The sequence below is a fragment of the Hemiscyllium ocellatum genome, chromosome 10 (genome assembly GCF_020745735.1).
Source record: "Hemiscyllium ocellatum isolate sHemOce1 chromosome 10, sHemOce1.pat.X.cur, whole genome shotgun sequence".
In the NCBI taxonomy this organism is placed as follows: Eukaryota; Metazoa; Chordata; class Chondrichthyes; order Orectolobiformes; family Hemiscylliidae; genus Hemiscyllium; species Hemiscyllium ocellatum.
The window spans coordinates 20,967,817-21,256,174 of NC_083410.1; the positions used below are offsets into that span (position 1 = coordinate 20,967,817).

A 288,358-nucleotide genomic window follows, 5' to 3' on the forward strand; every position below is an offset into this window, starting at 1 on the left:
TAGACTTTTCCCTTTCATGATTCATGACCAATGTTTCATAATTATCAGCAGATAAATACTTCAATGAGAAGGAAAGACTACAGGAGAATGTGGCAAATGAAGCAAGTTAAAGATGGCATTAAATTGAAAGAAAGAAAATACAATGCTGCTAAGATAAGCATTAGGCTAGAAAATTGGGAACCTTTTAGCAACCAGCAAAGGGTGACAAACAAAATAAAAGTAATTGGAGTATGGAAGAAAACTGGCCAAAAACAAGTAAAGTTTGTCGAAGTATATAAAAAGGAAAAGAGAAGTGAACGTGAGCTAAAGAGAGAGAGAGGATAAACAGAATGGAAAACAAGAAAAAGACAGCAAAGCATTTTGTATTGAATTTCACGGTAGAAAACAGATAAATCATCCAAAGAATAATAGAAAATCAGGGTCAAAAGAGAGGGAAGAACTTTAAACAATGACAACCAAAAGGTGCTGGGAGAACTGAGTGGGACTAAAAAGTTGACAAGTCCCCTTGGGGTTAATGGCCTGCATCCTATCATGAAAAGGAAGTGGCTGCAGAAATAGTGGATGCATTGCCTGCATCTAAAATTCCCTCGGTTCTGCAGAAAAATCCAATAAATTGGAAAACCTCAAATGCAACACCATTATCGAAAGGGAGGAACTATATAAAAATTTATAGGCCAGATTCCAACTTCTGTGTAACCACTCGGTTTGCAGCATTGAGAGATCTGAATGAGACATCTCACAACAGCAATTGGATGACTGGACTTGGTTCCAGCCGTCATTTCTCCCTTTATCAATTCTAGCCCTTGTTGTTCAGGGGACAGTGATACTGCAGAAGTAGCTACATTAACTTGAGGTGAAATACTTGTGACTCTTCAAAACAATTCATTGTCTGAAATGGTTTATAAACTTTTGGTTTGATAGCAGCAATTGTAAATATGATATGCCCCATTTTTTTGTGCCCAAGCAAATGCCAAATGGGTGCATTATTTGCCTCAGCAAAATGAGGTGATAACAGAATTTCTTTTGAGGCAGCAGACCAGTTTGAGACGATCATTTTAACAGTAATTTGACCTGACTTCCAACTATTTGCCCAGAGACGGGCTACAAATACCCAAGAGTTCCGAAAGAAAATAACAGCAATCCCTGCACCGAACACGTCTGTGCACTAAACATAACCTACTAGTTATTTCTCCAAATGATTGGATATTAAGAAAGTTTGCGAGACATGCATGAAAAAACCAAGCTCACCACCACCCCTACAATACAAAGCTATTGCACTGGGCAAAATACTAGATTAATGGATTAAAACTGTCACATTATTTAACTTCTCCATTTCAATAAAGCTTTTGTTTTAAGATGCCAAACTTAACACTCAGTTATAAAGTTTATTTAGGAGCTAGGTCAATTTAAGGCATTTTTTTTTGAAGTTGCTATATAAATGCAAGATTTTGCAGTAGTTTGCAAACTCTTTTCTCCATTTCAAACACTTTCCCAATCTACCACAGGACTGGTAATCCGTGAAACTCCATCACACCTCCACCACAATACTCAAATTACAACATGATTGAACAGGTAACATTGTCACTTGAGTGCAACTCCCATTTTGAATTCATCACACTTGTTACACCCTACCCCCAAAGAGAAATGAAAAAGACAAGAGTCCCAACTATAAAGGAGGTAACACAGCACCTGAAGAAAGGGAGTTTTCTCTGAATAGTTATGTCTAAACTTCAAGGTAAGATACGCAGGGTTACTGACTATATTAAGATGCCCTGAGGGCAGTATAAGACTCTACATAAATAATCTGGGGTTATTCTTTCCTTTGCGTATATAATGTAAAGACTGGAATGTGCTGCTCAGTTTATGTTCAGCAATTGTCTAGAAAGCACTTTGAAAAACACCATACAACACTGTCAGAAGGTTAATGTGAGGCAGTTTACTCCTTAGTGACTTGAATCAGTGTTTGACACAAAATATATCAGAAAGATGAAAACAGACTCAAAGCCACAGAAAAAGGAACATTTTATTGAACATTAATTTACATCTAGTGCAATGATTTATTTCAGGTTTGGAGAATCTTGGTCTCTCATTACTGGCATTTCAGTGAGAAAACGAGATTCCATTCTTCCTTTTCCTCATAACTGATTCCGTAGGAGGTTGCTAAGTTCTTGAAGCTCCTTTACCAAGTTGTCCATCGTTGTTTTCTCACCAGCTAACTCACTCTGAATTTCGCCCGTCATAACATCAGTGAAAAGTTGCTGTAAGACAAAGGCAGAGAAAAGTAACAACTGACATTTAACAACCAGTTTACTGTTCTCCCATTTATTGCTACACCTATTTAATTGAGCAGCTTATTCTAACCTGGCCCCTTAATCCAATTTTTCACTCTTTTTCACTCTTTACAAACACCGGCATTAGTTACAATTAGGAAGCAGCATTGAATTCCATCAATGCTGCATTGTCATCAGCTAACACCACAGCTGGATTTTTAAAATAAATGTTAATGCTTAAAACTGTTACACCAGAAAATGCATTCATTGAATAAACCTACCTGTTAAAATCCAAGACCCTACATTGACTTTTGACCCAGATGGTAGAATAGTTATTCCAGTGTACCTTAGGTTAATGTCAAGCATCTTCTTGACCACAAGTATGCAACAATGCTTCACAACCCAACACTATATTTGCCCCTAAAAATACCAACAGCGCAATGTAATCAAATTGCAAATACAAAAACAAAACTTGAAAGATGCTAGAAATCGAAATTAAAAAGAGAAACTGTCTGAAAGGCTCAATAGATAAGCCATCTGCTTTTATTTGATCTAGTCACAAACTCTGCAAGTTTGAGCTTAAAGACATTTGCAGGAGTGAAGCTAGAGGCAATTTTGGAGCTCGGATGACCTAATGTTCTCGTTATCAGAGTGCCTTTATACAAAATATTACCTTAAATTGTGAAAATTGCTCAAAGGGGCTTTAGGTGAAATAGTTTGAGCTATGACGAAAGCTGCAAAGATAGGGCCTTCTGTTCCTGCCTCCATCAAAATAAATGGTCAGCAGTAAAGCTAAACAGTACTCAACAGAGACATCATTACTAATATCTTTGGGTCTGGCACTGAGCGGAAAACAAGATGAGACCCTGAGCTCAGTAAATGTATTTCCAGTACTTCTAAGTTGTATACGCCCTGTCCAAAAACCCTCAACGGTCTTGGAAGACTGAATGAAATATAGCCATTTTGGGTGGCACAGTGGCTCAGTGGTTAGCACTGCTGCCTCAAAGCACCAGGGATCCAGGATCGATTCCAGCCTCAGGGCGACTGTCTGTGCAGAGTTTGCACGTTATCCCTGTGTCTCCTCTGGGTGCTCCAGTTTCCTCCTACAGTCCAAACATGTGCAGGTTTGGTGAACTGGCCATGCTAAATTGCCCATAGAGTTCAGGAATGTGTAGGTTAGGTCTATAAGTCAGAGGTAAATATAGGGTATGGGAATTGGTCTGTGTGGGTTACTCTTCAGAGGGTCGGTGTGGCCTTGTTGGGCCGAAAGGCCTGTTTCCACACTGTAGAGATTCTATTCTATTACTGGAGCGATTTCAGACTCCATTGTGGGGCTGATCCATTGCATGGTACAAATCACTGTATAAAATGTGCTTCATATTTGGAAGAAAGAAGCATATTCAGATCCATAAAAGTGAAACATTTAAACTGCACTCATTTTACACAACAGGAATTGGAGATTCTGGAAATCTGTTGTTTAAAATGATTTATAAGAGCAGAAATCAATATGTTTTACAAACCACATAGTTGCACATGCACTAGGCTGTAGAAAACAAGTGAATTTGTTTTGTTTTAATAAACTCATCAGTGGTGAGTCAACAGTCATTGCCCATCCCTAACTGCCCTTGAGAAAACGGTGGTGAGTTGCCTTCTTGAACTGCTACAATTCATTTGCTGTAGGTTTACCCAGAATGCCGTTAGGGAAGGGAATTTTGGGATTTTGACCCAGTGACACTGAAGAAATGGTGATTTATTTCCAAGTCAGGATGAGGAGTGGCCTGCAGGGGAGCTTGCAGGTGGTGATGTTCCCATGTATCTGCTGCCCTTGTCCTTCCAGAGAGTATTGGTCATAGGGTTGAGTGCATCCTGTAGATAATACGTACTGCTTTTACTGAGTAAGGGAGTGAATGTGGATGTGCTGCCAATCAATTGGGCCATTGTATCCTGGATGGTGTCAAGCTTCTAGAGTGCTGTTGGAGCGGCATTCATCCAGGCAATTGCATCTATTCCTTCACACTTCTGATTTAAGCCTTGGAGATGGAGGACAGGAGTTTTGGTGGAGACAAAAGTGAGTTACTCATTGCTGGACTACTAGCTATTGACCTGCTCTTTTATATGGTGATTCCAGTTCAGTTTTGGGTCATTAATAATGCCCAGGATACTGACAGTGAGGGATTATGTGATAGCAATATCACTGAATGTCAAGGAGCAATAGTTAGATTCTAGCGAGAATGGAGAAGATTTGTCGCTCAGCTTGAAGTTCTGGATGTACGCTTGCTCGCTGAGCTGGAAGGTTCATTTTCAGACATTTCGTCACCATATTAGGTAACATCAGTGAGCCTCCAGTGAAAAATTGGTGTTAGTGACCCACTTTCTATTTATGTATTTAAGTTTCCTTGGATTGGTGATGTCATTTCCTGTTCTTTTTATCAGAGGGTGGTAAGTGGGGTCCAAGTCAACGTGTTTGTTGATAGAGTTCTGGTTGGAATGCTCTGCTTCTAGGAATTCTCGTGTGTCTCTCTGTTTGGCTTGTCCTAGGATGGATGTGTTGTCCCAGTCGAAATGGTGTCCTTCCTCATCTAAATGTAAGGATACTAGTGAGAGAGGGTCATATCTTTTTGTGGTAAAAACAAGGACTCCAGATGCTGAAAACCAGATTCATTATAGTGGTGCTAGAAAAGCACAGCAGTTCAGGCAGCATCCAAGGAGTAGGAAAATTGATGTTTCAGGCAAAAACCCTTCATCAGGAATGCTTTTTGTGGCTAGTTGATGTTCATTTATTCTGATGGCTAGTTTTCTGCCTGTTTGTTAGATTCTATTTTGGAGATGGCAATTACCTGCTACTTGTGTGGCATGAATGTTACTTGCCACTTGTAAGCACAAACTACACACTGTCCATGTCTTGCTGCATTTGGACATGAACTGCTTCAGTATCTGAGGTTAAAAAAAAGCAAACTATTGTGGATGCTGGAAATCTGAATCAAACAGAAACTCAACAGGTTTGGCCATGTCTGTGGGGAGAGAAACAGAGCTAACACTTTGAGTCTGGTTTCAGTTCTCTGTCAGAAGTATAAAAAATAACCTATTTTGCAACACCTTTCAGTTCTGAAGAAGAGTCATACCTGATGCTGCCAGATCGACTGAATTTCTCCAGCATTTTCAGGAGCATGAGGAGTCACAAATAGCGCAGAACATTGAGCAATGATTTGCGAACATCCCACTTCTGACTTTACACTGGAGGGATGGCCATTGATGAAGCAGTTGAATTCGGGTGGGCCTGAAACTTTCTTCAGCCAAAGATCTATGTTAAATCAACCTTTGCTGAGTTACCATTTCCCATTCCTCCCTACCCCAACTCATTGTGTTGAAGATAAAATATTAAACTATTTTGGATCAGAAGTGGATTACATCACAAATGTTTGCTTTACAGCTCACCTTCTATGTAAAACTGTTCTTTTGTTCTGTACTAAGTTTAAAAAAAAAGGACTAGTGGGTTCCCACAGGCTTTTGAATGATGAATTCAGAAGTGAAGGTCAATTAATCTTCAAACTGATAAGTCTAGCCTTGACTGCCAACACTACAAAGGAGAAAAGGAACAGTGGGTGGGTGAACATGGAAGGCCCCACATTTCTAACACATCCAACAGGGCCACACACATTTTACTGAATCTTGCACAATAATGTGCATCAGTTTTGGTTGCCCCACCATCAGAAAATCAAATGCAATCATAATTTAGTTAATTGATCCTTATGAAAACCTAAATACTTAAGCTGGTGATTTGTACGTCTGCTTCATGTACAGATTTCTAAATTAAACTCTGTTGAGGAATTGAGGTGTACCCCTGAGTCACTTCAAGGCTGCTTATGGAATTGCACACTGGCAAGAGTCAAGGTATTTGGGAAATGACGAGAAAGAGTAAGAAGAAATAAACAAAAGAACACTCAATTTTTTTTTGAAAAGAAAGATTTGCTTTTGAAGACAAAGTAAATTGAAAATGATTTTTACTGAAGCTAAAAGTTTTCTGTGGAGGGGGAGGGAACAGAGGATGACTATCCAAACAGCAGTGCCCCATTTGTAAAACAGATGTGCTTCTGAACTAGCTTGTAAAAAGCTCCCGTAATATGCAAGATAATAAATGTGTCAATATTAACCACAATAGCTTCCTTTGTGACCAAATGGGAAAAAAATTCAATAAAGACATTTTGTTTCCAAATAACAAGGAAATTTATGGGGTAATGTTAATGCTGATAGCAACAGGAGCACATTTTACAAAAACATTAGCGTTCCCGAAAACATCCCCTGCACCCCACCCATATGCTCAATTGTACAAATGAAGAATAAACGGTTGCTCTGTTGGTTGAATGTTTCGAAGAATACTGCAACCAGAAGAATAATGCACACTGACATTTCTCTGAATGGCTCACTGCCTCTGAGAAAGAGACTGGGCTCAAATCCACTTCACATCAGAGGACCCAACATTTGGTCACGTTATAAGGAAATCACAATCACCCAAACCCAGAACAAACCATCATAGTAACATATTGAACATTGCTTGTTTTTTTCATGGGTTGCAATTATTCCTTTATCCTGAGAAGACTCCGAAGTAACTTTATACTTGATACATCAGTCTGAATAACAAGGGTGGGTTATGTTTGTGGGAGTGGGGCGGAGTTAGGGATAGGAAGACCTCCCTATAGAAATGAGTCAAACATATGTTTAAATCTTAATGGTTCAAAAACTGATTCTATGCCATCCACTACTGGTCTTCATGAAGGTGGACAATGTTGGGAGATGTCATCCTGGTCCCAAGAGGTGGATTAATGATTGAATGTTTTAATGAAGCTAACTGCCTCAGATTCCCTTAGCGTTTACAGATTGTATAGTAAACAGATGGGTTCTCAGCAGCTGAAGGGAGGCGAATATAGATTTGGGAGAGGAGTGAGTGCCTTTCCAGCATCGCTTATGGGCCAGGGAGAGAGGGAGTGTTTTCATCACAGGTTTGGAAATCTGATCTATGTGGTGGTGTAGCGTGCTCTGCAATCCTTCCTTGCTTGGCAGACATTGGAGTTAAAACTAAAAGGTCTTTTAGCATTCCATCAGTGAAGTAAACTGCTTTGACATTTCCATTGCTAAGAAAAATATACGGCAATACAGGAAGATGCACTGTTTTGCAGTTCAGGTTACACGCACGCAGCCTGTGCACCAGATGTACAGGGAATGTCAATTCTAAATCAATTTGAAGGGCTTTTGCCTGAAACATCGATTTTCTTGCTCCTCAGATGCTGCCTGACCTGCTGTGCTTTTCCAGCACCACTCTAATCTAGACTCTGGTTTTCAGCATTTGCAGTCTTCACGTTTGCCTAAATCAAACTGATGTCAGACCATCTCTTGTTCAGTTTGGATTACTACAACAGATCAGTCGCTCTTGGACACATTGTATTGATAACCTATGGGTTATTTTAGCTCACTTTAATTAAACACCCCGTAAGTCAAATACCATCCCAATTTGAAACAATAGTGCTGTTCCTTCAATAGTAGCTGCGTTTCAAGACAGCAGCTCACTATTAAGGACAATTAAGGGATGGGCAATGAATGACAGTCCTGCCAGTGACACCCACATCTTATGCACAAAATGTCTTCCCGTCAGGCACACAATGTTCCCACCCAAAATGTTCTCATCTATACAGTATCCAACACACCAGATTCAGAATATGTAACCTCTGCAATGGGGTTCTCCTGCAGTTTTGAGGTCCCCATTAAGTCGGTATTCAATGTGGCACCATACTTAACAGCACAATCCGGCAGCTGTATTGTGTTGCACAGTTTCTGTTGTAACTTGTGATTTGATTCCTGGATTACAATCCTACCTGAAGAATGTCTAAAAAAAGTAACAGCACATTTCCAAGAACAACGTGGCAGTAGTCCAGGAGAAAATAACAACGTGTATAAAGGCTTCAGACCCTCTCACCTATGCAGTGTTTGAAAACGTCTTAATTTACTTGGTTTAGGTTATGCACTCCAACTGCAGTAACTTATGAATTTGTGATGTTCAAACACAACTGAGATTAGAGAATAAAGTTTCAGAAGCTATGTTGGAAGTGTGTTGGCGGGTACTCTTTGAAGTTGGATTGGGTATAAGTAGACAAGCATTTTAATGAGCTCTAGACAGACTTTCATCACTACATTGCCAAATGGTAGCATAAACTTTCAAAACCATTTCCTCCGTTCAGACCTTGCCAGAGCCTTCCTCCACAATTAATATTTAAGAATTGTAGCCATTAATCTATGCCTTTCAACTGAAATTCAAATAATCAATGTACAATTATAGAAATTTATGTTGGACGAACAATGTAAAGCTGAAGACAAATTTTCTTCACTGAATTCTGAAATAACATCACTGGTTTCCAAGGTATTAATTTGTTTAACATGCACCAGAATTGGATCCAGTGCTATGTGAAAGTGCCTCATCAACAGTTGACATTCCAATCAGGTATTAGAAATGGTTCATGCTTTTCAACCTATACTGGCTGTTAATAATAATGGAAATCCTACTGCTGCCATAGTGTTACTAAAATTGACGTGGCTTTGAAAGGTAACAGTGCTGTGATGTGTAGCAAGAGAAACATATTAACACGAATGGATCTCTCAAGAAAGGAGAGATTTCAGGGCAGCTAAAGAATTCAAGAAACTGAACTGTAACATCAAACAGATCTCAGCGATCTGAATTCATGAATTGAGGATTAATGCTGACAAGAATTATTTTTATATTCCAACCTCTAAAACATTATGTGCGGAAAAGCTATTGTGGGCCTGTGAAACATTACACTGACATTCAGTACTGGCGTTTCAGAACAGTGGAAGTAGATCTTGACATAAAAGTGGCAGACTAACTTCAATATCTGTAACTCATACCATGTTCCTAATATCTCACTAAGGGTTGACAGCTCAGCCACACCATTGCAATGAATGAATAACAAAGAATTTTACAGAATGAGTATATCATTCACTGTTTAATGTCATAAGACCATAAGATTTTGGGGCATAATTAGGCCATTCGGCCCATTGAATTTGCTGCGCCATTCAATATTGGCTGATATATTTCTCAGTTCCATTCTCCTAGCTTCTTCCCGTAACCCTTGATCCCCTTACTAATTAAGAACTTATCTGTCTTAAATATGCTCAATGGCTTGACCTCCACATCCCTCTCAGCAATAAATTCCACAGACTAACCACCCTCTGACTGAAGAAATCTCTTCTCATCTCAGTTCTAAAGGGTTGTTCTTTCACTCTGTGGCAATGCCCTCAGGTCCTCGTCTCTCCTATTAGTGGAAACATCTCTTCCACGTATATTCTATCCAAGTCTCTGAGTATTCTATAAGTTTCAATCAGATCCCCCTTTTCTTACTAAACTCCATCTTGTGTAGACCCAGAGTCCTCAACCGCTCATTTGCAAAGCCCTTCATCCTGGGATCATTCTTGTAAATCTCTTCTGGACCCCCTCCAATGCCAGCACATTTTCCCTCAGAATTGATTTGATTTATGATTGTTACACGTGTTGAAATACAGGGAAAAGTTTTGTTTTCAATCTTGGCTCACTTGGAACCTACAATAAGCAAGAAAATCACTGCCAATATTAGGTGCGTATTTCTCATTTCAAACGCATAATTCTCATGGGTGGTGCTAGCTATTAACAGTCTCCATTAACAGCTATTCACCCTCCTAGCCAGATTGTTACCCACTCCTTTGTCTGTCTATCTGCTCTTCTCTCTCTCTCTCTGGGCTCTATCCTCACCTATCACTTACTCTTTACCTGCTCCCCCTACCACATCATCTGCATTTAAACCTACATGTTCCTAGCTACCATCAATTCTGAGGAAGGGTCACTCAACCCGAAACATTCACTCTGATCTCTCTCCACAAATGCTGCCAGATCTGTTGAGCTTTACCAACAATTTATATTATTGCCTCTGATTTACAGCATCTGCAGTCGTTTCAGTTTTTACCAAATCCAGAATTGCCTGCTCCCTAGTGGGGTCTACATAAGCTGCTTCGAAACAAAAATCCATAGACATTCCACAAATTCCTTTTCTTGAGATCTACCCACCAATCTGATGGATTTAATCCACCTGCATTTTGAAGTCCCCAATGATTATTGTCATAGTGCCTTTCTTACATATCTTTCTAAATCTATCTCCAGCTTTATTTTCTTCCTCACATCCTGACTGTTGCTAGGAGGCCTGTACACATCTCCCATCAGGGCATTTTTTTCCTCCATTTCAGTTACTCAACTCTGCCCACATAGATTCTAAGCCTTCCAACTCTCTATCACTTCTTGCTGTCAATTTAATTTCACATCTTACTAACAAGGCATCCCACTCCCTCTGCCCATCTGTTTCTTAAAATGTACCTCCTTGACCAAGCACCTGCCCATTTCAATCTGCGTCACAAGCTCATTGACCTTGTGTCATATATTGCATGCATTTAAGTACTGCACTCTCAGTCCTACGTTTACTCCCCCATTCTCATAGCTGTCTCTTCATCTGCTCTGTCTGAGGTTAGATTCCTGATTTTTTCCACATTCTGTCCTTTTACATGTTCTGGAAACTTTAATAATCTCTGCTGAGACATCATCCCCCCATTTCTATAATTTTCCATACAACTGAATCCCACTATTTAGATTAAAGTCCTATCCACAGCCCTGGTTATGGGATTCACCAGGTCTCTTGCCCCTGCATGATTCCAGTGGAGCCCATCCCATCGGAACAATCCTTCCCAGTACTGGTGCCAATGTCCCCTGATTTCAACCCCGTTTCTCCCACACTAATCTCTGAGCCATGATCTCTTTAATCTTGTTGACAAATTTTCTTAGGTAGCAATCTGGAAATTATCACTTCAAGGGATTCGGTTGTTTATAACCTGGGAGCAAGAGACAGAGATTTTCTGTAGTCTGTCAAATAAGTTGCCATATTCTATCCCAACGCACAATGTCGGGCAATTTCCAAAGGTGGCACTTAGGACTGTGCTTATTTGGTTATCTCCATTCTTCTGCCGTTTGTTTTCCTCAGGTTAAATAAATCGCATGATGATTTCAAAATGAACTCGCAAAGTATTCTTAGCTGAGTGGAATTTGTGACATTAAAGAACTGTGGGACAAGGGCAACATCAGCATTTCCTTTACTTTGAGAAATTGTGATAAATGACAATGTCCAAATTGCAGAGTTGCAGGTTGAAAATGTCTCATTTGTATTTTCAAACCCCATCTCGGTAACTTTCCCTAGCCCCACAACCCTCAGTTATCAGCACATGTCTCATTCTGGCCTTTCAATTTGCACGGTTCCACCAGCTGCCTAGGCCCGAAACTCTAGAATTCCCTCCCTAGCTCTCTTTGCCTCTCCTTCCTTCTTGAAAGTGTTTCTTAAAATGTAGCTCCTTTACCAAGCTTTTGGCCATTTGCCCAATATCACTTTATGTGGGCAAGTGTCAAGTATTGCTTTCTGACACTCCAGATGTTTTATTGAGTTAATATACTTGACAAATACAAGTTGCTAAATATGACAGCTAGTGATTAAAGCTTGGTTTTAAAAAGCCTGGATATTGAACAATTTCACGGCTATGACGTAAGAAGAAGAATATAATATTAAATATTATAAACAAAAGAATATGTTGACATGAATGAAATAGGAAAAGGCAGAAAAAATTGATGAAGTTAGACAGGACAGAAACATAAACCGAAGTTGCTGAAGAAATGCAGCATCTGTGCAGAGAAAGCAGAATTAATGTTTTGGGTCCACTGACCTTTCTTCACTATGACTGGAAAAGGTTAATATGTATGCTCAAGATGGGGGTGGATAAAGGGAGGAGTAAACTTTAGTTGGAGTTGGAACCCAGAAAGAGAGAACGAAAGTTGAACAGAAAAAGGAGTGGGTAAAGGTAACCCTGGGGGAATCAATACCTGCTACTGGGGAGCATTGGTAGCTGACAATTGGTTGGTCATGATAGAAGCCCCTGTGATGGTAAGGTCTGGTGTGTGTTGGGTTTAGGTAAGGACATGGGAAAAGGTACTAAGGCCCTAAAATTATTGAACTAGATGTTGAATTCTCAAGGTTGCAGGGTGGCCAAGTGGAAAAGGAGATCTTTTTGTTGAGAAAGGACAGAGGTGCTAGCTGAATCTCACTAGTTTTGGCATCCACATTTTAATCTTGGATAGACTTAGCCTTTGTAGAGAAATAGTAGCTTTCTGGAAACCTTTCCAGAAAACATTTTGGCACAAGAAAGGAAAACAAACTTTGCGGAAGCAGCTTTATTAATGGAGGCAGAGTGAGGTTGGCGTGATGGTAACACTAAGAATGTCAAGAGGAAGAGATCTAATGACACGACCATCAAAGAGATGAAAGTTTGGCTTATAAGAAACATAACACACAGTGTTTTTGTGAATTGGTCAAGTTTCAGACTTGGATCTCTCCATGCTGAACATTAAGCATTATCTTATTCAATGTGCAAAGCTACCTGCATGCAAGCTTATGTGGTGATGTCAGTGAAGGGAATAAGCATTGCCTCCCATTCACTCTATCTTTAATAAAGATTAAAAAGTTAAAGGGAAGAGTGTACTTTCCTGAAGGACCTTGAGTGAAGTTTGTGACAACATAATTGAATCATTTTCCATTGCCTCAACTTTGGTATACTCTGATGGAGTCATAACCAGCTACATCAATACATTGGCTTCTCCCTCAGAACTAGATATGTAGGTTACTGAAAGCTAGAGCTTCAACCTAATGCTGAGCATCAAGAGAAATTTATTCTTTGATCTTGAAACTGAGTGCATTACAAACAGGAATGAAAATAATCATATGCAAATCATTATGGTCAAATTCTTACAATTGTGTCGCATCAACTATTATTCCACAAGCTTTACAATGGCCAGCAGTCAGAACACTAGCCCATAGTCATTGAGGTATCACTGTAGATAGCATGAGGTCTCTTGCTTTTTGCCTCAATGAGCCAGGTTCGAGCTTTAGGCAGGGATTTCCAAATTTCAGTACTTTCTTTGGGATCCAATCAGGAAAATGTTTTATTTGAAAAACAAAATCAGAAAAAACCAAAATGCTATGGTTAGGGTGGCAGGAGGTGAACTGACAGAATTGACCTGGAGAACTTCTGATGCAACGGATGCTCAGATCACCAAGCCAGGCTATCCATGACAGCCAATGACAAATCACATGGAACTAGGAAGACTGAATCAAATTGAGCTGCTGCGGCAATACCATTTACTTGCTGCTGAACAAAATCCTGAGGCGGTAAATGCATATTAGATGCAAAAGTTTCAATGTGGCATTTAAATAGATATATATGGACAAAGCAGTATATAAAGAACTCTTTTCCGCAAAGTACATTCTTAGGAAAGAAATGATAAACACAGATGCTACCTAACTCAACATATTTCTGAGTTACAGCACAAGTATTGCAAATGACTTCCAATGTAGACAACGTTTTCTTTGTATTTCTGTTAGCAACAGAGAGATTTCAGCTGTTAATGTAAAAGAGTTATACGGTGTTCTACCTGTGCTTTACTGGATAGGTTACGCAGACTGAGGCGAGCTGAGGATAGCATCTGCAGAGCTTCCTGGGGATTGGTTTTGCCTTTACTGCATTTGATCGACACTGCAAAAATAAAAACAGCAACATAGATAAAAGACACTAAGACACAACTTCAATTATAGTCTTAGACTATGGACATTTATAACGAGATACTGGAGAAATGGGCAAGGCATCATTTCTAACAAAAAGAGAGAGGAGTTTTAATAAGTAAATGAGACCAGTGATAAATGAAGCAAAACCTCAATAACTGATACTTAGATATTTTCAAAAGGAGCAAAACCTTCTAATGATGGAAATTTGAAATGAGAAAATATCAAAACACTCATCATGTCAAGCAGCAACTGCAGACAGGAAAGTGATCAGCATATCTTGGTCAGAACGCAGGATATTACAGATGAACTGCATACTGTACACCATCCTGGTTTGGAATTCCTACTGCCAGACAAAATTCCTGAAACTCCAGTTCAAACAACAGTGCAGTTGTTCAAGAAGGCAAGCAATCAGGAACGGGTAACGAATGATAGGCTAGCCAGCAATATGCAGCCTATTATGGAATATATGTTTAAAAAGCTTACAATGAGAATCAGAGCAAGAGAAAAGGGGTTGGAACAGTTCACCACATCCTTGAGAAAATGAATTAACTGCAAAAGTGATTTTGTGGAGAAGAGGAGATCATTAAATGAAAAATGAAAATATTTAAGAGATGATGAGAGAAATCAGAAAAATCACATCCCCCTAGCCTTCACAAGCACTAAGTCACAATATGAATTCCACATTACAGGAAATATAGTTAGAAGTGGAAGCTGCAATTCAGTTGTGAGGGTTGCAAGATGCTTAGCAATGCAATAAATGCTGTTTTGTGAGCTTCTATTAAGCTTCATTCAAAATGCAGAAGGCTGAGGGCAAAGTGGAAGCGCTAAAGAAGTAAGTGACCCAGAGTGGAGGGTTGCAATTGTGTGTAAATACAGAGATGATTTCAGCAAAGCAAACTGCTTTTAATCTGCCCAAAATTCAGGAGACCATATTGTGGTCAGTGGACAGCGAGCCTGCAATTTAGTATTATTTTGTTTTAATTTCAGTGAGTAATTAGAATGGAAATCTCGTTGAGTGCCATGAAAATTCATTATAATGTTTGCAGCAGTGTATTACAGCATGGTGCTGTGCCTGAGCTCCTCCTGCTCCCCCACCCGCCCCAATATATAATCCAGACCACTTGACTACAATTAACACCCAATTCATATATAATTGATATAAAGCTCTTGAGCTGCAGTACTAGTGTCCTAACCTTTGAGCCAGGGAGCCCGGGTTCAAGTCCCACCTGCTCCAGAGGCACATGCCTGGGTTTAATTTTCAGTTTTTTTAAAATAACTAATTATATAGATATCTCAACTTTGGAATACAGTTATGTTGCCAGCTATTGAAATGATTATACAATATCCCTATACAATTAACGTGGGAAGCTAAGCAGGTTGGTGGAGTAATGGAGATGCAGATGAGGTTGCCTTCTAAATACTTACAAAGGGGTGAGGACAGAAAATTTATGTTTTTCAATCTGGGCTCATTTGGAACCTACAATAAGCAAGAAAATCACTGCCAATATTAGGCACATACCTCTCATTTCAATAGCTGGCAACATAACTGTATTCTAAAGTTGAGATACCTATATAATTAGTTATTTTAAAAAACTGAAAATTAAACCCAGATGGCTCCTGCAAGCAACATCTGTGGTCAACTCTCTGATGGCAACAGCACATCATCAAAATAAAAAAACAATTTCTAGGATTTCATTTCATTTGGAGTTTATTCCAAGAATAAGACAAGTTCTCTGAGATTCAAAAGAAAATATGCCAATACTGGAAATCTGAAATAAAAATAGAAAATGGCAGAAATGCTCACAGGTCAGGCTGAGCCTGTGAAGAAAGAAACAGGGCTAACTATTCCTTTCAACAGAACTGGTCTGATTTTATTCTGATGAAAGCTCATTTAACTTGTAATGTGGGCATAATCTGACAGGGATCTAAGCAATGTGGGTTACCATCAGGTTTTCGGAGAATTGGACAAGGGTGAGGCTTTTATCAACATTGGGAGCAACTCGTTGCATCGTTTATGCATTTGCCAAGTGGCGAGTTGCCAGTTTAGGTGGAATATTGCTTGTGAAAAGTCTTGTTAATGGTCCAGTTCTCCTCGTTAATATTCAGTTCCCCATCTTACACAACACGTCAAACAAGCCAGATGTCACAAAATCTCCTCACGGAAGTCAGAGTGCCTGGTGTGACTTCTGCTCTCTGCTTGCTCCAAAGGACCTTCACATTTCTTCAGAATAAACTGCATCCCAAGGCACGATCCACAGGCACCTGTCTCACACACACCCCTCATCCATTGACATTCGCATCTAATATTTTTCCAGCACCACATGAATATCTTGGCAATTCTCCACTCTGCCATGCAGGACAGTACATAACTGTGTTGCAGGGTGCACCACCAACTAACATCAAAAGGCTGCAGCAAGGACAGTGTGTATATAAACAGGCACCTAGCTCATGGACTGGATAGGTTGCAGCTCAGGGCTGCTTACCTTGTTCTATTAATGCTCACTCATATAGGTCCTCCCTTCATACTGGCACCATCCATGCATCAGCTGCCATGCCATGTCTGTTTGGGTTTCACCAGTGCTATATTGACAAGCTGTTTGACGCAGACATGCAAACAGGCTGTTGTTACCTTCTTCAGCAGGAAACTGGGTACTTATTGCCAACAAGGGTGGCAACTGGCACATGGGATGGAGGTAACTGATGTATTTGTGAAGGTGAGTGCAGGTAGACTTTCTATGTAGTACACAGAAAGTCTCTCTACACCATACCCCCTTATGGATACCCACGATACTGAACTTTACCTCCAACTGTGCTCTCTAACCCTGAACCTCAATGTTACACCCTAATGATGCCCACTCTATCCCTTTACACTTCCCTTGTGGAGACCATGGAGGTGGCCACTGCCAATAGAAGCTCTTCCCACAGCCTCCCATGCTGAACTATGCAGTTCCTTATACCTCCATCCAGCTCGACTTTCCCTCCCAACACCATCCTTGTTCTCACATGAAAGGCACCAAGAGAAAACTCCAATTATAGCATTAGGTTACCCTCATTTATAATGAGATACCAGACAAATGGGCCAGGCAGCATTTCTAACTAGTACATGAAGCAGGAGCTTGCAAACGCCAACTTTGATTCATCTGCAATAATTTCTTCACCCATATGCAATGCATAGAGATGTTGGACAAAAATGGTTTGCCATTGGTGTTACATAAATTAACAATGTCCTCTCAATGATGCAGGAGTTAGCAATAACTTAAAAGGGGGAAAATACTGGCTAAAAGTACCTCCAAGCAACTTCCAAAGGCGTTCTAGGACCAAGGAAACATTGCAACGTCACACGTCATGCAAGCATGACAATGGACTTTAATGAATGCGATGGAAATTAGAATGGTTGAGTGGGTCTGGGATTGAAAGTTGAGTCAGAGCACAGTTAGCATTCCCTTTTAGATGCTGTGTGTTGTGTCAGACCTTCACCATGCTTTGACCAGCGCAGAGGTGAGGCAATCGTTATCTGCTGAAGTTCTAGGATAGTCCAAACAGAGTGTGCCACACCATTTTTTGTGTGTTGTGCTTTGCACAATTGCAGCAGGCAATGAGGCAACATAATTGATGCTGAAGAACTAGGGGAATGGGAGAAGTCTTCCGAGGAGAAAGATACGAACAATGGTGAGAAGGAAGCTCTCTTTTTAGATGATGGAACTCAACTGTATTGGGGTCTACAATACAGACAGTGCCTGACTGAAATCTGCTTCCATTAGAGGTTAGCTAGGTGTAGAAAACCAGCACTGACTGTCAAGGTCAAGATGCCGGTATGTGGTATCCATTGTGGGTGTGAACTACAGCCTGCACTCATTTCCCTTGGGTTCTCTTTTCCTGGCTATCAATGACAAGATGCGGGTGACCACTGGAAAGTGGGGAAACGAGTATCAAGGGTTCAGATTTAGGTGAGATGTATGCAAGGATAGTAACACTGAGCCACAGAGTTTACCTAAGTGTGACCAAGGTGAGAGAGAGTTATGAGGCTGCTGGTCCATTATGCTGGCGGTGGCGGGAAACCTAAGACTGTCAATGCTTCTCCAGGTAAAGAGTGATCTCTCAAAGGTGGCACAGACACAAGGGATAGCAGCCTTTCAGCGGATATCTACTGTGTGGCGAGTTATTCTGGTAAGATGGTGCTAGAATGGGAGGTGAGGGATACCACTGGGGTGGAGCAGGTACTTAATGAGGCACATTGTGAAAGAGATGGTGAGGAGCCTTGCTGGCACTCAAGGCAAGGATACCTCCACGCAAATTCACACAACACACAAGAAAAGGTAAGACTCAGACCATTAAGTTTATTTTTCTCTCCAGAGATGTTGTTGAGTTCCTTCATTTTTATTTATTTGTTTTAAACCCAGGACATCCCATAAAACTTAACGTTTTGGTCACATTATTGGTAATCTGCCCAAATCATTTCTCACATGGGCCAAATTCTATTTGAAAACACCATGAAATGTCATGGGATGATTTACTATGTTAAGGCACTGTATAAATATAAGTTGGTGTGTAAATTGTTTCAATATATTTGCCTGATTTGATCTGATTGTGCAACACATTAAAAATCCACAGGCTTGTGATCAGATCTGGGCACTGGTTCTGCTTCTTGCCAGTGCATCAGCCGAGATTAGTAATGAAACGGGAGTGCCCATTCATATTATTATAAACCTTGTTCTAATGAAGTTCAAACATTTGTGCACATTTGTATTTCCTCATAAAGGCTATTTCCTAGTCAATCTTTGCTGTATTTTTCTAAAAGGATCATTTTTCCATAAACCTACCATTTTGATTAAGTAGGCAAAAGTGAGGACTGCACATGCTGGAAAAACAATCAAGTTAGACAGCATCCGAGGAACAGGAAAATTGATGTTTCGGACAAAAGCCCTTCATCAGGAATGTTCCATTCCTGATGAAGGGCTTTTGCCCAAAACGTCGATTTTCCTGCTCCTCAGGTGCTGCCTGACCTGCTGTGCTTTTCCAGCACCTCTCTAGTCTAGGTTTTGATTAAATAGGTCTAGTGACATCTGTAGAGAGAAACAGAGTTAACATTTCGAGCCAGTCTCTAAGGAGACTGCCAGACTAAGTTTCTGCAGCACTCTTGAGTTTGTGTTTCAGATTTCCAGCAACTACAGTTTTATTTTTAACTTTAAACTTTTAAATACTTCTCCTCATACCTTGACTTGATTTGGTGTCAACTTTTGTTTGATAATGTTCTCATGAAATGTTTTGGCATACCTTACTGTAATGTAAATGCAATTTATTATTGCGCAAAGGTCATTGCCACAGCCAGTACTCTAAAGGAGGTCGTATTATGGGAATTGCATTTGGCTAAAGGGATAACCATTGGAATTCAGGCCTACTGATCCAGTATCCCAAAATCTCTGCTTGTAATTCTGATCACCTTTTCTATTCTCTCATGGGATGTGGTCATTACTGACTGGCCAGCATTTATTGGCCAACCCCACTGGCCCTTAAGAAGATGATGCTGAGCAGCCTTCTTAATCCACTGCAGTCCATGCATTCTGGGTAGACCCACAATGCTTTTAGGGAGTGAATTCCCTGCTTTTGACCCAGTGACAGTGAAGAAATGGCAATATATTCAGAAAATAATAAGAGTGAAAGCAAATTGAATGTAGGACTATGGAAACTCAGTTAAGTCGAGTGAGATAAGTTCAAAGGCCTTTCATTGTGCTATAATATTCTATGAAATCATTTAATTCTTGGAACAGACTCTAAAAACATAATGGACATAATAATTAGGAGCAGGAGCAAGCCAGTCAAGTCCCTCAAGCCTGGTCTGACATTTAATAAGATCATGGCTGACCTGTTTGTTTCAAACTCCCCATTCCCATATAGTTTTGTTAACCTTGCCTAACAAGAATCTCTCTTGCTCTACCTTACTGCAATGTTTTGTTTACATTCTTTGGATTACTGATTTGCAATTAACACAGAAATACTGAAGAATTAACCACAGTCACAAGAGAGGAATGGGAGAGAATGTTTGCTTTTGTTGTTAGCCAAATATTCCTACTAAAAGTGAGAACAGTATCAGCTGTGATGCTTCCAACGAGAATATTCAACGGGCAATCTAACTATTGAATTGCTTCCTTCAATTTCACTGCCTGGAGCCTTCAGCAAATCTGATCACTTTGAATTAAGATTCCAAGTCATTTTTGTGAATAAGAAAACACTAGTAGTTCCTGAACTGAGCACTAGGGACCTTACTGAAAGCAAACAGGTCTCTTTAGTTCCCTCACCTGCAGTCCTCCCCATTAGTCAGAATAACACGTATCACGTTAGCACTAATTATGAGCAACCATTAACAGGCACGTTGCAAAATTAAGGATTAGAGAAGTAAGTCACGGCTGCTGGCAGCTCACCATGTGCAAGTTCTATCGCTCCTTTTGATACTTCTTTGAAAGATGCAACATCTTTCTCCCAGCCACTGGCTTGAGTTTCACATCGATGAGCTTTAATTAGATACTGCAGTGCCTGTAAATAAAAGCAATGATATTAGACTGCATATAAACGAGCACAGTGGAAAGACTTTTTTTTGATTGGATCTAAACACAAGAATGAGAATTTTAAAATCAAGGAGCTGCCTTATGGGAACACGTGTAAGGCAGCCAGCAGGGAGGTGAAGCGTGAACAGGGTTTAGTGCAAGGTAGGAACTGGCAGCAGAGTTTAGGATGAACTCAGGTTTACAGAGGGTGGAATCTGAAGGTTGACCAAGCATGCCTGGGAATATTCAAGTTTAGAGGATAAACATTCGGCAATAGATGAGATTAGGCAGGAGCAGAGTCTGGCAACGTTATGGAGGTGGAAATAGGTGGCCAGTGGTCCCACAGATGCATGCTGGAAGCTCATCTCAGGATCAAATGTGACACCAAAGTTGTTAGGAGTCTGGTTCAGCCTCAGGCAGTTGCCTGGAAGAGAAATAGTTTAAAAATGCCAACTCTATGCATCATATCTAATTTTAAATATCTAATCTGTATGAAAAATAAACACTGCAATAAGATTCTTTTTTAAAAGTGGTTGTTACATTTCCTTAAGCTACATGCACTTCCAAGTGAAGGAAAAATCTAAACAAACTTGCAGGCGATCCCACAGTTAATTACTGGTGACATTCGGTAATTCTATTCAAAATCAATTGTATATTACGGAAACCAACAGCATTTTCTAATTGAGGTAAGGTACTTTTTCTATTAATCTGCTGCTGCCTTTACTATACACCTGGAATGGTTATGTGAGTACTTGAGCTAATATCAACAGAAGTAGAACGAATGGACTTTAATTCATGTACTTATAAATAAACAGGACTCTTGCAAATAATGAGTATTTGTGTCTGGAAAGTAGGCATATTCGGAATTAATGTCTGCAACCTATAGGGAATAAACTTCAGTCTGCGTGTTCACAGAATTATGAAGTATTTGCCCTCAAACCTCATAATCTGAGCCCATTAACCATTTTATCTCCATTTTATCCAGTATTCTTTTTAAACCTGTTGAACTAACTTGGCTAAATTTTACAACCCAAACAGTGAAAAATAACCCCTTTTAAAGGGTACCTAACACTCACGAAAACATTTATATGCAGTTTACTCCTTAAATTTATATTATGCTTCTTTTCCTCAACTATGTTGATGTCAAGATGTCTTTCTCAGGTAATGCACAATGGGGAGCCTGGTAACGCAGACAGAAAACTCCACGACAGAGCCAATCCTGAGCTAGAGAGCTCCATAGGACTAGTTACGAACAGGGAAAGTCTGCCCATACATGCATCAAGTGGCTTAAGGCACACACTGCAAAATGAACATGATAGCTTGTCCTAAGTAAGTAGTCCAGAGGAAAATGTGTGCAGGGACCTGTCCTCCCCCTCCAAAAGTGCCTGCAAGTTGTCAGATTTAAAAGGAGTAAAAAATATTAGCATTGTAAATCCTGAGTGTGCTTTCAACAAAAAAAAGTCAGCAAAGCACTTCTCGTTCACTGAATGGACTGCTTTTTGTCAGTTATTTGAATAGCCATTTTATGCTTATAAGTAGTATGGAAATGTAACTCAAAGACTTCCAAAACTGTTTAGGGCCGTGCCCGTAAAATTATTGAGTATGCTGAACTCTCCATGAGTTGCAAATATAGGAATGTCCTGAGCTTAGACCTCTGGGAGTCTATAGCAAAACGTGGTAGAATTACGTAGCAGGAGATTTCTGATCCTTTGGTATGAAAATCCCAATTTATAAAGTTAATGCCTTTTGGACAAGAAATTTGAATAACAACTATCAACTGCAACTCGTTTAAAACAAATGCAGAAGAATTTGATTCAACAATGAAAATCTCTGAAGTTTCTTGAAATATCCATTTATGGATTCAACACCCAGGATGATGATATGGAGCTCCTTCTTTTTATGGACCTCATAGCTCGTATTTCAGCCTCTCAAGTGAGAAAGCCAGAACCATAGCGGGACTTGTGCATTAGCTGACATTTCAGTGCTGCACTGAGGTGCATCTTTGTCAGCAGTGTTATCTTTCAAATTCCACATTAAATTAGGGCCCCCACCTACTTTTCTCAGGAGATCGTAGGAAAATATCCACGACTCCTTCTGAAGAAAAGCAGGTGAGTTCTCCCAGCATTTAAGTTAACATTTGTACCACAAATAAAATCAGGAAAAACAGATAGATGTGTAAAGTGAGTTTCAGCCAAACGTTAACAGGTCCTGGATAAATAGCTAGAAATCGGCAATATATTCCACCTTGAGGAATCGTAGGACATAGCTCCATAATCCAAATCTCATTAAGGCTCCAAACTGCCACGATACTTGGATGTCTGAATATATGACAGATCATTCACTCAAGGGTGGGGTAGCTGCAGCATCGATAGATTTGGGAGCAGACAACTTATTAAAATAAAACATTTTAAACTCAAAGACAAATTGAAATACCTACTTGATGCATACTTAAGAATACATTGATTTAATAGGTGCATAACAGGGTTACTGGAATAGGGTAGGGTCTGGATCTGGGTGGGATGCTCTTTGGAGGGTCGGTGTGGACTGGATGGACCAAACACTGTAGCGATTCTATGATCTGTGAACACTTTTCATTTCCTGAAGCACTGCACTTTGATTGACAAGGACTATAAAATCTCATTCACCTCTTTGGTCTTCATTTAAATTCCCCTGTGACACACTGGTTTGGATCCTGCAGTCCCAATATCAGGGAAGCAGTTGCAGGCTGCCTGAAAGGATTCCATGCCAATGGCCTCACCAACACCGGCCAGCCTGGAAACTTGGGCTCACTGCAAATATTGGGGTTAATCTAGGGCGATGATTTGTGTCGGGCCTGCTGAGGAATGCAAACCTTTAAATCGATAGAAGGTCAATAATACTCTTAGCACAGCCTCCCACGGCAATTCCTCAGTCCTGATGTGTATATATATGTGTGCGTGTGTGTGTATGTGTGTGAGAGAGAGAGAGCGCATGTGTGTGTGTGTGTTTGGGGGTGAGAGGTGATGTTGAATGGTACCTCAAGTGGATCTCCAACTGAAAGTTTTATAAACTTTATTAGTTTTCTTTCAAATAAAGAACATCTCCAGATTGTGACATTAAAGGACACATGGTCTCAGTGGAATTGTATCTTGCAATTCAGCCTCCCTATTCACTTCACCAATGGATCCAGTCAATTGGAAAGAACATAGAACATAGAAAAATACAGCGCTGTACAGGCCCTTCGGCCCTCGATGTTGCACCGATCCAAGCCCACCTAGCCTACACTAGCCCACTACCCTCCATATGCCTATCCAATGCCCGTTTAAATGCCGATAAAGAGAGAGAGTCCACCACTGTTACTGGCAGGGCATTCCATGAACTCACGACTCGCTGAGTAAAGAATCTACCCCAACATCTGTCCTATACCTACCACCCCTTAATTTAAAGCTATGTCCCCTCGTAATATCTGACTCCAGGCAGCAAGGTAGGCACATTAGTTTTTTAATTAAGTTAGTAGCATGCACTTTGCTGACCTGCACAACCTGGGCCATTGTTTTTTCTTAAAAACCTTTTAAAAATATGTGGCATACATGTTTACAGAGTTTTTTGTTGAAGAAGGAGGACCAGCCCAAGGGAATGCTGAGTATCTGTGAACATATACACCCTCATTTCTAATTAATCACAGAGGAGTTTGAAAACTATAAAGCTGTGGGTAATTTACAGTTCTGAATCATAAGCAGGCAAGATGTTCCAGTCGCGCAGCACATTCGTGAATGCAGCATTTAGATTTTTGAAACATTTAAACTTCAGTCCAGGGAAAACATGGGGGCACGAGAGCTGAAGTTGTCGTCTGCCATTAACCTTTTTTCGCACTTTATTGCGGCTGGTTTAAGCATGGCACTGTGATAACCCAACCAACATAGTGGTTGCAGACAAGTCAGATGGAAGCTCCATTATGTGCACAATGCTATAGGATACTGACCTTCTCGTTGTTGTCTACATTCTCTGTTTGCCCATTTCCATAGAGCCTGGCGTACAACTTCCAAATCTCAGCATCGTTGGTTACTTTAGAAGTCACCCTACCAAAGAGTTCCCGTAGTCTTCCTGTCAATACTGTTGCAGAATCCCCTTTGCAATCAGCAATCCCTTCATCCACAGCCCGTACCAGGATTTTCAGAACCTAAAATGAACATGACAAGAGACTTTAATTTATGCATAAAGAACACTTTTGAGATGTTAAAGGGTTAACTTGTTCTGCTGACATGTAAGAAATTGGACGTCCTGGGGGGTTTTTTTTGTCTTGCAGGCAGGATATGACAATCTAATCATACTCTGTAAATGCTGTAGTTTTAAGGAATAACTTAATCTCACACTGTTTCTGTAAATAATCTAATCATTTTACATTGTTTTTGGGGTGGCTGGTGACTATGGGGAAGTGGCAGGGGGTGGTGTCTTGTGTGCATGACTGACTGATGTAAAATCCTGTATAAAGGGAGGATGGTTCGCTTGTTCAGGAAGCTTTGTTTGTCACGCTCTGCAAGCATAGCGAAGAGTGTTAAGTGATCCTCCAAAATCTTGTATCTGCTGAAATAAATTGTGGCTGTTCACAGAAGTTGGCATATTGCAGTTGCATCAAGTGTATAAGAATCTCGAGAAGGGAACCTAACATTTGGTGACGAGATTGGGATTCCAACGTATGTGGAGCTTCTAGGCAGACTGAGTAAGTGATTGCCTGTATGACGGTAACATGAGTTGGATGGCCCCATGAGGTATGATTTACCTTGATGTCTCTCACTAACCTATCACTCAATCAACCCCTCATCCCCTAGGACTTTGTAGTGACAGAATTATAGGAAGGATGTGGAAGCTATAGGAAGGATGTGGAAGCTTTAGAACGAGTGCAGAGGAGGTTTACCAGGATGTTGCCTGGAATGGTAGGAAAATCTTATGAGGAAAGGCTGAGGCACTTGGGGCTGTTCTCATTGGAGAAGAGAAGGTTTAGGGGAGATCTGATAGAAGTGTATAAGATGATTAGGGGTTTAGATAGGGTAGATACTAAGAACCTTTTACCGCTAATGGAGTCAGGTGTTACTAGGGGACATAGCTTTAAATTAAGGGGTGGTAGGTATAGGACAGATGTTAGGGGTAGATTCTTCACACAGCGGGTTGTGAGTTCATGGAATGCCCTGCCCGTATCAGTGGTGAACTCTCCTTCTTTATGGTCATTTAAGCGGGCATTGGATAGGCATTTGGAAGTTATTGGGCTAGTATAGGTTAGGTAGGATTCGGTCGGCGCAACATCGAGGGCCGAAGGGCCTGTACTGCGCTGTATCCTTCTATGTTCTATGTTCTATGTAACCTTTGAGATAACCTATTCGCTTGTACACTAACGAGTTCATCCCAGTGAGGTTAGAGATCCCCTGGAATTCAAAGGTTAGAATCTTCTAATAGTGAGGTTTGAGGCCCTGGAACATAGTAAGAAAGATAAAGGGTAACTACTGTGTCTGTCTCAATCACCCTGCCTTAGACCGGTTGTTAAGAGGGGAAATCCCCCACAGGAAGGTCAGGACCCTGAATTGGGTGTGGAGACTGAGGACACTGAACTAGTATATAGAGATAAGATAGAAAGTTGAGATTTTAAAAATGGGACCCCTTTGCATCGGTTATGCCAGGGTGAGTCCCAAAATGAGGAATGGTTCAGGTGCCTGCCAGGATGTTTAAATAAAAAAACTGGGAAATGAAATTTGGCCAATGTGAGGAACTTGGGACATAGATAACTGTTTAAAAGTAGAAGCAGCAATTTGGAAACGCAATATGGGCACGAAATGGAAAACATTATTGTCCGCATTGAGAAAGACTGCTGAGGAAATAACTAATAAATCTAAACAGGCCAGCTGGGATGTAAAAGAGGGATTAGAGTGTGTGATCATGAGGGACAGCCTAAGCCTTCGAAGTCAGTATGGGGATTATAATTTGAGTAGAGAAAAACAGGAAAAACTGAGAAAGTAAAGATAAAGTAAGGAATCAGCGTTGAAACGCCAAGCTGAACTATCGAGTGGGAATAAAATGGAGGTACCTCCTGACATGTATGGTTTGCCAATAATGTTTCAAAATAATGACATTGATGACCAGCTATGGTCACAATGCGGATTTCTGACCTCCTGAGGGAGACCTATTCAGAACTCACTACATCTCCAAAATCTCCTCAAAGCCATCCTCCTCCCGAAGCAATTGGTTATAATCAAATGTGCTGCTCATGTAATGGACAATATGGATATCAGCACTGGCAGTGCCAGAGCTGATTGAGCTGCCAGAGACGCGGCAACAGCCCGCAATTCTACTGTGTGTTCTATAAACCGGCAGGCGCTAAATCGATCACCTGCCTCCAAAACAACGGACATACCAGACATGGTCACTGTGCAACGTTTACAGGAGGACACCCCGACCCAGAAAAACAAATATGGAAGATGTATGGTTGTTTGCACTCTGCGTCGAGAGGCCTCTAGATCATTTCAGTTGGTCAGGTGTGTATACCTGATGTGTTGCTACCAATGCTTACTGACTGTTTTCATACTGTAAGAATCTCAAGATAGGAACCTAACACTTTTGGTAAAGATTTCAGAGAGTACAATGATGTAAACATGATATTTGGACTCAGGGATCGTTACGCCAACAAGAGGCAAAACAAAATCCTGTCAACAGCCTTACATACAAGATTTATTTTTATATTGCTACTTCTCTCTTCTTTTTGAAAGCTTTGACTTCTCATGTGTTGTACCACTCTCAGTCACGCTCCAATACCTCATCAGGGTAAACATTTTACATTTGCACAAGTCTGGTTGGGTGAGTCTCCGCAGCTGGGTTAACCTCCAACAGCTCTTGAACCATAACCAATGGCTTCTCTCACACACAACCAGGCAGGAGCACAATGGAAAATAATTGTCGGCAGATATGCTAAACAATTTTTGTTTCCTTGTTCCCAAAAATTGAGATCAACAGCTGCATTCCCTGCCACCACTCTGACTGAGATCACCTAATTCTGGACCCCTGCAGATGCATGATTTTAATAGTTCCACAACTGGCAATTGTGCCTTTGATTGCCTGGGCCACAGACTCTGGAATTGGATTGCTAAATCTCTCTGCCTGTTTTTATCCTCAGAACCCACCTTTAGCATGAAATGTTTTATGATGCGTTCTAATACAAAGTTTGGGAGAAGATTTGTAGCTCGGGTGCTCGCTGTTGTGGTTCTGTTCGCGGAGCTGGGAATTTGTGTTGCAGATGTTTCGTCCCCTGTCTAGGTGACATCCTCAGTGCTTGGGAGCCTCCTGTGAAGCGCTTCTGTGATGTTTCCTCCAGAATTTATAGTGATCACTAAAAATGCCAGAGGAAACATCACAGAAGCACTTCACAGGAGGCTCCCAAGCACTGAGGATGTCACCTAGACAGGGGACGAAACATCTGCAACACAAATTCCCAGCTCGGCGAACAGAACCGCAACAGTGTTCTAATACCTCATGACAGTTTGCGTGATAATGTGCCTATGAACTACCTTGTGAGATTTTATGATGTTATGGTATAAATAAATGGAAGGTGCTACTGTTACTAACCATTCCGTGGGAATCAAGCCCTCCTAATCAATTTACCACAATGATGCACAGGATGAAGATGCAGCATTAACACTTTCTTGGGACTTTAAATGGACCAGCATCAACCATAGTATTGTTATGAGGATGGGGTTAAAGTTAAGTTACCTGCTACACAAGTGACTCAGCTTATGACCTCTGAAAGTCTCTCCACAAGACTCAGATGCATTTGGATACTTACTACTTAGCTGGATGTGCCAGCTAGAATATCACTCAACATCAACCAGGACTGTGTAATTAGATTAGATTACTTAGTGTGGAAACAGGCCCTTCGGCCCAACAAGTCCACACCAACCCTCCGAACAGCAACCCACCCAGACCCATTCCCCTACATTTACCCCTTCACCTAACACTACGGGCAATTTAGTATGGCCATTTCACCTAACCTGCACATTTTTGGAATGTGGGAGGAAACCGGAGCACCCGGAGGAAACCCATGCAGACACGGGGAGAACATGACAGACAGTTGCCTGAGGTGGGAATTGAACTCGGGTCTCTGGCGCTGTAAGGCAGCAGTGCTAACCACTGTGCCACCGTGCTGCCCCGTGTACTTGACTGGCACCTTGCAATTCTACTCAATTTCAGTGACACTGCATTCATAATGAGACTACACGCAACTAACCACACTTAGTTAAAAATCCTGACTATCTTGACCTGGAAATATACCGCCATTCTTTCAGGGTTGCTGGAATCTTAGACAAGTCCTGGAATTCTCTCCCTAATGGCATTGTGGGTCTGCCTACAGCACACATTCAAGAACGGAGGTCTCCACTACCTTCACTGGGGCAACTAAGGATGACTAATAAATGATGGCAAGCTAGCCAAGTCCATGTCCCGTGAGTGAATAAAAAAATGTTTTTAAAAAGCCTTTTTCCTTTGACTTTTGCTGTTGTAATATCATGCGAATATCATCACATGAACGTTCTCCCTTAAGTCATAAACTGTGCTGAGTTGGAAAGAAAACATGGCTCCTTCAGTGCTACTGAAGGGTCAGTATACACTGCAAGAGCAACATTACCACAAGGACTGCAACATGTAACAGACCCAGGAGGTCAATAGTATCACTTTGCAACTTCCTCTTATATGGATATACCAGGATTAAACCATTTATAAATTATTGGTCTCACTGCATTTAAAACAGCAAAAGACGATGAGAGATTTGACTGATCGAGCATATCACTTTTGAGAGATCATTACCTTCTGAGGGAAGCTAGGGATTGGAAATAAATACTGTCATCCATATCCAGAGAACAAAATCAAACTTAGATTAATTTTATAATTGGTATTAAAAACGCAAGCTGCCAAGAGAAAACAGCCTGTAATCTTGCTCCTGATCTGTTGGAAGGTGCAATGCTTGCAGACAGGATTGAAGTGGAATGGGATGCACCTTACACCTTTTCCAGCTGGTTCAGTGTTCCACCTCACAAATGAGAAACAGCTATCTCAGTAACATACTGTACTGGAAGGCCACCGCTGTTTGCAGAATTCAATCCAAGCATGAACTGCCCCCTTAAAGAGAGGGCAGACAGAGGAACCAAACTAAAGCAAGGGAAATCTGTTAGGCTGGAACTGGTTATACATAACAATACAGTACAGCAGAGAAAAATGTTACTTCTGCACGCAAGTGATTTAATAAGTCTCGCGTTCAAACTCTTGATCGTTGACTTTATCCAAACTAATACAAATGAGTCTTTGCATGTGGTTTTTACTGTCCCCCAATGAGCAATATAAAGGCATTTTTGAAAAAGCATGAACCAACACTGAAGAAACCACATGCAAAAGGCCACTAATTAATTTTTACTGGTTATCCAGACATATTAATCCTATAATGAGTAAGTTTTACTCTAAAGCTTGGAGCAGCTGGGGCAGTAAAGATCCCTGATTATACACATGTACAAGGTTTAGTCAATGTCTTTACTACATATGTAGTAGTCACTACTCAAAAGGAATTATAAACAATTATAAATAATAAAATATCTCCGCGTTAAACTTTAAATAAGCTTATGAATTGGTTGGTTTATTAAATGTACTATATGGTGTGAACTTTGTCACATAATTTATTCTTGTATCATCAAAAATCTGGAGTCGTAAAGACAGAAACAATGTACAAGTCAACATGTGAAGTCTTCTAGAATCTTGTGAATCAACTTAGACGGCCAGTATACAACACAATGTACTGGTGTGGATGGTCACCATTTAAATGTGATGGAAGTGCACAACATCACTAATTCAATTAAATGAATGTGGCTTGGTTTTCTGAATGAATGATTTATACAAAGATAAATTTGACTACAAACAAAGAGCTTTAAAAATGGCATATTCATTGTGCTTAGTATTTGTGCTAAGAATTCAATGAATTCATTGAGAGTCACCAGATTTGGTGTTTTCAGTTTGAGATAGCATCATTCCACTTCAAGTGAGCTTTCTCTTCCACCTTTTTTGAATCATCTGACAATATTTTGTGCACTAATAGCAGCTCATGATTTGATAATGCAACTGCATAAAACAACAAGTGGAGGCAGGTACACATACTGCCACTTTTTGCCCAAAGGTTCTTGTTCCATTCAGCTTAAACATGATCCTTGGAAGGCTTGGTGACCCACATCTCCAAAGGTCGAATATTGAGTGCGAGATGCCCCTCCTAAATAGCTGCAATATGGGCATTATTTCTTCACAGACATCTCCTGATCTCATCAGTTAAATGGAGTCTGAACATGTCCCAGATTAATAAGCTGCATTCTTTACATATGCCACTGGGATGCCTACTCCACATAGAGTTCACTCCATCCTTACCCAACTGATTATAGACATGGGCCTACACCAAAACCTTGCAGAGAATTTGTTGTTTAGCATGATTTTAATGCTGATAATAGGCTTTAACTTTGTTCCATTGGTCATGTGGGTTACTATCACCATGAATCTTTGTCATTTTTACTAGAACTGATTTTTGTTCCATTCCACAGCTTGGCTGCTGGACACGATTAAATTCTAGGTCATATCACGCATGTTGCTGGCATGACTTAATGGTTACTTGCGATTCCCCTGCTGACTGCTGGTGAAATGATGGAAAACTGAAATTTGACAGAGGGGGCTTTTGCTATCTTCTGTTGGAACACTTTCTGTCTCATTCTATAAAGGGACGAAAACAACTAGTCCTTGGTCTGAAGTTTTTATTGGATTTAAGGTTTAGTTTGGTCCACTAAAGTCCACTTACATTTCTACATACCTAATGCATTTGCTGGGATGATGTAATCACTTGGATGAATTTTGAGCACCCATTCCAATATGTACGTGGCTCAGTGGTTAATGTTGCTGCCTCACAGTCTCAGGGGCCTAGGTTTGATTCCAGCCGAGGGTGACAGTCTGTGCGGAGTCTGCATGGGTTTCCAAGAGGTACTCTAGTTTCCTCCCACAGTCCAAAGATGTGCAGGTTAGATACATTGGTGATGCTAAATTGCCCACAGTGTCCAGGGATGTGCAGATTCGGTGAATTAATGATGGTAAATGCAGAGTTACAAAGACAGGGTAGAGGCTGGGTCTGGGTGGGATGCTTTTTGGAGGGTTGGTGTACACTCATAGAGTCAAAGTTATACAGTACAAATTCTTTGGTCCAACTCGTCCACACTGACCAGGTATCCTAAACCTGATGGGTCGAATAGCCTCTTTCCACATTGTTGGGATTCTAAGATCAGGCCATGATTTGGTTTCTGCCCTGATGGTGCATTTGGTCTTCTTCAAGACAGACTATCCTTCTTCCATTCCTACACCAATTTTCACTAACATAAATACCCTTTCCCTCATTTCAGCAGAGTTACTTGGTGAGCTAGCAAATGTTTTGAATTTTATTTTGAACCCAACCTTGTACTTTTTTTTGCTAGAAGAACCTAGCCATGCAACATGTCTTCATGTGAGTTTGTCTTCAATTCCCATGTACCATCTTCACAAAGCAGGCTTTATTACCTGCTTGGTCCTATATGTCCTGACTTGCAGAAGCAGCTAAGTTAACATGAAAAATTGAGGCTAACTACTTTGGCAAATATTGCATTCTTTTCCATAGCTGAAAAAAATGGGTCAAACTAATACAAATTGCACATAGAAGCATAATTAAAACACTGGGGTAATCTTGTATGTCATATCGACTCGTGCTCCAAACATCTATGGCAGGGGATTATTAAGGTCTATCTAATAAGGAGTGCAAATGAGATACATCAACAGTCACTATTTATAAATACATATAAAATTATTAGCAACAAAGAAAATAATTTAAGTTTCAAAAGTGCTCTGGTTTATTAATAATTTGGAGGTGATGGTGTTGGACTGGGGTGTACAAAGTTAAAAATCACACTACACCAGGTTATAGCCCAACAGGTTTATTTGGAAGCACTAGCTTTCGTAGCACTGCTGGTTGTTCAGGTGGTTGTGGAGAATAAGATCGTAGGACACAGAATTTATGGTAAAAGTTTACAGTGTGATGCAACTGAAACTATATATTGAAAAAGACCTGGATTGTTTGTTAAGTCTCTCATCTTTTAGAATGACCATGTTGGTTTCAGTTCTTTCATATGTGAATCCCAGAACTTTTTTTAAAGTTACATTCTCAAGTGAACTTTAACAATAGGTGCCATGTTAGCTCAGATAACGCACTGGAGGTGTGAGGTGCCCTGTGTGAGGCTGTCTTTGCCCCAGTGTTCAGACTGATTCTATTTCTAAGAAAAGGATTTATAGAATCTTACATGGATTCATGAAGTTTTTGAGCAAAATAAAATGCAATTCTGCAAGTACAAATTCACCCCACAAACTTATGTGTGTGAATGTCGAGGGGGGAATGGGATGGGGGAGTGTGAGTGTTTGTGTGTGTGTGTGTGTGAGGGTGAGTGTAAAGGGGTGTAAGTCCGAGGGGGGTGCCTATGTGGGTGTGTATATGTGACCGTATGAGAGAGAGGTTGTCCATGAGAGAAGTTGTGCGCGAATGTGCGTGTGTGTGTGAGAGAGAGAGATTGAGAGCGAGCGAGCGAGAGAGAGGGAGAGAGAGAGTGTGTGTGCGAGAGAGAGAGAGAGAGAGAGAGCGAGAGAGAAAAGAGAGATTGGGTTTATGTCACCCTACAGGTGACCCCACTGCACTACTCGTCAACTTTTTGATTTACTTCTATCCTTTTCCATCACTATTTTAAAACTAATAGAATTATGGTCGCTGGCCCCAAAGTGCTCCCCCACTGACGCCTCAGTCACCTGCCCTGCCTTACTTCCCAAGAGTAGCTCAAGTTCTGCACCTTCTCTACTAAGTGGAGAAGGTGCACATCCACATACTGAATCAGAAAATTTTATTGTACACACTTAACAAATTCCTCTCCATCTAAACCTTTAACACTATGGCAGTCCCAGTCTATGTTTGGAAAGTTAAAATCACCTACCATCACCACCCTATTATTCTTACAGCTAGCGGAGATCTTCTTACAAATCTGTTTCTCAATTTCACTCTGACTATTGGGGGGGGGGGGGGGGGGGGGGAGGTCTATAATACAATCCCAATAAGGTGATCATCCCTTTCTTATTTCTCAGTTCCACCCAAATAATTTCCGTGGATGTATTTCCGAGAATATCCTCCCTCAGTACAGCTGTAATGCTATCCCTTCTCAAAAACGCCAATACTCCTCCTCTCTTGCCTCTCTTTCTATCCTTCCTGCAGCATTTGTATCCTGGAACATTCAGCTGCCAGTCCTATCCATCCCTGAGCCATGTTTCTGTAATTGCTATGATATCCTAGACCCATGTTCCTAACCATGCCCTGAGTTCAGCTGCCTTCCCTGTTAGGCTTCTTGCACTGAAATAAATGCAGTTTGATTTATCAGTCCTACCTTCTTCTCTGCTTTGTCCCTGCCTGCCCTGACTATTTGATTCACTTCTTTTCTCAACTGTACCTGTCTCAGATGGATCTCTTTCCTCATTATCTCCCTGCGCCACCCTCCCCCACCCACCTTACTAGTTTAAATCCTCCCGAGCAGCTCTAGCAAATCCCCCGGCCAGTATATTATTCCTTCCAATTCAGGTGCAATCCGTCCTTCTTGTACAGGTCACTTCCACCCCAGAAGAGATTCCAACGATCCAAAAATGTGAATCCTTCTTCCATATACCAGCTCCTTAGCTATGCACTCATCTGCTCTATCCTCCTGCCTTCATTAGCTCATAATACCGGCAGTAATCCAGATATTACTACCCTCGAGGATCTCCTTTTTAAATTTCTGCATATCTGCAGAGTGCGATCCCAGGTCTTCAGATTATTGTCTGGGTGGGTTACTCTTCAGAGGGTTGATGTGGACTAGTTGGGCCGAAGGGTCTGTTTCCACACTGTAGGGAATCTAATCGATAACTGCCTTCCTGTCTCATGATAGTGGCAAAATGGCATGCAGCTGTTACTAGGCAAAACATTTGTTATACCTTCCTCACAATGTCCTTTTGAAATTTCATTAAGTTACTTATCCACTCGCAGAATTACTCTCTTATTAAATTTCTAAATTATTCACCTACAGCTGGTTTAGGTCAATGACCTAGGTTTCTTCATTATAGGCTGAAATATTTGTCATTAAATGTGCTGATAGATTCTTATTCACGGTATAAAACCGCATTTCACCACTATTCCATTTGGACAGCCAACTCCGCTTTTCGCACAAAACAATTCTGATGAACAGAATTACTATTGGGATTTCTTCTACTTCTTGATGTTTTTGAATTGGCGGTTGCACAGCTGCTGACACTCACAGCCTTGGCACTCACATTGGAAATGGCCGCATTGGTGAGATATGAAGAGTGCCGAGTCCTTATGCAGCATTTATTTAACAAGGTTCAATAGCTGCAGGACAGAGAGGACAAAAACTGGTGAAAGAAAACATCCTCCATGTGCTGCTCCAAACTGCTTACTTCTGTGGCTTGAAACTGTTTCAGGGTAAAACTGTATGACATGGTGGGAGGAAAGATGAAAACTCAAATCGTCAAAATCCCATACTTGTCCTAATCCATATAAATTGGTAAATGTGGAAAGCATGTGTACGCATGTTCGCTATGAGGCTACAACTTGCTTTTAATAACATTTTCCATAATGCTTTCAGTCCAAGCATCATGTTTTAAATAAAATGTATTTAGAGTATTAGTCATAGAGATGTACAGCATGGAAACAGACCCTTTGGTCCAACTCGTCTATACCGACCAGATATCCCAACCCAATCTAGTCCCATTTGCCAGCATTTGGTCCATATCCCACTAAACCCTTCCTATTCATATACCCATCCAGATGCCTTTTAAATATTGTAATTGCACCAGCCTTCACCACTACCTCTAGCAATTCATTCCATTCACACACCACCGTGTGTGTGAAAAGGTTGCCCCTTAGGTCCCTTTTAAATCTTTCCCCTCTCACCCTAAACCTATGCTCTCACGTTCTGGACTCCCCCACCACAGGGAAAAGATCTTATCTAGTTACCCTATCCATGTCCCTCATGATCTTATAAACTCCAATAAGGTCACCCCTCAGCCTCTGACACCCCAGGGAAAACAGCTCCAGCGAATTCACCCTCTCACTTTAGCTCAATTCCTCTAAGCCAGGCAACATCCTCGTACATCTTTTCTGAACCCTTTCAAGTTTCTTATTGGATGGGGACCAGAATTACACGCAATATTCCAACAGTGGCCTAACCAATGTCCTCTATAGCCGCAACTTGACCTCCCAACTCTGACCAATAAAGGAAAGCACAGAAGTCCATGTAAAGACTAGTCTGCAAACATGCAGAATATCTGAACAACAAGCACTGTTACCAGTGTCCTGGAACATCAGATCTTGATAAAAGCACTTTATGACTTTTCTCATAGCAACACACTGAGTATTGTTGCTCTCTCCAATTTAGAAGCCAAATTCTTAAGAATTCAACAGGGAAAAATGCAATTAGGATTTCTTCTACTTTTCATTGATGTTTTTGCATATTTGACAAAATCATCAAATTCCAGCAGAAGAGGTAGAATGTCTTGGAAATGTATTGTTCATGTGTCAACCATAAAAAAAGGAAAATTTGCTATAAATAATTCAGAAAAAGGATCTCACCGTAACAAACTGTTTCAATTTTCTGAAGGGGTTGAGAGTGCTTTTTCACTTGTTGGCCCTGGGCTTTCTCTATGTGTCTTTTCTTGGGTAGGAAGCCTAGGTCAGGTGATAATGTCCCAGCCAATTTACGTTGTTAAAGGCTAAGAGCACCAAGTTAGTCTTTTCCTGCTATCCATTTTAAAGTAGCCATCAGAGTCAGATGACCACTAACTTCAGGTTACTCTTCTGTACTAAACTGTGTGTATATACGAGCACCAACACAGCAGCATGCCACTCATTATAAAATGTAGGCCACACCTATGATATCATGTATGCTGGCTAATGTTCAGGTCATCAGCAAGAAGAAAGAAGCAGCGATAGGCAGGTGCTTCCTTTGCAGGAAGTGGAGGGTGCAACCTACCTCAAACTGGCCAGGAACACATTGTCAGGAGGTTATTTCCTGCAGGTGTACACCCTTAGCTAGGGAATGATGCATTGCCTAGATACCAGAGAGCATCTAAATCTTGGGATCAACTTATTTAAAATGGAAAATCTGTTACTTAAAGTATTACTTGGCTGTATGGTTTAATTATTCTCAGCTCTGGCTTGCTTGAAAGTACTTTTGTTTCTGAGTCAGAATATCATGGTTTCAAGTCAAATGCCAGAGATCTGGGCATGATAATCTGATGCTGAGGGAGTACTGAACTGTTAGAAGTGTTGTTTTTCAAAAGGGACAATACTCACCAATAATTTAACATTAAATCAACATCCCAAAAAACAGATTACCTGGCCAATATTTATATGCACAGCCTGGTTGTGGGTAAACTGGGTGCCAGGATTCCCAATTACAACAGAGCTACATTCTAAAAGTACCTCATTGGCTGTGAAGCACTTTAAGATGTTTTGAGGCTGTGAAAGATGTTACACAAATTTAATAAAGTCTGAATAAATGCAATAAATTTGTTAGATAGCCCACATGTCTAATCCAGGTACCAATATGAATTATGCTGACCCAAATTCTAATGAAGTACCAGGTTATAGTCCAACAGGTTCATTTGAAATCACAAGCTTTCGAAGCGCTGCCCCTTCATCAGGTGCAATGACAGAGAAGAGCACAGTCACAGAATTTATAGGCAGAGAGATCAAAAGATCATACAACCGGTGTGAGTGGAGTGTTGATCTTCCTTATTGTCCTGTTTGATGCCATTACCTTGATAAATTGTTATAATCTCTCTACCTTAATTAATATGTACAATTTTGGATTACTTATTACATTGGTTAGATTCTCTTATTCCTATCATGTTATTCCACTCATTTAACTTGTCTCCAGCACCACCTTATTTTTAATTCTTGTAATTGGCTCTCTGCCTCATTTAATCAGATTGTAGGTCATCCCTTCATCTGTTATTCAGCTGCTGACACTTTATTCATGCCATCTGCAGAGACTTAGATGAGATTCCCTACAGTGTGGAAACAGGCCCTTCAGCCCAACCAGTCCACACACTTCCTCTGAAGAGTAACCCACCCAGACCCATTTCCCTCTGACTAATGCACCTAACACTGGGCAATTTAGCATAGCCAATTCACCTGACTTGCACATCTTTGTGACTGTGGGAGGAAACCAAAGCACCCAGGGGAAACTCACGCAGACACGGGGAGAACGTGCAAACGTTACACACAGACAGTTGTCCAAGGCTGGAATCGAACCTGGAGCCCTGGTGCTGTGAGGCAGCAGTGCTAACCACTGAGCCACCGTGCCCTTACTGTTTGACACTCTACTCACACCAGTTGTACAATCTTTTGATCTCTCTGCCCTCGATCCCTATGCCTATAAATTCTTCTCTCTCATTACACCTGACAAAGGGGCTGTGCTCCGAAAGCTTGAGATTTGAAATAAACCTGTTGGGACAATAATCTGGCATCATGTGACACCTGACTTTGTCCACCCCAGTCCAACACCGGTGCCTCTACATCATGGCTAACAAAATACAGCTTACTGTTTAAAGGAGTAAGTGCTTGAGCCATTTAGGCTGGGGTCCTCTAGATTTCAGTCCAAGTCAGCTGAGTTGGCTAATTTACCATTAATAATATAAATCCTGGGATGATTGGAGCTAAATTCTTCAATGTCGATGGTTTTCAAGCTTTTCACTTTGGGAAGCCTGCTGCACGTAACAGATACGTTCCTGATTTTAGTTGAAAGCTAAATGTTGGCTCAGTCATCCAAGAAACTCTGCTCTTCTTTAGTATCTCAGAATCTTTCACATGCCACAGAATTCAATAGGAATTCAATGACTCTCACAAAAGACAGTACCTTTGAAATGTAACATTGGCTTAATGGTGACAATACCACATGAAGAGCTAAAGGCTTGGAGAGAGGCTTGAACACAATATTGTCTTGCTCAGAGGTAAGAGCTATCACTGGACAGACTGGCTCTTCATAGCCAGGGAATCTCAGCAATGTCCTGCCTCAATGTCTATAAAATTGTGACAAAGTAAAACAAGTTTTACAGAAAATGAGCTGCTACATTCTCCATGCTTGTGTGAACATGCTTTGTCTTGCTAACTGTGATGGTCAATACAATTAGAAATGATCCATCCAGTTCAAAACATTTAAGTGACTAAAATAGTTAATAAATAATTTGCTGTCTCCTGCAAGTAAAAGTTGCATAGCTCTAAAGTGTGGCTACTTTATAATACTCTTGGTCCAATGTGGCCAGTGAAGATTGGTCAGGGAGAAATCAGAAGCCTTCATTTAGATCCCAAGAAAAGTCACTGGTCTTGAAGCGTTAAAACTGCTTCTCTCTCCATAGATGCTGCTAGATCTTCTGAGTTTCTCCAGTACTTTCAGTTTTTATTTCAGATCTCCAGCTTTCCAGTATTTCACTTTCAAACATATGGGCCAAATTGGATTGTTAGAAGTAACAATAATAAATTAGTAATGCTATTATTTAAGAGCTCAAACTACTTTCAACTTATGCACATCTAGCATGAAAGTAAGTTTTGAAACCAAAATGAGCTTGAAGTCATGAATGAAATTATCATATTTTGGTAATCCTGACAATGTACAGTCTAATGCAGTTGATTTTGCTGATATGCTTGAATGCTTGTGGAGCGTTCTTCAAGAACTGACATTCACTCACTGGCACTTTCTTGAATCCAGAAGATGTGCAAGAGGGATTGCTGACAGAATTTCTCAAGCACATTAAATTTACAGAAATACAGTGCAGGAGAATACTCTCTACAATGTGACTTTAGCTGGCTCCTGGAGGTCTTTTTTGTCAAACACTCACCACTGTAGTTTGTGGAAAATTGAGTCAGCGCAACTGATCAGGTATTGGATCTCCTCAGCAATGATAGCCTTTTGACTGAGCAGCCAAAGCACTCAACATATTGCAGTGTCTGCTTCTTATTCGATCAGGGATCTAGGCATCACTAGCTAATATACCTCCAGACAGTGAGTGGCTTGGACGGGAGCTTGCAAACTCCCATGTATCTGGTGCCTCTGTCCTTCCAGATGGTAGCAGTTATAGGTGGAAGGTTAAAGGAAATTGAAGGAGGAGGACTGTTTGCCTGGTTGTGTGCAGGTGGATATTTGAGTTTTGTTTTCGCAAACTGTAAGTGTCCTGTATGCGGGATTAAAGAGGTTGAGAGTGGTTTACAAATCAGGTGTAGATTGAGCAATAAAACTGCAGTCATCTGCAAACTGTCGAACATGTATATCTAGGTTGTCAGCTCAACTTTGACACAGAGGCATCTGAGGTTAGTCTATCTCGGCACCATTTAATATTTTCACCAGAGAGCAGTTGATTTTTGATTAGGTGAATAGCCTCTTGCAGGTAGGTTACATATCAGAGGGGGCTATCACATAGTTTTGCTTGCGACTAATCTGGTTTTTGAAGGTGCTGCATCAAATCTTCTACTCAAGACAGTTGCGTTTGTATTTTATAGAATCATAGACTCCCTACAGTGTGGAAGCAAGCCATTCAACCCACAGAGTCCGCACTAAACCTACGACAAGCATTTCTCCCAGACCCAACCTATATTCTCCATGGCTAATCTGCCTAAACTGCACATCTTTCAACTGTGGGAGGAAACCAGTGCATCCGGAGGAAACCCGTCCAGACACAGGAAGAACACGCAAATTCCACACAAACAGTTGCCCGAGGGTGGTATTGAACCTGGGTCCCTGGTGCTGACAGGCACCAGTGCTGCCCCTTAACTGTGGACTTTTTAAATGCTAGGAACTACTCTAACGAGCAGATAGAGTACAATATAATAAGCTATAAAATCTACAGAGATAGAAACTGATGACTGACATTAATCTGCTGACGTAGGGAATGCAATTTTGTAACTTATGGTCAACATGGCCAAAACTGTAGCTTTGGAAAAGCATGACCCACTACAATAATGGGACATTTCCATTTCCCACACCAGGCATCTTTGTCGGTTATAAGTGGAATTGCCAATTTAATGTCAATTAGTGCCTAATTATGAGTAATATATGCTGTTAACTGCTACCCATTAGGAACTAGATAGAGACTGCCTAAACTAATTTCCCCAAGGAGACTTGAAGCCAGCAAATAAAAGAAACTTTAATCCACCAGTCTGGGCTACACTCCAGACCCCAGGCTCCCAAACTAAAAAGACAATATGCTACCACACTGAGTTATACACTGTTCTTCTTTCTTTAATCCACTCTGCTGGCAGAGCTAGTAAAACATCCCCTACAAGATAATGGCAGTTTATCAACTTGCCTGTTCAACTCACAAATTAGTCATGAAAAAAATGTAAATAAAAAGCCTCAAAGTTTTTTTTATTCCTGTAATAAAATTTTAACTAAACGAATCACTGATTAGTCATTGCCTGCAATTACTTCCACAAATGTGAACCTACTCCAATAATGCAAGGAATCAAATTGCTGCTCCCACATCATTACTGTGATTTTCAGCTTCTAAGTAATGATGAACAAATAATCAACAAAAAAAACCCAAAGCATCTTAGCAATTCATGTGAAGAATAATGCAATTTTATTGTGAGATGAAGTACAGTTTTGAAAATGCTTCCCCATTTCAGTCCCTCTCAGTGCTGTACATTGTTCTCCAGAACTGGCAGACTGATGGCACATTGAAGCCAAGTGGCAGAAAATTGACACAGTTTGATTATTAATCCCTCTCACTCCCTGGCAGGAAGTATCTTGTTTTTATTTCACCTCTCTATCCCCAAAAGCCCTGCTTTCTCAACATCTGGGAAACCATGGGTGCCAAAGCAAGTCTCACCACATCCCCAAGAAGCACACTTCTGCAACAGGCCTGTATCATCAGATGGCCGAAAGCAAAGTTGGGCAGGGAAACATGTGAGGTACATAGAAACTACATTGATTTTGAAGGAAAAAATATCTAGTCTCTATAAATACAGAGAAGAAGAACAATACATCTACTGTGGTCGCTACCGGAAGGTAATGTAAGAGAGTAAAGATGTTAAATTCAGATGTGATGTATTCAGATCAGAAGGACATTTTCCTTTCTTCTTGGCATGTAGTCAGTGAAGGCAAAACTGGTATTGTCCATCCATGCAACTGTGTCTATCCATGGAACTCATGTCACAGAGGCCAGACCAGATAAGGGGGGGGGGCTAGTTTCCTTCCCAAAACAATGTAAGTGAACCAATTGTATTTTATTTAATAATTGAATATCTTCACAGTCATGTTTGCAGACAACTGCTTTTTTATTTAAGATTTTACGGTCAACTATCTGATGTACTTATTAACAACATACCATTCCATTATTCACTTTTGCTTTATAACATATGTACCAGCTTAGAAAACCACCAAAAGTTGTTTAATAAAGATGAGAGCATTCCGAAAGAGCACTGAATCAATAAAAGCAAATACTGCAGATGATGGATAGCCAAAGAAAAACATGAAAGTACTGGAAAATTCAACGAATCTAGCAATATCTGCAGAGAAACAAATAATGTGTCAAAACCAGCAGATTTCTCCAAAAGTTTAGAATCACAGAAGTGTTAAAGTGCAGATGGAGGCCATTCAGTACATCATGCCTGCATCAATTCGTTAAATGAGCATTATAACCTAGTGCCAATCTCCTGCTTTTCCCCCATACACCTGCACATTATTTTATCCAAATAATCATTCAATACCATCTTGAATGCTTCAATTGAGCTTGTTTCCAGTACACTTTGAGGCAGGGCAGTCAATATCTAATTGCTTGCTGAGGGAAAATGATTTTCCTCACTTCATTCTTGCTTATTTTGAAGATCACTTTAAATCTATACTCTCTTGTTCTTTTCACAAGTGGGAACAATTCTGCCGTATCTACTCTATACAGCTTGCTCATGACTTTGACAACCTCTATCAGATCTCTCCTTAGCCTTCCCCTCTCCACGGACAAGTCTCTCATCCCTAAAAACAGTCTTGTAAATTCATTGCTGCACTTCTTTGATGCGTTTATATTCTTCCTGTAATGGGGTGCCAAGAACTGTACAAAATACTCCAGCTGAGGTCTAGTATGTATCTTACACATTATAGCAGTAGAAATATGATGGGTATTTTGTTAAAAAGGGGAAGAGTTTCAGTTAGAACAAATAAGTAGGTCAGGTAGAGGCCAGGAAAGATTAAATGGCAAAGATGTCATGGAACAAAGGCAAAGGGAATGGGAGTGGTTGTGGTAAAGAAATAAATAAAACAAATTTAAAATCCAGTGATTGCAGTGATGAATCAAAGCACTGGTCAAGAGTAAGCATTAATGGCAGAATGAAAAACAGAATCAAAAAACAAAACTAAGGTCCAAACTGGTGCTGAGAAAAAAAGAATCAAAAGGGAGAACAGACTTCAGAGTTCATCTGGGGGAGCTGGTGACGTAGTTGTAATGTCAGTGGACTAATAATCCAGAGACTCTGTGGGCCTCGACAGCAGCTGGTGGTGAAATTTAGATTTTATTAATAAATCTGGAATATAAAGCTAGTTCCAATAATGGTGACTATGAAACTACCACTCATTGTTATAAAGGCACATCTGGTTCCACTCATGCCCTTTAGGAAAGGAAATGTGCTGCACTTACCGCGTCAGGCCTACGTGTGATTCCAGACATGGAACTACGTGGCAGATTCTTAAACTGCCCTTTGTAATGTTCTAAAGACTGTTACTTAGTTCAAGTGTAATTAAGGACGGGCAACAAACTGTGGCCTCTCCAAAAATACCCACATCCCATGAAAGAACAAAGAAAAAACTCCAATATTTCAGATAATTATATTCTTGTGGATAGATGGGTTTAAACTGCATAATCTAATGATGAGCTGCTGTTCCTCAAGCCTGACTTTACTTCTAAACCTTGAATTTAAAGCACGTACAGCTTCATCCTTTTCATCAGTGCAATCATCACTCAACAATTATCCTGGAACTTGTTCCTGAAAGACAACTGCATTTGAAACCTTTTTCGGAGATTGGTATAAACCACTTTAGATTAGATTCCCTACAGTGTGGAAACAGGTCCTTCGGCCCAACAAGTCCACACTGACCCTCCGAAGAGCAACCCACCCCCCTCTGACTACTGTACCGAACACTATGGGCAATTTAACGTGGCCAATTCACCTGACCTGCACATCTTTGGACTGTGGGAGGAAACCGGAGCATCCGAAGGAAACCCACGCAGTGTGCAAACTCCTCACAGACAGTTGCCCGAGGCTGGAATTGAACCTGGGACCCTAGTGCTGTGAGGCAGCAGTGCTAACTCGATTGACACAGAAATCTCTGCCTCCTCTGTTCTGAATAGCTTTTAAAATTGAATTGTCTAAACATGGAACTTTCTTAGAACATTGGGAAGATGTTGCATTAGTGACTTTGACATGAAGCATCACCATTTGTGAGCGGCTGGTGACACAATGGTTAGCACTGCTGCCTCACAGCGCTAGAGACCCGGGTTCAATTCCCGCCTCAGGCAACACTGTCTGTGTGGAGTTTGCACATTCTCCCTGTGTCTGCGTGGGTTTCCTCCGGGTGCTCTGGTTTCCTCCCACGGTCCAAAAATGTGCAGGTTAGGTGAATTGGCCATGTTAAATTGCTAGGTGAAGGGGTAATGGGTCTGGGTGGGTTGCTCTTCGGAGGGTCAGTGTGGACTTGTTGGGCCAAAGGGCCTGTTTCCACACTAAGTAAAACTAGCTTTACAAGGGCACAATATACTCTGGGTGGGGGATTTCGAAGTCCACCACCAACAGTGGCTCAGCAGCAGTACTACAGATCTGGGCGGGTCCTCAAGGACATAACTGCTAGACTGAGTCTGCGGCAGGTGGTGAGGGAACCAACAAGAGGGAAAAAACATACCTGACCTCAACTTTACCAATCTGCCAGCTGTAACTGCATCTGTCCATGACTGTATTGGTAAGAGTGACCGCCACACAGTCCTTGTGGAGACAAAGTCCTGCCTTTGCATTGAGAATAACATCCATCACGTTGCATGGCACTATCACTGTGCTAAATGAGACAGGCATTGAACAGATATTGCAACTCAAGACAGGGCATCCATGAGGCGCTGTGGGCCATCAACAACAGCAGAATTGCATTCCAGCATAACCTGCAGCCTCCTGGTCCAGCATATCCCCCACTCAACCATCAAGCCAGAGGATCATCCCTGGTTCAATGGGGAATGCAGGAGGGCATGCCAAGAGCAACACATGGCATACCTAAAGATGTGGTGTCAACCTGGTGAAGCTACCAACCAGAATTACTTGTGTACCAAACAGCATAAGCAGCAAGTGATATGCAGAGCTAAGCGATTCCACAACCAACGGATTAGATCTAAGCTCTGCAGTCCTGCCACATCCAGTCATGAATGGTGGTGGACAATTAAATTACTCACTAGAGAAGGAGGTTCCACAAACATCCCCATCCTCAGTGATGGAAGAGCCCAGCACAGCAGTGAAAAAGATAAGGCTGCAGCTTTCACAGCAATCTTTAGTCAGAAATGCCGAGAGGATGATCCATCTTGGCCTCCTCTAGTGGTCCCCAGCATCACAGATACTAGATTTCAGCCAATTTGATTCACTCCATGTCATATGAAGAAACAGTTGGAGACACTGGATACTACCAAGGTTACAGGCCCTGACAACGTTCCAGTAATAGTACTGAAGACTTGTGCTCCAGAACTTGCTGCTCCCCAGCCAAAATTACAACATTACAACACTGGTATCTACCTGATGGAGTGGAATATTGCCCAGTACAGAAAAGGCAGGACAAATCTACCATAGCCAATTACCATCCCATCAGTCTACTGTCCATCATCAGTGAAGTGATGAAAGGTGTCATAAACAGTGCTACCAAACAGCACCTACTCAGCAATAACCTGCTCAGTGACACCTAGTTTGGGTTCCGTCAGAGCCACTCAGATCTGATCTCACTACAGTCTTGGTTGAAACATGGTTAAAAGAGCTGAATTCCACAGGTGAGGTGAGAGTGACATAAGGCTGCATTCGAATGGATGCAGCAAAGAGCCGTAGCAAAACTGGAATCAATGGATATCAGGGGGCAAACTCTCTGGTTAGAGTCATACCTGACACATAAGGAAGATGGTTGGTGGTTGTTGGAGGTCAGTCATCTCAACTCCAGAACACATCTGTAGAAGTTCCTCAGGGTAGTGCCCTTGGCCCAAACATTTCCAGCTGTTGCATCAATGACCTTCATTCTATCATAAGGTCAGAACTAGGGATGTTCGCCAATGATTGCATCATGTTCAGCACCATTCACAATTCCTCAGATACTGAACAGTCCATGTCCAAATGCAACAAGATCTGGACAATATCCAGGCTTGGGCTGACAAGTGGCAAGTAATATTCACACCACACAAATGGCAGGTTATAACCATCATCAATAAGAGACAATCTAATCATTACCCCTTGACATTCAATGGTGTTACCATCACCATCCCCCACTGTCAACATCCTGGGGGCAATCATTGACCAGACACTCAACTGTACACACCACATAAACACAGTGGCTACAAGAACAGGTCAGAAGGTATGAATACTGTGGGCGAGTAACTCACCTCCTGACTCCTTAAAGCCTGCCCACCATCTACAAGGCACAAGTCAGGAGTGCAATGGAGTAGTCCCACTTGCCTGGATGCAGACCCAACAACATTCAAGAAGCTTGAAACTATCCAAGAACAAAGCAGCCTGCTTGATTGGCACTGCTTCCGCTAGCATCTGCTCCAATTACCACCAATGCTCAGTAGTAGCAGTGTTTACTATCTAGGAGACAAGCTGAAGAAATTCAGCAAAGATCCTGAGATAGCACTTCCAAACCCACAACCATTTACACCTAGAAGGGCAGCAGATACAGGGGAATACCAACACCTTCAAGTTCCTCTCCAAGCCAATCACCATCCTGACTTGGAAATATATTGACTGTCGCTGAGTCAAAATCCTGGAATTCCCTCTCTCAGGAGGTGGATTGCAGCAATTAAAGGCAGCAGGTCTCACCACCTTCTCAAGGGGCAACTAGGGACAGGCAATAATCGCTGGCCAGCCAGCAACATCCACATTCCACAAATTAACTTTTTAAAAAGTTATTAATGGAATCACCAACTTTAAGTGCTTGCTTTTCAAATTCACTGATAAGACCGGGAGACAGTGTGTGTGTACGCGTGCATGTGTTTTGTGCGTGTGTTGGGGGGGTGGTGATGGGGTTAGGTTGTGGCGGTGTAGCAAGGAATCAATCTGGGATAAATTATTGAGCATCCTGTGTGTTGAAACCCAACAGCAGTCAAGGTGTGGTCACTGAATGAGTAATCTAGTATCAAATGGACATATTGAACTCTCTTCTGATGAACTGTCAGGTTCAGAGACTCCTTTGAACTAAATGAGTATTGGTTTATCCCAGCTGGTAATATTTTCAATTCTGAGTCAGAAGATTTGAATTTAAACCACTCCAACATTTCAGATGATTATATTCTTGTTGTTTGCAGAGAATAGGCAAAGTAAATCAATTCAGACCACTTCTCTGCAGTGGCTTGTTAACAGCTACACTAACAACCAATTTAATAATCAGTCAAGGTTGTAACGTGACTCATTTATGTTTGCTAGGAGGACTAGATATTCATACACCAGGACAGACTCTCTTGAAGAAAAGTCCAATTCCCTGCAAGAAAGTTCAAGCCCTGAAGCACTTTTGAATCATTTGGGAACTTAGAGGACATACAGATCCCCTTTGCTTTTTCTACTGCATTGCATCAGCATTGACTTGCCAACCAGATGTTGTCTCCTGTAGAAGAGTACAGACATCTGAGAGGTTGGAGGGGCTGCAAGATATTATATGGAAAGGTTAGGGTGAGAACCTAGAGAGATTTGAAAATAAGGATGAGGATTTTAAGATCAACACACTGGTTAGATGAGAACAAATGTTCATCAGTTATGGAAGGATGAAGGGAATTTGGTACACTATAGACAAGATCTCAAAACATTTGACAGACACTATCTGACAAAAACTAAACTCAATCTATTTCAACTTATTGGCTCAAGGATGAACTGGTTATACAGTCAGAACAGAGCTTGTGGCAAACAAACATGTTGCAGGCTGAATGTGCCCTACAAGTTACAGTCCCTTTAAACTACATCTTGCTCATTTAAGTGAATACCTTAGTCATGAGTAAAGTAGATTGCCTATGCAGAGTATCAGCTCCAAATTCCCTTTTCAGGGCTGGACAGTCTGCAAAGTAATGAATCAATTTTATTGTGCAGAACACTGTTTGGGAATATATTCCTCAAGATTGCTTAACACGGAGTTATAAGATGGGTAGAATATAATCACAGCCACTGATTGTTAATTCACAGAGATCATAGCCCAAGAAATTGTTTAGGCAAATTGAACTGGTTGGACAGTCACTGTACATAAAGGTTTGAGAGATTGTCATGGGATAGCATGCCCTAAAATATGGGTTAAGGTATGACAGGAAAGGATGTCATATCACAATGTACTGGTACAACTTTAGAGAAATTTGATCTCACGATACTCCCTCATCCATGGGGGAGATACTAAACGAGTATTTTGCATCAGTATTTACTATGGAAAAGGACATTGAAGATATAGAATGTAGGGAAATAGATGGTGACATCTTGAAACATGTCCATATTACTGAGGAGCAAGTGCTGGATGTCTTGAAATGCATAAAAGTGGATAAATCCGCAGGAGCTGATCAGGTGTACTCTAGAACTCTGTGGGAAGCTAGGGAAGTGATTGCTGGGTCACTTGCTGAGATATTTGTATCATCGGTAGTCACAGGTGAGGTGCAGGAAAACTGGAGGTTCGCTAACGTGGTGCCACTGTTTAAGAAAGGTGATAAGGACAAGCCAGGGAACTATATATCAATGAGCCTGACGTCGATGGTGGGTAAGTTGTTGGAGGGAATCCTGAGGGACAGGATGTACATGAATTTGGAAAGGCAAGGACTGATTAGGGATAGTCAACATGTGTGAGGGAAATCATGTTTCACAAGCTTGATTGAGTTTTTTGAAGTAACAAAGAGGATTGATGAGGGCAGAGTGGTAGATGTGATCTATACGGACTTAAGTAAGGTGCTCGACAAGGTTCCCCATTGGAGACTGATTAGCAAGGTTAGATCTCACGGAATACAGGGAGAACTATCCATCTGGATACAGAACTGCCTCAAAGACAGAGGACAGAGGGTGGTGGTGGAGGGTTGTTTTTCAGACTGGAGGCCTGTGACCAGTGGAGCGCCACAAGGATTAGCGCTGGGCCCTCCACTTTTCATCATTTATGTAAATGATTTAGATGTGAGCATAAGAGGTACAGTTAGTAAGTTTGTAAATGACACCAAAATTGGAGGGGTAGTGGACAGCGAAGATTACAACAGGATCTTGATCAGATGGGCCAATGGGCTGAGAAGTGGCAGATGGAGTTTATTTCAGATAAATACGAGGTGCTGCATATTGGGAAAGCAAATCATAGCAGGACATATACACTTCATGGTAAAGTCCTAGGGAGTGTTGCTGAATAAACAGGTGTTGGAATGCAGGTTAATTGCTCCTTGAAAGTGGAGTCGCATGTAGGTAGGATAGTGAAGAAGGCGTTTGGTATGCTTTCCTCTATCTGTCAGAATATTGAATACAGGAATTGGGAGGTCATGCTGCAGCTGTACAGGACATTAGTTAGACCACTGTTGGAATATGCATGCAATTCTGGTCTCCTTCCTATTGGAAAGATGTTGTTAAATTTGAAAAGATTCAGAAAAGATTTACAAGGATATTGCCAGGGTGAGGCTGAACAGGCTAGGGCCGTTTTCCCTGGAGCATCGGAGGCTGAAGGGTGACCTTATAGAGGTTTACAAAATTATGATGGGCATGGATAGAGTAAATAGACAAAGTCTTTTCCCTGGGGTCGGGGAGTCCAGAACTAGAGGACATAGGTTTAAGGTGAGAGGGGAAAGATATAAAAAGGGCAACATTTTCATGCAGAGGATGGTATATGTATGGAATGAGATGCCAGAGGAAGTGGTGGAGGCTGGTAAAATTGCAACATTTAAAAGGCATTTGGATGAGTATATTGAACAGGAAGGGTTTGGAGGGATATGGGCCGGGTGCTGGCAGGTGGGACTGGATTGGGTTGGGATATCTGGTCGGCATGGACAGGTTGGACCGAAAGGTCTATTTCCATGCTGTACATCTCCATGAATCTAAATTCATCATCTCAGCTATGTGTAGCAAGTTAACGGGTTACTTAATTCAGGAATAGCATGACTCCTGGTGCCTGCTCCGAGTAGGTCAGTTACTTGACTGATAAGTTAACCGACTACTTAATCTACCACAGACTCAAACTGGTAAAATGGTGCTCACATCTCATCATTTGAGTTTGGTGGTGGTGGTAAGTTGTGAGCAACATTGACAATGGGAGATTGTTTTTATACTAATAGAGTCCCGTAAGACATTTCTACTAAAATTGGTATCCATTTTGATATTGTACTTATTTAAATCCCCATCTCATGCCATTTCATTCTTCCAATGCCATAACTATATCATCCTCATCCCATCCGTCCAATGCCAAGGTTGTACCTCCATCCCACCATCAACCCAACCTCCAAACGGTTCAATGTGTTTCTAAGCTTGTTCCTTTCTCTTCCCTGCCAAACACACCATCCTAAAGAAAACACATTGTTTAGCAAGGGGGCAGCAGGTCATGGCCTCATTCTGAGGAACAGTCATTGAACTAGATGGAATGCACCCCAAAGAGGGTCACCATGGCATGTGACCATACCCGAGAGAGAGGAGGAAGAGAGTCTGCTTCCCCTGACCATAGCGGGGAGAGATGGCATTTCCTGCTAGTACCCTAGGGAGGATACTTTCTGTCATGGTTTTAAGTAAACAGCTCTCTGAAACAACATTTTTATAAATTTGTCATTCAACACATCCCACTGAAAAGTAATTCCTATCTACTAGTCACCTTACCAGTATCATTGTCAAAAACAGCACCCAAAACTAAAGGCATTCCATATGAATGATACTCACACATCTCAAAACGTCATTTAATTCAGTATGTGGAATTCTTTTTTGTTCAAAATTTAGTTATCACCCACTTCCCTGAAGTAATGTTATTTACAAATTAGTTCTGCAATCTCATCCAACTACTCAACTCTGCCCTGGTCAAAAATGGCACTGATGATGAAACCCATGCACCATCCACCCAACAGAGGCACCCCTATTGTAACATCAGAAGGCTCTCTTATTCCTGATGAAGGGCTTATGCTCGAAACGTCGAATTCTCTATTCCTGAGATGCTGCCTAACCTGCTGTGCTTTGACCAGCAACACATTTGCAGCCATTTGGTAAGACTTCACCCAGAACAAGGGGAGAAGATCCTAAACCAATGGATGGATTTTTATACTGATCAATCAAAGCAGTCCATACAGACAAAAGCCAAAGACAGCACTGCACTATAGATTTTAAAAGAAAAAGAACAAATTAAAAATTACAACACTGTGATCATATGCTGTTTAGATGTTTTCAAAGTCCTGAAGTAGCAAATGCAATATTGGAAATGTGATGGACTCAACTGAAAGGAATTTTTATAAGAATTAAATGTAAGAGCTATTCTTGAGTTTCAAAAAATTACATATTATTAATTCTTTTTTGATTAGAAAGAGAAAGTTGACAGTTTTGACAAGCAATGTGATCTAACTGAACACGGTAGAAATTTTTCTTAAAGGGACCCTCATACTAATTATGCCCCAATAGTTGTACTGTTTAATCTAAGGTCTTGTCTATATGTCCATTACTTTAATTTAAATTTTGGCTGCTCACCATTTAAACCATTACACTCAAGTCCCTTATCTCAGTGTTAGACTCACAGACTCATGACAAATTGGTCTACAATTTCACTGAAAGGAGAAGGGATCCAGATTTAGTAAAGTAAATGCCAAGACCTGGATCACTAATGCCAGACTCTCTGAATCCAATCTGAAGTAACTTTAACAGTATGCAATTATGAGCCAATGGCCATACTGCAAATATGTAAGTTTTACTGGGGAACAGAAAACTGTGGAATATTGAGAGAATACTTTTTTCCCAAGATTTGTGCATTTCTATCCTGAGATTTAATCCATTTCTTTTCTGCTTGGATTATTTTTCTCAGCGCCATTTAAAATCACCATGACACCTAAGGTTACCCTGACATTCTATTTCTAGGCCAAGGCAAATTTAACTCTCAGCAAACCAACTATTTTATTCTGACTATGACTGAGTGCAGACAACTCTTATCATTATCATTCTTTAACTGGTTTCTAGAAGGTACATAACAGTGATGCTGTCATTTATTCTTCATAGGATGTGGGTGCAGCTGACAGCACTTGTTGTCCATCTCCAATTCCCTCAAACTGCTTGCGAGCCTGTTTCAGAGTCAACTACATCTGCAGTCACATGTAGTCCAGATCAAATAAGGACTGCAGCTTTCTTTCCCTAATGGATATGAATGAATCAGGAGGTTTTTAAAATGACAATCACTGGGACACCAGAGTACCTTGTACTTTAGCACCTTGAGATAATGGGCTGGTATTTCAGACTTATTAGCTGAATTTAGTTTACACCAGCTGCCTTGGTGGAGTTGAGACCATATCCTCAAAGTGTTAATTTGGACCTCTGGATTATTATTTGAATGACATCATCATTGTACTAACACTGCTCCCTTACAGTGTGTCACACACTTACTTTACCTGTTGGAAATCTCACTCCCTGATTTTTCCCATATCTAACTTCCTCATGGAACCTCCTCCTTAGTTGACGCATTCAAAACAAGGTGCTTATTTAGGGAAAGGTTAATGCAGTTCCAGACATTAGGAGTCTAGTGCAATTTAACGCATTCTACAAATTCATAATAACTGTGCCCAAAATATAAGTTTATGAGACATCACTGTTTTGCAACAGACAGAAAATGTGCATGTCCTGAAATCTTTGAGGGACTTTAGCGCACATGGAAAATAAATACTTTGTGCATGCTTTCTTTGTCTGAACAACCACAATTTCCACAGACCATTCATGCTGTTGGAGTGAATTGCTCCTGGGACCTCTTCGCAGTTTCCAGATTGTAGTGTCTACTACATGATACTCACAAGCAAAGCCAGGCAACACCAATTTCTACATAGAAAAACCATCATGTCTTTTAATTAGGGTGGCACACTAAAGGATAGATACACCAGCATTTTTGGGCATTTATTAAAGATGTCTGAGGACCATGAACATGTGACGGTGTACTATTTTGGTTGTGCAGTTTCTGAACAAGGCCATAATTGGAAACCTAATCTTGGAATACTCTACTTTGGATTTAGTACCTTCAGATAATGGCTGTAATGGAATTTCATGTCTGGGACATATTTCCATTTTTCGAGACTCTAAAGGATTAGGACTGACATTTTGTAAAGGCGTGATTGTAAAATATATTACAGCAGTGGATATAAATACCCTGCGATTTGAATTTTTTTAAGCATTCATTTCTCATTCAAATTAGATAAGTTATCACAATGGGCAAAACACTCGCACAAAATCCTCAACAGACCCACTCTTCGAGCAGCTCCTAAATTAACTTTCAATATGCATAGAGAAGTTCACTGAAAATATGGTGCAAAAGGAAATTGCTGCACTCAAGAGCAACAAATCTCCCAGTAGAGGGAGGCGGAAGTGGGTGCTGCAGAAGCTGGAGATTAGAGTCAAGATAAGAGTGGTGCTGGAAAAGCACAGCAGGCACACACTCATTCCTGATGAAGGGCTTTTGCCCGAAACATCAATTTTCCTGCTCCTTGGATGCTGCCTGACCTGCTGTGCTTTTCCAGCATCACTCTAATCTTGACTCCCAGTAGAGGTACTATCACTGCAGAAATATTCAAGGCAGGTGGAAAAGCAACTATCTGTGGTTATGTAAACTTTGTACCCAGGTTTGGAACAGTGACATTAGTTCACAATTCTGGAAATATGGATCAACCTTCAGAAAAGACAAGCTCATGGTTTGCAAAAAGAAATTAAACGAGTCTCACATCTGTCAATACCAGATAGTCTACTACCAAATGATCCTTAACCATAGTTAAGACATTGTGGATAGTGAAGTTCAACTACACCAGCTAGTCATCAGTTCAAAATGCACTTGCGCCAGCAGATTTTTACACCATGGCCAATTGTTAAGGATTGCCAACAGCATCATCCTCCACTTGCCCCAGCAATCAGTTTTACTGATTTAACAAAGGCTAGAGAACCTAAACAGCCGAAAAGAATCTCATTTTGCTGTTACTGGTAGATTTCAGGAGAGAGTGGGAGACTCGCCAAGCAAGCAGCATGACAAGCAAAACTATATGGACTTGCTTGCAACCTTCCATGCCTGATCAAGGGGGCCTGCTGAGAGCTACCCTCCTGCATCCACACGGCTAACTGGCTCACTTTCTCCTTCTGCTTTATAAAAATGACTTTACAAGTGCAGCAGTCTGGAATGGCTAGGAATTCGCAGTAATGGTGACAAATCCCACAAGTTAGATTACTGTGCTTCCTGAAGTGATGCCACAGGTCCAAAGAAGATTGACAGCTTTATGATGTCAAAACAAGCTTTTTTTTCTCTGCAATCTCTTTTGTTAATGGATCAATCTTATATACTCAAGATAAAATGTTATTAAAGGCTTATAGCTTCTGCTACTCTTATTTTAAAGGCTTGATTGACTGACACTTTTAGAAGATTGTAGCAACAGCAATTTTATTTTTAAAGAAAATTAGGAGCGGGAGTTTTTCAAACAGTTTCACATCAACTACTGTTACTACAGTGTTGATTCTGGAGTGTATACTTAGTAAATGAGCACAGAAGTGTGTGAGTTAGCATGGAGAGTATGAGGAGGCCATGCAGGTGGGTGAGGGGCATGTATTGACATTGGAGTAGGTAGCCAAATGAGAAGGGTGAGAACTAGACAGCCAAAATCACAAACAAACATCAGGGATGAATCCACGGAGAGTCATGGCTAGCCCTTTCAACAATCCACTTCATCACTTGGCTGACTAATGCCAATTACCAATCTGTTTGGTGAGGCAGCTGGGCCACCTCCATCTCACACCTGTCACCTCCATCCTTCACCTCCTGGTGAAAACTAATCTGAAAGCTCACTTCCTGCTGAGGCACATCTGTCGAGTTGAGAAATTCTCCAAGTTGAGCTACTCTATTCAGTAGTGACACTTTGGACAATTTGATGCACAGACATACTTTGACGAAAAATGCGTCCATGAAATAAATCAAAAGCTTTGTAAATAATATCAACTTCCAGTAACAATTTTGTTACAGTCATCATTGATTATGATCAGTCCAAATTTACTGTGAAGCATGCAGATTTATTCCACCAAGCTTAATAGGATTCACTTTAGCAATGAACCACAAATAATTAAGTCATATCGTCCACCTTAAAGGCCTACACACCTGCACTCAAACACTAATAGATGGAGGTGATGACCGAGTGGTATTATGGCTAGACTATTTATCCAAAAACTTAGCCAATGGTTTGGGGACCTGAGTTCAAATCCAGCCACGATAGATGTTGAAATTTTAATTCAATAAAAAATATCCAGAAATAAGAATCTGTTGATGACCATGAAACCGTTGCCATTGGTCAGAAAAAGATATCTGTCTCACTAATGTCCTTGAGGGAAGAAATCTGCCACCCTCACCTTGTCTGGCCTACATGTGACTCCTGATGTGTTGACTCTCAACTGCCCTCTTTAACGGTTGAGCAAGCCACTCAGTTGTCGGAATCACTACAAAGCCTCAACAAAGAAATGAAACCAGACAGGTCACCTGACCTTGACCTAGCCACCAGAAAAGCAAAGGCAGAAACAGCTCTCTAATCCTGTAAAGTCCTCCTTACTAACACCTGGGGACGAGTGCCAAAATTAGAAGAACTGTCTCACAGACTAGTCAAACAATAGTCTGGCAGTCATACTTACGGAACCATACCTGACAGACAATATCCCAGACACCACCATCATCACCAGAGGTGGTGGTAGAATGGCATACACTTGGAAGAGAGTTGCCCTGGGAGTTTTTAACATTGACTCTGAACTTTATGAAATCTCATGGCTTCAGGTTAAACATGAGTAAGGAAACTTCCTGCTGATTACCATGCACTGACCTCAATGATGGAAGAACCTAACACACAAGTGCAAAAGATAAGGCTGAAGTATTCACAACAACGTTCAGCCAGAAGGGCCAAGTAGATGATCCATTGCAGCCTCCTCCAGTGGCCTCCAGTGTTACAGATACCAGTCATGAACAAATTTGATTCATTCCAAGTAATATCAAGAAATAGTTAGAGACACTGGATACTGCAAAGGCTATGTGCCCTGACAAGATTCTGACAACAGTACTGACAACTTGTGCTCCAGAATTTGCTGTTTCCCGAGCCAAACTCTTCCAGTACAGTTGGAACACTGGCATCTAACCAATAAAATACAAAATTGCCCAGGCACACACAAAGCAGGCCAAATCCAACCCAGCCAATTATCACCCCATCAATCTACTGTCGATCATCAGTGAAGTGATGGACAGTGTCATCAACTGTGCAATCAAGCAGCACCTGCTCTGCAATAACCTGCTCAGTGACGCTAGTTCCTGACCTCATTGCAGCTTTGTTCAAACATGGACAAAAGAGCTGAATTCCAGAGATGAAGTGTGAGTGACATCCCTTGACATCAAGGCTGAGTGTGCCATCAACGGACCCAGCAAAACTGGAATTAATGGGTATCGAGGGCCAAACTCTCTGCTGGTTGGATCCAGACCTGGCACATAGGAAGATAGGTAAAAACAATGACTGCAGATGCTGGAAACCAGATTCTGGATTAGTGGTGCTGGAAGGGCACAGCAGTTCAGGCAGCATCCGAGGAGTGGTGCTGGAAGAGCACAGCAGTATCTGCTCCCAGGTGGACCAGTTCCACCACAGAACACACCAGATGGCCTCCTTCTTTAGAGACCGCAATTTCCCTTCCAATGTGGTTAAAGATGCCCTCCAACGCATCTCGTCCACATCCCACACCTCCACCCTCAGAGCCCATCCCTCCAACCGTAACAAGGACAGAACACCCCTGGTGCTCACCTTCCACCCTACCAACCTTCGCATAAACCAAATCATCTGTGACATTTCTGCCACCTCCAAAAAGACCCCACCACCAGGGATATATTTCCCTCCCCATCCCTTTCCGCCTTCCGCAAAGACCATTCCCTCTGTGACTACCTGGTCAGGTCCACGCCCCCCTACAACCCACCCTCCCATCCTGGCACCTTCCCCTGCCATTGCAGGAATTGCAAAACCTGCGCCCACACCTCCTCCCTCACCTCCATCCAAGGCCCTAAAGGAGCCTTCCACATCCATCAAAGGTTTACCTGCACATCCACCAATATCATTTATTGTATCCGTTGCTCCCGATGCGGTCTCCTGGACGCCTCCTAGCAGAGCGCTTTAGGGAACATCTCCGGGACACCAATCAATCACACCACCCTGTGGCCCAACATTTCAACTCCCCCTCCCACTCTGCCGAGGACATGGAGGTCCTGGGCCTCCTTCACCACCAGACGCCTGGAGGAAGAACGCCTCATCTTCCACCTTGGAACACTTCAACCCCAGGGCATCAATGTGGACTTCAACAGTTTCCTCATTTCCCCTTCCCCCAACTCATCCTAGTTCCAAATTTCCAGCTCAGCACTGTCCCCATGACTTGTCCAGACTTGTCCTACCTGCCTATCTTCTTTTCCACCTATCCACTCCACCGTCCCCCCACCCCCGACCTATCACCTTCATCCCCTCCTCCACTCACCTATGTTGAAATGTCGGGCCACAGGGCGATGTGGTTGATTAGTGTGGGTGTTCCGGAGATGTTCCCTAAAGCGCTCTGCTAGGAGGCGTCCAGTCTCCCCAATGTAGAGGAGACCACATCGGGAGCAACGGATACAATAAATGATATTAGTGGATGTGCAGGTAAAACTTTGATGGATGTGGAAGGCTCCTTTAGGGCCTTGGATGGAGGTGAGGCAGGAGGTGTGGGCGCAGGTTTTGCAGTTCCTGCGGTGGCAGGATGGGAGGGTGGGTTGTAGGGGGGCGTGGACCTGACCAGGTAGTCACGGAGGGAATGGTCTTTGCGGAAGGCAGCTCAGAGACATCTTCTCATGGACAACTTGAGACAGACAATAAAATGCTGGCTAGCCAGTAATGCCTAGGTCCCAGAAGTGGATAAAAAACTCTTTCCCTTGCAAACCTGTTGAACTACAACTTAATCTGAAGAGTTTGGATCAGAGTGGTGCTGGAAAAGCACAGCAGGTCAGGCAACATCCGAGAAGCAGGTAAATCGATGCTTCGGGCAAAAGCCCTTCATCAGGAGTAGAGGCAGGAAGCATCCAGGGTGGAGCGATAAATGGGGGGGATGGGGAGCTGGGGAGAAGGTAGAAAAGAGTACAATAGGTGAATGGGGGTGGGGATGGAGGTGATAGGTCAGAGAGGAGGGTGGGGGAAGATAGCAAAGAGTACAATAGGTGAATGGGGGTGGGGATGGAGGTGATAGGTCAGAGAGGAGGGTGGGGGAAGATAGCAAAGAGTACAATAGGTGAATGGGGGTGGGGATGGAGGTGATAGGTTAATTTGAAGAGTGTCGAGGATAAATTTATGTTATTATAACAATTACATTTCTATAACATCAAGGCCATTTTTTCAAATAAATACTCTTGCTCCTTGAATTTTTTGCTTTCTGTCTCTGTCCTTTTTTTAGTTTGCAGTTCCAATTCCTCGCCAATGCATAAACTGAAAAGCATTTTTTTCTCAGCCAGTATTTACTATGCCCACACTGTGTTTTGTTAATCAAATGCACTGAAAAGAACATGTTGTAAAAATGCCAGTATGGAAAACATTACTTCGATTAATGGTGCCTCACATTTATGACCCCTGCCAGACAGTACAAAAGGTTGATACAATGAGATACCTCTAAAGAAAGGCTCGTTAGTTCACTAAGAAACAACAGGCAGCAGCTAATTAGTAACCAAATCCTAAAGCAGTTTAGTCATTAGAGATTTCTGATAAGCCATATTTTGTTTCTAAGAAATTTAAAGAGGTTTAAGTTTCATGTGGATGGAAGACGTGGTACATTTGACTAGAATATCACACAATTGAAATGTGGAGCACAAGCCCGAGCTCAGCAGGTGCTTAATAGTTGTCACTGGCAAAACAAAAATGGCTTTTTCAGGAAATGCTTGATTTGCCTGACAACTTTTGCAAAGTCATTCTTAATTTGTTTTTTCAGTTTGAGCTGGCATTAAAATTGAACTGGCATTTGGACTTGGGTGAACAGAAGTCAACACATGTACAACCCAATGGAACCAGAGGCCTACAAATCTTTTTCCCAGTTTAGAAATCAGATGTAGGGCAACATTTCTGCCGTTCACTTTTAAACTATGTTGAAGAGGAATTACAGGGATACTTCTAGTCCTATTTGTCTGGACTTTTCTTCCTTATTTGTACAGGCAGGCACAATAAACCTGACCTGGGTTCAAACTGCTTGCGGCTGATTAAACTGAGTGCCAAAAAGGGTCTGGAAACCACTCAAATGTGTTTAATTTCCTTTGTGTGCTATTTTAAGTTAACCAGTTAATGTGTTTGCACAAATGCCTGTATGTGCTACTTCATATGAATCTGCAACACGGGATTTTAAAAAATAAAAGGTACAGAGGTAGTTAATTTAGATAATAATTAGCCTTTTGTGAGAATGTTTCTCACTTCAAATTACATATGGTGTTGGTGGAAAGAATATTTTATACTCATCTGAAGAATCCAGTCACTGAACAAGAAATAACAAAGATGACCAAGGCCAAGCTAATTTATACTGATATCTTGAATTGGCACAGATCTGTGCTCATCCCTAGTTTCTATATACTCTGTGCCAGAAATTCTCTAGACACACAAAGTCTGAGGTAAACATGTCCTGCATCCCCCTCTTCCCAGCCCCTGGCCCAAAAGTCAGACATTACTTCAGAAACTTGAAGGATCAGTTGATAACATTAAAGCACTAAAATTCATTTTGAATTCTGGAAAATTGAGGCCATATTCGGAAAGAGGGGTTGCAAATCCACCTGCAGTGCAGCTACATCATGGTAACAGAACACTTATTTGGTGCTTGTTTTTTTAAACAAAAACCTTTCCAGTAATGTCTGCTCACATTTCCACATTTATTGAAACACAATTTCTGTATATGCCTTCTTCATCTACCTGGTGTTTCAGGCAGGATCTTTCCAACAGGTTTGTGTATGCTCATGACTGACCGTTCTGACTGGTTAAGTGTTTCTGTTGGACTTAAATGCTTTCTCAATAATGACAGTATTTGCACAATCTGTGCATGAATATTGATGAGACACCCACCCCCCCAACCACCTATGCCTTGATTATTGCTAAATACAAATATAAAAATGTAAAGGGCTGAGGAAGACAATCAAACTGACTGCACCAAAACTGAACACTTATTTAAAACCAATATTTTGTTACGAAAAATCACTCTGCACTTTACGCACACTGTAATTAAAACAAAGAAAGGATTGGTGTCAATGATGAAACTATTTACGCAACCCACCTGCACGCCATCTAATCTTTCCCGCCATTACACAGATCTCTGAGATCCATGGTAATAATGACCTCTGGAACTGGAAGTCAATGCCAAGCACCAAGCATGGACCCTCTGAGCTATCGTGCAGCTTAGAAGGTACGTTGCAGGCAAGAATTTCTTAAATAGTGATGTTGAGGACTTAGAAACCAGCTGGAGCATTATTTTCGCTGGGATAACATCTGGCAGAGGAAAATAATAGTTGAGGATTGAACTTAGGCTGCAGGGATCAAAGGTGATATCCTAACTCTTAGTATCACCCACTCTGCTCATTCTGCTATATTTCTTCTTAACTTGAATGAACAATCAGGGCTGTGATCTCTTACTGTTTGAAACAAAAGACAAGACAGCAATAACAATAAAAGTGAAAGCTGTAAATTAATCTCTACATTCAAACTTAAGTACAGCCAAAAGGTTGATGTATTACAAGCATCAGCTTCTGGGTGTAGCTCATAATAACAATGTATCAGACATTACAAACAACCTAAAGTGTCCCTTTATAGTGGAGTCAATTTATGAGCAAGCTGCCGAAAGTTCACTGACACAACACAACATACATTAACTCTTGACTAACCACAATCACCTTCTTGCAGTCTAATACACAAATTAACCATGTTTCATTTGCCTAGAGTCAGGGCACTTCGAAGCGACCCTTTCCATAAAGCATAAAGCATGGAAGCATTCTTGAGAAATATGATAAGGGACTAAATAAATGGTGATTATTTTTTCATATTTTGTTTAAAAATATGTTCACAAATGTTGTTATCTCACTTTCCTTTGATTTTACTTCAGAGCTAAGAAAGTGATAAATATACAGAGGAACCTCGATTATCCGAGGAGATCTCAAGGTCCCGATAGAAACATTACATTAAAGAGGTGTTTCCAACACTGATCGTGTCTTTTGTTAACAATGATTAAAAACAAACTTAGCCTACTGAAAAGCTGCCGAGAACAGTCCTGCACATCAATGGGAGTCCAGGCACCGTCCTCAAATGACTGACTTCCTGCCCTCTCTCTCGGTCTCCGCACACTTTCCCTGGAGTTCTACCCTAGCCCCTCCCATCCCAAGACAATCTCTCCAATCGGGCAAAGGTGGAACTTGTCAAAACGTCGCAGTGAGAAGGGGTGTGTGTGTGTGTGTGCGCGTGTGTGTGCGCGCGATCTGCTGTATTTGGAGACTCACCCCACCGCCCCCATCCCAAAGGCTCCGCTCCAGTCCAGTCTGACCGCGGGTGGGGGTGGAGATGGGCAGGGCAGAAGGGACGGACGGGGGCGCAGACGAGGTTAGGGTGGAATGTGTGTTGGGGGTGGAAGCAGGGGTAGACTGGGGTGCTGGGTTGGACATGTTTGGGAGGGGGGAACGCAGACAGTGGTGGACTGGGCGGAACAGTTGGATGGGGTTGGGGCGGATGGGTTCAGACGGGGAGTGGGGTTGGCGGGGGTCGGACAGGGAGCAGAGTTGGGGGGGATCGGACAGGGAGCAGGGTTGGGGGGGGATGGACGGTGAGCGGGGTCAGGCAGGAAGCGGGGTTGGGGATTCAGAAGGTGAGCGGCGTCGGGGGGGTTGGCCAGGGAGGAGGGTCGGGGAGGGGTTGGACGGTGAGTGGGTCGGGGAGGGGTCAGACTGGGAGCAGGGTCTGGGGAGTCAGACGGTGAGCGGGGTCGGACAGGGAGGGAGTTCGGGGAGGGGTCGGAAGGTGAGTGGTTTGGGGAGGGTCAGACTGGGAGCGGGGTCAGGGGGTGGGGGGTCGGACGGTGAGCGGAGTCGGGGGGGGTTCAGATGGGAAGCGGGGTCAGGGTGGTCGGACTGGGAGCGGGGTCTGGGGGTCAGATGGTGAGCGGAGTCGGGTGGGCCGGACAGAGAGGGCGGTTGGGGAGGGGTCAGACGGTGAGTGGGTCGGGGAGGGGTCGGACTGGGAGCGGGGTCTGGGGTGGGGTCAGATGGTGAGCGGGTTCGGGAGGGTTAGACAGGGAGGGGGGGTCAGGGAGGGGTCGGACGGTGAGTGGGTTGGGGAGGGGTCGGACTGGGAGCAGGGTCAGGGAGGTCGGACGGTGAGCGGGGTTGGGGGTCTTCAGATGGGAAGCGGGCTCGGGGGGAGTGTCGGACGGGTAGCGGGGTCGGACAGGGAGCACAGTTGTGGGGAGGGTTGGGCGGAGAGTGCATGGATGGACGAGTTTGATTGGGGGCGAGGGCGAACTGTGCGGTGCAGTTGGACAGGGTTTGGGGGGGTCTGACGGGTGAGGGGGTGGTGGCAGACGGGGGTGTGGGGGGGGGGGGGGGGGGGGGGGGGGGGAAGGGGGGGGGGCCCGCACACGGTGTGCTACTGCCTAGTCTCCTGAACTGGGTGGGAGCAGATATAGCAAGTGCTCGCTGTATCAATCCCATTGAACTGATGGAGGTGGGGCGGGGCAGGGTGATATTTCAGCAATGCTGCAGGTCCCTTGCAGACAACTGTGTGTTGGCTCAGAAACAGACCCTGAGACAGAGAGAGGGAGCAAGGCAGGCAGAGCAAGGAAAAAGGAAACTTCAGAAAACTCAACGTCCCAGAGGAAAGACACTGAATCAATTAACCGAATAATCAATTGTCACAACGAAATTGTGCCTGCCTATCTCGTTCGGTTAATCGAGGTGCCTCTGTACAGTGAAATCTTTTGCAAATAACATGACCTGCAAAACCTCTGTGAAATATGTGAGCTTCACAACTATCACCTCCACTTTCAAGAAACATTTAAAGGCAAACAGAAGAAACAAGAGTCAGAGTAGACCACATGGTCCCTCAAGCTTGCTCTGCCATTCGATGCGATCATGACTGATCATTAGTCTTAACCCCAGCCTCCTGCCCACTCTTTGCATCCCCTGAGACCAAAAATCTGTCTCGGCCTTAAATATATTCAACAAGAGTGTCTACCATCCTCTGGCATAGAGAATTCCAAAGAATCACAAAACTTCTAGTGAAAAAAGTTACCCTCAGCTTAGTTTTAAATGATCAGCCTTTACCTTGAGATTGTGTCCCTGCATTCAAAGTTCCTCAATCAGAAGAAACAATTGTTCAGCGGGAGAAAGCACTAGTAACTGAACAGGTGATATGTCATGGATTGCTCCTTTTCACTGAAAACGTAGCATTCACTTGACTGCGAGATCAGAAAGCAAAGTCCAGAAACAATTTAAAAAAGAGCTCACCTGAACATCTCTGTACTTGTCTTTCAAATCCATGAGTCGATGGTATGCCTTAATGCCATCGCCAAATTCACCAACATCAATGCAGGTAAGTAAGTAGTTCTCCCAGATCTGCCAGTGCTCATAATTACATTTAATGGCTTCTTGGAGAGTTCGCAATGCTTTGTTTCTATGTAATATGGAATTATATAACAGATCAGACATACTTCCTTGATCTTAAGAGTTTTTTGCGTTTTATGCTTGCATAGGGTTTGACTGACCAAAGTAAGGCAAAATACTTTCCCTGTATCTATTCACTCTTAAACAGAGTTAAAAATCACACAACACCAGGTTATACTCCAATAGGTTTAATTGGAAGCACATTAGCTTTCGGAGTGCCACTCCGTCACCAGGTGATTGTGGAGCGGCGCTGCGAAAGCTAGTGTGCTTCCAATTAAACCTGTTGGACTATAACCTGGTGTTGTGTGATTTTTAACTTTGTACACCCAAGTCCAACACCAGCATCACCAAATCATGACTCTTAAACCTAAGATGATCACTAGCTAACTCTACAAATGACTTCACTTGATGAAGGAGCGGCACTCCGAAAGCTAGTGTGCTTCCAATTAAACCTGCTGGACTATAACCTGGTGTTGTGTGATTTTTAACTCTACAAAGGAAGACTTATCTATTCTTTGCAAATGAAAATAAAAAATCTTTCTCTCTTTTAAGTCAAGTACATTCCAAGAATACAATAGCACAAATTTTGATATGGTTTTGTACCACAAGAACATGCCCTCAGGTTTCAATACTGCAATTGAGACAAAATATCTTAATCGTTTAATCAAACAACAGGTTCAAAGGTTTCTGGCTCTGATATTCAATGTAGTTCTACTGTATTGAAACATTACTGTAGAAAAGGCATGAGCAATAGGGATCAGTCTATTAAACAACTTTGTGCGTGCTTATACCAAATGTTTCAAAATAATATACCTAAGCGATGCACTAACAAAGCAGCCCTATTTATTGGCAGCATCACAGGAGCAGGAAAATCAACGTTTCGAGCAAAATCCCTTCATCAGCTCCTCGGATGCTGCCTGACCTGCTGTGCTTTTCCAGCACTACTCTAATCTAGACTCTGATTTCAAGCATCTGCAGTACTCACTTTTTCCTAGCCCTATTTATCACAACATCCTGTATGCTTTTTGTAAAGTTTGTGAAGGTTAGTAGCTCAGGTTGAGGTTTAGGGTGTACGTTTGTTCGCTGAGCTGTAGGTTTGATACCCAGACATTTCATTACCTGGCTAGGTAACATCATCGGTGGCAACCTCCAAGTGAAGCGAAGCTGTTGTCTCCTGCTTTCTATTTATATCTTTCTCCTGGATGGGATTCCTGGGGTTTGTGGTGATGTTATTTCCTGTTCGTTTTCTGAGGGGTTGATAGATGGCATCTAGATCTGTGTGTTTGTTTATGGCGTTGTGGTTGGAGTGCCAGGCCTCTAGGAATTCTCTGGCATCTCTTTGCTTGGCCTGTCCCAGGAGGTCGCCACTGATGATGTTACCTAGCCAGGTAATGAAACGTCTCGATATCAAACCTACAGCTCAGCGAGGAAACCTACACCCTAATCCTGTATGCTCTTAAATAATCAAAAAGGGTCAGAAGTATAAAATATATATTTTGAAATGCTCAGAATTCCTTTATTTGTCAAACCGATATTCTCTAGTCGCATAATAACAGGTACATGTATGCAACTTACTTTTCCTTTAATCGGATATATGCTGTTGATAAGTTGTTCCAAGCTTCTGCATTCTGAAAGAACAGAAACATGTACAGTGAATCCATACCTTCAACTGGAGATAAATCAAATGTAATTATTTCATTTCTGCACAATTACAATAGTTAAGATGTGGAGGTGCCGGTGTTGGAGTGGGGTGGACAAAGTCCGAAGTCACACGATATCAGGCTTCGAAAGCTTCATGTGATGAAGGAGTAGCGCTCCAAAAGCTTGTGATTCCAAACACACTTGTTGGACCTAGTGTTGTATGACTTCTGACTTTACAATATTTAAGAGAAGCTGATGGATCTAAATTTCTAACAGCTCGAGGTTCACACGATGGCTGACAAGTTGGATCATGTTACTGCTTTTTAAAACTGTTCTTTGGAAGGTGTAAACGGTCATCCTTGGCCATATTTCTCATGATGCCTCCTTACCAATTCTTTCAAGCTCTCTGATATCAAAGATTCAGGCAAAATACCTGTAGGAGGAATATTTGAAGGGGAGCATAGGAAAGGCAAAGGTGTAGGACCAGCTCATTCAAAAAACCAGCAGAGACGCAATGGGCCAAATTATTTCTCATACATTTCCTTGAAGTTGATCCATCATCAATATGGCATTAATTATTCAGGTCACAGATTGCGACAACAGCTACAACAATCAAACTGTGTCAAAATTCTGTTAAACCAAGAATAAAAGAAAATTAGAGGTACACTGCAAGACCATGTTAAATCTGATGGTTAGGTCATTTTAAATGTTTCTTGGATCCCTGGCAGCTGCAGTTTTCAAAATCATTTGTACTTCATTATAAAGGAAAAGCTGGAAATATAAATGGTCTAAAAGTTGGCGTTTTATGGAAGCTAACTGAATGTTCTAGTTAAGATGTACACCACATGGGGCATATAATGTTCCATTCCACGCAGTTTTCTCCGTAATTGCTCACATGATCTCTAATTTCATATTTGTCATACTGAGGAATGTCAGTACTGGGACCGTTCTCTTATTTTTGGTGCCCATTGTTTGTACTGAGCATTTCTACAGCATGGAACACTTGCTCAGTAAAACTATTAGAACTCAAAACAGCCAAATGAGGGATAGCATATTGGATCTTAGTCTTTTTACATGGACAAATGTCACCGATAATACATCTTGTGTACCTACAACCACCACACCATCTTTCAGCCTGATCATATATGTTTACACAGGTGAGTTTCCAAACAAGCCCCACCACTGAACAGCCAACGACCTAATACAATGACCACTGTTTGCCCATCAACGTGACTCAGTGAGCAAGAGCAGCAGTCCCTGTTGTTTACTTTTCCATATTTGATTGACCAGAACATATTTTTCTCTAATGACTAGGAACTGAATAAAGATTATTAAAATCACTGAGCTAAACATTTTTACCTCAGTGAATGTGACTGATAGATAGAATAACATAGTCACCCACTTCGAAATTCCAAATTCAACTATATGTCAATCACCCAATTCTCCACTTGTAAAATCTTGATGTATAGTTCTGGACTAGTCTATGAATCAACTCTCCCAAGTTTGGCACATATTCTCAGATGTTAGTGAGAAGTACATTGTGGGGTTGACTGTGCTGAGTCCCTTGGTTGACCATCAGTGGTCCTGGTACACTTTGCTTTAATTCCATATGTATTCAAACTGAGATGTGTTGTTTTAGTAAGTGCTTTTTAAACATGTGTCTGAACTTCCATTTTGAAGATGTGAGTGAAGACGGCGAACAGCCAAGGTCTTTTCCCAGGATAAGGGAGTCTTAAACTAGAGGATGAGGGGGGAAAGATTTAAAAGGCACCTAAGGGGCAACATTTTCAGGCAGAAAGTGGTGTTGTGTATGGAACGAACTGCCAGAGGAAATGGAGGAGGCTGGTACAAATACAACATTTGAAAGGTATCTGGAAGGATATATGAATAGGAAAGGTTTAGAGAGATATGGGCTAAATGCTGGCAGATATGGACTAGATTAGGTTAGGCTATCTGGTTGTATGGATGAGTTCGACCAAGGTCTGCTTCTGTGCTGTACATCTATGACTCTATGACAACAGGTACATTAGAGTTTGTGCCATCATTCAGGCTCGAAAATATATTACAATTCCTTCAACACCAGTGGGTCACAATCCTAGAATCCCCTCCTGACCATATTTGTGGATGTACCTCCACTACATGAACGACACTTGTTGAAGATGGGTCTTTACCTTTCAAGGATAACTGGGAATGGGAAATAGATGCTGGTCCAGCCAGTGACACCTACAGCCCAAATAAGAAAAAAAACAAACTGTGGGAAGGCTATACCTAGTTTATAGCTCAAAGTTCAAACAAAGGAATATCAAGAAGCTCTCTCACAATTAAATATATCTCCAATCATAGGATTCTGCAAAGATGTAAGATCAGTCTCACAAAGATTGTTTCCTGTCATGCATTTATTCTGCACAAAGTATACTCAACTACCTGACATCAAACAGCAAATCTCAGACTCCTTTCTGTAGCACAGCAAGGGAAATTGAGTGTTTCTGCCATCTGTGTCCTTGATGATCAACCACCTGGACAGACATCAACAGACCTTTGAAGTGGCTGTGACACAAAAAGTAAATTACATGATTTCTAGGCCCACTAAAAAATTCGACCTGCAACAAATAGCTGATTGACAACTGGTCACCGTCCTGAGACCAATGACAAAGGCCTTCTGCCTGCTAACAATGATGTGTTTGGCTCCCAGATAGATGAACAACTTGTGGATGTAAACAGTATGGTCAGAAGGCCTATGATCTCTGGAAAGATAGATGGTGTCAATTTCCCACAGTAAAAAATACTTAAGGCCTGAAGAAAGCCAGTGTATTTCTCCTTACCAGTTGCAGTAAGCTGTTGCTTTCAACCAATAAGCCAGAGACTTCATAAGCTGTGAATCAGTCACTCTATACCTATTGTAAGCAAAGTTTCTGGAGAACAGAGATCGAGAAGCAGAAATCTCTGACAAGCCAAAAGGATCATATCAGTGAACCTTGAGGACAGGGCCATTTAACTGTCTTCCCAGCCTATCCATAACATATTTTACATCTGTCTGTGTTTGCATGTGTGCACGTGTAGGGGAATTTTAGAAAGGGTTCAGAGTTTTAACTGGTACAGTTATACACTGGCAGTTCATAATTTTTTTTACCTGTTAGTAGAATCTATTTCTTTGTAATAAATAGTAATTCTTGATAAGTTCAGAAACTTGGTCTGTGCTTTCTGGCAACCTGAGTCTAAAAGCAGTTAAATCACAGAATTTCACATACTTTTATAAAATGTTTAACTTTTGCGATGACGCCAGGAATAATGGGTCTTGATTTCCAGTGTATTACCCCAATAAGGCATGACAAATTAAGTGAGGATGAAAAGAGCTCTGCATTGGTGGATCTACAAAAAGCACAAGATTTCACAGCATTTCAACAAATATAAATAATTTGGAGAGACGTTAAGTGGAAAGGGCTGGCTCTGCACATCTTCCTTCAACAAAAAACTTTTGATATTTTTAAAATAAGAAATTGTTTGTGACGGTGGCAATGATAAATCTGTAGGAGCTCCGGGCTTAGTGTAAGCTAACGGACTGTTCCCATTAAATTGTACAAGTGGCTATGAGCCATCAAAATGCCAAATCAAAATATTTACAGAAATATAAAGTGCAAATGCATTTCATAGAATCCCTTTGGGACAGTTTTAGCCACATGTATATACTATTCAGAATGATTTGCAATTCTATTACACATCAATGGGTGATGAATTAAAACACTTTATGTGCTTGCCTCTAAATCACTATCATGGTGGTAGTTTATTTAAGTAACATGCAGTCAAAGTTAAAAAACACTTTCAGCTGCTCCCTCTTCCCTGGTTATGTGAATACTAAGCATACATTATAAGCGACATGACTGCTGGGCATTTAAGTCTAGTCACCAGACTACATCCATTAATTATATTCGCTTTAACTGCTTTTTCAGATTATGAAACTAATGTTACTTTAAATCTCACAAAACACCGCAGGCTCAAAGATGTGCTCGGGTTCTTAGCTCCAAGCACTTTCGATGCCAAACGGAGTAGTTATATTATTCAGATATTATCCCATGTTATTCAGAAAAAGTATTCAAAAATAAATCCAGATATATTTGCACTATAACACAGAAGTACTGAATCAGCACCAACCTGAAAATAGCATTATAGGAAAATGTACATCAATTCAGGTATTAATTGTATTTAGATGGTGGCTATAACTAGGGACTCACCAGTTTGTGTTATGGAAGCAGACTTAAAGGGGGACAGTTGGTTGGAGGTACTTAATAAGTATATGGCCTCTCGGTAAATAAAAGCTTCTAAGAGTCTCAAGACCAGTTTTGGTAAAAGGCCACAGACCTGAAAAAGTCAACGCTGTATCTCTGCTGCCAGACCTGCTGAGTTTCTCCAGCATTTTCTATTTTTATTATCTGGAGTCTTGTCTGTGTTTATTATTGTATAAATAATATGCCTCAGTTTGTCTTCCAAAGCCTGGTTAGCTGAGTTTTAATATTGTCTTCTTCACATCCACAGAGATCAAACATTTTCAATATTTGGGTTAAGTGAAATTCTGTCTCTCATATCAAACTTGATTATTATTCAACATCAAACAATATTCTTTAAGCCTCTGTGAAAAGCCATAATTTTTTTCTTCAGTAAAGGATCTCCACAAATGCCTTCCATATATAATGGAGGTTCTTTGCTGAGTTTGGGTGCTATGCAACATAAAGTGGGCAAGTGATTTACTTCTTATGATGATTATTACCTCCTTAACAGGGAAGCAGTGCACAATCTGAAAAATACAGATGAGTGCTAAAACAGATGCCCACCTGGACATTTCAGCCAGGCTACATTTCAGGCAAATGAAAGGAAAGTTGCTGCCTTGAAAGTTATTTCTGTACTGAGACCGGGTCCTTGCTGTATTGTACTTACATCAGGTTCCAGCATCACACATCTTTGAAATGCTTTTGCAGCACCTTCGAAGTTATTCAATCCCAGATATGCACAGCCCAAAGAAAACCAAACTCCAAGCTGTACAAAATACAGAAGGCACATTAGAATGTTTTGATAGCTATTAACTCCATTAGCAAATTAAAAAAATCTTTATTCCTTATAATCGACACCACAGTGATAGAAATAGAACTCTCCACAATTGTCAACATTGAGTATTACTGTAGATTTTAAACTTTTAATCAAATGGTAACTTCCAGTGAATCTAACTTAGACTCAGTGCCAAAACAAATACAGGACTGTACAGTTTAATGATGGAGTACCCAATCGGATCTAACACTTCACCCTGCCTTAGCATGACACGCATGTGGATAAACCAATCAATAGCTTCAAAAGGGCAAGCTTTAGTGTTACTGTGTCTATGCAGCTCATCGATTTTAAGCAATGAAGCAAGCAGCCCCAAAGTTGAACCTTTGCAGAGGTTCCCACAAGGCAAAATTTGTCTAACATTCACAGACTGTGTGGCCCTAATTGCACTGTTGACGCTGTGGAGACCAGTTAACATAGCAAACATCAAATACTGAACTTAGATGTTTTCTGATGTGTTAAACACCATACAATACATTTAGCATTTGCCAACTAAGATTTAAGGTATGTGATCATTATAAATTAAGATCATTTATTTCAGAGTTTCAATATTGAACTAAAAACATGACTTTCTAAACTGCGAGAGAGAATGTTGGAGGAGTGACAGTGGAACTTTGTTCACTTAGTAACAGTTTTATGATCAGACACAGTCAACATTGAGAATCTTGCTTTCAGTTGAAAAGAATGAGGGTTTTTTTTGGCTTAGGGAAAACCCACAACTTGGAAAGCTTTTGGTTTCAGTTTACAGATGTCCTGGTTGAAATTAGATGCAGGAACAGTTGCTCCTATAAAAGAGTTCTCTCAGTGTCAGGGTTTCAATTTAAAATTCCAGACCAAAAGTGTTTGGTTAGAACAGAACAGATAATTAAGGAAGACACTATTAAACTCTCAAGATCAGGAATTGGAAAAACTAGCCAAGTTAAACCCATGGTTATGATAGAGGGGCAAATTTCTCTGCTACTTGAGTATCACAAAGTGATGCTTCGGGGGTAAATGGGAGTGTATTTTTATCATGTGATTCAAAATCTTTCACATTATATGTGAATAGTTCGTTTATTCCACGTTTCTTCATTTCGCATGCATAATAAAGGGTAAAAAATGAGGTCTGCAGATGCTGGAGATCACAGCTGCAAATGTGTTGCTGGTCAAAGCACAGCAGGTTAGGCAGCATCTCAGGAATAGAGAATTCGACGTTTCGAGCATAAGCCCTTTTCCTGATGAAGGGCTTATGCTCGAAACGTCGAATTCTCTATTCCTGAGATGCTGCCTAACCTGCTGTGCTTTGACCAGCAACACATTTGCAGCATGCATAATAAACTTGTGTTTTATTGTGAAAAACAAATCTGTAGCTTGTATTTCAGTGAGATTCATGAAAGAAGAAAAAAAAGATCTGTCAAGCCAATTTTCAATCTAGGATCTGAGCTGTCCAATTGTAAAATCTGCAGGGATCATAAGGCTACTAAATTACTGGAAAAGCATCTTCCATGCAACTCATCCATGCTGATCAGATATCCCAACCTAATCTAGTCCCATTTGTCAGCACTTGGCCCATATCCCTCCCTTTCCTATTCATATATCCATCCAGATGCCATTTTAATGTTGCAACTGTACCAGCCTCCACCACTTCCTCTGGCAGCTCATACCATACAGGCACATCTTCTGCGTGAAAAAGCTGCCCCTTAGGTCCCTTTTATATCTTTCCCCTCTCACCCTAAATCTATGCCCTCTAGTTCTGGATTCTCACACCCCAAGGAAATGACCTTGTCTATTTATCCTATCCATGCCCAAGATTTTATAAACCTCTAGAAGGTGACCCCTCAGCCTCCAATGCTCCAGGGAAAACAGCCCCAGCCTATTCAGCCTCTTGCTGTCACTCAAATCCTCCAACCCTGGCAACATGTAATCTTTTCTGAACCCTTTCACGTTTCACGGCATCCTTCCGATGTGAAGGAGACCTGAACTGCACACAATATTCCAACAGTGGCCTAACCAATGTCTTGTATAGGCACAACATGACCTCCCAACTCCTATACTCCATGCTCTGACCAATAAAGGAAAGCATACCAAATGTTTTCTTCACTATCCTATCTAGGAGCTATGAATCTGCACTCCAAGGTCTCTTCGTTCAGCAACTCTCCCTAAGACCTTACCATTAAGTGTATATCTGATATTTATCTCGCATTTATCTAAATTAAACTTATTAAACTTCATCTGCCACTCCTCAGCCCTCTGACCCATCTGATCAAGATCTTGCTGTAATCTGAGGTAACCTTCTTCACTGTCCACCACACTTCCAAATTTGGTATCATCTGTAAACTTACTAACTATACCCCCTCCCTTCACATCCAAATCATTTATATAAATGATGAGAAGCAGTGGACCCAGCACCTTTCTTTGTGGCACTTCACTGGTCTCAGGCCTCCAATCTGAAAAACAACCCTCCACCACCACCCTTCTGTCTTCTACCTTCAAGCCAGTTCTGTATCCAAATGGCTAGTTTCCCTGTATTCCATGATATCCAACCTTGCTAACCAGTCTCCCGGGGGAACCTTGTCAAATGCCTTATTGAAGTCCATGTAGGTCACACCCACTGCTCTGCCCTCATCAGTCCTCTTTGTTTCTTCTTCAAAAAAAAACTTAATAAGGCTAGTGAGACATGATTTTCCATGCACAAAGCCATGTTAACTATCCCTAATCAGTTCTTGCCTTTCCAAATACACGTATATCCCTCTCAAGATTCCTTCCAACAACTTGCCCACCACCATTAGGTTCACCAGTCTCTCGTTCCCTGGCTTGTCCTTACTACCTGTCTTAAATAGTGGTATCACGTTAGCCAATCTCCAGTCTTCCGGCACCTTACCTCACCTATCGATGTTACAAGTATCTCAGCAACAGGCCCAGCAATCACTTCCCTAGCTTCCTACTGAGTTTGAGGGTACACCTGATCATGTCCTGGGGATTTATTCATTTTATGTGTTTCAAGACATCCTTGTCTGTGATATGGACATTTTTCAAGATGTCACAATCAATTTCCATACATTCTATGTCTTCCACGTACTTTTTCACAGTAAACACTGATACAAAATGCTCATTTAGTATCTCCCCCATCTCCTGTGGCTCCACACAAAGGCCACCTTGCTGATTTTTGAGGGGCCCAGTCCTTAATGCATTTGTATAAACCCTTTGGATTCTTCTTAACCCTATTTGCCAAAGCTATCTCATGTCCCCTTTTTGCCCTCCTGATTTCCCTCTTAAGAATACTCTTACTGCCTTTATACTCTTAAGTTGCTATATTGTAAAGAAATATAGTCGATAACCGTGTGTCTGACCTGTCGCAAGGCGATACTTGTGCTCTTTGCAATACATGTGAACTTCCATAAAAATTCCAAAGTTGTCTCAAAATAGTCCAACTGTGTTTGCATATGTATAATGACTGAGAGAGATCACAATCATTGGATTTCCTGAGACCAACTCCCAGTGAACAGCCTGATACTGAATGCATTTTAGGTGGTCAAGTTTGCAAGATGTTCACAGCTGAGTTAAATTCTGTGTTCCTAGATTGTCCAGGAATGATTTGTACTGATTTGCTTTGAATATTACTGAGTCAAAAAACTCAAGTTAGACTCCAAGTCCTAGGCTGCTCTATGCACAATAGAAACAGAATTCGGGTGTCAACATCTTGGTTCAACCAAAAGAAGAGGGTTTTTAATAGATGTTGTAATGTTGACAGTTCCATTTCACCTCAACAAGATATGCTGCCATTAGCTTCCATCACCACACCAAGGTCAGGGTCCACTTACATCCTTCTGAAACCCTCATCCATACCTTTGTAATCCCAGGCTTGATTATTTGAATGCTCTTCTGGCCAGCCTCATAACTCCTATACTCCGTAAAGTTAATTCACCCAAAGTCCTGCAGCTCATATCCTAACTTTCATCAAATCCTGTTCATGCATCACATATTCACTGACTAATATCGTTCCTGAGCCAGCAGTTTCTCAATTAAAATTTTCTTCCTCATTTTCATATCATTCCATTGCTTTACTCCACTTATTTCTATGATAACCTCCAGACCAAAGAGATAACTGGATTTCTCAATTTCTGGTCTGTGGTCCAGCCTCAATTTTAATTGCCCCACCATTGGAAGTCGTGTCCTCTCTAGGACCTGTTTTGGAATTCCCTCCCACAATGTGTTAAGCTTTGCTCATTAACACTTCCTAGAAAAACCTTGGGATATTTCTGGAACATGTTCACAGAAGGTTTTAAAAGCATCAAAGGCATGGGGAGAAGGCAAGAATATGGTACTGAGATATAGGATCAGTCATAAGGAGCAGATTTGAAGGGCTGAATGGTCTACCTCTGCTCCTAGTTTCTGTTTCACTACAGTGAAGATGCTACAGAAATGCAAGCTATGACTTTTTTTTAACCGAAAAACAGAGAGGGAAATAACCTTGTAAATAGCATTTCATCAATGATAGCACCCATTTTACCGTCAGCTGATTTCAACTGCAACACAAACTGCATTTTGAGATCTATCAGTTATTTATCTAACCCCTAGGGACAGACAAGATCCATGCTACATCAACTACCATGAAAACAGCAACAAGCCAAAGGACGGGACTTTGCAACATAGCCTGTCAGACAGCCAAAACAGAAGAACGTAACAATTTTTTTTTCCAAATATTGCATTTACCACATTTTTGTTTACAGCTCCACAGCATCCAGGCCACAAGTCTGCTACGGATATTTCAACCATCTGGATGCAATGGGTTGAAGGAACAGAATAATAGTTGACAAATGTGGATTTGGCCACAAGTGAATAAAACCATGCTGAAATCAACTTCATTTGAAACATCAAGGATGAAAAAAGATTTCCACTTGTTCCTCGAGTGGAGGATGGTTTTTACGCAGGGCTGCGAGTTTCTGCCATGAGTCATTTTTAGTCTCTGGATCTTTGGGCACATGAGGTGGGATATTCCACAATGCAGTTGCGAGACCAAAGTTCAGGATTTACTCCCGTTTTATAAGCTCCTTCAAGCATTAATGTTAATCTTGCCATGCTTCAAGGAGAGCATCAGAGTGACTTTGAAGCTTTCTTTTCAGTTCTCCCTTGAACTTTGGTCTTTTAAAACCTTAAAGAATAGGACTTGGCTGGGGAGACTGTGTTTGGTTACCTGGACTCATCTAAGTTGATTTTGCAAGAGTTTTGTGGAACTATCCCTAAGATATATACTAGTGTTTGTTTAATGGCCCTTCTATTGAACCAGAGGATGCAATGGAAGCATGGCAGATGGAATTTCTCGAGTACTGTTAAATTTCACTGATACATGGTCCAGGTCTCACTGTAGTAAGGGAGTGTGAACATGACAACTGCTTTGTACACTAGGACTTCAGTTGGTCTGCAATGGTCTTTGTTGTCAAACACTCACCTCCATTGTTTATAGAAGACTGAGCCGGCACAGTGTGGATCTCATCAATTGACATTTTGAAAAGATGGCTGCCATGGTGTGGAAAGTGCTCAACAAAACCCAGGGTCTAACCTTCAAACATACATGGAAGGTAGAGTGCTGGCCGATCAGGTATAGGTAGACATTTAAGATGTGTTCTAATTACATTGAAGGAGTTTTTTTATTGTATGCAAAAGTGAAAGATCAAAAGTGGCTTGCAAATCTGGTGCAAAGTGGGCAGGAACATGACAGTATATCTATAATGGTCAGTTTAGCTTTGGAATGAACTGAAGTTAAAAGTTGCTCATCCATCCAACTATTCAGTAGCAAATTTGTCTACAGTACTGGAAATCCAAGGCACACCACTGCAGCTGGCAAGGGGATCGTCTAAGCCAAGGGAAAGAATTACTTGGATTGTACAAAAAAAAGGTCTTTTTACAATTCACTGACAAGACTTTCAAACACTAGCTAGGTTGACAGAGCTAAGCAAATTGCTCTTTGCTTACTGTGGACTATCCTGTGCAATCATTTTTAATGAAACTAAAAGCCAAGCTTTTTGTTCAAAACCAGCAGACTCTGTGATTAATGTTTAAGCATTACAAAAGGTTTGGTTAATTTTGACTGACAGTGAGGTGATATCAAACAGACGCTATTTACCTTATGGCAGACTAGTCACAGGACTTTGTCTCAGATCAATTTACTCTTTCTCCCGCTCAGGAGGGCTGAGAACAGTCAACACTCTCTCACAAGGGAGCCACAGTTAAGCTTTCCAGCAGACAAAGAATTAAAAACTAATTGCACATCAATTTAACATTAAGATCAGTTTAAAATAGAGCAGACACATAGGGAAGTGCTGCAGCAATGAAGGCTTTTAATTCAAATGTTGACCTCCAATTTTCTTTAGTGGATTGCCCTGCATTGTCGGAAAATATATTCCACATCCTGTAATGCGCAGAGAATAGTTGCAAAGGCTCAAGACAAAGAAAACAGATCAGTGAAAGACATTGCACATAAAGCAAAGAATACACAGTGAAATGGACAGAAAATTTCAGGAAAGTTGAAGTTACAACTTTGTAATGTGGCAGGATTAGTAAATGTAATGCCCAAGGGACGTCAGTTCATATCCCACCATGGCAGCTGGTGGAATTTAAATTAAAATTAATAAATCTGGAATTGAAAGCTAGTCTCAGTAATCCTGACCTAAACAATGGTTGTTAAAATGCCATCTGGTTCAATCATGTCCTTTAGGAAAGAAAATCTGTCATCCTTACCTAGTCTGGTCTACACCTGACTCCAGACCCAGAGCAATGCGGTTGACTCTTAACTGTCTGGGGCGGCACGGTGGCCCAGTGGTTAGCACTGCTGCTTCACAGCACCAGGGGCCCAGGTTCGATTCCAGCCTTGGGTGGGTGACTATCTGTGTGGAACGTGCACATTCTCCTCGTGTCTGCGTGGGTTTCCTCCTACGGTCCAAAGATGTGCGAGCAAGGTGAATTGACCATGCTAAATTGCTGTGTCAGGTTCATCATTCAGAGGGAAATGGGTCTGGGTGGGTTACTCTTCGGAGGATCAGTGTGGACTTGTTGGGCCAAAGGGCCTGTTTCCACACTGTAGGGAATCTAATGATGACAAAGTTTAGGGTTAATGCCTCATTGGTCAGACCAAACGGCAGTCAGTCCACTATTGGATTCTGAGAGATAGATCTTGACTTGATGCAAGATAGGAAGATGGTCAGTGGTTGGTCGAGGTCAGCCATCTCAGCTCCAGGACATCTCAGCAGGAATTCTGCCAGATAGTGTCCTATGCCCAACCATCTTTAGCTGCTTCATTAGTGACCTTCCCTCCATCATAACGTCAGAAGTGGTGACGTTTGCTGATGATTACACAATGTTCAGCACCATTTGCAACTCCTCAAAAAATGAAGCAGTGTATGTTCAAATGCAACACGATCTGGACAAGATGTAGGCTTGAGCTGACAAGTAGCAAGTAACACTGATGCCACACAAATGCTAGGCAATGACCATCTTCAATAAGAGATGATTTAATCACCACCCCTTGACATTTAATGGTGTTACCATCACAGAAACCCCCATTATCAACATCCTGGGGGTTACTATTGACCAGAAATTTAACTGGACTCACCACATAAATACAGTGGCTACAAGAGCAGGTCAGAGGTTAGGAATACTGTGATGAGTATCACATTTCCTGGCTCCCCAAAGCCCGTCAACCATCTACAAGGCATGTGTCAGGAGTGTGATAGAATACTTCCTACTCGCATAAATAGGTGCAGCGCCAACAACATTCAAGAACGTTGACACCATCCAGAAGAAAGCAGCTGTTTGATTGGCAGCACATCCACAAGCATCTACTCCCTCCACCACCAACATTCAGTGTGTACTACCTACAATATGCACTACACAAATTCACTGAAGATCCTTAGATAACACCTTCCAAACCCACAAGATTTCCATTACAAACAACAAGGGTAGCAGATACATGGAAATACCACTACCTGCAAGTTTCTCTCCAAGCCATTCACCATCCAGACTGGAAATAGTTCACTGTTTTCTCACTGTCACTCGGTCACTGGAATTCCCTCCCTAATGGCATTCTGGGACAACCTACAGCTACGGACTCCAGAGGTTCAAAAAGGCAGCTCACCACTACCTTCTCAAGGTCAACTAGGGACGGGAAATAAATGGTCAGCCAGTGACACCCACACCCCACGTGTGAATAAAAATACACAGTTTTGTGCAGCCCTCTTGATTAGTATTTCCTATTTCTTTTAGGTTCATTGCAGGTCATTCCACTACCCATGCGTTTCCTTCCCCTTTTTTTTCTATTCCTTTGAAATTCTGCTCATCTGTAATTTTCAATTTCTGAAGGATGATATGCCTGAACTATTCGCTTCCATTCAGATAAACACAACAGCTAGGAGATGGAACAAGCAATTTGGCCCCATCAGCCTGTTCCACCTTAAATGGTTGATCTCATCTCAGCTTCAACTCCACTTTCCCCATAACCTTTCAACCCATTACTAATTAAAGGTCTGGCTACTTCCTCAAATTTATTTGGTGTCCCAGCATCCACCACGCTCCACGGTAGTGAATTCCACAGATTTACAACCTTTTGACAGAAGTAATTCCTCTTCATCGCTCTTTTAAATCCTCCCCTTAGCCTAAAACTATGACCTCTTGTTCTAGATTTTTCTACAAGGGGAAACATCTGCTTTATGACCACTGATGACATTTTCACCTCTGGAATTTATGCAGTGAACCTTTACTGAGCTGTCTCCAAACAAATTACATCCTACCTCAAGAAAAAGGACCAAACTGCATATGTTCCAGTATAAAACTAAAGTACTGTACATACTGAAAACCTGAAAGAAAAACAGAAAGTGCTACAGAAACCCGACAGCATCTGTGGAAAATGAAACAGATTTAACATGGAGTTCAAAATGACTCACTGAACTTGAAATATTAAATCTGGTTCACTTCCATTCATATGTTGGTAGACCAGCATTTTGTCCTGGATGACGTCTCACAATGAGGTGTCACTGGGGGACAAATGCCATTTTGAACATTAAAAATAACATGTTTTCATATTAGATGTTAATTCATAACTCCTGGGTTCAAAACAGACTCATCAACATTCAATGGGCACTTTTGGCAGGATATGAGTTTAACACAATGTTCCTGAAGTGACGCCAGTAATTATGCTAATATGGAATGGAAGTTCTACCATGCTGAGCTCTTAAATAAATCCAGAAGGTGGCACTTATAAATCTGGTTATAAACAATATAATCTTTCAACTTATTGGAGGCACAAGTATGCTCTTGAAGATACCTATACAGGTTTGGGCTAAGTTTAAAGAAATACTCCATGGAATAGAGAATGTGATGAAAAAGAAAATCATTCAGAAACTTGCTAGTTTGTTACTCAAAATTCTATGTTAATAGATTTACAACTTAGCATCCTGGGAAATGGGTACTGATCCCAACACACACTTTTCCAAAAAAAACCTCCAAAAATAAAGAAGAATACCAGCTCATTTAAGGTAAACTAAAATGAATCCATCAGTTTTTTTTTCCCACAAGAGAACAGAATACTTTTTTTTCAGCAATTCTGCTGTGCAACTCCTTTTATAATGAATTTATAATGACTAAGTGTCTTTGATTAAATATCCTGAAGTTGTTGAGATTTTTGTCAATTTCACTTCTGAAATATTTTTCTACATCTCAGGTTGAGATGATATAATTCTTGTCACTGAACACATGAAAAACAACTTCACCTCCATATTCCTCCCTCACATTGACATTTCCACAAATAGAATTCTGAAGTCCAACTTGCCTTGACATAGCACCTTTAATGTCAGACGTTTCACACAAGTATTATCAAACAAGATTTGACACCCAGTTGCATAAAGAAATATTAGGACAGGTGACTAAGAACTTAGTCAAGGAGATAAGGTTTAAAGGGTAATGTTGCAGATTCCGGGATGTAGATGTTTCAGCAAGAACAGGGATGATGGTAAAGGTTGACCGGGGAGGGGAGTGCGGCATTGTTAATCAAGGGTAGTATTACAGCAGTTGAGAGATGGACAGACTTGAAATGCGGAGCTTATTCAAGGAATAGCTACTGTAGGTCTTGGATAAGTACATTCCTATCAGGCAGAGAGGTAGTTGTCGAGAGAGGGAGCCATGGTTTACGAAAGAAGTTAAAGCTCTTGTCAAGAGGAAGAAGATGATGTGAAGATGAGGCGTGAAGGCTCAGTTCGGGGGCTTGAGAGTTATAAGTTAGCCAGAAAGGATCTAAAGAGAGGGCTAAGAAGAGCCAGGAGGGGACATGAGAAGTTGTTGGTGGATAGGATCAAGGAAAACCCTAAGGTCTTCTATAGGTATATCAGGAATAACAGAATGACTAGAATAAGATTAGGGCCAAAGATAGTAGTGGAAAGTTGTGTGTGAAAACTGAGGACATAGGGGAAGCGCTTAATGAATACTTATCATCAGTATTCATTTTGGAAAAGGGCAATGTGAGTGAGAATACGGAGATACAGGCTACGAGATTAGATGGGACTGAGGCTGACAAAGAGGAGGTTCTAAGATCTGAAAATAGATAAGACCCCTGGATTCAGATAGAGTTTATCCTCGGATTCTCTGGGAAGCCAGGGAGGGGATTGCAGAGCCTTTGTCTTTGATCTTTATGTCGTCATGTCGACAGAAGTAGTGCCAGAAGACTAGAGGATAGCAAATGTTGCTTCCTTGTTGAAGAAGGGAAATTAGGACAACCCTGGTAATTACAGACCAGTGAGCCTTACTTCGGTTGTGGGTAAGGTGTTGGAAAAGATTCTAAGAGATAGGATTTATAATCATCTAGAAAGGAATAATTTGATTAGGGATAGTCAACACAGTTTTGGGAAGGATAGGTCATGCCTCACTAAACGTATTGAGTTCTTTAAGAAGGTGACAAAAGAGGTGGATGAAGGTAAAGCAGTTGACAAGGTGTATTTGGACTTCTGTAAGGCATTTGGTAATGTTTCACACGGTAGACTATTGCACAAAATACGGAGTTTCGGGATTGAAGGTGATTTAGCGGTTTGGATCAGAAGTTGGCTCGCTGAAAGACAACAAAGGGTGGTGGTTGATGGGAAATGTTCATCCTGGAGTTCAGTTACTAGTGGTGTGCCGCAAGGATCTGTTTTGGGGCCACTGCTGTTTGTCATTTTTATAAATGATCTGGATGTGGGCACAGAAGGATGGATCAGTAAATTTGCAGATCACCCTAAGGTAGGGTCGTGGATAGTGCCAAAGGATGTTGTGGGTTACAGAGGGACATAGATAAGATGCAGGGCTGGCTGAGAAGTGACAAATGGAGTTTAATGCGGAAAAGTGTGAGGTAGTTCACTTCGGAAGATGTAACAGGAATGCAGAGTACTGGGCTAATAGTAAAATTCTTGGCAATGTAGATGAACAGAGATATCTCGGTGTCCTGATGCATAAGTCCATGAAAGTTGCCACCCAGCTTGACAGGGTTGTCAAGAATGCACATGGTGTGTTGGCATTTATTGGCAGGGATATTGAGTTTCGGAGCCATGAGGTCATGCTTCAGCTGTACAAGACACTGGTAAGGCCACACCTGGAGGATTGCATGCAGTTCTGGTCACTACATTATAGGAAGGATGTGGAAGCTTTAGAAAAGGTCCATAGGATTTTCTAGCATGTTGGCTGGTATAGAAGGAAGGTCTTATGACGAAAGGCTGAGGGAACTGAGGCTGTTTTTGTTGGAGGGAAGAAGGTTGAGAGGTGACTTAATCGAGACATATAAGATAATCAAGAGGGTTAGATAGGTTGGACAGTGAGAGCCTTTTTCTTTGGACGGTGAAGGCTAACACGAGGGGACATAACTTTAAATTGAGGGGTGATAAATTTAGGACAGATATTAGCGGTAGTTTCTTCACTCAGAGAGTAGTAGGGCATAGAACGGCCTGCCTGCAATAGTAATATACTTGCCGACATTAAGGGCATTTAAACAGGCATTGGACATACATATGGATAATAATTGAACTGTGTAGGTTAGATGAGCATCAGATTATTTTCACAGGTTGGCACGCAACATCAAGGGTTGAAGGGCCTGTACTGCACTATGTTCTAAAAGAGGAGGAGTACAGAGACAAAGGGATTTGAGGGCGTAAATTTCAGCTGCAAATGGCACAGTGAGAGAGCCCAAGGCTGGAACTGGAGATATTGTTAATCACCATGTTCAAATATGCTCTGACACAACTAGTGCGAAGGTGGGACTTGACCATGAACTGTACAGGTCTGACTGTTGTCAGGGTGAAGTGGGAAAAAAAGTGTTGAATCAAACAGTAGCAGTGATTACCAATCTATAGAGGAATGACTATTTACAACTGGTGTTATAATAGATTTTTTAACCAAATAGATTACTGATGTACACATATTAGATTTAAGAGTCTACATAAAACAACTGTGCATTTATCACAGACCAACTGAAGTTACTTATTAATCCTTATCCTGCTAAATAAACTGATTAATCTATTGAGGTATAGTTTTAAGGTTAAAGGAGTAGGAGAAGCTGACATAAATCAAGTAGTGGTTAAATAACATGATGGCAAGGCTTTAAAGGTCGGTGGTCCATAGTAACTGATGGACTGAAACAGGATTTTAAAAAAGGACAAGGAGTTTCATAGCTACAAAACTTAATTATTTTAGACTATTATTAATCCGTGTGAGCAAGTCTAACAAAAAAAATTTGCACAATATGCAGCACACTACATCTTGCTCCAGAAGAAAATTTACTTTACATGAAATTAAACTAACAGGCATTCTCTCTTTGCAAAAACAGTTTAGATTGGAAGTGGGAAGTGATGTTGGAATTTTTAACTCTTGATGCTCTGCCTCTCATCTGGGTAACAAGCAATCTGAAAGAAAAAGCTGCACCCAATTGTTCACATGATCCAAGTGACAGACAGGCCTCTTAACAGCTGCTCGGCATCCCCACTTAACATTGAGAGGAGGGAACCAAGTATGTAAACCAGGGTCGCGCTTCAGCTTGCAAAGTAAATCCTGGTCCTGGTTTTTACAATTCATGAGAGGTTTGAAGGAATGCACGCTGAAGGGATGTTCCAGGCGGCAGGGTATTAGGTTCCTTGGGCATTAGGACCAGTTCTTCATAGACAGGACCTATGCAGTATTCACCAGAGCCAAAGCCCTTGAGATGCAATCTGCTGTCTGCAATGTATTTTAGGGAAGGGAACCAGGGGATACTACCAGAAAGGATAAATAAAAATGTACAAAGTACTGAGAGAGACATATAGCTCTCAAAAATGAAATATTAAGTTATTAGATAGGAATAGAGTTCCGGGAAAATCAACAAGATCTAACTTGGGCAGACATTGAAGATATAATGTTGCACATTACAGGGTAAAATAGATTGATGACCTTTAGATGCAGGTCATGAAAGAAGAATGCGATTCTGTGGTCAACAATGGAGGCCTGGCTCAACATACTCCATCACTGGTTACTGTCACAGAATTTATGACAGAATTGTCACAGTGCAGGAGGAGGATATTTGGCCCATCATTTCTGTACTGGTTATTACATATTTCTGGATACATTATGCTCAGGCAAGATTGGGAAGGAAAGAAATGAGGGGTGGCAGCATGAGAAAATTACCCTATTGGACTTCCTCCAAGAGAGGCAAGAACTATTTTTCTTTTGGTTAGTAGCAATTGTAGTTTAGTTAATGATAAGAAATGAGTATAGGTCACCAAATGATGAAAAAGATAAAAGAGCAAAACAGGGAGAAGAGTTTGTGAAGTGTGTTCAAGAGAATTTTCTTGAGAAGTACATTTCAACTCACTAAGGAAGAAGACATGGTTGGAGTAAGTTCTGAGGAAAAAATATGGATTTTAGGAACCTAGTGTCAGTAAGGGCACAGTCAATTTAGTATTCGAATGCTCGGTTTGGCCTTGGAAAAGGACAGGGAATAATCTGGAGCAGAAATACTTAATTAAAAGAGGGTTAATTACATTGGGGTAAGAACAGACCAGATCAAAGACCTAAAGGCAAAATGTAACACAAAAATAATTTTCTAATGATATGGTTTGGCTATAGCCAAGGTATAATCACACAAAGGTGAAAGGGAGAATAAGTAAAGCCAAGGTTTCCCGGATGATAATTGAAATAGAGAGAAAGATGAAAAAGAAAAAGGACAGATGCCAGATTTATGATACACACAAGAACCTAGTCATGTATAAAACGCACAGAAGGAAAGTAAAATGGATAAAGGAGAGGAAGGAGTATGAGAGGAGACTGGTAACCAACATAAAAGGAAATTCAGAAATCTTCTGCCGGTGTATAGGTAATAAAAGCATTGTGAGAAAAGGATTGGGGCAACTAGGGAACAAAAAGTGGACCTATGCATGGAGACATGGGTCATGTCTGATGCATTAAATGAGCACGTGGCAACTTGCCATCCTCATGAAGATAATACTGCTGAAGTTGCAGGGTAAGGAGATTGAGACGTTGAATGGCCTGAAAATAGATGTAAAACAGGTATTTAAACATCACCAGGGTCAGCTGTGATGCCTTTGATGATGTAGAGAGAAGAAAGGGAGGAAACTGCACTGGTACTAGTCATAATCTTCCTTGGATTCACAGGTGGTGTTAGAGGAGAATGGCAAATCTTTGTTCAAAAACAAATTTACCCAGAAACAAACAGCCACTCAATTCAACTCCAGTAGAAGGAACACTTTTAGCATCTATAATCTGGGATTAAATTAAGTTGCTTGAACAAATGCAGATTAAGTAAGGAAAGTTTGCATGGAACTATTGAAGGTAAATTGTGTTTTACAAACTAACTTAATGACATAACAAAGATGGTTGCAGAGGGTAATGCCATTGATGTGCTGTTAAAGTGCCATATGTTTGTCAGCAATGTTGAGGTCCATGAAATAAAATGGACAGTCACAGCAGAGGTGAGAAGTTGGGGGTGTGACAGGAAACAGAGTAGCGATGAATGGTTCTTTCTTGGAGTGGACGCAGTTACACAATAAAGTTCTCTTTGGTTATTAACAGGATCATTGCTTTTCTTGAAATGACCCAGGCATGGGTACAATTTCAAAATCTGCAGAGGACACAAAAGTTGTAAGTATTGTGAACTGTGAAGAGGATAGTGATAGTCTTCATGAGAATATAGGCTAGTGCTAAGTAGCAGCTGAAATTACAGCCTATTTGTACAACCTACATAACCCAGAAGCTTGGCTTCATGCAGAAGCTATCCCTTTTTCCATTTCTGTCAAGCACGTGAAGTAAAATCTTAACCTGTTCAAACTTGAAAATAGTTCGCAGTTAAATTTTGTTCCATACCAATAATCTACAACACCTCATCATCACAGCCCTATCGCTCAATCACATCTTTACTCCCAAACATCATATGTTCAATCCACTGAAGAGTCTCACATCCTACCTTTCTAATCCAGGCACAATAGATCAGCTTTCTTATTTTTCACTTTGAACAGTTTCCACTTCAGCTGCGTGCATGTGGTATGGGAGGCCCTCTGTCTGACACAAGGCAACGAGCAATCATCTGTAACTGTGGACTACAGTGTAGCTCAATTATCCAAAGTGTTTAGCATTAGACTCAACAATTTACATTGCGTTGCTGTCCAGTGGGTCTGAGTGATTGCAGGCAGTGGACCTATTGGCTCGGAAGAAACACAGACTACACAAATCAACCAGGAAATGGCAGTATTGACTGAAAATTACTGGCAGGTGTGAAACGACATATTAAAAGTATGCAGGTTTCAATACAGATACCTCCCTCCAACATAATTCAAAATCCATTTTATTATCCCACACAACATTAGGCTCAACAAGAGAAGGTGAGCTCCCCACCTGTAAGCTGTTGATCTGCACTGATCGCTCAAAGCATTCCACACATTGTCTGAGCTCATGGTTACGGAGGTGCAGCAACCCTTTGGAGCGCTGAGCACGGGCACTACGATAATTGGACAGTTCCCAGGCCTTGTCGTAGTACTGGTGGTCATTCAGCACATCTCCCAAGAGGCAGTACAAAGTAGGTGTCTCTTTCTTCTCTAGCTCTCTGCGAAGAACCTCTTCTGCCTGAAAAATGATCAGAGGATGAAATCAAACTCTAGACAAATCCAGCAGGTTCAGCAACACAGGTGGGTGCTCATTCTCCACTGTGTGCTTTTCCTTAGTGTTGTAATTCACAAGTGTGCTTTCATCAACAAAATTAACTCATCAAAGATATATTAAACATGCTTTTTGACATACTGTACCTTATCTATGTTATACTAAGTATGGGAGAATCATAGAACACTGAAGGTGGACGTTCAGCTCATCAGATCCGTGCTGGCTCTTTGAACAAGCTCTCCAATTAGTCACGCAGTCCAACTCTTTCAGTGTCTGTGTAAACGCTTTCTTTTAGAATCATAGAAAGTTTACAGCACAAAGGAGTCCACTTGGTCTATAGTGTCTATACCAGCCCAAAACAAAAGAATCACTTAATCTAATCTCATTTCCAGCATTGATTTCATAGACCCATAGGTACAGTAATTGATATATCTCATAAATGAGTCAAAGGTTTCTGCTTCTATTTCTGGCAGCAAGTTCTAGGCCCCTACCATCCTCTGAGTGAAAAACATCTTCCTCAAAAGCCTTTAATCTTTCTACCAATCAGCTTAAATCTAGTAGCTGTAAAAGGAAACAAGCCTTTCCCTTTCTTTCCAGGTCACACTCAATTTTGTACTACATCACAATCAAATCTTGCCTCACTGTCCCAATCAGTAAAATCTAGTCTGTCCTAACTTTCGAGTATGCTTCTCAAGGATTTGTCCAATTCACTAGAAAGTTACTAGTGAATCTACTTACACTGCCCTTTCAACTAGCACATTTCAAATCATAATGTGTGCACACTCATTTCTCATTTTTCTTGTTCTTTTTTGCAAATTACTTTAAATATTTCACCTCTGGTTACAGATATTCCTGTGATCAATGCTACATCTATCAAAACACCTCCTAATTTTTAACAGTTCTATTAAACTTCCCCTTGACCTTCCAGTTTGAAGGAGAAAGATCTTAGTTTCTTTAGTCTGTCCACAGAAATAAAATCTTTTACCCTCAGTTAATTCTTTCATTGTTGTGCAGCCCTTAGTGTTACCTTGCATCACTCTCAAAGCCTTCATTGATATTATGACCTACCAATATGCTTGTTACTCCCAGAGTACAAGTGAAATGAAACTCCTTGCAATTTTTTTCCCCTTTTCACAGAACTACCGAAGCCATGACTGTTTGAACCTTTGGGTAATCACCCTCAAGCAACAATAATTGTTCTGCAATTTATTCTTGGCTGTAATGAATTACATTTTGACAACCAGAACATCAAGCTAAAGATTTTTTTTCTTACAAGTAAAAAAAAGCATTTTGTGAGGTAGCATGGAAAATAAGGATTTAAAAGGTATTAAATATATTTTGCGGCTGTGGCTTTCAAAGGTCATACTGAATCGTCCTCAATCATGGAAACATATTGTTTGAGCCCCTTTTCCCTTGCTCCATGGCAGAATGCTTCAACAGGGAAGTAAAGCCTGGTATAATCAATAAACAAAATAAATTGGCTCCTTCTGAACTGGCATAGTTATATATGATCACTCAAACTCTGGCACTAGGTCACAGAGAGTTAGTGCCAATATCAATATCATAAGCTAATTTCCACATCCAGTGATTAAGCAGTAGAATAAAAAGCTACAGTGTACTATACTACCAGACACACATGTTCATTCTGAGCTAGGGGACCAACCATGGCGCCATGTGGAAATCGAGTGTCTCAATTTGTGTGGTTACAAAATATTGCAACTTCTGTCAGTCTGGCTGTTCAACATGTTCTTCTCATCAGCTCAGCTTGGGTAAGCCCTGCTAGTGCTAAACAATTGGCATTTCCCTCATCCTCTAACCTCCGACCAAACTAATACCCCAATCTTCAATGCAACTGTGTGGGAAAATATAGCTTTATCAAGAGAAGACTTTTTTTAAATCAAAAAAAGTGGATAGGAAACATTGAGCAGTCAAAAATGATGAATGCAAAAGAGATTGGAAATTAATTCCATTTTTAATTCTTGATTGTAAATCAGCATCAATTGTTTTCAAGAACCAAGAATATTTTTATTCTCAACAGTCTTTCTCTCCTCACCAAAATGATCATTACTCATCGGTGGATCCTGATGATGTATTAAACAGGAATGTCAGCAGCGTCAGTGAAGCTTAATCCATCTATCATTATCTTAAAAGGTCACTTGAAATACAATTGGAGCGGGAAACTAACTGATTTGGTTTAATTAATCCAGAAGTGCTTAGGAAAATTGTAACCACAAATCTGCCTCCACATCCTGACTCAATTAGTTGAACCTGGATTGGGGATCTGCAACCAGGAGCATTTCTGTTTTCTGCTTTGTGAGCCACTCAGAGCTTCTTTTAAAACAAACAATAGTGTGCCTTTCTAGAGATACCATACTCAACCAAAATAAGAGTAAGAGATACAGATGATGAACATTCCTTCTCATCTCAGTCTTAAATGGTGCCCCTTAATTCTGATTCACTGCCCTCTGGTTCTAAACTCTCCCCTGAGGAGAAACATCTTCTCAACATTTACCCTGTCAAGCCCCTTAAAAATCCTTTGTTTCAATGAGATCACTTCCTGTTCTTCTAAACTCCAGTGAGTAGAGTCCCAACCTTTTAAGCCTTTGCTCTTAAGACAATCCCTCCATACTAGGGACCATCCTAGTGAACCTACTCTGAACTGCCTGCAATTAAATAATATCTTTCCTGAAACAAAGCAACCAAAACTGTTTACAGTACTGCGGATATGGTCTCACAAGCACCTTATACAGTTGCAGTAAGACTTCCCCACTCTTATACTCCAACCTCTTGAAATAAGGGCCAACATTCCTTTAGGCTTCCTGATTATCTGCTGCACCTGTGTTAGCTTACGTATTTCGGGCACAAGTACCCCCAAGTCCCTTTGTGTTGCAGCTTTCTGCAGTTCCTTTCCATTTAAATAAAACTCTGCTCCTCTGTTCTTCCCTTCAAAATGAACAACATATCACCCAATTTGGGCCACTCCATGTGACAAAGGAGATGAGGTGGCATAGTGGTCATGTTGCTTGACTAATATTCCAGACACTTAAGTTAATGCTTTGGGCAGGTTAGCCTTCTAAATACTATCTATGGTTCCAGATTCATAGAAATGTAGTTAACTCTTAACTGCCACCTGAAATGGCCAAGCAAGTCACGCAAGAGCATTTCTTTTTGTTACTGATTCATATGATGTGACATCACTGATTGGCTACTTTTTATTACTAGTCTATAACTGCACTCGAGTGGTGGTGGTGAGCTGTCCCAAGACCCAAGGCTTTGACCTAGTGACACTGATGTTGCAGTGATAAGCTACCAGGTCAAGATGGTGTGTGTCTCAGTTGTGGGGGCGGGTTGGGGATTATGGTTTAGGGGATAGAGATCATGAGCTTAGAAGATGCCGTGGTGACATAGTGGTAAGCTGTTGCTTGGTACACACTGCTACCACAGTCCATTGGTGGTAAAGAAGGTGAGTGTTGAAGGTGGTGGATGTGGTGCCAATCAAGTGTGCGGTATTGTCCTGGATGGTGTTGAGCCTGGTTGTTGTTGGGGTTGCATCCATGTAGACAATGAAGCGTATTCCATCACACTTCCATCAAGTGGGAGTGGGGAAAAAGGAAATGAGTTACTTGGCGCAGAATTTCTAACCTCTGACCTTCCCTTATGGCCACAATATTTATATAGTTGGTTCAGTTCAGTTTCTGCTCAATGTTAATCTATGGATGGTGAGTGGGAGATTTAGTGATGATAATGCAACTGAATGTCCAGAGACGACGGTTAAGCTCTCTCTTGTTGGAATTACCCATTACCTGGCTTCTGCGTGGTGCAAATGTTATTTGCCATATATCAGCCCAAACCTGGATATTGTTTGGGCTATATTTGAATATGGACTGCTTCAGTGTTTGAGGAGTCATGAATGGAGCTGAACATGTGCGTTCACCAACGAACATCCGAGTTCTGACTTTATAACAGAGGGAAGATTGATGAAGCAGCAGATGGTTGGTAAGCAAATGCTGGCCTTCTCAGAGATGCACACATTTATTAAAAAAAGAACAAAGTTTAGAAAATGTTAAGAAACAGCTGAAGGCACTGAAGACTGCAAAGTGTGTAGACCTGAGAGTATTAAAATAAAGGGAATCTCGAGTGTAGAATGCTAGTTCTTCCTTTGAATCGAAGGAATTAATTAGGAGAAAGTGAGGACTGCAGCTGGAGATCAGAGTCAAGAACTGTGTTACTGGAAAAGCACAGCCGGTCAGTCAGCATCCGAGGAGTAGGAGAGTCGACGTTTCAAGCAGAAGTTCTTCATCAGAAATGTGAGGGGGTGGGGGTGGGAGTTGGGGGGTGAGGTGGCCAAGGGGGCTGAGAGGTAAATGGAAGGAGGGGCGGGGCGCAGGGGGGAATGTAGCTAGGAATGCGAATTAACGTGAAACAAGAAATTTCTGGGTGCCAAATACAGATTTTACAAAATGACACCAATCATTTGAAAACCTTCCTTTTGAGAAATGAAAAATGAGAAGCTTTGCTAGAAGACAAATTTTTTGCACTGCAATTTCTATCTGAGCAGCTGTAACCATTAAAAACAAAGAGTCACAGTTTTAAACTGCTCCTTTTAAGCCTTTCAGATGAACATCTTTTTCATTAATCTTTCCTTCCCAAGATTTTGAAAACTTTTAGAACAAACTGATAACATTTATTTAATATTGTACAGAGGTGGATCTTATATTCAATTCAATGCCAGAGCTCTCAAATTACTGAGAACAAGCAAGTTGAAAGAATAAACTGTTCTTATCTTCTTGTCTTTATTTCCTTGAAAACAAAACTCTCCAGTTAACCTGTGCGGAATACAGCCCAACTGTTAGCTCCAAGGGAAGTGCTCACTCACCTTTCCATGTTGCCCAACTCTTTCACAGCAAATAACAACATCTTCCCACATCTCCAACTGCTCGAAGATCTGTTGAGCTGAGCTATTACAACCCAGGTCAAACAGAAGAGTTGCAAGCTGACGCTAATAGAAAAGGATAAAAAAATAAAGATTTTAAAACTCCAACAATACATTCATCTGACTTATTCTTCTTGTGACATAAAGAATATTTTCAATAATGGAGCTTTAAATAATAACTGCCAAAGAAGAAATTTCTCAAAGCCTAAGTGAATTTGGATGCTAACTTTGTTGTCAAAGTTAGTGGATTCTGAGACTGGATGACAAAATCTCTGAGTGATGAAGTGTCACTGCATGTAAAACCAAGTATAAACTTGGAAAAAGCACATTTCAGGTTTCCACTTACACTTAGTGGCTGTATTCTCGAGTCTGAATCAATGCATGTCAAAGTCTCAAAATCTACAAGGTTCTAACACAAGATCTAGATTGTCATCTTTGCAGTACTGAGAGAAGATGCTAAACTAGTCAGATTATGCTCTTTAGAAGACGGCATTAAAGATTCATACACATACCTTAACAGCATAGTGTGGAGGCACTTGGCAACAGTAGAAGATCTTCAGGCGTTCCACTACAGCTGTGGTCTTGTCTTCAAAGTGATCTGTAAGAGCCTAAGCAGGAAAGTAAAGTAAAGCATTAACTTACACTGTACAGCAAGCTCCAAATCAGATAATCTCTGCTAGGATGGTGCTACATGTAGTAAAGTTGATCTCAGTTCCCCTCTGACAGGGTACGGAAAGTCATTATTCAGCATCCTTTTGGAATCGAGTAGGCATGTGAACAGTCATGGAGAATAGGATGGGACACGCCACGTTTGAAGAATTTATAGGCAAGGCTTGTGTCCACATAATAGTCATCAGAGAAGAAAATAAAGCACATCCACTGCTAATGAATCAAATCCCACAAGGATCCAAAAGCAACTACAATGAGCAATAAATATTTCCAGCCAGCCATGCCACATCCTAAACAAACTTTACAAATAAGGGTATTTAAAAATATAGGAGCACAAACACACCATTGTGTTTCTATTTTGTTTCTGCAAACTGAGGAAAAAATCTACAAAAATACTTCAAAAACTCAGAAGCAGAGATGGGAAGAAATTAAAATAAAGTGAGTGATTTCTATGGACTGGCCAGTTTGATCTTTCCATCTTTCTCTTAAGCTATAATTCAAGACAAACTTGTAAAGGTGACCAGTAAAATATATCTTACAGCACAACAAACAATGACAAGAAATACAGCACTCCAGCTCAAATGTGAATAACAGATCAATGTAAAAGTATGTTATGATTGCAGCTAGTGGTAATTTTGGACAAGTCAAATCCCAGAGTGAGCCCTGGTTTGACAGACCATTTTTTTTTTGTTTACTAAGGAGGTCGGACACTGAACATGTTACAAGAGCCTGTAAAATACTTTAACAAAAGAACATACAAATTTATCTCACACAAAAAAAAACACAAATTCTGCCAGGTAACAACTATGTGAACAATCTCAATACAAACATCAGAAAGAATGGTTAACCCCTTTTACTGTAGCAATAACCTAGCAATTGATTAAACCTCAGTGAAGTGCCACCCTTATCTCCACACCAATACTTCTTGCTCAGTTGGAATGGATGCAAACAGTATACTTCCAGCAAATGACAATGCATTCACTAGATATTGTTTTTTTCAGTTTATATCTTTGCATGAGACCTTTAAAACAAACTGTTAACTCAGTTCACTACTACTATCAACGGCTTTGTCAGATACAGGATGTCTTTCTCGTCGCTGGTCCCACAACTTCCAGCTTCTGGAGCTTTCTTATCACTTGCTTCTAAAAAAAACTCAGGAACTTTCCCGAGCCCCAAATGTTTGGAGACCGATTGTAACCATACCTCTGCTGTTATGTCACTTCCCACACATGGACCGACTTCTGTCCCATTCTCTCTCTCTCTCTGCGATTCAAGAAAAACCGTGGCAACTACTGCCTGAGAGGGCTTGTTGGCCATTTAGCTAAAGCAGCATTATAAATGCTGTTTTGAACTCACTGTCCAAAATTACTTTCTGACCTTTAAAAAATTCATATCTTCATAGAACTCAAAACTAAAATCCATTTTCCTCCACTTTAGAGCCCAAATTCTGAAATAACAATGGTAAGATATTATGGACTTTAATTTCAGGAGTTAAAAACAACTACATATTTAGAAAATCTTTCTATACATATCACAGACAAGGAAGTGCTGGATGTCTTGAAACATATGAAAGTGAATAAATCCCCAGGACTTGATCAGGTGTACTCTAGAACTCTGTGGGAAGTTAGGGTAGCAATTGCTGGGCCTCTTGCTGAGATATTTGTATCATCGATAGTCACAGGTGAGGTGCTAGATGACTGGAGGTTGGCTAACGTGGTGCCACTGTTTAAGAAGGGTGGTAAGGACAAGCTTGGGAACTACAGACCAGTGAGCCTGAAGTCGGTGGTGGGCAAGTTGTTGGAGGGGATCCTGAGGGACAGGATGTATATGTATTTGGAAAGGCAAAGACTGATTAGGGATAGTCAACATGGCTTTGTGCAAGGGAAATCATGTCTCACAAACTTGATTGAGTTTTTTGAAGAAACAACAAAGAGGATTGATGAGGACAGAGCAGTAGATGTGATCTATATAGACTTCATTAAAGCATTCGACAAGGTTCCCCATGGGATACTGGTTAGCAAGGTTAGATCTCATGGAATACAGGGAGAACTCGCCACTTGAATATAGAACTGGCTCAAGGGTAGAAGGTGGTAGTGGAGGGTGCTTTTCAGACTGGAGGCCTGCGACCAGTGGAGTGCCACAAGGATTGGTGATGGGGTCACTACTTTTCATCATTTATATAAATAATTTGGATGTGAGCATAAGAGGTATAGTTAGTGAGTTTGCAGATGACACCAAGATTGGAGGTGTAGTGGACAGCGAAGAAGGTTACCTCCGATTACAACAGGATCTTGATCAGATGGGCCAATGGGCTGAGAAGTGCCAGATGGAGTTTAATTTAGATAAATGCGAGGTGTGCATTTTGGAAAAGCAAATCTTAGTAGGACTTAAACATTTAATGGTAAGTTCCTAGGAAGTTTGCTGAACAAACAGACCTTTGAGTGCCGGTTCATAGCTCCTTGAAAGTGGAGTCACAGGTATGTAGAATAGTGAAAGAAGGTGTTTGGTCTGCTTTCCTTTATTGGTCAGAGTATTGAGTACAGGAGTTGGGAGGTCAAGTTGCGGCTTTACATGACATGAGTTAGGCCACTGTTGGAATATTGCATGCAATTCTGGTCTCCTTCCTATCGGAAAGATGTTGTGAAACTTGAAAAATTTACAAGGATGTTGCCAGGGTTGGAAGATGTGAGCTATACGGAGAGGTTGAATAGGCTAGGGCTGTTTTTCCCCTGGAGCATCAGAGGGGTGACCTTATAGAGGTTTATAAAATCATGAGGGACATGGATAGGATAAATGGACAAAATCTTTTCTCTGGGGTGAGGAGTCCAGAACGAGACAGCATGGGTTTAGCGTGAGAGGGGAAAGCTATAAAAGAGACCTAAGGGGGAACCTTTTCATGCAGAGGGTGGTACAGATATGGAAAGAGCTGCAAGAGGAAGTGGTGGAGGCTGGTACAATTGCAACATTTAAAAGGCATCTGAATAGGAAGGGTTTCGAGGGATATGGGCCGGGTGCTGGCAGGTGGGACTAGATTGGGTTGGGATATCTGGTCGGCATGGACAAGTTGGACCGAAGGGTCTGTTTCCATGCTGTACATCTCTATGACTCTATGTTAATGGGGCTACCTTTTGTGTGTCTCTCTCTCCCTCTCCGCCACCATGTCAATGAGTTAGAGTCATAGACTCTTAGACATGTACAGCACCGAAACAGACCGTTTGGACCAACTTGTCCATGCCAACCAGATATCCCAACCCAATCTAGTCCCATCTGCCAGTACCTGGCCCATATTCCTCCAAACCCTTCCTATTCACATACCCATCCATATGCCTTACAGTACTGCTAGTCATAATCCAGTCATGATCAGTCATCCGCTTGGAATGCTCATGGTCAAGGGATGTGTCCCAGCACAGTTTGGGGAGTGTGCAACAATCAGTCCTAGAAGGCCATCACAAGCTGTCAGGGCAACCATGTACTGTCCACCAGGAAGCTGTAAACACAGCTCATAGTCTGGTCAGTCTCGTCTAGGGGCTGCTCATCAAAGTTGATCAGAGGTCTGTGGTGAGTGAAAACTCTGTGATTTGTTTAACAACAGCTGATAAGGATACAAGGAGGGCCTGCAGGGGCACTGCCAAAAGAGGTAGGGAGTCAAGGATAGGGGGGAATGCAAAGGCATTCACAAGGTGGCCCAAGGCCAGTAATAGAGGGAGACTCAAAGCAAATTGGGAATAGGTCTTACGTTCTCAGCATGTTGCACAGTAGACACTGATGTGCTCAGTCATCAGCTATGGGGTGACCACTGATGACTCGTTCTGTCCTGTTCTCAACATGGATCATTTCCACTGAGAATCGTGCTGAATGTTGGTTGCTGTGACTGCTGACCTAACCAGGTGAAGGTGAATGCAGGAGGATCAGGGCCAGCAACAAGCTCAGGAGCAGAAGCAAGCCAACATGGAAGACGAGAGCACCCAGCTCAGAGAGGTTCCTGCTGCAATACCTCTCAGGATGCGGAGAAGACCTGGAGTCTTGGCTCCAATTTCATTTCCTGTGGGATGAGTAAGGCACAGTGTCAACGCAAGCTTCATACATATTTCACAGAAACCTGTGACAGAACTCTGCAGGGTGCTGGAGCAGGTCCTCAGTAGGAATGTGAGGCCATCCTCTCCCAGTGGCTGTGAAGGTGACTGCCACTCTAAACCTTCTTGCAACTGTCTCCTTCCAGGGAGGTGTTCCATGTGGCATGTCTCAAACTCAATGACTGATGCCATCTCTGAAAGGTCACACCAATTTATTCCATTAACCCATGACCTGAGCAATGCTGCAGCCCCGGAGTTAGGATTTGAGAATAGAGCTAGGTTCTCACATGTTCACGGTGGCTATATCATAATGCTGCAAAATTCATCAACAGGAAGGGGTTCCATTTAGTTAATGTTCAGGTGATCTGTGATTACCATTACCATTTCCTGAAGGGGAGTGGCTGCTACCCTATAAACTGCCGTGATTCTTCTTGGAACATTTCTTGTAGCTGTTGTGTTTGAGGGTCCAGGTGCCTTTCCAGGCTGGTTATTGAGGGAATAAAGCTACCAACTGTAACCAAGACTCATGACGCTATTGTGCAATACCCTGACTGATCGCTTACCTGCATGCAATGTTCCCCTACTGGACCATGACAAACTGGAGGTCTACATTGACTTGGAGGTTGTTCAGACAAGATGCAGCTACTGACAGGGAAAGTGTGTGATGTGGTGGTTAAACAGTGAATAGGGTGAGTGAGTGAGGTTATATGTGAAAGGAGTGTTAGCTACGTCAGCTGTGCTGCAGGCACCAGGGCTTTGTGGCTGCTGTGCCATGAAGTTGCCAGTGAAAAGCAATATGGGGCTGCCAAAGCACAGCAGCTTTTCAAAGATGACCCAGGCACAAGGGAAATAGTTTCGCAACGGATATCCAGCATAGCGTTTTATTCTGGGAATGATATGTGGTAAGATGGGGTTGGAATGTGACAGGGGCAGGACAGGTAGTTAACACTGTGAGTTTGGTAATCTCTCTGAAAAACACAACTTGGACAGCCAAAATAAAAACATAAGATGCAACCCAATTTGTCTACACTCAGGCAGACTGTATAGGTCAGCTTAGACAGGCCTCAAGCCTAAACCTGGACTCTGCTCACCTTTCCATGGCAGAGAGACTTGATACCCACTATTTGAGATTTACTGTGGCATATGGTCATACACTGTACAGTGGGTTAAAACTCATCATTTTTCTCTATTGTCAGCTTGTTTTCTAATCATAAGGAGATTTTCATAGTTACTGCCCGCAGGTCTCTCTGGAAACACAGGGCAATAAAACTAGAGTTACGTATGGCTTTAAGCTACAGAAGCAGACATTGACTACAAAAATCTTTTGCAGTCTGAAGCAATGAGGACAAAAGTGAACCTATTAGGAAATAAAAAACAACTGAAATTGACCCCTCCCATCAATCAAATTCCATGCTGAAGATCACTTAATCTTTCTCTTCAAAGTTATGACAATGCAGTGCATATTTCAGAGCAACCCTTTTGGAAAAGTCATCTCACAACATAACACAGAGAACATTTTTTTTAAAGTGGAATACTTTAGTCAGTTCAGCTTAGTAATAGCATATGTAATTAAAGTTTGAAATATGCAGATTTTAATTGTCAAAAGTGAGTTTTTCTTTAAAAGAAGAAAGCTAGACAGTCATTTCCTGATTCAATACTGATAACATGTCCTCTTCCCCAAGGACAGAAGCCAAAGTCTTACATGCAGTTGATTTACAGAAACTGTCCTTAATAATTAGTCTCAGGATGTCCCTAATTAACCCTGCATGGAGGAATTGCAGTGACCTGAAAGAAAGGCTCAGAACAGATCTAACACAGCCCCATTGTCGCTGTTAGCCATCACAACCATGACCCAGACTTGTCATGAGCAACACCAGGGGAGAACAGCTAGTGTTTAATTTTAAAGTGTAGCCATAACAAAAGATTACTAAAGGCTTTATGTGAACTTCATCATCAGACACTTAAACAGCAATGAAATAGAAATTATGGCAGGATTTCTTCACATTTCTGATGAATAACTTGATTGTGTGTGCCATAAGATTGGCCAAAGGCACTTTAATCACTATCCAGAACAGCTTCTGGTTACTCAAGTAATGTAATAGCTCAATCTGATGCAATGAAATTACTGACAGATAATGTGCTGGACTTGAGGGAGAAAATAAATCAAAGTTAGGAATAAGAAGGAAGCTAGCCCAAATTAGCTAGTCAGAAAAATTCACAAGCAGATCGATAGATCAGCAGTGCAAAGGACAAGATTATGGTCAAGCAGAAAAATAAAGACATCCAAAGTACAGTGAAAATGAAAATACAATACAGCATAGGAATAGACCCTTCGGCCCACTTATTGCCCCTGCATGGTTTCTATCCCTCTGTTCATTTCCTGTTCATCTGCCTATCAAGATCCGCCTTAAACATTGCTAATGTGTCTGCTTCCATCACCTCCACTATTCGTGCATTTCAAGTACCCACTCTGGGTGAAAACTTTTCCCTGCACTTCTCCCCGAAACCTGCCCCCTCCTCTCACCTTGAACCTGTGTCCTCTTGTAGTTGACCTTTCCACCCTGGGAAAAAGCCTCTGACTACCTGCCCTATCTATGCCTCTCATAATTTGTGTTGACCTCTATCAGGTCACTCCTCGGCCGCAGTCTTTCTAGTGAAAACAATCCAAGTTTACCCATCCTCTCATCATAACTCAAACCCTCCAGACCAGGCAACCTCCTGATAAGCCTTCTTTGCACCCTCTCCAAAGCATCCACGTCCTTCTGGTAGTGTGGCATTCAGAAGTGCAGGCAATACAGGTAGTTCTTCTACAGCGATGGTTGTATTCTTCTGTAGCCCCACATTGTAGAAAAATCGCACTTTCAACACAGTGCTTAAAATGTTGGCGATGTAATCATATTACAGGCAACACATGTTTTAAAGTTGTTGCTTTAGAAACTATCCCCAATTCATCAATTGCATTACAGCGAACTAACGTTGACGAAACGTACATTATAGCAGAACGATCTGTATTCCAAATGTGATCTAAAGCTTTATACAACTGTAACATAACTTGAAGAAAGTGAGGACTGCAGATGCTGGAGATCACAGCTGAAAAATGGGTTGTTGGAAAAGTGCAGCAGGTCAGGCAGCATCAAAGGAGCAGGAGAATCGACGTTTCGGGCATAAGTCCTTCTTCTGAAGAAGGGTTTATGCCCGAAATGTCGATTCTCCTGCTCCTTTGATGCTGCCTGACCTGTAACATAACTTGCCAACTTTGACATGTGATGCTCCAGCCGATGAAGGCAAGCGTGCTGTATGCATTCTGAACTACCTAATCCACCTTTGTTGTCACTTTCAGGGATCAGTGGACCTGCATGCCCAGATCCCTCTGAATAAGTAACAAATAGTACTGCAAACCAATACAGAAAATGAATAAGGCTCTGCAAGAGATTAGAAGGATGATATAAATATAAGGATAAATAAAAAAGGTGTTTATACCCATGTGAATAGTGATGTCAAGGACAGCACCACTCAAGGTTGATGGAAGGATTTTAATGGTGGAGGATGAGGATACCTTTTAACAAGTAAAAATAGAACTGAGAACATAGTTGTGCCATGGGACAAAGTAGAACAATTGATGGAGCCAGCTGTTATAAAGTAATCGGTTCTGAAATAACTAGAAAGTTTGTTCGATTGCCAGGTTCTGACTGTCATGTTTGACAAATTTAATGCAGATTTTGAAGAAGTAACCAATAATAGGAACATAGTCAATGTAGGTTTCCCAATAGAAATGTACAGTGTATCACAAAAAGAGTTAACAACAAGATTGAGGGGTTTGGTGTGAAACAGTCACATGGATAGAGGTTTGGCTACGGACAGGAAATGCAAAAAAGTGTTGCGTGCATTAGTGAAAAATGTACATCAAAGGTCAACTGAGAGCAATTCCATTCTTAATGTAAACAGGTGGTATACAGGGCAGAGTCTTAAATTTAGAACAAAGGTGGAGATTTGGCTAACAACAAGAAGAACTATAAAAGACCTCACAAAGAGACAGATAGCTTAGAAGAATGAGCAAAGTAGAAACTGGAAGTTAGCAGTAGAACTACATGTTTGGAGGATAAACAAGAAAAGGGTTATATAATGATTGACAGCACAATGAACAGCAAGATCCCAGTGTTAAAATATACAATTTCCTGAAAGAACATGCAGTCAGAAAAATTATTAAATGGAGTACAAATTATATCAAAGCCATCTCCAGTGTAGAATTACCGGGAAAAAACTAACAATAGGAAACTATAGTTAAAAGGAAAAAATAAAACACTTGAACTGTTTTCATTGAAGTAGAGAGGACCAGAGGAGATATTTTACATAGAGTAGGATAAACACTACTTGCTCAAATATAAGTGAATGTATAATGGGAATTGTGATGGCAAATTTAAGATATGAGTGAGGAGTTTTCCATAAAGGATTATTAGAGCTTAGCCACAGGGACCAATTAAGGCAACACTGGATAGACATTGGAAACTGAAGCAAAGGGCAGTGGAATTAGATTAATACACCTGATGGGATAGAGAAAATAAACATATAACAACTCCCAGATTGAAAAAGACAAGACGACATAGGCTCAATAAGGACAGTGGTAGTCCGTTTACATATTTTCTGACCAACCCTGCTCAGAGAAGTTATGATGCACCTCTGAAGCAGGTGAGGGACTTGAACTCATGCCTTCTAGTTCAGCGGCAGGGACACTATCACTGCAAGGCAAGTGACCTCTCAGCCTTCACTATTTGATCACCAGCTGCTGAGGATTGAACCCATGCCCCCAGAGCAACTGTCTCTGCCTCTGGATAATGAGTCCAGTGATAATACCGCAAGGCCACTGTTTCTCCACCCTCAAATTGTTAGTATCTCCACCCTCAAATTGCAGTTCAGCTTGTTTTGCAGTTCTGAACATCTTTTTAATGGGAAAATCAGGTGACCTGTTAGCTTGCTGAACAATAGAGATGTTATTACACACTCTTTAGGGCAGATAGGACTTGAACCTTTGCTCAGACGTAGGGACATTAGCAGTGCTCCACAAAAGCCCCGAGTGGTAGTTCTTTTCATGCAATGCAAGAACAGGTTGCAATGAGAGGCTCAGACACTTGTTTAAGTGATAGCCAGGTAGTGAAATGGAAAGGTTATATATTGATATACTTAAAAGATATCAAACCTGCAGGAAAACTAATACAATATCTATCTATTTCATTAAGGAGGATCATGAAATCTTCTCTGGCTTGTCTGGAACTTACTTTCATATCATAGCATGGACAAGTTAGGCAGAACAGCCTATTTCCATGCTGTACGACTCTAATAACTTATCAGCTTTTGCATCCTGATTTTAAACTTCAGTTGCCCTCCCACTCCACCGAGGACATGCAGGTCCTTGGACTCCTCCACCGGCAGAACACAACTACACGACGGCTGGAGGAGGAGCGCCTCATCTTCCGCCTGGGAACCCTCCAACCACAAGGTATGAATTCAGATACAAGGAGACCTTTAAACTTCAGTTATAAACATGAAAGTACAAGTAAATTAAAATTTCAACGGCATGATGAGGATAATTTATTTTTATGCAGTATGTTAGGATCATCTGGAATGGACTACCAAAAAGGCTGTTGGAAACAATTTCTGCAAAAGTTTTCAAAATGGAGCTGGAGATGGGCAGAGGATTGAAACTCAAGGGAAGCTGTAATGTGCACAATGGATCAAATAGCCTCCTTCTGAACGGTATGAATCTATAATGGACAAAAAAAATATTTTCCTTCCAGCAAAAAGGAAATCTTAGGTACTCCAATGTGTAGAAGGTAAACACTAGAGTACTTTCATATTTTCAGTAAGTAATTAAAGATAGCAAATAAACTGTTACCAATCTTATGGAGAAAGAGCACTGCTGAAATGGGAAAAGCAGCAGCCAACTACAGCTGTTATGAGTCAACTCCCACTGTCTCAGTACATCGATGGAGCCTATAGCTGAGACACTAATGAGTTGCCAGCACGGCTGTCTACTATTTTAACAGCCATGAACTGGTATGCTACGGAACAGTGGTAGAAATCCACAGACGTCTGACATCAGAGGCCAATAAAATTAAATGCTTCCTGTGACTATGACCCTGACTTGTATCAATAAACAACCTGTAGCACAATTTATTTTTTCAATTACCCTCAAAAAGGTGGTGAAACACAAAATACGTTTCTCCAGCAAAAAAAAGTTGCTACAAAAACTTGGTGCACAGCAGGAGAACTGTGAAGACTGAAGAAACAAACTCCGCATACTATTGCTGGAACAATTTCTTCACTTTTGACATTATTTGCAAGTTCAATTAACTCCTGTTTTTGCAGCTCCTCCCCAAATTGTGGATCCTAAGCAGTGGCTGTGAAATAGAAATGAATAGCTGCTGCCAGCACAATTCACAGGGTGGGCAGGAAAAGAAAGGAGGCTTCTCCAGTGTCAATGTTGATTGTTCCCACCAGAGAGATCACCTAGACTTTGGGCAGGTGACACTCCTAATCAGTCCTCACTACACCACTTCCATGACATCCTTCCGATGATTTTTCCAGTTCCTTTATACGTCAAATACAAATTCCACTTGTTCTTTTACTTGTATCAAAGAAAAAATTCAAAATCTAGATCTCGACATATTTCCACTTTTATCATGTGCATACATCCACTCTCTGCTCTAATAGCATAAAATGGCATTTAGTTTTGTCAAGGTTACATACAGACTTTAACTTCCCTATGTTCACTCACCTCTGTAGTCTCTTCTATTCCTCATTTGTCATGCATCCTCAGTTGGTGTCATTAGCAAATGATACAATTATCCCAATTTGCCTACTTCTGATTCATTGACTGACACTGGGCTAAGATGCCATAGGTGCGGATCTCAAGGACATACTGGTAACAATGTCTTGCCAATCTTAAAACATCTGAATACTCTTACTCTATGTTTCCATTTTTCAGGCATCTCCCAATTAATAGACTTCTGTTTAGATCATGAGTCTTATAGTATCCTACATGTCACTTTATCAAGGACTTTCATAATCCCTTTCCCTAGGCTCTGATAATTTCCTCTGATAACAACGATTAAGTATGCATGACTTCTTGATGAAATTGACAGGTAAGATCTCTTGGTTTTTTACAGAACTAGTTCCCCACAGATCTTCCCTATTTTGACCTCAAGCCATTTTCCAACTTACAATGTGAGGCTGAATGATTCACAGTCATCTGAAGCATGAACTTTTCTGAACTGTAGATCAACCAAACCAATGGATCAAATTGGCTCAAATAAAACTGACAGGTCAAACATGGGATTCATGACAACATTCAGCTAATTCAAAGCTAAAGAAATAGGGCAAGGATTCTGAACACTAGTAGCATGAATTATTCATCACACTTATACAGTAATGCGTGATAAGGTTCAGTAAATTAAAAATAGTATCTTGATTATTTGATTTCCTTAAGGAGGAGATAAATATAGTTCCTAGGGTCAAAGTGACCCAAGATTATGGAGCAAAAGTGGGAACAGGGAACTGACTTAGATGATCATATTGAATAGCACAGCAGGTTCGAAGGGATGAATGGCCTATTTCGAGTCATAGAGTGATAGAGAGTTGTACAGCTTGGAAAGAGACCCTTCGGTCCATCTCGCCATGCCGGCCAGATATCCTAAATTAATTTAACCTCATTTGCCAGCATTTGGCCTTTATCCTTCTAAACCCTTCCGGTTCATTTACCCATCTAGCCTTTTAAATGTTCCACCACTTCATGTGGCAACTCATTCCAATCACACTGCATAAAAACATTGCCCCCGAGATCCCTTTTATACCCTTCCCTCTCACTTTAAACTTATGCCTTCTAGTTTTGGACTTCCCGACTCTGGGAAAATACCTTGATTATTCACCGTATCAGTGCCCCTCACAATTTTATAAGGTCACCCCTCAGTCTATGATGCTTCAGGGAAAATAGCCCCAGTCTATTCAGCCTCTCCCTATAGTTCAAACCCTCCAAACACAGCAGCATCCTTGTAAACCTTTCCTGAACCCTTTCAAATTTAACAACATCTTCCCTGTAGCAGGAAGACTAGAATTGAACACATTATTCCAAAAGTTCTGTTCCTATTTTCTATGGTCTTTGATAAATTGTAACTGGACTAGTAATCCCGGGACTGGCTAACCCTCTGGGGATAAAAAAAACTAAATGCTGGAAACTTTTACTTGGAACTGTTCTGAAGAAGTCATAATGGAATTAAAACTTTAATCCTTTTTCCCAAGACATTGTGCCAGAGTCTCTCCAGCACGTTGTTTTTTTAATTTCAGATCTCCAGCATCTGCTGTACTTTACTTTTATTTGTGTCTCTAAATCTCTGGGGACATGGATTCAAATCCCACTATAGCATCTAATGGAAACTGAATGCAAATAATAAATCTAGAATTGAAAGCTAGTGTCAGTAATCATTACCATGACAACTATCATTGATGGCTGGAAAAATCCATTTGGTTCACTAATGTCGCTGTGGGGAAGGAAATCTGTAATGTAAAGCCTACACGTAACTCCAGATCAACAATAATGGACTCTAAAATGGCCCTAGCAAGCTACTCAGCAACAAATGATGGCTTCTGAGATCTCATTGCTGAGGTTCCCACATAAACTGCTGGATAGGTGAGCTAAAGGTAAGGTTACTATAGTCTCTGAGGACTATAGGATTGCTTTCTCATAACAGAGAAACAATTAGTGGTGGTTTAGCCTGGACGTCACTAGTTTGTCTACTTTGTCCTAGCAACCAGGGGAAAGTGAGCACTGCAGAATCTGGACAGTCAGTCAAAAAGTGTGGCGCTGGAAAAGCACAACAGGTCAGGCAGCATCTGAGAAGCAGAAAAGTCAATGTTTCGGGCATAAGTCCTTCATCAGGAATGTGGAGGAGGGAAAGGGGCTGAGAGATGAATGGAGGGGGTGGGGTTGGGGCCAGGGGGAAGGTAGGTGAGATGGAGATACATGGATGTAGGTAGGAAATGACTGTGATGGGTGCTGAGGGTGGAGCCATTAGGTGGGAAGGAACACGGACAGGTAGGACAGGTCAAAAGGACGTAGCCAAGTTGGAGGGTTGGATCTTGGATAAGACGAGGGTGAGGACACTTAGAAAAGTGGGACTATTTCAGGATGTGGTTGAACAGCTTCAGGGCAGAGGAAATGACCTGGGGGATACAGTGAGAGAGAGAGACTCGCTGAGATCTTTGTAGAGGGAGGAGGAGAACTTTTTTAATGTGGGCATTTTTGGAAGAGGCTTCGCAGTAAGGTTTCAGCAACTAGGACAAAGTGAGGGCTACAGATGCTGGAGAGTCAGAGTCAAAAGCTGTGGTGCTGGAAAAGCACAGCAGGCCAGGCAGCAACTGAGCAGCAGGAGAGTCGATGTTTTGGGTATGTCCTTCATCAGGAACGTGGACAGGGAAGGGGGCTGAGAGATAAATATCTTGTCCGAGTCGTCACACAATTATAGCTCTGGTGTCACAAATACACGTCTGGCATCCTCTCGATGCAAGGCTTTTGACTCAGTTTTTTTTTAATAAGCTAAGTCAGGAAAGGCCCCTGGCCTCAGACAACATGAGCTGACAAAATAAATAACCCAATTTGCTAATAAATCCCCACAATAACACGTTGTGACAGTGTGAGGATTACTTCAAGTAACAGTTTTGCAGGTGTTTCCAGGTTCACTTAACAATGCTGAATATCTACCATTTACCTATTTAGCATGCCTCCATTTTGGATTAGAAGATCCCATGCTATATAGCCAAGTCCCAAAGGACACAACTAATTGCTTCGTTTTGTGGGTTGGTGGGGTGGGGGGATGGGAGAATGGAAGAGTAAAACTGTGTGATATATTGTGATGCAAGTCACTTTTACCATTCCCATCATGGGCTCTCCATTCCAACATAGCAATAGATGGTTTAGAACAAAAAAGGAAGGAATAGTAATTTCCTGTATGAAATGAAATTCTGACTATTCAAGAATGAAACAGCTGAAGAGGTGGAAACACTGCTACCCAGCTTTTCAGAGTGAACGGTCATTATGTATGAATATCCCTTCAAGTTTATTTATTCATTTTGCGAAAATAAAAAAGCAAACATGTAAGATACTGAAATTATGAATTTTAGTTTACAGAAAAGCAATGGGCTGAAAGGAAGACCATCACCAATTTATGAAATTACATAAAGATATGAAGAACTATGTTCATTAAGACTACATCAATCAAGGAAGTTCTTGAGCAAATAAGCAGCCAAGTGCATGGCCTTCTTCACAAACAGCAACAGGTTAAATGATGAGTGGAATTAATAAAAGGACAAATGTTAATACTGGCAAGACCTCCACCCCTGTTCTCTCACAATGCCATGGCATTAGGCTACTTCCAAAGAACTTTGGAGCAATAATCCAAAGCAATAAACCGATAATTTAAATAAATGAGTATTACAGGAATAACCATTATGGCCTCACTCTAATCTCCATCCCTGACTCCGACCATGCAACCCCACCTCCCCCCCCCAACTAACAGACTCCGTTCCATCACCACTCCCAACACTCAGGCCTTAGGCATGCAGCTACTCACGCTCATAATTTGCCTGATTGGAGCAGTATCACCTTGAAGAATCTTCAAATTGTACTTCCTGTACTTGGAACCTGGTCATATCCGAACTAAGTAATGTTGCATGTTGAAAATTAACGGTTAGAGTTAGTGAGGGGAAAGTCAGTGCCAATGGCAGTACAATTCATAGCTGTATTTATGCACTAGATTTGAGGGAGGACTGGGTTATAAACCTTCTAGGATCTTGCATTAGAATATTTCTCAGGCAAAATATAAGTTTATTGCCGCTCAAAATCTTACCAAAGTCCTCATGAGTTGCCTGTCTATATCAAGACTCCATTGCTGACAAAGAGACTCTTATCTCATAACTCCTGAAGGGTTTTAACTGATACATTAAGTCCTCTCTGTACAGAACTTTAGTTAAATTTAATAAGCACTGATTTATAAGTATATTGAAACCACAAACAAAATGAATTATATTTGACTTATTTATTGTCACAAGTACATGTTACAAATAGTGAAAAGGGTGTATATGCAGAAACACAAAATAAATAATCCATTAATCAAGAAGCTAAATGATTACATGGTATGTCAAAGATTGTCTTTTTTGCCATGGTATTCTTAAAATAAAATCATATCTTTACAAAACATTCTCCTAAATCTATAGCTGGTACATGCTGTACACCAGGTTTCCATTATGTATTTCCTGACAGTAAAACAAACATACCAGTTTTCATCCATACACACTCAGTGAAATTGTACAGGAAGAGTGAGCAGACAACAAATGAGTTTGAACGGGACATTATATCCTGTATGGCAGTGGGACCGTCTCGTAACAGTTCACCAGCAATATTAGGAGTTATGAGATACAGATACACTAAACAATTTTCATCATAATCTCTCCTAAAATCATTTCTGCCATAGCAATGTTTGAATCTATATAAACAGCCCTTGTCAGAAACTTATGAGATTCCAGTGTAAAATTAGTCTGTGCCTCTTCAGTTTCTAAATTTTCCCAAATTAGGTTCGACTTTCTCCTTTCAGCATATTCCACAGCAAAATATACATGTAGACTACCATGAGTAAAATTTACTGCAACTTTTTTTAATGATGAGACAATCTAAGAAATTTATTTTTCAACGTTAGGGTCTATATGAAATAACTGTGAACTTGAAGATGATCATAATGTACAAATATTCATACTATTCGCTGACTGTAAATATTCCTCAACCACAGACACATCATACAAGGTGTTTATTTCAAAAAGGTTAAGGACTGCAATACCTCAATAATTTTAGGGCATGAACTCTCCCACGTCCTAGCCCCTACACCACACACCAGGCCTTGATTTCACACTGTCTGCCATTACACAACATCTATTGTTAGCCACTACCAGTCTCATTAACAGCTATTCACCCTTCTAGTCAGATCTTTACCTACACCCTTGTCCAACTGTTTCTCTCTCTCCTTAGGCTGTATTCCTACTTATTGGTTACTCATTTTCCTCTCCCCCACCCTATATCCTTTTGCATATACACCGACATTTTCTTAGCTACCATCAGTTCTGAGGAAGAGTCACCGGACTCGAAAGTTTAACTCTGATTTCTTTGCACAGAGGCTGCCAGAACTGCTGAGCTTTTCCAGCAACTTCTGTTTTTGTTTCTGATTTACAGCACCTGCAGTTCTTTTGGTTTTCATATAAAATATCAAGTCAAGTTTCAGTCTGCGATCCAAACTGTCCATAATAAAGTCAACTGGGATCATAATACTCTGTATTCACCAATGTTGCTCTCAGAGCATAGTAAACGACTGCAAATTGCCCACCATTCCCCAAACCGTGGGCAAAGTGCTTCCACTCACTGCAGCAACACAGTGGATATATTTGTACTCCCGCACTCAAGGGGAAAGGGGAAAACTTCAGTCCCATTATCACAACCTTCTCTCACATTGTTCGCCCCAGATACTGTTTCATTGTTTAGATCCATAGGTAAATATCCAAACTATGCAATGGTGACTTTGTTATAATATTTTGTGCAATGTAGCCAAATTTAGCCTATACATGAGTTTTTTAAACGTTCACCACAATGTTCCATTATATAGAATTTATAGCATTGAAACAGGCCTTTCAGTTCAACAGTGGAGGAATTCAGATGCATAGGGAGATGAGGGAGAACTGGACATAGTCAGAGGACATGTGAAAACTGGCACTGTGCTTTTGAATGTTGTTGATGAGGGAAAGAAACAACTGAGAAGCGAGAAAGAACTTAAGGATAATTCCTTGAGGGATACCAGAGGTAATGGGAGTGAGACAAGAAGTCATCATTCTTTGGCTACATTTAGATTGATGAGAATGGAATCTGCTGAGATTGGTTCCACCCAGCTGGATGAGAATGAGATGCAAGAAGTTGGTGTGGTCAAATGGGTCAAAATTAGCAGACAGATTGAAAAGGATGAAGAGGGTATGCTTAGGGATAATAGATCAAGCACAAGACAGACCGACACAGAGTAAAGTCTATCTAAATTTCCTCATAATGCCAATTACTTGGTAAAATAGTAATAAATTAATAATTTGGTGCAGAATCTGATCTAATTAGAACTAGATTTAGACTACCCAGGCACTAATAGCTATCAGTGAGTGAAAAGATGCTCACTCCATCAACCTGCTGTTCCACAACAATAGTGAGATAAGCAAACGATTGTTGGTGGTACTTGAACACCTGCCAAGACACTAGAAAAACTCTTACATTCTGAATACTGCCACAAGCATTTGGTCATTGACAATAATCAGCGCGAAAGTAGACAGGATTTTGGTTTACAGCTTTTTAGATTAGATTAGATTCCCTATTGTGTGGAAGCAGGCCCTTCAGCCCACTAAGTCCACACCGACCCACCAAAAAGTAACCCACCCAGACCCATTTCCCTCTGACTGATGCACCTACACTATGGGCAATTTAGCATGGCCAATTCACCTGACCTGCACATCTTTGGACTGTGGGAGGAAACCGGAGCATCCGGAGGAAACCCATGCAGACACAGGGAGAATGTGCAAACTCCACACAGACAGTCACCCGAGGCTGGAATCGAACCTGGTCCTTGGTGCTGTGAGGAAGCAGTGCTAACCACTGAGCCACCGTGATGGCCTTCTTATTTATTAAGAGCCAACATGCATCAATCTTTCAGGACTGTACTGGACTGTTTACCTCGACTGAAAGCTCAGTTTTTGGTATGAAGCTCAAATCCATTAATGTTCATAGAGGGGTTTACTGTGCTAGAAACTGAGTACCAATAGCATTACTGAAGTTCTGTGCCCTGGTCTTGTAAATTATATTTTAACCAACACCACTGATAATCTGGTACCAGGTAATTATCTCGTAATTTATCTTAATTGGCTGCGATATTTACCTCAGAGACTACAACAGTTCAAGAGCAAAAACAGAAATTGCTGGAAAAACTCAGCAGGTCTGGCAGCATTTGTGGAGAGAAATCAGAGTTAACGTTTTGGGTCCAGTGACTCTTCCTCAGAAATGTTAGCTCTGATTTCTCTCTATAGATGCTGCTAGACCTGCAGAGCTTTTTCAGCAATTTCTGCTTTTATTTCTGATTCTCGTTATCTGTAGTTCTTTTGGTTTTTATTTGGTTCAAGAGCTCTTCACTGCAGCTATTCCATAAGTGTTATATAAATGAAAGTGCATTCTATACTTGCTGCAATAAAAGCTTCATTAGACAATAAGATCTGTGCCTCACTGTTGTGTGCACCTACTTAATTTCGATTTCTAGGTTTTGATGGTGTGCAAAATAAATACTTCCAGTTCCTAATTTCTCTCAGAGGAATTTTAACCCACCAAATCACCTGCCAAACAAAATTCAAGAATTAGTGCTTCCCCGTTAACATTCTGAGCTTCCAAAGCACCAGTGGGATCAGTAGGTTTCCTACATGACTCAGAGTGGGTGGGGTGAATAAGAGAGCTCATGCAAACAATCAGGATGTTTCTACTTATCAGAACAGATTATCCGCAGAATCTGTAGCTGTAGGTCACTGCTCAGGATGTTGTTTCATACAAACTGGACATTTTAATGTGCCAATTTCCTTTTCACACCAGATAGATAGGGATGTGCTGACACATATCCTGCCTAATTCTAATGTTGTATGCAAAGTTACTAAATATTTTTGTAACCACAGTAGCTGCAACGTCCTACCTGTGTCTGCATCATTGCACGTTCAATCCGACGAGGACTACCTTTCTCCAGTTTTGTTCTCAGCATTAGGGTGGTCACTTGAATGGCCCAGAACTTTGGCTGAGACAGTATATACTGAAACATAAAACAAAACCACATTGAGAGTTAACATTTTTTTTTAAAATGGAAAGGTTAAAAATTAAAGCTGACTCTTAAAAGACTATTTTAGTATTTGGTATGTATTTTCATTTTTGCTGGAGCATTATAAATAACCATACCCTCTGCATTAAGAAGTTGATTTTCATTCAACCCACCCTGAACATAAGTGTGCAAAAACAAAATTCATCAAACAGACAACAAAATAAACCACATTAATGTCAGCTTTGAAACATTAAGATCGCAATTCTTGACTTTGGTGAAATGGGCACAATCTCATCAGATCTTTGTATATCTAATAAAGGTAACCTGCTTGAGAAATTAATAATGATGCTGCTGGTTCTCTTAGTTATGGACGTAACAATATTAAAACACAGTGGCAATTCTATTTTATAAGTAGTCATAAAGGATCAAAATTTGGTTCTCTTCATATTTGAGCAAAATTAGGGTTGCTCATAGTATATCATCGATGGTTTTGGCAAGCTGTAAGAACCAATTTTAGTGAAATGACCAGAATGACAAATGTTCATTCACCTTTCGAAGCTTTAAAATACCAAACAAATCCAGCAAAGCAACACCACGCAGTGTAAACAGACCATCCCACTCAAAGAGGTTCCTTTAGCCTCCTCACTGGGGCTTTAGTACTTCAGACTGATATTTCAGGTCATCAGCCATGCTTCTGAAAGGATTGTGCTATTCTTAAGTGGGGATTGAACAGCAATTTTAGCAGAGGTAAGATGCATTTTTAAAGTTCAACAATCTTTCACTTGAACCCTATCTCACTGGGATACATCTGCACATAATTCACTAGGATTGGAGAGACAAGGTAAGGGAAGAAAAAGTTAAAAAAGGAAAATAAGCTTTATTTAAAAAAACTTGAGATAAGAAACACGTGTGACTTCCAAAAATGGCGCTAACTAATATTGACTTCAGGTTACTATGCCAACAAACTCTCGAAATAACTGGTAGACACCTAGACCCAAGGGAAATACAATGCTGTCAATGCTTTAAAAGGACCACCCAGATGCCCAATGTTTATACTAAAGTGTTTCCAAATATGATTTACTTGCAATTTGTCTCACTTTGCTAGTCAATTGGGAATTACAATCTAAGACAGCCAAGCATTTGAACTTTACAACGTTATAGAATGGGTAGATCTTTTGGAATGAGCTGAATTCACACTTTAAGGGTGAAAAAGAAAGGCCTGAGGAAACAGAGTGGTGTTAACAGTGCATGAGAAAAAGAGATAGCTTCCTATACATCCTGTTATTTCAAGCACAAAGGGACTCCCATCTTCTGTAAAGCTAATTTTGTTCACAAGGAAGTCAGCACCATTCATCATGTACACCCAACATCCTTTAATACACTGAAAGAAAATTCCCACATTAAAGTGCTCTTACATATTTGAAATAATGGTTAGTGTGGACATAAAATAATTCTTTAAGAAAGGCTCCAAAAAAACATTTTAAGTCCAACAAGAACCACAGTGCTTACTGGACATGAGTCATACCCATAGGATTTGCTTTCTGCCAATTCTGGTTCTGCTTGTGCAATTTACATGGGTACTTACTTGTTTACATCACAGTGCATGTTTCACTTAGTGCTGTGTACAGCTGCATAGTTAAAGCAGCAAAGGCGCTATTACAATGTACAACTTTATTATTAAGTTACTGAATGCTGTCCAATGGTGAAAATTCTCCCAACTGTAGAGTGAATAGCTTACAATGAAAGAGGAAAAGAACCATGGTAGGGTGGACAGAGAAAGTAGCTCAATATGCATAGGGTCTGTTGGAAGCATATTGAAATCGAATGGATCTGACAACAGGATATATAAACGAGGAAACCAAGACTTCACTCTGTTAAGGAGAAACAGCTCAATAACTTAACTGTAACAGTACTTTCAACTTTCCATTGTAGGTATATTAATAGCTTCCATGAGATTGCCAAACTACTGCCAAACTATGCTAAACTACGGTCAAATCCATATGTGGGCTTACCATCATGAGAAGAACTGAGTTTATAATCATTTCAGATGGGCCTTTACAACCAACGCATAGGGGATTTCTGTCCTTTTAACTCTTCAAGCTTTACAAAAACAATACAGCACAGGAATAAGCCCTTCAACCCCCCCGTCCTTCACTGACACATTTTGCCCCTCCAAACTCAAACTGTCTTCACTTACAGGATCCATATCCCTTTATTCCGTTCCTATTCAATTATCCAAAACTGAAAATATACTCTGTGCTGATCCACAGCATGGCCTAGTTTGGATCACAACTCTGCAGTTTGCTTGATTCAATCCAGTTCTGAGGTATCTCAGAGGTCCTAGAACCTCACTACTGTTTGCAAAGTTGCATGTGGGTCCAATGAGAACCTTGTCTCTAAAATATAACACATTTGGAGCTGTAGCATCCATTGATTTACCAGGAAGTACAATACAGTTTAACTGGTCCTTTCCTGGGTTGTGTCCTCATGAGCTAGTTTTTAACATATTTGCTTGCTGGTTATAACACTTGTATTATAAATTATTCAAAGATCAGCAACCAGCATCTTCAGGGCATTCCTGATAGCTCTACCATTTCTTAATAATAAAGATGAAATAGTCAATAATTACCTGTTTAACATCACATTGTCTTTAGACAAAGCACGGTTATTCTCATCTATCACTTGGCCTTATTCCTTGTACAGTCCGTTATCATTAATGTATTATTGGGTTTCTATTCTACTCATGAATTTCAGAGGTCCTTGACTGTAAGACTACATTGAAACGCTGCCAAAATTATGGAGGAATCAAAGCTACAGTCCATTCTCAATGAGATGGGTGCGTGCACTGATAAGGTTAAAGCCATGTGAACTCTAGAATGAAAAATGGCAGCATAAAGTGAAAATAACTGCTTGTATTTTAGTTTCTCTTGCAGTCAGAGACCCACACAAATGCTATTAATAACTATAATTCTCAACAGGTCCAAATAACTGAGCCACTATAAAAACGCAGAAGGCTCATATGGAAGAATAAAACAACTTGATCTTCTGTTCAACTGAATTAGTGAGCACAGTTCTGCAGAAACCAAACATTAATTAACCAAAATTAACTGCAGTCAGATGCAGCCAACTTTACTTACTGTTTTTATATGAAACCCATAGCATTGGGAGCGGCTTGCGTTTTGCTCAGTTTGAAATGCCCGGAAGGGGAAAAGCATAGGGGAGTGTGCATGAGCTCAGTGTATGCTTTGAGTTTATACTAAAGAATAGCTTGGCTTTAAGCACCATATTTTACTGACTGGGAGCCCGCCCATCAGCTCCTATAGACAACAAAAACATGACCTACAGCCAAAGTTAATTCAGTGACTCTAATTTTCCCAATTTTGCATGTGTGAGCTTATCTGCATAGTTCAGTTAGTCTACTCATAGCTGCCTATTGCATAAAATTACATAAAGTTACATTGCATAAATCACTGTGCATTTATTATGTCTCAGCCCATAGACTGCTATCGAATTTTCCAATTGTTCATAAATCCCTCTCATTAGTGGATGCTCCTATCCTTTCGATGACGTCTACTTTAAAATGCCAAGTTTTTTTTTAGATTAGATTACTTACAGTGTGGAAACAGGCCCTTCGGCCCAACAAGTCCACACCGACCCGCCGAAGCGCAACCCACCCATACCCTTACATTCACCCCTTACCTAACACTATGGGCAATTTAGTATGGCCAATTCACCTGACCCGCACATCTCTGGACTGTGGGAGGAAACGAGAACACCCGAAGGAAACCCACGCAGACACGGGGAGAACGTGCAAACTCCACACAGTCAGTCGCCTGAGGCGGGAATTGAACCCAGATCTCTGGTGCTGTGAGGCAGCAGTGCCACCGTGCCGTCCACAAAATACCAGGGTATTTATATTCTGCACAATATAAATACTCTGGTGGCACATTAGGATAACATATTATTTTCCTAGTTGTGAATAAATCTCTGTCTTTATTGAATAGCACTATTCTATTGGCAACACTTTGTTCACAATGCTAAGTTATACAAAATGAAACTGATTGCAATCTACTTTCATTCCAGGTACCTACTCTTAAATCCAGTGAAGACTCATGGGATAAAATTCTTCTTCCTTTGTACATTCAGAGAGTCTGAACAATTCAATGTAGCTGCTTGCGAGCACAGTCCCTCAGCACAAAGCCATAACCTTGTTTAGGAACGCCTCAAACGTCAGTAAGAAACTACAGATATTGTTGCAGTTAGCTGCTATTTTGTACCTGTTATTTTTGCTGGCCATGTCTGAGCTGCTACAAACTCATCCTATATTTGTTCTGAGATTATTTCATGTTGACATTGAGGTGGTTTTGCAACCCACTCAAGAAGAGCATTGCGAGAAGAAAGACAGAATGCATCGTACACTCAATGAAATGACTTCTAATTTCATTCCAGGATGGTGATGTCAGACTTGCCCATTTGTGGTTGCTTAAATGGTTTGCCAAACTACTTCAGAGAGCTTTAAGAGTCAATCTGCTGAGTACAATCCAAACAGCTTTCATGGCTTTTTTTTTGAAGTCACAGCTTGCTATGATACGATATGAACTCATTACCTTGAGATTACTCATATGGTATCATAACCACAAAATATTCTTACACGAACTGAACAGTTGCTTCTTGAACTGGGCTGTGCAGTCTGGGAAGAGGAAGGCCCACATGAGTTCACTAACACACTGGACTGAAATGCATGCCTGTACAACATATACATATGTAAGCAAAGGATGTCCATCCTCATAAATGACAAACTCAGAACCTCTGGCCACACAGACATTCTGAGGAGTCCATGTGGTTTGAAGCACGGTTTTAGCTGGAGTATAGTATTTTGATCAATAAATAATAATATCTGAAAAGGCTGCTGCCAAACCCAAGATGTGGACATGCATCCAGACCATACGCGTTATAGCTGCAGCACTTCCTCACATATGTTCATTCACTATCTTCAAGTCAGTTATTAGTAAAAGGGTGATCGGCTTATCCAACTACACATCCTTTTGCCAGTTGTTTTAATATTTAATCTTTCTGAGATCAGTACAACCTGAATATGTTAATATGTTCACATGTTGAGAATACCATCATGTGGTATTGTCCATATACCAAACTTACAACATAATGCATGACTTAGAAAGGGTGGATGCTGGGAAGTTGTTTCCGTTAGGCGGGGAGACTAGGACCCATGGGTACAGCATTAAAATTAGAGTGGGTCAATTTAGAATGGAAATGAGGAGACATTTCTTCAGCCAGAGAGTGGTGGGCCTGTGGAATTCATTGCCACAGAGCGCAGTGGATCCCGGGACATTGGGTGTCTTCAAGGCAGAGATTGATAAATTCTTGATCTCGCGAGGAATTAAGGGCTACAGGGTGAGTGCGGGTAAGTGGAATTGAAACGCCCATCGGCCGTGATTAAATGGCGGAGTGGACTCATTGGGCCGAATGGCCTTGGTTTCACTCCTATGTCTTATGTTCATTTTCTTGCACTGCGATTAAATGCCGATAACAGATGGTCTTTTTCTCTAGCGGGGCTGGTGCACAATGGCTGCAGCAACAATCTTCACCCCACAGACCATTCTTCAGCTACAAGTAATGGGCACTGGCTGTTGTTTCAACAACAACGACAAGGGGGACATCAGTCCAAACAAAACCCAACCTACCCTTCCACAGATACATTCATGACTCTTTCCAGCAGGGAGCCTTGAAAACAGTGAACTCTGGTTGATTTTAGTGAATGAATCAAACAAACCCCCCTCATCCTTCTCACCATATCAGCAACCCATGACATTGTTAACTGCATTGATTTCTCCCAATGACAGTAGTCCAGCTCTTTAGGAATGTCCTTACTTCTACTTTTTCCTATCAACCAATACCCAGAGAATCTTCTGGAATAGTTTCTCCTCTCAACTAAGAGGTTATTAGGATCTTGCCTCTGTCTCTCCTATTTCTCATCTACATGCTGCCTTCAGCGATATCATTCAAATACAGGCTATCAGACTCCCCCTATGCTTTGATAGCATCCAGTTCGACTTCAACACCATCTCCTGGTGGCACAGAGGAAAAGTAATGGGATTGTGAAGTGACAGAGTTTGGGTTCAAATTCCACCATGGATGCACAATGTTGTTTATAAGGGAGTCAGTTTAGCACAGTTGGCTGGATGGTTGGTTTGCAAAACAGTATGATGCCAATAGTGTGGGTTCAATCCCCAAACTGGCTGAGGTTACCATGAAGGACTCTGCTTTTCAATCTCTCCTCTCACATAAGAGATGGTGGCCCTCACTATGTAAATCATGACCAGTTATCTTTCTCTAATGAGATAGCAGCCCTGTGGTCTGGTAAGACTATGGCAACTTGATTTGGCTAGTGGGAGAGAATATGGAAGTATTCTCCTCACCCCAGCATAAGTTTAAGGGGCAGCACAGTGGCTCAGTTAGCACCGCTGCCTCACAGCACCAGGGTCCCAGGTTCGATTTCAGCCTTGGGCAACTGTCTGTGATGAGTTGGCACATTCTCCCCGTGTCTGCATGGGTTTCCTCCGGGCGCCCTGGTTTCCTCCCACAGTCCAAAGATGTGCAAGTCAGGTGAATTGGCCATGCCAAATTGCCCATAGTGCTAGGTGCATTAGTCAGAGGGAAATGGATCTGGGTGGATTACTCTTCGGAGGGCTGGTGTGGACTGGTTGGGCTAAAGGGCCTGTTTCCACACAGTAGGGAATCTAATCTAATCTAAAATAATTTCAGCTGCATGCCTATTGCAATGATTTGGATGGAGACATTGAAGAAGTGGTGTCAGAATTCATTAACAAGAGGTATAGGCAATATTTGAGGTAATCGGAGAAAACCACAAAAGGGTACAGAGAAAGTGGGGGCATAGTAGTGAAGTTTAATGCCAGAAAATCTGTGTTATAATACATTTTAGTCGAAGGGTTATGGGAAAAGTCAGGAAAGTAAACGTGAGGAATGTCGTATCAGCCATAATCCTATTGAATAGAGACAAAAACACTGCAAATGCTGGAATCCAAAGTAGATAAGCGGGAGGCTAGAAGAACACAGCAAGCCAGGCAGCATCAGGAAGTGGAGAAGTAGACGAAGAAGGGTTACACCCGAAATGTCAACTTCGCCATCTCCTGATAATCCTACTGAATGGCAGAGAAGGCTTGAGAGGCTGAACAGCGTACTGCTGGTCATATTTCTTCTGGTCTTAAGAATTATCAAGTCAACCACAATCCAGAAAACTTACAAAATTAAGTTAAATTAAAACAGCCCTTGAATTACAGTCTTTTGCACTGTAAGGTTAACTATTCTATTTCTCAAACCAGCCAAATTTCTGATCCCTTTTAAGCAATATTGATATTATGTTGGAAATCAAATGATTAAGCCCACTCCCTAACTATCTTGCTTGTCTAACCAGCGCTGTGCATATTACTGGAATGTTCAATCCTGGCAATGCCATGGAGAAAGTGAGGACTGCAGATGCTGGAGATCAGAGTCAAAAGTGTGGTGCAGTAAAAGCACAGCAGGTCCGGAATCATCTGAGGAGCAGGAGAGTTGACGTTTCGAGTATAAGCTCTTCATCAGGAATGTCTGATGAAGACAGAATTCCTGATGAAGAGCTTATCTCAAAACATCAACCTTCCTGCTCCTTGGATGCTGCCTGGCCTGCTGTGCCTTTCCAGTGCCACATTTTTGACACTGACAATGCCATGCTTGACGTTACTGTGATCATAACTTAAATGTTGATTTCACCAATGCACAAACCAGTGCTATGGACAAAAACTCGCATCAACAGCAGGCAATCCACTAATAATTAACTGGACTGCTTCTCACAGACCATTGTAAAGCTGGTCACTAAACCGCAGCAGAACGTGGTGTGCTCCCACTGGGCTGACTGGCAGTAGAAACAGTGAAAATCGCCACTTAGCGTCAATTAAAAGCATAATTACTGGTAAGTCCTGTGGTGCAAATCACAATAAGGATTTACCAAAACTCATTTCTCATAGGGCTCTCACAGTCACTGGAGGTGAGGCATTTTAATCCTTTGAATTTGGCCAGCATTCAAGCCCATATGAACCATCAGTTAAAGTTGTAACCCATCATGGTATCTGGTCCCTAACAGTGACTTATATTATTGACATTAATTTCTATTGTTTTTCCATGGGTCAGAAAAAAAAGTCAATGACCACATGTAGGTGGTATGGCTGGATGGAGATGGAGAGACCCTAAAAACAGATTATAATTCAGAACAGGACATCATGTACAGCACATTCGGAGTGACTGATTTCTTAAATTCTAGAGAACGAATAATAGCTTATCCATTTCCTGTCCTCAAAATCACCGTTTACGTTGAAACATTTCAAACAGATGGTGATATGGACTTTCCTACAACCACTTGACCGAATTTTCTAAATCTCACACAAAGAGAGAGGTAGTTTCAGAGAACATAAAGACAAATATTTAAAGAAAGCAAATCCTCAAACTTCCCATTAACATATTTTGACAACAAGTTGCAATAATCACATACAGAGATATGAGATGTTTCCATAATACTAACAGTCATATTTTGATTAATGATTTGCACGCTTCTGTTCAGATCAATAACGAGACAGGCGAGACTATTCTGTACTCTCTGAGGGCAAGGGGCACCAATTTACCGCTGTCATGATGTGATACCTTTACAACTTGTACTATAAATCTCCAGACATCTTATACTCATAGATTAGCTCAAGGGATCGTGCAGAATGCTTTTACAAATGCAGAACTCATCAGGAACAGTTCACTGAAAAATAAATCATGCCTGGACAGCTACCATGAAACCATAAATGAATTTTTTTTATACATATTTACCAGCTAGTTAACACTGATGTCAATTCTATTATAATTTAGAAGTTAAATGCCGTTTTTTTTTTGCCCAAGTCCAATCAGTAGATTAACAGATCACATTTCCTCCCTTGTAGATGACTCTCAGTCAGCTGGGAGAGCAAGAGGGAGAAAGAAGGGGACATTGATTGAGAAGCAGACAGTGGAGATGCAAGCTGCATACAATGCTAGATTTTCCACCCTGTGGCCTAAGCTTGCTTTGTTCAAACTTGAGAGATTGGGAACCAACAAAGCTCAGAGGCAGACAGGCATAAATGGCAGGCAATCCTGAGAAGTGAACTCACAGCTCTCAGCTCAGAATTTGAGATTTCTCCCTTCCGAAAGCTGTACAGACTAGCAGACTGGGCACAGTCAATAAGAGACAGCCCAACAGAAGAATTATGTTGTGCAAATTGGAGACATCAACACAGCACATGCTTGCCTAATTTGTTTTAAGTCAGTATATGAGGTAAATTTTCCACTGTTGCAAAGAATAATGCAGATTTGCCCTACTAAGAAAACAATGTTATTTTAATAAACTCACATTTGTATAACGGTCTTGAGACACCCCAAACTACTTTAATTTCAACAAAGTTGCTTTTAAGTGTGATTACTGCTGTAATGAAGGGAAATGTTGCAACCAATTTTCACACAGCAAGATCTCACAAGCAGCAATGAGATAAATAGCCACAACTCTCCCACATTGTTGGTGCTAGTTTAGTGATGAACGTTTGCCAAGATGCTGATGTGCTCTCTTGAGTTTTTTTTCAAAGAATGGGGATAGTTCTGTCCACCAGAAAGACATCTTATCATCCAAAAGACAGCATGTTTCTTTCCATGCTGCACTTGACTGTATAAGAACAGGGGAGTTCAGATTGTGCATTAAATCTAATCATCTTAAGACACCCATCTGACAATCTAAAGAGTAGAAATCAGGAGTTGGTAACTCCTCCCATACAGGGAGAGATAGGAATATCTAAATTCTGAGAGTTAGGCACAATCTGAAAGGGTGAAGGCGACAGATCAGGAACAACTTTCAAAAGGGAATCAATTATATGCTTGGAAACTAAAAACAAAATGAAGAGTTATGGGAAAAGGACAGGAGGGGTGGGATCAATCTCATACCTCTCTCAAAGAGCTGCACAGAAAAGTTGGGTCAAATGGCCTCCTTTTGCCATCACTGGGATAAGTGTATTTATGGTAGCAGAAGGTCAGTTGATATAAACAGAGATGAGGAGAAATTACTTCTCTCAAAACATTGTGAATCTGTGGAATTCACTACCCTAGACTGCAGTGGACACGAGAACATCGAGTAAATTTGTGTATGAGAAGACATATCTTTAATTAATAATGGAGTCACAGAGTTATACAATACGGAAACAGACTCTTCAGTCCATTTTGTCTGCACTGACCAGATATCCTAAACTGATCTAGTCTCAGTTGCCAGCATTTGGCCCATATCTCTCTAAATCTTTCCTATTCATCTGCCCATCCAGATGTCTTTTTAAGTGTTTTAATTTGTAACCATTTCCACCACATCCGCTGGCAGCTCATTAACTGTCTAAATCCTGCCCTGGGGTTTGCCTTACCAAAATGCAACACCTCACATAACTAAATCAAACGCAATCTGCCACTCCTTGATCCATACTCACACTGCGTGAAAAAGTTGCCTCTCAATACCTTTTTAAATTTTTCCCCTCTCACCTTAAACATGCCCTCTAGTTTTGGACTCCCCTAGTCTGAGAAAAAGACCTTGGCTATTTTCCCCTACCACGATTTGATAAACCTGTATAAGGTCACCCTTCAGCCTCCAATGCTCCAGGGAAAAAAGCCACAGCCTAATCAACCTGTCCCTGTAGCTCAAACTTCCTAATCCTAGCAATATCCTTGAAAATCCTTTCTGAACCCTTTCAAGTTTAACAACATCTTTCCTGTAGCAGGGAGACCAGAACTGAATGCAGTATTCTAAATGAGTCCTAACCAATGCCCAGTACAGCTACGACATCACATCCAAACTCCTGTATCCAACGCACTGACCAATAAAGGCATGCATGTCAAACATCTTCTTTATATCCTGTCTACCTGCAATTCCATTTTCAAACTACGCACTTGCACCTCAAGGTCTCTCTGTTCAGTAACACTCCCCATAGCCTTACCATTAACTGTCTAAATCCTGTCCTGGGGTTTGCCTTACCAAAATGTAACACCTCACATATATCTAAATTAAACTCCATCTGCCACTCCTTGACCCATTGGCCCATCTGATCAAGTGGATTGAAGGGTTATGGAGAGCTTGTAGGGAAGTCAAATTGGACTTAGTTGCAAACAGCCATAGAACATAGAACATAGAACATAGAAAAATACAGCGCAGTACAGGCCCTTCGGCCCTCGATGTTGCGCCGACCAAATCCTACCTAACCTACACTAGCCCAATAACTTCCATATGCCTATCCAATGCCTGCTTAAATGACCATAAAGAGGGAGAGTTCACCACTGTTACTGGCAGGGCATTCCATGAACTCACAACCCGCTGCGTAAAGAATCTACCCCTAACATCTGTCCTATACCTACCACCCCTTAATTTAAAGCTGTGTCCCCTAGTAACAGCTGACTCCATTAGCGGTAAAAGGTTCTCAGTGTCTACCCTATCTAAACCCCTAATCATCTTATACACCTCTATCAAATCTCCCCTAAACCTTCTTTTCTCCAATGAGAACAGGCCCAAGTGCCTTAGCCTTTCCTCATACGATCTTCCTACCATGCCAGGCAACATCCTGGTAAACCTCCTCTGCACTCGTTCCAATGCCTCCACATCCTTCCTATAGTATGGCGACCAAAACTGCACACAATACTCCAGATGAGGCCGCAGCATATCATATCAACATAATCATATCAAATGGCAGAGGAGGCTCAAGGGGCTGAATTGTCTACTCTTGCTCCTAGTTCTTATGTGATTATGGTGAAAAAAAACTTTTGGAAACCTAATCAGACTCAAAGGAGAACAAATTAATGTTGTGGCCCAATGAAGGATTACAATGCAAAGCCTTTACTGATACTGACCTGACCTATTGTGCCTTTTCCCCATTTTTACATCAGCTCACTACAATTAAATTTCTCTCATTCTTTTCTGTGATGGAAATAACGAAAGACCACAGTTAACGTTTCTAATCAAAACCACAGAGGTTTCACTGGACAGCTTGAAAAAAGTACAGGCATATCATGTGCTTCATCGAATGTCATGTACATATTGTAATAACAGAAGCTGTTTAGATTATCCACTTAAATTTATAACGGATGCAGAAACAGATTTTGTTTCCTTAAATGGACAGATAATCACATACATGCAGTTTCCATTGGAAAGCTGAATTTACTTTTCAGACAGCAAAGTGGGTCCGTGCTGTGTGCACGACAACCATCTAACCAGCCTGCAGATTTCAGCACCTACGTGTAGGCTGGATAGATGCCTGCTCACACACACAACAACTTCAGAACACACTAAAAGACACTTTTTTCCGGCTTTGCAGCAACACACTGAAGTGACAGCCTGGCTCAGTGCCAGTTTTCTGACTATTTCAATGCTCTGCTGGCCAATCTCCCATCTGTCAATCTCCTTAAACCAGGACTCATCCAAATCTCCGCTGCGTTCCTTCCATTTTGGCCTCTTGTTCATCTACAATTTCCCTCACATTGTCAGTGGTGCCAATATCATTTGGTTGCCTCACCCCTAGTATGAGAAGTACAACTGCTAAACTTCTGCTCATCTCTCTGCTCCTTAAAGTTAATAATAATACCTATTGCAAATGTCTCAATGTGACTTGGTGTCATATTTTGTCTGACATACTTCCACAATGAGCCCTGACATATTTTACTACTTTGAAAGGTCTCCATAAATGCAAGTTGTTGCTCCTGACTTTTGAATCAGAGGTTTATGACTGCAGACCATACTCCAAGAAACAATCTCGTAATATAATTTAGCACTGTGAACACTGTGGGTCTCCATACTTTAATAGCTTATTTCACTATGGACTGTTTGCAAGTTTCTGGGACTCCGGTGAAGTTGAAAGAATTCATGGCCCTGTCTGAAGAAAATTAGGAAGCTCTGTTGCTGTCATCCTCTGAAACATCACCACAAAAGACACCAATTTCTCATTCATTTCACTGTTATTTTTAGGATTTTACTACATAAAATAATTACCATGCTTTATAGCAATCTGGATTGCTCCAAGTATTTATGGTTTGTGAAACACTTTGTGGGATGTTTCAGATACATGTTATTAAGTATTATAGAAAAACAATCCTTTCTGTACACATGGCAACATAAAATAACCATAAAGCTCATAAATCATTGACATGCCTGCATGCTCCATTTGGTCATTTTAGTCAATCCTGTTCTTACCTCTTCAATTTCTAGCAACTATCTTTGACAGAAACCCAGGCTGATTTCTCTCATTCAAACTGAATCATTTGAATCAACATAGGCACAAGCAACTTCCATGGTGCTCCTAATGAACACACATTGTGAGCTTCAAATTGCACTTACTGTTGCTCAATGGCATCTGAAGACAAGGGCTAATGGGAAAACTGCAAAGAAAAACTGAACGAGAAACAGGAAGAACCAAAGCGAGCCAAAATGAAGGGGTCCTATTGGTCCGAACTGACCACTCTGCAATATCAGAAATGTAAATGTAGAATTTCAGCCTTGTCATATATGAAATGTTAATTAGACCAATAGGCAAACTCAACACACTTTCAACTGGGTCAAATGCTTGAAGACCTAGCCTAAGGCAGCAGATTAACACTGAATGTAACATTCCATTATTGAGACATTTCCAGAACTAGAACTACACACAAAAATTAGCTCAATACATTAGTCATTATACTTACTTTGTTGTGATATAACAGTGTAATGATATCTGGCATTTTCAACGTAAATAGGAATGGGTCATATGAATACCACGTGGTTTCAATGCATCTCAGAGATTTACTGCAAACCAGAGTGCATGTGTAAACATTTTATTGTGGTTGGGATAATTGAAGTGACATTATTTAGCATGACTCCGTCAGTTTAGATACATTTACAGTGGACACCATTTAGCATGACAAATTGGGCACTCGGGAGAGATTACAAATGCAGACATTTTTCTGGTACTCAAACCTGCTGAGGGGTATCAGTAGTACAGAATGAAATTTGGTTCCATCTTTACAACTATATATTGACATAACGCACTTCTGAGTCCTAAGAGCATCCAGACGCTGAGTGAACTTTATTTTCCATAACATACGCTACTGAACCATCACTACTCATTCAACTTCATCATCAGCAATTATTGTGGCATCTACTGAGAGGCTAATAATCCTTTGTCAAACTATGGGTCGCATTTTCTGTTGCTCTAAGCTTACTCAGCCTTACAACAGATTCACATTTGCCAAAATAATTGTTATAACATCACAACTGGCCATCCAAGATATTCATATAATCAGTGAAACTGAGGTAGGGAGGTGAACCAGCCACACCATTATCTCATCTGTTATCAATTCATAATTTCTACCCCCACCCAACCCATCCAGCCTGCGTAACCTTTATTTCGTTTCTGCTACTTTCTTAAACATTATTTCACATGACGTGGGAATCACTGGCTAGGCCATCATTTGTTACCCACACCAAACTTTTGACCTGCTGGAGTTCATGTGGTACACCCGCAATGCCATTAAGGCGGTAGTTCCAGGTTTCTGATCCACTGGCACTGAAGGAACAGCTATGTATTTCCAAGTCAAGATAGTGAGTGGCTTGGAGGAAAACTTGCAGGTGGTGATGCTCTCATAAATTTGCTGCCTTTTGTAGGTAGTGAAATGTTCGTATTGAATCATATAACAGCTCTTTTGGGACATCTACAAAACAACATTGGCCAAGTGAACGGCAAGCTGGGAAAACTGGTCAACTGAACAGCATACTAAGAATTGGGCCAGACAGATACGTGAGCCATTTACCTTGATTGATTGCATTGAACTGGTGTTAACAAGACACTGGAACTGAGAAGCTTGCAGAATTCACTGTCAAATTGGATATGCAAGCCATTCACCAACAGTGAACAGATGTTAATGGAAAGGGGCTCTTGCACTGCAGTTTCTATCACAGGAAGTGTGTTACAAAAGACAGTATTGATTATTATAGTTTCCCAGTTGATCGAGTTGACCCTAGGAGCCGGGCTGTCTGAAAGCACTTCCACCCGAAACCTTGCATTAATTGCTCCTTCAACACCTAGGGTTTTGAAGTGTAAGACTTCGGTTCAAATCCTAACCCAGTTCCAAACAGGTTGATTCAAAGTCTACCTTTTAAAATCTGTGCTTTAGTTACATATTGATTCATTAAAACCAACGCAAGAAAAATATTTCTAAACTACTATATGCTTGTGAAATAATAATAGCTCAGTTCCATTTATTGTGGCTTCATGACACCTTGAAAACAAAATGGCGAGGCAAACTGAAGGTAGTCAGTGATTTTATGGTAACCAATCTACTCCAACTGAGAGACAATTTTTCTCCGCTATGTAAAAATGAATGAAGACAGAAGGCCTCAATGGCGAATTCAGGCTTTTCCAAACTGGTCACCCGAGAACAGAATGATGATCATAAGGTAATTGAAGGTGCCCTGCTGATCCAACACTTTCATAAACTGATTTTCAGTGCCCCTACCTACACTCCATTCTGAGTATTTTTCTTTCAGAACGCCTTCCCATTCTGCCTTAAAACTTGCTTCAATTTTTAAATTACACTGCATTGCTGTGCAAATCTGTACTTTAAACAATTTACGTAACTTAATTTAAACCCTTCGTGAGAAAAATGAGAACAGTTCAGAGGACATAATCCTTCCATTATGTTGGGGAAATGTAATTTAACTTAGGAGAACACTCAATTTTGTTCCTTAAGGTTCATTCGAGTGGGACAATTTCTCAGGAGTGACCATATTTCCCTGAACAAGTAGGCTTTTCTGCCGAAGGGCAGTTGCTCTGATCATGATTTTTTGTATATAATAGCTGCAAGGTCGATTCCACTAAGTAGCAAAATATCAGCGGGAAAACGTATGGTTGTTCGATAAGAGTTGATGAAGCATTTACACCTTGTAGTTCAATTGTCCACAACAGGGAATTTTAATAAATACTTCTCACACCTGACCCCAATTGCAGCTGTGTTAAATATTATTACTCTTTCAAAAAGAAAGAAACCGATGATGAATACAAAATATTTTCCAAATCAGAAACAATAGAGAAGTGCGAACTATTTTTAAATGGCATTTGTAAAATTTAGTCTGAGCATTTTATGCTGTTAAATAAACCTGAAAGTCTTATATGTAATGGAACAATTTGTTCTTCCAGTGATAGCACAATTAACTTTAAGTTTGTAAGATAGTATCGTCAATAAAGCAGTTTTATAAGTGATTCAGATTTGATCCAGCAGACCTGGATGCTAGTGGCAGGAGACGCTAAAAGGTAATGAAATATATACAACGGAATTAATGTCACAAGTAGATCACAAAAAAAAACGAAAAGCAGCACTATACAGTTCCAGGGTTTCAAGGCTGTCACAAATTATGGAATTGCTTATTTTTTCAGAATGATCCAACAGGTCCTTCTTCATGTACAAAATTACTTCAAATTTTCAGCCCCACTACCTTAGTCAGAGGCTAAACCTCACACTTCATGGAAGGATTGAGTATGAACATGTTTTCATTTACCCTAATGGATAATGCCATGAACAGAGACTGTTGATGTGGCTCTGTTTGCCGAGCTGGGAATTTGTGTTGCAGACGTTTCATCCCCTGTCTAGGTGACATCCTCAGTGCTTGGAAAACCTCCTGTGAAGCACTGCTGTGTTGTTTCCTCTGGCATTTATACTGGTTTGTCTCTGCTGCTTCCGGTTGTCCGTTCCAGCTGTCCGCTGCAGTGGCCGGTATATTGGGTCCAGGTCAATGTATTTGTTGATAGAATCTGTGGATGAGTGCCATGCCTCTCGGAATTCGCTGGCTGTTCTCTGTTTGGCTTGTCCTATAATAGAAGTGTTGTCCCAGTCGAACTCATGTTGCTTGTCATCTGCATGTGTGGTTACTAAGGATAGCTGGTCGTGTCTAGTTGGTGTTCATGGATACGAATCGTTAGCTGTCTTCCTGCTTGTCCTATGTAGTGTTTTGTGCAGTCATTGCATGGGATTTTGTACACTACGTTGGTTTTGTTCATGCTGGGTATCGGGTCCTTTGTCCTGGTGAGTTGCTGTCTGAGAGTGGCTGTTGATTTGTGTGCTGTTATGAGTCCTCGTGGTCGCAGCAGTCTGGCTGTCAGTTCAGAAGTGTTCTCGATGTATGGTAACGTGGTTAGTCCTTTGGGTTGGGGCATGTCCCCATTCTGTTGTCTTTCCCTTAGACATCTGTTGATGAAATTGCAGGAGTATCCACTTTTGGCAAATACATTGTAGAGGTGTTCTTCTTCCTCTTTTTGCAGTTCTGGTGCGCAGCAGTGTGTTGTGGCCCTTTTGAACAGTGTCTTGATGCAACTTCTTTTGTGTGTGTTGGGTGGTTGTTTTCGTAGTTAAGGACTTGGTCTGTGTGTGTGGCTTTCCTGTATACCTTCGGGCTGAATTGTCCGTTCGGTGTTCTCTGTACCATCACGTCTAGGAATGGGAGTTGGTTGTCCTTTTCTTCCTCTCTAGTGAATCGGATTCCTGTGAGTGCGGCGTTGATGATCTGGTGTGTGTTCTCTATTTCTGTGTTTTTAATGATTACAAAGGTGTCATCCACATATCTGACCCAGAGTTTGGGTTGAATTTGGGGTAAGACTGCGATCCGTAAGCTAACGATCCGTATCCATGAACACCAACTAGCCACGAAACGACACGACCAGCTATCCTTAGTAGCCACACACACACATGACAAGCAACAGGAGTTCGACTGGGACAACACTACTATTATAGGACAAGCCAAACTGAGAACAGCCAGCGAATTCCGAGAGGCATGGCACTCATCCACAGATTCTATCAACAAACACATTAACCTGGACCCAATACACCGGCCACTGCAGCGGACAACTGGAACGGACAACCGGAAGCGGCAGAGACAAACCACTATAAATGCCAGAGGAAACAACACAGTAGCGCTTCACAGAAGGTTCCCAAGCACTGAGGATGTCAGCCACACAGGGGACAAAAAGTTTGCAACACAAATTCCCAGCTCGGCGAACAGAACCACAACAACGAGCACCCGAGCTACACATCTTCTCACAAACTTTGAACAGAGACTGTGGCATATTTGTAAACATAATGAAACAATAAAATGATTAGAAGTTGGTTCTTAATACTTTTGTGTTGCTGCAGTTTGGTTCTCTGCCTCTCTCACAGCAACTATAGCCCTCAGGATTTAACACTTCATCAAACCACTTCCCATATCGACATTGTCTTTCTTAGAGTGCAGCAATAACACGTTTCAATAATGCTTGGCCAAATTAAACAAAAAAGCATAGAACTGGCCTGTACAATAAAGACAAGCAGCATATAATGTAAACTGATAATCTTCTCGAATCGTCATTTTGCTTTTCTGCTATTTTCAATCTTGCCTGTGAATCTCAAGATTCCAGGTTCAAATCCCAATCCAGGGGTGCTCACAAAACTAAAAACTTACCTCCAATACAGTACAGAGGGAGCAGTGCACTGTTGGACATGCAGCATTTCAGAGGAGATGTTAAATTAAAGCTCTATCTGACTGTTCAGGTGGTTGCAAAAGGATTCAGAGCTTTACTTTGAAGAATGGTACACTGGTGTCCAGGTCAATATTCATCTCTCAATCAGCATCACAAAAAACAAAATATCTCAACATCACATGGTTGTTTAGGAGAGTTTGCTATGTGTATATTGGTTACCATGTTTCTTACACTATAACAGTGATTACACTTCAAAAGTACTTAATTGATTGTAAATTGCTTTGAGATACCAAGCGGTTATTGCATTATTGCAAGCATTTCTTTCCTGCACCGTGGCCTTTTTACAATCTCTGTGTACCATATGATTTTTCAGCTGCGAAACTGGGCATCAGTTCTAAATCATAGTTTCCACCTAGTGCTGTACTACCATTCAGAACAATGGTGTTCTGGGTTCATGATCTTTTAACAGCCATGATGTGTTGGTGCCGATGTTGGACTGGGGTGTACAAAGTTAAAAATCACACAATACCAGGTTATAGTCCAACAGGTTTAATTGGAAGTACAAGCTTTCGGAGTGCTTGGTGACCTTATAGAGGTTTATAAAATCGAGGGGCATGGATAGGATAAATAGACAAAGTCTTTTTCCTGGGGTGGGGGAGTCCAGAACTAGAGTGCATAGGTTTAGGGTGAGAGGGAAAAGACATACAAGGGACCTAAGGGGCAACTTTTTCATGCAGTGGTGGTACAAATGAGCTCCCAGAGGAAGTGGTGGAGGCTGGTAAAATAGCAACATTTTAGCAAAAGGCATCAGGGTGGGCATATGAATAGGAAGGGTTTTGAGGGATATGGGCCAAGTGCTGGCAAATGGGACTAGATTAGGTTGGGATATCTAGTCGGCATGGACAGGTTGGACCGAAGGGTCTGTTTCCATGCTATACATCTCTATGACTCTATGCTGCTCCTTCAGTAGGTAGCTGTGGAGCAGGATCCTGTTCCACAGTTACCTGATGAAGGAGCAACGCTCCATAGACCTCCAAGTAAACCTGTTGGACTATAACCTGGTGCTGTGTGATTTTTAACTACGTTATCTAACAGATGAGTGAATATGATTATAGTCTCCATTTGGCAGTCACTCTCAGGAGGTGTGACTTCTGTTCCTGCGGTCACTGATCCTGGGAAGGCTTGTCGTTGAGCACTTAATTGCCATTTGTTAAAGAAGATAAAACAGAGCTCTGACTGGTTCTCCATCTGACTGGCAATGCCAGTCTCCTGGATTAAATTCCACCCAAGTGCAGCACTTTAACTTTAGCAAAGTAATCAGGATGACAGGTTACAGGAAGGACATTTAACCAACACTAATCCTTTAAAAGGCAAATTAAAGACATAGTTATCTCGCTTTTGGTCAATTCTGCTAATTTTTGCACTCTTCTAAAAGGTGTGATCTAACAGAAGATAAGTGCACACAGTGCAATACCTAGAAAAATTAATTTTAAAATGTGATAAAGCATTGACAACTTGCTTTTATATCACAACTTTAGACACATTAAATATCTCAAGCTGTTTCACACAAGTGTCATTAGACAAACATTTAACACCGACTCAGATAAACAATATTAGTATTGATGACTGAAGGCACAATCCAAGTTGAATCAATCATAGAATCACAGAAACCCTACAGCATGGGAGCAGGCCATACAGCCCATCAAGCCCATGCTGGCCCTCCGAAAAACATCGCACTCAGACCCACTCCACCCCCTCCTGTCCCTGTAATTTGATGGGCAATCCAACCTAACCTGCACATCTTTAGACTGGGAGGAAACTGGAGCACCTGCAGGAAACTCATGCAGACAAGGGGAAAACATGCAAACCGCCCACCCAAAGTGAAATCGAATTGAATCCCTAGCACTATGAGCAAGCAGTGTTAATGACTAAGCCATGGTGCAGCCCCAAAGAGGTACGTTTTAAGGCATGTTTAAAGGACAAGGGTTGAAAAAACTGAGTACTGACTTTAAGAGCTTAAGGCCGAAGCAGCTGATGACACTGTCACCATTGGTGGATAACAAAATGTTTTTGCGGCCCGATTTGGAAGGATGCAACAATTTTGGAAATTAAAACAAAGAACTGCGAATGCTGGAGATCTGAAACAAAAACTGAAACTACAGGTGAAACCCAGCAGGTCTGGTCCATCTGTAGGGAAAAATCAGTCTTAATGTTTTGAGTCTAGTGACTCTTCATCAGAACTGGATTTGAAATGCTAGCGCTGCTTTCTCCCCATAGATGCTGCCAAGTTTGGAGACTACTTGGTCTACAGAAATCTTCAGGACTATTAAAACTGTGCCCCAGGCAACTGAAATTCAACATCAGGGCCTTATATTTAATACTCAGCCTTGGAAAGAGCAATGCTTGAGTAAGAGTAATCATGTCACATTCCTGAAGAAGGGCTTATGCCCGAAACGTCGATACTCCTGCTCCTTGGATGCTGCCTGACCTGCTGCGCTTTTCCAGCAACACATTTTTCAGCTCTGATCTCCAGCATCTGCAGTCCTCACTTTCTCCTAATCATGTCACATGTCTTCTACCAGTCTTCATGAGGTAACGTGAAGGACACCCACAATCTCCATTAAATGCAACAAGAATGGATTTGAAACTTGAAAAATCGTTTATTCAGAACTGAAAATCGATCAATTCTAAACATACTTTGCTAATTTAACAGCTGGAATATTCTTTAGAATTCCCACTTTTATTTGCAAAATGCTTGATTTGGCAATACAACTGCAACCCTAAGACAGAAATAGATCAACATGTGACTGTATTTTTTTCTTTCAAAGTGTTGTGAATCTTTGCAATTCTCTTAACCCAGCAAGTGTGTAAGCACAAGCATTGAGAAAATACAAGATAAAGATGGACACTGTGGATACTGAGAGAATGAAGGGATATGGGGATAGTGTTGAAAGGATAATTGAAGTAGAAGACCTGCTATGATCTAAAAGAATGATAGCGCAGACTTGAAGGACCAAATGGACATCTGCCTTCATTTCTCATGCACATATTAGGGAATACTTCTACACCTTCCCTCAAGTCACAAAGTGAGGAAATCAACAATAAATATCTGAGGCCAGGATCTCAGGACAATGAGTAACTTTCTGCACTGCACTGAGTCAATGACTGATGAGAGCTTTAAACTGGGGTCATGAGATCTTTCCTAGAAACAGAAATATTTGCATTCACATTTGCCATGACACCCACTGATATCAGAAAAGAAATTAAGACACAAATCTCATAGTGAGAGCTGGTCTGATTTCATTCCAGAACATTACATTTTCTTTCTTTTTAAAAAAAAAGCTAAAAAATGGATTCCTCTAACAATCCACAGCCAAGGAAGCATTGAAATATGCAACAACGGCTTTTGCTGTCTAGAAAAGTTTGTTAGCGAAGGCAGCAGTGATTTTATTTTAAAAAACTATTACTTTGCAGTACTTGCCTGTGTACTGCTCAGACCTTCGGCTTGCATACATTCTTCAGATTCCAGCAACTTTAGCAAATTATGGGGATCCACCCAACAGGGAAACATAACGTGGAAAAGGGTTGGAAAAACTTCAGCCAATGTTTGTTCAGGAAGAATCTCAAGTGAAGAAGGAACACGGCCTGAAAGTAGAAAGAACAAAAGACTGCAGTACTTACTGAGGTGAATGCCAGCAGTTCCTCTTCAGTCAGCTTATGAACAGGGTTGTTCTTCTGAAAATTTGTGCTGTTGAAACAAAACGTTAACAAGTATGGAAGCAACAATTAATGACGTGTGAAACCATCAAGGAGAAGCAGTTACATACATAGAAATGGGAAGCAGCAGTTGATAAACTGAAGGTTAAGCTAGAATTTATTCCACATGGACATTATTGGAATATTGCATTATGTTGCCACAAATGGCTAATGAAGTTGTACAATAACATTTAAAGGAAAGTTATCAAGGGACCTGTATAAGTACATGGCAAAAGGTCAGACAGATGAAATTAAGATTAGATAACTTCATCTGAAGAATTAAATTTTACTGTGACTGAATTATCAAATGTATTGCAGGGTGCTACTGTTCAATTATTTCCTGACTCAATGGTTCCATATTGAAATAAATGGACGTGCTGTGTCAATATGAGCATATGCACACACACAACCCAATATACGCAGGTACATGTATGTTTTCTATATCTGCACATGCTTTGAAATGTTTGTATTTTAGTCAATTGCACTTCAAATGCCACACGTCAAAAGAATGGACAAATAATTAGAAATTCCTTCAGATTTAGGACAGAAATCTATGCAATGTTAGGATCAACTCATCCAAGAGGATATCATGGGTTGCAGTTAAACCTAGCAATGATGTTTGCGCATTTCTCCACGTGGCTGCCTCAAGTGTGTTCCCAACTGAAATCTGATCCAGGGCAATCCAGAAAACAGATGAAACAATGACCATTAACCTTTATTGTTGCCTTATAGGAAACAGAGAGTTAAATACACTGAACCATCTATTTGGTGATTGGAAGCCTGTGATGTCAAGTCCTTAGCAGAACCCAGAATTAACATAATGAGAATATGTTTGATATGGGATGTACCTAACACATTGTTTTAAAACCTCAACATTTTGCCTCAATTTCCTTAATAGTGAAATATGAAACAATGAACAATTAAATGAGAGAAAATAAATTGGAACCATGTGGCATCCTTTACGCTTTATAAAACAAAACAATAGGAGACAAAATGCACCATGATATACTAATTAGCAAAACAAAGACAATTTTTTACATGCATGTTGGGCACATGAATTCCCTAAACTTGTTTAGCTAGGGTATGGTGGAAAGATCTAGAATGAAACATTACGACTAACTGAGAGGTTGAAATTAAAATTAAAGAAAAATCGCACAGCCATAAATGACAAAAAGCATTTTTACAATTACAAATCTACTTTGGAACCCAGGATTGTGAATGAAAGGGAGTAAAGTCATAGGTTTTGCTTCCCTCTATAGTCATAGAATAATTTGTAGGGAAAGGAAAAAAAGCTTTTTATCCAAAAAAACTTTACAGCAATAAAGTGTATCAGCTAAGTGGCCTTTAGAAACTGGGAATGTGACCTATTGTTAGGGTGAGGAAAGATGAAATTAAATGAACATTTTACACAAAAGGGATGATGGAGCTACCCTAAAAGCTCAATAGATCAACGCATTATTGAATGCGCTACCAAGATTGCAAATCTAGAAGCCCTCAGATCTGATATCAGATCCACCTTAATCTTGACCAATATGCTTTAGGGAGCATTTGAATTAACTTAGCAGGTTGAGATGTAATCAATTTATCATCACATTGTAAATATTAATGGAACCAATGATCAGGCTCAGGACGATGAGAGGATTAGGCTTAGATCCGATACTCTCGCCTGCATTGACTGGTTTTACAGAAGAAGAACAGAGAGGAAAGTGAGGACTGCAAATGCTGGAGATCAGAGTTGAAGAGTGTAGTGCTGGAAAAGCACAGCCAGTCAGGCAGCATCCGAGGATCAGGTGAATCGCCATTGAGCATAAGCTCTTCATTATCCTTGCCTGATGAAGAGCCTATGCTTGAAACGTCGATTTTCCTGCTCCTCGAATGCTGCCTGACCGGCTGTGCTTTTCCAAATGAAGAACAAACCCTTGGGTAGGCTATTGGAGGCCTATCAGCTTCTGTGTAACTGCAGTGCTTGGCGAGGCGTTTGAGTAGGGAGACTCTAGCAGATATTGACATTTTCTGTCAGTTGACACAGGAAAACATCAGGAAACCATTTCATTTGAACAGAAATGACATGCCAATGTCAACAAATACAGTAAACCCGGTGACTACATGTTCACAACTCTGAAACCCTCCTCTAAGAATATGGAAACTTCAATTTGAAATCATAGAGACATATTAAAGCATTGCCATTCAAGACAACATACAAAAATTGAAGATTATCACAGAAAAATTGCTCTTACTGATGGTCAACCAACTGGTGCAATTGCTGAAGACTGAAAACATCTACTGGGATGTATATGAAAGGCCTGTAATACAACCATTGATAGATTCCACACATTGAGACCTACAAATCAAACCTTGCACAAGCCGGGGAAAGAGATATTCCAGAAATACTATGCATCTCGACAGATTGAAATAGTACTTAGTGTATTTATGGCATTTGGCACTGACAATGAAATATGAATCACAGATTAAAGTGAACTCTGTTTAACTGTCTCTGGGCATCAATAAATCCAAGTTAATTTTGAAATATAACTAACTGTCCCTTACATAAGAGCTACAGCATAGTCAAATATTTTGAAAATGAGATATGAAGTTATCTGCAGCCTGCATTCTAACGTGCCAACTTAAAAATGCAAAGTTACAGGAAAAGCAAAAAAAGTGAAGGAAATGACAAAAAAACACAATACATGTGGATTGCTCAGTCAATAGCAACTTAACATATGTATAATTATTCTGTAGTGAGATAATTTCATATTTTACCAATTACGATAATTATCCCATACAATGGAAAGTATTATGGTACATAAACCTTTGCACAAAATTGAAAATTAATTTCAACAATTCTTTTGTCACCAGCTGTTTCTACTTGTCAAAAGATAATTCTGACAGCAGACTTGGGTCTTTTTTAATAAAATGCTAACTTGCTGTTTGCTAAAGGTGTGATCCTGCACCCAATTAATGCAGTTATGCATGGAAGAAAGGTACATGCTTATTCAATGCTGCAGCTCATTGGACAAAGATGAATAGTACACTTTAACAGTATCAATATGAACCACCCTCCAAATGTCACACAAAGGGGAGCACCAAAATACATGGACACGAATGGTGCCCATATCAGACAAAGCAATAGCAGGGGAATAGGTGCAGAGTTAGCAAATTTCTCCCAATCATTATCTAGCAACTCAAGTTAGTGGATGTGCAGGGAAGGTAAGATCAGCCTGCATCATGGACAAGTAATCCTCTAAACACTGATTCAGAATCAAGGTCACTCAGTAGCATCTTCCACTCATTGATCACAAGACTGGAGCGGGAAGGGCATGTAAATAGGCGTGAATCAAAATCTCACTACCTTCCCATCTCCATGAGAATTAAACTCTGGTCAAAAACACCCATGATTAACTCTCTTGTCCTGTGAATTAAGGTCCTTAAGTGGTAAATTAATTACTATTAATTTCACCCGTTCACCCTCATCTCACCCTTGCTGCTATTAACCCAACCTAGGTAGACGTGCTGCCCGCATCTAACACTTTGGAGCCAGATTGCTACCTCTGTTTGGGTGGTCTGGAGGGGATCCTGGATCAAAGGCACTTAGCAACTAGTCACAGGACAGCACGTCACGGGGTGCCTCTGAGAGGGGCCTTATTCTTGATTTTGCTGCTAGCCCACCCTATATTGCTTCACTGCAGGAAAACCACCCAAGGCTTGAGTCAGTCCATGAGCCGGGGACTTACATGCCTGCCCTTCTGACAGAAGACACAAGGGGCTGAATGGCCTACTCCTGCTCCTACTTTCTATGCTTGTATATGGTCTACCCAGTGGTGCCGATGAGCCAGAGGTAATCAGCTCTCAGTAGGTCAGACTTCTGCTCTGGTGGCCTTGATTCCAGGGGAAAGTTGACCTGACTGGTTTCCAGTTCAGCAGGTCTTCCTGAAAAGACACTGTGTTGGTCTATCAAAGGCAGGCAAAATCTTTGAGGCCTTATAGGATTGGAATCCCCCCAGATACTGGACTTTACAAAATACAAGAAAGAATCTAAAATCCCAGGGGAACATAACTGCAAGTAAAACACAATCTCCAGGACAAATAAATAAGGGTTACATTCAGACAGTGGCTCTACCTAAGGAATTCAACAATTTCTGAGCGCTGTAATGGGTCAATGGTGCAGAAAAATGCCAATGCCTGACATTGCCTGATCATCAAACACAGTTGTACAAAACCTAGGCATTGTTACCCCAACGAGTTCCCACGTAAGTGGGGGGAATGGATAAACTGAAACCTTTATCCATCTGGATCTAAGTGTTGTAATGTCATTTCTAAACAACAAGAGAGATGCTTAGAACCACTCTGAACTTTTATTTCAATTGCAGAAGACTACATTTTTTTCAATTCTCATTCTTGACTGGACCATGTGTGAAATACACCAAGGAGGATTAGCTCTCAGATATCCTGAGCAATTGGAAAACGTTTGATATTTTTGATATGAATTACTGAAATTGAAGCAAATTGATAGCAGTCAGTCTGACCCAGACCTCCATTCAATGCTAGGGGAGAACAGCCATGTTGGCAACTGTAAGTTTTTCATCTAAATCCAAGTGATCTTAGTCAGGAGGGGTCTGCAGTCATAAGGAGGGTCAGGAAGGGTCAACTTGAATCGTGGATCTACAGTTCTCACCAGAAAGACCAACTAAGTTTTCTGTGAGCCAAATCTGAGAGGTTTTGGAGCTGAGAGATTCAGGCAATCTAAGGGCAACAATCAAACCCATGGAGTTTGGGTCTGAATTCTGCAAGATTTGAGGAGACTTGTGAGGCTTTGCCTTTGGCTTCTTGGTAAATTTTAATTTCTAATAAATCATGGTGATTGTGTGTTTTGGCTGGGAGCCTAGGTTAAATTGTGGAGGGATTTAAATCAAACAAACTAATCACTTAGACCAGGTTAGAGGCTTTGTATCACAACATGAGGTTTACTTCAATTTAAAAAAAGTTTGCGGTTGAGCCAAGCCTTGTGTCCGTGAGATTTTGTTCTCTATAAATTAATAAAATTCAGGAACCATTGGAAGTGGGTGCAGAGGTGGGGGGAGAGAAAACAGGAGCCAATTATAGCCTGAACAAGATTTCATCTGATGACTTAGTGGCTAAGTTAGTCAATTTTCCATTTTATTCTGAGAATGAAGGATACTCTTGAATTTCTACTTCATGGTCTCTGCAAGTTAGATTTCATTTAAACAGTTTCTCTCTAAAAATCTTGATTAAAAAATAATCAGCCTGGATATTGGAGTCAACTGTGAAGTTCCAACCCTCAGCACTGAACCTAGAAACATTGATACAAATCTGGTGCTGAATCAAAGGGATCCCCAAACATCAAAGCAACCACAAATACAATAAGCAAGATAAGTGGTATCATATTAAAGAATTCTCAGACACAAGCATTGTTATCTTTCACTTCATAATATCAACTTATTACGTATAATGAAAATTGGAACATATATAATGTTATGGTTGAAAATAAAATGAAACTCCCACAGCCCCCAACAGCCCCTCCCCAAAAAAAAGCATGTTGTCAATTCATAATGGAGGAGTTTAAAATTCCAATGGTATTAGTTTTCAGGACCAGAGAGGTTGCTCACAATTACTGAGAACTTAACACACCATTAAAACTCCCAGTTATATCTATTAAATAAAGTGTTGATATTTTCAAGGATTTTGTTACAGAAAAACTACAGTGTAACACAGCTCTTGTCAGTTCAATCATTTCTCATTGAAAACAGGCTGGAGGAACTTTAACAGCGTATCCTGTGTAGAACTGCATTGATAGTCATTTGGATTTCCATATTTAACTATTAATGTATGAAATCCACAAATCTGAGAGTGTGTCAGAGGAGTAACGACAACAAATATAGACAATTTCACCCTCCATACCACAACTGTAAAATAAAGCCCTTATTTTCAGGATAGGAGGAAACAAAATTAGAAAAACAAAGTAAAAGCTGCTGCCTGATTTTTCTGGCCACTTTGGGATTTGAGCCAGGTAGGATACAGAACAGAGACAAACATAGCATTATACTAAAGGGAAACTAAAAGAGGTAGAATGTCTGGGCTTGGTTGTGGAATCCTTATACATGTATTTCAAATGATTTAAGCCAGGGATGAGACAACGGCACATCAAACTTAGAAACAAATTACAAAACCAGATTTTTTAAAAACCTACAAGATTTCATTCCAAATTTTTGTGAAATACTTATTTTTGAAATACCATGGATGCAATCTCTGAAGTATCTGGCAAGGTGACATACTTCAATTCGAGACACAGGAAAACATCAATTTCCTTGTACAAGACATTGCCGAAATTCCAATTTTTAAAAAAAAGTATTGAAATTGTCCATGTGGCTGCAACGTGAGAGATTAACAGGGGAACAATGAATAGTGTGTTGAATTACAGAAATCACCATCCCTGCTTCTGAACAAGTCTCAACTATTGTACTACTAATGATTTGAGGAGCTGGTGTTGGAATGGGGTGCCACCAGGTGAAGCAGCAGCGCTCCGAAAGCTAGTGCTTCGAAATAAACCTGTTGGACTATAACCTGGTGTTATGAGATTTTTAACATTGTACACCAAAACATTCTTGCAAGTTATTCAAACCAGGGAATGGTCATAAGGTTACCTTCCCCATATAAAAGACATGCATCCAGAGGATTCAGGAATTCTGGATGAGAGAGAAAGACCAATCATATCTGCTCATTGGAAAGGCTTGAAATGATGGTGGTAGGTCCTTTAAAAGGGAGCAATCAACTGCCAAGAACACCTGCCAAACATTCCACGAATGTTAAATGTAAACATTAGCTTTACATCTGACAGATCATCCCAATGGATTGTTATTTCACGAAGAACAATGAGGTGGATGTAGATTTGGCAGAGTAATGCTCAATTCAGCCCAATGGAACATGATGATTGCAGAGGAGCACAAACGTCTTCTTTTAGTGTATGTGATCCAAAGGAGATACATGCAAAAACAAATCAAAGGGAAGGGGTTGCTGTTTTGCTCTTCGAAGTAGAAAATGTGTCAGAGCTCCAAAACAGCCGAGGTATACATCCCACGAGTTCTCCAATAACTGAGTCAGAGGTGTTTGTTAGACTGAGGCAATGCTAACATGTGTCCTGCCAAACAAAAACAAAATGCAGATTTGGTTCATAACGACTCAGTCGACTCTTGGAAACTGGGTCGAGAGTGTAGTGCTGGAAAAACTCAGCAGGTCAGGCAGAATCAGAGGATGCTTTTCCAGCACTACACTCTCGACTCTGAGCTCCAATATCTGCAGTCCTCACTTTCTCTGACTCTTGGAAACTGTTGGCTAACTGGAAATATAAGAAAGATGTTAGGGAAAAGTCTTAACTGCCACAGACCATTTAATATTAAAAACAACTTAGTACAAAGAAAACAGCCTCAAAATTTTCCTTCTTTTCAATGGAGTTGTATAAAGTATAACTTGCTGACAAGTCTACATACACTTGGCTCACAGGGAATAAATCTCAGATTTCACTACATTCTTTGGGTTAAGAACATAGAATTATCCTCTATCAGACATCCAATTAGATCTATAACCTTCCAAAAAAGCTCTAATGTAATTCTAATCTACAAATATCCAGATGTGATGTGAAAAATAAAGCAGAACCCAATTTTATTGTTCAGAAAAGCAAGCACAATTTGAAAATTCGTGGCTGAAAAGCACAGATGAAGGATACACACTTACTTGTTCAATTGACATTCAAGGTACAAATGGGAATTTAAATTTCAGCTCTGGGTCTACTTGGTGCAGGCAACGCACATTCCTGCACTCAGTGTGGGGCGTGATGACATTCACACAGTAAAATCAATCAAATGCCATCATTACCACAAACATGAAACAGGAGCGTCAGTAACTGATGGAAAATGTTTAATGGTGTTTAATGAGCACGGTGAGGAGGAAGGGTGAAATTTTCAACACAAATGTGAATACCACTGTCTCTTCTGGTTTGGCTCATGTTAAAGCATCACATCCAAATCTCCTTCCACTTGACCTGCATTCCACATAAGGTCCATTTTAATCCCTATGGAAAATTAACTGATGAGTCTTGTCTTTAAGGTCAGCTAAGGAGTTGATCACTGTAAGTTTCTTACTAAACAAGAGAGCAAGGTAACAATCTAATAATCAATCCCACCGCTCTATGGCTGACCACTTCAACTCCCTCTCCCACTCCCACTCCACCAAGGACATGCAAGTCCTGGGCCTCCTCCACCACTAAATTCTAGCCACCCGACACCTGGAAGAAAAATGCCTCATCTTCCACCTTGGGACCCTCCAACCACACAGCATCAATGTCGATTTCACCAGATTCCTCATCTCGCTTCCCTCCAACTCATCCCAGATCCAACCCTCCAACTCAGCACCGCCCTCTTGAACTGTCCTACCTGCCCATCTTCCTTCTTATCTATCCACTCCACCCTCCGCTTCGACCTATCACTATCAGGCCCCTCAACCGCATCTACCTATCACTTTCCAAAGCTACCTCCACCCCAAGCACCATCCCTCTCTTATTTATCTCTCAGCCCTTTCCCTGCGCCCCATTTCTGAGGAAGGGCTTATACCCAAAACATTGATTTTCCTGCTCCTCGGATGCTGCCTGACTTGCTGTGCTTTTCCAGCACCATACTTTTTAACTCTGATCTCCAGCATCTACAATCCTCACTTTCTCCTAATAATCTAATACCCCAAAGTTTACTTCCACAAAATGCAATTCTATTGAAAAAGCTTTCTTGTTTAGAGAAGTGCAGTATTCTTTCTTGAGAATACAATGCCCAATGCAACAACACTGCCCTTTTCAAAATTAAGTAAACAGAACAAAGATTTGTTTGAAATTTTGTGAGCACAGAGATTACACATTCTCTGTTCCCTCACCCAAAAGCAATAAAACAAAATTGACTCAGCCTTTTTTAAGGATCAGTGGGAGGTTTGTCTCCCACAACCAATATGTCTCATACTGAAAACCATGATGTCATGGCATTTAATCTATGAATTGGTTCTCACAGTGTAGAATTAACTTGTTCTTAACATTTCATCACCTCAAGTCCCTGTTATTAAACAACATGTTTTCTCTATGCATGCTTATAATAACTGACAAGTTGATGAGAGTGACGCAGGAAATGAGAATTTCATTAAAGCCTGAAAGGACACCAGAGCTTCAAGTAGGCTGTTCAGAAAGCAGGAGGGGGCTCAAATTTCCATGGAAATTCAATCAACATTTTACAAATAGTTACAAAAATAAAAGCACAAAATGACTTCATTATATTCACTATTTCAATTCAACAAGCATCATGGAGAGGAGAAAGTAATTTTAGGAAATGAATTTCTTACAAGTACAAAGCTAACTTTCTGTTGGTTTAAAATCTAGGCTGCAACTGCTTTCTGTTTCCACATTTTTCAAAATCCCAGTTATAACCTTTGGCTTTTCCTCTTCTATCCTTCTCTTCCCTCTAATTTTTCTCTGCCAAAACTACTGACTCTTTAATGGATGCATTTTCGCAAATATTAGTCATGCTGTGATACCTTGGCACATGTAGCTGTTATTCATGTGGACCTGGCAATGACAGCCACCAGACTATTCAACTACATGTGTCTGATCTATTTCATGCACCTCTGCTTTTACCCTTTCCCTTCCCTCTTAGCACTCCGATGGGCAGGACTCTAGCAGCTGAGGGATCAGAGCTTTGTGCACTCTCTGTGATAATCTAAGCCTCATTTCTGCATGTCCCCAGTGAATTGTCTCAAGTGTGTTGGGTGCGACTGAATAAACCTTGTCTATTTTGGTCAGTCACAAGTCTGAGGTCTCTGAGCCAGTTAGACCTCTTTCGGGATGTTCTGCAGACATCACTCAAAGGTTTTCATGGTTCTTCTGGCTTCTGCTGTGACTGAGTTCCAGATAGAATGGTTATTTCAAGAGTCAGGTGTCAGGTGTTCAAACAGCATATCCTAATCAGCAGGAGTGGTTTTGAGTGATCATGAATATAATCAAAGATGGATACAAAAGCAAGTTCAGATAATCACAATCGAGTCTCCTTGTGGTCTGCCACAAGGAAACTATCGCAAGGATCCTCCTCAAATTCCTTTTCCCAGTGGCTGAAGAGTTCTTGAGAAAATTGTGTTGCAGTTTCACTCAGCAAGGCACGACAAACGTGAGATTCAATAAAAGTGCAAGCTCCAAACTTTATACATTGTTTCTTTTCATCCCTCAAAAATCTGCAGCTGTCAATCAAAAAGATTGATTGACATTCTCTTCCCCCCATCCAAGACCTCAAACACTCCCAAGTGGAATAGCAATCCATATGTACTGCTTCAATTTAATATACTGTATTCACTTCTCAGAATGTCATCTCCTCTACACCGGAGAACCCAAATGTAGATTGGTAACTTCTGTGCAGGACATTTTCAAAGACAAGGATTGTTCCTTATGAAGCAAACCAAAAACAGAAAGATCAGCAAAGGAGAATTTAAAAATCCTGGTCATTGTTTATAAATCTCTCCATAGTCTCACACTGAAACTTTGTCTATGTCCTGCTACTTGCATTTTCATCAGGGAGAGACATTATACTGGAAGTGGTCATTTATAATGTTTTTAACAGCAGAAGTGGGGGGGGTTTAAACTGAAAAATCATTGATAATGAGCTAGCTATCACATTGTTGCCCCATAGACGATAGTCAAATTTGTTGACCTGTCTTAGCAACAGAAAACACACCATGCATATTCACTGGAAAATCTTAAATCCCTGTCCATGTGTGTTCATATTAGACAGTTAAAAAATTGAGGGTCAGAGACACGCAGCCAGGCTCTGAGAAATATCCTATTTTGTTTAAAGCCAACCAAGATAACCCACAATAGTGGGGCAGGTAGCATTGTCAGTATATTTGTAACAATACAAGTTTAGTTACTATATTGATATAAATAACTGAATCCGTTAACAATTCCTTCTGTATGTTCACATACTCAATGAATTGTACTTGACATTGTCTCCTGAGGCCCCCAGTCCACCTTCAGAGTTTGAAAAAGTGCACTAATAAATAATCTGTTCAAATCACAAGGAGGTACTGTTGTTTCACCCCAGGGTTATGCTATCATTCCATGTGAATGGAACAAAGTAAAAATATGATGCTCAGACTACTTATGTGAATGACTGATACCAATGAACCCCATAAGGTATATGTAATAGATCCAAGTTTGCAAGGTATCATTTACAGGAGAAGCTACATGAGGAAAATGTTAATGGCAAGACAATAAAAATGTATATTGCTAAAGAAGTTAATATTTCACAATTTCCTTTCTGTCTGTAATGGAGCCCTCCCAAAATCAACTTTCTACCCGAGGTAAAAATTGCTCAGTTTACTTTTGTCAATTTTCATCCCTCCTTATCTCCTGAAGACATGTGCAGTTATACCACATGGTCAAGTGTTCAGCTGAGTGATACCTCATGGTACCTCCTCCAACTGAAATTCTCAGCTTCAGGAAATTCCACTGATGTGAATGCAATCTCTTCTCCATCAAGGACCATAGACAACCACAGGCAATGAGTGGTCATCAGAAGCAGTGGCCTGGATTAGTTCCTCTCCATAGCCCAGAAATGCTTAAGTGCAACGCCATGTGCCTTATGACTGCCTCAGCTCAGATTAGTTAACACAGCTCAAAAATCAAATCAGACTTTCTATTTAGCTTGGACAGAGATTACTTTTGTCAACTGAATCACTGCTTTGGAATAAATGTTCATTGCAACAGTTACTCCAACAAATATTTTGCTAACTTAAGAACAGCAATGGATTGGCAATGCACCAATACTTGGGCAGAGGAACATCCTTTCATCTTTCCGACTGCCCAAATGGTTAGCCCCAATATTTTGGCTGCAACATTAGAGGAAAGTCATGTGCAAGAAAAAGGAACTATTCTGCACAGGGATAAAAAGTAGAGAGAGCAGACACTCAAAAGTTGAGACATTGGGAAATATGTGAGTAATTTATCCATCAGGCCCCTAATTTCTATAAACTCTCCACCATATGCAATAACTAAGAACAAATGAAAATCATTTTCTCCCAAGAAAGCAAAACGCGATAACTTAAGAATGCAGTTTATATGTAGAGTTATGAAAAACTGGGGCTGAAATTTGTAAGGCGTTAAGTGAGGACTGCAGATGCTGGAGATTAGAGCCGAGAGTGTGGTGCTAGAAAAGCACAGGTCAGGCAGCATCCAAGAAGCAAGAGAATCAACATTTCAGGCAAAAGCCCTTCATCAGGAATGAGGCTGAGAGCCTAGGTGGAGAGATAAATGGGAGGGGGGGTGTGGTGCTGGGGGGGACAGTATCTGAGAGTGCAATAGGTGGACGGAGGTGGGGGTAAAGATGATATGTCAGAGGGGAAGGTGGAGTGGATAAGTGGGTTGGAAGATGAACAGGTCATGATGGCTGTGCCAAGTTATAAGGTTGGATCTGCAATAAGGTGGGGAGTGGGGAAATAATACTTGCCTCATTACTATAGCACAGCAATACCTCAAAGAATACAAACTTGAGGAGAATTGTGGAGAACATGGCCTGTCAAGACAATATTGCTCATTTTAAAAAAATACATTTTCCTAACTGAAAACGTGACCATAGAACAATGCAACAGGAGGATATATACCGACATGAAGCATATGGTACACACTGTGATGATGTAAAAATGCAGATGGAAAAATTCATATTATACCATTGTAAAATTCCACACACGATCATTTAGCTCAGGTACTGGAAGATGGATACACAAGGAACCTTACTGCAGGAAGAATTCTCCACCTTTATAGAAGTAAAAGGGGGGTGGGGGGGGGGGGGGGGGCGGGAGTAATTTTTTTTCTCCAAATTGATACTCCATCAAGAACAGATCGCATTCCCAGTAAATTGCTTTCTTTATTACCAACAATTCATTAATGTAGATGGCAACTTATGCAGCGGTAACTTACTCATTTCATAACTCAGCTTTGAGGTCACCTTAAAGTCAAGGCCATCTGGACAGTATATGATCACAATTGCTTCCAACAGAACTAAGAACACATGTTCCGTCCATATGGTCTACAAAGACTGGCAATTAACTCAACTGGAAAGGAAATCTAAAAGGCAGAAAGGTTATCTAAACATCTGCTACCTGCCAGATGAATTAGCCTCATCCCCCTTGAGGAAACATGACATCATTAACCATGAGCTGTGCATGCTATAACTCCCCTCTTCAACTGCCCTTGTGACATAAGACAGAGAATCTTCAAGCTTGAGATCAGGTATGGTCAAGAAAAAAAATACTCTGCATGCGACAAATATAAAGATAAAATGACAAACTGTGACTGAAGACTTTCATAAATATAAAACCTTAATGTTTTTTACTGAATGCATTGACCTAAGAGAAAACAAAATTCATAGTTCAACAATTAATGCTTAGATTTATCTTAGCTGAAGAAAATTATCCTTACTGACCAAACTTAATTGTAATGTGCAAAATCTCAACAGAAATGGCCAAAACCTTCTGGAATTAGATTAGATCACTACAAAAGCACAAGCATTATAGTAGTTCCCAAAGCTGATTGTGTGTTTGTTTAAGATAAAAAAAAACTTCAGTGCCATGCTCTCAATTTTTATTAAAAGAAAGGAGGCATGGCTAATAATAAAAAACTGAGAGGATGGACTGCAGTATGGCAAAGGCGATTGACATTATACTGCCAACCTCCTGTCTTTATTTTGCTTGCGAAGATCTGATCAGAATTGTGCTGAATTTTCAAACTGAAATGACCATTAAGCCACTCATGTTCTGATGGATCATGTCCAAACTGCTTTACTTCACAATGTTTTTATAAAATTGTCAACATATACCTGAATATAGCATTACAGACCAAGTACGTCATATTAGCATAATCAGATGAGCCAAAGAATTGTTAACTAAAATCTTGGCAAAACCAGCAGAATCAGTGATGAGAAAGTAGTCATTAAATCGCTATCCATCTGTTTGGTCATCAATAGCATTAAAAATCAACTGAAGAAACAGTAATCAAGGTCACTAGCTAAACTCTGACTTGTTTATTGCTGATCACGATATTTGTCAATTTGGCTCGAGCCATATCAGGTAATTGGAAGAACTGAACTCAAGCACTGCTCCAGAATTTGAAAGTGATATGTATTTGAACATTCTAAGGAAGCAGTGCAGTTCACATCGCGGGTGAAGAAAGATTCAGTCTGTCTGTTGTAGTGGTTCAGGCAATATTCCCATTGATTAAAGGACAATTCACCTCATAGCCTGGTCGTTCACTCAAACTGCATGACCAATGACATAAGTAAACTGATCATTTATGTATTATCATCTAGGGGATACTGTTGCAATTGAAATAGTTGCTGCAATTATATATAAGAATTGCATAATTCCAGAGTAACTAATTGCATTTAGTGCTTTGATGCACACATATATGCAAGTCCTCTCTTATTGTAGACCAGATGCAGTTTGTTTTAGACTGTCAGGAAAATAGTTCATAGAATCAGTGTGGAAACAGGCTATTCGGCCCATCGGTCCACACTAACCCTCAAAGAGCACTCCCTATCTTAAACCTGTAGCCCTGCATTTTCCATGGCCAATCCAGCTAAGCTGCACACCTTTGGACTTGGGAGGAAATGGAGCACCTGAAGGAAACCATGCAAACATGGGGAGAATGTGCAAACTCCACAGACAGTCACCCAAGGATGGAAGTGAACCTGGGTCCCTGGCCTTGTGAGGCAGCAGTGCTAACTAGTAAGCCACCATGCCACCCAATCATCGAGTTGTTTAGGATGTTACAATTTGGAGATAATATATTGCACTGTGAAAGTCAAGATGTCAAGCGAACATCACAGATGATGTTTACCGATAGATAGAATTTCTGCAAGCTTAGAAAACAATATCTATACTATTATATAGAGTCATTGAGATGTACAGGATGGAAACAAACCTTTCGGTCCAACTCGTCCATGCCAACCAGATATCCCAACATAATTTATCCCACTTACCAGCACCCGGCCTAACCTTAAAGACAAGACTCATCAGTTAATTTTCCACTGGGATCAATGTTCAATGTTGAACAGTGAGAGGATAACAATGTCATAGAGTCCTAGAGATGTACAACATGGAAACAGACCCTTCGGTCCAACCCGTCCAGATATCCCAACCCAATCTAGTCCCACCTACCAGCACCTGGCCCATATCCCTACAAACCCTTCCTATTCAGATTCCCATTCAGATGCTTTTCAAATGTTGTAGTTGTACCAGCCTCCACCACTTCTTTTGGAAGCTCATTCCATACACGTACCACCCTCTGCGTGAAAAAGTTGCCCGTTTGGTCTCTTTTATATCTTTTCCCTCTCACCCTAAACCTATGCCCTCTAGTTCTGGACTCCCCCACCCCAGGGAAAATATTTATCCTGTCCAAGCTCTTCATGATTTTATAAACCTCTATAAGGTTACCCCTCAGCCTGCGACACTCCAAGGAAAACAGCCCTAGCCTATTAAATCTCTCCCTCTAGCTCAAATTCTCCAACCATGGCAACATCCTTGTAAATCTTTTCTGAACTCTTTCACGCTTTACAACATCTTTCGGATAGGAAGGAGACCAGAATTGCACGCAATATTCCAAAAGTGGCCTAACCAATGTCCCGTATAGCTGCAACATGACCTCCCAATTCCTACACTCAATACTATGACGAATAAAGGAAATCATATCAAATACTTTCTTCACTATCTATCTACCTGTGACTCTACTTTCAGGAAGATACCATTAAATGCTAAGATATGCTTTCCCAAAATGCAGCACCTTGCAGTTATCTAGAGTGAACTCCAACTGCCACTTTTCAGCCCATTTGCCCATCTGATCAAGATTCCATTGTAATCTGAGGTAACCCTCTTCGCTGTCCAATACACCTTCAACTTTGGTGTCATCTGCAAACTTACTAACTATACCTCTTATGCTCACATCCAAATCATTTATATAAATGATGAAAAGTAGTGGGCTCAGCACCGATCTTTGTGGCACTCCACTGTTCAAAGGGCTCCAGTCTAAAAAGCAACCCTCCACCACCACCTTTGAGCCAGGTCTGTATCCAAATGGCTAATTCTCCCTGTATTCCATGGGGAACCTTGTTGAACGCCTTACTGTAGTCCATATAGATCACGTCCACCAGTCTGCCCTCATCAATCTTCTTTGTTACGTCTTCAAAAAAACTCAATCAAGTTTGTGAGACATGATTTTCCACGCACAAAGCCATGTTGACTGTCCTTAATCAGCCCTTGCCTTTCCAAATACAGGATTCCCTCCAGCAACTTGTCCACCACCGAGGTCAGCCTCACTGGTCTGTAGTTCCCTGGCTTGTCCTTACCACTTTTCTTAAATAGTGGCACCACATTAGCCAACCTCCAAGTCTTCTGGCACCTCACCTATGACTATCGACGATACAAATATCTCAGCAAGGACCCAGCAATCACTTCCCAACTTCTAGGATACACCTGGTCAGATCCTGAGGATTTAACCATTGTTATGCGTTTCAAGACATCCAGCACTTCCTCCTCTGTAATACGGACATTCTTCAAGATGTCACCATTTATTTCCCTACATCCTATATGTTCCATGTCCTGTTCTACAGTAAACACTGATGCAAAATACTCGTTTAGTATCGCCCCCATCTCCTGCAGCTCCACACATATAAAGGATGAAAAACTTTAATCACATAGCATCTGACAGAACCAAATAGGGTACTTCCTTTTGTGCCATTCTGCATAACTATCCAACAGCTGGAGACTTTTTAAAATCCATATAAATTTCCCAGTGCTGAACAGAGAGTGGCCAAACTTTTGTAGCACCTAAATGATAAGGACAATGGTGAGTCAATTGGACCAAAATGCTGAGATCAGAAAAATTAAGATTCCTGACATTGAGAAGAAGTGTTTGATTTTCAATCCAAGATTTGAATGGCATGATGAGACTCTTGCTAGTAAATGCCACAAAGCCCGTTTCCTGTGTGTACATTGTGTTACGATCTATTATCGTTTCATTTACATGGAGTTTCACACAAATAGAAGGTGTCTATTCCTGACATAGAAGTCAGATCAGGTGCTTGGTAGTTCCCGATCACTGCTTACTCCTCCAGGCCTCCCCATCTTAACCTGCAGTTCCTAACACTTTAGGCATGCTCCATGGGTAGTGACCATCTGCAATCCCTTACAGTCCATCGAGATTGGCACTGGTCTCGCACCAGCCATACCACACCATCATAGTTCATCTCCAGCCCACTGAGAATACAGTTTTCCACCTAATGCTGAATACCAGAGGTTAGGTGTCTACAGAATCCTAGAATTTCTTCCTGAGTTCTGACTGCAGTTATCCAACTACTCTTCATCTCTCACTAAGCTCCAAATTGATTATGCACCTAAAGACTCAGAATTTCTTCCTGAGTTCTGACTACAAAGAGTCAATGGCCTAAATCATCTCAACATTATACTTTACATGCAGCCCACCTCTTCCTTAGCCCTTCTTCATCAACTGACTGACTCTGCAACTGTTTTTCAGTGACCCAGCACTGTCACTGAATGAAAACCTTGCGATGTGCCCTGCCCTAATTGCTTGGCAAATCCAAATTCAGTGACCAGTGGTAAGGCATGAATGTAGCAATTGGAACGATTTTGTCCTCTGCATGTTACAACGCTGGCTCAGTATTGGCTCCAACCACACAAATTGCAGACAATAAAAAGGAATTTATCACAAAACATACTTCACACCCTAGGTTACAGTGAAACCTTTTGTTCAAACTGTAAGCTCCCACCTTTCATGTTTTTTTTGTAAAAATATAAATGGCCTGACTTCACTTTGTAGTGCAGTGTTTCAGTATTTCTAAAATACACCGTGTTTTGCTTTCAATTTTTGTACCCTTCACACTAAGTACTGTCAGGTTATTTAACAGCATTGTTCCAATTTTGGTCCTGCTTTCATCCAACAAAGACATATGGAGAGCCATGAAAAACAGGAATCGATACATACTAATAATTCAAAGAAGTAGACCTCTGGTTGATTTACTTTTCTTGCTTGCTAACCCAGGAATATTGCCAACAGTTGTAGGAAAGCCAATGAGCTGCTTTGGTCCAATTTGGCTTAAGGTATTGGTGTTATACCTGTGGTCTTCTGGTCGGAGTACCTGATCAGGTGGGTCATATACCCACCAATGTTAATCCAAGATACGAAGTTGTCACATTGATTCCTCACATCAACACCAACCAATTAGTCATCCCACTAATAACATTAGAAAGCAATGGAGAAACCCAACACGTTTGGGAACATCTGTGGAGAGAGAAACAAAGTTAATGCTTCAAGTCCAATATGACTTCTTTGGTTTTGAGGAAAAGTTATACTGGGCTTGAAACATTAATTTTGTTTCTCCAGCACTCTCTATTGTTACTTCACATCTCTAGCATCTTCAGTAACTTGTGTTTCTTTTAGTAAACGCATCAACTGCCCGATGAGTTACGATTAGCTCACTCTATATTGTCTTGGGAGATCCTGGGTTTATTGACAGAAATGGATAAACTCAAAAGTTTTACTCGACTTGGTTCCTTCCATCAATGTTGAACAGTGAGAGGATGACATAACAGTCATATAGATGTACAGCATGGAAACAGACCCTTCAGTCCAACCCGTCTATGCCGACCAGATATCCCAATGCAATCTCGTCCCACCTGCCAGCACCCAGCTCATATCCCTCCAAACCCTTCCTATTCATATACCCATCCAAACGCCTCCTAAATGTTGCAATTGTACCAGCCTCCACCACATCCTCTGGCAGCTCATTCCATACACGTACCACCCTCTGCGTGAAAACGTTGCCCCTTAGGACTCTTTTATATCTTTCCCCTCTCACCCAAAACCAATGCCCTCACGTTCTGGATTCCCCGACCCCAGGAAAAAGACTTTGTCTATTTATCTTATCCATGCCCCTCATAATTTTGTAAACTTCTATAAGGTCACCCCTCAGCCTCCGATGCTCCAGGGAAAACAGCCCCAGCCTGTTCAGCCTCTCCCTGTAGCTCAAATCCTCCAAACCTGGCAACATCCTTGTAAATCTTTTCTGAACCCTTTCAAGTTTCACAACATCTTTCCGATAGGAAGGAGACCAGAATTGCACGCAATATTCCAACAGTGGCCTAACCAATGTCCTGTACAGCCGCAACATGACCTCCCAACTCCTGTATCCAATAGTCTGATCAATAAAGGAAAGCATACCAAACGCCTTCTTCATGATGCTATCTACCTGCAACTCCACTTTCAAGGAGCTTTGAACCTGCACTCAAGATCTCTTTGTTCAGCAACATCCCTAGGACCTTACTATTAAGTGTGTGAGTCCAAGATTTGCTTTCCCAAAATGCAGCACCACGCATTTATCTGAATTAAACTCCATCTGCCACTTCTCAGCCCATTGGCCCATCTGGTCCAGGTCCTGCTGTAATCTGAGGTATCTCTCTTCGCTGTCCACTACACCTCCAATTTTGATGTCATCTGCAAACTTACTAACTGTACCTCTTATGCTCGCATCCAAATCATTTATGTAAATAACAAAAAGTAGAGGGCACAGCATCAATCCTTGTGGCACTCCACTGGTCACAGGCCTCCAGTCTGAAAAAAACCCTCCACCACCATCCTTTGTCTTCTACCTTTGAGTCAATTCTGTATCCAATGGCTACAAGAGACAGAATACAGTTCTCCCTGTATTCAATGAGATCTAACCTTGCTAATCAGTCTCCCATGGGGAACTTTATCGAACGCCTTACTGAAGTCCGTATAGATCACATCTACTGTTCTGCCCTCATCAATCTTCTGTGTTACTTCTTGAAAAAACTCAATCAAGTTTGTGAGACGTGATTTCCCACGCACAAAGCCTTGTTGACTATCCCGAATCAGTCCTTGCCTTTCCAAATACATGTACATCCTGTCCCTCAGGATTCCCTCCAACAACTTGCCCACCACCGAGGTCAGGCTCACCAGTCTATAGTTCCCTGGCTTGTCCTTACCACCCTTCTTAAACAGTGGCACCACGTTTGCCAACCTCAGTCTTCCGGCACCTCACCTGTAACTATTGATGATACAACTATCTCAGCAAGAGGCTCAGCAATCACTTCTCTAGCTTCCCGCAGAGTTCTTGGATACACCTGATCAGGTCCTGGGGATTTATCTACCTTTAACCGTTTCAAGACATCCAGCACTTCCTCCTCTGTAATCTGGACATTTTGCAAGATGTCACCATCTATTTCCCTACAGTCTATATCTTCCATATCCTTTTCCACAGTAAATACTGATGCAAAATATTCATTTAGTATCTCCCCCATTTTCTGTGGCTCCACACAAAGGTCGCCTTACTGATCTTTGAGGGGCTCTATTCTCTCCCTAGTTACCCTTTTGTCCTTAATATTTTTGTAAAAACCCTTTGGATCCTCCTTAATTCTATTTGCCAAAGCTATCTCATGTCCCTGTTTTGCCCTCCTGATTTCCCTCTTAAGCATACCCCTACTTTCTTTATACTCTTCCAAGGATTCACTCGATCTATCCTGTCTGTACCTGACATATGCTTCCTTCTTTTTCTTAACCAAACCCTCAATTTCTTTAATCATCCTGCATTCCCTATACCTACTAGCCTTCCCTTTCACCCTGACAGGAATATACTTTCTCTGGATTCTTGTTATCTCATTTCTGAAGGCTTCCCATTTTCCAGCTGTCCTTTCACCTGTGAACATCTCCCTCCAATCAGCTTTTGAAAGTTCTTGCCTAATACCATCAAAATTGGCCTTTCTCCAATTTAGAACTTCTACTTTTAGATCTGGTCTATCCTTTTCCATCACTATTTTAAAATGAATAGAATTATGGTCACTGGCCCCAATGTGCACCCCCACTGACACCTCAGTCACCTGCCGTACCTTATTTCCCAAGAGTAGGTCAAGTTTTCCACCTTCTCTAGTGGGTGCATCCACATACTGAATCAGAAAATTGTCTTGTACACATTTAAGAAATTCCTCTCCATCTAAACTTTTAACACACTGGCAGTCCCAATCTATGTTTGGAAAGTTAAAATCCCCTACCATAACTACCCTATTATTCTTACAGATAGCTGAGATCTCCTTACAAGTTTATTTCTCAATTTCCCTGTGACGATTGGAGGGTCTATAATACAATCCCAATAAGGTGATCATCCCTTTCTTATTTCTCAGTTTCACCCAAATAACTTCCCTGTATGTATTTCCAGGAATATCCTCCCTTAGTACAGCTGCAATGCTATCCCTTATCAAAAATGCCATTCCCCCTCCTCTTTTGCCTCCCTTTCTATCCTTCCTGTTGCATTTGTATCCTGGAACATCCCTGAGCCATGTTTCCGTAATTGCTATGATATCCCAGTCCATGTTCCTAACCATGCCCTGAGTTCATCTGCCTTCCCTGTTAGGCCCCTTGCATTGAAATAAATACAGTTTAATTTATTAGTCCTACCTTGTCCCTGCCTGCCCTGACTGTTTGACTCACTTCTATTCTCAGTTGTACCCATCTCAGATCGATCTCTTTCCTCACTATCTCCCTGGGTCCCACCCCCTCACCTTACTAGTTTAAATCCTCCCAAGCAGTTCTAGCAAATTTCCCTGCCAATATATTAGTCCCCTTCCAATTTGGGTGCAATCCGTCCTTCTTGTACAAACCATCACAAAATATATAGGTCTAGCCACATGCCTGAAAATGCTCACCAGATAGCAAGAATAACAGCAAGCTCCTCTGCACATAGGTCTGGCACATTCTGCTCCTTGGGGTCTGCTAGTTTAATCGAGTTCAGTAAAGTGTCATCACTTAGTTCAAGGTTCTGTTGGCAAGAAATTGCATCACCATGTTATTTGTTGTAATTTATTTGTAGCATTCATTTGTGACATTTTAGCATCTGGAGACAGTTATGATACAAAAAGTAGCATTTAAGTAACACATTTGACATCATAAAACATTCCAAGACACTTATTAGGAACACAAAAATCAAATTTGACAGTAGGTAATATAAGGAATGTTTAGGGTAGATCCAAAATCTATGGGGCTTTACATAATCCCAGTAAGTCTAACGAGATATCACTAGCAAGTGCAACATTACTGTCAATATCATCAGGAAACTTTTTCATTGGCTTCTCTAATGCAGCCTTTGTGGAGAGAAGGAGCAGGTATTTTTAGAGTCTCTGAATGCTCTGCCAAGGTTACTTTTTTGCTTCCAATTAATGCAACAATCACATCAGTACCGAGGTTGAGCGACCAGTAATTTAAATACCTTCAGGTTAGGACCACCCTGATGGCAGCCCTTGGCAAATTCCTCCCTGATCCCCTTTAAGCTCATTCGCTTCTGTCTTAATAATAGACACTTCATAACCTACCTTTACAAAACTGAGAACTCTTTGTAGTTAAAAATGCTTAGGTTAGTGTGGTCTTGTGACCCTGGTAGTGATCACCCTCTAACTTATAAACACATGCCTGCAGCACTGAGCAATAAACACTGGCACCATCATCTGGAACCCAAACATCTAAATACATAAGCAACTGAACATCTATAAATTCTCTGATATTTTGAGAATTTCTCAAGCCTTTGCATCAGCCCTGCAATCTCTGAAAATCTCCGCCTACAACTCCATGTGGGAGCACTGGTCTAGAATTCTCTTCCATAATTCTGAGGCGGCGGCATCAACTATATGCTTCAAACCACTGTCTTGTTGACATCAAAAAAGGGATCATAGCAGGGATCTTTCTGTTCTATATGGGTCAAAGGTAGTTCTACCCCTAAGTTTTTATTAGATGCATTTTTCTACTTCAGGCTTGCCTCATCTAGCATACCATTACCAAAATCCTCCACAGTTACGTCTTTGATATTTTCAGGCTTGCATATTCCAATGTTCTCCTGGCTGACTTCTCGTCTTCAATCCTACATAACCTCAAGTTCATGCAAAAACTTGCTCTGATTCACGTTCACCTACCATCCCCTTGCATGCTGACCCGGATTCGAACCCAATCTCACAAGAGCTCAAGTTTAAAATCCAATCTTAGCTTGTAAATCTATTCTCCATGTCCTTGCACCTATCACTAAGTTCTTCCAGGCCAAGCAGCCTTCAGGATTTGTGTTTCTCCAATTCTGCCTTTGTGCACATCGCCAATTTTAATGGCTACTGTTCATTGAGCTGCCTTGGCATTGGAGAATTTTGTTTAAACTTCTCTGCCTCTTTACCTTCCCCTTCTAAAACATAGGCCGCTAATCTGTGATCAGCCCATAGAGATAATTTTGTGGCTCACTGTTAAAAAGTTTCCACTGACACTCTTCTTGTTAAGCGCTTTGGTACATTTTTCTAGGTTAAAGGTACTATGTAAATCTAAGGTGTTCTGGTTTGCCTTCTTCCCCAATTCCATGGTAATTTTCAATAGATTGGAGAGGTTTTTGTACATCCATGGAAAGGAATATTTTAACTTCACATCGGACTTGATCACATTTGCTTCTCTTTCTTGTTCAATACTAATAAATACATTAGCACAAAAAAACAATTGTTTATAACTGTGAATGTTGATTATAGCTTTGTATTTATCAATCAGGAGTTAACCTTCCTTTTAAATATCCTACTAGACTGCTGCTATGAAGCACTTGAAAACGTTTTGACTTTTTCAAAAATAAGATTTGAAAAAAGCCCCATAAAATTCGAAATATGTCTGAAGTACAGTAACGTAAAAATCAGATCCCTGTAAAATCTACCTTGGTGTGTTTTTGTCCCACTTCTCTTTCCTATTCATTTCCATGGTGTTCTGTTTAATGAGGGTCTCTAAACGTAAATTCCAGACACATTACATGGAATAAATGTTTTTTAAAGCAAGAACTGGTGCATAGTCACTGGCTGTTCTCCAGTGATCACACATTAAGCAAGGCAATAGGGTACAATCAACTCCTGATGTCCAACAATTTAAAGAGTGATTGTGGTAGAAACATAAAACCGATTGTTTTCTTTTAATCAATAACATTCCTCCACCTCCCACTGTATGCAGATCTATCAGGAGGTCATTTGTTAAAAAGGTAGTTGGTCACTCACCAGAAGGTCTATGTTAACTTATACTGTCAGCAACTCTGGGGAAACACATTCACTATGCCACAAAGTCAATTCCACCTGACTGAATCTGATTAAAGATTTTGCGCTCTGGGTTGACTTAGCAATTCTTAAAAACCTTTTTTGAATCCATTACCAAAGAAGTTAATCAAGATTAACCATCCCTCATTGCTCAGTAACTAGTATCAGACTTATAAACATAAATCGCCTGGCAACAGATAAGAATTTTTTTTTTGCAAAGATGTTCAGTTATTTCCACAATTAAAGTTCTTAGAACAGGCTAGGATGCTACAGGAATTCTGGGAAAAAAAAACAGAACATTCAGGACTGCTGTTGCTAATTTGCACTATTCCAAATGATATAGTTGTAGACAATTAGGTGAATAACAGGAACTCAAACTGTAAGGATATATGTCCATGCTTTGTGTTCAGCTTGGCACAGCAACATTGTGCATTCCCACAATTCACCAGCTGAGGGGTCTCAAAATGGACAGCTCTTTAGCAAACACCTAACATGGCATGGATTGAATTTTGCTACTTGTCAACTATGCAGTGATAACTTTTAGTCATGCAGAACAAGTTCCCATAAGTTGCTTCCTGAAGCATCTTCATGGAGGGGAAGGGAATAGGTTTACCAACACAATGTTGGTAAATGCAATGCACTTCTCTCAAATTCCAAAAGTTCTTGAAGGGAGGGGGTCTGTCAGGAAATTTGTGATGCATTACACAGAAGTGTTCCACAATGACTATAGAACACATCTGTAAAATTGACTGGAACCTTCCAGCTGCTTCGTAAAGTTTCAAGGGCTCCAGTGAAAAAATAACAAATGTGAATATTTAAGAGAGTCTCAGGATAACTTTAACCCTCACTGCCCAGCAAGGATCAGACAGGTAGATATTTAAAAACACTCATGGGACATAGTTGCCAAACCCTTCAGGTTACAACAGTAACTTGTAAATCTGAATAGGAGATGGCAATCCACTGGAAAATATGTATGAGTATAAATCAGGATTTAGTTATAGAATTAGAACCAGACAGGTATCTTAACCAGAGTTCTACACAGGGAAACCACTGCTAATTTTCTTCAGGACAAACACAACAAGCGGAGGAATTGGGCACAAAAAATGCTTAATTTATGTAATTATTATGTCAAAATATGCCATTTTAGTCTAGTTCCCCGATCCTTATGTATTGCCCACTGTATCATCCTGATTCTCGTCCATGGATTGAGAATAGTTTTCTCTCCTAATATCCTCAGTCCTATCAAATCTACCATTATTAACCTTATAAAGACGCTGTCCTTGACTCCTCTCTCCTTGAAAACTTTAGGCCCACTATCAGCTTCTCTTGCCTATCCAAACTCCTAGCAAGTGTTGTTGCCTCCCGAAACTACAGCCATCCTTTCTAACACCTCAAGTTAGACTTCTGTCCATGCCACAGCATGAAGTAGCTCTGACCAAAGTCACAAATAATACCCTCCGTGACTGTGACCATATACCGCTATTTGTGTGATTCGACCCGCCAGTCTTTCACATGTCGTCAACACCATTCTCTTCACATGGCCCTTCTATTTCCAGTTAGATGGGACTGACTCAGATGATTCCACTTTTATCTATCCAGTCAGGACCAGAAAATTCCATCGTGGAATGTAGAAGTTCAAGGACGCAGCTCACTACCACCTTCTCCAAGTCAATTAAGGAGATGCAACTACTTCACTGATCCAGTTTTTAATTGCTTACCTTAATTTCCCCCTCTTTGACTTGGTGTCAATTCTTTTCTAAGTACACTCCTGCGAAGTGTCTCAGGTCATTTTGCTACATTAAAATCAATATAGAAATGCAGTTGCAAGGCCCTCACAATAATCAACTGCATCAAATACAACTTATTCAGCTCCTTGTCTTCTTCCATATGATGGTCTTGTCCTCAGAATACAGAGCCCAGTGACCAGATTTGGCAGAGAGCATAGTGGCAATGTTACTGGACTAGTAATCCACAGGTCTGAACCAGTAATCCAGAGGCCTAGACCAAAAGTCTGATAGAAGATTCCAAATCAGACCACAGTAGTCAGGAGAATTTAAATTCAATTAATCAATAAATCTGGAATACAGAGTTAGTCTCATTAAGTGATGAGCATAAACTACTAACAGTAGTAAAACAAAAGTTCTAACATTCTTCAGGGCAGGATCATAGAATCCAAGAATTCTTACAGTGTAGAAGCAGGCCATTCGGCACATCAATTCCACACAGACCCTCTGAAGATCAGCTCAACCAGAATCAATCCCCTATCCTATCCCTGTAACTCTGCATTTCCTATGTTAATCCACATAACTTAGATATCCCCTGTTCTAAGGGCACTTTAGCATGGCCAACTCATCTAACCTGCATATCTCTGGACTGTGGGACCACAGCATCCAGAGGAAATCCACGCAGACACAGGAAGAATTGTTAAACACCACACAGACAGTCACCAGAGGATGGAATTGAACCTGCATTTCCAGCACTATGAGGCAGCAGTGCTAACCACTGAGCCACTATGCCAACCCATCTTTCATCTTTATCTGATCTAGCTTATACATGACTGCAGATTGTCAGCAATATCATTGACTTTTAACCACCCTTTGATATAGCAAGACGAGCTACTCGATTGTATCAAATTACTGCAGAAAAAACATTGTGGTTGTAGGTACCTACATCAAACGGACTATAGTTATTCGGAAAGTCAGTTCATCATCTGCCTTAAGGATGAGCATTAAATGCGAGTTTTGCCAACAACACTCTCATCCCAAAAACAAATTTAAATAAAAGGAACAGACAATGCAGAAGGTGGTTCTAATTTTCAAGTGGCTACCCATGTTAGCTTTCATCCTTCCCCTGTGAAAACAGGGCTTTGACACCGAGATCAATGTTTATAGTTACCAACTTTAAGCTAGACATGATTCTCAGTTAATTATAAGTCATAGCAACAAGTTGAAGAACCAGTCAAACTTTAAGTACAGTTGCATGAGAGCTACCTTGGGAAGATTTTCCAAGGGCGTTGGTGCTAGCATGAGATCTGTTTGATGGAGGGCATCATCTTCCCGCTGGACATCCAAGATAAGCTGAGCTAAATAGTCTTCTTGGAATTGCGTACGCTTCCCCAAGGCACCTTAAAGAAATGCAAATCGCATTTACATTATGAAGGAAGTGGTAAGGGATGGGGAGTAGAGAGTAGGTGAAAAACTTAACTTCACTCACTGAAAATGAAACAGGATACAAAATTATTCAAGAAAATCAAGAATAAAACTGTATGATTTCCATACTCTCAATTGCTTTGAAGGATATACACACCATAGACATGTTCATTACTCCATTGTTTTAAAATCAATCTTGTGACAATCAAACAGGCAAAGCAAAGGTTCTCTACATTAAAATACCAATCTTCTCAACTAAGGTCCTTTCAACAGTACCTTATTAACCTATAAACCCCATCACTCAGAAGAACAGGGGCAGCAGAAATAGGGGAACACCAATATCTGGAAGTTCTCCTTCAAGTCACACACTATCCTGACATGGAATTATATCAACATCCCTTCACTGCTGCTGGGTCAAAAGTTTGGAGCTTCCTTTAACAGCACTGCGGCGTTACTACACCATACGGCCAGCAGCAGTTCAAGAAAGCTGCTCAACGTGACCTTCTCAAGAGTAACTAGGGAGGGACATAAAAGGCTGGCTGAGCCCACTCCACACCCAGTGAACAAACAAATTAAAATCTAACACTTCAGACTTCAAGGCTCAAAACCTTAAACTCAGCTCAGCGTCATTGGCATCTGATTGTAGTGTGACTTTTGCTTTTGAAATGCAACAAGATTAATTTCCCGAGACTTCTGGAGATACAAGTCTAATTTTTACCGCTGATCCCATCTCCAAAGCAAATACTGGGGCTATTTGCAATCTTAGCACACTTAAGGAGGTTCCTGGGCCATGTGATTTTTCCAGGCCCTTTATCAATCTCTTCCTGTCACTTCTAATAGAAATTTAGGACACAGTAAGTGGCCATTTGGGCCATCATACCTGTGCCACCTAAAACGTATGTGGTAGGCCTTTGAGCCTGCTGCTGCATTTAATAAAATCTGGGCTGATCTGATTACTTCACCATCTTGCCTATACCCCATAACCGTTCACCCTCTTGCTTATCAAAAATCGATTCTACCTCTAACTTCAAAATATTCAAGGACCCCTTTTCCACCATTTTTGAAGAAGAGTTTCAAAATCTCACAACTCTTTGTGTTTAAAACAAAACTCCCTCATCTTCCTTAAATAGGTGACCCTTTGTTTTTAAACAGTGACTCCAAGCTCTACATTCTCCAAGAGGAAATGCCCTTTCCATTTGCAATCTCTCAACATCCCTCTGCATCTTAAATACTTCAATCAAATCACCTCTTATTCTTCTAAACTCCAGCAAATACAAGCCTCACCTCATCTTTCTGTAAAAGGTAAGCCACCATTCCAGCTACACTTCCCATAAACCTTCTGTAAACTACATCTCATTCATTTAAACATATTTTCTTAATGGAGATAACCAATATTGTTAATGTACTCAAAATGTGGTCTCACCAGTATCCTATATAACTGAAGTGCAACTTTCCTAACTCTTTAATTGTCCTTGCAATAAATTAAACATCATAACTTTCTCAATTACCTGCAGTACCTATAAACTAATTTTTGCAATTCATACACAAAGTTACCCAGATCTATCTGCATCTCAGAGCTCTGCATTCTCTTATCATTTAGATAAATGTTTTTATTCTTCTTGCCAAAATGGAAAATTGCACATTTTTCCCACATTAAACCCCATTTGCCAGAAAATTATCTACTCAATTAACACCCTCTTTCGTTATGTAGATACTTTCCTACTAACCTGTGGCATCAGCAAATTTAGAAACCACACCTTCCGTCACTTTATCTACGTCATTTATATAAATTGCAAAAGGTTAAGGCAAACATATTCACCGCTGTGGCACACCATTTGTTACATCTTACCAACCAGAACAACAGCTATTTATGCCTACAATTTCCTGCTCACTAGCCAATTTTCTATCCATGCCAATCTTACACCTTCATTAAATATAGTGTGAGCATTAAGATGGAATCACTCCATAATCAGCAGAGGATGAGCTAACTAAATTTTAACCTCTAGCACCTGCAATTCATTTCCACTAGGAAGCATCCCTGAAAACAATTGCAAGATGAAGAGGAGAACACAAAAAGTGAACAATGCAGTTATACTGACATCCTTCATCTGCACGGTCCAGACAATACTGGATATGTTACTGGGGCATAGCAGTTGAGTCTGACATCATTTCTCAGCGGACAAGAGACATGGATAGTGACTGTCAGTGGAAAGACCTTACTGCAGTGTAGTAAGACCAATGCCAATGGTTTCTACATTATTCAAGTATATGATCTTGCCATTTTAACCTCTAATAGATTCACTGTAGTGAAAATTTACAGATTCCTACTTTCAAAATGTCTAACAACAAAATGAAATTCTCAAAGAAGCCGGCTAGTTATTTTCAGAGATTTTTAAAAATATACATTTTTTTAAAAAAAGTTGTCTTGGCTAGATTTCAGTCTCTAGATTACATTAGCTAAAGCCTAGGAAAAAAAAAATACTAAAAAGTATGATGCGAGTCTGACATACCTGTCACGGTGGTAGACAACTTTGCCATTTTCTGGGCTCTGTCGAAATTTTCCTTGGCCTTCTTATATTCGTAGTAATATAGCAAAGCATAGCCACACTCGAGGTGGAACTGGATTGCTAAATTTCGGCACTCCCCAGAACTGAAGAAGGTGTCATTTGCAAGCACTGGGAATATATCAAAGATATAACAAAATTTTGAGTACTTTCTGCGACAGAAGGATGCCCAAAATAATACACTGGATAATCAGAGGGGTTACTTGCTTTTATTCTCAGGTAACTCAGTGTAAAACCCAGACTATATGTCTGAACTGAAAGGTTTATAATGGCTTTGGTTATATCATGTTCACTTGCCATTTTTCTTAAGCATAGACATTCTTTCGTATCCTTACTTCCTATGTAATAATCTGGCTTTTTCTCCAGTCACTTGAATTGACTCTGTGATAATCTAAAGCAGGATATTCACACCTCAAAACAGTGCGAAGATTTCTCAAAATTATTTTAACCTGAACTCTAAGTTGATATATCTCAATTTACATTTCCCCACCTGGGATCAGTCATTTCCATATCTATCTTGCAAATTTCCTTCATTATTTTAAGGATGGAATTTTTGTCCACACAGAACTCCTCAATGGTGTACTTAAATTTCAACCTGCACTATTTGCGGTTACCTGGAAGAAGGACCAAAACCCACAACCATCTGATCCGGAAGCAAAGTTGCTATCAACTGAGCCAAGCTAACGTTCTGGTTAATGGAGAGAGCCCTGACTGTTTTACTAGTTGCATTCTCTGATGCATTATTATCCTTTATCATTTATTCAGAGATCTGCTTTTATCTGACTTAGGGGATGTCTTCAATCACTCCTTCCTTCCTCATCTTCATGACAGACCAATACTGGATGGTATACCTCATTGCACTGTCAGTACTGAATACTCTTTCATCATTATGGTAAAGATAGATAAAATGGAAGATATAGCTTGCTTCATTCTTCCATCAATGAGAGGTGATGCCTTCCCTAATCTATAATATACAGGATTAAAAACTCATTGTATAAAATGCACAGAAGAAACGTTCACCTCGGCCTCATCTTCAGAACTGCAGTCCCTAAATCTCTAACATCTACACCAATCAGTATGACATGTGAACAGGATCTACTGCCAGGTAATGTTATGTAACTGACTGTTTTGTGCTGCTGGGCGCATGTCAGCTTTTTACTTCGGTTCAGAATGTCACAACTTTCTCATAAGGATGCTTTAATCTTCAAAGTACTGTTTTTGGAAATTGTTTTGCTAACTGCAATACAGTTGTTTGATGGACATTAAAAAAATTTGATCCTTCCTAATATTTTCTCAGGGACAAGAATAAAAGTTGTTGAATTTCTTAACCCTTTGTTAGATACCATGTTTAAAATAACAAAGACATCATGCAGAGATCCTGTCCACTCATTCCGGTGAATAATGGGAAGTGCAATACAGTTGATATTCTTAAAAGGGCAGGATTAAATCATCTAAAAGATTTCATCTTGTCATGATTTACTGAAAGCCTAATAACTCATGAATAAACGCAAAATACTGAAAATGCTGTAAATATGAAACAAACAGTGAATACTGAAGAATCTAGAAAGATCTGGTAGCATCTGTGGAGAGAAACCAAGTTAATGTTACCAAAACGTCATACCAAACTCGAACCTCTGTTTCTATCTCCATGGATGCTGTCGGACTTACTTTCTCCAGCATTCGGTTTGTTTCAAACAATTCATTGTCTGTGCAGTAATGTTTTTAAATGTAGTGACACAATACTAGTGTTTCAATCAGAGAATGACAATCAGGCTATTTCTTGGGTTTTCAGTTTAATATTTTCAGATCTACGTTCCACATTCTGAATAACTTTGCTAAATGAATGAACTTTTCACAACTACTAGGAAATATGTTTGGTTTCAGAATACCTATCATGTGGGCGGCACAGTGGTTAGCACTGCTGCCTCACAGCGCCTGTGACCCGGGTTCAATTCCTGACTCAGGCGACTGACTGTGTGGAGTTTGCACATTTTCCCCGTGTCTGCGTGGGTTTCCTCCAGGTGCTCCGGTTTCCTCCCACAGTCCAAAGATGTGCGGGTCAGGTGAATTGGCTATGCTAAATTGCCCGTAGTATTAGCTAAGGGGTAAATGTAGGGGTATGGGTGGGTTGCACTTCGGCGGGTCGGTGTGGACTTGTTGGGCCGCAGGGTCTGTTTCCACACTAAGTAATCTAATCTAATCTAAGTAATCTAATCTAATCTAATCTATCAAGCATTCTAAAATGAAGCACTTTGAATTTCAGCCGTGGCTCAGAGAATTGTTCTCATACATTGTCATCAATGCGTTCATCTTCCTCTCCATATACTTGAAGACATAATTTAGGTTGATGCGCCAGTGCAGTACCAAGGTGTTTTGTTTTTCAGATGAGAGATCTGACGTCAAACAAGGCCCTATCTACTCTCTCAGGTAGTTGTCAAGATTCCATGACACAATTTCAAATAACATTGGAGATCTCCCTATTACCTACGCCCATATTTATCCCTCCACCTACACCACGCAAAACAAACTCATTGCTATTTATGAAAGCTTGCTGTCTGCAAAATGGCCAATAGGTTTTCTACATTACACCAGGGATTACAATCCAAAAGTATTTTATCGGTTGTAAAACATCCGGAACATTCTGAAGTCATGAAGAGTGCCAGAGACCCGGGTTCAATTCCGGCCTCAGACGACTGTCTGTGTGGAGTTTGCACATTTCCCCGTGTCTGCGTGGGTTTCCTCCGAGTGCTCCGGTTTCTCCCCACAGTCCAAAAATATGCAGGTGAGGTGAACTGGCCATGCTAAATTGCCATAGTGTTAGGTGAAGGGGTAAAATGTAGGGGAATGGGTTTGAGTGGGTTGTGCTTCGGCGGGTTACTGTGGACCTGTTGGGCCGAAAGCCTGTTTCCACACTTTAAGTAATCTAAAAAAAAGTACAAGTCTGTCTTTTGTAGTGTTTTAACTATTGCTAAAGAAAGCAGACATAGACTGCAACAATACGTAACCCAACATATGAACTGATCAGTGAATCAATCAACACGTAATTGAGTCTTTCTGAAAACTTGCAAAAACTAATCCACTGCTGTATACATCACCTATCCCATTCCCTTAACCTAGGATGGCACCTGAGCTATCTGCAATGAATTAACAAGGTGTGATTATCCTAAAACATGTTACATATAGAAAACTATATAACATGGAGACATGTTTAAAACAAGTTTGTTCTCACTCAAATTTTTATGTATCATTTCCATATGATGCATAATTTCATCAATGAAACATATGGTATTAAAGGAAAGGATGAACTCAAAATAACAACCAACCCTTGATGAGCACCGTCCTTTTCAGTAAGATATTGCCCTTTGAGAAAAATGTCTCTCAAAAGAAAACTACTGAAATAGCAAAAAGAATATCTGTGCAACATCAGCAATTGCGCTATCGCATACAAGGGTATTTTGAACATATAAGCAAATACAAATCCGTCACAAGGAGCTCATTAAGCTCTGGTACAATCTGAAATCTGGAATGTCCTTCTAACGCACACTTAAAACGCTAAACATGCTTTTCAGCAAAAATATCAGCAGCTTTCAGGAAGCAACCCTAGCAAATTCCTTCCAAACAAGGATAAACAATTAAACTGATCACGCTATGATAGTCATATACTATATAGGATGGAATATAAAATGCACTCCACTAACTCGCTTGACTTTTCTCACAGGCTGAAATGTACTGAGCTGGGAATGTTCCATAAAGATTAATTCATGGGTTGCGAAAAACTAATCCTCAACAAAAATACTTGCTCAGTAACAAAGAGAGAACAAAAGAATAGTGAGCAATGCTTTATTTAAGTGACAGATATCAGAATTGCTCCAGTTCAGAAACAGATAATCCTTCCCGTATGCCTAATACCCTAGAAGACAGGGTGAGATAAAAGTCCTTCAGCAAACCTGATCTTATTCCTCACAGAATAACAGCTCTCAAGTCTTCCCATGACAGCTTCTTGGGGCTGAGGAACAGAATTTGCACCACTAACACAAAGGATCATTAGCCCAAATAAACCATTCTGGTCCTGCCATGGAACTTGAACTCTCAACGCTCTGACAGAATCAAATGTGCTCCCAATACAATCAGGGTCTCATCTGAACTGCTCCCACTGTTAAACAACAAATTAGGCTGGTATAGATCTGGAAAGCTTCACTTGTTCAAGCCAAGCAAAGCTTTTTCCAAAGGGTCAGAATTCAATGCGTCCACAGAGTCTGCTTCTGAAAAGACGTCTGAGAGAAATGTCTTTTCAGTTCTTGGACATACAGATCATGGATGCCCAACCTATAATGCAATTCATGATGTTTGCCTGATGGGATGGGGAGGAAGTGTAAACAAATTATTCCAGAATGAGAGAGGTTTATGGAGTAATATAGCAATTACGTAAACAGTACAAAACAGGATATTCAGATTGAGTGGTCTACGTTGGTACTTTTGCTCCACACAAGCTTCCTCCCACTGCACTGCATCTAATCCAATCAACTCATCTTTCTGTTCCTTTCTCCCTCATATACATATCTTACTTCCATGTAAACCCACTGAACTCAACTAGCCACAAAAAGACATGACTCACTCTCACTAGTATCTTTACATTCAGAGGAGGAAGGACACCACTTTGACTGGGAGAACACATTCATCCCAGGACAGGCCAAACAGAGACACGCACGACAATTCCTAGAAGCATGACATTCCAACCGGAACTCAATCAACAAACATATTGACTTGGACCCCATTTATCACCCCCTGAGAAAAAAGAATCAGGAAATCACAATCACTGCAGGAAATGATGTCACCAACCCAACAAAACCTAAACACATAAATAAAAACCGGGCCATACCACCAGTGGCTCACCGGAGGCTCACTGATGATGTTACCTATATGGAGATGAAACATCTGAAAACAAACCTTCTAGCTCAGCAAACAAACTTACATTCAGATTCTAATAACTCTTAATGTAAAGAGATTTTTGCAGAATTCTTTACAGCATTCATTACTTATTTTACACTTTTTGGCCCTGGCTTTGGACATCTCCACAAGTGGGACCATTCTCTCCGCACGTACTTATCCATTATGAAATTAAAGCTATTAGATGAAATTAAAGCTATTTGCTCCTCCTCTCGAGGAAAATAAAGAACCTTTTGCTTGTCATGGCTATAAATTCAGTTATGATAACATATTTGTCCTTTTTTTTGCAACTTTATATCCTTGTTGTAATATTTATAAAGGAACTGTTCACAATACCCAATACAAGTTTAACATAGAAAGGAACGCCAGTGCATTTTTGGAGCATTTTTATAGACTTGCTAATTTGCATTGCTACTTCTAATGTTTTGCGAGTGCGTTCTGAGATCCCTTTGCACTTTCAACTCAATTAGACTTTTATTTTGTGATCTCCTACTCTTCCTACCGATGTGATTTACCCTCATTTACACATGTATTGAAATTCATTTGCCATTAGTCCACCCATTCTGTATGTTTTTTGGATTTTGTTGCTGACTTCCTCAGTATTAACTAGTGAAGGGATGATGTCAACAGTTGGTTGTGACATAAAATTCACAACATCCGGCTTGATCAACACAACCAAACAAAAATTGTTTTAAAGAAGTGATGCACCATCATCGCATTATTTTGTTCAGTTAAAGGTGCACAACTTGTACCTATTGTAAAATGAACAGTTTTGCTAATTAAAACAAAAGCTTTCATTACACTAAATGTATGAATATACAACAATGACAATTTGCACAGTTATTTCTGTGTGTTTACTGGGCTTTTTTCGAAGTAACTGAGGAAATCAAGGAATCCCAGTTTAAATGTAAAATGGCAGTTTTATGATTCCCTTCTTTACTCAAAGAATTCTCAAGTTTTGTCTCACTTTCCAACGTTGTGTCATGGCACATTTTAAGAAAACTAGATTTCTGAAAGTTGCATAGTTGCAATCACATCTGAATGTTTGAACACCTGATATTCAATGGAAATTTTGTATTTTAATTGAATACGGTCTTTTACTGAAATGTACAGTCTATAAAAGCTTGCAAACTCCTGAATAAGGTAATTTATTTGTATCTGTAATGGTACTGAGATATTTGTATCATCGACAGTCACAGGTGAGGTGCCGGAAGACTGCAGGTTGGCTAACGTGGTGCCACTGTTTAGGAACGGTGGTAAGGACAAGCCAGGGATCTATAGACTAGTGAGCCTGACGTCGGTCGTGGGCAAGTTGTTGGAGGGAATCCTGAGGGACACGATGTACATATATTTGGAAAGGCAAGGACTGATTAGGGATAGTCAACATGGCTTTGTGCAAGGGAAATCATGTCTCACAAACTTGACTGCATTTTTTTGAAGAAGTAACAAAGAGGATTGATGAGGGCAGAGCGGTAGATGTGATCTATATGGACTTCAGTAAGGTTCTCCATGGGAGACTGGTTAGCAAGGTTAGAACTTATGGAATATAGGGAGAACTAGCCATTTAGATACAGAACTGGCTCAAGAGTAGAAGACAGAGGGTGGTGGTGGAGGGTTGTTTTTCAGACTGGAGACTGGCACCAGTGGAGTACCACAAGGATCAGTGTTGGGTCCACTACTTTTCGTCATTTATGTAAATAATTTGGATGTGAGCATAAGTGATATAGTTAGTAAGTTTGCTGATGACACCAAATTTGGAGGTGTACTGGATAGCGAAGGAGGTTACCTCAGATTACAACAGGATCTTGACCAGATGGACCAATGGGCTAAGAAGTGACAGATGGGAGTTTAATTTAGATAAATGCAAGGTGCTGCATTTTGGAAAAGTAAATCTTAGTAGGACTTAGACACTTAATGGTAAGGTCGTAGGGAGAGTTGCTGAACAAAAAGAGCTTGGAATGGAGGTTCATAGCTCCTTGAAAGTGGAGTTGCAGGTAGATAGGATAGTGAAGGTGACGTTTTGATATGCTTTCCTTTATTGGTCAGAGTATTGAGTACAGGAGTTGGGAGGTAATGTTGTGGCTGTACAGAACATTGATTAGGCCACTTTTGGAATATTGCGTGCAATTCTGGTCTCCTTCCTGAGAGAATGATATTGAGAAACTTGAAAAGGTTCAGAAAAGATTTACAAGGATGTTGCCAGGGTTGGAGGATTTGAGCCAAAGGGAAAGGTTGAGTAGGCTGGAGCTGTTTTCCCTGCAGTGTCAGAGGCTGAGGGATGACCTTACAGAGGTTTATAAAATCATGAGGGGCATGGATAGGAGAAATAGACAAGGTCTATTCCCTGCGGTGGGGGAGTCCAGAACTAGAGGGCATAGGTTTAGGGTGAGAGGGGAAAAATATAAAAAGGACCTAAGGGACAGTTTTTTCACACAGAGAGTAGAACGTTTATGGAATGAGCTGTCAGTGAAACAGATGAAGGCTGGTACAATTGCAACATTTAAAAGGCATCTGGTGGGGTATATGAATAGGAAGGGTTTGGAGGGATATGAACCAGGTGCTGGCAGGTTGCGTTGGAATATCTGGTCAGCATGGACAATTTGGACCAAAGGGTCTGTTTCTGTGCTGTACATCTCTATAACCAGACATAATCCCCTCAAAATATTTTAAGAAGATAGCCTCGACCCTAACCTTTTATTATTTTAAAGGCAAGTATAAATCAGATGTAATTTGATTGGTCAAACTACTTCACTTTAAGCAAAACACATTTTATTTTTTACACTACAGTTAAAATACAGACAAAATGAAAGAACTGACTTATCTGTAACTGTATTGAAATGATTAACAAATTAATATATATATTAACTACGACTAATCCGCTGTTCCAATATAGTAACATTCCATAAACACATCTTTGGCAAAGGCAAATTTAGTAAAACATATTGTCTTACATGCAACTCTAGCAGCAGGAAGAGAATCCCAGCTTTTAGCTGTAACAGAGAGAGGAATAATAGCTTCCTCATACAGCTTCAAGACCCCAGTAAGTGCTGAAAGCTAAAACTAACATTCTCAGTTTTGTGGGAGCTTGACCCCACCCATTCAGGCTGCTTCTGTTGCTCCAACCTTTAAAAATAACCCAGAGGCTCACAAGCTGGTTACTTTATCGGCTTTGAGGAGACCATTCCACACTTCTGTCTCAATCTTCCTTGATAAAACAAACAGTACAAAATAACGTCTGAAAATACACAGTATTGTCACAGATTGAAATATTTATGAATAAAGTCAAGCATTTAAAAATAAGTTTTCTTTTCCCAACCCTTGGACTTGTTGTTTACAAATTGTTTTTGAAAGATTCTGTAGATGTTGTACCTTCATCGATACAGCCCTGGATGATGCTGAAGAGCTGAGGTGAACGCTCTGCCAATAACTGCTGCTGAATGTTTACACACCGCATTGTCCACCAGGGCAACATCTGTAAAAACAAAAGGAAGAGTTTTTTCTCCTTCCCACCACAAAGGAAGCTATATTTAAATTATATAGAAAATGATGCTCATAGCCTCAGTTCTAACTACCGTCCAAAATTCCTCTGACCTCATGGCCTACACTGAGGCCATTGTGAAAATGTAGTTCTAGCTTCTTGTGCATTCCCAATCTTTATCTCCCCACCATTCAGATCTAAATCCAAACACTGCAATTCTCTGTCCTCTATTCTCACCTTATTTGAGTCACAATTTAAAACATCCTTCTTTGACCTAATGTTTCTTTTTGCAGTTTAGCGTGCAACTTCAAAATGTCTCGAGGGATTTTAAACACATTAAAGGTGATAAAAAATGCAAGGTATAGTTGCTACTGCTATTTGCACCTGCACACAGCTTGAATCACCTCTAAGTGCTGCTGAAACCCTGTTTTATTCCCTCATCACTTTCAGACTAGAGTTCTTCAATGCTCTTTCAAGCACCACCCAATGCTAACTGCACCTTCTTCTATCCAACGTTAAATCTTATTGCCTCACCTCCTTGGATCTTGTTAACCTCCAATGTCTCCTTATTCTCCAATATGCCAATTCAAGATTTCTGTCTTCAGTTATGTCCTTTTAAAGGCTATCCTTACCAGTTTCAACTTCAAGTCCTTCATGTCACCATGCATCCTCTGCTCTTCCTATTCAGGCTTCTGCAACTGCCCTCCATTAGGCTAAGGTTTTGAGCTGTTATGATCCCACACTGCAACACTCAACCTAAGCCACTTCAGCCACCTTCAACAGTGAATAACAAGCCTTTCAACTCAGCTTTTGTCATATTCCTCTAACTTTTCTCAGCTTGCTGTCCTCACACCATATCCACCCCCAAAACACATTTAATAACGTTAAAGCATCAGCGTACAAAACTTGCTCCAAATCCCATGCAGCTCTTTAGTTGGAAGTATCACCTTTGAGATGTTCAGTTATAAAACAGAAAGGTGAATTGTTGTTCACGCATGCAAAATGTGAAATTGAGCGTGAGAATAGCAATGGATGCATTTCTTTCTACATTTGATGTTGGGGATTAATATTCCTCTTATTTAAGATATATTGTGTATCTCCAACAGGAGATTCCAGGTTACATGTGCCCAGTTACATTGCTCCAACTTTGAAGGAGGACCGCCAATGGCAATGTGATATTTTTCAGTTTTCTCTACTAATTTGTCTGTAGCTTTTTTGAATGAGATTGCTGAATTAAAATGTTTATTTCATGACTTACTTAATACCTCTTATGACAACAATCTGCATCGACTTTGTTCCCTTTAACATAACAAAACATCTCAAGGTGTTTTACAGGAACATAATCAACCCATGTAACCCAAAACCAAAAAGTGAGAGATCAGACATGTGATCAAAACCTTTACTAAATATTTAGATTTTGAGGACTGTCTTAAAAAGGAAATGCAGAGGGAGCGGAGAGTTTATGGAGACAATTCCAGCGCTGAGGGCTTAGTTAGGACTGATGATTCAAATCACAATGGTTAAGATTTCAAAATTGGAGAAGGAGTTCCATTATCTCGAAGACTCAAAGCAGTTATAGAAACGGCGAGTGGTAAGGTTATGTAGATTTGAACACAATGGTGAAAACTTCTTAAAATTACAAGGCTTGACTGACCTAGAGTGAATTTACATCAGCAAGTAAACAGGTGGATGAATAGAACCAAATTGAAATTGCTGAAATTTAGTTTAATTAGAGCTCCTACTGCAACAGTCACAGGAATCCTTTGTCCCATCAACCTGGACTAGATTTAAATCCATATTGCAGAGGGGAAATCTACTAATTTACTGTGACATGCCTTTTGTATTTTCTGGGACAATATCATATACATTTTAATTTTGTCGAAGACACTAGAGGCACTTGCCTTCAGTCTTTTCAGTATAATATTTGAGAAGTCATGGTTAGGTCGTCCAGGATATTGGTGCGGCCCCTTCTAGGCTACTGTGTACAGTTCTGGTCGCACAGGTATGGGAAGGTTATTATTAAGCTGGAGAGTGTTCAGAAGAAATTTACCAGGATGTTGCCAAGGAAAGAAGGTTTGAGTTATAAAGAAAGGCTGGATAGGCTGGGACGCTTTTCACTCAAGCATGGAGGTTGAGAGGTGACCTCACAGAAGTTTATAAAATAATGAGGGGTATAGATAATAGTTAATAGTAGTTGTCTTTTCCCTAGGAAGGGGGATTTCAAGACTATGGGGCAGATTTTTTTTAGATGAGAGGAGAGAGATTTAAAAAAAAACATGAGGGGCTAATGTTTTACATCGAGGTGATTCGCATGGGCAACAAACTTCCTGAGGAAGTGGTGTATGTAGGTACAATTACAATGTTTAAAAGACATCTGCATTAGTACATGCTTAGGAAAGGTTTGGAGGGCTTTGTGCCAGGAGCAGGCAGGTGGGACTAGTTCAGTTTGGGATTATGCTTGGAATCAAAGGATCTGTGTCCATGCTGCATGACTACAACTTTATGACCTTAAGTAGCAAGTTCCCTGTGCTTCATCCATTGGATAACTTGAATATTTATTTCTCTGGGCAAGTGAGAATTATAGTTAAGTGTTAAAGCTAACAGCATTTAAGAAAAATACACATTTTTTCCCAATAATGCATTAACATATACATTCTTTGTTTTATGTTAATCCTTTTGTTTCAGATAAATCTTTTCAAGAAGTTTTATAATTCTAAACAAACCCCTTTGAAGGTCTAGGTGATAATGCTGGCAGAGGCAGCTTTGCACTGGGTGGCAGCATTCATGGAAATTTGGATTCAGAGCTAGCTCAGCTCAAGGTGGAGCAAGCGCTCCCCCTTCTGGTCGTGTGGAGTTTATTTTAGATAGGTGTGAGATGCTGCATTTTGGAAAGGTAAATCAGACAGGACGTATACAATTAATAGTAAGGTCCTGGGGAATGTTGTTGAACAAAGAGACCTTGGAGTGCAGGTTCATAGCTCCTTGAAAGTGGAGTCACAGGTAGATAGGATAGTCAAGGTGTTTGGTATGCTTTCCTTTACTGGTCAGCGCATTGAGTATAGGAGTTTGATGGTCATGCTGTGGCTGTACAGGACATTGGTTAGGCAACTTTTAGAATATTGCAAGCAATTCTGATCTCTCTTCCTATAGGAAGGATGTTGTGAAAGGGTTCAGAAAAGATTTACAAGGATGTTTGCCAGGGTTGGAGGGTTTGAGCTGTAGGGATAGATTGAATAGGCTAGGGCTGTTTTCTCTAGGTAAAAACAATGACTGCAGATGCTGGAAACCAGATTCTGGATCAGTGGTGCTGGAAGAGCACAGCAGTTCAGGCAGCATCCAACGAGCAGCGAAATCGACGTTTCGGGCAAAAGCCCTTCATCAGGAATAAAGGCAGTGAGCTGGTGCATGGAGAGATAAGCTAGAGGAGGGTGGGGTGGGGAGAGAGTAGCATAGAGTACAATGGGCGAGTGGGGGAGGAGATGAAGGTGATAGGTCAGGGAGGAGAGGGTGGAGTGGATAGGTGGAAAAAAAGATAGGCAGGTCGGACAAGTCATGGGGACAGTGCTGAACTGGAAGTTTGAAACTAGGATGAGGTGGGGGAAGGGGAAATGAGGAAGCTGTTGAAGTCCACATTGATGCCCTGGGGTTGAAGTGTTCCGAGGCGGAAGATGAGGCGTTCTTCCTCCAGGCATCTGGTGGTGAGGGAGCGGCAGTGAAGGAGGCCCAGGACCTCCATGTCCTCGGCAGAGTGGGAGGGGAGTTGAAATTTTGGGCCACAGGGCGGTGTGGTTGATTGGTGCGGGTATCTCAGAGATGTTCCCTAAAGCGCTCTGCTAGGAGGCGCCCAGTCACCCCAATGCAGAGGAGACTGCATCGGGAGCAACAGATACAATAAATGATATTAGTGGATGTGCAGGTAAAACTTTGATGGATGTGGAAGGTTCCTTTAGGGCCTTGGATAGAGGAGAAAGAGGAGGTATGGGCACAGGTTTTACAGTTCCTGCGGTGGCAGGGGAAAGTGCCAGGATGGGATGGTGGGTCGTAGGGGGGTCGTGGACATGACCAGGTAGTCACGGAGGGAATGGTCTTTGCGGAAGGCGGAAAGGGGTGGGGAGGGAAATATATCCCTGGTGCTGGGGTCTTTTTGGAGGTGGCGGAAATGTCGGCGGATGATTTGGTTCATGCGAAGGTTGGTAGGGTGGAAGGTGAGCACCAGGGGCGTTCTGTCCTTGTTACGGTTGGAGGGGTGTGGTCTGAGGGCAGAGGTGCGGGATCTGGACGAGATGCGTTCGAGGGCATCTTTAACCACGTGGGAAGGCTGTGGGGTGACCATATAGAGGTTTACAAAATCACAAGGGGAATGGATAGGGTAAATAGGCAAGATCTTTTCCCGGGGTTGGCAGTGCAAAACTAGAGGGCATAAAGTTTAAAGTGACAGGGGACAGCTTTAAAAGGCACCCAAGGAGCAACTTTTTCACACAGAGGGTGATGCCAGAGGAAGAGGCTGATATTATAACACTTAAAAGACACTTGGATGGATAGATGAATAGAAAGGGTTTAGAGGGATATGGGACAAATGCTGGCAAATAGGACTAGGGATATCTGGTCGGCATAGATGAATTTGACTGAAGGGTCTGTTTCTGTGCTGTATATTTCTATAACTCTATATACAATACAACACAAAATTATTCTTCAAGAAGGAACAATCCTTGCTGCATTGATCGAATCTTTTGAACACAATGTCCAGAGGACAATGACAGCTGAGAGTCTTTTCAGGGCAGTGATCAGACATTAGATTAAGCGTTTCACACAGCACTGAAAATCAAATTCATTTCTGCCTTCCCCTTGTAATCACTTCATCTTTTAAAACAAAAATTTAATGGGATGAGAACTTCATTGGTTAGGCCAGCATTTATTACCCATTCTCGTTTTGCTGTGGGTCTGAAGTTACATGTAGATTAGACCAGGTAAAAAAGAACATTAGTGGACCTGAGGGGTCTTTACAACAATCAACAGTGACTAATCACTTGTAAACTTTTTTTGTTGAATTCAAATATCACCATCTGCATTAGAGCTATTCAAGTCCAGGTTCTCAGGGTTCCGGATTCTTCTACAGCGACATCACCACTTCCCTTATAAAATGGAACAATTGTAAATTGCCAAGTTGAATTTGACAAATATGGTAATCGCATCAAAACTGCCATCCAGGCTGGTCTGGACGCAGGATGTAAGTTCCACATTACATGGTTACTGCTTAAGGGCAATAAGTGCAATCTTACTCATGTTATTCACATCCCAGCTGCTTGAGGTGCACCCCCTACATATTTTGCCTCACCAAGTAAGGTTTCCCCAGGAATAAAACAAAGAACTGCAGTTGCTGGAAATGTGAAACAAAAACAAGTATTTCTGGAGAAAATCAGGAGGTCTGGCAGCATCTGTGGGGCGAAAGCAGAGTTTACATTTCCGGTCCAGTGACCATTCTTCAAAACCCCTTAATTCCTGTGTTCCCTACATAGTCCTCAACCCCTGTCTCTCTCTTATTCCTCTCCCAGCATCACTACTTAGTCTTCAAGCTCTCTGTAGTCATCTTATCCACAAATGCCTGTTTGATTGGCACCACAACCACAAGCATCCACTCCCTCCATCACTGACACTCAGTAGCAGCAGTGTGTACTATCGACAAGAGGCACTGCAGAAATTCAAAGATCCTCAGACAGCACCTTCCAAACCCACAACCACTTTCATCTAGAAGGACAAGGGCAGCAGATAAAGGCGAACACCACCACCTGCGAGTTCCCCTCCAAGCCATTCACCATCCTGACTTGGAAATATATTGCCGTCCCTTCACTGTCGCTGGGTCAGAATCCTGAAGTTCCCTCCCTAATGACATAGTGGGTCTACCTGCAGGAGGTGGACCACAGCCATTCAAGAAGGCAGCTCATGACCACCTTCTCAATACGAACTAGAGATAGGCAATACATGCTGGCCAGCCAGTGACGTCCACATCCCACATAATGAATAAATAAAAATAAAAAGGGGGATCTACTCACACTGAAACACTTATTACTCAACCTTCTTTTCTGGCCTCTTATGAGCTGATGCTACAAACAATTCCCTCTTCCCAGGTATTGGTTCTGTTTCTTAACACCATCATCAGCATCCTCTGAAAAGAACCCACCTTTCCTCTATTCTCTTGCAAATTCCCACTCCAACTCCAATCTCCCCTTCCTCTCCAAAGTCTTTGAATATTGTGCAACTTCCAACTTTGTGTTCACCTTTCTAACAGATCCATATTTGAATCTTTTGCAATCAGGGTTCCATCCACTACAAGATAAAAATTATCCAAATCATAGTATGAGGGACACCTCCTGTAATTTAAAACCAGTGCACTAGCTCTTTGGAATTTCTCAACCTTGCTACATACTTGTCTCTTAGTTTTAGATCAGAACAAATCATTGGCAGTCTTGGCATCCTATTCAACTCAGAGTTGAATTTCTGCCTGAGTACACTCTAGATCGCTCTCCAATCTCTGGAATACCTGAAGGATCTAACCTTACCTGGAAAAGATGAAGCTTCCTCCTGCAGTTCACCAGGATTGTCTTGGCCAACACCAAAAGGAAGGGGTTAGAGACAAGGCTATAAATTGATTCTCCGTCCAAAACCAGACTGTTCAAAAGAGCAGCTCGCAAACTTTGAGGCTAGAATAAAACAAACATATACCAATCAAATTCCCTTTCACCCCTCACAAAAAAGTTCCCTTAGTCGGGAGTCCTTGAGTAAATGTTCGCCCCAGTAACAACGTGTATAGCATTAAAACGTGCGGAGAGAAAGGCATGTGAACAGCTTTCCAGTTTGACACTCAGTCAATGGGCCATAAAGAATAAACGTATGCAAAATCAAAATACAAGAATATTGCAAGTCTGCATTCATGTCCAACAATCTTTACACATTCCCCTGAAATAATCAACTCCACCAACAAACACCATTCAGTTAATTTTAGATTACACACAAAAACAGATCAGCCATTCACTCAAAATCAAAACTGGAACCGTAACTCCTCATTGGAATAATTTAAAGTCCTCAGTTGGATCATCTCAGCTTTGCAGTGCCACAAATCCAGTTATAAGCTTCAGCAACTATGGGTTAAGCAGGGGTAACTCAGGTGGGTACTGAATATGGACAGATCAACCTTCACTTTCACTGTTGAATCCTGTTTTATAAAAGAGCCTGCCTATCTTTGCCCATAATTTTATAAAAATTCTGAGTTGAGAGCATCACGTGTTGTCCATTCCTAATGGTCTTTGAAAAGGTGACAATGAACTGTCTTCTTGAACCACAGCAGCCCATGTGGTGTAGGTACATAACACGGTTAGAAACGGAGTTTCAGGATTTAGACATGGCAACTGCTAGGGAACTGTGATGCAGTACCAATTCAGGTTAGTATGCAGTACTTATTACAGAACCCCCACAGTGTGGGAACAGGCCATTTGGCCCACTGAATGTGCATCCATCCTCTGAAGAACTTCCCAACCTGACCCAGTCCCCCATACCATCCCCATAATCTCACATTTCCCATGGCTAATCCATCTAACCTGCATATCTTTGACTGTGGGAGGAAACTGGAGAGCCCGATGGAAACCCACGTATTGGAATCAAACCTGGGACCCTGGCACTGTGAGGCAGCAGGGCTAACCATTGAGCCACCTTCCCCCCACTTGGAGAGGAACTTATCAATAGCGATGCTCCCATATGTTTGCTGCCCTAATATGGTAGAAATAATGGTTTGCAAGGTGTAGAAGAACGAACCTTGGTAAGTTACTGTAGTGCATCTTGTAAAGACACATTGCAACCACTGCGTACTGGAGTAGAGGAAATGAATATTCAAACTAACGGATGGGGTACGAGTCAAGAGGTTTACTTTGCTGCTGAAACTGCAATATTTATTTTGACTGAATACTGTGCTTTTAGGACATGGAATCTGTTTGGAAATAGGAAACATATCCCACTTTGTCTTTACAGATCAACGCCAAGGATTCCCAAATTAGGTGCTTTTGCAGGCAAAATTGAGAGGACAACTTGCTCAGCACTTGGTCAAATCCCAGAAAACAAAACCTTCTCTCAAACAAAGCATAAGGCTGTAGCGTAGTGATGCAGCAGGTTGGTATGCCAACACGATATATCTCAAGGTTGCAAAATTTGACCTCAACATGGCAAACACCCAGCATTTCAATGCAATCAAGAGGATTGTGTGTTTGGCCAATTACTTTTTCAAAAGACACATGTTGCTGCCCATGTCACCGCTGGATGTCCATTTCTTCCCTGACAGCTAATTCCTCAACAGCTTCCCACACATCTTGGCCAAGATGAGAGACTCTTCAGGCAAACTGCAAGTGGAAACCACACTCACTAATACCATGCAAACATGGTCCTCACTCCAGTTCTTACCCTTAACAAAATATACACAAGCAATCATTTCACACACCATTGGAAGAGTAAGATATTCAAAGCAGTACTGTTCGTGTAAACAGCCAGATATCACCATGCCATATTCAATCATTCATTATAGTCCTGAACAAATAACAAAGAGAATTACAGCACAGGAACAGGCCCTTTCGCCCTCCAAGCCTGCACCAATCTAGATCTTTTATCTAGACCTGTCACCTATGTTCTAAGGATCTGCATACCTCTGCTCCCTGCCCATTCATGTATCTGTCTAGATACATCTTAAATGACGCTATCGTTCCCACCTCTACTAGCAATGCATTCCAGGCACCCACCGCCCTCTGCATAAAGAACATTCCACGCATATCTCCCTTAAACATTTCCCCCCCAACTTGAGCTCATGACCCCTAGTAACTAAGTCCCCCACTCTGGGAAAAAGTTTCTTGCTATCCACCCTGTCTACATCTCTCATGATTTTGTAGACCTCAATCAGGTACCTCCTCAACCTCCGTCTTTCCAATGAAAATAATCCTAATCGACTCAACCTCTCTTCATACCTTGCACCCTCCATATCCAGGCAACATCCTGGTAAACGTCCTCTGCACCCTGTCTGAGGCATCCACATCCTTTTGGTAATGTGGTGACCCGGTTAAATCTGGATTAATAAAAGCAAAGTTCTATAGATGGTGGCAATCTAAATCCAAATTAAACTGACTCGTAAAACAAAAACCCAATGACTCAGCGGAGACCTGTCATGCTTGGTGTGGTTACTGGGCCGTCCAAGTCTGATATGCACTGGAACAACTCTGCTAGGGAGAAGTGTAGGGGGCACTATGATTAGTTCCAGTGTCACCAAGTGGGGATTGAGGGATGGAAATAAATCTTACATGTTCTATGTCGGATCTGTTATCTATTGACCTCTGTTTAAAAAAAAACTACTCTATTGGGTTAGGACAGGAATAGGACAAATGCCTGCAGTCACATGGCTTATTAACTGTGCGACATTTCCAAAACTGATGGCGAGAAACTGAGGAAATGCAATCAGACGGAACAGTCATGGGACTGTATCAAAATAATTTATAATAGCATGAGAAATTAAACATAAAGCGTAGTGCATAAAACATAAGGACTCAAAAATCTTTCTACCAACAGCATAAAATTCTAAAAAAGTAAACATTTTGAAACTGTTCCTACATTCTTTGAAAATTAAATTTAAAACATTCTACACTGCAAGAGAGCTTTACTTAATTAATTAATATAAACACTTGTTTTTAATTAAGTATTTGTTTCCATTTCAAATTTATGTTCAAAATAAGCTTTTTGGCACTTTGGTTTGCAAAGTTTAGGTTTGCTGTATTGTGATACAATCGAAGCAGTGAACTCTTTCACAGAATTATAGAATCCCTGCAGTGTGGAAACAGGCTATTCAGCTCATCAGGTCCACACTTACCCTCCGAATAGTAGTGAGCTCACCCAGACCTGACTACAATGTCATTTTTCATGATTTGTTCTGTGCTGAGCCATTTTCTTTTGAGAACAGGAGGGAAGAGAAAAAACAGACAGCATATTTTTATGAACTTTAATATTGCTACAGAAATGTGTGTTATCTTAATTTATTATTCGATGCTTCATTTATCCTGAGAAGGTTATAATGAAGACCCCGGAGAACTCTTTAGTCTTTCATTATTCTGCAATTTTGAGTTCAGTGCTGAAACTACATGATGATGGTTTCAGCATCCAATACTTAGGGATAGATTGTGATAGCAACTAAGGATTCCAGGCTTGTAATCTACTATCATCTTTTAACAAAACACATAATATCGGACATCCCTAAAGACACAGGAATAGGAGAGTGCACACAAATTATTGTAGTTCATTGTAAATAAACAGCAAATATTCATAACTCACTGGCATTCTGGATAAAATTTTACAGTTTTTTTTTAAAGAAACTACTTATTACAAAACACGGAAGTGCTAACCGGCTATGTCTAGGAGCAAAAGCTTGGAACAGAAATCACAGGGAAGTGAATGATTCTGACAATACAAATCATTTGTCACAATTCGCTGAAGTAGTGTATTAGAAATCAAGCCTCACTATTCCCATGGTCCTCACAGATTTGAAAATCATTGAAAGTTTAAATAAGCCATTGAATTGTTCAATGTTTCTTGTCAATGCAGGTTAAAAGAACGTGCACATCAGGCAAAATGACTATTTACTGCAATCAAACGGTTTTTAACCAGTGGCAAGAAAGAAATATGAATTGTAACTCTGTAACTTAAATTCTAGCCTTTTGAAAACACACACACACCACAAATATTGTGGATGGGGAAGGAAAATTAGTGGGAGGAACAGAGTTTGGGAAGATGCTCATGCATAACCTGGAATGGCAGGGTAGGTTCAATGGGAAACAGACAACGCTTTTTCCTATGTACCTAAATTTGCTGTTTCCATCAACTTCCATTCTCCCAATTTGAAAACAAAATACATATTTCAAAAAAAGTGTTACAGTCACTTTATATGCATTATATTTTGTAGACTTGAATTTGAAGGTAATATGTCATTTGAATTTGAAGGTAAAAAACAAGTCATTTTTTAGAAGTCTACTTTTTTTAAAAAACATGGTATTTCTTGACAACCGCATGTCTTGTGATCACTGCTTGGTTACTGCAGACTCTTTGCCTGGGATTATAACTGGCAGGTTACAATTTTAGCCTCAGAAATTGTTTGCATTTTTCTGTTGATAGCCAGCCTGGGCAAGGGAAAGAGCTTCCAAACACAGCTCTCCTGTTTCAGAAAATCCTCTTGATCTGCATCCAGTTTGATATCTGGAACCCTGTTCCAGTCTGAGTCCTGACTATCCACCTGAAAGCATTCAGAAGAATCCTTGATACTGCACTAGCAAAGAACCCAGAGCTCATAATCTGCTTATGTATGGTTACCTCTATCTAACGTGCTAGAATGTTAGGCAGATGTCACCTGAACATTCCACATCTCATCTATTTTTGCCTTCAAAACTAAGATTTATCGGCTCAAAGTAATTTTCTCACCCAAAGTGAATCTTTGCAGAGAGAATTCATTCTCCATTATTGGATATTTGGATTTTTCAGAGGGGTAACCATTTATATTTTCATATTAAAAATTCAATACACTAACCAGTTTTGCATCATCACCGAATAAATTTTGTTTATGATAAGTAAATGATGTTGTGATTATTAAAGAAACCCGATTGACGGAACATTTTATTTTATAGCTGGAAGCTTACAAGAGGCCATGTCAGGAACCAGGTAATACAATTAAATTTATGTTGTGACCTGCGAAAGTAATGGGATTCCAGAAAGACAGTGCACTCCTCCCATCTCAGTCATGACAAACGTAATGTGGAATAATTACTAAAGAAGCACTTTTACTCAAAGACTGAAACATGTTTGGAACAATTTATCAGACTAGGAAAAGAACAATTTTACCCAGAATATAATTAAATACATTGAGAGGAGTGTTAAAGTAAGGGAAGAGGCTTCAAAAGCAACTTCTCATTCTTGACTTCATTAATGTACTGAAGTATTTTGACCCTCCCACTCCCACACATAGAGAAGGGCAGATGGAGGAAAATGATGAAGCATCCTCTAGTCTTAACTCTGACAGGTTCTCAAATTTCAGACTGGGGTCTGAGCACCAATCACCAGAGCTGCCCTTTCAGCTAAAGAGACCAAACAAAAAGGGGCGGGGAAAACTGTTTAGACTGGAGAGAAAAAAAAAGCTCTCCATTTGGAAAATTTGGCCATCACTCTTCAGAAAATGATTCCTGAAATTTAACTGAGGAATTCAAAGGGAATTAAGCACAAATTGGATGTGGGTGAGAGGTTTGTGTCTGAGATAGAGAAGACTTTCAACAGACTAAAAACAGTGGGTTAAGGAGGATCTGAATCTTCAAAGAGGGATAAGCACTGATGCTACTTTGTTCACCCAGACATTAACTCACTCTGTGAGAACAGCTGATAAGACAGATTTTCCAAATGTAATTAATTAAAGCACTCTGATCTAAAATTCTTAACACAAATCACACTGTCAGTTTCCTCAGAAGAAGTTCCAAAACTATGTTTCCATATTTTCCAAATCTACAGGCATGACTTCTAAATAAATACAGGACTGTGGTAGCAATAGAATAACAGAGAAATGTAGCCTCCGCAAGGTTTTATAGTAAATGGGTAAACAGTTGTGCAGGTTTCCACATAAGATCAACTTACCTCTCCAAAGTTCCCAATGATTAACGCAGGCAAAATATCTTCTGGTTCTATCTGAACAGGAGGCCCCGTCCAGTTACTCTGTACAAACAGCTGCAAGCTGCCCACACCCAATAAAAACACAACCAGTTGCCTACAGAAAAAGTAAGAAAGTGGTTTAAGCCTGTGGTGCCCAGCTTTACAATATTTTCATGCCAAGATTACTGTGTGTTTGAAATGTTCAATCTCAAAAAAAATTCTTTCGTTTCCCAAATCCAGTGAAAAATTAAGAAATCAGTCTCAGCAGACTTTATTACTACATTCAAACCAGTCCAAACTAGGTTGTGACACAGCCAAATACTGAATTCAAATTTATTCCTAAGTGATTGTTTGTGTGTATGTAGGTCCACTGGGAGTTGAGTTGAGACTTCCAAATTCACTTCTATTTTAAACTGGTAAGACAGAAAGGTAGCAGCCACACTCAGCAATCTGAACTCGCTGGGAAGCCAATAGCCCAAAGCTGAAGTTCAGATGTGCTAACTTCCTCTGATGGCATCAGAAGGAGGCTGATCTTTATTTCAAACTAATTGCTTTGATAACTTCTGACAATGTTGAATGAGCACAGATAAAGAGCCTGCACACATCAAGGAGTGTAATTCCTTTCAAAGGGATTGCACGGATCATGTACTACAGCTAAGGCCCATGATGCAAAAGCATATCACCACCAGGATTTGACAGGGTAAACACAAAGATAACTCCACTTGTGGGAGAAGAGGAGAACTGGGACCATAAATACAAGACAGTCACTAATATAAACAAAATGGAATTCAAGATAAACATATTTTTATTCAGGGAATGGTTAGAATGCAGAACTCATTACCACAGGGAGCAGTTAAGATGAATGGCAAGGATTAATTTAAGAGGAACTTAGGATAGCACATGAGGAAGAAAGAAATTGAGGGTTGTGTTGATAGGGTTAGATACAAAAAAGATACAAGAGGCATGTATGGTGCATAAATACGAGCATGGACCTGTTGATATAATGGGCTGTTTCTGTGTTTCAAGACTCTAATTTCTCAGTACTTTTAAAATTGTACAACCTCTGAGGATATCTCCTCTTGATTCAATAACCTGAGTTGGAATGATCAAACCCATATTTCTTGATTGATGTTACACCTACCCCTGCACTTTTCACCAGGCCAAGAACCCATGCAAAAGGTTTCAGTTCTTCACTTGTGCTACTCTATGAAAATAAAACACTTCCAATTATCAGCTATGGTTTCTCCATCAGATACAGAAAATAGCTATCTGAAATGTTTGCTACATCTTATGGCATCTTAGAAAAGATATGGTGAAATCATATCTTGGAAGGGGAAAAATTGCTCTGTGGGAAAAGCAATGGAGTGAGACTAATTGGAGAGCTTTATCAAAAAAAATGGGCACAATCAGCTGAATGGCATCCTTTGGTTGCATCGTTTCAGTGTATTTAAGTGCATCTTGGAAAAAGAGGTGCAAACAAAGCTGAAGCTGTTATGTTAACCAATCACCTTTCTGCTTGATCTTCTGATGGACCATCAAGGTATGCCAAGATCTGATTTTCCAAGTAGTTGTCAATAACTTCGCTAATGGCAGCTTGAGCAGGAAAAACTTCCTGAATCCTTGGATTCAACAGAGTCCCTTTGAAGTTGCCCTCCAACAGCTGCTGCAGCAATAAGGTGCCTTCTGCAATAGAAACAGTTTATCACAAGTGAAGGTCAAGAAAGTGCAAAGCATTCAAAATGTGCAGGCTGACATCCGCAGTAACCACGACATTCAGCAATTACTGATCCAGCACCAATGCACTCGACAGGTAAAAGTAAATGGTGTGTGACCTTTATTAACCATCACAAAACAATTTTAATGCACTGGTGAATAAAGGCTGAGTTTGCAGAATGGAGTCCCAAATCTGAGCATTTCATTTAAAAATGACAACATTTGTTTGTAATATTCCGCACTATTTTTTCATCATTTCATCTCTTAAACACTATGCTGGACTACAGTTTTATGGATGTGAGACAAGTTTATTCTCTACATGTTGGTCTAGACAGTGAGAACTAGTCAACGTTAAGGCAGGGTTGCACCTTAACAGAGCTTAATCAGACCTTCCCACAACACACACTCATCTTTCCAGCAGAGGTCTCTGGAAAGTAATCAGGAGAAAGAACTCCAGCCTGTTCTCCTCCTCCACCACAATACCACTCCCATTCCATCAACAAACCACCCCCTCCCTCCCCCGCCACCCCTCTCCCCCTCCGAAAACTTCAGCCGGTTTCACAGCATCTGGGAAGACAGAAACGGAGTTAAAATCTGTGATTTCAGCAAATTCAGCCCAGAATAGGAATTAATGTGGACTCCTTCAGTTCTACATGACTAACTGCACCATAGACACGCTGCAGCATTTTTAACTAAGCGAATGGAATTTGCTTTTAGATTTCTACTCAACCGCAAGCCACAATAAGAAACACCGAGGAGCAATAACAAAGGGAAGTATCTAGTCCCAGATATAAAAACATCGATGTCATATAAACTGCTCCTATATATCTCGTTGAACACTGCCTCAACCTGTTCCAGTGTATTCTACAGCAACAAATTACACTTGAAGGTGGCAGCCAATTTATACATAGCAGAGTCTCACAGACAGATTGGTTTGTGTTGGTAATGACGGCAATGCAGCACTCCTTGAGTCATACCATTATAATCAAGCAACACCCTCCCACTCCACCCCATTAACCCATCAAGCCAAAACAAAAATTAAGAGACTCAAATAGGCAGGTGCTTCGATCCAGCCCTGGTAAGTAATGAGTAGATAAAGAAACTTCAAAGGTGAAACAATTCCTGCTGTAGGTAATTCTTATTTGCATCTGATAATGAAACATTACATTGGTTTAAAATTCATAGCATCCCTCAATAAGGCAGTTGCCACTGAACATAGTTAGCCTCTCTAAAGCAACAATCATAGACAAATAGATACTTAAAACAGCAGCATATTATTTCATTTGGAGTGTATAAAATATACAGGAACTTAAAAAAAAACAAAGAACTGTGGATGCTGGAAACTTGAAACAAAATCAGAATTGCTGGAAAACCTCAGCAGGTCTGGCAGCATCTGTGGAGAGAAAGCAGAGTTAATGTTTCTGGTCCAGTGACCCTTCTTCAGAACTGACTGTAGCTGGCAAAAGGTTGGTTTGTACACTGAACATACGGAGGGAGGAAAGGGGGAAGGAGTAAACGATAGATGGAAATGAAGTCCAGAGAAAGAGATAAACAGTTGGGCAGGAATGCATAAAGGTCAGCCTGGGAGAATGAATAGCTGCTAACGGGGACCATTAGTGGCTAACAATGGGCTATTAGAGGTAGTAGCCCATTTGATGACAAGGCCTGGGTGTCTGGGGGTTAGGGTAAGCTGGAAGAACACCTCATTTTCAACTTTAGAACCCTGCAACCTTCTGGACTTAATACTGAATTCAATTTTAGGGCTAGAGCACCATGGTCCATCTCCCATGTCCTTGTCCCGATCAGGATTTTTTAAAACGTGCAAATCAATGTGATCACGGTGAGTTACGACTCATTGAAAACTCAACCAGCCCAGCCACATACTGTGGTTACAGAAGCAAAAGACTGAGAATTCTATGGTGATTCACTCCCTCAAAGCCAGTCCGCCATCTACAAGGAACAAATCAGGATTGTGATGCAATATTTTCCATTTGGTCAGATGACTTCAGTTTCAGCAACAGCCATGAAGCTTAAATCCATGCAGGACAAAACAGCTCATTTGATTGTTACCCTATGCACCACCACAACATTCATTCCTTTCAACACCATTGGAGTGACAGTAGTGTGCTCTATCGACAAGATATATGACAACAATTCAACAAGGCTCTTTCAACAGCACCTTCCAATGTGCGAACGTTCTGGAAAAACAAAGGCAGATGCATAGAAATACCACCAATTGCAGATTGCTCTCCAAACTACACAAGTCCCTGATTTGAGTATAAGGTCATTCCATTTATTGTGACAAGTGAAAATCCTGGAATTTCCTTCCTAATAGTACCACAGGAACCATATGAAGGCCACCGGATCAAGACAGTGGCTCCACTAACATGTTTTCAAGAGCAATTAAAGACAGGCATCAAACATTTGATCTTGCCAGAGCTACTCACATTCTCTGAAAAATGTAAGATTTTATCCTGACCCTAAATGAGGGATTAATAGTTTACAAACACAAGCTCTTCGTTAAAAGTATTGTTTTATTCATCTATTTCGAACATTGCCAGGATTTCCACTTTTCTAGTTGAACTCATGAAATCCTGAAACTGAAGCAACCAAAGTGTCCCGTTTAATTCTTGGCCCAGTATTTTATTTTGAACAATTAACACCCACTTCTCTTGCTCTTATTTCTCATGTTCTTATAAATCAGTGGACAAATTAACTTCATACTATCTTCTAAGTTGTAGAGGTAGAGGATTTGGAAGGAGCTGATTAAAAAGCTATGGCAAGTTGCTGTGGAGCATTTTGTAAGTGGTAGACAGTGTCGTCACAGCTCCCTGGTGCTGGAAGGAATGAACATGACAGATTGTGCATAGGGTCCAATCAAGGGGACTACCTGCCTCACATGATGTGAAGACTCTTTGAGGGTTATTGAAGATCTACTCATCTAGGCAAGACTTGCTACTATGCTCATAATACCGTCCAGTCAGATTTCAACCCAAGGATTCTCAAGTGCTGAGGATATTTCATGGTGCTTTAGTCAATCTCAGAGCTGTAGTGTGTGCCTTGCTTCTAATGAAGGTCATTTGATTTTGCTGGCAAGACTAACATTATTCTTTGTGCCTCACCATAAAAACATAACTCCAGCTCAATTCACTTCAAAGCCATTTACAATTTGTCACTTCATTTTTAAAAAGGAAATATTTTCAACATCTTCTACAATTCAATCTTGGAATTCAGCAACTTACACTTTTTTTTATTACAACTGATTGATAAGGTTGCTAAAACTGGATCCTGCTGATGGAAAATGCAATAGGTAAGCATTTCAGTTACCCTTACATTTAAAGTGTGCCTTAGTTAGATTCCATTTATAGCATACAGCACCTTTGCAGTCAAGTCTACATTTACAGTTCAGGGAAGAAGTACTGAAGTCTTATTTCCTTCATTTATTATGTTATTACATGGACATCAAGATGGAGCAAGGTCACTGATGGGAATAAAATAGCATTCACATTATTGGACTGTTAAGTGCTCCCAGATCAAGCCAGCCCAGCAGCAGAGAATGAAATGCTTTAGCAAGAATCTCCCCTAGTTTTAACTTTATCAGAGCACCCTAGTGCTTTAATACTTTACCATTCCAATATTAGGAGTATTCTGGTAAACAAGCATCACTAATCCATGAGATATATCAAAAGTGTGAATGTTTTATTTAAATACCAAAATGGTCAATTTATTTCTCCTTATTGCTTGTAACCTGAACAGAATTTCACCAGGTTTCATCAATAAATTTAAAAATATGTTTCTTATAAACAATCTTATTCTGGCAACAAGTTGCATAAGCTGGTTATCAATCAAACTACTTTGGGAATTAAATTGCATCCACTTAGTCACACCATACGCAGTGACAACAATACAACTCTGCAACGATGGGAAGGGTTTTTTTTACAAAAAGCCAAATGCGAAAACACCCCAGTGGAACCAAAGGATAAAAAAGGGAGACTCTTCACGGTGCATTCAACTTCCTGTTATCAAAACTGCAATGCTAAAACATTGGAATTGTTGTAATCTTTAAATCAGACTTCAGTTCAGATGAGATTCAGTAAGACTTAGAACAGAAGTAATTGGTCAGCTTTCAGAGTTTAAGAGGAAGTTAAAGATGCTGATTTCCGGAAATTTCTCAGGTTCCCAGAAGATAGCTTTTTGAGAGATCTCTGTAAGGTTGCTTTCTTAACAGGAGAGAATGAAAGATTTTTTTTGCGGCCAGCTTTTTGGAGATTTCCCCATCAATTAGCAGATAGGTGTGTACTGAAATGTTAGTTCAGAGGCTGGTGCTAGGTAATCTTGAGCATATAGCCTCCCAAATCAGTCCATCCAACAATTACAAGCCACAAAACACATCTCTTATCTCCCTTTAAAGCTTTAGCTTGCATTCTTTCCACAAAATCATCTGACCATTTGTAAACAGTAAGTGAACCACAACACATTCCAGTATTTCAATTTTCAATAATTGTTGCTAAACACCAACTCCGAGAAATCATCTGAAAAAACTCTTTTCAATACAGTATATAAATGTTCTAGTTCATCAAAGTTCTTAATTTAAATATATGTTCCCAACATGCATCCACTCTTGGGAAATGAAACGCCATTTTCAAATATGATACAAACTTGATGATTTATTAAAAAATAAAAATTAGACTTGCATTCATTCATCTTTATTCACTCATTATACAAGATTGTTACAATTTCTGGTCACCTTCTTAGCCCCAAACTATTCCAGTGCATTACATTCGTAATAATGCAATATTATCTTTTATAGGGAGTGAGTTTTGAGAAGATTTGTAGCTCAGTGTGAGGTTCTGGACGTAGGTTTGCTCGCTGAGCTGGAAGGTTTGTTTTCAGACGTTTTGTCACCACACTAGGTAACATCTTTAGCAAGTCTCCAACTGAAGCACTGGTGGTTTTGCCCACTTTCTATTTATATGTTTGAGTTTCCTAGGGTTGGCGATGCCATTTTCTGTGGTGACATCATTTCCTATGGTGATGTAATTTTCTGTTCTTTTCTCAGGGGGTGGTAAATGGGATTCAAGTCAACGTGTTTGTTGATAAGAGTTCCAGTTGGAATGCCATGCTTCTGGATACGCACGAGAATTCCTACTTTACAGATTTAGTGAAGTCAGGGGCCTGTTCATTTGTTAGGACCGTCTTCAACTTCCCAGAAGTTGTTTGGAACTCTTGTGGCCATATTACACAGTCTGGTTTTTGTAATAAATTTGTTAGAGGTACAGCCATTGTCCTAAAGTTTGACACAAATTTCCAGAGAAAATATGCATCACCAAAAATCTCATGATTTCCCCATATGCATTGGGAACAGAGAATTCTATCAAAGCCTTTATCTTTTACTGTCCTTGGCGATGCTTGCCCTAGCCCTGTGGTGAAAAGTATAGTATCTCAATGATATCTGATGAAATTTCCATCTTCTTCTGCAGATTCTATGAGTTGCTTCACTTTCTCGTCAGACTTTGTACTTAAGTACAAATTGTCATTGGAATACAGTGGGATTGAGGTCTCCAACTGAGAGATGCCAATGGATGTATTCCATCATCAATAACATGCAGGACAGGAAATGTATTTAACAACCAGGCTGATGTGGTAATCTGATTTTTTTTATAATAACAGTCCACTCTGTTCTGATTTAATTTAACAAGAAGTTTTTAATCGGGCTGGGATAGCAACAGTTTCTTTCATTTTTTTGTACTGGACATTTCTTTGTACAGGTACATTCTATAGCAGCACTCTGTTGCAGATTCTGCAGATCATGTGATAGAAACAAATTGTCAAATGGGTGTTGAGACATTTTCTGCTGTCCAATAAACATAAGCCTTTGGTGACTTGATTAATACTCAAGGTAGCTGTTAACCCTTCAAGCAAAGCGTGGTTTCAGACTGTAAAGCAGCAAAAGAAAGCAACAGGCAGTTTACATAAGAAAAAGATTTTAAATTAAATAGCCCAAACCATGACTCAAGTCGACTTGTTTAGTTGCTTGAAAGGGCATTTTGCAAAACATCTCTTCATTTATTTGCATCCAAGGACAATATTACTCGCTAAAACAAATTATCTAAGTTATGAATACAATTCAGATTGGGAGACCTTACTGTCTGCAAAGTAGCTGTCACAATTGCTATATTACAATGGTGGCTATATCTTTAAAAGTACCTATTTGCTTTTAAAGCTGATCAAAGATTGTAAAAGTTGCCATATAAATGTAAGATTTGATCTGTCTAAGTTTATATTTCAATAGTTTATCATCTCATACGAAAGCAGCAGTTCAATCAACTGGAGAACGAACGAATCACATTTCCACAATAATTCTGTTCCACATCGCCACTCCTCTATGACTGGGCTCCAACCATTGACAAAATACTAAGACATATTAATTTAACTCACATTTCAGTGTCGGCTAAGTACAGATGCAAAAGAAGAAACCAGCTGTGCAGTTGGAAAAATGAGATAATAACCCCCTAATTGTTTAATGAAAATTGCAAAATTAGGTAACCCTGGAAAAGTAGGCCAGAAATCATGGTAAAGTGTTGACCTATAATTTTTTTTTCCTGTAATATACACTTGTGCATTTCAAGGATGCAATGCAACTGAAAGTGCTATTTTGCCAGGTTCTTGAAAGAATGGTTTCTTGTAGAGCTGTTCTTTTTTCACCCTGCCTCTATTTCCCCTGTATTAAATTTTATTTAAAGAAAGTAACATCCATTTGGTTTTCCAATGGCAGTTTCAAAAGTAAAACTGCTGACATGACTGTTGCCAGAGTTGGAGGATTTGAGCTATAGGGAAAGGTTGAATAGTCTAGGGTTGTTTTACTTGGAGCGTCGGGAGGCTGAAGGGTGACCTTGTAGAGGTTTATAAAATCATCAGGGGCATGGATAGGATAAATTGACAAAAGTGTTTTCCCTGGAGTAGGTGAGTCCAGAACTAGAGGGCATAGGTTGAGGACAAGAGGGGAACAATATAAAAGAGACCTAAGGGGCAACATTTTCACGCAGAAGGTGGTTCGTGTATGGAATGAGCTGCCAGAGGAAGTGTTGGATGCTAGTACAATTGCAACATTTAAAAGACATCTGGATAGGTAAATGAATAGAAAGGGTTTGCAGGGATATGGGCCCGGTGCTGACAGGTGGGACAAAATTGGGTTGGGATAACTAGTCAGCAGACTGTAGGGTCAGTTTCCGTGCTGTACATCTCTGTGACTTTATGACTCTACCATCCAAAGAGAAACAGGGCAGAATTTTACCCTGACCAGTGCTGCAAGATCATAAGACTCAGAAGAATTCAATCAAGTCTGCTCCAACATGCAGTGGGATCATGGCTGATCTGATAATTAACTACACTTGCCAGCTTTTTCCCCCTTAACCGTTGATGCATCCTACTAATTAGAAATCTGACTGTGAGTTTTGAGAAAATTTGTAGCTCAGGTTGAGGTTCTGGATGTAAGTTTGCTCGCTGACCTGCAAAGTTTGTTTTCAAGGGTTTTGTCACCATACTAGGTAACATCATCTGTGAGCACTTGAGTTAGTGACCCGCTTTCTATGTGTGTTCAGGCTTCCTGGGGTCAGTGATGTCATTTCCGGTTCTTTTTCTCAAAGTGTGGTTAATGGGGTCCCAAGTCGATGTATTTGCTGATAGAGTTCCAGTTGGAATGCCATGCTTCTAAAAATTCCCAGGCATGTCTCTGTGATGGCTGGTCCTAGGATGGATATGTTATCCCAGTCGAAGTGGTATTCTTCCTCGTCCATATGCAAGGATACTAGTGAGACAGAGTCATGTCTTTTTGTGGCTAGTTGATGTTCATGTATCCTGGTGGTTAGTTTTCTGCCTGTTTATCCAATGTAGTGTTTGTTACAGTTCTTGCAAGGTATTTTGTAAATGACATTAGTGTTGCTTGTTTTCTGTATAGGGTCTTTCAAGTTCATTAGCTGCTGTTTTAGTGTGTTGGTGGGTTTGTGGACTACCATGATGCCCAGAGCTTTGAGTAGTTTGGCAGTCATTTCCGAGATGTTTTTGATGTAGGGGAGAGTGTCTAAGGTTTCTGGACGCATTTTGCCTGATTGTTTGGATTTGTTACTGAGAAATTTGCACACAGTGTTCACTGGGTACCTGAACTTTTGAATACACAGTATGGGTAGTTTTCCTCTGCTCTTCATAGTTCCTCTGTGCTGCGGTGTGTGGTGGCTCGTGGAAAATAATGTCCTCTAACAAGAACGATTTCTCAGCAACATTAGAAACAACACTGAAAGACAACAAACTCACAGAAGAAACCCAGCAAACCATTAGAGAGACAATCACACCAACATTAAGCAGGAACAAGGAAGGAAACAACTCAATATACAAGGAAAGATTGAGAAGAACTCAAAAAAGATAAAAACATTGTGTTATGAAGATGTGGGTGTACTGTACCTTTAAGATTGTTAAAAGCTAGCAAAAACAACTTGACAGCACCAAGTGTTCTGAAAAAAAGATACAACGTAACATGTGCTCCACTACTGGGATAACTAGAGTAGCTGGTTGTGTGGGAACGACAAAACAGATTCAAATTAGGCAAATCAGTTTAAATTATACCCTGAAGATACCAAACTCAAATCTAGTTCGAATTGAGTATATTGACAATCTTAAAAGACAATGACACAATCTGGGGGAGAGGGGTAGAAGAACAGGGAAAATTGAGCAGTTGGGAGGAGAACTGCCAGCTACCAGCATGTAAAGACTGTCTGAAAAATAGCTTTCTTAAAAGGTATCTTTACCGATCAAGTAAAGTTGTTAATTTTTACTTGAAATAGTTCTTGGCCTCTCAAATTTTCAGATTACTGCATGGGATAAATCCTTTCTGTGTTACTGGTTTACAGTAAGCAGGAGAGTTTACCTTGTGTTGTAACAATTTGGGGGCTTGTCTGGGATTTGAACTGGTTTAGACAGATTTGAATAGATTTAGGGGTATGAAAAATCCCAGCAGATTTAAACACTTGCGGGTTAGTGTCCCAGGTCTTTAAATAAAACGTAAGTCAGACAATTTGTTTAACTTCGGTGACTTGAGGTTGATTTAATTAAAATTGAGAGAAATGGCTCTTAAAATTGCTGAAGAGGTTCTGGGATTTGCCCAGAAAGTTAATAAGGAAAGAAAAAGGCTATACTTTACGAATTAGCAAATAAGCTAGATTTAGGTTTAACCAAGGACACAAGTAAAGCTGAAATTGTAAGGTAATTACTCAAACACTAAGGTGTATCACAGAAACAGACGAGTGCAGTAGAGGTCGAGAAACTTAAATTACAATTGAGGAAAATGGAGTTAGAAGGTAAACACAGAGAAAGAAAGAAGGAAGAGAGAGAGAAGAAACAGAAAGCGAGAGAGGAGAGGGAAGAGAAAGAGAGACAGAAGAGAGTAGAGAAAAAAGAGAGAAGGTTCTCAGCTGAGCAAAGAGAGACAGAGAGAAGAAAGGGAGAGACAAAAAAAGAGAATTTGAACATGAGAAGTTGCGACTTAGGCAGCGAAATCAAGTTGACAGGATGGACATTAAAAGAGAAGGGAGTGATTTATATAATATAATAAACTTTGCCACACTTTGATGAGAAAGACATTGAAGCTTTCTTTATTTCATTTGAAAAATTGGTTGGGCAGATGGAGTGGTCCAAGGATATATGAGTAATGCTGGTTTAGACTAAACTGGTAGGCAGAGCTAGTGTGGTATTTGCCAGGCTGTCAGATGAGGGGTCAAGAGATTATGAAGAGGTTAAGCAGGCTATTTTAAGTGCTTATGAATTGGTACCAGAAGCAGATAGACAGTGATTCAGAAACACAAAGAAAGAACCAGGTCAGACTTATGTTGAGTTCAAAGGAATTAAATAGTCATTTTGATCGATGGGCATGTGCTTTGAAAATAGATAAGATCTTTGAGGCTCTAAGACAGATTATTCTGCTAAAAACTCACTTACAGAGATGGTAAGATTTCACACGGAGGAACAGAAAGTTCAGGCAGTGAGAAGGGCAGCAGAATTAGCAGATGAGTACATGTTGATGCATAAGACAAGCTTCTGGCCAGAATTTCGTCCTGTGAGGAATAGGATTTGCAAGAAAGGGAGATCGTACACTAGTAAACCAACAGTGGACAGCACTGGTAAGAATTTACCACAGGATAAAAAAAGAAGCCCAAGAGGATGGAAAGGAGGTGAAAGGCCTCAGGTGTTTTCACTGTAGTAAAGTAGGACACAAAGTCACAGTACTGGTCGTTAAAGAAAGGTGCTGTGGGGAAAGATGTGGTAAAAGAAACTAAGCCAGTGGCATTAGTAAAGGTAGCAAATGAGACCCCAGGAAGAGCCGAGGAGCTGCGGGAGATTGCACAGCCTAGGCCAGGGCTGGATATGGAGTTAGTACCCGATCTCTACAAAGAATTTGCCTCTGTGGGTAACGTTTACTCAGAACGAACAGGAGGAGAAGGACAAAAAGTTATAATTTGAGAGACACAGGATCGAACCAGTTGCTGATAGTAAGGGATGAGTGAATATGCACTCTTTCTGATCTATGATCCGAGAGTGTGGTATCATGTTGGAGTGCCAACTCAAGGCTGGGGAAGTTACAGTGGGAGTGCTTGACAAGAGTGTCAGTTCCAGGAATTCAGTTTGTTCTTGGGAGTGATATCGCAGGATCCAAGGTGGGAGTGGCATCTCTTGTTGTGGAGAAGCACAAGGAAGACCAAGAAACTGAGGAGTTAAAACAGAAATGTCCTGGTATTTTCCCAGACTGTGTGGTAACCAGATCCCACTCTCATAAGTCACAGCACAAAGCGAAATGTAAAGAGAAAGATGAAGGAGTTGAGGTTCAGTTAGCGGACACCCTGTTTGACGTAATGGTGCAGAAAAAACCTGAACAGACAGAGGGTCAGACAGAAGTATTCAGTCCTGAAACGCAAAAGAACTTGCAACAGCAAGACAACAAAAGATATATATGTGGATGCGTACTCTAAAAAGGGGGCAGAGAATATTCCACAGGGTTATTATCTGACAGATAGAATCCTAGGATGGAGTGGAGACCACGGCAGGTTAGTGCAGAGGAGAAATGGGCTGAAGTGCACCAGATTGTGTTGTCGGTTAAATACAGACAGGAGGTGTTATGGGTAGCACATAAACTACCTGTAGGTCTCCTAGGGGTACAAAAGTCTCAGGCTAAGGTCCAAAAACATTTTTATTGGCCTGGAATGCACAACTATGTGGTTAACCTTTACCATACATGCCGAATATAGATAAGCCACAAGCGGTAATAAGACCAGCAACTTTGTTGCCAATTCTCCCATTTGAAGAACCTTTCATGCAGGTTATCATTGATCGTGTAGGTCTCCCGCTGAGAACTAATAGCGGGAACCAGTACTTGTTAACCAGAATGGGTATGTCTACCAGATGTCTGGAGGCAATTCCATTATAAAGTATCAAGGCAAAAAGGGTAGTAGAGAAGTTAGTAGTTTCTTCACACGTTATGGACTACCCAGAGCTATTCAGTCAGATCAAGGGTCAAATTTTACAGTTCAGCTGTTAAAGGTGGTTATGGATAGCCTAGGTATACAGCACTTTAAATCCAGTGCGTATCATCCTGAATCCCAGGGAGGTTTAGAAAGGTGACATCAGATCTTGAATACCATGCTGAGAGCATACTATCAGGGCTACCTGAATGATTGGGATAAAGGTATCCCATTTGTATTGTTTGCTATTAGAGATGCCCCAAATGTATCTACTCAATTCATTCTCTTTGAATTAATATTTGGACATGAAGTGAGAGGCCCTTTGAAATTAATTCAAGAAAAATTGACAGGACCAAAGTCTGAGATCTCATACTTGGATAATGTATCAGAGGTGAGGGAGAGATTAGAGTAGGTGAGATAGCTAAACAGCACCTAAAGAAGGCACAGTGTAGAATGAGCTGAAAATGTGTTGCTGGAAAAGCGCAGGTCAGGCGGCATCCAAGGAGCAGGAGAATCAACGATTCGGACATGAGCCATTCTTCAGGAAGACTTATGCCCGAATCGTCGATTCTCCTGCTCCTTGGATGCTGCCTGATCTGCTGCGCTTTTCTAGCAACATATTTTCAGCTCTGACCTCCAGCATCTGCAGTCCTCACTTTCTCACAGTGTAGAATGAAGCAGGTGGCAGATAAAAGTTCTGAAACTCGGACATTTTCCCGAGGAGATGACATGTTAGTACTGTTACCAGTGATAGGAGATCCCTTCAAAGCCAGGGCTGGTGGTCCCTATCAAATTGAGAAAAAGTTGAGTCAGGTGAACTATCTAGTAAAGATGCCAGATAGGAAAAAAAGACATCGCGTCTGTCATGTGGACATGCTGAAACTACATTATACTAGACAGGGCGGCATGGTGGCACAGTGGTTAGCACTGCTGCCTCACAGCGCCAGAGACCCGGGTTCAATTCCCGCCTCACGCAACTGTGTGTGGAGTTTGCACATTCTCCCCATGTCTGCGTGTATTTCTTCCGGGTGCTCCGGTTTCCTCCCACAATCCAAAAATGTGCAGGTTAGGTGAATTGGCCATGCTAAATTGCCCATAGTGTTTGGTGAAGGGGGTAAATGTAGGGGAATGGGTCTGGGTGGGTTGCGCTTCGGCTGGTCGGTGTGGACTTATTGGGCCAAAGGGCCTGTTTCCACACATCAGTAATCTAATCTAATCTAAATGAACCATTCAGAAAGAACTGGAGAAACAGGTGTTAGTTACGCCCTGCAGAATGAGGAATCAAATCCAGATGATGTGGATTTTGAGGTGCTGCAAAATAGATGAAAAAAATGAAGTTGTCCTTAAGGAGTGGGATAGGTTAGTAAGCTGTCTCAGGAGCAGAAAATGCAGTTGAAAGATTTGTTACTGCGGTATAAGGACGTATGTAAGAATCAAATGTGCTATTACACACAAAGTAGACGTGGGGAATACTGCTCCAATAAAACAACAGGCTTAATCCTTTTAAAGCCAGACAACTCGAGAAGGAGGTGGAGGCCATGCTTGATGAGGACATCATTGAACCAAGCCAGAGCAAGTAAAGTTCACTGATCATCTTAGTTCCCAAACTGGAAGGGGCTCAACAATTCTGCGTGGATTATTGGAAGGTACTCATATCGAACTCATATCTAGTTCCTCAACTGGAGGACTGTATCAAGAAAGTCAGACAAGCCAGCTACATGACCAAATTGGACTTAATGTGTGGTTACTGGCAGGTACCTTTATCAGAGTCAGCGGAAGAAATTTCTGCGTTTGTAACCCCAAATGGGTTAGATCAGTTTAAAGTGATGCCACTGGAATGAAGAATGCACCCGCCACATTCCAAAGACTCTGAACACAGTTAACAAACTGTGCAGTCTATTTGGATGATGTAGTGATCTTTAGTAAGTCCTGGAAAGATCACATGGTACAGCTGGCAGAGCTCTTTGAATGACTACGAGAAACAAAACTGCTGATAAAGTTAAATAAAACGGAATTTGCGAAAGCAGAGATGACGTTCTTGGGACATTATACCAGTTATGGAAGGTTGACCCCATGGAAAGCAAAGACGAAGGTCATCGAGGAATTTCCATGACCAACCTCGAAGCAAGAGGTGCTTCCATTCTTAGGACTCAGCGGATTCTATCGAAAGTTTGTTCCAAACAGCAGTGGTGTTGTGGCACCATTAACCGATTTGCTGAAGAAGAACACAAAGTTTTGGTGGACAGAACCATGCCAGGACGCATTTGGCCATTTAAAATCAACATTAACCACCAAACCAGTTTTAGTTACACCAAACTTCTCAAAACCTTTTAAAATTGCCATCAGTGCAAATGACATAGGAGTTGGAGCTGTACTCCTATAGGAAGGGGAGGATGGGATTGAACTGCCAGTTGGTTACTTTTCAAAGAAGATCAACATCCACTAAAGGAAATACTCCACAATCGAAAAAGAACTATTAAGATTGGAATGGGCCTTACAATATTTTCATGTGTATGTCACGAACAATGCGGAGACGGTGGTGTACATGGATCACAATCCGCTTACATTCTTAGAACGCTTTAAAGCCAAGAATATGAGAGTATTTCATTGGAGTCTTATATTACAGACTTTTAATTTAAAAATCATATATGTTGCGGATCGTAAGAATGTAATTGCAGATGCTTTATCGTGGATTTAACTGTTAGAATTTAGATGAGATTTGTATTTATTTAATGTTATGCATATATGGGAAGAAGTTAAGATGAACTTACATTAAAGTGATCTGTATGTTTGGGTGATCTGTGGTTAAAAAGAAAGCCATCTTTTAATTATGATGGTTCAATTTTTCTTAAGGGGGGAGGTGTTATGAAGATGTGGGTGTACTGTACCTTTTAAAGAGAGTTAGAAGCTAGCAAAAACTACTTGACAGCACCAAACGTTCTGAAAAAAAGATACAATGTAACATGTGCTCCAGCTACTGGGATAACTAGGGTCACTGGTTGTGTGGGGAACGATAAAACAGATTTGAATTAGGCCAATCAGTTTAAGTTATACCCCGAAAATACCAAACTCCAATCCAGTTTGAATTGAGTATATTCACTATCTTAAAAGCCAATGACACAATCCAATGCTTTGGGGGTAGAAGACTAGGGAACTTTGAACAGTTGGGAGGAGAACTGTCAGCTACCAGCATGTAAAGACCGTCTGAAAAATAGCTCTTTTAAAAGTTATCTTTACCGATCAGGAACCTGTGAAGCAGAATCCCCAAGAACAAGAAAAGACAACAGGAATACAGAGAAAACTGAAAGCTACCTGGTTTTGAGATAAGAAGCTTTGTTTTGTAAATAATGATCGGGAGTTTTATCGGTCTAGTATTGTGGAAGGGAAGGTAAAAGATAGGTTAGAGAGGAGTTGCAAATAGTTGTTAGTTAATTGTCCTCTGGTATACTTCAGGAAATAAAGTTGTAAATTTTTTACTTTAAATAAGTCTTCGCATCTTGAATTTTCACAGATTACTGCATGGGTTAAATCTTTTCTGTGTTGCCGGTTTACAATAGGCAGGAGAGTTTACCTCATGTTGTAACAATTGTTATCCTACCTGCAGACAAAGGACGCTTGACAGTCATTTTAAACTGAAGAGACTACATTGAGAAAGCAAAACGCACTGCTTGCAGATACTGACAACTCCCAACAGGTGGCAATAGACCCAACTTCACAACTAAAGAACTGAATCACAGCCCTAGTCAAAGAACTTCAGAAGTCTGGAGAACTAAATAAGACAGACTTCCTAAAAATAAAACCAAGCGAAGAACTACGCTTCTATGGGATACCCAAAATTCACGAAGCAGGAGCCCCCCTCAGACCCATAGTCTCGGTACCTGGAACACCAACGTACACATTAGCCAAGGAGCTACACCAAAGACTAAAACAATTAGTAGAAGACCCATGCCATTCCATTCACTCCATCCAAGAATTCCTGAACACCAAAGATACCAACATAGACAAGGCTGAAATAATGGTCTCCTTTGACGTAACAGCCCTGTTCACATCCATCAACATCAAGTTGACCAAGGAAACACTGACTACGCGATTTGGAGAACCAAAGACATATACACCAAACACCACCAACTTCATCAGCAAGGGTAACATCATCAAGCTAGTGGACCTATGCCTTACCACCCACTTCGATTTCAATAACATAACCTACAAACAAACCAACACAAAACCCATGGGATCTTTGATATCAGGGTTCTTAGCAAAGGCAGTAACACAGAGACTCAAACAAACAGCTCTGCCAACCATAGAACCCAAACTTTGGGTCTGCTATGTGGATGATACCTTTGTCATCACTAAACGAAATAAATTAGAGGAAACCTTCAAGACCATCAATAATACCCTTACTGGCGTAATATTCACCTGAAGAGGAGGAAACCAACAAACTGCCATTCCTAGATGTCACATAGAGCGAACAGTCAATGGGGAACTTCAAACCAGCGTGTATAGGATAACAACACATACGGACCAAATACTGAACTACAGAAGCAATCATTCCAAAACCCACAAACAAAGCTGCATTAGAACATTATTTCAATGAGCCACCACACACTGCAGCACAGAGGAACTATGAAGAGCAGAGGAAAATCACGTAGACAGTATATTCAAAATGAACAGGTACCCAACGAACATAGTCTGCTGATTTCTCAGCAACAAACCCAAACAAGCAGACAAAACACGTCCAGAAACCCTAGCCACTCTCCCCTACATCAAAGACATTTCAGAAATGATTGCCAGACTACTCAGATCCCTTGGCATCATGGTAGCCCACAAACCCACCAACACACTAAAACAGCAGCTAATGAACTTGAAAGACCCTATACAGACAACAAGCAAAACTAATGTAATTTACAAAAGTATCTTGCAAGAACTGTAACACACACTACATTGGACAAATAGGCAGAAAACTAGCCACCAGGATACATGAACACCAACTAGCCACAAAAAGACAAGACCCACTCTCACTAATATCCTTACATATAGATGAGGAAGAACACCACTTTGACTGGGACAGTACATCCATCCTAGGGTAAGGCAAACAGAGACAAGAATTCCTAAAAGCATGGCATTCCAACCAGAACTCGATCAAAAAAACACATCGGACTCGGCAAGATGGTGGTGATTCTGTAGAACTGCTGTGGACAGCTCTGCCTAACAGCCAAGGCATACCAGTGTTTTTTGCCATCCCTGGCCAACTTATGTGGTGAAAATATTTCTTTGAACCTTACAGAACACATATTTGTTAATATTTGGGAGTGGGAAGGATGCCAAAGGGAAAAGGAGCAAGCAAACAGCAGCAGGGAGGACACTCCCCTGCAGAACCTACCACACCAGAGACTGTAGCAGCAGCAGCCTCTCCTGAACCCCCCCCCCCCCGGGGACCTGACAGACTCACAGGAATTGGCTGCGGCAATGGAGAGACTTACCTTGAAAGTTGGGGCTGCGATTGAGGAGATCCGTGGGGAGATTCGTGACCAGGTCCAAACTATCACATCCATGCTGCTGAAGCAGGAGCAGGAGATCCAGGGCCTCGGGGAGTGGCTGGAGGAGGTGGAGGTCGAACTCAGGCTTCAGAAGCTGCGATGGAGTCCTCATCCAGGCGGATCCAGGTGCTGGAGCAAGAGGTGCGGGCCTTGCGAAACCCTATTGACGACCTCGAAAATCGAGGTTGGAGGATAAATCTCCGAACTGTCGGGCTCCCTGAAGGTTAGGGATTTCATCCAGAAGAAGACCATGCTTCTCACTAAGCCCTATAAGCTCTGATACTGAGAGGTTGTTGCTACATTCCACAAACACCCTTTCGGTTAGTGCCCTCTGGGTGGCAGGGCCTGGCAGGATGTTAACCGGTTATGAGAGGTCTGGGAGCAAGAGCTGAGAGTGGAGATCTCTTCTGAAACATGGGAGAACATATGGGAAAATACTCGAAAGATCTCAATCTGTAACAGGACATGCGTTACGCAGTTAAAGGTTCTGCACAAGGTTCATCTGGCACCAGACCGTCTGGCGAAGTTTAAAAAAGGGGCATCTTCAGTGTGCCCAAATGTAAAATAAGTGTAAGTACTCTTACCCATTGCTTCTGAACATGCCACAGGCTCCATGATTATTGGAGCGCTGTGGCGGGAGAGATAGGGAGGGTATTGAGGACTGAAGTCAAAGTAGATTTCTCCCCCTTAGGTCTACCGAATTTACCATCTTTGGATAGGCATGGGAAGAAACTACTTAATATTCTTGCACACTGTGCACGGAAGAATATTCTGATGAATTGGGTGTCTGAGAAGCCGCCAGGCTTGCTGGGATGACAGAAATTAATTACGGAGCACATTCCCTTGGATGTTTTTACAAATATGGTGCACCACACAACAAACCATTTTTTAACGACATGGCAGCCCTACTTGAGTTGTTTGGATATAGATTTATCAGTTATGTTAACTGATTGTTTGTTTAACCAGGATGATTAGATTTGTCAAGCCCTGGAGGGGGTCTCCTGAGCTAATACGGGTATGTATACAATGCTCGCGTTCCTTTATTTGGGAGCCTTGCACCGAGCATAGCTGTTCTGTATTTTGTGGGTTTTTTTGGTTCTTTCTGCTTTTCTACTTTTTGGTGTTGCTTTGCACAGTGTTAGAGTTTGCTTTGTATTATAGAGTAGGTTAGTAGTTAGTAAATAGTAGTTGTATTATAATTTGTGGGTTTTTTTCTGAATATTATACTGATATTTGTGATTGTTTCTTTCAATAATTTTATATGTTTGTAAAGTTAAAAAAATTGCTAATAAATCTATTTACAAAAAAAACCTAGAACTCCACTTATCACCCTTCGAGAAATAAAACAGGAAATGATATCACCACAGGAACTGACATCACCAACCCAAGGAAACCTAAACATAAATAGAAAGCGGGTCACTAACACCAGTGCTTCACCGGAGACTCACTGATAATGTTACCTAATATGGTGACAAAAGGTCTGAAAATGAACCTTCCAGTTCAGCGAGCAAACATACATCCAGAATCTGTCCATTTCAACCTTACATCGGCCTCAGCAAATCTCTGCAATGAAGAATCCACATATTCCTCATCTCAAAAGGTAGAACCTCTTACATAGTGAATATACCCTCTGTTCCTAAAGCTTCCCACAAAGGGAATCAATTTCTCCACATCTACCCAGCAAAGCCCCTAAAGAATCTTTCAAGTTTCAATAAGGTCTCCTCTCATTTTCATAAACTCTAATGAGGACATGTTCTTTCAACCCAACCTCCCATCATATGAAAATCCCTCCATACCCAGAACCAACTGAGTGAGCACTCTCTGGACTGCCTCCAATACATTTCCTGAGGTAAAGGATCCAAAACTGTTTACAGGTTTCCAGGTGTGGTCTGATTAGTGGCTTCCATAATTTTATCAATGCTTCCCTATTTTTATACGCCATTCCTTTTGGAATTAAGGCCAACATTTCATTTACCTTCCAAATTACTCATTGAACTTGGATGCTAGTTTTTTGTGATTCATACATGTGGACCTTCAAATTCCCCTTTGCTATAATTTTCTGCAGTCTTTCTCAATTTGAACAATATTAACCTGCTTTATTCTTCTTGTCAAAGTGCCTAATCACACATTTTCCTCAAAATTATAATACAGCTGCCAATTTTTTGTCTGCAGACCTGCTTTATTTCCCTGGAGTTTTGATGGTGCTTCCAGTTCAGGAATGCCTTGTGCTTGCTATTTAATAGCTCCAGAATCACCCTAGTCACCAGTCTTGGTGTTTCCTTGCATCAAAATATGAAATACCTTCACATGTGCTACTAATGATGGATTTAAGTGTAACCAGTCTCTTGTTGTGCAATGGTAGTGTCCCTAATTCAGGTTTAGGAGACCCAGGTTCAAGTGCACCTGCTCCAGAGGCTGTATTAATCCCTGAGCAGGTGGCTTAGAAACTATCGAACCAGGCACTATGGACATTGACATTTCTGTTTGCTGAGCTTCATCAGGTAGAATGTGAGGTGCTGACCATGTAGGCATTTCTTCTCAGAATCCTGGAGTTCATTGACATTGAGTTTTTGGCAGTAGCACTTCTGCAAGTGCATTTTGGTCCACATTGATTGAGATAATAGACTAGGTTAGGCGATGGTCTGTCCAGTAGTCCTTAGATCCTATCATGATGTGGGCGATCCTGACATCCACGCAGTCCCTCATTTGAACAACATGGTCAAGCAGTGGAAGATGTTAAATGTGCTTGTCTCTCTAACAAAACATGGGGTTTGTTATGACCAGGCCATGATCTCGGCACACCAGGCAGGAGGAGGACTCTGCTGTAGAATGTCATTCCCTTGGTAATGGTGCAAATCCAGAGGTCTGGCACTGAAATCAGCAAGGAGAATCATGCCATCTCCTTCTCGGACAATGGGCTGAGGAGTGGTAGATGGAATTTAATTTAGATAAATGGGAGGTGCTGCATTTTGGGAAAGCAAATCTTAGCAGGACTTATACACTTCACGGTAAAGCCCTCAGGAGTGTTGCTGAACAAAGAGACCTTGGAATGTAGGTTCATAGCTCCTAGAAAGTAGAGTCACAGGTAGATAGGATAGTGAAGGTGTTTGGTATGCTTTCCTTTATTGGTCAGAGTATTGAGTTCAGGAGTTGGGAGGTCATGTTGCGGCCGTTCAGGACATTGTTGGAATATTGCGTGTAATTCTGGTCTCCTTCCTATGTTGCAAAATTTGAAAGGGTTCAGAAAAGATTTACAAGGATCTTGCCAAGGTTGGAGGATTTGAGTTATAGGGAGAGGTCAAATAGGCGGGGGTTGTATTCCCTGGAACATCGGAGGCTAGAGGGGTGACCTTATAGAAGTTCTAAAATCATGGAAGGAATGGATAGGATAATTAGACAAAGTCTTTTCCCTGGGGTATGGGATTCCAGAACTAGAGGGTTTAGGGTGAGAGGGGAAAGATATAAAAGAGACTTAAGGTGATGCGTGTATGGAATGAGCTGCCAGAGGAAGTGGTGGAGGCTGGTACAATTGCAACATTTAAGAGGCATTTGGATAGGTATATGAATAGGAAGGGTTTGGAGGGATATGGGCAAGTGGGAATAGGTTAGGTTGGGATATTTGGTCGGCATGGATGAGTTGTTTCCGTGCTGTATATCTCTATGATTGATCAAGGCTGCAGATGAACTCTCCTTTGGGCTCATCAGGCGTTTTTCAGTGATCTGTAGTGTTCACACCGATAATTGTAGTGTACTGCTTCTGGGATGCGGACAGATGAAAGAGTAATGAGGCATATATTTATCCAAAAGGGGATTCACTGAAACAGTCAACTGGTATGGCACAGCCAACCCCATGGAATGTGTGTTTTCTTTTGGTTTACCTTTTCTAAAGGAGGCATACGTATTGGCAGTCAAGACCTTCCTTGGCCTAAGCTCTCAAGGACCTACCACACCATGATATGAACGGAATTATGCTCAATAAGGACTGACAGGCAGCGAATGCTCATTGGAAGGGGCACTCAGGGATCTCCTTGTCGGAGACTCAGTTGGCAATGTGGGTGCTCTTGACAACATCCATGCTGCCCAGCACCGTTTGTACAACCCCAATCCGATGAGAGGTTGAAATGGCCACGCAAAACCTACAAAGCCGTTGGTGCAGATGGAAGCCCCACCAAAATGTTAAAATATAGTTTAGAAGCACATTTGGCATGAAAACGCAACTTCACAGTCTTCATTTGGAAGGAGGGAAGCATGCCAGGGTTCTCTGGAACGCTGTACTTGTGACTATCTTCAGGTGAAAGGCGTAAGACTGACAGCAGCAATGAAAGTATCTCCAGTAACTGCCAAAGGGAAGTATCCTCTTCAACTGCCTTCTTCAAACAACTGAAGAACTCCCTCCTAGCGTCCCAATGCAAATTCCATCTAACAATGGGTAAATAGGCAAAGTCTTTTTCCTGGGGTCGGGGAGTCCAGAACTAGAGGGCATAGGTTTAGGGTGAGAAGGGAAAGATATAAAAGAGACCCGAGGGGCAACTTTTTCACACAGAGGGTGGTGTGTGTATGGAATGAGCTGCCAGAGGAAGTGGTGGAGGCTGGTACAATTGCAACATTTAAGAGGCATTTGGATGGGTATATGAATAGGAAGGATTTGGGGGGATATAGGCCGGATGCTGGCAGGTGGGACTAGATTGGGTTGGGATATCTGGTCGGCGTGGACGGGTTGGACCGTGGGGTCTGTTTGCATGCTGTACATCTTTATGACTCTCAGAGGCACATGTGAGACTCACAGTGAGGTTAGTCCAAAAGAAATGCAGAGGGATAGCAGTGATCTCTACATTGTCTCCTAGGCTTTAACTCTAATCAGCATAGAGTGACCATGCAGCATCCTCCTAATTTTTGGCTGCCCAAAAATCTTCCAAATGCTGAATAATGGGATGCAAGCCAAAATTCTCCACAATGAATCCACCACAGATACAATATGACTGCAAGGTGGGGTGAAGGAAGAGTGTGTTATTGCACCAATACTCTTCTCCATCTTCCTCAGCGTGGCACTCCACACCATATCCTTGATGTTTCTCAGTAGAGTGAAGCACTTCTACAAGATAGGCGGAAAACTGTTCTCAATCTGCAACATCTCAATGCAGATCCAAGACCATCTCAAAACCTTTTGAGCTGCAGTATCAAGATGGCAATTTCATGTGAGCTATGTCCGAGCTTCAAAACACCATCACGTGAGCAAATGGGCCTATGGCTAAAAATATGGAAAACAAAGGTTCTCTACCATACTACATCCAACACAACTCTGGCCCCTACTACCAAGATCCACAATGAGCCACTGGACAACCTAAGCCAGTTCTGAAACCTCAAACCCAGCATCAGGCTCATGGAGCATCAATGTTATCATTCCTTGTGTGTGTGTTGGCAACATAGACAATGGAGAGCAGACACCTCAAATCCCTTGGGAACCATCACCAGCAACACTGTGCAAGACCCCATGAATCTAACAGCAGAATAGCAGCTCCAATAGCAAAGGGGGCAGGTTTGCAGGCAGTGGATGTGTTTGGGGGTGCAGGAGTGTGTTAGGAGCCAACAGGGGATGGAAACACAGGCAACTGAAGGGGCGAAGGGTTGGTAGCAGGGCTTGTTTGGGGTGGGGGGGGGTGGAGAGAAACAAAACATTGGGAGGGCGGGCGGCTATGATGCGGGCGACATTGGGTGGAGAATGTGATTAGGTGACATGGGGTTGGACGTGTTTGGGGGTGTTACGGGTATACGTACTTGGGGGCACAGGGACAGATATAATGGAGGTTCACAGGGCAGGCATGATGGGGGCTCATACTGGGCAGGCATGATGTGGAGGGGGAGCACAGGGGTGGACGTGATGGGTAGCACCAGGCTGATGTGATGGGGCAGGGGAGAGTGAATGTATGGGGAGAAAGGAGTGTATTGAGGGCGGGGGAGGTAGTGGGGATGGGGGGGGGGCGAGTGACAGGGCGGGGGGGGAGTGACAGGGCGGGGGGGAGTGACAGGGCGGGGGGGGAGTGACAGGGCGGGGGGGGAGTGACAGGGCGGGGGGGGAGTGACGGGGCGAGGGGGGGAGTGACGGGGCGAGGGGGGGAGTGACGGGGCGAGGGGGGGAGTGACGGGGCGAGGGGGGGAGTGACGGGGCGAGGGGGGGAGTGACGGGGCGAGGGGGGGAGTGACGGGGCGAGGGGGGGAGTGACGGGGCGGGGGGGGGAGTGACGGGGCGGGGGGGGAAGTGGATAGTGGGTTGGGGGTGAGGGCAGTGAGGGAGTGTGGAATGTGATGGTGGGTTGGGGGTTGAGGGACCAGGGGCACGGGGTGGTGGGTGTGAGGGGAGAAGGGGAAAGAGGGTAGCGGGGAGGGGGAGAGGGTAGCGGGGAGGGGGAGAGGGTAGCGGGGAGGGGGAGAGGGTAGCGGGGAGGGGGTATAGTTTGGGGGGAGGGGGGAAGAGGGGAGGGGGTATAGTTTGGGGGTGGGGGGAAGAGGGGAGGGGGTATAGTTTGGGGGGAGGGGGGAAGAGGGGAGAGGGTATAGTTTGGGGGGAGGGGGTAGAGGTTTGGGGGAGGAGGGGGGATAGTTTGGGGGGAGGAGGGGGTATAGTTTGGGGGGAGGAGGGGGTATAGTTTGGGGGGAGGGGGTATAGTTTGGGGGGGAGGGGGTATAGTTTGGGGGGAGGAGGGGGTATAGTTTGGGGGGAGGAGGGGGTATAGTTTGGGGGGAGGAGGGGGTATAGTTTGGGGGGGAGGGGGTATAGTTTGGGGGGGAGGGGGTATAGTTTGGGGGGGAGGGGGTATAGTTTGGGGGGGGAGGGGGTATAGTTTGGGGGGGAGGGGGTATAGTTTGGGGGGAGGAGGGGGTATAGTTTGGGGGGAAGGGGGTATAGTTTGGGGGGGAGGGGGTATAGTTTGGGGGGGAGGGGGTATAGTTTGGGGGGGGAGGGGGTATAGTTTGGGGGGGGAGGGGGTATAGTTTGGGGGGGGAGGGGGTATAGTTTGGGGGTGATCCTGTCCATGTGGTGACCGCGAGCCCACTCCCATTACCTCCCTCTCTCCCCGGCTTTTACCTTTCCCTCCGCCCGCCTCCTGCTCCCAGCGGCTGGCCTCCGCCTCGCTCCGGAAGCCACGCAGCAGCGACAGCTCGACTGCAGCGGCCATGCTGTCCCGGATCTGGTCTCTCAGTCTCCCTCAGCCCGGTCCCATGTGCTCCCGTTCAGAAAAACTACACGGCGGCCATGACAGCGGCTCAGGACAGGCCGGGCCAGGGGGCGGGGCCTGGGTGGGGTGAGGGCGGAGCCTGCTGCAGGGGCGGAGTTTGTGCGCGTCCGGGGGCAGATGGGCGGGGGCCTGAGGTGAAGGGGCGGTACAGTGCGGCGCCCACGCGAGGAGAGGCGGGGCTTAGTGCAGGGTGTGGCCTGGTGATCAGGAGCAATCTCGTCTCGCCCCGCCCCTCCCCTCCCCCACCTGTGTGTGGATGGAGGGGGATGAGGTGGGGGCAGGGGCAGGGTGAAGGGGTTGGTTTTCCCCTCTCACCACATTCTTCCCCTACTGGCTCCTCACCAACCACCACCCCATGGCAGCACTCTCTCCCTACCCCCACCCTGAATTCACATGGCCTCCCCTCCTCCCTGGAACCCCTTCCTTTAGCCCTTCATTCAAAACCCAAAATATACATCCACCTCCTCAGGCCAACCATGTATATTTTGATTTGGAGATGCCGGTGTTGGACTGGGATGTACAAAGTTAAAAATCACGCAACATCAGGTTATAGTCCAACAGGTTTATTTGGAAGCAGTAGGTTTTGGAGCGACACTCCTTCCTCACGTGGTTGTCAATTAAACCTGTTGGACTATAACCTGGTGTTGTGTGATTTTTAACTCTGTATATTTTGGTAAGGGGGAAGGGGTTCCAGAGAGGAGGGGAGGCCATGTGAATTCAGGGTGGTGTTTGGTGAGGAGCCAGAAGGGGAAGAGTTTGTTTACAGGAGAAGGTCCTGGTGGGGAGAGGCTGTGGTGTGACAGGGTTGGATGTGGGGCAACTGGAGGGTGGGGCTACAGAAAGTACTATTGATGATTCCTTGCATCATTTTCCTGATGATTGAGTGTAGACTGACTGGTCAAAATTGACCAAATTCAGTTAGTCCTGGTTTTCATGTAAAGGATATACCTGGAGAGTTTAATACATTGTTGTGGTTCTGTTCGCTGAGCTGGGAATTTGTGTTGCAGACGTTTCGTCCCCTGTCTAGGTGACATCCTCAGTGCTTGGGAGTCTCCCGTGAAGCGCTTCTGTGATCTTTCCTCCGGCATTTGTAGTGGTTTGAATTCCACAAATTCAATCAATCAATAAGCACATCGACCTGAACCCAATATACCAACCACTGCAGCGGACAGCTGGAACTGATAACCGGAAGCGGCAGATTCAAACCACTACAAATGCCAGAGGAAAGATCACAGAAGTGCTTCACAGGAGGCTCCCAAGCACTGAGGATGTCACCTAGAAAGGGGACGAAATGTCTGCAACACAAATTCCCAGCTCGGCGAACAGAACCACAACAACGAGCACCCAAGCTACAAATCTTCTCACAAAGTTGAATATATTTTTTGATGATGCCGTTGTTGTAGATAAGTGAGGAAGTGGGAGTGAGTGAGAGAAAGTGAATGTGTGTGAGAGAGAAAAAGAGGAGCAGTGCAACAGAGAGATGGAGAGTGAGAGGAGGATAAGTGCAATAGAGAAACTGCACAAGGGCAATCCAACAGAATATGTCTGAGGGAGACAGGAGAAATTTGAAAGTGTGTAGCAGAAAAATGTAAAGATTTTTAAAATAAAGTATGGGGCCTAATATGGACCATAGAGTTGTTTTTTTTGTGGAGACAGACAACTTTGGTATGGTTTTTAAAACAGAAGCAAAATATTAATTAACAGGAGAGTGATGATACACAGAGTCCTCCCTGACACAGGAGCTGGGAGGGTTGAGAAGGCACATCTTGGACAAGCAGACGCTACCTCTTGTTTGCTGCCCCTCTTCCTGCAAAACCCCTTGCTTCCTCCCTTCCCCAATTGTTTGATGCCTACCTCCATCATCTCATTCCTCACTGTCATGGTCACGGTGTAGGCAGGTGAGAGACAGAGAAGCATACAAGGCTGAGTGCTTATGGTTATGGTTGGGTGAGGGTTGGCAGAGAGAGAGGTCAGGAATGGAGCAGCAAGGAGACAGCAGGCACACACTGGCACCACTGGAAAGACACATCTGTTGTTTGACAGTGTGAGTGCTGAGTTCCTGTTTACCAATGATTACAGTGTAATCAGAAAACAATGAGCATCAAGGAATGCTCATATCTGATCACGACTATTAATTCTTTTGAGGTGGTAACAAAGATGCTGCTGAGGGCTGTTTATTTGATGGAGTCCACCAGATTTCAGCCAAGCTTTTGATAAGGCTCTAAATAGTAAACAGATCGAGTAATTAGTGTGACCCAAGACAGAGTGGATAGTTGGATGCAAAATTGTTTCAGTGGTAAGAAGTAAAGTCATGGCCTATTGGTGGTTTTGGGACTAACAGGCTGTTTCTAGTGGGATTCTCGAGTGTTCAGTACTAGGAACTTTGCTTTTTGTGGTATGTATCAATTGTGTAATGCCCAATGGGAAGGAAGACAAGATCTGAATATTTAGAAAAGTTAAATTTTCTTTAAAAATACACACTGCTGGACTGACATGGACAACACTGATCACATGATGCCAAGTGACTATAAATTTCTGTCAAGTTCTGATCAGCAGTAACCACAGGATCATCTCCCTGAAATGGCACACTTCTTGCATGGGTACAGACATTTCAGTCAAACCAACACAAAGGACAAGGAAACAAAATATCTATCTCAGCCAATTCTGAACGGATTTAGGACCATTCGGCGCAGGCATTTTGGCGTGAGCGATTTGGCTGGCCTGTTCGGCGCAGCCTATTTTGCCGCAGATCCATTTAGGTGCAGAACTATTTTGGCGCAGATATATGGTAGTCATCAACAAAACTCAACATAATAGTAGAATTATTAAATGGGTAGTTTCCAGTAGTTTGTAGCTATTATTAAAATAACTAGTCAAAGAAAAACAACTGTAGAGGGAACTTTACAAGTGATTAACGAGTGCCTAGAAAATTTGTCGGAAGCTTGCCAAGGATCGATGCCTAACAACAGAATGCTGAAGAAAATGGTTCGTAGGACAAGGAAAGAAATTGCTGCTTACCCAGTAAATCCAAGAAATTTAGAAGAACTTGTAATTCCAGACAGCTTTAAAACATATTCTGTTAATGAATATAATGAAGAACAACTTTTACTAGCTGACAGTTGCAGCACCACCTGCAGAATTCTTATATTTGGAAACAAAAAGGAATGCCGAGTTTCTGAAACAATCGAAAAAGTTATATGTTGATGCAACATTCAGAATTTCCCCACCTCTATTTTCACAAGTTTATGTTACTTCAGGGGAAATACATAAAGGTGTGTTCTCACTGTTGTATGCTTTACTCCCAAATAAGTTACTAACAACATATGAGAAAATATTTGAAATGGTTCTGGAAATATAGCCTGAATGTCGCCCTGACATTATCAACTGTGACTTTGAGCTCGTAGCAGGGCATGATATTCCTTTGAAATTAAAGAGATTCAGGGAATTTAATGGGTTATATTTTGTTTTTTTTAGAAATTTTGAGGAACCACAGTTAGGAGTGGACTAATCACAGACTAAATGCAGTTAATACACAAATAACAACAAACTACTGGAAACTTCCCATTTAATAATTCTACTATTATGTTGATTTTCATTGATGACCCTCGCATATCTGCGCCAAAATAGTTCTGTGCCTAAATGGGTCTGCAGCAAAATAGGCTGCACCAAACAGGCCACAACAAAATGGCTGCACCGAACAGTCCTACTCCGATTCTGAACAAAGGACGTCATCAAAATCCATTAATGCTTAACATGTTACTAATGGCCCTTTAGTTATATGGGTTGGATGGGATGTCAAAATCTCACCTCATTTGCTGAGTGGCAAAACCTATTGATTGGAACCAGGGCCAGGTGGGTCTCTGATTGTGACCATCCTTGATTGGCTCGGCTTAACAACCCCAATCAGTGATGCTTGGCTGACAAAAACAGGAGAAATAAAGATTTACACACTTGTTATTCTTCACTGTGTCTGACACCTGCACACACATGACAGGGAGAAATAAGCACAACCACTGTTAGGCGGTAGACTCAGAGATGTACAGCACGGAAACAGACCATTCAGTCCAACCTTTCCATGCTTACCAGATATCCCAACCCAATCTAGTCCCACCTGCCAGCACCCGGCCCATGTCCCTCCAAACCCTTCCTATTCATATACCCATCCAAATGCATCTTAAATGTTGCAATTGTACCACCCTCCACCACTTTCTCTGGCAGCTCATTCCATACATGTACCACCTTCTGTGAAAAAGTTGCCCCTTAGGTCTCTTTTATATCTTTTCCCTCTCACCTTAAACCTATGCCCTCTAGTTCTGGACTCCCCGGCCCCAGGGAATAGACTTTGTCGATTTACCCTATCCATGCCCCTCATAATTTTGTAAACCTCTATAAGGTCACCACTCAGCCTCCGACACTCCAGGGAAAACAGCCCCAGCCTGTTCAGCCTCTCCTGTTAGTACAAATTCTCCAACCCTGGCAACATCCTTGTAAATCTTTTCTGAACCCTTTCAAGTTTCACAACATCTTTCCGATAGGAAAGAGACCAGAATTGCATGCAATATTCCAACAGTAGCCTAATCAATGTTCTGTACAGTCACAACATGACCTCCCAACTCATGTACTCAGTACTGTGACCAATAAAGGAAAGCATACCAAATGCCTTATTCATTATCTTATCTACCTGCAACTCCACTTTCAAGGAGCTATGAACCTGCACTCCAAGGTCTCTTTGTTCAGCAACACTCCCATTAAGTGTATAAGTCTTGCTAAGATTTGCTTTCCCAAAATGCAGCACCTTGCATTTATTTGAATTAAACTCCATCTGCCACTATAAATAAATAGAGAGAAAAAAAACAATAGTGTCAGACATCGTGTCACTCTGAGAGCTGGCTCCGAGGGAGTTGGATTAGTGTCAAGGACTCTTCATTGTGTGTTATGGAGGGGACTGACCTCTGAACTGCCTGGACCACAGTCAGTGTTTTATTACTGCCGTCGGTGTTTCCTATTAAGGAGGAGAGGTTTCCTTTTTGTCTCTTCCCCTTGTTTCAGTTCGACATTGTTTTGATTTTTTGTTTATCTTTATTGTTTGTTGTGATTGTTTTTTTTCTGGAAAAAATGAAAAAAGGATAAATACAGATTTACACACTTTTCATTCTTCATTTTGCCCGGCACCTCTACACAGACGACATGGGTGCTGGGGAAAAATAAGCACTCCCACTGTCAGGCGGGAATGTTGGGGGGGTGGCGAAGAAGAAGAAAGAAAGAACAGGAGTGTCAGACATTCTGCTCCAAGAAAAAAAAGTGTCAGAGGTTCTGTTCACTCGGAGAGCTGGCTCTGAGGGAGCTGGATCAGTGGTGAAAGACTCTCCACTTTTATTAAGGGGGGGACTGACCTCTGAACTGCCTGAACCACACGGTCAGTTTTACTGCTGTTGCGTTTCCTACTAAGAAGAGGAGTTTTCTTTATTTCTCTCTCCTCCATGTTTCAGGTAGACAGCTTTGATTTTTGGTTTTCTTTATTGTGATTGTTTTTTTATGGGTTTCTTTCTGATTATTTCTGTTAATTTGAGCTGTGCCACCACCACCACCACCACTGCTGCTGCTGGTTCAGCCTGGGCCTGCTCCTACTGGAAAATGTTTTTAAAAAAACAGGAGAAATAAAGGTTTAGCACTTGCTGTTCTTCACTGTGTCCTATACCTGCACACACAATGTGGGTGCTGGGAAAATAAGCACCACCGCTGTTAGGTGGTAGGGAAGGAAAAATATGGCAAAAGCAAAAAAAAGTGTCAGAACTCCTGGAAAAAATGTCAGACCATTCTGTGAGCCAGCTCGAAGGGAACTGGATCAGTGTCAAGGACTCTGCACATGTAAATAAAGGGTATCTTACTGACAGGATACAAACCTCTGTGGAGTTATCTCAGTATAAATATCAAGATTGCTTGCTTTCCCATACAATTTAATTGTATGTGTTCTCTTAAAATGTAGATCGGTTAGAGTGCACACAAAAAGTAAACAGGAGATTCAGAAGGTCTCCACAGTTGAGGTACAGGTTTTGGACTGGGTGTTCAGAGCCCATATAAATAAAGGTGACTTGGTGATGGGATACCAGCCTATGCAGTTATTTCAATTGGAAGCAGTAGTCATGTGTTCTAAAGCTGCTGGTTTATTTGAATTGCCTTTGAAACAATTTTTAAAAAATCTTTCATCAATCTGCTTGTAACACCAGAAGAGTAAGGATCTCCATTAATAGTTAACATCTGCACCTGAATCTCACTGTATTCTGATAAGAATCCTGTATTTCATCTCCAAAGTGAACCACTCTCCAAGCTTGCAACTGCTCTATCTTCACAGCATTTCAGCTACATTAGCAGTCCTGTGTATAAACAACAGAAATAACTTAGACTTGATATAGATTCACTCGACTCTCAAATTCATTTTAACTAATTCTGATATCTTTACTTTTAATTAATTTGTAAATTATTTCATTCCTCTTTCTTTCTTGGATGCATGTGGCAATATGTGTTCTGATCCATTCTCTGAGTTTTGAATGCAATAATTTTAAAAAGGTGCATTCACTTACAGGTCATGGGTATCATTGGTTGAGCCAGCATTTATTGCCCATCAGAGTTACCCTTGAGAAGGTGGTAGTGAACTGCCATCGTGAATCATCTAGTCCATGTGCTGTCGGCACACACAGGGAGTTCCAGGATTTTTACCTAGCAACACGGAAGAAATAATGACATATTTCCAAGTCAGGATGGTGAATGGCTTGGAAGGGAACTTGCATGTGGTGGTGTTCCCATGTATCTGCTACCCTTGTCCTTCTAGATGGAAGTCACCTTGGGTTTGGAAGTCCTACTTTCCTTTGCCCTAAAGGATTTGCTGGAGGTCATTTTGATTTGGAATTAGAAAATAGAACAATACAGCACAGGAAGAGGCCTTCAGCACATCATGTCTGCGCTGGTCATGATGCCATTCTAAATTAATTCCATCTCCTGCACCTGTATCCCTTTATTCCCTGCCTGTTCATGTTTCTACAACCTACCATCATCTACGTAAAAAATGCACCTTACACAATGTTCTCCGTGTCGGTTTAAATCTGTGCATACACCGCCCCCGCACCCCGCAACCACAGCCCAGTATTTGCTATTTACACTTGGGGAAAAGACTTCACAAACATACACCACCCCCTTTTTTTTGAAAATAAAACAGAAGAAAATAAGCAAAAAGGTCAAAAGCCTCCACTGTTACAGATGTGGAGGAATGAGTAAAAATATAGGTCACTGAGTAGTATAAAGGAACGGAAGGACCTTGAAGTTCATTTAAACAAATCCCTGAAGGCAGTTGGACAGCTAGATAATATGGTAAGGAAGACATAGCAGATACTTGTTATCTTAACCAAAACTTTGAATCTTAGTGCCCTCTTGTGGTGCAATGGTAGTGTCTCTGCTGGGGACTAGGGGGTTATGCTGAAATTGTGTAAAATCACAGCATGCAGTTCTCATCATCACACCATGGGTACATTGTCATAGTCCTTGCAAATATACCGAGGATGAAACTGTTGCCTACATTGTTGAATTTAATCTTGAGGAAAGGTTGGATAAAAAGGAGAGCTCCAGTTAGAATGGATGGAAAGGTCCCAAATCTTTCCCTGCTGCTTAAAAGATAGGAGGTTTGGAATGGATTTGCGGGGAATGTTTTGCACCCAAAAGGATAGCAGGGTTTTGGAAATTGCATTGGTGGTAAAGATCAAAATTTTCATAACATTTAAAAGAAATGTTTGAGTGCGTACTTGCAAGTGTTGTAATTTACAGACCCAGAGATCAAGAGCCAGAATTAGAGTCCCTACAGTATGAGAACAGGCCATTTGGCCTAACAAATCCACACCAACCCTTCGAACAGTAACCCACCCAGACCCATTTCCATACATTTAACCCTGACTAATGCACCTAACACTATGGGCAATTTAGCATGGTCAATTCACCTAACTTGCACATCTTTGAATTTTGGGATGAAATTGGAGCACCCGGAGGAAACCCATGCAGACACAGGAGAATGTGCAAACTCCGCACAGTCACCAGAGGTGAGAATCGAACCCAGGTCCCTGGCGCTGAGAGGCAGCAGTGCTAATCACTGAACCACCGTGCCATCCCAAAGTAAGATTAAGCTGAATGACTCCTTAAGAGCTGGCAGCTTAGACACAAGTCAAATGGTCAATAAAGCGTGGCGTTGGAAAAAGGACAGCATGTCAGGCAGCATCCAAGGAGTAAGAGTGTCAACATTTCAGGCATAACCCTTTTTTAGGGGCGGAAGAAGGGTTATGTCCAAAACTTCGACTGTCCTGCTCCTTGGATGCTGCCTTACCTGCTGTGCTTTTTCCAGTGCCATGCTTTATCAACGCTGACTTGCCACCATCTGCAGTCCTCACTTTCATCTATTAGTCAATGGTCTCCTTCCATGCTGCAAATTTCCATGATTCTGTAATCTGTAGTTGACTAACAGCAAGTTGAGAGGAATCTGAGATACAGAAACAATAATAAAGATATACAAACACAAAGAGAGATAAGAAGAGAAACATAAATATAGGAAAAAGGGTAAATAAATAGTAAATAGGACAGAAAAGTCAAGGGGAAAAAGCTTAGTGGGGGTGTCAAATATTCCAGTACAGTTGGATCTGCTATAACATTGCAGTCCTATTTTCATGCAATCCTGCGCTATAAGAAAATCGTGTAATAGCAGCATCATTTAACCTAATGGGGATGGAATTGCGTTACAACTATTACATGCTCGAGAAAGTGTCCCCAATTTGTCAATTACATTATTGTGAATCCGCATTAATGAAACATGCATTATAGCAGAACTACCTGTATTACGCTGATGGAAGATTACAATATATGCTATCAGCCATAATATAGCAGTGATGATACATGCAAAGTAATAATTCTGAATTGCTGTAGTTCAGAATTTTTTTCACTATGTAGAAGTCAAAAATTAACAAGGGTCTGTGTCCAGCAATTAGGAGTGGTGACAATATGTTACTGTTTATAGTGTTACTCCCAATCACACGTCAATCTGATGAGCTGGATTTATTATTCAAATCAAATTTGCAACCTTGTGGTTCCAAAGATAGTGTTACTACTGGATTAACTAAACCAGACTGACTCACTGACTTAAGAGAAAATCACAATAAAAGGAAAAACAAAACTCCTAAGAAAGTGACAAATAGTTTAAGCATTTGATATTTGTATCATAATTCAAGGTGCTTTGAGTTGCTGTTTTAAATGTTGTAAACATGAAACAAAGCCAATATTAGAGCCCTCTTCTGGCACAGTGGTAGTATCCCTGCCCTGGAACAGTGAGATCAAGTTTCAAGTCCCATCCACTCCAGAGGTGTGTAATAACATTTATGAACAGTTTGATTTAAAATAAGGGTAAAAAGCCAATTTTCATGAAGACAGTGCTTTGCTTTTTTTCCTAAACAATTTACACCAGCTATTTGGACTTTGAAATAAAAGCAAATTCTAAATTTGTGCAGAGCACCAAATCTGAGGGAATAGTCCAAGTCAAACTGCAAAAATTTACAAGACAACAATAAACTTACAGGCTTGACAAACTAGTTTCAATACAGCAAATGACGACATTAGAGGTTTTGATAAGGTAAGTGAGGATCTGAATGGAAAAGAATAGCAAAGGGTTCTGAAAACAGAAAATATGAATAATGAAATAGTAACATGGGTTAAACAAGACAACATGGGTTAAACAAGACAACAATCATTAAACAAGACAAGCCCAAACCCAAGCAACTATTTCCAGAGGGATAGAATTGAAATATTATGCCAAGGTCATATGGAACCTTGGTTAAAATACACTTGGGAGTAATGTGCAGAGTTTTAGTCACCATATTATAAAAAAGAATTAGAATGCAAAAAGGATTTACAAGTATGATACTAAACTACGAGGTTCTATTTGACAGATGGTGTCTAACTTCTCATGAAGAGAGAAAGTTTTGGGACGATCTAAAAGCAATCTTTGAAAACCATGGAAGTTTTTGCTAGTGTGCATCTATTTCCACTTGAGAATTAAAACTGCAAAGCCTTTGTTATAAAATAATCACCGAGAAATCAAACAACCAATTCAGAAGAAAAATCTTTACCCACAAAATAGTAAAAATATGGACCGCATTAGCAATGGCAGTACTTCAGATGAATCACATTAATGCAGTTAAGGGGATGCAAGTATCTGAAGGAGAAGCGAATATAGGATTATGCAGATAGGGTTGAAGCATAACACAAATTCTAATGTGAACTGACTGGATGAATTGGCCCGTTTCAGTGCTGTACATGCAATATAAACTGCTGCTCCCTTTTAGTGTAATGCCCGAGTTTTCCACTTAAGTAAATTTATCCCACAAGTAAACTTATCCTACATACTGACCTGAAGGCAGCTTTAGCGTACAATCTATTGTAGCTATAAGCATCAGCTGATTCCCCAATTGTACTAATTTAATAGTTTGTGACATCACCTTCAGAGTTCCCCTAAACAATTCTTTTTTAAAATGCAAAGTCAACCGAAAATGGAGTTGTGAAATTCCACATTTGTGCACTCAGGAAACATGATTTATGCCATCATGATATAACAAAGTAAGACACTCTGAAGCCAACACATCATCTGCTTAAGGATACTGACTGAACCAAAGTCACTCTTCAAATAAGAACAAGCTCCTTAGTAGGTAAAGAACCTTAAACAGGAAGTGGATTACTGAATACCCAGCTAATGCACAAACATCATTAGTATTAATTAGGTATCAGGATTTCTTGACATATCCTTCGTGAACTACCACTAAACCCTAGCCCTGAAAACTTCTTTACAATGGGCAAACCTCATCACAAACAAGCAGTTGCTCAACTGAGCTTATATAAGGGTCAACTCTTCAGTGAGACCAAGTTCCAGATATTCATCTTCAGATTGACCTTCCAGATTCTTAAATTTGCATGCACTTCATAATAAGATCTGTTCAGATGGTAGCAACCATGTGAATAAGCCATTTTTTTTATTATTAATGGGAAGAGGGCATTTATTACCCATCCCCAATTGACCAGAGGACATATTAAACAAATTACAGTGGGTCTGGAAACAGAGGGGCCAGACCAAGTAAGGAAGGCAGATTTCCTTCCCTAAAATGACATTAATGAATCAGATGGGTCTTCACACCAACAATGGCTACATGGTCACCATGACAGCAGATATTTGTTGAATTCAAATTTCACCACTTGCCATTGTGGGATTTGAACACATGCCCCTGAAATATTAGCCTAGAGGTCTGAATTACCCGTTCACTAACACTAGCACTACACCACTATCTCCCTCATGATTATCAATTTAACAAAGGATTTTAAGTTTGGTTACTACTTTTGCTATTAAATGCACCATCACAAGGCACATGCTTGACCTGATGTGTCCATTTCATGCTCCTAGGCAAAGAACTAGTGGATATTTTAACATTAAAACATTTTAAAATCCCAAATCCTGTTTTGGATATGCAACAAACTTCTCATTGCTTTCTCATACAAGATCTCACGTATATGTCATGGATAATGCTCCTCTGAGACACTCATCTGACCAGGGATAACAGCACAAAATTGATCCATCCACTGTGCACTTTGTTTATTTGCAGACACACTGCCAACATTGTGCTTTGCAATACAATAGCATTTATTAAAAACATTTGATAATCTACATCATGTACAAAAGTGTAGTATTGAGTAGGCAACTACAGAAGTAGTCAAAATGTAGAATACCAATTTTTCTGACATTTTCAATACTGAAGAAATTCTCAATATTATAGATGCAAGATCATTGCTATTTTTCAAATAATTCCTTTTTCATGTTATTTATCTGTACATCCCACTTTAATTTGTGCTGTTAATCTATCATGCAATAGGAGGGAAACTTGTAAATCCCTCACACTAGCCATATGAAATTCACTCCACCATCTAATTAGAAATTTAAAGCCAGTCCAACAACAGTAAGAGTGCAAAGTGTAGACTGGCAACTGCCAGTGCAGCAATGCCCTTGTGTGACAATATCTTGCGTATCATTCAACTTGTTTTTTGAATGAAGCATAGTGGAAATTACTGGTTCAAGTGTAGAATGTGTCATTACATCCAATCAAATGGGAGACTCGGGTGAACCCCTTTTGCACTGTATAAAACGCAAATGCCTTTAAAGATTAGAAGGAACCGAGCTGATTAAACTCAGTCCTTGTTAGCATGTAGACTTCAACAGTTAAACTGGACCCAGGCTAATGCTTGGGCAAAGAGACTTATGTCAAATAGAGCATAACTTCTCTGTCCCTTGATATCACTAATTGTTATGCTCTGCAACAAAATGGGCAAACCTCATCACAAACAAGCAGTTGCTCAACTGAGCTTCTACAAGGGCCAATTCCTAAGTGAGATCAAGTTCCAGATATTCATCTTCAGATTGACCTTCCAGATTCTTAAATTTGCATGCACTTCATAACAAGATCTGTTCGGAAGGTAGCAACCATGTGAATAAGCCATGTTTATTTGTAATGACCTACCCCAGTTTCTATGTACATCAGGCACCATTATTTGCTGCCTGTGATGGAGTCAAATGAATATAATGGACTGTGTCTTCTTAGTGTATGCACTCCAACCAGCCTGCACTAGTGTTCTGTAGAGTTTCATATAATGTGATGGGAAGCCACATAAGCTGTCTTCCAGGATACAGACAATTCTAAGATCCAAATTAAATGGTAAAACAGATAATCTTCAGAAAACACAAGTGGGTAAATTGAAATCATATTTGAACACATACAGGATATGATCAGTAATAACGTAAAGACACAGAATACATCTGCCTCATTTCTCTGTTGGGATAATGAACTTTAAAGTCAGTATTTAGGAATATTAAGCAATTTTAAATCATTCCAGAAACATTAACTGTTCAAATCATGTGAGGAATATCTCAGAGTTTCAATGGACAGCTTAGAAATCCAGTTCTGTTTAGCCACTGATTTGGTGGTAATAATGTTTGTGACTTATCCAGTCAACTTACTTAATGTAGATTTGATTTCAGGAACTTCTGGAAATCTGTCTGGTCTTCTCTTTGATCTTGTTGGTAAGAAGCCTTAATGTTACTGCAGATTAAAGTAATGTTGATGATCTGCCATGCATTTTTTGGGCTCTTTGAAATAAATTGATTGCTCAACCTGGATGCTCATGTAGCCTAACAATCTTTAGAATAAACACTGAATAATTATAGCCATGTGCTTGATTTATGAAAGTGAAAAGATATAAATTGATAGTTGACAAAATAGTGTCAAGTGATCAATAGTTAGGTACTAGTACAATTAACTTGCAGCAATACATTCAAACTTATGGGCCAAGTATTATTACAATAACTAGCATTCTTTTTACCTGCCTACCAATGACAACTGCACAAAGTCTACTTCATTATTTAGCATCTCTGACATTTATCAACCAGCTTTAAAACCAAGTCTGTCAGACCTCTGGGAAGTCTGAAGCCAGCCAGCAGAAAATGCACAAGAACCACCCAGAACAATCTGCTCAATTTCACATGAAACTGTGCACTTGTACCTACATCCTACCACACTTGAAAGAATAGCGACACGCACCCATTGCCTCAAAACAACTAAAATCAATTATTTGCCCCCAAGTTGTTAGTGTAAGGCTATATATTCAAATGTAATAAAACTTGATTCTTGCAGTGTTTCATAACGCCAGAGGCCAATATGCATTTATGTGAACCAAAGCAGTTATATTTATTAAAAATGTATTTAAGACTCATCATAAAAACGTTCATGAATTCAGTAATTAACAGTACTGTTAACGTACCAGTAATCAATCGTAGCTGTATAGCATGTTCATTCATCTTTTATTGAAGTTACAGGAGTTTGTAGAAATTTACTATGAGCAATGAATATGGCCAAACATCGTTTTGGAGGGAGAGATGGAGAAGGGGAATGGGGTAGGGGCTATCAACCTAAGATCTGTATTTTTAAATAAGCGAAGTACCTAGAAGGATGACAATATATTCCTGGTTACAACTGTCCTCTAATGGTCAAATCTGAAAGATTAACATTCGGTAAACATTCTAATGTATTTCCCTTATATCAGTGATTTATCCGTTTCTCATCAGTGTATACATGAACAATTTGTTTCAAACATACCATGTAGTGGTTATGTCACAATTGAAAAATAAAAGCACAAAAAAGTTTACACTCTTTTACAGGTAAATAAAAGATCATATTGATTTAAACGGTTTTACCTTTAAGGGCATAGCATAGTTCAATTTTATTACCTATTACATAATTAGCTTCTTACATACAAATATTGACAAAGTTTGGCTTGTGCTCCAAAGCCGAGTCTTTCAAGTCCACGCAATGCAGATCATAATTTGACATCATTAGGGGAGTGGTCTCTGCTGCTGCTGGGCTTTTCTTCGCCCTCTGATATAGGTTCTGTTTCACCCGTTGCAGCATCTTCAGTTTTCTCCACTGCCTCATCACACTCCGGCTCAAGACCCTCAGGGCAGGGAAGCTTCAGCAACTCTTCACGTAGCTGCGCAGTATGGCGCTGAAAGATAATTAGACAGCACTTAGCATGTGATGTCTGTTTCGTGGGTTTTACATTCACTCTACACCATTCTTCTCATAAAAACCAAATGTTTAATATAATTCTGAAACCGTACTTATAAAATGAGGACAGCTCAGTCGAAAATGTAGCCCATTCCCCTTATTCGTTTGAAAGAAGCAGAAGGCTAAGTAAAGATCAGTACCGATCATAATCAGGATCACAAGGACAATGTGGAATACTATGAAACCAATTGAAGAGAATTTATGTTGCATTATAGATATGCATTAGTTGTCTCCTGTTGCTAAACCAACTTGCCAACTTTGTAAATTCTACAATTCTTTTAAAAAAAAATCAACCCATCAGTTCCCTAGCCACTCAAGCTGCAATCCTCCTCCTTCGCCTGTCCTATCAGTTCACAACACTGCTCTTCACCATGAAATCCCTCACTACAGGTTCACGTTGCCTCCCTGCTCTTATTATGTTTACTTTCCTATCCTATCCTTACCCAATGCCAATTACACTTCCCTGATTTCTTCTATTCCTAGTTCACCCGGGCAATTTTTATTCACAAATCTCTAAAGTTGCAGCTTAGCGAGCACAATTAATTTTTAGTGTAGCATTTTTATTGTTGAAGCTGCATACTGTATGAACAATCAGAAGTGTTACAGGACAGATGCTGTGATGATTAGTACCTGCTGAATCAAGTGAACAGCCTCAGAATTAAATGTGCAATATGTCTTATCCTACACCCACCACCAATCAAATAATGCAAACCTTGAGCAATTTCCCAGCACTGTTCCCAAATCGACTTGACAATATGGTCATAGCATTAAGGACTGCAAAGTAGGATCCCAGCACTGATCTCGGTAGAACTCCATTCACTACATCTCAGGATGCAGCTACTCAAAAAAAAAAGGCTCCATTCATCCTTACCTTCTATTAGCCAGCCATATCCTTTATCCATTTTAGTAAGTTAAGCCCCAACCTACCCGCTTTTATTTGATAATAACTTTTGATATGGCACCTTATAGTTAAAGGATGGAAGGTTTATTGTATCATTAAGGTTTGAAGTACAGTTTTAAGTGAAAATGAAGAGAAGCATTAAGCAAAAAACAAAATTAAGAAAATACTGAATTAGCCAATTAGTTTGTGGCATGATTGACAGATACGTCAGGCATAAACTGTGGCTGGCAGGTGCAGGGCACAGGCAGAGTTCAAAAGGTAATGTCAAGAATTAAAAAGGGAAGGTGATTAGCAAGTATTTGGTGAGAAATTCTACATTCTACTTTCCAGTCTCCAGTTTATAACAGTCTGTAAAATGAGGTAGGGTAACTCAGTCACATGGAAATGCATCCAGTGGCATGTGGGATGTTGTATATGTTTTGCATGGCTTAGACATCCAAGTTTCAGGGCGTGCCACCATCTGCAGAAAGTAGAGTACCAGGTCTCAGAACTTAAGCAACTGCTCGAGTCGTGTGGAACATCTGCTACGGTGAGAGCTACATGGATAGTACATTCAGAGTGTGGGCTTGCTACAAAACAACACTGATCTTAATAGGGAGAAGGAGATGGCTTATAAAGTTGCCATAAAGAAACCAGCAGCTAGAACATCAGGTGTGTTTTAAAATATAATCAAAGAGAAACGAGAAACTGAAGAGGAAAAGGGAATAGCACACTGAAGTAAACAGGTGGAAATAAAAAAAAGGACGACTACAAAAAGCTTCAATGTATCTTAATAAGAAAGGAATAGCAAAGAATTTTTTAAAAAAATAGTGTCTATCTTTAGAGGGAATTACAAAAAGCCTCCTAGAAGTGCTAGAGAACCAAGGGACTAGCAAGAACGACAAACAAAGGAATTAGTGTTAATGAAGACGTAGCAGCGGTGGGCAGCACAGTGGCACAGTGGTTAGCACTGCTGCCTCACAGCGCCTGAGACCGGGGTTCAATTCCCGACTCAGGCGACTGACTGTGTGGAGTTTGCACGTTCTCCCCGTGTCTGCGTGGGTTTCCTCCGGTGCTCTGGTTTCCTCCCACAGTCCAAAGATGTGCGGGTCAGGTGAATTGGCCATGCTAAATTGCCCGTAGTATTAGGTAAGGGGTAAATGTAGGGGTATGGGTGGGTGGCACTTCGGCGGGTCGGTGTGGACTTGTTGGGCCGAAGGGCCTGTTTCCACACTGTCAGTAATCTAAATCTAAAAAAGCAGTGGGAAAATTAATGGGACTGAAAATTGGTAAATCCTGAATGTTCCCAGAGTGTTGATAGAGGTGGCTATAGAGACAATAGATGCACTGATCATCTTTCAGAATTCTGTACATTCTGGAATAGTTCCTGCAGATTACAAAGTAGTAAATGCTTCTATTTAAGAAAGGAGGAAAAAGCAAACTCAGAACTGCACACTTGTAATAGAGAAAACTCTAGAAATTAATTATAAAGAATGTGACAGTTGGATAGCTAGAAAGTCAGAAGGTGCTACTGAAGGAGATCTGATAATCATGACAATACTGTAGGTGTAATCTTAACCTATGGACTGAAGTAGTTCAAGGCAGCAACTGACTGTCATTTTTCAAGACTAATTAGGGATGGACAATAAACGGTGACCTGGATACAGTCAAAGAAACAAAGAGTTATACAACAGGGAAAGAGACCTTTGGTCTAACTCGTCCATGCCACCAGATATCCTAAACCGATCTGGTCCCATTTGCCAGCATTTGCCTATATCCCTCTATTCCCTTCTATTCATGTACCCATCCAAATTCCTTTTAATTGCTGTAATTTTACCTGCCTCTACCACTTCCTCGGGCAGCTCATTCCATACTTGCATACTTGCGTGAAATAGTTGCCCCTAAAGGTCCCTTTTAAATTTTTCCTCTCACCTTAAACCTGTCCTCTCGCTTTGGACTCCCCTACCCTGGGAAAAAGACCTTGACTATTCAAACTATCCATGCCCCTTATGATTTTATAAACTTCTATAGGTCACCCTGTGGCCTCCAGCACTCCATGGGAAAAAGCTCAAGCCTATTCAGCCTCTCTCTACAGTTCGAACCTCGCAATCCCAGCAGCATCCTTGTAAATCTTTTCTGAATCCTTTCAGGTTTAACAGTATCTTTCCCACAGATGGTCACAGGCGTCCAGTCTGAAAAGCAATCCTTCACTATCACCCTCTGCTTCCCATCTTCAAGCCAATTTTGTATTCAATTGGTTAGCTCCCCTGGATTCCATGTAATCTAACTTTGCTAACCAATCTACCATGTGGAACCTTGTCAAACGCCTTGCTGAAGTCCATATGGAAGTGTTTGTTGAAGATTCCCATATCCCAAGAATGAGTAGAAAACAAAATGGTGCACTGAACATAAGTGAGGAAATGCTTTGCTAAATCCTGTTAAGTGGAAGTAATCTGTTTTCTCAGCCCTACCTTCAAAGCAGCTGCGTGATGAGACATGGTTCTGCCGACCCTCTTGTCACTGCTATACTGCTGGATATCCGCAATCCACTCTTCACACTGGGCCATGACCTCTGTTCTCTTCAAGTAAAAATGTTTGTGTATGACCTAGAACCAAAAGATTCAGACAAAAGGTAAGATGTACACTTACAAGTTTACACTGGCAACTAATGCAGCAGAATATAACAACCCAAGTTACTTCTTCAAAAGAGACAATTAAGGCAGTTCCTCAAGTACATTTGTCATCATCAGCAGAAAACGTGCATGAATTCCCATTGATTTAACCACAGTGTACCTGCTGCAGAGTTTTTTTCCTATTTACCAGGCAACCTCCACTAGGATACTTGCACTGGAAGATCCACCTTCTATTACAGTAAGATTTATATTATGGCACAACATCAATCAGAATACGCTGCCAAATCGAGTCTCCAAAGTCTCTCCACAGGGGTAACCATTGCCATCTGAAATACCAATGTTGTCATCAGGAAGTGATTGCAAAAGAACCAACAGAAGGATTTTTCCCTCAGTTATTAGTGAAAAGAGTCAAAGGCTGAGAGATTCTGCAAGTTGCAGTATGGGTCAACCCACGTCTACATTCAATCCCTACTTTTACCATTAATTGCAATGTATGAAGCAATAGTTTTGACTCACCGGCACCACCCAATCTCAGTACGTGCCAAAACAACATTAACTTTACTGCTTCTTAAATTTTTTATTCCATGAGAGATTGACATTGCTAGCAATTGTAGCCCGTCTGAAATTGCTCCTTAATTGAGTGGTTTGCTCAGCCATTTTAGAGGGCAGTCAAGGGTTGACAACACTGCCATCAATCTGGAGTCACGCAGAGGCGAGACCAGGTAAGGGCAGCAGATTTCCTTCCCTAAATATAGCTTTTTATAAAATAATGACAGGTTCAATAATGGTGACTGTGAAACTGTTCACATTCCAATATTTCTCAATTGAATGTTATTTCCATCAGCAGCAGTGATGGGATTTGAACCCTTGACCCAGAGCATTAGTTTCAGCTTCTGGATTATTGGTCCAGTGACACTAACACTACACCCTATACCAATTAATATTGAAAAGCTCCTTACTAATAGCAGAGTTTTTTTAAATTTTAGAAATACACCAGAACGTTGCTCATGTATAGGTGGTAATTTTGTCAAATGATTATTGACTTGCTCTTTCCCCAGATATTTATTGGCTTTCTTCTTTGACCTTGTGTTTTCTCAGACTGAAATCAACAAGAAAATAAAGCATAAATTGCAAGTCACCACGCTAGTAACTTGCTAGCTGTTTTGCTCAGGGTGTGCCTCATCTGTCAAAGACATCACAAATTTATAGGGTGGCATGGTGGCCCAGTGGTTAGCACTGCTGCCTCACAGCACCAGGGACCCAGGTTCAATTCCAGCCTCGGGTGTCTGGTGGTTTGGAGTTTGCATATTCTCCCCGTGTCTGCGTGGGTTTCCTCTCGGTGCTCCGGTTTCCTCCCACAGTCACAAAGATGTGCAGGTCAGGTAAATTGGCCACGCTAAGTTGCCCACGCTAAATTGCCCATAGCGTTAGGTGCATTAGTCAGAGGGAAATGGTCTGGGTGGGTTACTTTTCAGAGGGTCGGTGTGGACTGGTTGGGCCGAAGGGCCTGTTTCCACACTGTAGGGAATCAAATCTAATCTAAATTGTAACTACGGCTTCGACATAGAGGATAAGCCCTTTTAGGGGCCCTGTCCCTTTAGAGATGAGGATAATCTATTTCTCATAGAGGGTGCTGAGTCTTTGAATCTCCCTTCCTTTAAAGGTGCTGGAAGCAGATTCATTAAATATTTTTAAGGCAAAGACAGAGGTTCATAGATTTTGGACAAATCAAAAAAAAAGAGGGTAGAAGGTGTTGGGGTAATCAGATCAGCTATGATCTTACTGAATGGTAGAGAATATTGAGGGGTTGAGTGGCTAACTCCAGCACCTGCTGTACAATTTACATGATCATAACCACGTAGTGCTTGGTTAACATGCAAGGTCTGTTTTCCAGAAATACACACAGAGAACACTGGAGAAACTGAGCAAATCTGGCAGCATCTGTGGTGAGAGAAACAGTGCTGAAGTTTAGTACCCTGTCTGTCTCTTCAGAACTGCGAGGAGTTAAAAACAACTTTCTTTATACTTTTGACAGAGGTTGAGGAACAGAAAGAGGCAGGTAGTGCAGAGTGCAAAAGACAAAAGATTCTTAGTAATGTCGAAAGAGAAAAGACGTAAAATGGGTGTAAATTAAGGTGTGAAAGGAGAAAAATGGGTCCTAACTAAGCAAAGTAAAAGACACAACCAAGGTGATGCAATGACCTACTGGTATTCTTGCTGGATTGTCAATCCAGAGACCCAGGTACCCAGGATCAAAACCCATGATGCCAGAGCAATAAAAAGCATCTGGAACACCATTGATGACCATGAATCCATTGCCGATTGTAAGAAAACCCATTTGGTTCAATGATGTACTTAGGGAGGGAAAGTGCCATCTTCATGGTCTAGACCACACAGGACTCTGCAATGTGCTTGGCTCTTATCTATCCTCTGAGCAGTTAGCAAGGGGCAATAAATGCTGGCCTAGACAGCAATGCCCTCATCTTATGAATGAGGTAAAAAAATGCTTTTTTTAATGGAGGCAGCGGAGAGAGAGATATACAGATAGAGCACGAACACAAGAAAAAATTAAGAACAGGCATCATGCAGTCAATTTCAGAAGTTACAAAATTCAATATTGAGACCGAGAGGCTAGTAAGTACTCAAGCATAAAATGAAGGTGTTCTTCCTCCTGTTTTCCAAACTTCACATCACCCATTGGGAATCCTTTTTTTAAATTGTTTTTCCTTTGGAAGGTTGCCTCAAGTTCTTCCACGTCGAGAGTGTGATGCTGGAAAAGCACAGCAGATCAGGCAGCATCTGAGGAGCAGGACAGTTGATGTTTCAGGCACCCACATTCCTGATGAAGAGCTTATGCCTGAAACGTCAACTTTCCTGGTATTTATTTTGGTTAGGCTCAGGGAATTTAATGAAATTGATAACTAGGCTCACCTGAGTGTTGTTCATTCAGACACAGCACTAATGTGTCTATCGGCCCCTACCTCAGCTCCACACAATCTAGACTTCAGCATTATGCACAGAGCAGACAGGGAGGGTGAGATGGACATCTATATATTTCCTCTACTATAGAAAGGATAGAACAATCAAAATGCAAGTCAACATCATGGTGGCTCAGTGGTTAGCACTGCAGCCTCACAGCACCAGGAACCCAGGTTCAATTCCAGCCTCGGGCACTGTCTGTGGAGTTTGCACATTCTCCCAGTGCCCGTGTGGGTTTCCTTCGGGTGCTCCTGTTTCCTCCCACTATCCAATCCAAAGATGTGTAGGCTAGGTGAATTGGTCGTGCTAAATTGCCCATAATTTTAGGTGTATTAGTCAGAGGGAAATGGGTCTGGGTTGGTTACTCTTCCGAGGGTCGGTGTGGATTTGTTGGGCCAAATGGTCTGTTTCCACCTTGTAGGGAATCTAATCTACTCCCTGGTCCATTCCAGTAACTAACTTGAGGGTCAGACAGTTAGAAAAAATTAACTATGGGAGGCTTCTATACAATTAAAAAATGTCCAGGTAAGTTCAATTTGAATTAAATAATGTCAGTTTTCATTCCAAATGCTGACTCAAATAGAAGTACTTAGCATTTACACATTGTTATTTTCTACATCAAGCCCCTCAATAACATAGATCCCATTATGCTCTTCCTTCTAGCAAGTTCCATTGTACATTACAACACATTGTATTGTGTTTTAAAACTATGGCATTTAGATCAAAAGAAATTGTGCTGAAATTTCAATTTAAAAATCATTTAGGAAAATGGGCTTTGCTGACTGGTCATTTATTGCCCATCTCAAATGGTCCTTGAGGTGACGGTAGGCGAGTTGTCTTCTCAAACTGCTCCAGCCCATTCGTTGTTGGTAGGCCCACAATGCCACAAGCGAAGAAGTTCCAGATTTCAACCCAACAACACTAAAGCAATGGCGATGTACTTCCAAGTCAGGATGAGGAGTGGCTTGGAGCGGAATTTGCAGGTGGTGGTGTTCCCATGTACCTGCTGCCTTTGTTGCTCTAAATAGTAGTGGTCATAGGTTTAGAAGGAACTGTCAAAGGAATCTTGGGAATTTCAGCCCTTTATCTTTTAGATGGTACACACTGTTGCTACTGAGTATCTATGATGAAGGGACTGAATGTTTCTAAACAAGGTGCCAATCAAGTGGGCTGCTTTGTCCTGGTGTCCAGCCTGAGTGTTGTTAGAGCTGCACTCATCCAGACAAATAGTGAACATTGATCACATTCTGGGCTTTTGCCTACTTGGTGTACAGGTTTTGGACGACATCACACCACCTTCTATTTGGTGCTTAGCTCCCTGGCCTGCTGATCCCAACTACTATGCAATTTCTCATTAAAAACAAGCTTATTTTTTACTGTGGTGTTGTCTCAGAGGGCAGTTTGATGTCAACTACCATCTCCTTAAAATCTTTCAAACATTTACCATTTGCTGATTTGCAGACACCCCATCCTTCAATACATTCAATTCAAAACTCACACTTTTGTCTATCCTTCTTTAATTTTCTATTTGAGCCTTGTACCTCTTCTTCCACATTAACTGACTCCAATTAAAGGATTCCCTCATAAATAAATATACAAAGAAACAGATCTTCAATGTTCTACGTGGTTCAGCATCTTGCAGATTTGAAAACAACTTTTAAAATTCTTTTGTATGATATACACAAGATCTACGAAACCTTCAAAGATTACAACTTATATAGAAAGCAAACCTGAATTTCCATAGGCTGTCCAATTCGGTGAACTACAGACTGAAGCAAAGTTGTCTCAGGTTTCCTGCAAAGTTAGTTAGTGGTAGCCATTTGAAAGTATACAATGATGGCAGAGGCAAAAACAAGTTCTCTAAACACTCACCCTTTACAGATGCTACTGGTATTTGCTAGAAACACCTGTTCCTCAATGATCAGGAATTCAATTGACTAGGTGTATCAAATGTTAAATCAATCACTGTCATGATGTTGCAGTATGCTACCTTATGGCATTCAATACAGACAGGTGTAAACTCAAGGCAGGGAATCTACCAAAACAGCCATAGAGTTAGACCTTGCTAGAAGTGACTGGAATTAATGTTGGAATAACAAATTCCTATTTCCTGCATGCTTTCAATAAGTAGTTGGTTAACTTCTTTGCCCAGTATCTGAACAAGAGTGCAAAGCATGAGGAAGAGTTAAATGAGTAAAAAATGAGGTCTGCAGATGCTGGAGATCACAGCTGAAAATGTGTTGCTGGTCAAAGCACAGCAGGTTAGGCAGCATCTCAGGAATAGGGAATTCGACGTTTCGAGCATAAGCCCTTCATCAGGAATGAGAGAGAGTAGCCAAGCAGGCTAAGATAAAAGGTAGGGAGGAGGGACTTGGGGGAGGGGCGATGGAGGTGGGATAGGTGGAAGGAGGTCAAGGTGAGGGTGATAGACGTTTCGAGCATAAGCCCTTCATCAGGAATGAGAGAGGACGTTTCGAGCATAAGCCCTCTTCAAGAGATGCTGCCTGGTCTGCTGTGCTTTGACCAGCAACACATTTTCAGAAGAGTTAAATGACTATACAAGGAACCATAGTGCAGCATCAGGCCTTCGGCCCTCTGAGCCTGCGCTGCCGCATTTTGCTCTTCTATACTATAACTGTCTTCACCACAGGATCTCTATCCCTCTATTCCCCTCCTATTCATGTACTCGTCCAGGTGCTTCTTGAAAGCTGCTATTATGTTTGCTTCCAGCATCACCTCTGGCAACGCTTTCCAGGCACTCACCACCCTTTGTATGAAAAAAGGGCCTCGCACATCTCTTTTAAACATCCCTTCCCACTCACCCACCCACCCCCCAAACTTGAACCTCCACTCGGGAAAAAGCCTCATACTTTCCACTCTATTCATACCACTGACACAATATTCCAACTTCCAATATTCTTGGAGCAGGCACTCAGTAAGCTTAGCATGTTAACAGGAAAGAAGATAAACGCCTTCAAAAAGCACTAGTTACACTCCCACTAGCAAGAAAGTCACTAGTTTAAAAAGACAATTAAGAAAACCTAATACAGAAATGGCCTTTTCCACCATCTTCTCTACAAAGCTTTTTGTGGGATGTAATTAAGCACACACCCACAGATTTATCACTTTGGTACAATATCATGCATGACAACCAGTTTTTAATTTTTTTTATCTTTAGCAGGACAACTGATAAGTACTGACATTTTCCAAGACCAATATTCTAGATCTTACAGCAATGTGTGTTCAATCTCAATGCTCCAATAATAGTCAGTACATTGCTATTATGAAACTTCATCACTGTCCATGCCCTTACAAATAAAAATGTAAGCAGATCCAATTTAACAAAATTAATGTCCAAATTCTGTATCCTGGACAGCACATGAAAACTGTAGGAGATCCTTCTGGAATGTACAATTGCCTATAATATTCCTAAAGGAAAACAAGTGATGCAGAAGCTTTTCTTCTGGCATTCATTGGAATTATTGCATTTGTTTCAAAGTTCTAATATTATGACGATTTATATTAAAGGAGAAAAAGGTGCAGGTCATTAAGCAGGTCAACCCTGATTGGCTGAGATATTGCCATAAAAAATACAATAGGGAACCATAGATTCCATGAGCTCCTGGGCAACTCAAAAAAGTCACAAGGTTTAAACATATTCTTTTTGTTTGCTGAAAATGGGATTCCTGCGTAAGAATGTAGTTTGCTCCAAGCAAGTATAACTGAGCTGCGTTACCAGCTTAACTGATATTCTTCAACCTCTTGTTAATTTGGGAAGTAATACACTCAAGATTTTCCAACAAGTGCTGCTCAATCATGAAATAACATCTAACAGCTGGCATTTGGCTTTGGGTTTTGCAAGTGTGAGCTGGAAACAGTCTGTACTCTGCATGTTATGAAGAGAGAGAGACACCGTTTGAATTTATTAACCAATCACAGAGATATATGGTATATTATCAGACATCACTTTGGTACTGAAATTCAAACACAACTCAAGAGTGTGGTAGAAGAATGCTCTTTTGTCTGAATATCTGACAACAATATTAGTATAAAATACCACTGCTACAGGCATTGCATAGTAATAGCATAATGCCTGTCTAACCTATTGTTCAAATATTTGAGCTACTTTGCCTTTCCAGGGTTATCTGATCCAAAGGTATCAGCTTTTCACCCATATGGGAGTTGGAGCAACTCACAGCAAACAACGATCTGATCAGGATAGCTTTGATATGTTTTTATTACTGAATCAATCTTGCACAGTGAGCAAATTTCTAGGGCCCTATTTATCTTATTGCTGACAAGGCGAAACCTATCGCAAGTGAAATGGACCTATATGAATCCAAATGCAAATACTAACTGGTAAAGGTAGGTCTGCCGCAGTGGAAAGTCCAGTAGATTTTTAGCTCAAAAAATGCTGCTCTCCGTTCAAACAATTCAACATCAAATGTGAACATCAATGCCTGTGTAATGTCAGATATGTAGGCCATACGTTTCAGCAATTGGCCAATCGAATCAAAAAGCACATTACTTCACTTCCTCATAAGAGACTGCATAGAGTACATCAATCAGCAAATGCTTGCAAAATCCAGAACAAAATGCCTGGTGTAGCACATGCCTCCACATATGGGCAGCATTTTCTGAACAATCTTGGGTTTACATAGTTACTCGAACATCCAGTTTAATACAAGCAAACTTTGAAATGGATTATTTACATTTGATAGAAGCAACATGCATTCAGATTCAAAGACATGTTCTCCACAAACAAAAGGAACATTTTTCGGGCTTAAACTTGTTTTTCCCCCAAATTCACTTGACTGCATGGGGAATCTAGGTTCTCACTGCTTTTAAGAGAACAGGGAATTGAATAAACTGATGAACAAGAAAGCAGTGCACTGAGCAGAACTGTGAATAGAGCAAGGATTGCTTGGACATCAGTGGCACTGTGCATGATGATATGGTCAGAGTTGACTCTGGCTTCCAACTCAGGGCAGACATCAATAATGTCAGTATAGTCAACTTCATCTGCCAGTGCAACAGCTGGAGCTCAATCATCAGGGCAGAACTGCATGCTGACATCTAACCACTCTTGGAAATCTCTATACTCCTGAATGCTACAATCTTGTCTTTTTCACAGAATGCTTACAAAAGGATTTATCTCAACAGAAAGGGCAGACCTAAGGTAACTGACAAACAAACCAGAAATGATGGACAAATATCTTTTCTGATATACCCCAAGATTCCAAGTTGATTTACAGTATAATGCAGTAATCCTACATCAAATAAAAATTGCAGATCTCAGCGGATCCATTGAGCGGAGATGGCTTGTGGTAAAGTTATGATCCACTATGTAGAATGAACTTTAAATAGACTTGTAACTTATTCCCCATTCCCTTATCCTTTCCAATTATAAAATGATGTATCATATTGAAGGTAAATATCTGCTTGAGATGGAAATGATCTTTAGATCAACATGCATTATACTGAGAAGCTCCCATTTGAAACTTTTTTCTTAAGTGGACTCTCAATATCTAAAACTTCAAACATCAGCAGTAGATTATTGCATATCCACAAATTTAAATGAAACATACCTCTTTAAAGCATGGCGAGGGATTTCTTATTTGTTCAAGCATGGCCCATTTTACAGTTGCTTGTCTTATATTTCCATCATACTCTCTGGAACTCTGGGTGCCACTGGGTGTTCCCCTCGACCTCTCATAACCAGGTTCATTAAAATAAGGCTCCGCTACGAGTATCAAAGACTGGATTGACACTAGCACCTGCAAAAAAAAATTCATAATTTGATTACAGTGGTGACAACTGAATTTAGACAAGAACAAACCTGGCCATGTACAAAGAAAAATACCTTAAATGTTAGCATTTTACTGTAACAGGGCACTAATATTATGGAAAATGAAGTGTGCTACCAGGCTCCTCTTTACATTGAATTACATTTTTGTAGGAATCCCAAGTTCAAGTCATTCCTAAAATATTGCACTTTACAAGGAACAATTTAACTACTAAATACATTGCTTTTAATTCAGACTGTTATGGCTGCTTGGATAATAAGTGTGCAGAAGATGAACTATTGCTTGGCTTGTAAATATTGTGGAATGAGATATCTGGTCAATAACTATTGATCAAATAGTTACAAGTCAGATTTATTCAAAAGAATATCTGATTGCTACAAAGCAGCTTTTATAAACGTTTTGGAATTTTCATCTTAATTTCTCACTCATCAAGTATTTAGCTGAAAGGAATAAGCATTTTGTAGTGGTTATTTTGTCGTGAGACCAGCAACTCAGGGTTTGACGTTTCAAAGCCGTGATTGCAAATTTGTGAAATTGAATTTAAAACATGCAATTTACAAGCCAGTACCATAAAAATAATCATGAAACCTGCTGGATTGCTGAAGAAAGCCAGAATTTTACACTGTCTCCTGCTGACACTTTTCAGGCAGAGGCTGCAAATTTCCCTGGATAGACCTTCCCACTGCCCTCCCACCCACCCCAGACCATCTGCAATTTTTCACGGAAGTGGGGAGGCCTACCCCAGCCTGTACATATTGCTCCAATTGAAATCTCTTAAGTGGGCATTAGCAATCACTATCCACCTGAATTAAATTTTGAGGCTAGTAGTACAACTTCAGGGATGGAGTCAAGTAGGGAAGGCCGGTGAGACACCCTGATTAAGCCTCAGACCATCTAGAGGAATGGGGGAGCAGCCTCCTTTCCACACTGGGGTGAGTGTGATTGAGGGGAACCCAAAGTGTGTCATACACTCTCCAACACCTTATTAAGACCATCTACCTCTCCCAGTGTTCCCAACCTGTAAGGAAACCTATTCACCTATGTGCTCCTGGACTCCAGGAGTTTCAATGTGGGACGTGCTGATATTGACCAGGACTGGGACTGCTGCTGGGTCCACAGAGTTGCAAACCAGTGCGTACTGGGCAGCGGTCTTACTCCAGAGAGGGGCAGGAATCCCAGTTCCAGCAATTAACATCCCTTGAAGTCTTTGAACATTCTTTGTAATTGACAATTCCATTTTCATGATCTCTGTACATGAATAGCTAGCTCTTTATGGATATATACAGTTTCTAGCTTTTCTCTGTAAATAATGCTTAGAGCTGTCAGTTTTTGCCCAAAATGGATGACCTCACATTTATCAATCAGAATTTGTATCCAAGCCAGTCCCATGATACAGAACCAAGACATGTTTCTTTGTGGATAGAGTTAATTAACTATTCAGTCTTATCCACTTTTTCCATATACCTGGTGCCTCTTCATATCTACCTGTATGTTTTTTTTAAAACCACTAGCAAGCCACCTCAGTTTCTCATTAAATGACCAATTTACAAGCCCAGTCGGTCATATCTACCTAGGCAATAACCACTGTTTAACTACTTACACAGCATGATCAACTTGTGTATTAAACTCCACCTGCCACAGGTTGACTCGTGTGCTTAATCTGTCTCTACAATTTTATGTTCCCATCTAATGTACTTTCTATATTGCCAATCTTTCTGTCAAAGGGCCACCAATCTAAAACATTTGTTTCAACAAATCAACAATCTGTTTCTCCATTCACAGATACTGTCAGATTTCCTCACTATTTCTGATATTTCCTGCCTTTACTTCAGGCTTCCAGCAATCATAGCATCTTGCAGAGAGTTACATTTCTCTCTGTTGTGTAATCAAAGTCACCAGTAAACAGCAAATACTTGAGATCCCAACATGTTCACACAGGGCACTAGATGCTTCTTTCAGATAAACAGCCACGATGTCTACCCTGCCTTCTACCACCTAACTAGGTCAATTATTTGCCTTCAATTCCATAACTTCAATTTTAGTTAATCATTCTTGACAACTCTTTAAAGGTCAAGTATTACACTGCTAGTAAGAATGAAAGCTCATCAGTACTGTCCAGATCCCAGGAACAAAAAAATTAATTGAAGCCCTCTGCACCTAGTATTCATTATAAATTTCCAACTGTGCTGGACCAAAGGACACATGCAAACCTGATTTTCACAGCGTGACTCACAGTCAATGTTCTACTTAAATCAGTATTCCTGTGGTTAAATCTGATCAGAAACTTCAAGTCAAGAGCATGCATTTCTTTGATAAAACATCTAGCTACATAGTTCATGAAACACAGTACTCCATGGAAGATGGGTTTTCAAAATCTTCAAAAAAAAAACTCACCCTAAATTAAAAATTTTAATTTGAGATTTTACCTTTCGAGTGGATGAGTAGTTAACATTCAAGCAAACGAAACAACTATAGGACAAAGGCGGACAGTAAGTTATAAGCAAAAAACTTAACGTAAATCATGAGCGAAGACAAGTATATAGACCTAACAAGTTAAAAGGGTTTTTTTTCCAGATTTTGCCACTCTGTTTATTACCTCGGTTTTAAGAATGTTTTGCAGTCAAATTTCATTGATATTTAACCTCTTTCCTCAAACAATGAGCCACTATCAATTTTGAGATTAGAAAGTGGCAACTCTTCCATATCATCAAAATTTAGCAGATTGTATCATAGTTCTTGACAACTTCTGCAAGGTCAAACTCATTCAAATTTTGTAAAAGCTGTGAAGTATCTCCCACAGGTTGTCAAAACGAGGGCAGCACTAAGCTTTTGTTCTGCATTGTGACCAAATCTGATAATAACATTGCTTATGACGTGAATTAATTGATTCAGACCCAGAATTGAGCAACAAGATATTTCATTATCTAACACATTATAGAAACAAAATCCTCTCCAACTCCAAAACTGAAATCAAGAAAATACTAAACTCCTTTATTTTTGTTTTTTATTCTATATTCAAAGTATGCATAAAATTCTTTGATTTTAAAAACTGATATTGTCCACATAATGTCTCTTGCAAATTTTAGTTCTATGCACTTCTGCAGTGACAAAATGCTTGGCATCTTTCAATTATAATTCATTGAACTATACATGAAAAATAGATTGCATTGCCTGAAATTTTAATATTGAAGCTGATAGGATAAACAATACTATTAGATTTAAGGAAATTTTATTTATCAAAGACCATACTACCCTAATGAATACCAAATACTTTCTGCTTACTTGCAAAAAACTAGATGTTTGAGGATTCCACTTCTCCTCAGGTCTTCCATGCCAGGTGTTGAGAATGCTTAAACAGACCTGGAAAAAAGATCATGCCAAGAGTCACAGAGACACACAATTACTTTGCCACATTGCTCAAGGATTCTGTGGGACTTGGCAAGATTTCATCCCAACAGACTCAGAGTAATTGGTCACTGAATTATTCAACGCTGAAGTTCAAATTATTGTTAATGTCTTAAATCCTACAGTTTGAATGTCATTTTGCATCAGCAGCACATAATAAACTTGACACACGTCAAATGACCACTTTACTGATCTTAGCTATGAGAGGAAGTAATCTTGGGTTAATTTTAAGTTTAAGGGCTGTTACAACTGAACAATTTAAAATGAGAATAAATTTGAGAATAAATCACACTGGACAGATAAAGAATGCAGAACCATTGCAAAGTAAGAAGCTGTGGACAATGAACAAGGGCACTCAGATCCAAATAGCCTAGGTATTGAGTGTGGAATTTAATGCCCCTCTTTGCAGCATGTTTGGAGCAGAGGAGAAAATTGTCTGGCACTCAGCACCAGATTGAGGAATTGAGTATCGGGGGGGGGGGGGGGGGGGGGGGGGGGGGGGAGTTACTGCTGCTGAAAGCTACCTCCTGACCTTTCTGTAATGACTCCACACCTCCCCCATAACCCTTATTCCACACACTCCCCTATGGATTGAGTCTCTGGTGGACATATTGTTGGTATCTGCCACCACTTCTGCTGGTCTTGTCCACAATGGGTAGATGCTGACTTATTGGCTGTCAGATCACAAGAGTGGGGCAGAGGCTGGGTTCCATTTCCAGCCCTTTGGGCAAAACCTTCTGCCACCCAGTTAAATGTCTGATTGGCACTTTAGCCATCCTCAGAGGAAGTAACAAGGCCAGCTCTCCAGGATGTGGGTAAGACCTTTCTGGTCTGGATTAAATTCCACCCCATATGTCAAAATCCTGACATCAGACAAAACCTCTCAGTAGTTTGAACCATTCTCCCCCTTGTGTTGCTATCACAACTATCTCAAACTTGTAACACAAGTGCTGGCAGTAGAAAATTGAGCCAGAAATGCAAAAAATCTATTTGCACAAAATATAAACCATTTCTAAATTCAGAATATAGATTATAAAATGGATAATTCTGTTCATTCCTTTCACATATTTCTACAAGTCCAAGATTAAAAGTTGACTGCAGTGATGGCCTCCTTTTACTTATCACAGATTCAAAATAATTTTATTACATGGAAATTTACTTGCTTTATCCAGTCAAAAACCTGATCATTAAGTAGATTTCACAGCATTATCTTACAATGACAAATCACCTATGTAAATGTTATACGTTTATCTTTGCTGTACAAAGCAGAAGTTAATTTTACAGGATTGCTGAACAAATCCAGCTTTATTTGAACACACATAACCTCCAATCTATTTCCTTACCTTTCCATCATTGTAAAGGTTTGGGTTAAATCGTACACTGTGTCCTCCTGTGGTTTCCAAGTTTACAAGTGGAGGAGAATTTGGATAATCTTGAGGAAAATATACATCAAATTCAAAACAACCATTTGCATAAGGTGTATCGGATGGTCCTGTGATAAGAACCTGATAGAGGGAAGAATGAGTCATCAAAACCAAACTAATTCCAGCATATTTATTGACAGTTTACCTTCTAAATTTTTAAAGAAAGCTGACATACATTAAGAAATAATTGCATAAATCTAACACATAACATCTCCAGAAACGGATTATAAAATGTAATTGTTATTGAAACCCAAAAATGCAGAAATTTCTAAAATCATATCTTCTGTCACATCCAGTGTTGTATAATGTGATAGTGCTGAAAGGATTCATATTGGAAACTGGATTAAGTTCCACACAATTGAATGAGGTCATATAGACTTGGGTGGAGAGAAGATTCCAACTCCTTTTGGCCCTGATGAAGCTAAATTGTCATCATTGTCTCCTGATCATTTTATTTATCATGAGCAACTAGCCAATGTAAGGTGCACCTGATTGCTACAATGCAATAAAGTACAACTTGTGAAACCAAGTATTTCTTCTCATTAAAATTCACTTAGGATTCAGCCTTTACCAGTGTTAACCAAATCGGCTCTTGGACTCAGTATAAAAAGGTTGAAGATGATGTTTGTGGCACAATGGTAGTGTCCTATCTTGGAGCAAGGAGGCCTGGATTCAGGATTCATCTGTTTTAAAGGTGTGTACTAACATTGCTGAACAAGTTGATTAGAAAATAGTAAGATAAGCACACCTATAGTGTAATGGTACTGACCACCTCTGAGCAAAGTTACCTGGGTTCACGACCCACCTGCTCCAAAGGTGTGTTTTTTAAAATTCATTCATGGGAATATAATTGCCCATCCAGAGTGTAATTTATTGCCCATCTCAGGGGATTCTTGAGAGTCTGCAGTCACATATAGTCCAGACCAGGTAAAGATAGCGGTTTCCTTCCCTAAAGGACATCAGTGAACCAGATGGGTTTTTTTCTCGACAACTGACAATGGCTTTGTGGTTATCAGATCCTTAATTCCAGATTTTTATTGAATTCAAGTTTATCATTTGCTATGGTAGAATTTAAACCCAGTCTTCAGATCATTATCTGGATCTCTGGATTAACAGTGCAGTGATGACACCATTAGGCCATTGTCTTCCCATCGATGTTTAACATTTAACAATATAAAAATATCTTGTGGTGCAGTGGCAATTATCCTATCTCTGAGCCAGCAGGCTCAGGTTCAAGTCCAGGCATATCATAAGATGAGTGAACTGGTTAATTAAAAATACCTATATCGAAGAATAAGGATGGCATTGCAAGGGGTGCATCTTCACCAAGGTAACAATAATTTTGCTTAAGTTTGGTAACTTCCGTTAGCAGTTTTTGTTACAGTGCCCCATGAAGGCCTGTCTAGCTTGATTTAGGTTTTAGTTTTATAAAGAGTAAACAGGGACACACCCCTATGGCACAGTGGTAGTATCCCCACCTCTTTTGTTTCATATAAATGGTGCTGATTTAACTGTACTAATACCGGATGGCTGCAAACCATGGTCCCTTACAACATGAAGTTCACCTTTTAATTAAAGCAAACATTTCCGCTTTTATCCTTCTCCTCAATACATTAATGAATGGAAATTAAAACAAAACTTTTAAACATAACTTTTGTTCACATTGCAAGATACTTAAGGTAACACATCTTAATTTTAAGTCACAGGTTGCAAACTTTCTGGAAAATAGATTGGACAGGTGATTAGCAACGAACGGCACATCTGCAGCTGGTGACAATGTGAGAGTATTGCACAGGTTTACTGATGCAGATACATTTCCTCCTTCTGTCCCCAAAGCTTTGTTCAAAGCCTCTTGCAATAGCACAGCCATAACTGAATGATTTTGAATATGAGACATTTGAATGTTCATAATGAACAATTAACATTTTGAATAAATTTATAGGAAACACTGAGATTTACTTCAAGGAATATGAATCTGTGCAGACGATGTCAAGGGCCCTCTTGTGGTGCAGTTGCAGTGCCCTTCCCCCAGATGAGGAGGGCTGGTTCAAGTTCCACCTGCTCCAGAGTTATGTAATAACATTTCTGAACAGGTTGATTAGAAAAATAGTTCAAATTTTAACAAAATAAACTATTTCAGCTTCATTTTTTTAACTCACTTTCATGATATCCAATCTCTCCTCATCACAGCGCACAAACACACTGGATGAAGAGGAAAGAGGCAGAGATGTTGAGAGTGTGACAGCCTCTTGTGCAAGGCGTCGAGCTCTGGCAGCACTGTTAGCATCGCTGGCATTCTTCACCTGAGACATATAATGGTAATTTACTTTGAAGATCAATTTTCCATCATCATCTTCTGTGACCATCTCAGCAGTATCTAAAAAGAAAACCATTTTTAAGTTTCGGTAGAAAATTTGAGATGATGCTTTCAACACAAAATACCAACCACCAATAAATAATCAGAAAAATGAGGTGCCATAGCCGACAGGGTAATGGGATCAAGAGCTGGAAAGTGAGCTTAGGTTGAACAGTTTTTCTGGTTGTCAAACACACAATCTATATTACGTTTGGTAGAAGTGGTGGCAAAATGATAACGTTAGTGCACCAGCAATCCAGAAAATCAGGCTGATGTTCTAGATAAATGGTTTTGACCCTCATATTTGTAAGTGGTGACATTTGAATTCAATGAAATTGGGAACTGGAAGCTAGACTAATGGTGACTACGTAACCACTGTTGATTATGGTTTAAAAAACTCATCTGATTTGCTAATCCTCTTTCAGGAAGGAAATCTGCCATCCTTATCTGGTCTGGCCTACATTTAACTCTAGACCCATAGTAATGTGGTCGACTTTTAAATTCCCCCTCGACAATCAGGGATGGGGAATAAATGCTGGTCTAGTCAGTGATGCTCACATTTCATGCATGATGTTTTAAAAATTAAATATAGATAATTACAATTGAATCAATCTAATTTCAAACGCCAGAAAGATGGATTCATCTCTTTTATCCAAGTAACATTCTTATAAACTCTCAAACATTAGCAAACAATCATTTCTATCTCAAGGATAAAGCTAATTTCTGAGCTGCCATGGCCATAAATCAATTGCTGGCAGGTGGGATTAGTTTGGGTTGGGATATCTGGCCGGCATGGACGGGTTGGACCAAAGGGTCTGTTTCCATGCTGTACATCTCTATGACTCTATGTTCACTTGATGCTATTTCTTTCAGTTAATGTTGGTCTCCAGGACCCCTGAAACAAACTATTAATTGAGCTCATTAATACTTATCAGAGATTCGCTAAAGTCATGTCTTCAATAACCTTGTAAAATGTCTTCCTCTGACACCACATAGTCCCAGAAGCAGAAAACTTTCCTCTCACTGACATTTGGGATTTCTTTCCAACTGTGACTTACTAGAAACTGATCACAGCACCTCTGCTGTTATGGGCCCCATCCCCTGCATGAAACTGCTTCTGGCTCCTTCTCTCTCTGGTAGTTATGAACTTCAAGTCAGCAAACACTTTAGCAACTATCTTGCCTTGTCATTCAGCTGAAATTTGACTTCTTTTGGATGCCGTTTCAAACACAATGCTCATAATTATTTACTAATCTTCAGAAAAACACAGGCCTGATCTTGACAGAAAATCTATAATTCATTTTTACCCTACTTTAGCACTCAAATTTTCATGTAGTAATAATAATATGAATCTGCATAGCACATTTAATAACTAATTAGAAATGCATCTCAAATAGGTTGCCCACAAGTTTAAGGACCAGAAAAAAATGGCCATCTCATTTTCAGTACTCTAAAAGAACAATGTTGTGAGCATCAAGTTGCCCTGACTACCTGTCTCCTACAATAAAGCAATAACCATACTTCAATGGCTGTAAAGCATAGTCTGAGGTTGTGCAAGGTGATAAATTCTCTAAACAGCATTCGAAACAGAGCAGCAATCTTTACCTGGAGGTAGTGGGGCAATGAGAACAAAAATCCAAAATCCTGGCTTTTAATAAAGTGCATCGTTTTTGTTAGACCAATCAATTCTCAGAAATGAGTATATTGTCACAAATTTGCTTATAGTATCAGATCTGCAGTGGCAAAGATCAGGATGCAGAATTTTAAAGCTGTTCAGGTGATCTCAGGATTATATATACAACCAAGCAGATCTGCTACACAGACACTTAAGATCACAGGTAGAATATAGGTAGGCAGACAGTAGGGTACAGAACACTTTATGCACAATAATGAAAGGAGGCGAGTTCTGTGTACACAACCTAGATATTCTAAACATAGCACAGATAGTAAAAAGCTGGCAATATTCCTCAGGGTACAATGAGGGTTTAGACAGTAATTATTGTTTCAATTCCCTGGTGGCAGGGGAAATAAGTCTGTATCAATGATTTTAAAGAGCAGTCTATTAATCACTTCTCTGTAACTGCTCTTAACATTTTAATTTTTTTTTCTCATTCATACATTTTCACACTTATTTCATGATAAGGCATTTACTCTGGAGAATTAATTCTCAAAACGCAGCTATTTTGATTTATAAAAACTGTATGATTACATAAATGCACCAATGCAAGTATGTATGTGAATATATTTAATGTTTATTCATCTAAAAATTGAAATGCTTGTGTACTCCATAAATGCAAAAACCATACTCAAATACAGTCTAATCCAGAATAAAGTGCAAAGCTTACCATTTATAACAAAATCCAAATTTCCTGTAATTTTACTTTGTTACATGTGCCCTGTTTGTTGCACTGAGATATGTTCCAGACTGCTGGGTCGCAACACAACTTAGAGGGGAAATTTGTCAGTAACGTATATGGTCAAAAGACAATCTAAAATGCAATGCCCCAAAGTGTAGTGACTTAGAGAAATCCATTCCTGGTAAAAAGAATTAAGCTTTCTGGGCCTTTGCTGTCACCTTTTAATTATCATCCAGAAAGCAACAACTATGTTTAAAATTTCATAGCTTTCAATAACCATTCAGGTTCTTACTCAAAGACTCATAGGGAAATGCAGTAACAGCTAAGTTCAAACTTGGCTCAACATTTACGAGCACAACTTCAAGACTGTTCGATAGCTATCAACAGAAGGAACCCTGGCCTTGACCTCCCGGCTAAAGTATGCTGCCATCAACTGTGACATCAGTAACACGTACTGTATTGATCACTAAGCTATTGAGAGAATGACACAAAGAGAGATTTAATTATGTAGAGCATTATTTACAGGAAATTCCATGTGTTCCGATTCAGATCCTTTAACACACATTAAAGTAAACGTACCGAATTGCAGTTTTTTCATTGCAGCGACATACTTTTCCTCCAGAGAACGTGTGACCGCTAAAGGTCTCGGTCTTACCATTGCCTTCTTTGTTGATTCAGCAATTTTCTTTTCTGAAACAGAGGGGCAGGGAATGAATACAGGAGCAAATCCAATATGGCGTTGAGATCTCTGAAGAGTCCTCACTCGCAGTTTAAAAAAAGGAAGCAATGAACAAAAAGAGATACTGATATGGTCGGAACAGCAGGGATGCAAGATGGCTCACGTGGAGCATGAAGAGTGGCATTGATCAGTTGAGCTGAATGGCCTGTTTGTACTGTAAATTCCATGTTTACAAATAAGCTGTACAGTTACAGTATTGTCCCCAGATACTATACAAATCCAAGTTCTTTTTCTTTAGTTTGATCTCGTGTTGGAGTTAAGTGGTCTCAGTTGGCACAGTAGCTGGACAATGTCCACTCGGCATTCTTGGGCTAGGAATATGAAACACAGACTGGAAATTCTGCTGCTGTTCACTACCAGTCAGTACCTTTTTCCTGTAATTGCATGCAGACACAAAGAGGATCTGGCTCAGCTGCGATGTACAGTGCACTGACTATAAAATACTTCTGTTGTGAAAACACAATCAAGTCATGCACATTAGCTAGATGGCAGTGATCCACAGCCCACACTTGCTAGCAAGTCAAAACCTACATACAAAACAAGGGAAACATAGACTGATAGTTAAGGAGGCTAATGTCAGTTACTTTAAAAATTTACTCTGTATAGCAAATTGAAGAGAATGTGCCTTATAAAATGTTGCAGTCTCCCAAAAGTAAAGGAATTGCAGTTACACTCTATTCTCTTTGTACATGAATGTCTGCAGAGCTCAATTCCCAACAGAAATGGAATAGAACTTGGATTAAAGATTCTCAAATTAACATTTCTTTGGATGGAGGTGGTAGAGGAAGAGAGAAAGACAGATTTCTATTGAAGATAGTATAAACCGTGAGAAGTTTTATATTACAAGCATCATATCAATGTTAAAATACATTCTGCATATTTCTCTGTGCAGTCTGACAGAGGGCACTGCCATAAGACAAAATATTCACAGAAAAAAAACACTGCCTGGATGTTTTCAAAAATAAAACTAAAACCACGGCTGATGCCAGAAATTACTTCTTCAAAACGTACACCTTAACAGTTGATAGTCATACCTTGGGCTGCCTGTCGCAGGCTGTTGGTTGCCAATTGGACAATCTCAGCAGTTTGTTGAATATCAGGTACAAGCAGCGTTAATCCTTCAGATTCTGCTTCTGCTGCATCACTCTTGGACCCCACTTTGCTTTTATCTTTCTTAGATCTGCCAAAAATGAAGAGTAATTGTTACTGGGCTTCATAATAAAATGTTCTATTTTAGTTACCAATATGCATATTTTGTTTATATCATCAATAATAATATCCATCCCAAAACCTAAGTTAGTAAAGCCAACACAAGATGTTTCCATTGTAAAATTACACTCCGTTCAATGCAGTAATAATCATTCCTAGGTATACAACATTCTGTGTACAACAAAGGTTTGTTAACTAATGAGCTAATGAAGCTTCAAAGACTTGTATCAACCAGAGAAGCATTGTGTCTTGTTTGAAGTTTGTTACATTTTGAAAACTATGATATTGCAATCATGGGTAACCTGGCTGCCAAATTATTATTTCCATCAATTCTGGAAGAAACATTTTAGCTGGCAGAAAGCAATAACACTTTTATTAAAACAAAGAGACAACTTAGTTGATAATTCCAATGTATCTGTTGGGAATATAAATGGGTTGCAGTCCGATGAAATAATAAGTCACCGCACTTTGAAAAAAATGACACTATTCAGAGATGCTTCAACTTCATGAAGGGCTTCATGCAATTTTAACTGTATAATATACCACCAGTGGCACAGACCTGATGTACATAAACTGTGCACTTGAAGCTGAGCTCAGCCTCTGTTTAGCTAATCTAGACAAAGTCATTGGGGCTTGCAGCGTGGCTCCCTTTGACAAAGTAGGAGACTGATATATTCATTTGCAGAGCCCAGTCCTCTGAAGGAAAATGTGAGTTTGTGTAGTTATCGCACCTTTACAAACAAAGGAATCTTGGGAGACATTGTTCTCATTTGAAAGAATGAAGATGACCTTAAGTGTTCATTGTTTCTGTAACTTCAGACAGGTCATGCTGCACCAAAGTAGTATTCTGACAATTTATACTTAACGGTGCCTCAAATTATCAAAAGGTGCTTTGCAGTCATGAAGTACTGAGACACTTGGCCAAAAGCTTATTCAAAGCTTTTAAAGAAGAGTGGGGGTTAGAAAGCCTGGGGCTTAAGGACAGAATTCAAGAGCCAAGGACCTCAGTAACTTCATGGCAGCTCGTAGGACAAAGGAAATTAGGCTTGCAAAATAGAGTGAAATAAAAAGGTTACAACCCTGTGATGTAAACATCAAAATTGTGACTTCCAGAATAACATTCACACATTATGGAGAATATGAAGTGTAAACAGTAATATAATTATTACAAGTTCTGCAATTGATAAATATTCAGATAATGCTCCACTAACCCTTTCTAAAATAAGAGCGCTTGGTTGCTATCACAGTGAAATGAACCGGACTTAGTCTTAAAGCAACTTCAAAATAATTAAACCAAATTGAACCAGTATCAGTCCCTTTTATAACTAGGTGTACTAAATTACTTTTTAGCTTAGCTTGCATCTTGCAGGTTTAAAGTTTTACTACTTAAATTCTAAATCAAAGCATCGACAGTTCAAAATGTAAACTAAAACTTCTAAATGTTTCAAAGCACCCATTAAAACAGTGCACAGACAAATTTTCAACATTTCCTCACTAAGTCATTAGAAGGTCTCTTCCTCCTAACTTAGGACCACACAAGTAACACGACCAGAGAACACAACTGGTAATGGGAATACCCAAGAAAATAAGTAATTCAATTACTGACCGTCCTCAGTTATTGAAGCACATTCCCTCTTGACACACACAAACCAACCAAGAAACGTTTTGGGGAAAATATTTCATGGATTTTACTTAAAGGAACTCAAGTTGGAAGAGTTAAAATTAAGATGCAGCCTGAAGACAACTTTTTAAATTACTTCTTCCAACAATTAAAACAAAAGCACATTCATTAACAAACATTATTTGGGCCCCACAGAAGTTTAGAAAGCATACTAAGCCCTTCCCAAAGTAGTTTCAAAGACTGATCCCAAAAGTTAGAGAGAAGAATTGAAGCAACGCAGGTGTGCACTTGAGCAGACAGGAACAATGAGTCTCCTACCAAGGGGAAGGTTAGAAAATTACTAATTGGTTAGATGATAGAAAGTGGACTGCAGTTTTTCAATCAAATTTGGAAAAAAAGTACAAGATATTAAGATTGCACTAAAGAAAGTGGAAGTTTTTTTTCTCAAAAGATTTCAAGATTATGAGACTACGAAACTCTCAGCTATGGGTTCAGTGTAGGTGTCATTCCTGGTCACTGTATATTTCAATATGTGGAAATGTGGATACAGTATAAAGAGGAAGCTGTGTCACAGATGCAGATAGTGTCAGAATAGGAGGCATAGTTAATATTTCAGAACATGAAAGTTTTGTCGATAAGGAGCAATGAACTAAAAAAGGGCAGAAGAATTTGTTGGTGTGCGGGCGAAGAATACAGAATGGAAGGAGGATCAGTGCAGAGCAATTTACAAGTACAAGTGCAAGTGCATAAATGACTAAAAGGCACACTTCAGATTGGGTGAGACTCTTAAAACAAAAACCTAATGGAATTCAAGTACTCTGTGTTGCGATAAAGGCAAGTGTCTGCAAAAACCTTAAGACAGTTGAACACAATACTGTGATCCACATTGGAGGAGGAATAAAATCACATAGGAGGAGTAAACTTCTAGCCCCTCATGTCAGCTCTACTATTCAGTATGATGATAGCTGATCAGATTATGGCCACAACTCTTCCCTGCCTATTCCACGTAACCCTGGACTCTCCTGTTGAGAGCCCTCATTCCTGATGAAGGACTCTTACCAGAAACATTCTCCTGGTCCTCGGATGCTGCCTGACCCACTGTGCTTTTCCAACACCACACTCTCGACTCTCCTGTTGAGAGTCCCATTCAAGACTAAGTTAGACATTGACAAAACCGCGGAAGCATCCCATGGAAGAGAATTCCAAAAACAAAAGGACACTCAGGAGAAATCCTTCACCTCCATGTTAACGGGTGACCTAATACTCTGAAATTGTTTACCAAGTTCTGCATTCCCCACAAGAGGAAACATTGTCTCAACATCTACCTGTTCAAGCCTCTTCCTATTTCTTCAAAACTCCAATGAAGTTAGAACCGACCTGCTTAACCTTCTGTCAATGCAAATATCTTTCCTTAAATAGGTGACCAAAACTGTACACTGTACTTTACCATTCCACCTGTAAAAAGGCTCTCCTATCTTTGTACTTCATAGCCCTCACAATAAAGGTCAACATTCCAATTCCATTTGGAAATAATCACTATGCCTGCATATCAAGGTTTCAGACAGGGCATCACTGTACATGTTCACTAGGTTTACACTTAACGGTAAGGTTTAGGGAGTGTTGCTGAACAAAGAGACTTTGGAGTGCAGGTTCATAGTTCCTTGAAAGTGAAGTCACAGGTAGATAGGGTAGTGAAGGCGGCATTTGGTATGCTTTCTTTTATTGGTCAGACTATGGAGTACAGGAGTTGGGAGGTCATGTTGCGGCTGTACAGGACATTGGTTAGGCCACTGTTAGAATATTGCGTGCAATTCTGGTCTCCTTCCTATCAGAAAGATGTTGTGAAACTTGAAAGGGTTCAGAAAAGATTTACAAGGATGTTGCCAGATTGAGCTATAGGGAGAGGCTGAACAGGCTGGGGCTGTTTTCCCTGGAGCGTCGGAGGCCGAGAGGTGACCTTATAGAGGTTTACAAAATTATGCAGGGCTTAGAAAGGGTAAACAGAAAGTCTTTTCCCTGGGGTCGGGGAGTCCAGAACGTGAGGGCATAGGCTTAGGGTGAGAGGGGAAAGATATAAAAGAGATCTACGAGACAACTTTTTCACACAGATGGTGTACGTGTATGGAATGAGCTGCCAGAGGGTGTGGTGGAGGCTGGTACAATTGCAACATTTGAGACATTTGGATGGGTATATGAACAGGAAGGGTTTGGAGGGATATGGGCCGGGTGCTGGCAGGTGGGACTAGATTGGGTTGGGATATCTGGTCGGCATGGACGGGTTGGACTGAAGGGCCTGTTTCCATGCTGTACATCTCTTTGACTTGAAAAGTATGGATGTTTTTTCATTAGAAAAATGCAGAATATAACAAAACATAATTGGTGTTAAAACTTTGAGATAAATGGGATAAGATAGTTAGAAACAGCAGTTTCTTGCAGTTCGGCAACCAAGACAAAGAACCATAGGTACAAGAATGAAAACAATAGTTAGCTTTGGCAGGAGAGACTTCTTTGCACAGCTAGTTGCAAACTTTGGAATTCACTTAGTGTTTGTAGCTGAAGTAGAAACAATGGCAACATTGAAGATTAGATTGCACAGAAGAACAAAGGAAAACAGGTTGAAGGATTATGGGAACAGAATCACCGGTGCAATTAAGATTGTTTGGTTGAATGGAAATTAAATGTCATCTTGAACTGCTTGGAGCACACGGCTTGTTTCTTGTCGCTCTTATGTATGTCTACATATTGCTCCAAGCTTCAATGTGAATCAAAGATTTATCATTCGCTGCACAAAAGCTTGTTAACACGGATGGAACAGTGCCACAGCAACAGCCTACTCATTCAGATCCTGGGGAAAACTGGGAAAAAAAATCCTGAACATTGCAAGACTGGGCAAAAGCCAATAAGTCATCTTGAAAAGACAAACTCAAAAGGGATAAAACAAAGTATTATCTGATGTCTGTAAAGCCAAAAGATAGAGAGTTTTTTGTTGATATAATTAAATTATCACATATTACTTATAGTATTGAGAACATTTGATTTAACATATATTTGTGCAAAGAGCACTTGTTTAATCACAAATGCTCTTTGCACAAATATAGTTATATTTTGCTTATTTATTAAGAAACATACTTGCAGCTTAATAATATGCAGTTGGAGAGTTACTTGGGAATGGAACGAATTAAAATTAAACTTTAGAAAATCTGACTGGTTCACCATAATGTAGGAGACTATAGGGCAATTCATACAACTCCCATGATTTTAGACAAGCCAGTGGTGCAAGAGAACTTCCCTGCTCCTGAACATTTTTGGAAAACACAACTGCTGAATTTAAACAATATTTTGAAGCACCATAAATGAAAATATATGAAACCATACATGGAAACTGAATTTTAAAAATGCAAATGATTTGTAAAGGTGTGTCACTTCTGTAAACAGAGCAAGTGATCTTAAACAAGTGAAGGAACAGAAAGCATGGGGGACACTTGGCTTATCATGCCTATCAGTATTTTGGTAAAGCAATCTATTCTACCCAACTCCCTTGAACTTACTCATACCATTTTAACTTTGCTTCCCCTTTATATATTTATCTAATTCTCTTACAAATGATTCTATCAAATTTGATTGCGCCATTCTTTTATGCAAAGCATTCCAGGTTGCAACTTGTTGAATTTACAATAAAACATTTCTCTGGTCCAGTGCCAATCAACTTAAATGAGTGTATTTCGGTTATCAATGCTCTGCTACAAAAAAATTCTAATATAAACAATATTCTTCTCTTGTAACCTTTTGATCCATGTTCAAGATAACTACCTCTCCACATGTAAAAAGACTATTATCGTATAAAATTCCATGAGCACTTCCTGCCAAATGTCAACAAATGGAAAAATTAACTTATGTTGCATGGTGTTGGGGATACAAAAGCCAGACTATAACAACCTTGAAGTTAGAGGAAAAAAATATTAGAGTTTTAAAAATCCTTGTTTAAACCAAGACCATTCCACAGTTAAATTGTCAATTTGTGACAATTATCATTAAAGTAAACATTACGATGTGATTTGCATAGAGAACTATTTTAAAAACTTTCATAAATAAAACTACTCCACCTGTATTAATACATAATTTATTGTTTTAAACTGTTTCAGCTAGAAAAACTATTGGGAGAACCAGATGCGACTGACATTTACATGACTGATGTAAGAAGCTACATTTTTGAGTGAAGTGCAGCCACGAGATAATGGGAAATAAGAGCCCAATATCAGTAAGGTGAAAGAACAAAAAAATGAAATAGGAAGTGTTCAAGCCAGGAGCTACAGTAGATTTCCACAGGGCTAAAGTCCAAATCCCACCTTTAACTGGGGATCTAAATGTTCTACTCTCGTTCAGCAAAATTAGGCACTTGGATGAGAACTCCTAAACAGCAGACTGTTTAAACAAACTTCTCCTATAGAGCCAGGCATGATGTCACAAAACAAAAGAATAAAATCATGACTTTAATATTCCTACTCTCGTAAGTGTCAGTGAACAGATAAATGCTTAGCAGTTATTAGCAGTAATGTATCGCGTTGGAAATAGTTGTTAGAGGTTAAAACCAAATTCAAAAGAAATGTCAAAAATACACTTTCCAAAATCAGAATTTGTTCTAAGTAAATGCAATAGCTTCCAGCTGGCAACACTAAAAATGTGATGTGATTTATTTTTGTCTCTGAATTAGGAAGTGCACTACTGTATTCAGAAACATTTTGTCCTATCGTCATACAAAAACTCCTATCACACATGAATTAAAAATACAAACCACCTCAGCTGAAAAGAGCAAGCAAATAGTCCTGTGGTTTATGAAGAATTTATTTTGTTACCTAGAACAATACACAATCATAAAGTGGCAGGTCAAACAAGAATAAAACGTTCATTCCAGTCCAACTTTAGACTTGAAAACATGTCAGGTTAAGAAATCAAATCTTCCCTGATCAGCTTGGAAAACTGACAACCGGACTTTTTTTTTAAAAAGCCAATGATGTAAAATTCAAAGATGAAAAGAGCAAGTTGTATCAACACCAATTTAATTTAAACCTGCTTCATCTACAAGTAGCATCTTAGCATTCATTCTGAAACCATACTTGAAAAAGCTGTTTCGTTTAGTATGCTCTTTAACTTCCACATAGAAATGAATAGGCAGACCTTGAAGAGCAGGAAAAAGGAGTACGGCACAGGTGGCAATGATTCAGTACTGAAGTGATTGTTCCCCTCCAGTCCGATAGCACACACAGACCTCATTCTGCAAGTGTGTGCCAGTTCTTTAAGGAGAAAGTGAAAAAGAGAATATAAAAAATGATATAAATATTGCTCAGCTGAATTGGCAGAGAGAAAACAGTGTGGGTAGAAAAAGGATGAAGGCCTTTGGGTGAAGGATTTTGATGATGTTATGTTGTGACGGAAGTTTGGAGTTTGAAGAACTGGAGATGCCTGGTTTGTTTTAAAAGAGGAGAAAGTGAGGACTGCAGAGGCTGGAGATCAGAGCTGAAAAATGTGTTGCTGGAAAAGCACAGCAGGTCAGGCAGCATCCAAGGAGCAGGAGAATCGATGTTTCGGGCATAAGCCCTTCTTCAGGAATGAGGAGGGTGTGCCAAGCAGGCCAAGATAAAAGGTAGGGAGGGGGAAACTTGGCGGAGGGGCATTGGGAATGCGATAGGTGGAAGGAGGTTAAGGTGAGGGTGATAGGCCAGAGAGGGGGTGGGGGCAGAGAGGTCAGGAAGAAGATGGCAGGTCAAGAAGGTGGTGCAGAGTCTGAGGGTTGGGACTGAGAAAAGATTGGGGGGAGGGGGGGGGAAAATGAGGAAACTGGAGAAATCTGCATTCATCCCTTGTGGTTGGAGGGTTCCTAGGTGGAAGATGAGGCGCTCTTCCTCCAGGCGTCATGTTGCCATGGTCTGGTGATGGAGGAGGCCAAGGACCTGCATGTCCTTGGTGGAGTGGAAGGGGGAGTTAAAGTGTTCAGCCATGGGTGGTTGAGTTGGTTGGTGCGGGTGTCCCAGAGGTGTTCTCTGAAACGTTCCGCAAATAGGCAGCCTGTCTCCCCAATGTATAGGAGGCCACATCGGGTACAGCGGATGCAGTAAATGATGTGTGTGGAGGTGCAGGTGAATTTGTGACGGATATGGAAGGATCCCATGGGGCCTTGGAAGGAAGTAAGTGAGGGGGGAGGTGTGGGCGCAAGTTTTGCATTTCTTGCAGTTGCAGGGGAAGGTGCCGGGAGTGGAGGTTGGGTTGGTGGGGGGTGTGGATCTGATGAGAGGGTCGTAGAGGGAGTGGTCTTTCCAGAACACTGATAGGGGAGGGAAGGGAAATATATCCTTGGTGGTGGGGTCTGTTTGGAGGTGGCGGAAATGACGAGGTATCTGGAGGTTGGTGGGGTGGTAGGTGAGGACCAGTGGGGTTCTGTCCTGGTGGCGATTGGAGGGGCAGGATTCAAGGGCAGAGGAGCGGGAAGTGGAGGAGATGCAGTGGAGAGCATTGTCAACCATGTCTGAGGGGGCAATTGCGGTCTTTGAAGGAGGAGGCCATCTGGGTTGTTCGGTATTGGAAGTGGTCCTCCTGGGAGCAGATGTGGTGGAGGCGAAGGAGTTGGGAATATGGGATGGCGTTTTTACAAGGGCGGGGGGGGGTGGAGAGGAGGTGTAATCTAGGTAGCTATGGGAGTCAGTCAGATTATAGTAAATGCCCGTGCTGATTCAGTCGTCCGAGATAAAAATGGAGAGGTCTAGGAAGGGGAGGGAGGAGTCTGAGACGGTCCAGGTAAATCTGAGGTCGGGGTGGAAGGTGTTAGCGCTGATACAGTCATCGATGTAGCGGAGGAAAAGGTGGGGGGTGGTGCCAGTGTTTTAAAAGAGGTCAAACAATGTACAGTGGAACTTTCTTTTTAGAAACGACATCACAGATGCCTGTGATACTACTTGTTTAATGTTAACCCCATGTTGTATTTATGAATATCAAGTTGCATCTCATGCTTTGGATATAATTTGGTGATCTGTCTGTTAGAGGGAAAGAGTTCTCAGTTTAGTTCGCCTGTTTCCGGAAAAAACTTCTTGTAATGAATCTTTGACTGTCCTGTTGAAAAGCAACTGGAAGGCTTCTTAATACTAGTGCTTCCCAAGTAAGCTGTATCTGCCAAGATTCCAGAGAAAGCTGCCTAACCTGGTTGTCAATCATTTACACATGCCAGAATGTCAGACAGAAAGCCACCTGAAAATCTCAAACCTTATCCTTTTTGCTTTCAAGAACTAAGATTCATTTCCTAAGAGAAATCCGCTCTTCCCCTTTATCAAGTGTGTGCATTTGCGTTTGTGTCTCTGTTTTTGGTCAAAAGGATAAACATTTATATTTTCAGGTTACAAACTAAGTGTGTTAACCTGTATTACACCTTTTTTAAATAGAAGTATTAACAAGTTTGCACTTAAGAAAATCTGGTTGATTGATATTTTGATATGATTGCATATGATTGAAAAATGGGTAAAACAAATGTATGGCAAAAAGATCCCTAAAACAGCATGTTGACATCAACTTGGACCACCAAAACATTAGTTATCAAGTGCCAGAACATACCTTAATCTGTTGGTGTAAGTATCCACACACGTTTTCATCTTTGCTAGTAAAGTTCCAACAGATGTCTGTGTTTCAGAATGCTCGTCATCCTCCTCACTGCTATCACCAGACAAAGGCAGAAGAAGAGGCACAAGGGATATGCATGAAGCAATGGCACGTAGCAGCTCCAGCAGAGATCTATACAGAGGAACATGTCTGGCCATGTCGAGCACTGCAGTGAAATGAGAAACATGATAAAATTAAAAGCAACCCACATGAATGCAAAACTCTAGCATGGCTCTTCTTACAAAATAAGCCATCAGAAGTTACCAATCAATTGACATGTATCTTACAGAATGCTTTTTCCCTGAAGAATTCCTTAGTTTTACATCTGAGACAGTGTGTGTCAGCTATAGCTCAATGTGGGAATTTACATCACCAGATATACAGGAATATTCACTCTAACCGTTCTAAACTTCAATACCAACATAGTATTACAAGGTGATTCCCCTAAGGGCACAAATGCAACTTTCCTCACTTTGTGCATTGACCACCCTATGGCATCTGAGGAACTATGCGCATTTTTAAGGCAATTTTAACTTGTGGACATACCAGGTTGAAGGACAAAACTTGACCCTACAAATGAGGCCTCCAACCCAATAGTTCAGGATGGATTCAGATTCAGACTTGCAAGTGCTAAACCATTTTACTGGATTGATGTTCCGAATACTCAGTGTAATATAAGTCAGTTACTAAGAAAGGATAAGATTGAACTGAAACAAATACATCTGTAGAGCAAACTGCCATCGAAAACACTTTTTTTGAACAGGTTTTCTTTTACATTCTGACAAAGACAACAGGTTTGCACTGACTTTAACAGTGCTAATGGAAATGTCAATTTCCAGCATACAAATCAAGTAGCAGTGTATTATTCCAAGGGGCTGCCCAAACAGATGGCAGATAATAACTCATCTGTCACCACTCATATTGAAAGTACTGCTTCTTCACTCAGCCTCAATTTCTAAAAAAAGGTTACCTAATTTGGTGTTAAAAAAACCTTAAAGTATTCAATAACAGCAACATCTTAAAACATTTCCTCAAGGTTGCAAGGACATTTTATGAAAAGTTATCAATTCTAAATGAAGGCATTTGTAAAAATAATGTTCAGCAAACTCTGCACTGATCTGCAACTCATTTATTTCTGACTAATATCCCTTCTAATATCAGAAATAAAAATGGGAAATAGTTTTGTTTATACAGGTCCTTTCAGAAGGGATTAGAAAGCAATAATTTTAAATGGGCCACTTCTCCAGCAGTGACTAGAAAATTGTGGAACTCAGATTTTCACCAAAATTGAATTAATTACACACAAGTTTTAAAAAAGATATAGCTTTCTACACTCACTATCTAGTTTTATAAATTCCAATTACTTAACAATACAAACATTTATGATTAATGTTGCCATAATTTTGCTTACATCTGCTTCCACACCATTTACTGCCAGCATCATAAGCATTGTTTCATACCCATACATTCAGACAACAATATGGAATCGGCCTTGTTTGGGATAACATTAAATGGAATAGACATAGATGTATACAGTGGATAGTAAACTACTACCTTGTATATTTAAGATTTTTGTTAACATTCATCACTATCTGCCTCATTAAAAAATGTGCTTACACAATCGTATTTCGAGCATTGAAAAAAGAGCTACATCAGTCCATTAGAAAATCTATTGGCTGCTTACTGAACAAGACAGATATGGAATAGAAATACACTGCAGACTAAAAATGCATACAAATTCTTTGTAATCTGTCACTATCATAAATAGTTTCGCTCATCACATTTAAGGACAGGAAAAGGAAGAAAAGTGACAAGGATTTTGAGATATCAAGGCTTCGGTAGGGGCAGACTGGAAAGTGATGGAGGCATTTAAAAGAGAGATGTGTGGAATCTTGATTTGGAGGTGCCGGTGTTGGACTGGGGTGTACAATGTTAAAAATCACACAACACCAGGTTATAGTCCAACAGGTTTAATTGAAGCACACTAGCTTTCGGAGTGACGCTCCTTCATCAGGTGATAGTGGAGCCCTCCACTCTCACCTGATGAAGGAGCGTCGCTCCGAAAGCTAGTGTGCTTCAATTAAACCTGTTGGACTATAACCTGGTGTTGTGTGATTTTTAACTGTGTGGAACCTGATATACTTGTCAACATTTTTATGGCACCAAATATTACAGCATCCAAAAGTCAAATTATTGGAGATGTGGAACATAACTACACTTGGCTACTATAACTGGGAGTCAGACTTGACATTATCTGTTGTTGTATAGATTTCTACAGGGGAGGAGACTCAGCAATGAAGTGGGGATTGCTAACTCCCCACAACAACCAGATGTTTCAATTTTCTCATGAGCTGGAAGCCGCACTAGTGCACTCTCCTCAGGAAGCCTTTGACAACTTCCAGGCCCAAAGAGCTGCCTCTCTCCCACACAAGACATTGCCAAGATCCCTTCAACAATCCCTCCAATTATCAGAAAAGGTCCCCACCAATGGGCCACTTTCTGCCTGCTGAACAAGCTGCTCATTTTCCACCAATCAGGAGGAAAGCAGAACTACAAAATTCTTAAAAAGGTCCCGTCAATCAGATTGAACAGTGTCTTGACTTTTAGGGATCGCTTTGACTTTAGAAACACCTTCCCTGCTCACTATCAACATGGCAATCCAAGTATTTGTGACCAATGTTTCCTATATGTTTTTGTAATTTATTCCGGAGGTTAGAGAACACTGAGGGGAGTGAGAGAGAAAATAGGAATCGGAATTTTTTTTTTCAAAAAGGACGTTTCTGTCCTCACTTATGACCGATGCCATTTGTTTAGCATTACAAGTATTACTAATATTTTAAAATGGATTCCATGTGCAATTCCCAGAACTTGTTCTGTTCAAAGCTTGAAAATAGAGTTGGATTATCGAGTCCGATTGGATGCCGAAGCCATAAATATTCTGCTAACCAACTTGCGAACCCATTGCAAATGTTATTTCTTTTCTTTATTTATGAAATTCCTATCAGGGTGACGTGAAAGAATACTAGTCAGCATTAATAATTGATTGTTAACTCATCAGAAAGTTTCTAACAAGGAGGGCAATGGTTATCTCTGATAACCCTGAGAATTTGAAATTTCCCCTTTATCTTTGGTTCAGTTTGTAATGTATCTTATCTTAATAGCTACCATATATATCAGCTTCTGCCAAGTGAAAGAGACACAATCAGGGTGATATAGGAGATACACTAGACACTTCAGTTTCCTATATTGATGCGCTGTTAACGTGGGATTATAAAGAACCCAGTGAACTTATTTAAAATTACTTATCTTGAACTCATGGCCAGAAATTATCCAAGAATGACATTTGCTTTTCAACAGAAATTATAACTTCGAGTCTGAACTAGATGATCTGGCAGCATAGTGTCGAAAATGATCTGAAGCACATACTGAATGAGTTGTTCTATTTTTAATATATGTGTCAATGGTAAAAGATGTCATTATTACCCATTCAACAATGTTATCTCAGACCCTCTCTCATTTAGTCAGTCCACCTCGTAAGGAATTAATAGTTAAAATGAAATTGTCCTACTCTGTTCAAGTACTGATTGGAGGTGCAGTGGACAGCGAAAGAAAGTACAGATGGACCAATAGGCTGATGAATGGCAGATGGAGATTAATTTAGATAAAATGCGAGGTGCTGCATTTTGGGAAAGCAAACCAGAGCGGGGCATACACGCTTAATGGTAAGGTCCAGTGTTGCTGAACAAAGAGACCTTGGAGTTCAGATTCATGTACGTTCAGGTTTCTTGAAAGTAGAGTCTCAGATACATCGGATAGTGAAGGCAGCGTTTGGTATGCTTTTCTTTATTGGTCAGAGCATTCATTATAGGAGTTGGAGGTCATTTAGTAGGACATTGGTAAGGCAACTTTTGGAATACTCCGTACAATTCTGGTCTCCTTCCAATCAGAAGGATGTTGTGAAATTTGAAAAGGTTCAGAAAATAATTACAAGGATGTTGCATTGGTTAGAGAATTTGAGCTGTAAGGAGAGGCTGAATAGGCTGGGGCTGTTTTCCCTGGAGCGTTGGAGGCTGAGGGGTGACCTTAGAGGTTATAAAATCATGAGGGACGTGGCTAGGATAAATAGACAATGTCTTTTCCCTGGGAATTGAGGGGAAGGTGGGGGAGGTGGGGGAAGGTGGAGGATAGTCCCATAGGGCATAGGTTTAGGGTGAGAGGGGAAAGATATAAAAGAGACCTAAGCAGCAACGTTTTCATGCAGAGGGTGGTGCGTGTATGGAATGAGCTGCCAGAGGAAGTGGTAGAGGTGGTACAATTACAACATTTAAAAGGCATCTGGGTGGGTATACGAATAGGAAGCATTTAGTGCGATATGGGCCAAGTGCTGACAAATGGGACTAGATTAGGTTGAGATAGCTAATCAGCATGGACATGTTGGACCAAAGGCTCTGTCTTTTTCAGTGTTGTAGATCTCAATGACAATATATGTGACCATCCTTTAACAATTAGGAACCAAAGTTATTTTAATCCTAATATTTAGTAACAATGTTGAAAGCTTAAACAGAATATATCAGAACACACAAAAAAAAATGACATTAGTTGAATCAAAAATGCTCTCTGGCTCTGGAGTCTCCCTTGGGGAAACAACCTCTCCCTTCTACCCAATCAAGCCTCCTAAAAACATCTTGTATGTTTTGTTAAGATCATCTCTTGTTCTTCTAAACGTCATCTATATATAGGCCCAAAGTACTCAACCTCCCCTCATGAGAAAATCCCTTCATGCCCAGCATCAACCTACTGATCCTTTTTTGGACTGCCTCTAATGCCAGTACACCTTTCTTTGACAAGGGGACCAAAACTGCTCACATTATTCATCATGTGGTCTAACTGGCATCTTGAATAGATTTAGCAAGGCTTCCTTATTTTAGCAAGGTTCTTAATGAAGAGCTTATGCTGGAAACGTCAGCTGTCCTGCTCCTCGGATGCTATCTGACCGGCTTTTCCAGCACTACACTCTTCGACTTCCTTATTTTAAACACCATTATCATTTTGTCCTTTTGTTCTTGCATCCACTGATCTTATGTTTAATGCCCCTGATAAAATATACTGAAGGCAAATAGGATTTACCAACAGTGTCAAATTTAATTACTTTTCTTATGGAGCAGGGGTGAAGCAAGCAAGTATAAAAAAAACAATGTATTGCACCACATAGCAATATTAATTCCTCCAAATGTTCCTGACCCCATTCACCTGGTACACTACAAAATCAGCCTGAGGTTTGTTTTCTGATATCAAAAAACGCCTTCCAAAAAAAATCAATTTTAAATTAGTCTTGGGACCTTTCCATAACCAGGGGAATTAAAAAAAAACATAATTCTGACAATTTAATATGTAGCTCAGGTTGGCTCACAAAGACAAGGATTTCCACAAAAGCCTCTGAGGACCATTATAAAATGAATGAATAATTGCAGGCTACCAGAACATTTTATGCACCATTACACTACTAATCTCACATGGGCATGAACATACTTTATGGCATCACATGTGGATTCTTGCAGAATGCTTACACAAATCATATGAGCTGTTGTTGAACCAACTGCTCACAATCTGGTATGAATTCATATGATTTTTATGTACTTTCTTCAAACTGAAGAGCAGCAGGTACAATTTAATGTTGCTTAGCATTTCCAATTATCCCCCTTTGATATAGAGATGTTCAATGCAAGAATAGCTACACCAAATGATGCATTAAATAGGTAATATTGAGCAGCACTAAATTCCTTTTCCAAATCATTTAACATCCTCAGTACAGCTTAATTGGATGAAAACGGCTATCCTGCCACAACTATGGCGTAATGAAAATCTAAACACTAATTCATCAACATTGAACACGCAGAAGATATGCAAACACAATAGCTGAGCATGTCTTTTTTTTTTAAAGCTTTCACTGCTTCAATCTTAAACATGTTTTAAAACTGCTTATTTTACACAAACCAAATCAGGGAAGATGCCATTAAAGTTTCTAATTTTGCGGTTACCTTCCTCTGTCAATCCATTCCAGTTGAGGGAAAACATTTTCTCAATCTCAGAAAACATGAATGTAAACTAAACACATTAGTGTAAATCAGAAACAAAATGTCATAAGGGATGACTGCATGATAATGTAAGTGAGACACAGTATACATCATAAGTAGGGTCTTGTGCTTCTACCTCCAGGCCAGAAGACATGGGCTCAAATCCCACCTGCCCCAGAATTATGTCAAAATATCCAAACAGGTTTGATTAGAGTAACTACATCACATGAAGTGATGCAATGTCATGTGAAATGGTCATGTTCTCTGGCAAAAGTCCCAGTTGGATGTTGTAATGTTAAATTACGTCCTTAAATAAAAGTTAATCATTTTCATACTGTCTCGGCAGATTCCGCTTAAATTACCTTGCAGCATAATGAAACCAAGAAAGTCAAAAAAGATCATATAAACCAAAGGTACACATTGCAAGTAAACCTCCTCTGCAGATGATGCTTATTTTAATAAGTGACCTCCCACAAGCAAACACTTTCCCACGGGTGCAGTAATATGATGGTGCATCATTAACTGCAGGTTTTAAAGATCCAATGCAGGTTTATAATGAGTCAGTAACATCTTTGCCCGTATTTGAAGTAGCAGAAGTAAAACATTATTTCGCCCTAAAGGATCATCATCTTCGAAACTATGCTGAATTTTACGCTTGGAATATTTTCTATTGTTCTCCAATTTCATCCCCTTCTGAGGTACTGACTGAGACCAGCATGTGTTTACACAGTAGCTAGCAATCATTTCCTCATCTTGAATTGTTGCCGTCCCTCCTTTCTAAATCCTGCTGGCCCCTATCTAACCTATACCAAGTCCCTGTAACCCATCACCTGTGCTTGCTGACCTACATTGGATCTTGGTGTAATGATGCCTTGGTTTTCAAACTTTCAACTTCATTTTTAAATTCCTCCATTGTCTAACCCCTTATTTGTACAATCTATCCTTTATATCCTCAACCCTCTGAGATCTACGCAGTTCTCAATTTATTCGGCATTCCCAATTTTTGTTGTTCTATTACTGGCGTCTTGTCTCAAGCCCCATTGCTGAGATTTCCATGTTAAATCTCTCTACATTTTTCTTTCTTAAAAGGATAATGATAGAACTGTGGTACACTCTTCTGCAAACTATCAATTGTACATGTTAAAATAGATGACAGATTTTTGTTCACCGACGGTATTAAAGGATTATGGGTTGGGGTGGCGAGAATGAGAAGTTAGGTCACAGATCTCAAGATATGCCAAAATAGGCTTGAGGGGCTAAAATCCTACTCTATTCTGGCATGCTCATTTAAAAGGCATCGGAGTGGTGAATGGAAATATTGAGCCATTTGGCACATACCATTCAGATTTAGCCCACTGATAATGACATGCAGTGAGTTTGGTAGTCTGCCCTATGGGTGTTAGAGGTTTGTGTGTTGACTTAGCTGATGGCCCAGAATCTGTATTCTTTAATAATATCTACAGTTCAATCTAGTACAAATGTTATTCTGTCGTGAATCATGAACTACACCGGCAAGGTCATCCCTAACGACCTTCAAAATGAGAGCTGGTAACCTATTTCAGAGGACATTTAGGTGTTAACCACATCATTGTGGATCTGGAGTCACATCTCACCAGAACAAATAAGGGTGGCAGATTTCATTCCTAAAAGATACTAGTATAACAGATAGCATTTTAAGACAATGGTAGTAATGGTGGTCACAAAACTAAGACTAGCCTTCGATTCCCAATTTTATTGTGCAAATTTAAATTCCACCAAATTCAGAGTTGGAATCTGAACCCATGCCTTCAGATCATTAACTTGGCCTCTAGATTACTAGTTCAGTGACATTACCACTGTATTACCAGTTCTGTGCTAAGATAAAACTTCAGTGCTCATTAACCTCAAGAGTCCACATAAAAAGTTGTAAACTGAATAAGAAAATCAGTTGTACTGGTTACATTGCAGGGGCTGCATGATTTGCATGTCATCACTGGGCAGCAGGCTCTATTTCTGATTGCTGGAAGCATTAATTTTACACGAGATTTTATCCAACAAATCTACTTGGATTTTGCATGAAACCTGCAAACTATACACTAACTGTATTTTATTAAAATTGAGAAGTACTTGAACCATTTGAGATCATCAATTAATATATACTCATTTTGCCCAAGACCACACACCAATACATTTACCGAAACTCCTTTGAAAAACTTAGGCTTAGACCCAAATAGAAATCAAGCTATCAAGCCTATAGTACTAAAAAATAGGGAACACACCTCAATTTTGATTAAACACCCTAATAAATTACCATGATGTGTTGAACATGGTCAGAAAGTTTGCATTTATTATAATTCAGTGGTTAGCGCAATACATTTATTATATCTACAGAAGTGGCAACAAAATTGTCCTTTAGAACAAAATCCTCTGATTCAATGCATTTTTTTTTTCTTTGTGAATATTCCTTCTTAAAAGGTAATATGTACAAGTTCAACCTAGTTTTATATAGGTTGAATCGAAAAAGCTGCCTGAAATCTGACAACTATGCTTTTATTTTATTGGATAACAATTACGCTTACATGCAATGAGCAACCAGTTTGAGCTCGGCATTTCTCCCATCAAAAGTATGGTTACTTGTGACAGGATCTTAACCCTACAGGATCCTGTTAAGCAAATACTTTCTCACTGACTGTAAGTGTCTTTGGACAGTGAGGACTACCTTGACTGTCATTGCCAATGTAAATCTGGCCCCTGAAACAGCGTTTCTTCCACCAAATCCATGATCACCCAGGGAACATCATGAAATCTGGTCAATAATTTATAATTCCTCCTGTACTTTTTTTCAATACAAGAAAATAATTAATTTACAGCAATAAAAATCATTACTGTGTAATCATTTCCAAGCAGGTTAGAAACTTGTTTTGTTCAGCCACATGCTTGTAGGGATCTGCAGCAATATTTCAGCAGACTGTTAATTAGAAAGCAACAGATAAAAAATATTATCCAGGGACTATCAACTCTTGCTTACAGGGAGTCATTCATTAGCAAAAAAGGGCTATAGCTATCTCAGACTTATATAAAAAATTACTAACATTTATTTCTTCACTAAAAGGGTGCTTTTCATGAAAACAGCAGCTTTCACTATAATGCCGTGCACGGAGTTTTGCCATGGTGATTTGCAGCTCTTGTTCATTCAGTGTCAAGTGCATATGTTCGTAATCAGTGTCAGACCGCACCAATATATACAATGAAGCCACTCATTATGTTCATTGAATGCGGTGTGTGTGTGTGTGTGTGTGTGTGTGTGTGTGTGTGTGTGTGTTCAGGTGCCCTGCTCAGAGAAGAGCAAATGCCTTTGTATTGCAGAGCAAAAACTCTGCTGTTCAGCTGTAATTGAATATATGGTTTACTGCATTTGAAGTCACAGCATGAAACCCAGACCTCTCTTCAAATGGCTGGCAAGAGACATTTTTAGAATGCTCATTTGGAAGAAATTCTTCAGTACACTAATGAAAAAAATGGATGGAGCTCTCAGCACTTTGCTCACTGACTGCAGCTGCAGTGTAAGACCCAACAGTTTCTTGCTACTAAATAACTAGTGTTTGGACGATGATATAAAAAAACTTCACTCGAAGAAAAATTGTGCTGAGAATCAAAGCAGTAAGACATCATCGTTTCCACATCATTTGGCCTCAAAAGGGGATTAACGATGCCTAATGCGGTTTCTGAAACCTTGTAAACCATTTCTACAATTGGCAAGTCATTTTGTTTTCCACCTACCTCTACAAAGCAGCTAAAAGGAAGCTCAGACAGCATGTTGATGCATTTTTGTTCCTGATGAACTAGCAGGTAAGGTTTGTTTTTCTAAAAAAAATTGTGTTGCTCATTTAAATCTCTAAATTATCAATTATTGTGGCTTGTGGCTTGCATCTTGCGATAGAAAAATACTGTGTGCCTCCATCCTCAAAGACAACACATGTTGTCCTTATTAAACTGATGTTTTAAAAGTAATGTAGTACTAGCTAGATTTTCGCTCATACGATTTGAATACTCATTAAATCAAATCACTGGAAACTACACAAGACTAATTTAGTAGATTCAGCAAGATAAAAGGAAGCAGAAGAGACATTTGAATGATCAACGATCACTTTCAGATTTCTTTCTGCAGGACAATGAAACCTCATTGACAGTAACATTTACAATCTCTGCATTCTCAAATGCAAATAGATAATATATTTTTGGCAGGGATGAAGGCTGTTTTACAACTGTCCAGGAAAATTTATATGCACTAGAAAAATCATAAAATCCTTAAGCATTTCAAACCTGCAGCAAGATTAACAAACAAGAGTAAGGTACCGTCAAAGAAAACATGCAGATTCTTGCAGAAGTGGTCATTTTGAAACGGACTGTATATAATTGACTAGGGACAGAGGGCACACATCTCCTTGAACTATATCACAGCAACAAAGCACTGAGCATTTATTAAATTCAGCAATAAAATAATTCTTTATGTATTTTTCTTTTGCAGACAGCTGCTGGAATACTGCTGATAACATTCACAACAAAAAAAATGAGCATCTCTGCCATTACTGAAGCAGAAGAAGTGAGAATCCAAGGAGAGAAAGAAGACAGAGAAGAATCTGTTCTTGCTCTGTTGGGAATAATAGGAACAATTCTAAATCTGCTTGTGATCATTTTTGTTTATATCTATACTACATTCTGAAAGCTCGCAAACTGGTGAGAAAGCAATAGCTATTACCAAAAAGTTCTTCAGAATTCAACTGCTCAACACGAGGTATGCTCAAATAAGCATTATCTGTCCTCAGAAAAATCAATAGTTCAACATCTGATTGAATAACTTACACTGACAATGTGTAACACCTGCTTTCAATCAAGTCAACAGGAATTTTATAACAAGCTAATACAGTAAATGGGCATTACACTGATAGCTGTCTATCACACAGCAAGAGCAAAGCAAAACAGTGGCAGGTTAAAAATGGTCTGATACTAAAGTATTTGTGAACTACAAACAACAGAATTATCTATAAAAATGAACATAGCTTGAAGCTTGAGAACACAGTTCAAGATAAAAAAAACTTTTGAATCAAAACAGGAAATATGTACAAGATTTTTCAAAATTTGTCTGCAATACATGGGTTCTCAGCAATTGGTTACGAGGAATGAAGGCAGCAAAATAAAGACAAGACAAATCGTTAAAGAAAATATATTAAATACCTATAATCACATGCCAATATGATACTGGTAATCAAAACTGTTCCAGAGAAATCACCATGCTCTGCTAAGCTGATTATAATTGTCAGTTGTGGCAATTTGATAAAATTCAAATGGATAAATTAGCTAATAACTCAATCCAACTTTAAAAAAAATGTTCAAATTACATATGGCAGTCAACTTTTTGGAAAGGTAACTAATCAAATGCAAGAGATTATACCTCAATAAAAAATGTAATGTAAATACTACGCTTGTGTGAGACCATGTATTAAGTGGCTTTGTGATCTCGTTGAAGCTGTGCGCTGTTGAAGGCAGTTGTCATAGGAATTATATCTGCTAGTAAGAGTGGACATAGAGATTGGTGGTATGATCCATAAATTGATAACATCCCTGATGTAGACCAATGACACATCCAAAAACTGCTCAAATTTCCAGATGAAATTAATAAGAAGGGCAATGTAATCAGAGAAACTGTTTAGAAATTGCAGTTTGAAAGATAGGTAATTGATATGGCATATAAAGGATTGCTTTAAGGAAGAAAAAAATTGGCAGTACACATTATTCGCGAATGGTGTTGAAGCAGGTAGTAATGAAGTGAAACAGATCTCGGAATCTTCACAAATTCAACAGTCAAGTAGCTAACCAGTGCAGAATATAATCAACAAAATAAGATGTTGACACAGAGCCCAAAACACACAATAAAAGTCAGAGAAAGTCATGATTAAACTCTATATTTCAAGTCACACCACAACTAAGCATCGCTCACTCAGATAGGTATTCAGTGTTGCAAACAGCAATAAAAACAGTTCATCTGGAGGCTTAAAAGTCTGCATTAAACAAAGTTTGCATTAAACAAAGTCTGAAGGTTTCCGTGTTCATCAGCTTCAGATGATGCATCTAGGTAGCAATCTTAGAAATATATAAGATACCAACTGTATAGGACAGGTAATTTTGAAAATTATCCCACCCTTTCCGTTTAACTAAAAGGATCCTCGGCTCAAACTAATAAAAGGCAATGTTGTGGTTCTGTTCGCCGAGCTGGGAATTTGTGTTGCAGACGTTTCGTCCCCTGTCTAGGTGACATCCTCAGTGCTGAGAACCGCTTCTATGATGTTTCCTCCGACATTTATAACGGACAGCTGGAACTGACAACCGGAAGCGGCAGAGACAAACCACTATAAATGCCGGAGTAAATATCACAAAAGAGCTTCAAAGGAGGTTCCTAAGCACAGAGGATGTCACCTAGACAGGGGACAAAACATCCGCAACACATTCCCAGCTCGGCGAACAGAACCACAACAATGAGCACCTGAGCTACAAATCTTCTCACAATAAAAGGCAATCTTAGAATTGATAAAAATCAAGTACTTCTTCAGTGATCAACAATGTCATGGAATCCTGGTGGACTAATGAGACAAGATTGGAATCACTATCTAAAATGTCTTTCTCACCTGAAATTTCCTTGTAATCAAGTTACTGTGGTAGTGTGGGAGCCAATTTTTGGACCGTTAAATCATAATGGAATTCTTCTGTTCTCTGAACAGTATGCAGAAATTTCAAAGTCCCCTAAGGAGGTTGATGTGCTGCTGAAAACATCTCATCCAAAAGGCAGCACCTCTCAACACTTCAAACTGAAGCAACAACCTAAATTATGTGCTTCTGACTTGAAGGGGACACACTCCTGACAGAATCACAGAACTGTTGAATTTAGATGGCCATTTAGCCCATTGTGGAGAAAGTAAGGATGGCAGATGCTGGAGATGGGAACGTAGCTTGGAAGGCAATAGGTGGATTCACATTGGGGGGGGGTCTTGGTGATGGGTTGGAAAAATACGTGGAACGGCGAGGTGGGAAGGAAGATGGATAGGTGGGAGAAGTTCAGGAGGGTGGTGCAGAGTTGGAGAGATAGATCTGGGATAAGGTGTGGGGAGGGAAGATGAGGAAACAGGCGAAGTCAACATTGATGCCATGTGGTTGGAGTGTGCCAAGGTGAGGTATTCTTCCTCCAGGCATCAGGTGGCTAGGATTTGGCGGTGGTGGTGGCTCAGGACTTGTACATCCTTGGTGGGGTGGGAGGGAGAGTTGAAGTGGTTTGGCACAGGGCGGTGGGGCTGTTTGGTGTGTGATGTTCTCCGAAACGTTGACATCCTGTCTCCCCAATAGAGAGAAGACCACATTGAGAGCAACGGACACAGTAGATGAGGTGTTTGGGTGTGCAGGAAAGTCTGTAACAGATGTGGAAGGGTCGTTGGGGTGAGGTGTGGGTGCAGTTTTTACAATTCTTGTGGTTGCAAAGGAAAGGTGCCGGGAGGATAGGTTGGTGGGTGGCGTGGACTTTACAAGGGAGGTGCGAAGGGAATGGTCTCTGCTGAATGCTGATATGGGTAGTGAGGAAATATCTCAGGTGAGGTGATCTGACTGTAGGTGGCTGAAATGGCAGAGGATGATGCGTTGTATCTAGGGATTGGTGGTGTGAAAGGTGAGGACCAGGACATTCTATCCTTTTTGTGGTTGGAGGGGTGCGGTCCTTGAAGTTGGAGACCATTTGGGATGTTCTGGACTGGAATCGTTCCTCCTAAGAGCAGATGCAATGAAGGCAGAGGAATTGGGAGGAAGGGACAGCATTTTTATTTACAGGGCGGGGTGGGAGGTGGTGTAGTTCAGGTAGCTGTGGGAGTCGCTGAGTTTGAAGTGGATGCCAGTGTTGACTCAGAGAAATCCAGGAAGTGGAGGGAGCAGTCCAAGATGGTCCAAGTGAACTTGAGGTCAGGGTGGAAAGGGTTTGTGATGTTGATGAAGCACCTAGGGGCCCTCCAACTACATGGTATCAACATCAATTTCACCAGTTTCTTTATCTCCTCTCCCCCACACCTTATCCCAGATCCAACCCTCCAACTCGACACTGCCCTCTTGAACTTCTTCCACCAGTCCGTTCCACCCTCCCCTCTAACCTATCACCATTACCGCACCACCCCACCCCCCAGCCTGCATCCACTTATCACCTTCCTAGCTATCCTCCACCGCATCCCCCTCCCAGCTGCAACCCCGCCCTCAGCCCCCTTGGGCACCCACCCCCAACATTCCTGATGAAGAGCTTACACCCAAAATGTTAACTCTCCTACTCCTCGGATGCTGTCTAACCTGCTGTGTTTTCCAGTGCCACATTTTTTGACTTTTGCCCATTATGTCTGCATTGGCTCCCCAAAGAGCATTATTACTTGGTACCATTCACTTGGCCTTTTCCCATTATCTTGAATATTGCTTCTACTCGTATTATCATCCACTATTGCCTTGAAAGGCCTCAATTGACTTCGTCTCTATCACACCTCCAGGCAGTGCATTCCCCTCATGTTAAATATGTGCCCCCTGATTCTCCATCCTTTCACATGTTGGTACATTTTCTCAACTATTCTATCTAGATCTTATGATTTTGGAAATTTCTATCGGATCTTCACTTACCCTCCTTCTCTCCAAGGAAGTGTGTCCCGGCCTCACCAATCGATCCTCATCAGACCATTCTTGGAAATGGATCTGCACCCTCTCCAATACATTCATATGCTTCCTGTAGCATGGGTCACCAATACTCCATTTAAGGTTTAATATGTGTCACACATAAATTTAATATCACCTTGTTCTTGTGTTCTTAGTCTCTATTATTATGGTTTATTAACTGTTCTCTCTACAAATCCTGAAACCATCTATGCATTGTACATCCAGGTCCTTCTACTCTCCCTGAAGTACTGTACCCCCTTTTTAAATTGTTCATGTTCTTCCGACCAAAATGCATCACTTCATATGTCTCTGCATTCAACTTCATGTGCCACCTAACTGTCCACTTCATCCACTTGTCCACACCCTTTTAGAATTCTACACCTCCTCCACAGAGTTAACAATGCTTCCAAGTTCTGTGCATTCCACAAACTTTGAAATTACCTCCAGCACACCAAGGAAAATTTGTCAGGAAGTGCCAGGGTCCCAATATTGACACCTGGAAACTTCAATACAAGCCTTCCCACAGCCCGAGAAATATCTACTGACCACTACTGTTTCCTGGTACAAAGTTGGCAAAGTAACAATGTTGCTACTGTCCTTTTAATCCATGAGCTATAACTTTCTTCACAATCCTGTTCTATCAAATGCTTTTCCAATGCCCACGTACATTACCCTCATCGGTCCTTTCTGTATACTACCTCAAAAATATTCTCGAAAACTAGTCAAACTTTTCCCTTTAGAAATCCACACCAGCTCTTGCTAAACAACTCACTTTTTTTCTCCCCCAACAACCCCTCCAAGTGACTACTACTTCTATCCCAAATAAAAACTATCAGATCTCCTAAAAACTTCTGCAGTCAAAGTGACTCATCTGCAATTGTTAGAGTTATCCATACAACCAATTTTGAACAAGGGCACAATGTCTGCAATTCTTCAATCCTCTGGCACCTCTCCAGTGTTTAGGCATAACTGATAGATTATGGCCACTACCACCACAATTCCTACTTTCACTTTGTTCAATATCCTTGGTTATATCTCATCTAATCCCAGTGTCTGGTTGACTTTGAGGGTCAATCACTATGTAATACTTGTTCCTCATCAATTTTGAAATCACAAGCTTTTGGAGCACCGCTCCTTTGTCAGGTGAAGGATTTCACTCGACGAAGGAGCAATGCTCCAAACATTTGTGAGTAAAAGACAAACCGATTGGACTATAACCTGGTGTCATGTAACTTCTGACCTTGCCCACACCGGCAACTCCAAATCAATTTTGAGCCCTTCTAAATGAGAACATTTCCCTTTTCTGTCACCATGGCTTGTGTAGCATTTACTTCTTTATTGAAGAAAGGTGCAAAGTATTCACTTAAGTCCTGAGCCTTGCCTTTCTTCTCCATATGTAAATCCCCTGTCCCTAGTCAGCCCTACTCCTTATATTATCCATCTAATATTGATGTGCCTACAGAAGAAATGAGGGTGAAAACAATGCCAGAGCTGAGGTTCACATTTGCCAACACAGTAAAAGGCATTAGGAAAGAAAATTAAGTGTGGGACAAAAGTAGCTGAAGGGTTCACCACCAAAAGTAGAATAAAGATAGTGAGTGGTGTCACAGGTGTGGGAATGGATATTTTGAAAATGTTGCTAAGGAATTTTGAGCTGGAAATGTGAACGGTGCAAATATTTGCTTGCTTCTATAGTTCTTAAGACATAATTTTCAGACTACTTTCTGAGACAAACCCACTTTAGGATAAGTAATAGCACTGCTGTCAGAGGCTTTAACATTTCCAAGGAGGGGCTTTTGATTGTTCATAAGGTATTGAGTGCTAATAGTGGCCTTCCAACTTCGTGGAAAACTTACAGGATGTATCTTTGATCACAACCAAGCATGTTTGCCAATCCAGTTTGCATTTTCAGCTGTTCTTTAAAGGATCTTTCACCAAACCTCAGAAAAGCTCAAAGGAGAAGCAGTGACTTTTAGATTTTGCAGTTGAGGGAAAGTTTATCAACTGGCAAATGTGTCAGTATGTACAGGTAAAATCCAGCATGAAGCGAACTATGTTATATTCACTGTAACACTAGTGCATCAAATTGCTTGTCTACATTTTAAAGAGTCATAAGTGAGACTGGTGCAAGACAAGAACGTGTGTATTTCATTCTTGGACATCACCTGATCATTGGAGCTACTGCTCATTTGGAACAACGGCGAGATCCAAGCAGTCAACAAGTGTGGGAAGAGAACCTCAGTCAAATGTAATCTCATCAAAGCATACCATATGTACAGGCCGGGCCTGTAGGTACACTCCTCAAACTGAAATTGTTGTAAACAGGCCGATCAATCAGATATATAAAAAGACAGATATGCCTTATTACAAAAACAAAATACTATGGATCCTAGAAAGAAGTCATACTATTCTGAAGAGTCACACTGGACTTGAAATGTTAACTCTGCTTCTTTCCCCACAGATGCTGCCAGATCTGTTAAGTTAATCCAGCATTTTCTGATTTAGGACAGAATAGCCTCTCAAGGTTATAAAAGGTTTTGCAGTGCTGAGCTAATGACAACATCTCTTGATTAAAAATATAAGGCACACATATTAACTTAGCCTGGAGCAGTTTTGTAGAGGAGGAAGACAGAGCTTTTTTTTTGGGTCTGCAGACTGGAAGAAGCAAAAATGGTCCTTAGTAGAGAGATATGTTCTTCTTGTCGGATGTTGGAGTTTTGGGAGAGTTTACATGCTATTGAGGATTAAATCTGGATTAAAATGCCATTGGTTGCAAATCCTATCAGATCAAATAGATCAGTTGGAGCGATAGTTAGAAGCAAAGAGGAATTTTAAAAAGCAAGGGGGTATGATGGATGGCAGTTGTAGGAAGGGAGAAAAGTCACAGATACAGTCACATAGATGGGTTAACTCTCGGAAAGGTAAGAGACGTAGGCAGTTCGTGCAGGAGTTTTCTGTGGCTATCCCCATTTCAAACAAAATGCTTTTTGGAAAATGTAGGGGGTGATGGATTCTCAAGGAAGTGTAGCACAAACAGCCAAGTTTCAGGTTTCGAGACTGGCTCCAATGCAACGAGGGGTACGTCGGGTTCCAAGAGATCGATTGTGTTTGGGGACTCTCTAATTCAAGGCACAGACAGATGTTTCTATGACCAGCAGCGAAAAATCAGAATGGCGTGTTGCCCCCCCTGGGGCTAAGCTCAAGGATATCTCAGAGGGTGCAGAACGTTCTCAGCAGGAGATCATTGTCCATATTGGACCCAACGACATAGGAAGAGAAAAGGTTGAGATTCTGAAGGGAGGTTAGAGAGAGTTGGGCAGGAATTTAAAAAAGGAGGTCCTCGAGAGTAGTAATATCTGGATTACTCCTAGTGCTATAAGCTTGTGAGGGTAGGAATTGGAGGATACAGCAGATGAATGCATGGCTGAGGAGCTGATGTATGGGAGAAGGATTCACATTTTTTGGATCATTAGAATCTCTTCTGGGGTAGAAGTGACCTGTACAAGAAGGAAGGTTTGCACCTGAATTGGAAGGGGATGAATATACTGGCTTTAAGATTTGCTAGAGCTGCTCTAGCAAACTATTAAGGTGGGAGTGTTGGACCCAGGGAGATAGGTGAGGAAAGAAATCAATTGGAGACGGGTACAATTAAGAAAAAAAGTGAGTCAAACAGTCAGGGCAGGTGGGGACAAAGCAGAGAACAAGGCAGGACTGATAAATTAAACTGCATTTATTTCAATGTAAGAGGCTTAACAGGAAGGACAGATGAACTCGGGGCACGGTTAGAAACGTGGGACTGGGATATCGTAGTAATTATAGAACATGGTTCAGGGATGGACAGGACTGGCAGCTTAGTGTTCAGGATACAAATGCTACAGAAATGACAGAAAGGGAGGTGAGAGAGGAGGGAGAAGTGGCATTTTTGATAAGGGATAGCATTACAGCTGTACTGAGGGAGGATATTCCTGGAAATACATCCAGGGAAGTTATTTGGGTGGAACTGAGAAATAAGAAAGGGATGATCACCTTATTGGGATGGTATTACAGACCCCTCAATAGTCAGAGGGAAATTGAGAAACAAACTTGTAAGGAGATCTTGGCTATCTGTAAGAATAATGGGGTGGTTATGGTAGGGGATTTTAACTTTCCAAACATAGATTGGGACTGGCATAGTGTTAAAGGTTTAGATGGAGAGGAATTTGTTAAGCATGTATAAGAAAATGTTCACATTCAGTCTGTGGATGCACCTACTACAGAAGGTGCAAAACTTGACCTACTCTTGGGAAAAAAGGCACGGCAAGTGACTGAGATGTCAGTGGGGGAGCACTTTGGGGCCAGCAGCTGTAATTCTGTTAGTTTTCAAACACTGGTGGAAAAGGATAGACCAGATCTGAAAATTGAAGTTCTAAATTGGAGAAAGGTCAATTTTGACAGTATTAGACAAGAACTTTCAAAAGCTGATTGGGGCAGATGTTCGCGGGTAAAGGGATGGTTGGAAAATGGGAACCCTTCAGAAATGAGATAACAAGAATCCGGAGAAAGTATATTCCTGTGAGGGTGAAAGGAAAGGCTGGTAGGTATAGGGAATGCTGGAACCAAAGAAATTGAGGATTTGGTTATGAAAAAGAAGGAAGGAAGCATATGTCAGGCATAGACAGGAGTGAATCCTTAGAAGAGTATAAAGGCAGTAAGAGTATACTTAAGAGGGAAATCAGGAGGGCAAAAAAGGGGACATGAGATAGCTTTGGCAAATAGAATTAAGGAGAATCCAAAGGGTGTTTACAAATACATTAAGGACAAAAGGGTAACTAGGGAGAGAATAGGGCCCCTCAAAGATCAGCAAGGTGGCCTTTGTGTGGAGTCACAGAAAATGGGGGAGATACCAAACGAGTATTTTGCATCAGTGTTTACTGTGGAAAAAGACATGGAAGATATAGAAATGAAGGGAAATAGATGGTGACATTTGAAAAATATCCATATTACAGAGGAGGAAGTGCTGGATGTCTTGAAATGCATAAAAGTGAATAAATCCCCAGGACCTGATCAGGTGTACCCGAGAATTCTGGGGGAAGCTGGAGAAGTGATTGCTGGGGCCTCTTGCTGAGATATTTGTATCATTGATAGTCACGGGTGAGGTGGTGGAAGACTGGTGGTTAGCTAATATGGTACCAACTTTTTTAAAAAAGATGGTAAAGACAAGCCAGGGAACAATAATAGATCAGAGAGCCTGATGTTCATAGTAGGCAAGTTGTTGCAGGGGATCCTGAGGGACAGGGTGTACATGTATTTGGAAAGGCAAGGACTGATTAGGGATACTCAACATGGTTTTGTGCATGGAAAATCATGTCTCCCAACTTGATTGACTTTTTTGAAGTAACAAAAAGAGGATTGATGAGGACAGAACGGTAGATGTGATCTATATGGACTACAATAAAGCAACTGACCAGCTTCCCCATGGGAGACTGGTTAACAAGGTTAGATCTCATGAAATACTAGCCATTTGGATACAGAATTGGCTGAAAGTTAGAAGACAGAGGGTGAGGGTGGAGGGCTGTCTTTCAGACTGGAGGCCTGTGACCAGTGGAGTGCCAGAAGGATCGGTGCTGGGTCCTGTACTTTTTGTCATTTACATAAATGATTTTGATGTGAGCATAACAGGTACAGTTAGTAAGTTTGTAGATGACACCAAAGTTGGAGGTGTATTGGACAGCAAAGGTTACCTCAGATTACAACAGAATCTTGATCAGATGGGCTAATGGGCTGAGGAGGAGTGGCAGATGGAGTTTAATTTGGATAAATGTGAGAAGTTGCATTTTGGGAAAGCAAATCTTGGCAGGACTTATACATTTCATGGTAAGGTCCTAGCTAGTGTTGCTGAACAAAGACCTTGGAGTCGCAGGTGGATAGGAAAGTGAAGGCGGCAGTTGGTATGCTTTCCTTTATTGGTCAGAGTATTGAGTACAGAAGTTGGGAGGTCATTTTGCGATTGTACAGGACATTGGTTAGGTCACTGTTGGAATACTACATGCAATCTGGTCTCCTTCCTATTGGAAAAATGTTTTGAAACTTGGAAGGTTCAGAAAAGATTTACAAGGATGTTGCCAGAGTAGGAGATTTGAGCTATAGGGAGAGGTTGAATAGGTTAGGACTACTTGCCCTGGAGCGTCAGAGGCTGAGGGGTGAACTTATAGAAGTTTATAAAATCATGAGGGGCATGGATAGGGTACATAGACAAGGTCTTTTTCCTGGGTTGGGGGGAGTCCAGAACTAGAGAGCATAGGTTTACAGTGAGAGAGGAAAGACATAAAAGAGACCTAAGGGGCAACCTTTTCACGCAGAAGGTGGTGTGTGTGTGGGGAATGGGCTGCCAAAGGAAGTGGTAGAGGCAGATATAATTGCAATATTTAAAAGGCATCTGGGCGGGTATATGAATAAGAGGAGTTTGGAGGGATATGGGCAGGGTGCTGGCAGTTGTGACTAGATTAGGTTGGGATATCTGGTTGGCACAGACGAGTTGGACTGAAGGGTCTGTTTCCATGCTGTACATCTCTATGACACTATCAGAAGCTTTGATCATCTCCTCTCCTCCTTATTGCAGACTAACCTGCTCTGTAGTTCCAACAATGCACAACAGTGCATAATTACCCCAAATGAAATATTTTTAGACAAATTCTTTACATGCCAAATGTTAAAATATTTTTCTGTAAATTTCAACTATAATTTTCCATTAATGTTAGACAGCACCGCAGAACATTCTTTAGGAAAATATGATTGCAATGCACAGAGAACTGCAATTCAAACATGCTTTGTAATAAGCTTCCTTGTTCGACCCCACAGGAAACACCATAACCTAACAAAGCATATGAATATTTCATAGGCTGAGGCTCTGCACTCTTAAAAGCCCAAGACTTGTGCACAGCTTGAAGACTCTAATTAGCTGCACTTAGCTGTTTTTAAAGGAAGTAATATGCGCAATGGGCATCTTAACATTTCATTTTAGCTGGGAAAACCTACTGGGCACAAAATCTACTAAAAACAAACAGAAATTTAACGAGGAACAAAGTTATCAGCAGTATCTTTGTCGCACTGAAGAGTAAATGAGACACAATAAAAATGATCTACAGTTAGCACAAATCTAACATCAGCAGCACTATCACAGAAAAATCTGAACATGTCACCTTATTTCCATTAGCTTTCATTCCCAGCCCAATAAAATTTTGCCAGATAAATTTGACAGTTTTGTAGATTTTCACCGCCCATGGACTAACTTTCTCTTCACAGGGGTGAAACAGATCTCAAGGTCACAAGAAAGTCATGGAAGAAGGAGGCATTGAGCTCCACCTTAATACATCCATTCTGAAAAACAAGTTTATTCTGAGTTTAAATTATGTTCCTATCATCCTGTTTTAATTAGTTTACAAATATTTCCATTTGACTTTTTTTATTCCATAATCTAAAATCTGACACTCCGATATCCTCGTTTCAGGCTAAAACATTCATAATTCTGCTTCATATCTGCAAGCAGGTGCCAATCCCACAGCTCTGTCTCTGCATGGCATATAATGAGAGAATGTCTCCTTTGCATGTTAGTAATCAGAAAAGGGCAAAGTACTTGAAGTGCAGCCTGGTCAGCCCAACATTGGTCATCACTTCCTGACTAGCGTTATAAAATCAGCATAGCAGAATGACCAAAGTCAATCGAATGTCTGCTGATATACTACAGCTGGATACTTTAGGTACGGAACGCACTGAAATTTCTATGCCTATTTTTGGCTGTATTCTTAGCTTTTTGAACACCATTTTACAGTAAGGAAAAAAATCTAAACCATAAATCAACTGAATTGATGTGAACTAAATCTCTCTTCCAAACATATTATCAAAAACACTGACTGGAAAAACACAAAATTTGAAAGCTAAAGCTCCCACAATCATGGCCACAGTTCAAATTATTCAAAACATTTGAAGAACATTGGAAAGCAAAAATGATTTGGAATAATATATTTTGAAAGATTTTCCAAAGTTGCAGATTTTCTTTTAAAAGGCACTAATAAGGAACAGATATATCAGGGGGACAAAATTTTATTATCTACAACAGATAAATTACAAGTACCATTAACATTATAACTCACCCAGATTACAAGTAGCATGTAATTAATGTACAATGAATTCCTGATAAAATATCGTCAATATTTTCCTGAGTATTTCAAATTGACTAATGTAAATAATCGAATGGAACAACATTAATATTGAAAAGACACAAATCGGATCACTGACATCTACAATTTGCCAATGCATCTAGTTGTAACATTGTATACAAAGGTGAATAACTTCCATTGTGCATTCTGAAGATACAGCGATGTCCCATTTTTCAAATTTGCCCAAAAGCTGACAGAAATACCCAGCATGTGAAATAAGTATCAAGCACCAGAAACTAGCTATGCCCAAAACAGCAAAATGGAAAGGAATCTGGCAGTACAGCATTTTGGTAAATCTGCAGTACATCAGCATCATAACTGCTCATGTCACTGCTGATTGCAGCATCACATCTGTAAAGGCAAAGACGCACAGCTCCCTGTAAAGACACCAAAATCCTGCATGCGTTTTTAATTCAGTGTCTCCATGAACCTGGCAGCCATTACCAAGTGCCATCATTGGCAGCACCAATCACCAAACTGCATCAGATTTCATCTGTTGTAGGCCACCACAGCAGTCGTGAGATTAAAGACTTTTACAGACCTTACACAAACATCAAATGACCCCACAACCAAACATGCAATTAAGCATGACTGTTTAAAACCTTCACATGTTAAGCCTCATGCTAGCCAGTATTGTAGTGCTGAGTAGCACAAATGATCCAGCTGTAAATATTGTAGTATGTGGATTTTCATCAGGCTATACTCGACTTGTCTCCTTCACCAAACCCACAAGCTGAAAGGAGGATCACAGATATTTGACATTGCTGACAAGTTTCTTATTGTTTTGAGCTACACTACTCCTAATCGAATTTGAAAACAATCTAAATTTCAAATAGTGAATCAAAAGAAGACTCATTAAAGGTTTTATTGCTGAGTGTAGGGTGCTGGAATAGTACAGCAGGTCAGACAGCATACGAGGAGCAGGAAATTGACATTTCAGGCAAGGGCCCTTCATCAGAAAGACTGCATTGTAAAGTCAAGCCTGAACTAGAGTGATGTGGTTGTATTTAAGCATATTTGGCTTTTTGTTACCTTTGGGATCACTTAATGTAGCAGGATAGTGAAAACCAAAATAAAACTTGCATCTTCTGGAAGTTTTTGGAAGCACTGCACCCCCAAGACAAGTGCAATAAGTCTCTCAAGATGGATTCAGTCATCAGAAAAAAATAGACTTTCAGAACTATTTGGTGGCCCAGTGTGCAGTGCAGAAGCAGCAAGAGGACACTGGGGTTCACATTATGAGGTGGTCAGCATGGTTAAGAAGATGGAGACAGAAACTAAACAGTCACTCTCTAGATCGGAGAAGAGTAAGCACAACTCTTGTGGTGCAGGGGGCTACGCCTATAGTCAGGAAGATGGTGACCGATTGACAGTTACAATACAGACAAGAACAATGGCGGGTGAGTAATTTTTGCATCATAGCACACATTGCAATTGTTTACTTGGGAAGGAAAAAAATAAACAGCGGAATGGAAGAGCAAGAAAGGAGTAATATTATTTGAGAGGAGAGCAGTTTCAACTGATGCTGGAACAAGGGATTAAGCAAAGTACAAGAAAGTGATGTTGCAAAGTCTGATGAGTTTGTTTGACAAGGGCAGTAAATTTTAATATATAAGTCCCAATGTGAGGGAATCAGGAGTAAAGTAGAAACAGATTATGCTCATCAACTTGGGAGATGGTGCTTTTCGGATTTCTCAGGCAGCGTAGTCCACAAGGCAGAGGGACAATCTGCAAATTGGGTAGGCTTCATTTAAATCAAACCAATACCGTATGGTGGAGTGGATTTCAACGATCATACCTGGAGATGTATATCCTAAAGTATATACAGAGGGGTTACGAATGCTGAAAGCAGTACTGGAAGGTTACCTTGTGGAGGAATAGAAACTAGTTTGAAGCAAACAACAGATCTGAGAAAGACAGTGAAGGAAATAATAAAAATTAGAAGTCAACAAGAGTACAAGGATATGAAGTCAAAGTTGCAGTATTTATATGTAAAGTTCAAAGAATTTATAATAAAACTGAGAAACCCCATACATACTAAATATGGAGGGAAAATCTCTGGAGTCATTTACAGAACTTTTAAGATCATAAAGGTAAACTTCGGTAAGCTGAATGACCTTTCTCATCGCAGTTATTTTGAGATAAGATCAGTGGAAAAGCTAAGACCTACACAAGTGCAAATATCTCCTCTTCAGTGCTATTTATTTTCCATAAATAGAATTAATTTGAAAATTTAAATCCTGCAAGCTACAAGTACCTTTCTGGATTGAAATTCAAATCAACACATGTATTCAAAAATATGACTCATCCATTATTTCAACATACTGGCAGCAATAGCATCGGTGATTACATAAACGCAGTCAACAGCATGAGCTGCCCAGAAGAGGTTTATTAAGAAGATGCTTTTCTTTTTTAAAAAAAAGGAGTAAAGTTGAAGTATAAAATGATTGCATTAAGATTAGATTCCCTACAGTGTGGAAACAGGCCTTCGGCCCAACAAGTCCACATCAACCCTCCGAAGAGTAACCCACCCAGATCCATTTCCCTCTGACTAATGCACCTAACACTATGGGCAATTTAGCATAGCCAATTCACCTGACCGGCACATATTTGGACTGTGGGAGGAAACCGGAGAACCCGGAGAACCCACGCAGACACGGGGAGAACGTGCAAATATCACACAGACAGTCACCAGAGGCTGGAATCGAACCTGGGACCCTGGTGCTGTGAGGCAGCAGTGCCAACCACCGAGCCACCATGCCGTCTCACTGAGGCAGTGGGATTCAAACACAACCAATCTTGAAAGTTTAAGGCGAAGGTACTGGGGAAGCTGTAAGGTCTGAAGGTAAATAAATCACCTGGGCCAGATGGACCATACCCCAGAGTTTGGACAGAGATAGCTGAGGAGATTGTAAAAGTGATGGTGATGATCTTTCAGGAATCACTGGAGTCAGGAAGGGTCCTAGAGGACTAGAAAATGGGTAATGAAATGTTTAAGGAGGTATGGAAGCAGAAGACAGGAACCTATATGTAGGATTTTAGAGTCAATTATTAAGGATAAGACTGTTGAGTATTTGGAAGTGCATGGTAAAATAGGGGAGAGTCAGTGCAGCTTTGTCTTAGGGAGGCCATGCCTGAAAAAAGCTGTTAGAAATCTTTGAGGAGGTAATGAGCAAGTTAGACAAAAGACAGCTAATGGATGTGATCTATTTAGATTTCCTTTGATAAGGTCAGGAGGCTGTAAATAAGATAAGCGTCGCTGGGGCTAGGGGGCAAGGTACTGGCACTGAGAGCATTGGCTGACTGGCACAAGGTAGAGTGTGGGGGCAAAATGGTCTTTCTCAGGACGGCAGGTGGAGTTCCTCAGGCATCAGTGTTGGGACCACAACTATTCATGTTACACGTTAATGATCTGGACAAAGGAACTGAGGACATTGTTGCTAAATTTGCAGATGACACAGACAGGTGGAGGGAGATGTAGTGTTAAGAAAGTGGGGACACTGAAGACAAATTTGGACATGCCAGACAGTGAGCAAAGAAGTGGCAGATCTAGAATGCAATGTGGAAAAGTGTGAGGGTATGCATGTTGGTGGGAAGAATAGAGGCAAGACTATTTTCTAAATGGGGAAAAGCTTCAGAAATCTGAAGTAGAGAGAATTGGGAGACCTAGTTCACGGTTCGCTTCACGTTAACCTTGGCAGTTAGGAAGGCAAATGTAAGTTTAGCACTCATTTCAAGAGGACTAGAAGATAATAATAATAATATACAGCTGACGCTGTATAATGGTCTGGTCAGACCGCATTTGGAATATTACGAGCAGTTTTGGGACCCATATCTGAGGATGGATGCGCTAATGTTGGAGGGAGTCCAGTGAAGATTTAAAAGAATTATCCTGGATATAAAGAGCTGGCATATGAGAAGCAGCTGAGGACTCTGGATTCGATGGAGTTCAGATGGATGAAGGGGGATCTGATTGAAATTTAGAGAATACTGAGAGGCCTGGATAGAGTGGACGTGCAGAACTTGAGGGCACAGACTTAGAGTGAAAGGACAACTCTTTTGAACTGAGAAGAAGAAGAATTTCTTCAACCAGATGGTGATTAAACTGTGGAACTCATGGCCTCCACAGCCATCTATGGCCAAGTCACTGATAGTAGTTAAGACAGAGATAGACATTTTCTTGATTGGCAAAGGGATCAGGGGTTATTGGGAGAAGGCAAGAGAATGGGGGTTGAGAAATACATCAGCCATGACCAAATGGAGAGTAGAGCTGATTGATTGAATGACCTAGTTCTGCTCCTCTCTCTTGGTCTCATTATTTGAGAAAGTGCTGAAAGTGGTGGGGGCAGTGAATAATTCAACAAGGTTCCTTTCACTTAAGCAGAGGCCAAAATCTTTACAAGCGTTGAGACTGTTCCTTTTGCCAAGGCCAGGGCTTGGAGCATTAATGAGGGCCTTAGCAAAAATGAGGGAAGGAGCTTAGGAGGAGATTGGCTTTTTTCGTGTGTGCGCGCACGTGGGGTGGGGGGGGGGGGGGGGGGGGGGGTATGATAAGTGAAAGGAAAAGATGTTTGAGAGAGGAAGCCGCAAGAGGGTTGGCAGTGACCAAATAGAGATCTTTAAAATCATGAAAGGTTCTGATAAATTGAACACAATGGGTCAACTGTGGGGAAGAGCATAACTACTGACTCGCACTATAAGAATATTAGATGTTTATTAAGAGGTTCAAGAGGGAATTCTGCTAAATTGCTTTACCAAGAGTGGTGAGAATGTAGAACTTGCTACCAGATGGTGCGGTTAAAGCTAACAGTATAGATTTAATGAAGGGAAAACTCAACAAATATGCGAAGGTGGCAACAAAAGATTATGGTAGTAGATTTAGACAAGATGAGAGAAAACTCCAATGCAGCTGGCATGGATTGGTTGAGTCAAATAGCTAGTTTCATTGTTATATATTGAATGAAATTCTAAATGAAGGAGATGTAAAGAAAGAGAAAGAAGATTAGATGGACAGTGGGGAGGAAGCAAGGTATAAAACAAACTAAATCTCCTAAAACACAGTAATGTCAGTTAGTACTTTTTTTTTGAACAGTGCAGAAATGAAAGTAGTACTGTATCAGCGATGAAGGATATACCAACAACCTCAGGCTTCTCTCTCAGTCAATTACAATAATACCTCCTATAGGCACCCAACTTCCATCACTTTCAAACACATTCACTTGCACAACTGCAAATTCTATTTGCAACTGAGCAAATAAATAACAAGTCCCTGGTTTAATTACCTTTTGTCTTCCTCATGAGCCAAATTATAGAAAAAAAAGAGTTGTCTTAAAGTGCAGCAGAACCAAGAAATAAAACATATTGCACGTGAATAGTCATTATAAATATTGTGACATAGACAATAAGATGTGGGCACTGATCTAGCAGGTAGTTGGTTGGATTTGCTGCATTAACTAGTCTGCAGCTTGTAACGCACTCAAATGAATAAGCTGCTTCAAATTTGTTACACAAACAAATGCTACACCATCAAGCAAAGGTTTTAGCAAGATATTTAGAATAGTTTAAAAAAGTGAAATTTGTTCTAGAACTTAGGCATTATATATTTCACCAGAAAAAGGACCATGACAATAATTAAACTGAGGATAACATCAGCATTTTACTGTTAGCCATGACTGCTCCTGTTACAACGCTGGGGTCATGGAAATCAAGCTCCACTATTCCCAGAGTTGAGACGAACCTGAAAAAAATTTAGTCAAATTATCCAAAACCTCCAATTTCTCTGAGTGACGAAATCACTCAAGAAAATAATCGTTCAGCGCAAACAAGTTCTCTTGAACCAAGAGCAATTAAGAAATAGGAAATTCGACGTTTCAGGAATAAGGAATGAGGGAAGTGTGTCCAGCAGGCTAAGATAAAAGGTAGGGAGGGGGGACTTGGGGAAGGGGCGATGGAGATGTGATAGGTGGAAGGAGGTCAAGGTGAGGGTGATAGGCTGGAGTGGGGTGGGGGCAAAGAGGTCAGGAAGAAGATTGCAGGTTAGGAAGTCGGTGCTGAGTTCGAGGGAATCGACTGAGACAAGGTGGGGGGGAGGGGAAATGAGGAAACTGGAGAAATCCGAGTTCATCCCTTGTGGTTGGAGGGTTCCCAGGCGGAAGATGAGGCGCTCTTCCTCCAACCGTCGTGTTGTTATGGTCTGGCGATGGAGGAGTCCAAGGACCTGCATGTCCTTGGTGGAGTGGGAGGGAAAGTTAAAGTGTTGAGCCACGGGGTGGTTGGTCCAGGTGTCCCAGAGGTGTTCTCTGAAACGTTCTGCAAGTAGGCGGCCTGTCTCCCCAATATAGAGGAGGCCACATCGGGTGCAGCGGATGCAATAGATGGTGTGTGTGGAGGTGCAGGTGAATTTGTGGCGGATATGGAAGGATCCCTTGGGGCCTTGGAGGGAAGTAAGGGAGGTGGTGTGGACGCAAGTTTTGCATTTATTGTGGTTGCAGGGGAAGGTGCCGGGGGTGGAGGTTGGGTTGGTGGGGGGTGTGGACCTGACGAGGGAGTCACGGAGGCAGTGGTCTTTTCGGAACGCTGATAGGGGAGGGGAGGGAAATATATCCCTGGTGGTGGGGTCCGTTTGGAGGTGGCGGAAATGACGGCGGATGATACGCTGTATATGGAGGTTGGTGGGGTGGTAGGTGAGAACCAGTGGGGTTCTGTCCTGGTGGCGGTTGGAGGGGCAGGAAGTGAAGGAGATGCAGTGGAGGGCATCATCGATCACGCCTGGGGGGAATCTGCGGTCCTTGAAGAAGTCCATCTTTCGCAACTACACTGGCACCACCCCCTACCTTTTCCTCCGCTACATCGATGACTATATCGGCGCTGCCTCGTGCTTCCACGAGGAGGTTGAACAGTTCATCCACTTTACCAACACCTTCCACCCCGACCTCAAATTCACCTGGACCGTCTCAGACTCCTCCCTCCCCTTCCTAGACCTTTCCATTTCTATCTCGGGTGACCGAATCAACACAGACATCTACTATAAACCGACTGACTCCCACAGCTACCTGGACTACACCTCCTCCCGCCCTGCCCCCTGTAAAAACGCCATCCCATATTCCCAATTCCTTTGTCTCCGCCGCATCTGCTCCCAGGAG

The 288,358-nt window shown here is 40.8% G+C and overlaps 2 protein-coding genes across 6 annotated transcripts in view; both read right to left on the reverse strand.

Moving 5' to 3' along the window:
• Positions 1-2,005: 2,005 nt before the first annotated feature.
• ttc27 (tetratricopeptide repeat domain 27) lies at positions 2,006-210,541 on the reverse strand. Its single transcript, XM_060830829.1, has 20 exons — positions 210,359-210,541; positions 186,029-186,203; positions 184,506-184,635; positions 178,376-178,516; positions 171,710-171,812; positions 163,340-163,504; positions 160,671-160,804; positions 155,293-155,405; positions 133,402-133,468; positions 111,020-111,133; positions 91,998-92,093; positions 91,429-91,551; positions 86,292-86,519; positions 70,260-70,358; positions 65,265-65,317; positions 63,534-63,699; positions 24,461-24,658; positions 20,377-20,488; positions 13,828-13,928; positions 2,006-2,258 (listed from the first exon to the last, which is right to left on the reverse strand). Exons 1-20 carry the CDS (start codon positions 210,447-210,449, stop codon positions 2,136-2,138), a joined length of 2,532 nt encoding a protein of 843 aa, XP_060686812.1. The 5' UTR covers positions 210,450-210,541; the 3' UTR covers positions 2,006-2,135.
• A 13,751-nt stretch (positions 210,542-224,292) lies between these two features.
• birc6 (baculoviral IAP repeat containing 6) overlaps positions 224,293-288,358 on the reverse strand; it is a 256,486-nt gene continuing 192,420 nt past the window's right edge. For all 5 annotated transcript variants that reach the window (XM_060831329.1, XM_060831332.1, XM_060831330.1 and 2 more), the window contains 9 exons: positions 258,200-258,410; positions 248,808-248,953; positions 247,614-247,724; positions 244,481-244,698; positions 242,241-242,402; positions 240,775-240,852; positions 237,274-237,462; positions 228,545-228,679; positions 224,293-225,131 (listed from right to left, as the gene is read on the reverse strand). In XM_060831329.1, coding sequence (XP_060687312.1) covers positions 224,946-225,131; positions 228,545-228,679; positions 237,274-237,462; positions 240,775-240,852; positions 242,241-242,402; positions 244,481-244,698; positions 247,614-247,724; positions 248,808-248,953; positions 258,200-258,410 — 1,436 coding nt within the window. In that variant the 3' untranslated portion in view covers positions 224,293-224,945. The remainder of the gene's footprint in view (positions 225,132-228,544; positions 228,680-237,273; positions 237,463-240,774; positions 240,853-242,240; positions 242,403-244,480; positions 244,699-247,613; positions 247,725-248,807; positions 248,954-258,199; positions 258,411-288,358) is intronic.

Bases quoted from the DNA above. Each gene is read 5' to 3' on its own strand.
- ttc27 (XM_060830829.1), bottom strand. From the start codon at position 210,449: ATGGCCGCTGCAGTCGAGCTGTCGCTGCTGCGTGGCTTCCGGAGCGAG. The intron at 184,636-186,028 runs GTGATTGGTTAA...CTTTTTCTGTAG, and splicing joins TCAGAAGATCAAGCAGAAAG to GCAACTGGTTGTGTTTTTAT. The intron at 171,813-178,375 runs GTAAGGTTAGAT...TTGTTTTTACAG, and splicing joins GGAAGCTTCATCTTTTCCAG to ATGTTGCCCTGGTGGACAAT.